The sequence below is a fragment of the Sturnus vulgaris genome, chromosome 5 (assembly GCF_052056855.1).
Source record: "Sturnus vulgaris isolate bStuVul1 chromosome 5, bStuVul1.hap1, whole genome shotgun sequence".
Classification (NCBI taxonomy): Eukaryota; Metazoa; Chordata; class Aves; order Passeriformes; family Sturnidae; genus Sturnus; species Sturnus vulgaris.
The window spans coordinates 42,917,851-43,206,208 of NC_142247.1; the positions used below are offsets into that span (position 1 = coordinate 42,917,851).

General features: G+C 38.3%; 2 protein-coding genes across 18 annotated transcripts; both read right to left on the bottom strand.

Moving 5' to 3' along the window:
• Positions 1–7,242: 7,242 nt before the first annotated feature.
• SLC38A4 (solute carrier family 38 member 4) lies at positions 7,243–164,174 on the bottom strand. 11 transcript variants are annotated; one of them, XM_088165579.1, is made up of 22 exons: positions 163,900–164,174; positions 130,715–130,891; positions 80,526–80,598; positions 66,954–67,063; positions 54,957–54,994; positions 52,490–52,602; positions 28,182–28,244; positions 24,178–24,408; positions 23,289–23,379; positions 21,880–21,995; positions 18,882–18,955; positions 18,648–18,740; positions 17,034–17,115; positions 16,860–16,942; positions 16,692–16,750; positions 16,057–16,335; positions 15,859–15,938; positions 14,670–14,770; positions 13,568–13,692; positions 10,838–10,982; positions 9,802–9,899; positions 7,243–8,376 (listed from the first exon to the last, which is right to left on the bottom strand). In XM_088165579.1, the coding sequence occupies exons 8-22, from the start codon at positions 24,294–24,296 to the stop codon at positions 8,275–8,277; spliced, it is 1,647 nt and encodes a 548-aa protein (XP_088021705.1). In that variant the 5' UTR covers positions 24,297–24,408; positions 28,182–28,244; positions 52,490–52,602; positions 54,957–54,994; positions 66,954–67,063; positions 80,526–80,598; positions 130,715–130,891; positions 163,900–164,174; the 3' UTR covers positions 7,243–8,274. The 11 variants fall into 11 exon arrangements, with proteins under 11 accessions (XP_088021705.1, XP_088021706.1, XP_088021707.1 ...); XM_088165580.1 differs by lacking the exon at positions 80,526–80,598 and adding an exon at positions 95,777–95,912; XM_088165581.1 differs by lacking the exon at positions 130,715–130,891.
• Positions 155,538–164,579, bottom strand: AMIGO2 (adhesion molecule with Ig like domain 2). Of its 7 annotated transcripts, XM_088165591.1 has the most exons (4): positions 164,391–164,431; positions 158,373–158,449; positions 157,964–158,016; positions 155,538–157,281 (listed from the first exon to the last, which is right to left on the bottom strand). In XM_088165591.1, exon 4 carries the CDS (start codon positions 157,206–157,208, stop codon positions 155,643–155,645), a length of 1,566 nt encoding a protein of 521 aa, XP_088021717.1. In that variant the 5' UTR covers positions 157,209–157,281; positions 157,964–158,016; positions 158,373–158,449; positions 164,391–164,431; the 3' UTR covers positions 155,538–155,642. The 7 variants fall into 7 exon arrangements, with proteins under 7 accessions (XP_088021717.1, XP_088021718.1, XP_088021715.1 ...); XM_088165592.1 differs by lacking the exons at positions 158,373–158,449; positions 164,391–164,431 and adding an exon at positions 163,900–164,174; XM_088165589.1 differs by lacking the exon at positions 164,391–164,431 and adding an exon at positions 163,900–164,174 and having other exon boundaries at positions 155,538–158,016.
• Positions 164,580–288,358: the final 123,779 nt, after the last annotated feature.

Genomic DNA, 288,358 nt, shown 5'->3' on the forward strand with positions numbered 1-288,358 from the left:
ATTATCAGTAGATCAATGGAAACTGTATCCAAATGTAACATTTCACATTCAACTCAATTATCTCTGTGCAGGGTAAATGTAAATATAAGGAGGGTAAATGTAAATATAAGGCGATTTTAACCCACATGTTAGAGATATTGCACATTTGGTTCAGTACATCACATACTTGGCATATTGCATTTTGTGTTCATGCTTTCAATGAAAATCAGAAAACAGTGACACCCCAGAAGAAAGCCCAGTGGATTATGCTGTAATTGATATGTTATACAGAGGTAGCAGATTCTATGAATAAACGACATGCTCAGTGTGTGCATAATTGTTTTCCATTAAAAGTTAATACATGGGGATCCTTAAAACAGAAGGGAAATTACTTCAGGATTATGTAGAATATGTTCCTTCCTGTTTTGCTTTGGGTACATGTGAATCTTTCTACTTGCTTTTAATGGAGCAACTTCATGCCAGCCAGTGATAGATATATGTTGTATCAAGTCTGCATACCTTAGCAGGGATTATCTAACTCTTCAGGGCAAACAGTTAACTCCGTATTTCTTAACTGATATGTGTTGTCATAGGAAGATATATTTTTACGAATACTTCTGTTTTCCTTAGTTCTGGAGGGTTTCAGCCAGATGTTGGATTTCTCACAAACCATTTCCCATCACTTGTTTCAGCCCCAAGTGACCAGTAATTCTTCAATACGTGGTGTGTTGGTGACCTCCATCTCATGGGATTGTGTCTGCTCTCTCGCTGGCAAGCTGAAACTTCTAATGAAGACTTGAATGAGTCCCTTGAGGAGTGGACCTTTCTGCAAATATATATTTGTGTAAGTGTTGCTATAGCAATGTATGTTTGTGTATTATCAGTCACAGCTTGCAAGTCTTCCCAAAGCAGCAGCAATCACTCTGATGAATTCATTTGCACATCAGTGCTTTTCAGGTCATCTCCTTGCAGGAGAATTGTCACAAAATATTTCTGTGTTCAGGAATGAGAAAAGTGAAACACATGGGTGGTACTTAGATACTTAAGCAGATGTTGTAGAAAAGTTAATATTTCCCTACTTCTTCACCTTCTGTACTCCAACTGAAGGAGAGAGATTTTGTATTGCTGTTCTGAAGTAGGGGTGGTTGTTTTTGAGTCCAACAGGGCAAAAGAGTTGCCTTTATTACTGACTGCTGATTAAGGATCAGAAAATGCTGTGCCTGCCTCCATGGTGCCAGAAGGGAATGCTCAAAAAGCCTTGCAGGGCCTCTGCTCCAGAGATTTACAGTTTATTGCTGGTACCCATATACTGGCTTAGTTCATATTATTCAGTGATGGTGAGGCATATGGTTAATAGAAAAACTAAACATGGAATTGAAAAAAATCTCCTTCATCAGTGAAATCGTCCAGTTTGACTGTAGGAGACTTTTCTTATTCTCATTCTAGCAATTTTCTTCATGGTGTTTGTGGTGATAACCAATCAAAATATTCCCTCAGGGTGTGTTATGTAATACCAAAAACATTTTCACTTGTGCACACAGCTGTGAGGTCTTTCTCTGATTTGGCATTGAATCTGGAAGATGCTGACAGAGGACTGTGTTATTTGACTCCAGTGTTTTACCAAAACTTCCCTCTGGTGCATAAATAACCTACCCCTGGTGGTGGTTGTGCTTCAGGGTGGCTGGAGTACAGACTGAGATGGTGTTAACTGCATGCTCCCAATTGCTGAAGTTAAGGGTTGATCCCTTTGCTGCTGGTGGCACAGTGTCAATGGGAGGGAAATTTTTCAGTCCCATTCAGAGGATAATGGTGATATATTTTTTTCATTTTACTGAAATACTGAACTTGTCTTTCTTTTGTACCTGAAGCCAGATAGAATATTCCCATTTAACCAAAGGATATGTTCATGGCTTTGGTCATGTATATGACTGTATGTAGAAAAATGAGTCATCCCCGACTAGGTTGCCTGAGTCACCCTAGTGGGAATGTGTTAGTTGAATGCAATTCAATGTATTTCATGCAGTACTAAGAGGTCTTGGGCATTGGAGACAATTTCAGAGAAACTTGTCTTCTGAGTAATCTTATCTTTGATTTCCCATTAGCTTCTAAGAGCGCAGCTGCTTTAATTGCCAACTGTTTAAACCACAAATTGTGCAAATGCTTGCCCAGCTTGCTATAGGTTAGTAGGAGTATTCAGTGTCTTGCAGACTCCTAATGAGCAATACCAGGAACAACCACATTTCCTGCAGCAGTCTAGGATTTAGCATCTGATTTCCTGTAGAAAATAATGGGGAAATAATTTTCTGTTGAGCTTTTATCTGCCCAGTTACTCACAGGTGCAAAAGCAGGGGCAATTCATATGTTTGTTTTCCTTGAGGCTGGATTGTAAAAAGGGCTGATTGTTATTTTGCAGAAGGCTTATAAGAAGAACTTTAGAGTGCAAAAAATTTTTAAGAGTAAAGTGGTAAATTAAGACAGCTCAGGCACCATTTATATCAGTTCATTGCAGGTTCTAGATAGCTGAAGGAGGGAAACAGGTGGCTCCTAACTACTGAAACAGGGCTTTGAGAATATAAGTAGGGCACCTATTTCTGTTCACTACTGTTATATCAAGCTGAAGTGTGTCTGAATGGTGAAGAGGTGTTACAAGCCAAGGGGAGACCATCAGATGACCCATAGGAAAGAGTAACTAAGGTGAGGTATATGAAATAGGTATATGAGGTGCCTGCCTCAGCAGCTGCTTCTTCCTGGGGAAGTTTAGGAATGTTTTGTGACAAGCCTTCCAACTTTGCTTGATAGACCAAGTTAAAGGTGGGGATTCAAAGGAGTAGTGTCTATCCTAGTATGAGTACATGTATTAACTCCTTCATGTGAAGTTTTTTGGGTAAGTCTGACTATGGCAATCTGGCAAACTGACTCAATTGCTTGAGCTGCTAGTGAAAAAGCTAAAACTCAGCCATCTTGGAAAGAAAGGCTGGGAAGATTTGGATAGACTGTGGTAGAAAAGATAGAAGTTCCTAGGCCAGGGAGTGAAAAGGAGGTTGAGGCTGCTGATGGCACACAGTCATCGTTTCCTGCCATCTGCAAGCTTCCCCTGAGAGGAGGTACAGACCCTCCATTTGGGAATAAACAGGTAATAATTTATGTGTAGACAATCTGGTACTGAGGATAAGATAACTTTCCCAAGCTTCGAAATAAATGAGGCAGAAGAGGTGCGTGCTACATGTAAAGCTGAATGAATGCTGTAGACACTTTCCATTTGAGTGTGTGGAACCTTGAAACATCCACTTCAAAGTGTCCTGGAGAGCTGAAGCCAAGCAAGTGTCCTTTTATGTTTAGTTTTACTTCTTCTGAGAGATAAACACCTTCTGTTTCACTGTTAGTAACAGCATAAGGTCACTTTCCCATTTTATGCAGCAGAATTAGGACATCATCTTGATTTCCAAAGTTATTTATCATTATGCAATATGTTGGGTTTAGTACTTGGTTCACCTGGTGGGCAAGGGAATTAGGCTCCACAGGACATAACTCCTGTCAGTGCTAATACTCTGCCTATGAAGGCAGCAGCTCTTTAGCACTATGAATGCCTCCACTACCTCTTTGGTCAGAGGGTACTGAGGTACCCGTGATGTGTCCTGCATAGCTGGAAAAAGCTTCTCTTACACTCTGTAATGGTTGTGAGCCAGTTAGTACATCCAATTTTTTTCTTTGACTCAATTAAATGTTGGAAATGAACAGCTGGAGTCAATGTTGTTGTGTGGTTACTGCGCTGCAAAGAGAGAAAGGACAGCAACACACACAGACCGCTTTTGGGGGAAAAAAGGCCAACTTTATTGTACAGACAAGCTGTATTTAAAGTGTGTTATGTGCAGCTAGGACAGGACAGTAGTTCATTGGACAATAGGGAAAAACATCCTTGGGACAGTACCTCAGAATGTATCCCACGGGAAAGACACCAGGTGTTAATGTTTATTATGAATTCCACTCTGTTTTTCACCATACTATCACGTTGGGAGACTTCCTCTCTAACTGAAGCTGTAGTCAGCTTGTCAGCTTGGGAAAGGACCTGAGAGTCAGGAGAAATTCAGGCCTGAAAAGAATTTCCCAGCTGTAATTCCCTAGCTCTCTAAATGTGTGTGTCCACATTGTTGGCTTCAAACATTGGCCTAACACCATCTAGTCCAGGTGTGGAATGGAAGAATACCTGAGAGCTCTTTCAGTTTCATATATCTCATACTCTTAAGAAAACAGTTTTTATCACTCAGATTCAGCACAAGATTTTAAGCATTTTCAGGTAGTGATGATTTAATTAACTAAAAGTATGCTTGACTTTTTTTCCAGGATGGTACTAGAGAACGCAATATGCCATGGAAGTATTGACAGTCTTGCCACTAGAGAACCAAGGCCAAGCTCCAAGAAGGAAAATCTGTGACCCTGAGCTCACCCTGGACCCTTAGCCAAAGCACTGAGGCTGTCTGTGCTGGGTGTGAGTGGGCTGGCCCTGTCCATAGCCAGGAGAGGTGAAGGCCAAGAACTGTAATCCCCCCTGGAGCCCACTTTGCCAGGCAGGTTAATGGAAAACATATGGGGGTCTGCCAGAATTTTGTTGCAATTGCACAATTTCAGTAAAACTTCCATTGAAATTTAAAGTCAAATGAATAAAAATATTCCATCTATAGCACCACCTAGACCTCTTAGTGAGTAATTGCTGACTAGCTTTATTTACTATTATGTCAGCCACTGAGAACTAGCAGGGTTTAATGAAAATGAACACCAGAATCAGCTGCTCTGACTTACCCAGGCCTGCTGCCTTTCTTTATGATAGATGCTATTGAATAGAGTCTTTGGTTATTTATGGACTAGAGTTGATTTTGCCCTCTAATGAATGTCGCATCTTCTGTCCTTTTACTAAATCCAGAACTGAAATATTCATTAATTCTGTTTTTTGTTGTTGTTGTTGTTGTTATTGTTTTTCTGTGTCACTTCTGGCATTCTTGAGACATTCATTTAATGTCACACACCTATGGTCAATAAAATTTCTGACATTTTTGTTGATTTTTCTTTTGTCCTTGAAGACATACTTTTTACTTTTCCTTAACTCCCCTCATTCATTTACTACAACTGTAACAGTTTAATTGAAATAGACTACTTACACAAGAAAATGATACCTCAAGCATCATCAAGACAGAGCAGAGCTGATGCTGCAGGCAATGAAGGCAGCCTGACTAGAAGGGAATGAGAGATCAGCAGAGATGTTTGTGGAATAGGTGTTGAGCATGTGTCTGGGGCTGCACTGCCTCCCTTGTTAATGGGCAGGTTGCAAATGCTGGCTTGCCATGAGCATGGTTCTCACATGAGCTCATTGAAGCTGGAGCTGTGTAGACCAGTATATTTTGGGCTATGAGTATGCATCAGACAAATATGTAACAGCGGGAAAACCTGCAGCTACAATGGTAGGAAGTATTTATACATAGTGGTACCATGTGGTGTGTGCTCCTATACTATAGTGATATCCTATTTATATTCTCATACTATATTTAGTTGTTTTACCATGTATCCCAGCTAATCCAAAGAATGAGGCATTCAATATCTTACAGATAACCCCACTTTTAACACCAGGCATTCACCATACCCGATGACATCAATGCAGCTCCCATGAAAAGAAAACAGGGAATGCCAAAGTGTTATTATATGAAGGGGCTTCCATTTTGCTCATCTGTGAATACATGGGTACACAAATTTCTTTCTTTAAAAGGAATGAAGTTTTAGCAATATCTCTGTTAAGGCTATCACCTTGACTCTGCTTGGTATTCAAACAAAAATTCTTCTCCTGCTAGACTAAAGCAGATGAAGAATAATCTGCAGTCTTCCAAAGATTTCTTTATTATACATTCATGGATTGTCTCATAATAAAATCCGCACCAAGTTTATTGTCAACATTACAAAATGAATAAGAAACTCCAACATCCAGCATTCCTATCAGTGCTAATAGTGAACAATACTGCCCTTACTCCCAGAGTGAGCAGAAGCTGCATATCACTGTGACCAATGTATTTTAACTCAAAGACTTGACATTTACAGCCGCTCTACCTCTGTCTTTTTATGCCATAAAAAGGTGGTGAGTTATGTAATTGTTCTGTAGTTCTGTTACTTTTCTTAAGGTCGTCTATATATTTTTGGTGGACTACACAGATTCCCAAGTCTCTATACTCAGCTGTAGTCAAAACATGTGTTTTTACTCTGAAGTAAAGATGCAGTTATAATTTCATAAGTACAAGTCTCAGTAATGGTAAAAGAAGAGAGATATGGTGGTGTTCCTAATTGCACATTAATTGTAGTCCATGTTAAAGGTCTCTTCAGTAATAAAGCAACATTATTTGTATTACTCTGCTTAAAATAGAGAAAAATATTATTTGTATTGTTTTCTTTAAAAAATGCAAAGCCAGACTTAGCATTCATGACAAAGTGTTTCCCAGTATAAGGATACAGTACTCAAGTGAGCAGATAATACTGCTCAGAAAGATAGCATTTGACATGGAATATATATTTGATATTTCTTTCCAGTTAATCTGTAAGTATATACAATTTATATGCACACAGACACAAAAACATAATTTTGTGTGAAGGCAAGGTGGGAGCAGAGACAACTTTCGAGTGCTTCACAGCCTTCTGAACTCACAGGTATGTACTCAACTGATTTCTAAGTCAGAAAATGAAAACTCCTATTACTTGAGCTTGGATTTGTGTAAGTGTGATAAACCCAAAGCTGCACCTTCCCACTCATTCCCTCTGCAAAGGAGTCAACAAGACCTCTCTGGCTGATTTTCCTTGGTGAGTGCAGAGAGCATATGTAGTGAGTACTCCACAACACAGTCCAATTCATGATTTGACTGTTAATTAAACATGAATATAATATGAACTTAACCCTTTTTTCCTTGTCTTTCACAGCCGTAGAGCATGATACGCATGAGATTGTTAGTAATGTTACTGTTGCATAACTTAACTATACAGGATGTTGTTGAATGCTGACATATCCATGGACAAGAGGAGGTACAGCAACTGAGCAAGTAATTCAAATTTGTGGTGTACAATGCTAATACAGAACTTTAGGATGTATTAAAAATTCTCAAGAGGAAAACATCTTGAAATTTATTATAACGTAAGTAGTAAATATATGAATGTGTTTTTACACAGGTAGCAGTTAGTGCTTGCTATAGGTATGTTTCAACCACTAGTGAAATAAAAACTCACCAATTCAATGTGTTTCCTTCAAAACAATATTAAGTGTGTGGCTATGAAAACAGAGTGACACATAAAAAAAAGCAAAAGTCATATACCACAGAGTAACATTTTTATGACTAGAAGAAAACAAAAAATTATGTACATAAATACATATATTTTTATATATAGCAAATTACAGTTTCCTGCACTGAACACTTATCAAATACACAAGTACTGAACAATACTGGATAGGGTGCTTTGTCACACCTCGTGGTCTCCTTAAATTCCTGTGAGAGTGGAAGACACATTTTTATGGAGGATACTACTTGTTCAGTGATGCAAGCTCACACAATAATTAAAAATTTAAGAACAAAAAAACCCTACAGAATTGACTGATATTTCCAGCACAGGCATCTTTAAAAACAAAATGAGAATACTCTACCACTCTTCAAGCCTGTGCCCCAACAGAGAATCTGTGCCAGAGAGCTTTATTCTGTACAACAGTGATGAATCTGGGAAATAAATCTAACACTCAGCTTTGTCCAATGGCTTGTCAAAGCTGTTGTCTTTCTGATAGGCAGGTCAGTCTATCAGGCAGGGAGGAATCACCTTCCAGATCCCCTCCAGAAATCCTACCCTTTCTCTTGGACCTAGGCAGCTACTCCCACAATCTTCAGATCAAAAACAAGGCACTGACTGGTTTTCTGGCCATTACCTTTCCAAGGTACTAGGAACTGTGGTTACTACCATCATGGGAGATTTTGAAAGGGGTAACACCAAACTATTTTTGAGGACTATGTACAAAGTTATTTTGGTTTTGAAAATAGAAAGCATTCACACCACACTTTTCATTTCACCTGGCCAGAAATGCTAAGCTCAGATTCTTAATTCATAAATAACAATCCTTATTGACAAGGATGATATAGACTCCATTGGGTTCTTGTGACCTTACCAGAAACTGTCTTCAAAGTACTGCAGTTACTAGCTAGGAATAAGAATCCCATTTAGATGTTCTTCAGAGCACACAATAAAAATATTTATATGTTATAAAAAGCACTTGGTTGTCTTCACAGATTAATGATGTCTTGAACTTGGGGGATTGTAAATCCAGTCCATTACAATAAGAGTCATACTCACAACCATGAAGATTATGCCAACTATGAGGAAGATTAGAGCCTGCAATTGGAAAATGAAATTTAATAAATAAAGCAAGTGACTGAGCAGGCAGTAGCTCACAGGTCGTCCCACTGGATCTGCATTAGTGTAGTACCCATGGCCTAAGTTTGTCTTATTCTGTGTGACTAAAACCCAAGTAATGTTGTACAGGGATACACGAATCAAAATTAGTCCTGTGTGAATTTCAATCCAAGAGAGATGGACTTCACACAGCTAGATCTGAAAACAACCCAATTTGGTACTGTGAACAATAATAAAAAATATAATAAAGAAACAATTTTTAAAAAAATCTTTAAAAAAGACAAATTTTCAGTCAATGATTATAGTCTCTGGCTTTAACAACTTCAGAGTTAATCTGCTTAATCTTTATTCGACAAACAGGTAAGCCCATATCTCTCATCTGGCAGTATTTCTGTATATATTCAAGTGATTCAGGTGCTTCTAGTCACTCTTTGCTTTAGTGGAGTTTTAGTTTACCATATCCCGTCCACACTTAACAATACCCTGTTTTGTGAAACAAAGATGAATATTGTATGTGATCTCAGTGCAAGGTGTGAAATTCTAGATGTGTCTAACACACAGCAACATGAAGAGTGAACAATGACACATGAAAAAATATTCCTAGTCTCTCTACAATAACAGCTACAAAAGAAATTGTAGAAATCATTTCACCATAATAAATTTCTTTTATACTTGAAGTATGTATCAGTTGAACTCACATGACTTTTGTGAATGTATGTATACGAATATATAGAGATGTATATATGCCCATCTGTTTACATTATGTGCCCGCATATATATTTCATCAATAACTTTTCTAATTGCGTTTTCAAAGAACATTTCCTCAGTGATAGTAAAATGTGCAGACAGTTATCAATGTTCAAGATGAAAGGTATATCAGTGGCAGTCCAGCATGACATATAGACACATGCTGTGCATAAATGATAGACTTTCATATATGTATCCTATAGGTGTGTGGATCTGTCTCAGAGGAGAGCTCACTATTACTTATTTATCTCTGCAGTACAGTTTCCTTCTTAACCTTGGCCTCAAATCTTCCTGTTAATCCGCAGCTGGTCTTCTAACATGAACCAACAACTTCTTATACACAGTCATGGTGCTATTTATGCATAAATAGCAGGTGTCAACTGGAGTTTAGATTGGATTTAGGAAGTCCCTTTTTCTAGTGGTTTAAGACACACTTTATCCTAAACACTTAGGTGAGTGTCAGGAGCAGTAGGGCACTAAAGGCTTTGTCTTGAGAAGACTCAGGTGAATCCCACTGCCCAACCTGTATTTTGAGTGAGACACTACCATTTAGGAGCAAGTGTCCAATGTTGCAAGTCAAAGGTCTGAGTATTAATGAAGAGTGGGAATCACACACCCTCCCACCCTTCCTTTTGCAATTGCCCCCAGTTCTCTTACCCCAATCTTCTGGGGAGACCTCAGGGGTTCCTTCTTAACAATTCGCAGGTAGAAGGCACCAGGGAGGATGAAAATCAACATTGTAGCAGAAGAGGCTCCTGGAAGAGACAGCAGAGCTGAGTGATGCACCTTTTGACAGAAAAGCAGAGTGGTGCACCTGCAAAAGAGAGCCTGTGGGGAGGAAGCTGCCATTCTGAGCCCAGCTGTACAAATGTGTGTAAACCACATGCATGGAGAGCCATGGATGTCCAAACACTTATTTGGGTGCTTGGGGCCCAAAGAGACACTTGTTACTGGGAGGCTTTTTTCAAAATGATGTGGCTGTGGTGGAGATGTCTGCATGTCAGCTGGTGAAGCAAGGACAACTAGACATTCCCAAGACGGGGTGACCCTGGAAAGCAGGTATTAAAAAGAGAGTGGATGAACTGAGCCTAAGAAGTGCCTACTCCTCTCTGCTGAGCAGAGTCTAGCATGAAGACCTGGGTATAAAAGACAGGGAGGAGCAAACCAGCTGCAGAAACCCCATGGAGACACCTTCCTTAAGGGCATCTGCATCCCTGAGTCCTCAAGTACTTCAGAGCACAGAGGCTCTTCCTGGACCTCTTTGGACTGAGGCCAAAACTGACACAAAGAAAGTGGTAGGGAGAGAACTGTTGGTGTCAAAAGAAATGTGTCACTTTTTTTTCTTTTTCTAGCATAACAGTTTGGAAGTCAATACATTTTTTCATGCTATAGGTGCTTGAAAACCAAAGGTGATTTCCCTCTCCTCCACATATATTAAATTCCCTTTTGGTCAAAATGGGAATTCCTTACCAGTTTCATATTAGGATTATCGGATTCCTTGTGCCTCATGCAAAGTAACAACAAAGTTGGATGGACTGTAGCTTTGTCTGTTGGGAATTCTTACATCCCCTTTAACTTCAATTTGTATTTATATTACTCTACTGTAAGACCAAACAGAGATTGACCTTCAGTCCTCTAATGTAAATATGTTGTAGAAAGATAAGAGTCGACAAAAAGTATTTATGAAACCTACCGATAAATCCAAAAATGTCTTTAATAGTCGGGACAAAAATTACAAGCAGATTATTAAAAGCCAAAATTACTGCTGCAATCAGGAAATGTCTTATCCAACTGAATGGCCTTTTGGGAAACAGCAATGCACTGATAGATGAACGGATCTGCAAGAAAAAAACAGCAGGGAAAGTAAAACAACAATTAATTTATCTTTGCTTTCATTTAAAAAAAGATATCTATATTAATTACTTCTGCTGTGAGAAATTCTGACTGAAAAAATGTGTTTTCAGCCTTTGATTCCCTTAATAATCTCACTCTGATGTAGGTTTTTGAGAACTGAGTTCACAGTTTAATGCAGAAACTCAAATATTTGCAGTGTAGGAGAAAGTCAAGTAAATAGGGTGTAAAATCAGGGACATGAAATCTGTTCAACTGAAAGATGCTAGTATCAGCAAAAAAAATCCTCAAAGAGCCCTCCACTATATGTACTAATCAGCAGGCAAAAAAAGAGAGCATGTGTGAAATATGAGTTGCTGTATTCCTGAACCTGATGAAAATCCCACAAGAATCCCACAAGTCATTTACTTTTCTGAGACAAAGAGGAAGCTGTTGTTTTACTTATCATTGAATATGTACATATACATATCTGAAAAGGAAAGCATATTTTTTAATGCCACTTGGAAATTATAATCCTAAAACCTATTGCAGAGGATCCTTTTTTGCTTCACTGACTTTCTCACACATCATGAATGTTTTTTTGCTTTTACAACATAAGAGATGCTAAGTAGAAAAAAGGTCAAAAGCAAATCCATTTGGTGGCTGGAGATATTCCCAAGTACCACAATTAACTTAAAAGTTTATATTTAGAAATTGAATAAAAATAATTTATACTCAAAAAAGCTCCAAATGCACTTCTGTTTGGTTGTTTTAAAAAAATATATAACTGCTTCTGGGAGAGTTTGGCAATTGAATATATATATGGGGTTCTCTCAGTGTAATACATCACTTGAAAACATGCCAGGATTTTTGTATTTAATGTTTTTCAGGTTGATTGATGCAAACCAATATTAGGAAGAGGGAGGTAGATTGAACTGTCCAGTTTCTGAGTTGATGTAAAACAGGTTTATTACAGAAAAAACCTTCCTCCTGCGTTCCTGTGAACTTACTGTCAGTGTATTGTACATTGTTGCTTTTGCAATACAGTCCTTAATAAGAAGCTATCAAACAGAAGTTTTACAGTGACTAATGGTATATAGATCTATATTTAATTTATTTTTGTGGCAATGCAATATTTTATTTTAAATAAAAGACCCTGACTACTTTAAGAAAATACAAATGGTATGATTCATAAAAAAACCAGTTGATACAATTATACTGCTTGTTTGAAGTAATAAGATTGCTGAGCTGGCTGTTCTGATAGAATGTGTAAAGCTCTTTGATATTCTGGTTTACAAGCAAATGGTATTTTCTCAGGGGTTCTTTCAGTGGAACAATCAGTGCTGTGGTATGCAACTGCTAACTATTCAAATATAAAAATGATTATACAGAAATCTAAAAATACAAAATGCTACACCTGACAGACAGGTTTTTTTGCAATGCCCTTAGCTTGTTTTCCCGTGAAGACTGATCAATTTGTTAAGACTAACTTAAACATTTAGCCACTGGTTTGAACATGATGGTTAAGGCAGGGCACTGGAGCTCTCCAAGCTAGAAGGACTGACCACTCTGGGTGCTTATACGTGAAGTTTTAAAATATATTTTTATTCAGTAGACAACACTGAACAGTGATCACTGCTCTTAGGCATTTGTCAGCAAGCCCGGAAAGAGTACCTACACAGAGAGTGTTTTGCATCCAGGACAACGCAGCAACAGGACCCCTGGGTTACTCAGATGGGAATGCTGCTGTGATGCTGCTTGCTGGGAGCCCTCCAGCAGCATAGTGCTGGGCTTGTACGTGCTGTACCAATGACATGCCAGCCTCCCAAAACAAAATGATGAGGATCAGCTATTATCTTCTCTGCTGCATTGCAGTTCAGGGAACACATAAGGCACAGTCTTATCCATTCAGAGGCCTGGAGCTCTGCTTACTGAGGGAGACTGATCCATGAGGAGGGTCAGTCCCTCTGCAGAGTGATTTGTTTAGCTGTGTCTTTCTGTCCCTGCTACTGTGGTTATTGTGTTTTTCCCAGTGAAGAGCACACAGAAGCTCCACACTTTGCTCAGAAAACTGACTTTGCACTTCTGTTATGCCTCTTTTTTTCTGGCATTTAGTTTCCTCACCTGTCCATAGACTCAGGCCTGTAAGGTGAGCACAGGAGCTCTGTCCTTGTACTTTAGCAGCCCAGTAGGGGAGTTCTGCACAATGCATGACCTGACTTTTATGTGTCTGTCCTAAGTTTGGATTCTATAGTAGGTGCCTGTGTCTGTATTAGGAAATCTCATAAGTGGGTTCAGTATATCTCCAAGACTTTGGTACATAGCACTGCTCTGATAAATATAGTACAGAAAGAGTCAGAGAGAGCCAGAGAAGTCATTCCTGGTTTATTTATAAAGACTGATTTATTTCAGTCTTTCAAATTTTGCAACCCTAACTGCCTAAGGTATGAACCTCTGGTCAAACTGCATATGAGAAAACAGACTTCTATATCAAAAGCTTGAACTTACTTTTCTTCAGTGTTAAAATCTGTCTGTGCTGATCACATTCAATCACTGTGTATGGGTTAGCCCTGATTTCAGCAATGTTACTTACAGGGAAAAGGACAAGGGGCACGGTCAGGGTTACAGCCACCAGCACTGCCAGGCGAACTGACAGCAAAAGGGTGTCAAAGGTGTACACTTTAGTGTATGTATGAAGTAGCTCATCTTCAACTTCTCCTACAAAAAGGAAACAGAAAGGAGTTAAATCACTTAAGCAGTGCCTTGCACATTTAAAAGGATCTTTATACTGCAGCCAGATAAAAGATAAGATTAACTTTAGCCCAGCTGCTGTCATTAGATACAAGTTATGGGCTAGACATGAAAGAGGAGTTTTCCCACTGTGACTAATACAAGTCCATCATTCAGAGATGATGAGGGTAATACAGCTCTGAGGTGATGCTTTCTACTCTAGTATCTTTGAGACGACTTTGAGAAAGTCATTAAGTGGATGTAGAACCTGAAGTAAAAACAATTTCTGTGATATGAAACAGCTCACTGGACTGGTAACAGCTCCTTTTGACCTCCACCCAGATGCCCCAGCTCTCAAACAGACCCCTCTTGCCCCAGTGATAGGGAGCAGATTGTGCTGTATCATTCACTTCTCTGCTGTATGGAGGAACTAACAAGGTAAAAAGAGGTGGTATTTGCACAAAATGGTGTGCTAATAGAGGGACTACTCTGTTTGCCTATCGGTTAGTCTAGCTCATCCAGACTTTTTTTACACTAGAATGATTTGCACCTGTTTTTCAGCATAGATGAAACTGAACTGGTGGCGTCAGAGACAGATTGGATAGCACTTAATAGTGTCATGTAAAACTGTTGAGCACTAGAGTATTTTTAGTACTCTTGGCCTTTGCCAAGAGTCAGATTTACAGCAGCTTTTTGTCTGAGTTCACATAGTCAAGGGAGACAAAATTAGTCCCTCTAGTAGGTGCCTCTGAGTCTCTCACAGGTGAGGAACTTGTGGCCTGACAGTTGGGTAAGTCCCACATTTCATTCAGAAGGCTACACACTGTGTATTATCATTGAATCTTGCTTAAATTTGGATTCAGGCCCCCATAAAATGCATTAATACTTGAGTCTTTGTGATAGAACCAGCTCACCTGCACTAAAAAGCAAGGGAAAATTCTGCAGAAAACCGGGTTTTGACCTACCATAGAAAGTAAGGTATCCAAAGAGGGCAGCCAGAAGATACATGATGAGCATGCCAGTGATGGAGATATTTGAGACATTTTGCATCCGCTTTCGGGAGCGACTGAAATACAAAAGAAAGAGAATAACAGTCCTATAAAGCCTCTACTTGTGCAAGAAGTGCTCTGAAGTGTCTTAGCTCTCTGACATACCCTCACTGGACAGTAAGTTCATAGCAACTATATTGGTTACAGAGAGCTCTTGATGCTTTACAATTCTGTTCAGAGCAGCACAGATTTATAAAATGTATTGAAACTGCATTTCTAGTGCTTTCTCTGTGGCAACATAAAAATGTGCCACATTATTTTGTGTATCATTATTTATTATATGTCAATCTCAAATGGTATATTTCACATTAAAAAAAAAAAGAGGGACTAGAATTACAGATCTGTTAATAATTATAGACAAGAGTTTTCAGCCATCTCTATATGAACATACCCTTATATCTACATAGGGCTGTTCTGCAGGTTCAAGAACCCCTTGCAGATCACATCCTTTCTTCACAAATCCTTTGGTTAAAGAAAATCTTCATCTTATAGGACCTGCAAGCATTTTCCCAAGTCATATGAGAATTTTTACTGCTTCTGAAGTTAAACCTACTGAAACAGGGGGTAATGGTTCTTAGCGTCCTTGAGTTTTGCAACATACCCTCCTGTAATGCAATTTTTGCTGTTCAACAAATGCCTTATATAAACCCTTCCCAACTATCAACTCTACTGTTTTAAGCAAGTGCTTTTGATTTTTAATATTTGTTAAGCAGAACAGGCTGAGTGAAGAGCTTATCTCACCCAAACCAGTGGCACCCCAAGAAATTTTAAGAGTAAACAGCGAGTGACACAGACACAGAACACATTTAGGTATTATTAGAAACCAGAATTATCTGTTTCAGTGCAAACAAGTTCCCCAGTTTGTTTCAAATCATTTGAAGGACTGTCCAGATTCATCCTTTACTAAGTAATATTGATCCATGCAGTGGTTCTCTGTCACCAATATCTGACTACAAGATCAAAGCAAAGCCAAAATCTGCTTACTATGGAAAGCAATAAATCATTATTGTGGGTGTTTACACACCAGCAATCAAAGGACAACATGTAGAAGGTGATCTCTATCTATGGTTAACTGGAAGTATCGGACAAAATTTAAGAACCTTACTCTTTGAGTTCACTGTATATTGGTAGCACCTCAGGGTGGCATACGAATGCAAATGCCAGGATGGGTATGGCATAGGCAGTCTGTAAAATAAAGCTCCCATTAGTAAGAATGGTCACGACTGTACCTCTGACTTTTGGCAGGCAGCAGTTTAGCTGTGGTACAAGTGGTGGAAAACAAATTCTACAGAATGTCCCTTACCCGTGAGTTGAACACAAAGTATTTTGGCTGGCACTTGACACTACTGTCGCTGTGTGCTTCGTATTCTACACTGCTTTTCGGGGAGGTAGCTTTTGGCTCCTCAAGGCTTGGGAAATGCCCAGCTGTGTTGTCCATCATGAAATTCACACCAGAACCGAATGACTCATTTGATAACATGACCAGGTGCATTGGCACTGTGTTATTGGTGGAGGTCCAGTTTTCAACTCCGTGGTCCATGATGGGAAGAGGACACGGTATTTGGGATTTCTTGAAGATCACCTACAAAAAAGTAGCCAATGTTATCAGAAGAGTGCCACTGTAGGAGATTACACATCTGTGGTATTCCAACAGAAGTATAAACAGACACTGAGAAAGAGAGGAAGAAAGAAACCAAGTGCTACAAATTCTGCTTCTTCTGCACATATTTGTTGTTACTCTGACTCTGCTGTTTTCCTGCTTTATTTTTTTAAACTGATTTTTTATTCTGACTTCATTCATCAATGGGTTGTTAATTTGATTCAATTGCAGGGGCTATTCTAACATCCACATAAAATTGCCACGGTATGAAGTATAAAAGTGTTTCAGGTTTGCAGAGTCTGTGTTTGGCTAGAGACAATACCCAAACAGTCACCTACCACACTGACAAAGAAAACCATACAGGTCAGCGAAAACCCACTCGTATAACCAAGATAACCTGTGCAGCAAGAAAAACAAAACAAAACAGATCAAAATAGTTCAGTTACATATAAATTCACTATCCTAACAGGACTAAGAAATGAGCTTAAGCAGGGCATTAAGCTTACCTAAGCTTTTTAGAAGGGAGAGGGGAAGAATAACCACAACTGTTACAAGTATGACGAGGTAGTTCCCATTAAGGTACCATTCTCTAAAGAGGAAGAATAAAAATAAAAACAATCATCACTGGCATCAAAGTGAAAATTTTTCATCTCAGGTTCAGGCTGGGAAAAGACACCTACCCAGAATTCTCCTCAAGTTTCATAAATGCTCTGATGACTTCAGGAAGTTCATATTTAATAATAAAGAGGTAGCTTGACATTGCTGAAAAAAAACCCAAACAAAAACAAAGACCTTCAGAGAAAACTAGACTTCCAAAAAAAGAAAAATTTTTGCTAAAGTAGGGAAATGAGTTTTGTTTAAATAACAGTGTGACTAAATAAATAAATAAATAAATCCTTTTTATTGTTATGAACATGTTCTGAATGACATATAGCATTCCATATTAGAATACAATACAGTTACTACTGAACTTATAAAATACTTAAATCACTCTTAACTTTTCCTTTTGCTTTTTTGCTATATATATATATTTCTTTCCAATGGATGCTGTCCATTCTCATTCTGTAGTAACTTGTTACTTCCTCTAGATTTCTCCAGCTACCTTATCATTCCTACTTTCAAATTCTTTCTTCCAACATCTTCTCTATATATAAAGAATGTCAAGACTCCTCATATAAGAGTGGACTTCTATACATCTCATTTAAAATGTACTGCCAGAAGTAATGCTTTTTTCATTTGTTTTACATTTGTCACAGAGAGGTCTCTGGTGTCTGGTCTCTGGGTCAATCTAGACAAGAAATAGAGGAGCAGCTATTCCTCTTTAATAGGGAAGCATATTTCATTTCTGAATTCAACCAATTTGATATCCAGGCTTGAGGAAGGAAAGGAATACCGTAGAATAACACCTTTTGTGTGTCTATTGCAGTACAGAGATGTGAACTACCTCTGTTTGTGTAGCAAAGTTGCTGTAATGGGACAGTATAGATCTGTTGATGGAGATTTGCAAAACATAGTAAGTTCCAATAGAGAAATCACCAAAAATCCAGCATAAATTTAATTGACTAATGGCACGTTTAATTTAAATTTCAATTACCTCTCCTTAAGGAATCTGTAAAAAATTACAAATTCCCTTTTGCTTTCAGACCTCGTGTTCTTCAGCTTCCTAAAGGCTTCTTCAAGTATAGTAAAGTAAAAAACTTTGTTGAATTACTGTACACTCTATCACTACTGTTTATATTGGTAAGTCTCCTGTTCTGAGAGCATGGAGGTAACTTCACAGATATTTCACAGGAAGTGAAATTAAAAATTACTTTTAACACACAATTTAGGAATAACCCAATCCATCTGTTACTTGAAGGAGATAATTCTGCTGAAAAATGAACTACTGGAAAGCCTTTTATGGAGAAGTCAGAACCCTATGCTGTTCCTTTTAAGTCAAACTAATCTTTTCTAAGTTGAAGCAGATGCTTCAACTAGATAGTAAGAGCAGTCTGAGCCACATTTAATAAAGAGAATAGCCAGTTCCTTGAGGACAGTCAGTCAGGCCACTTTAACCATCACTAAAACCTCTTCACTGGCCATGGAGAGATCCCAGGCAATTGTCTTTCACTATACACTGAAGTGACAGGTTGCTGAAAAAAGCGAGATGAATTGCTCATATGCTTCATTTTAACAATAAAATGTATGCTGTATCTGGTTCATCTCTGATGCCATTTAGCCAGACAGAGGAGAGAAAGAAATCACTTGTATTCTGTAGAACGAACATTGGAAGGTAGAAAACTCTTGTCTCTTACCTCCAATGTTCTGCATTGTGACTGCAATGAAAACACCACACTTCCCAGGCCAGCCAAATGCCTTTGATCCCAGTTTTTCATATATTAATGATCCTGAAAAAAACCCCAATCGAAACCAAAACCAAAATCAGAAAAGAAACATGAGTCACTACACAGTATACACTTCATAAATTGCATTCCAAGATAAAATGCATGCATGCATGCAGTACACACTCTGTCAATCACAGCTCCTACCTCCTTCTTTTGATATCTTCAGTAAAAGGTGGACTGAGTAGAGTGACAATATTGCTACGCTGAGCAGCAAAACTCTGCAAGGCAAAGCAGAAATCAGAATCCTAGCAGGACATCAGAGACATTCAGTTGATTTGAACATACACTTGTTGGTTCTCATGAAGTTCAACATGTAAATAGTTTTCAGCAAATTAGTTCTTTGGTCTTCCAGTGATAAATGGAAGATTAAATTAGCAGAGCTAAGTGTCAGCTGTAGCTTACTTGTGAGTACAGTTGCACCTTATACACTCTAAAAGCCCCTGAAGACTTGTTTGAGTCCAGTAAGTGCCAATTCTGTGGTAGTCCACTAGGAAAGAATCTTATATCTTAACAAGATCTCACTAAAGTAAACAGATTTCTATGCAAGAATCTGGTCTTTGGACTCTCACCTGCCCACTGACTTTTGATTTTCAAATCTCTCCTTAACTAGAGCTCTCAAAAAAACCCACAAAAATGAAACTCGAAACTAAATTGTGATTGGGACAACTTCAGTGCTACCTCTTGGCTGGTCACTGCTTTTGACTTTTGCCATATCACTCTGCAGTGGATGTTAGTTGCCTGCTGTGTAAATACATTAGAAATCTTGCATAATGTTAAAGCATGGAACCTGTTCTTGGAGCACCGGTAGCTTAGCCTTGTAGTCTTACTCTGCTTGAAGATACTGGTACCTGAATTCAATAATTCTTATTACTGCTATGTTCCTTGCACACAACAAGTTCATCCTATGTGAAGCTGTCTGCCTCTTGTAAACTGCTTGTGAAAAATGTAGCTTTGTATGACATTTTCAGGGCACAGCACTGTGGACAGCATATCTTATTACAATAACTGTCTTGTCATCAGCATGCCCAGGTGCTGGTGAGGAAGAGAACACGATGATAACATGACAGAGAGAGGAAATATGAATGCACTCTATCCCATGGCTAAACAGGAGGTTGTGCCCACACCTTCCACTCCACTGAACATGTGGTTTGGTTTAGACATAGATACTGACAGCCAGGTTGGTAAATGAGTTACAGTCAAGGAGCAGACACAGGCCCTGGGGCCAGGTGATGACCACCAGACCATCACAATTTCCTCTGAAGTTTCCCTTTTCAGGAGAGACAGACAGTGCAATCATCTTTGTGTGGGCAGAGTTGTGTCCTGCTGTGAGCTCATGTAATATTGGTAAGGGGGCATCATGTCTGAGGTCACAGGGCATCCTGCAGCTGCTATTCAGAGACATGATCTCCCTGTCCTCACACATGAGGTGCGCTAAACCAAAGTCCTCCTGGTTGTACTTGCTTTATTGTGCTGGGCAGCAGAAATGGTGGTCTGGTGCAGACTCCGTGCCACTGTAAACCTCCCCTGCGGGAAGGATGTAATTGTAACGTTTGGGCAACTTCTGAGTTTTCTGAGGCTTCTGTTTGCCTTCACCCTGTAGAACACCTTCCAGCATGAAAGCTGGCAGCATCATCTAAATTAGAATTCATGTCCAATAGTTTCCATTCAGCAGATGGGATTTTTCTGTCCCACTGACACTAACATCATGATCTGTGAAAACAAAGAAACTTCAAGCAATTGCCATGGGGGTAACAATAGCTGCACACAGGTTTATATTTTAAATAAAATTCCTTCCTCTACCAGAAAAGAGAATGTTCTGCTGCAAGAAATATGAAAATAGCATAGCAAAGAAAGTGAGGGTAGATGCCTTTGTTTTTTGCTTTAGCATTACTCCCTACTTTAGCACTGCCAACAGAGCTAATGTCATTAGGCTTGTATCAGAATTTTTAGCCACCAGTAAGTATGAACAGAGTTTCAAAATAAAGATATTATAAAGGTATTATTTTTCCCTGTTAGTGAGGCTTAAAATATCACAGTTTTCTTTCCAGTGATCATATATGAACATACCAGTTAGTACAAGTGCTCAGAGAAAGTCGGAGGAGAAAAAAATCCTACATTTTTTCTGACTCTGATACACTGCCAATTTTAGAACTGGCTTCCATTTTTTGCTCTGCAAGTACTATACCTAAACCAGCTGAGTGCAGGTGTTATGAAGTGCTTATACAGGATAGCATTTGAATCTACATTTAATTTTCAGTTAAAAATTATATTGGCAAAACAGGAGATGTTTCTTAGCAACTGGAAGCTACATGCAACATTTCAAATGTTGCTGTCATAGTTCCATAGTCCCCACAAGCAAGAAGCTCTATAAAAACATGCTAAATTTCAGTAATGTAAAAAAATGGTTAATTTTCGCACAGTAATATCATGGTTTATTCCAGCCTCATGGGAGGCTAAAATTAAGGCTTCAACTAAAATTAAAACCAGTCATTAAAAAAACCTCCCAAATTTATTTTTGATGCAGTTTGTCTCATTAAAAGGAGCCAGATGTTAGCCATCGATTAAAAAACTTCCCATGGCTATATGTTACTGTCTGTCAAAACCCATTCTGTGTGGATACTGTTTGTCAGTCACAGCCCAATGCTGTCCTTTGTGCACACTGGGTACAGACAGACCTGAACTAGTAACATTAGATCTGTGAATGTTTTTTCACTCAAAGCATGTTGCCATTTCAGATTATATCGAATACTCTTCTTCAATTTCTACATTGTGATTAGATAATTGAGGTGATGCAAACATATTTATGAATGATTTAATTCCCTTGTTGGATTCCCATACTGAACTGGCAAGATTGGTCTTATTATTTTAGGACCAGCATGCTGCTCTTTCCTTCTATTTTTCGACTGCACAGTATCAATTCACAGTCGTGTTCCTAACACAAAGGAGGTCTAAAATATTAAAAACATAAAAAGATTTTCAGCGGTCGATGGTTCCTTGTGGTGAAGCTGAAATGCTTTCATTACAGAGGATCTTGCAAGAATCTTCAGCTAACAAACCGAGTTTAACATACCTCTCTAACCATAAAAACTTCAGCTCCAGCCCCCTGCTTATAACCAATTTTTTTCTTTTTCTTTGTACTTACATGAAAAGGATAATTCCTGTGTTGGCCATGGCATAGGAGAGCCCTAAGATGCCGCTGCCCATAATGGCATTGCTGAGGTTGAACGAGGACATTCCAAAGGAAGTTCTACCCCTGTGCTGTTGGGCACAAGAACAGAAAATGGCAATTCATTTGCATTTTACTGAGCATGACTGGCTAATAATCCTCATTGCTGGTATTCCCTGTACTGCTTCCTTGATCCATGTAGGTGGGGCGATTTCAAGGTCCCAAGCCCAGAGGCACTTGCCACCATACGAAGTCTCTTTTCCCCAAAGAGAGCTGTGCTGGTAGTGCTTGCCTCTTCCCACCTTTTCATTGTCTCAGTCAGGAGGAGTTCTACATTCCTGACAGGTGACTAAAGTGACACAGTTACACTGGCTGTGCTGGCCAGCCTCTATGGAAATTCATAATGTTATCAAATAGATTTCCCAATTATTGATTTTTAGATATTCAAATTTCAAAAAAACATGAATACAACAGATTATTGAGTTTGTCTCCAAGTAGAATGAGATTTTTTGGGGGGGATTTAAAATGTGTCTGGGGGAGGAAAGAAAGGAGTGCTGCATGTCTAGGGCTGGAAGCAGAAGAATGGAAGAGGACAAAACCTAGGAGAGAGGGGATGGTGTGTGAGTGAGTTACAACTGAATAACACCAAGCGGAAAAGAAAAAGGGAACTCGGCTCCTAATTTTAGTTTACAATCACAAATAATATTTTTGATTTTATGGTACCATTCCTTAATAAAATCTGTAACACAACTGATAAAATTATGCCTTTTATTTTGTCAAATTCACTAAAAATTGAGTAATTTTAAATCCTGAGCAGAGGGGTACCCACATGTACGCCTGAGGAACTGGTGCTGTCCTTCCACTTGCATGTGGAGCTGCCTAGAGTGTTGGAGGTGTGCTGACCATGTAGTGCTCAGCATCATAAAGCCAAAACAATGGTGTTCTTTCTTTAAAGCAATGCAACTGAATGTAGATTCATTTAGACTGATGCTGGAAACTAGAAATACAAGAATGTATGCACTGACACACAAATCTACCTGGCTGTAGAGTAGTCTTCCGTGCAAATATCCTGTCAGGAAAATGGGTGCAAACCCACTGTGTCTACACATCTCAGCTGAGATTATATGGAAATGCTACTGAAGTTCAGGTGTGATCTGAGGAATTTTTCTGATTACTTGTGTAGGAAAGACTCAGTGTTACTTGAAATACAACAGAAAGAGTTTGCTGCACTAACTGTTAGAAAATGTGTTTATTCTTTGAAAGCCAAGATTATGCTGGCTGGCCTCCAGAGTAATTTTGCTTACTGACACTTTTAGAAAAAATTCAGGTCAATAAGATCGACTTTGTAATTATTCATTCATTCATTAAACATGAATAAAACTTACATATTCTTCATTATAGTCTTCTAATTTCTTTTCATCCAGATATCCATTCGTTAGGAACTTCTGACTTTCTGCATCATCACTAGCAAAGGGACTGAATATAAGGAAAAATAAGAAAATATTAGATAAAGCTTATGACACACATTTTATTTGAGTAGTGCCTTTTGTCGTCAGTGGAAACTTTCCTTTGACATTGCTATGAATATTTAAAAATCCTTCAGAAAAAAAACCCTGTTCTCGTGTAAAGTTCTTGTGTCCAATGGCATGTTTAGTAGATCTTTGCTTTGATTTGGAATTTAGTTTTAGACTCAGTGATCTTCAAATTACATTCAGTCATAGATGTTGGAAAGCAGATCCGTACTGCCAGTGACGCTAAAGCTGAGCACATGCTCTATGTCTGGGGAGCAAAGGGCCTTGCAACTGCCCTGTTGGACATACGTGCTGGAGGGTGCAGCAAGCTGACAGCTAGAGACTGATGGGTGTTTTCGAGATGTCTTTTTCCAGCCACACAGGTGCTAGTGCTATTGTGGGTTCTGCTGGAAGGTCTGAGGCTGGGCTGTCCCTGCTGCACTCCATACCTTGCCCCCTCAGTGTGCCCAGGCTGAACTGCTCTGAGAGTATATTAACGTACTATCATGTACTATGTACACATGTACTATCTGACTGGAGTAGTTGGAAATTGCCAAGGGGTGCTCTGTGTTAGAAGCCTGCAGATATCAGTGCAGGTGGTGGCAGGCAGGGGGGTACCTGGGCTGCCTTGCTGTTCTGGGTACACTGTCCTCCAGACCACAGAGCAGGGAGGCAAACCGTGGGGAAACTACCTGGATGCCATTAGTGAAGATTGTTTATTGATTACTGCTTTCTAGCCTCAACAGAAGAGATAAAGGCTTACCTCCCGATTGCAGCCTTTTCCGAATCAGCTGGCTCCGTGTAGTTGTCTTCGAGGCTTTCCCCGCTATTGCTCTGGTCATCAGGTTCGATGTTGACTTTTTGCAGCTCCATGCGATCCATTACAATGGTCAGCGCTTTCCAGCACACACACTCGCTTCTTCAGGGTAAACAGCACTGTGCCGTCTGCCTGCAGGCTCTCTCTATCATGCAGGGACTGCCAGAACACTCTGTTCTGCAAACAAAACACAACAGAACTCATTAGAGTTTTCTTCAAATTAGATAAACCAGTGTGAATTGTTTGGTTTGTGTTTGAGCTTTGTAATAGCATTAAGAGGGGAAACTGTTGCAGACTGGGAAAATTCTGGGCAAGCATAAAAGTCTCTTTATATGCCAGCACTTGGTTCTCCTGTCTCCCTTCAAATGGTAAAGCGTTCAGAGGCCAACAGATGCACAGCGGATATCCAGCATCTGGAAAAAATACAAAGCCAGCAGAAAATAATCTCCTGAACTACTGCTTCTGAGTTTCTAGGAGAGGGTGATGCAGAAATGCTTTCTGAAAAAAGCAGGAGTATAGCTGGCTTTCCCATTTATTGTAAGATTATTGTTGTCACAGGTTTAAATGTTTTGTAGATTTGTCCCTTTCACTGGGTTCTGACAGAGGTGAGCATCTCTGTATGATCATTTTTTGATAATTAGGAGGTGCAATTCTGATAGGCCTGTTTCTAAGTGGACTGGACCCATCACTGGAAGCTCTGTCTCACACAGAATTATTGCATGGATATTAGCCTGATTATCTTTACTCCATGATAAAAATTCTAGCCTTTCAAAAATAATAAGAATAAATGCTCAACTCTTTATTTCTTGTATGGGCCAAAGGAACTGTATGACCCAAATTTACAAAGAGAACTTAACATCTGGGATTTCAGCAGTTGTGTACTACAGACTCATCTGTAGATACACATGTGGATTCATTTGTTTATTATCAGATTCAAGAGGAAAACACTGTGCAAGAAAAGTTGAAGTTTTGCAATCCTTCTCCCTTCCCAAAGATATTCCTTGATGCATTCCATATTTCCATTCCACAGCTGAGGGGAACATCACTGAAGAGAGTGAGCAGAGATCAGAGAGCACATGCTTGGGCCAGACTTACAGTTTCCTGGTCATTTACCAGCTGCTTTGCAATCAGGCACATTGGACAGATTCGTGACAATTTTCATAAGTGTGACATGCCAAATGCAGCTCAGCACTCCATAATAACAAAATCAAAAAACACTGCAACAAATAATTTCTGAGTCTGGCTCTTTGCAACACTTAATCTGCAATTATGTAATCGCCTTTCTCCTGGGTTTGCATTTATGGTGTATAGGTCCAGCTCAACGACCAGACTTTTGCTATCCTCTGATACTGATTATATGCTGTTCTTAAGAACGTCTACAAGCATATCTGTAGTAGCAAGAAGTTGGAGTGTATGTGTTTAAAATGCAAATATAAACTTTAAATATCAACCCTGGAGGCTAAAACTGACTCCAGGCCAGAAATTAATGTCAAATTCCTTGCGTCTTACTAGAAGCATTCACCCAGACCAGACAACCAAAAAGGAGAAGCAATATCACAGTGCATTAGGAAATTTCCTACCAGAGAGAGAGGCTGGCTTTAATTCTTTCTGCTGCCTCATGGAGTGTGTGTGAGGGGATGAGTGACTCAGGCATCAGGGCAGAGCTACTGGCACTCACATTTCAGTGCCTGGGGCATTCTGCCCACTCCTGATATGAATAACTCCATGAGATAAAAACTAAATAACATTCTCTCCTCAACCCTCCACCCTCAACAGAGCCCTAACAACTGTGGTTTGATTCACAGAAGTGTCTTCAAATGCAGACAGTGCTCTGTCTGAGAAAGAGAGTTTTTCCAATTCTTGATGCTTATTTTTAATCTGTGGTGTAAAAGTCAGACAAACAAATCTTACTGTGTTTATCTCTGTTCCAGTAAAGAGTAAAACCTCCTTTGTATGCACTGCCTAACTGTTGTTGGAGAAATATCTTTTCCAGAAATGTCATTCCAAAAAATGCAGATCTTCAAAGAGATGGGAAATGGAAGAAAAGTAAGCAAAAAAGTTGCCAGGAGTTAAGCCACACTAAGATTAGGCTGAGGATGAAAGCTTGTGCAGCACAGCAAACAATTTGGAAAAATTGACTGAAAATACATGTCACGGCATAAGAATCATCTGGACATTGCTCTGTCAAACATTTGCACAAGTCATCTGATTTATGTGTGCCGCCTCAAGAGGCTCTGGAATTACTGTATAAAGCAGTGATTTTCTATTTTATTTCATTGTTTTTAATCTGTGAATTAGTAAAAGTCTTCTGGTGAAAGTACAAAGCCTCAGGTGGCAAAATTAAGTCTGTTGAGAAGCTGCTTTCTTACAGTTGTAACTTTTTAGGGAGAGGTTGGTAGAATTCCAGAGGTTTGCAAACCATGAGCAGAAAGCCATTGGCACAAATGTGGGTAGAGCAAGACCCATAAACCCGGCCTGCTATTAGATTTGAATCCTGCAAACACTAATGACTGTGATTATGACCAATGGTGCCTTTGAACTTCAGTAGAACTTGGCAGAGCTAGTCCTTAGTTGGTGGCAATTCATATCTTCAGGTTCCTAGCACTGCAGATGCTGAAGGGGTTTGGGAGCTGTACAGGCACTGGTAGCATGTTCTCTCCCCAGGTGGCATAGAAGAGGCAAAGCTGTCACTTCTTCACCTGAGGGGTACATGGGGTAACCTTTGAAGTTATTGCTCAGCCTGAAAGATATTTGGATAAAGGGGAATGCACTGACATTGGGTGCTCAGATGTGCCCCTTCAGGTGTTTGTGCTGGTTGGATTGCTGCTCCTGGGGGGATGGCCAGGAACCGGGGCAGGGATGGTGAAAGCACAGCCACCAAGTTTGGGCAGGCCTGGGCCCTTCCAGAAGCTTAGCCTGTAATATTGGAGGAGAAACACCAAAGTTCATCTGCTTTAACTTCCCTAGGATTTAATATTTCTGCTTCAAAGCTATGATTTGGGTACCTAAACATAAAGGAGAAATCTCTTAGATTTCCAGTGTTCCTCAAACCTGCCTTCAATACAGTGATGTTTTTGCTGCTTCTTGTAGCATTTGGCTGAACAGAAGAGATTTTTCCTTAGGTATGGTATTAAAATTGAAATTGCAAAAGAAATTCACCTATTATTAGAGGGCAGTTATTTATCTCTATAAAACTAATTTTCCTCTTCAAGTATAGGGTACTGTTCTGCATCATTTATTAAGTAATGGTTTTCAGCAATGATTCGGGAAAATGATGAAATTTTTGGCATCTGATTTCACAATGTTATTGATTTCTGTCCAGTCTGCAGTTAGAACATTAGGCGAATGGACAACCACTGGGCAAATAATGCCAGGTCACAGATATGACTAACACTTTCATGAGTTTTGCAATATCAATATTTGTAACCTCTGCCATGGTATCTGATTTAGCAGATTTTGCCAGATTCTTCATCTTCATGACAGTGAATTTATAAGATTATTGTCATCGTGGCTATTTCAAAATGAAATAAGTGTTGCAGCTGTAAAATAAACAATTAAAATGTAAAGTCTGCTTTCCCAAATTAATTTGTTTAAAGAAATATTAGCCAAGTAAATCAAGAGCCTGGAAAAAAATTCTCAGAAGATAGCCAAGGGCTGCAAAGGAAAGCAATCATTCATTTTTTAATTGACTGGGCAATTTTGAATACTTTTGCTGGTTCTGTGGTTCTTTAGATTTTGATTTTTTGTACAAAAGAGAAGACTAAATTTCATTCCTGAAGAAATATAAAAGATATTTGCCAGTGCAAATTACGATGTCAGTAAAACATAATAGCCCATCCTTCATATTGCATTTATATTTGCAGATAAATTAAATTTATAATTCCCAATTTCTGAATATGTGGCCATTGTCTAAAATACATTGATAAAATTTTATAAAGAAAAAAATTTACCTCTGAGTTGAGCAGGTTCCTTTCCTCACTTGCTAGTCAGGTTATATCTTTTAGGAATTGCACCTGTAAGAAAAGGTTTACTCATATGCAACCTAGAGCAGTTGAACAGTGATTTAAAGACAAATGGGAGTGTATGGGATGAACCAATCAACAGCTGCTACATCCAACAACTCCCTTTGACAAACATGCGTCAGCTCTTAAAAAAAAAAAAAGAGGAAAAAAAGAAGAAAGGTAAATCAGTTTATTGGAGCACACTGAAGGCAAACATCTCAGTTACCGGAGCTATTTGCTCTCTGAGCTTAGCCCAGTTTCAAAATGCTTATCCTCAGAACGCGCCACCCAAGCTTGGTCACACTTTCATTTGATGGTCTGGATTTTTGAATAATACACATGCATTAAACTGGCAGTAACACAATATTAAAGACCCTGGAAAATAAGTTCTGGGAGGAATATCTTTTTGCTCCCCCACTGCTCCTATCTCCGTGACAACAGAGCTACATCTTGCACTGCCTGTCTGGAAGTGTGCGCTTTCAAAGGGGCTGCTTGACCTGTGCCTTAGTTTTCCAGTTGAAATATTTAATGTAATTTCAACTGAGGAGGTACATGTCCAGTGACAAATGTTATTCATTTAATGGCAATATAGGCCTGTGGAGAAGTATTTAATTATCTGTGATATGCCTGTAATACTGCAGAATTTACTGTAGAATTTTATCCAATTACATAATGACCATAATTAAAACCCACAACTAATGCTCCAGCCCTCCCACCCATGTAGGCTTTGTGATTAAAGCCCTCAGACTGGCCTGACTGTGAAGGCAGGAGGGCAAGTGAGGGGATGTAATTTTTAATTCTTAGAGTTTCCTGTGGAGCACTCAGACTGCTTTAGCTCAGACTGGGTGACAGCCTGTGGGAATCCATCCCTGCTCCACTGTGACCAGGCCTTCTACTTGCTTGCTGCCAGCACTGGGTATGGTGTGCTGGTTTCAGAGCTCCCTCTCCCAGAAAAAGAAATTTGAGTTCCAATATAGACTCAGACAAATAGTTAAACAAAAATAAGCTCTGTCTCCCTCAGTTCTGCATTCCCATGAAAAGACAACTGATTGTAAGGCCAGTCATGCCATATGATGCCAAAAGTAGTGCAATCCAAAGATTAAGAGTTGCAAGGTTTGGAGCCAGAGGTCCTATCTTGATTTAAACCTAGCTGGAAAAATGAACAAATTTTTGGGCTTAGACTAGTTAAATGGACTTTGAGTCTGAAAGCTCCCTGTGTTTTCCATTTCATCAGTTGATCTAATGAGGGAAACAGGCTTTCCCTCTAAGGCATATGACCAAGAATAGGTGGCCTTAATGTATTAAGGGAGTTCTCAGCAGAAGTTTGGCACCAAGTTGTCCTATGCCATTGCTAGGGTGAGGGAGCCGAGCTGCTGGGGGGAGCAGGGGGGAGGCAGCTGTGCTCTGCTTGAGCCTATTTGATTTGCACACTTGACAGGGCTGTGGGTATGGGCAGCCTCCTTGTTGCACTGTTGCTCATGTGGCTGTTTCATGTAACAGTAGGGGAGAGAAAAACATTTCTTTAAACAAAGGAAAATAAGACAGCAAACCATAAAGAAAACAGCAGGAGATTTGGGGACACATGTACTAACAAATCAGCAACAGCTGTGAAAATTACTTCTGATGCATTTTTTTTGAACCTGATTAAACAAATAGTAATAATAATCAAGATTAGAGGTAATTTCCTTTTGAAATACTACAAATATCCATGTCTAACTCCGATTCCCACTGAGTGTAAGCAGTGTGGCACAATTCTATCTGTAGCTACGTTGTGATAGTTGGGTGGATCTTTCCTAAGTCCATGGGGGGATGGAGTCATCAGGGTTGGTGGTGCTCAGCAGTACCCCTGCCCAGCACCTGATGCCTCAAAGATGCCAGGCAAGGTGTGCAGGCAGATGGAGCTGGTAGAAATCATACACATGCCTGTAGGCAATTTTTTCTGCAGAGAAGAGCCGGCTAATGCAGTTTTCTAACACAGGTTTTTTGAATTTGCCAGTTCTTTCTGCCTACCCCTAACTAGAAAAGCACTGCTTAATTTCCATCAGAAAAGCCTTCTTTCAGCAGAGCAAAAATGTCAGTGTCCAGTCTTCACACTGAAGGAAGGCACATGCTAACTCAAGACCCTTTCTGTTTTGTCTTCTGTGTTTGATTTCACTATTTGTAAAGAAAACTTTGTATTTGTTAGTATTGCTTGGGGTCAGGCAAGAGTTCAAAGAAAAAAAATACAATTCCTTTTTGCTTTCTGACAAAAAGCAGGATTAAATTATTGATTAGAATGTTGGAAACAGTGAACAAAAGAAAGCACAATATTGTGATATCCACCCCTGCCTCATGTAGCTGGATCTAGCTTTCTGTGTGACACGTCTCTGCCACAGAGTCATGTAGTCAGAATACCTCCACTTACATTGAAAAAAATGAGCCAAGTGTACTCTTGGTTACTTTTCCACCAAAAGCTACTAAATAAAGCTCTTTGTTAATTTGTGGGATCATACTACAAGCTCCATTAGTCACCTCAGTGCCTATGGAGCACGCTGAAGCTCACCAGGGAGTGTTTGACCAGACCAGACCCCTGTTGTTTCACCAGCCCAGACCCCTGTTTACCCTTTCTCTGAGGAAGCCAGATTAACTGCAGTCGAAATTATGATATTTGGTAGATGTTATATTTTTCTCTTCTGGTGCTTTTTGGCTACTTTATGTCTCATTGAGAAAACTCCTGTTGCAGTAGTGCCTGCCATTGCTAACAGGAGAAATTTCCAGGCACAGCCAATCTGAGGACTGAAGCCACATTTCCTGAACAGAGAAAGTAGGAACAATCTTCTGTAGCTATAAGTGTGTATTTCCAGTCTTCTTTAGTTAGAAGGATGTTTCCAGTGCAGTAATTTTTGGCAGAACCTAGAGCTAGCAGTGGTGACAGTGCCATTAAAAAAGGCTCAGTGGTCCTTTGCCCTGCACCCACAACCTCCCACATTTGCTACACAACAGGTTCCATTTTCTGAACAGTAAAATGCTCTTTAGGGAGTAAAACCTCTCAGCCATTGCTCAGAGCCCTTGTTTGAGCCAAAGGGTAATCAGAGCTGGTCTGGTTGTGTAAACTGGAGGTGCTGGCCCACAGCTTGATACTTGATATCCCACAAACATGGGGGTCACTGCTGGGGGAAGTCCAGCATGTTCTGATGCCTGCCTCTGCCCCAGCTTTTGCCCCACATGCAGCTGGGGGTCAGCCTCCAGGACCTGGGCTTGGGCAATGCAGGTCAGGGTTGTGCTGCTATCCTTGTGGCTGCTTACGTTGCTGTGTCTGGAGTCTAGGTTGACAAAAGGCTTTATAGCACGAAATAAGATTGTACTGAACATGCTGGAGATGTTTCTACCAAAACACTAAGCACATTTTTTTCTGTATTTTGGCCTTGTTTATATGGAGCTTGAGGTCGTATTAAATGTTTCATTTACATTTTCCTGTTTTGTAATAATTGCTGCTCTCTGACTCATGCTACTTTCCTCTTGACACAAGAGCCTTTATCTGTCTGTGTGTTGCTTCTTGCTCAAATACTATCTTCTGAAGTTGAAGGAGATTTTGTTGTAGCTCTGTGTTTAGTTTTCACTCTGTGTTCATTGTCATTGGCACTGAGACAGTGTGCAGGGTAAACTGAAGTGTATTTTGCAATTTTGTTGTGGCTGTCTGCTCTACACTAATACACTACAAGTAAAAGTAATCCTGGTGATGATAAACCAGCTGCATTCAAAGCACCTGACACTACATACTCATGTATACACAGGTCCAAAACCCACTTTAAAAGGGTTTGGAAGCTTTTTGCAGGAATCTTTTCAGTATTATTTGACTCTTGCTATTTTTCACCCTTAGAAGTATGTGGACACACACATTTAGAGAGCTAGGGAATTACAGCTGGGAAATTCTTTTCAGGCCTGAATTTCTCCTGACTCTCAGGTCCATTCCCAGGCTGACAAGCTGACTACAGCTTCAGTCAGGGAGGAAGTCTCCCAGGGTGATAACATGGTGAAAAACAGAGTGGAATTCATAATAAACATTAACACCTGGTGTCTTTCCCGTGGGATACATTCTGAGGTGCTGTCCCAAGGATGTTTTTCCCAATTGTCCAATGAACTACTGTCCTGTCCTAGCTGCATGTGAGACACTTTAAATACAGGTTGTCCATACAATAAAGTTGGCCTTTTTTCCCCAAAGAAGCCCGTGTGTGTTGCTGTCCTCTCTCTTTTTTCAGTAAAGTAACCACAGAAGTACCCATTAAAGATTATGTTTTTTTCTCAGTTTTTTAAAATTTAAGGCCAAGAGGGGCAGTGATACCTCCTGCATCTCAAGCAACCTGAATTCTCACTCAAATCCTGCAAATTCAAGGTGCATGATTTCAGCTGGACAGAAACATTTTAAGTTTTCAATACTGAAAAGTTTGGGAAAGGGATGTTTGTTTGGGAAAAGGGATGTTTGTTTAAGCTGGGGGAAGATAAAGGGAGGCACAAGAACAAGCTACAACTATTTGAAGGGTAGTTACAAAAATTACAAAGGCAGACTCTTCTCAGTTGGGCAGGAAGCCCAGACAAGGGGCAGAAGCCACCAGAGTGTGGAAGGTTCAGACTAGACATGAGGAGAATGGTAGTGCAAATTTGGAACGGGTTTGTGAGGGGGCAGAAGTTGCAGGGCCACTGTCCTTGAAGGTTTTTGAGGCTTTACAAGGCAAAGTCATGTCTGAGATGACCTGATGTCCGTGTGGAGGAGGCTGGACCGGCTGCTCTCCAAAAGTCCTGTACAACCAATATTTTGATGAATCTGTGAAACTGCTTAGTGCCACAGACACAGACACAAGGATATTAAAGATGCTTTCAAAAATACTGATGACAGGAGTGCAATTAGACATGGCCAGACATTAGGCAAACAATGCTCCATGTGCCAGAAACAAGTTATTAAAAGGACCTACTGAGAAATTCAATAATCCATTGACTTCTTGAAGAGATTTGCTGAAGAAAGTGGGCAGGTTTTGCCCTAAGTGGTCTTTTTGTCTTCACACATACACTGTTAACATATAACTACCCACAAGAAAATTCAAAATGCTCTTTTAAAATATTAATATTCACAAATTTTGCAAAACAAAACTGAGGGTAGCTGGTAAGTGTATTAAGTTATGCATATCAGAATAACTGGCTTGTTCTGAAAAAGGTTGCAACATCATGCGATTCCTTTCCAAAACCAGAATTTCTTCTCATCCCCAAGTTTATTTCAGTCTCTCTAGCAAAAATGATTTTCACAGAGCAAGTATGAAAAGCTACATTTGCAATTGGCTACAGTGAACTAAGAGGGAGAGCTAAAAAAGAATATTAAATAAAGTCCATGTGATTAGTTTTATGAAATAGGATTCCTAATAACAAGCACAAGTTTCAGAATCATGACTATAATTTACTATATATTAACTTTTCTAGTGTACTTTTTGACTTAGAAAATACTATATATGTATATAAAATACATTATATATATAATTTATTATATAAAAAATACATTATATATAATTTATTATATATAAAATATAATATATAGTATGTGCTTATAGTATTAAGTGTAACTACCAAGGGCATAGGATATTTCCTTTGTGACACGTTGCAATGATTTCTGCCACTGCAGAGTGTATTTATTGCTGCCCAATATTTTTAAGTAAAAAGGAAAACTGGAGGTTCATAACACCTGACAAAAGGCAATTCACCGCAATGACTAAGAACGGAAGCAATTTACCTCAGTGTCTATAATCTCAATAGAGGGCGAGAGGAACACGTCTGAAAATGATTCAGACCCCCTAGGAGGGGCTTATGGTCACTAGCTAGCTTCTTTAATGCACTTCAGACTGCTGCTTAAAGGCTTGCAGTATAAGTCTAGGCTTTGAGAAGGGTATAAGATATTACTCATACTATTTCGAAGAAGAACTTGCTACACAACTTTTTTTGCCTTCTTTCTATTTGAATGATGTCAGGAACAGAGGAAAAACATCCTCTAGATTTTTACTCCATGACTTCTGTTGTTCTACATCTTCACCTAAAAAAATTACTTCTGTGGCACCATTTCCCTCCTCCATTATTTTCAGAATATATTTGGAAGTATCTTACACTGTCAGGGCAATTATTCCTGGCTTCAAGCACTGCCTGAGCAAAGGAAGGGGCTACCTGAATATTTTCACCACAAGCCTGTGTCTATTGTTTGCTCCGAAAATGTCCATTTGTGCAAGAAAGAACATATTGTCCATGTTCTACATGGAATGAAGCTGAGCAAACAGACCCGCATGGCAAAAGAATGATGAATTCACTAAGTAGTAGATTGGCGCTGTGGCATATTACAGAGTATAACCCTATGATTTTATGTGTTTTTAAATATAATAGCTGAGTAATACTGAGATATTATATCCCTTTCTGTGCTGATATATATGAGAAGTATTACTGCAATTTATCTTTTCACTCTGCCTTTTGCTAAGGGTAGAGAACTGCATTTTGAGCTGATTACAGAATGCCGGGTGTTTCTTTCAGCTACTGCCGTGTTCTGCCCAAATGTGAGCAAGTGATTCAGGCTCTCAAATGTACCACTGGTTTGACAGCTGTGACTTGAGCAGTGAGAGCCGCTGAGACTCAGGGGCTCTAGGAGCATCATACCAGGCATGGCTTTGGAACCTCTGCTTCTTTTAAGATCTGGAAGACATGTAAGTCCAGAAAGAGGAGTCAAACTTAGTTTAATATTTTGATCTCCATCCTCATTTTAGGAGACCAATTTTTGCAACAATTGCAATGACTTGCTAAATCCTGAACAATTCATCAGAACTGGCCCAGCTCAGATCCAGCCTGCCAGAACAATTCATCTGGGTGGTTTCCACTTCTGCCACCTCTCATGGAGGCCCTTAGCTGTGAGTGAGGAAAGGTCTCCAGCAGGATTACATGCTAGGCTAGCCTGCTTATAGATCCCTTTTTGCTGGGGCCCAGTGCTTGTCCCATTGCACCACCAGACATGTCCACTACAGCTTGTATCTGCAGTTATCTACTGTGAGATAAACACACACCAAATCACACTGGGAAGAGCTCACTGTTCATGATTTAATAGGGAACACATGGAACATATACATTCATTTTTGTTCATGTTTAGTGAGCCAGAGGAGCCTATATTTGTTTAGTAGCGTACAGTTTCAAATGCTTCTGTATGGGCCAGCATGATGTGCCAGGATGGAAGGCCTGGCCATCATGACTCCTAACCCCGTGGTCACAGAGTGAAGAAGACTTCTCATGAAACTGTCTGGATTGTATTAACTGGAGCACAGCTAGCAGGTCAAAGGTGTGGAAGAGATTACTCCCCTCCATCAGGCAATTTTGAGTTTGTTCCCCCAAGGAGGAGTACAACAAGATGGTGGTGAAGTGCAAGGCATACAAGGTAAGGTTGAAGGAGTTAGCCTGCAGAAAAAAGGATAAGTAGGGACATTCACCAGTATTACCCAATCAGATTCCTCTTTGTTAACAGACTTTATGGGAGACCAGTATTGCTGTTTTTGCAATCTGAACAGTATAGAATTCTTTTCACCATTTAACAACATTTCTCAGACCCTGAAAGCAGAGTCAGCTCTTCAGAAGCCATCACAATGAGATATCATTCTTAAAAAGGTTTATCTTCACTCGAGGATAAAAGCACACCTTCCGAGACTTATAAGTCTTGTCACCTTGCAACAATTTCCCATTTATTAAAATCAGTGAAAGAGGGGTGAAACCAATACATTTCTGCCCCAGCAGAGCCTGAGGCCATTGAGCTCTTCTGGCAATGAGAGGGGTATGCTGGTCTCGCAGAGTACTCCCTAGAGGTCCTACAGTTTGTCCAGGGAAAAAATGTAATTCCTGGTTCTGCTGCAGACTTTTCCTCCTTATTTAATACATCTCTAAGGCAACATTCATGGAGAGCTTAGGTACCAGAGCGGCAGCCAGTGCTTACATGCCAATGTGCACTGACATTTTCCCTGGGGAGAGAGTGTCTTGTCTGGAATGGCCACTACCTAGGCAGGGCTAAGAAGCTCAGCTCCTGGGCAACTCAGTCTCTGTAAAAAGTCAAAGTTTCCTCACTGTTCAGTCTGCCCAATCTATTCAAAAGACACCAAGCATACACCTACTGGTGTGGGATGTGACAGCCTAACAAAGGTTCAGTTCTGCTCTGTTGCATTCCTAAGGGTTCCATGGGCTGGACTTATTTCATGCATGGGCAGTGCTGGTGCATGTCTGTTCAAAACATACCTCTCACATAAACTCAGAACTGCTGAGTCAGGTGTTGCAATGTCCTTGATTAATTTAATCCACTCTCTGCTCCACAGCCCACAGTCTGCAAAACTGGGAATGTAGTACATCTCTGTTTTGTTTAGACATCACAGGGATAAGTACATTCGAGGCTAAGCAGCAGAGGAGCATGCAAAGTCCTCAGGTAAAGCTGTCTGCTATTTATCAGCTATTTAATGAAACAAAAGGAAATGCAAAAAAGATTTAAAACATACTCTATGTGACACATTCTTGTTCCTACAATTTTTTCTTTTGAAACTTCATAGCTAGAAAAACTTAGTCTCTATCAGTTCCACATACTTCTTTTGATGGTATACCACACCCCATGGTAGTGACTTTCTATAATGCTTTATAGTTTGTAAAAAAAAATAAAATTAAATCACTAGATGACTTATAACTATGATTCATGTTATTGTTATTGCTCATTATTATCATTTGTCATATGAGACAATGCCTGGCTATGCACTTTTCCTCTTTGAAAGAGAAATCTGGCTCAGCTCTGAAGGCTCCAAATTCTGTTTATTATACTAGCTGAAATATGTTTATTACACTGTCATGTTTTTATATCCCTCCTGCTACCTTGTGCAAAACATACTTTTGCACTGACCAAATTGTGAAAATTCTGCAAGGCTTTGCTCTCTCTCATCAAGCCACTGATCCACTGAGTTTAGCAGCCTCATGTGGTGGTAGCCTGTATCTGACCCAGCCGTGTCCTCTCCCTCTCAGTACCACACCTAATCCTGAGAGGCCTTTCATGGGGAAGTGCCTTCATGATTTCCAATCCTAAGATTTCCCGAGTTTTAAGCTCTATTCATTCCTCAAAAAAAGTGAATTAGAGTCCTGTACTACCTGCATGTATGGTTGTTATATATATACAAATATATATAGTGTAGTATAATAATGTTTGATTGAGAGGAAAAGCCACAGAAGACATATATATATGTAATAGCTAAAAATAACAGTGATAAAGCAACAGTAATGACAACCCTATATTCATGCTGCAGCTGCAACAGCTGCAGTGAGTTTCTGCATAACTTCGACCAAGAGGCTTTTAAGGTATTTTGGCCAAAGCTTTTTGAACCCCTGAGCTACATTGACTCCACAACTTGATGGGAAATCTGTCAAGTGACATTCTGAACACAAATAACAAAGAAAGTAAACTTATAAGAATTCAGTCACCGTTGTACCTCCTTGATTTTGTACCACTTATGAAACATTAACAAGCTCTATCTTTGGACAAGCACCATCCAGAAATGTGATTGTTTCCTCCTGATTTCTGCCATTGGATCTAATAAGTTGTATTACCCTCCCCTCAAAAACTTACCTCATCAAGTTTGTCTGTGACTCCATAACCGGAGGGGTATTGCTAGAAACAGGCAGAAGGTTCATGGCTGCATGAAAACCTCCCAAACACTTTGCTTGGCTTAACAATGATGTCAATATTTATTGTCACTGTCACAGACCCAGAAAAATTACACAGACACAGCCAGGATACTGCACTTGCAGTTTGTATAGGGTTACATGCAACACTCTTCCTCTGACATTGAATTTAAGAGATCAGAACAGCTGTCAATGAGATGAATTTTTCATTCAGCCCAAACACTGTTGGGAGAGGAAGGGAACCAGTGGCTGATGTATCTGGGTTCCTGTTTCTTGCTCCACAGATCCCAGCTGGGTTTGAGCCTCATAGGAATGATGCTAATTCTGTAGTCCCACAACTCCCTTAAGTCAACATTAGCAAATGCTGATGCTAAAAGAGGCAGTCCCAACTTCCTACTGACCCAATCAGTGTTTTCATTCTCTTTGCTTCCCCAGGGACTGCAAATAGGCATGTATACATATGGGAGGGAAAAAAAAAAGAGAGGCTACTTTTAACCCAGGGTGTTGTTCTGTTCCCACTGACTGTGTGGCTGCATGAGCATCTGGCATATGGGAAAGTGAGATGCAAATGGCAATAAGTAGGCAGAGGACTGGTCATTACAGTTAAATGAATTCTGGAACTAGGAAGAAAATTACAGTACTTGTGCAATGTCCCCTCATAGTTAAATGGGAGTGGAGGGAGGGTGTGCAAAATCACAAGGCAAACATCCCTGGTCCATTATGTCTGGATTAGGCAGATTTGATGAAATGAATTTTCTGACTCAGAAAATGCCATCAGACCTGTTTAAGCTAGGCTGAATGTACCTAAAGAACCCCCAACTTGCAAAGTGCTTCACATTATCTATGTTGACCTATGTATCCAAAATCAAGTACTGGTAGTTTGTAATAAAACATAGCCTAGTCAAGATGCTCTTTTAAATCAAATTGTCTCATCTTTTTTTTTTTATGAAAATCACTTTCCTCATAAAAAGTTTTTATGTTTCAGAAAATTGTATTGAGAATAATGTGTCTTAATAATGACTCTTATAATGGCATTACTTAAAACAATTAAATCAATTAGTTCAATAAAATTCTTCAACAGAACTGCAATATTTTGACACTATGACTGATTGAGTTTACTGCCTTTGCAATTAATGAAAGATTGGTTCCTTTAGCAATTATACTCTGATTAGTCCACAGCAAGAACATTTTCCATTACTCATCCCCCACTGATATCAAAGGGCCTTTACTTTGGGCTTTTAGTTCTCTCATTAATCCTAAATTAACAGAATTTATCAAAGCCCTTGTTCACTAGAACTCTTGGAGAAAATTTGATTTTGTATTTTGCCTGTGCTAAAACTTCATCAAAATAAGAAAATCCAAGAAGTAACTAGACACTAAGGCACAGGCACCTAATATTTTTGGTTTAATTAAAAAAAAGTAGTTGTGGCTGTTCAAGAGCAAGTAAGAGTTAATGCTAAAAACTTGTGATAAAAAATAACTGTTTATTACAAAACAGCATAATCTTTTCATAGCCCAAGTAATCAAGCTTTTGTCAAAGCAAGATTATTGTCAATCAAACTTTCAATTCAAACACAGCTGCTAAAAATCAGAGACAAGAAGCCAGACACTTCACTCCACTTTGAGCACTAACTCAGAAGCAAGTACAGAGGCTTGGCAGTAGCTGAGACCTTGTAATTCTGTACAGTTGTGGAAGCACTCAGAAAAAAACCCCTTTAAATTGGAGAGTTTTGTCTTTCTGAAGTTGAAAATACATTTGTTTACCATGCTGGTTAAGGTAGTACTTCATGAGAAAAATCTGTTGGTATATTAGCTTTTCTTTTATTTAACTGAAAACCCCCAAAGTACTAAAGGTGGCTCTTGACTTCAAGTACACAATAAATATTTCTTTTAATCAAATCCTATTAGTAAAGCTCTTTCTTGGCTCAACAGATTGAATGAACATGGCAGAGAAGATTGTGAGCCCAGGCACCATTCCTGCAAAGAGTCATCATTCTTTACTCTGCTCTTGCCTGTTGAAAATAATCAGAAATTAAATATGCAGGTATTGCTAAAACAGAGCTGTACTATGTATTTATTTTGCCGCCATTAGTTTCCATTTCTTTTTTTCCCCTCAAATGTTAAAAATTGTTTAACATGGTATAATTTTTGTTGCTTACTCTACTTGACTTTGTTAAATAGAGTTTGAAGTAATACGTGGAAAACAGCTGTTCTGACAGGAAATTAATGTTCTGCTTATATGTGCTGCATATTCATACACTGTTATTGTTCATTATACTGTTTTGCAAATGTGCACGAATGTTGACTAGTAATTTCATCAATCTGAAAAACCACAATTCCCAGGTGATGACCGTGACCCTAGAAAAAGCCTAGAGAAAACAACCTCTTTACGAGACATACCTTGCAATAGATGTTTGTTTAACTGGAAATCCACAAGAGCAGCTGCCCAGTGCAATGGTACATATTTGCTTCTGAATCCTTTCTCAAAGAGGATATTTAAACATGTTAATGAACTGAGCTGTATTTTTCCCCACCTCCATTCCAGCAAAATAAGGAGACTCAGAAGATAAAAATTGTTTTGTTATTGCAAGTAGTGCTATGTGGTAAGTGAGAAATTTACTTTCTATAGTCCTATGTAATTATGAAGGTGGCAAATGTCCATTTCCTGTACAGATGCAATGTCTGTGTGTACTGCTCAGTGATATTTCTATTTGAAAATGAATATACTTCTATTTCTAGAAGTGTTTGTGCATAGAGGGCCTTATTGTCCGTATGTGGCATGACATTAAGATCTGCTACTCTAGCTTCACCACTTTGGCAAGTGGAAACAAGTATTTCTTGTATTGAGACTGTAACTCCAGGCTATACCATGTGTTTCAGTCTGGTTCTGATTTATGTTAAGCTGTAAACAACTGAGATTTATACCATGGGTTTTATGATGTGTGCAGCTGGACTAGCTATCACTAAATTTCATGCAGCATCCTGATTAGGAGCAGCGATAACAGATTTTTCAAATGCCCCAGTTCTGTGTTAAGTTTGATGCTTTCACCTAGAGGGGAAAATTTGTGCCTCTTGAGCCAGTCACTCTTTACATTTTCTTCCTGTACTCTGTGTTAGCCTTTCCTCTGCCATTTTCTGGATAGGAGTCCCATAACACAGTGAACAACTTTAACTGGCAGAAGAAATTTCTAAAGTGCTCCTTCTGTCTTAGAACTTTTTCTGCAACCATTCTCCCAAACCAAAGGAATCAGGAATGACTGAGGTGGTGTCACTGACCTTCTCCTCCACCACTGGACAATGGTGCAAATTGTCAGAAAGGACTTGACTCAATATGCCTTCTACTCATGTGGGCAGCATTTATGCATGGGACAAACTTCACTCTCACATGGAGAAAGATCTGACCTGAGGGTACACTAAGGGACACAAAAATAAACTTTCTCAGAGTAGGAATTATGTTTTCCGTAGTAAAATAGAAACAAAAAGTACAAGATGAGTCATGCTTTTAAGATGTGTGAAGTCCTGTGACACCTGTTTCAAACAAAACTAAAAATGTCTATTAGCCACTTACTCTTTTGTTTGCCCTGTGTTTTTACTTGCTTTGGAGTTTGCAGGCAGTAAACCATGAAGTAGAAACATGGGCTGAATCCTGCGATATTTACTCAAACTAAAGTCTTATTACTGGCAAAGGTCTGAGTAGCCTTATCATCCCCTAATTTTTTCACTGTAAAAAGGAAATATACTAAAAAATCATATTCCTGCAGCATCCAGCAATTTTGCTTCTCTCAGTTTCAATAATCAGAACACTACCCACTAATCTGCCTTAAAAGAACTATGCTTTCTAACAAGACTTGTGGTGAGTTTGAGAAACACGGGTTTATTCCTTAGATGTCAATCTTTGGTTTCATAGTGGAATTTTCTGGTTCTGGGTAACTTATCCCATCTTTTCTCATCCCCCGCAATGACTTTAACTGCAATTTCTGAAAAATTACTTTTAAATTTTCACATCAAATTTCTGGATAAAGGAAAAAAGAGAAAATGAGCTGTATTAGAATCATAAGTACTTTGTAAATTAAGATAATTTTTAGAATTCGAGGAAAACAAGATGTTATACCTTTTATTGCAATGTTTTGAAATTTTCTATTTACTTTGAAGAAAACTTTGCCTTGAAGCAAAATGACGATTTAATAGTGTATAGAGAAACTGTTCATGGTGGCTATGAAATCCAAACTGAATCATCAAGACCAGATGGTAATCTCGACTAGTACTACTACGATTTTTAAGACCCATCAGTAGTAGTGATGTGAGAGATGTTTTAAGACCTAATTTTCAGTTCTGATGAGAAGGAAAGTGTGACAATAATTTTCTCCCCATTTTACAATGATTTTATGAAATCAATTAGTGTTTGTATGTAGCTGCAGGTTAGGGACTTATCCCTTTGGAAGTGGCAAAAATAAAGACACACAGCAACATGGTCATTCCTTAGGATAGGAAGGAGACAACTGTATTGAAAGCACGATTTGTACTTAAAGGATCTTCCACAGAGATAAGACAAGACAGTAGCTCATTGGATAATTGAGAAAACGCCTCTGGGACCGTACTTCAGGATGAGTCCCATGCTTGGTACCAGGTGTTAATTGAAATGTTATTAATTCCATTCTATTTTGACCAAATTATCATTCTGGGAAAAAGTCTCCCTACTGAAGCTGACACGTTATCAGCTTGGGAATGGAGCTGAGAGAACAGGAGAAACTCCAGCCTGAGAATGATTTTCCAGGCTGCAATTTTCCTAGACCTTTAACAGCGTGTCCACATTTGTAGAATTTTTTGATTGGCTAATATGCTGCATAAGCATCCATCTTTTAATTGGATAGCTGAACTTAATGCAATATTCTTAAACATTCTTTATACATTTCTTAATTACAAAACTCTCATATTTTTTATTTCTTCCTTCAAACTCTGAACTCTTTAGCATGGTATGATTTAGCATCTGTTATTTTACACAAGGCTGTGTTTTCCATGATAGGAAAGTGAAATTCAAAATATTGACAAGATGATGAATTTTTCCCTTCTCTATACTTTACACATGCGGATAATGATGAAAATCAACATAATGTGGTTTCGATGTTTTTGGTTTCTGGTGCTAATAGTTCACTATCGTAGGTGAAAATCATGTCAAATTATGTACCAAGGGTGTCTGCTTCACAACTTCCAAGGTTTGGAATCTGTGTTTCTAACTTAACCTGAATTTTTCTGTCATAAGAATAAAGAAGGTAACATCAAAAACTTTTGGCCACCAATGACTGTCACTAAGAAGTTCTGGATTTACTGCTAAGCAAAAGCGATGAATGTGTATCGACAACTTTAAAACAATTTATTGTGACTCAGAAAAGTGATACATACAACAAATGTTCTCATGCTGGTACAAATTTTTAACCATGGACCACAAATTTTTAATCTCTTCCTTGTATTCTATTCTCTACTTTCATCATCTCAAGGTTATACTACGAATGTATTCTAAAAGTAATGGCCATAAGGAAGCCAGAGGTGTCAACTGTCTCAACATGTACATACTGACTGCCTAAGGGGTGGCTTTTAACACGTTTTTCTGGTGAACCATGCCATTTTCTATTGGTTTTCTCCAGACAGCTCAGATGCTGTTTTCTGGGATCTATTTATTTGAAAAACTCATTTGCGTCTTATCATACATGAGATGGACAGAGCTACCAGGATTTACCCTGGTGATATTATATGAGTATTCACTTTTGGGGTGAAAATTTTCCAATAAAGATCCTTAAATGTAGAACTTATTTCATTCATTCCAGTCCTCCTTTGCTCCAGTTCTTTTATGCATAAGTGAAGGAAAGAGAAAGAATCAGCATGTTGATTTACTGTTTTAGAAGGATTTCTTTGTACATTGATTAATACAACTGAAGAATATTGACATGGAAAATATGAATAGAGCATCTCAATGAAAGAAAAAAAGATTTATTACTAGTCTTCTTAGTGATAATTCTTTTGAAATGTGGGTAGGCTGGTATCTTAGTCATGTTCTACTCATAGGCACATACCACAAGAAAAGTGAAATTCACTACGTTTTATTATTCCTATGTTTATATTATTGGACAGCATTTTCTAAAATTTTTAGTGTTGCCACTTTTGACCTTAATATTGCAATGTCAGATATTGGCTTGTCTTTGGAATGAAGGCCTTATGGCAGAAGATTGAAAGGATGTTTCTCATCTTCCAGTGCTGTAGTATTTGACTTTGTAGAGATTGAGGTCTATCCTATGCAGGAATTGAGCAAGTTGGGCAGTGACATCCAAATACCGTAGCATTTAAAACTTGGAGCCACTCCCCAAAACACCATCAACACTATTTCAACGGTATCTATGACTCCATTTAACATGAAGGGCCCTAATTTAAACTGTGTAAAAGACCCAGCTTCTATGGTTTATGCCAGGGCAACAACTAAAACCTGTCGCACCTCTCTCTTTCTGACTACAGGAGTAAATTCTCAAAAAACAACCTTCCCTTCTCACTACCAGATAATGATATACATTTATGATTTAAGTTTCTCCATCCAACCACGTTCTTCCTGACTTTTGTGGAAGATGTGTTTGTTCAGCCACACTCTTTATCCACTTCAGAAATGACAATCCACTCTTATTGGCTGACATGCAGCACAGAAGAAAGTGTTTCACTTTAAAGTACAGTTTTTACAAGGTCAACATTAAAGCACACAGGCAAGTCCCAGGATAATAATCAGACCTTATGGACAAATTGGATAAACCTATTTGGTTTCTTATGGTAAATTTTGACTTTTCCACCGAGGTCCTTAAAACCTATAGTTTGAGTAAACACATATGTATTTAGAAATATTTTTGTAGCAGTTTTGCTTCAAAAATTTTATTATCTGTTGTTAAGAGATTTTTTCAAATATAGGCATTTCCCACAAAAGTTGGTTAAAAATGCCCATTAAAGGAAAACATTTAATCAGGTAAACCTAAAAAACGCATACAAGAATTGTCCTGATATACACAGGGTAGCTCATGGAGAAAAATATTCTCAGAAACTTACTCACTCTTTTTCAAAGCAAATGATTAGGACAGTAAATAGGTGCCAAAAAGATAAAAGTGTTAAATTACTTCCAACTAAACACTCATTTAATAAATGTTAGACTGGAAAGTCACTCAAATAATTGCTCAAAAAGAATTCATTGGAGTCTACAGGTTACATTTCTGATGCCATTTAGTTAAATGGAATCATTAAATACAAGAAATAAGGACCTGGTTCTCCTTTATACAGAAATGTCTTTATTTGACTCTGGCAGTACAGATGGGCTGTGAAACAAGTGCTGCAATTAATGCCTGACTGAATGACCACTGGTACCAACTGGAACAGTGAAATGAAAACCAACCCCCAAGTTTTCCTAAAGATTTTTCTATATTAGAAATCCCATAACTGTAATAAAAATTACTAACTACTAAAGAATAGAAACAAATGCATTGATTTTTTAATTTGATTTTTATAACTGAATACTTTGGATAAGTATTGATGCTGGGCTAAAAATACACTGGAAGAGTACAAAGGGCTTCTGTGGATTTAGTTTAGGAAAGCTTTCTTTGTTTTTTGGCCAAGTCATAACAGGAACACAAGTATTTTTCATAGAAATGCTGACATAATTTTACTAATAGCACCTTTAACAGAGGTTGTTACAATGTGTATTTACTCAAGTACAGGATTAAATAAGAGATGTGAACTCACCATAGCAACCCCTGCATCAAATTGCAGATATGCTGCTTCTAAGATACAGCAAATGTTTCTGAAGAAATACACCTGAATATGAGGTAAACATCTATCAATTCCAAATTGTGTTTCAAAAACACTTTGCCATACAGTATAACAAAAAAGCAGCATAACTTGATGCTCTGTAAATTAATATATTACTGGATGGTATCTTCATTGTGTTACGACTTTTGGGTCAAAATATAAGTTTAGATAATTCCCTAATTCACTGTAGCAAAAGTAGTGATAAACACACTATTGAGCTCCTCGTAAATATTGCTGAGAATCCTTACCCTCCCTAGGAATCCAGGCAACTCACCTGTCTGTTTTGAGCCATCTCCTACTGATGTTCTGAGATCTTGCAATAATATTATGTTCACAATAAGATATTCAGCAGAATTTTGTAAATACAGTTAAAGTTGGAAGTAAGTTTTGTTCTAAACAGTCTTTTTCCCCCCACTTTGAGACACTTCACTGTTTCCTCTTCATCATCCCTCTGCATCTTTAATTTTATCAGCTACTATATGTCCCTTCCATTTATCTTTATTCAGGTTGGCTTTTCTTGTTTTGCATAAAAAACCTGTCATTGCATTTACAAACTTACTGCTCGGTTTTGTTTTTTTTTCCTTATGTGTTTTCACTTTCACCTTCAAATCACTTAGGCAGTGCCTAAGGTCAGATTCTGATGATATCCATTGGGTTGCTATACCTCCTGAAATTTTTTGCTGCTATATCTTTCTTATACTTTACCCAACAATGCATGGCAGAATTTACTCCTGCAAGGACAATTAAGTGATCATGTTGCTTTGGGTTTTTTCTTGATTTTAAGCAACTCGTGTCTTCCTAGATTTCACTTGTAGAGGGGGAACACGTGTTTTCTCACATTGCCTGAGATGATTGATAAAGAAGACAACAAGTATTCTGGAATGCTACATAAGTTGTCTCCATACATTCTTTTATCAGTGTTCAAGGTTTTGTCTCTGTGGTACATAAATGCAGGAACCCAAATAAATTTTGAATATTTTTGGTAGCTGAGGAAGAGGTTTAATTAAAACCTCAAAGCGTTTTATTAAGCCCAAAAACCTCATTGTCAATCTGCATACCTACATTTTATCAGAAGGAAATGGCTTTTTATTCTTACAAACTAACAAGTTTGTACATTGTAGATGTTAAAAAATCTATTTAAAAATCTACTGATAAAATGCATCCTCTCATATGCAACTTATTTTTCTTTCAATATCACTTCCCCGTAGGTTTACTCTATTTTTTCACAGGGGATTATTTATACTTGGGGTAAGGGATGATGTACAGTGACTGAATGGTTGGTCGCTGGTGTTTCTGTGCACTGGGGACATGACCTGGTGCCAGGTAACCCTGGTTATGATGGGGGTTCAAGGGCTCACCTTTCCCATGAGCTGGGGTCCAAGTGCTGCTTGGTGGAGCTCCTGCCCTGGCTCTTTGTTACCTGGGATGGTGCCTTGGTCCTGGTGGGAGCTGAGGCCGAGTGCCCCAGGGCCTGGGAGAACTGTTTGACTTACACTTCCACCAGGAATGGTAGTCTCCTCCCAGATGAGCTGTGCAAGGAGCTATATTTAATCTCTGTTTTTTATTCCCTTGCCATGGCTACCTATTGTTGCAAAACATGCAGCTGCTCAGGTGAGAAGATGTGGTTCAGTTGGTGTGGATGAAAAAACCCTGCCACAAAATGCCTGTCTGAGAAGTTGTGTGACAATTTCCACCTTTGCTATCATTCAAAACTTTCATTAAGCTGCTCACTGTGCTCAGTTTTGACTTCTCTCAGCTTAGGGATAATGTTAATTGTGACTCTCTGCTGGCAGAGATTGTCACAGGGTATTTGAGCTCTTCCTCAGCTTCTTTATATCTGTAGTCTTCCTAGGTATTTTTTTGCTTGTTTGTCGTTGTTTTTTTTTGTTTTTTTGCCTGGTTGATTGATTCAAGATACACTCACCACAAGTTTAGGAGCTGCCGAAATGAGGAATTGCTGTTTGTGGTCCTCAGATGACTGAAATGATAATAATATGGCCAAAATATGTTTATTATAAAACAATAACATTCTAGATTACTTCTCAGGACCCAGGTTTACGTACTTATTTCAGTTTAACTGATGGAAATAGCCTACTCACCATGGCATTGAGTTTCTCATATTTAGCTTGAGACCCGTGTGATTAACTGTCATGGAATATAACCACACTTGCACTTGCCATTGTAAATCCAGATTATGAAACCCTTCACAGACTGTATCAAAATGAGTCAAGTATCTGCCTACATGGCTCTCCAAACAAGCATGACCAATGTGTACCATTTTCTGAAACTAGTGACAGTCATCGGTGTGATGTGGCCAACATCAAGTTTAGCTGCCTTTGAGACCCTGAATTCAACAGAGTTTTTATTTATAACTATTTCTATTAATTGAAAATGGCCTTTGGCACCAGGACAGACCAGAGCTTGGTCTTTGGTCTCTGAATCCACTCTCCAGGGAGAGAGAGCCCTGTCTGTCTCCCACACACTACCTTTTCTCTGTACAAAGCAACAGCCACTTATGGAGCTGTGGAAATAGTTCATGACTTCCTGCTATTCATGTTGTTGTAGATATTTACTGGCTGAACCCATTCATTAAAAATAAAATCGCATCCCCTCCCCTCATTATCCTTCCTTCACAAGAATGTATTTCATGTTGACTTTTCCCCCACCAGCCTTGCTCCTGATGGAAACAATCTATTCCACATATTGCAGTCTGGTGTTAAAACTATTGTTTTGTTGTGCTTAATGTTTTATTTTTCTTAAAACGGAATTTCTTAATTTTTTTTAATAGGAAGAAAAATCATCAGCTTTATAAAAATGAAATGTCAGCATTACATGGCTCAGAGAAGTACCATGAATGTTTTGCTATTGCCATCTCAGATTTCTGGACAGCATGACTTATTACTTGTTGTATCTTGTTTTTGCATAGTGTTTTCAATGGAAATATTTCAAAAAGAATGTTTCCTTCTCTTTTGCGGTGAGCATTTCTGTTTGACATCATATAGTATTTCCTCATTAATTGCTTGAAATATGTGAGCATTAAGGATTGATATAATATTATGTGGCTCACTGCTGCTTCTCACACCACCAAAGGGAATGGGAAACCCTGAGAGCTGAACAGATTTAGAAAATGACTAAAAATTACTAAGTCTCTCTCCCAGATTTGCACAAATGGTCCCGTTCTAACGCTGAACTCCATAATCAAATCTGCCAATTCAAATTTCTTCTCTTATTTATTTTTCTTTAAAATTTGTTTGTTTTTTGTTGTGCGGGGGTTTTTGTGTGGTTTTTTGTTTTTTTTTTTTTTTTGTTTTTTTTTTTGGGCATAGGGTTGGTTTGTTTGTAGCTATTTGATTTAAGGGAACAAAGAGATCAAATAATCCTCAGGTATTTTTCTTACTGGAAAAGTTTTTTTATTATGCAAGAAAATTTCCATAGATTATCAGTACAGATATATTTTACAATGATGAAATGAAGAACAAAACACAAACACATCCATTCTCTTAATTGAATGAGCTACAGCTTTTTGGCTGAAACAAACAATAATATTATTTATAACTCAAATTACATTCCACGCACTATGCTCTCATCTATAAAGGGACTATAAATGGTATGGTAGGGTTTCATATTGGTTTTTCCTTTTTTTTCTTCAATGACTTTCCTGTTGACCCTTCTTTTAATTTACAAATAAAACCTCGACTTTCTTGACTGGCAGCACTGAAAATCCACCCTGGGATCTGAGATCAAGCTGTGTCCTTTCTGCTTTATGCCAAAATAGACTCTGGTTCACCTCCTCAGTGCTGAGGTGGCTCTGCAGGGCTGGCAAGAATGTAAAGAAACAGCAGTTCTGCGAGTAAAAAGGATAAATTGAACACATTCTCACAGAAGTATGAAGATACCAATTTCCAAGTCAGCTTTATAGAAAACAGCTGTTCTGTGAAACAAATGCTCATAGGAGGGTTGGGGTAAGGCATCTTTTGACTTGCTGCACCTTTTTTCCCCGTTGGTCTTTCAGCCTGTAGATCAATCCAGCTGAGGTGTTCATGGCTATCAGCAGTGCTGGACTCAGGTGTTTCTGCCCACTTTGAGCTGATGGTACCCTTATGCTTGTGTTGATGCTGGCACTGTTGTGTGCATTGGGTGGGGGGTGTCCTCTGGAGGTCCCAAGCTCGTCTCTTTTGAGCCAGGTCTGCAAACAGTTGGGCTGTCTTGGATATATGCTCACCTTTCTGCTTCTCTGTTTGAGGGGTATCAGATGAAATCTAGGAAGTCAGTTTCCTAATTATTTTTCAAGTCCTGGTCGAGGGTGAATACTCAGCTAGTTTTTGCAATTAGTAATAACACCCTCCAAAATTCTTTTGAAGTCAATCTTCCATATCATAGTTAGCAAATACACATTCTCAGTGGAAGTTTAATAGATATAAAATCGTTATGGACAGAGCACCAAAACTTTGAGATGTTTACCTTCCACTGGGAAGTGAGTGTCTCTGCAGAGGTCAGGAACCCACTTCTGTCAAACACAGGGATCAAGCCCTCTGCTGCCATGAAGCCTATCATGAGAGAAGGGCTCACTCATTGCAAGAACAGGATTTTACAGAGGGCAGAGGAATGTGGGCAAAGCAGAGGGGGCACAAGGCCTGACAGCAGTCAAAAAAGATACCAACAGGAACTGCTACAGTGTTTTTTAAGAAACTGCAATTATTCCTGCTGTCAACCAGGAGTACTGAGGTACATGATAGGTGAGAAATGCTCTCAGGCAAATGGTAACAGGTGAGGTCAGGCAAAGACAGAATTGTATCCAAAGGCACACATAAAGGCCACTTTCCTGTCTGCAGTGAGCCTTAGCACTGTTGGCAGAACACAGGTTCAGCTGCTCAATCCTATAATTCACTGTATTTTATTTCTCATTTATTAAAGAATAGAGAGAAGGTAATGATGCATAACAGACTGCTGCCCCTGGAGCTCTTTCAGACTGTGGACCACAAAATCCTAGATTCCAGCTCTGAGAAATAATCAGCTTCAGTACTGTTGGTTGTTAGGGCCAAGTAAAGTTCATGATGACCTGCTGACGTCTGGATTGTCTGCTGCCCAGTACTGCCTGCCTCTTCCACTGGCTGTGCCCTGCACCCCATGCCACCAGCTGTGCTGAGAGCGCTGAGCTCATAGTGCAGTGCTGCCACAACCCTTCTGGAGAGCCTGATGAGCACTGAGAAGCAAATCTGAAAAATTATTTCTACTTTAAAACAGGACAGATTTAACAGGAGAAACACTGTGCCATGGGGAATTTGTACTGGCATTTACAGTTCCTTCTGCAGATATATCCTGTGTGAAGTGTGAGTCTCTTCATTGTCTCCTTGGGTTTGATGAAAGATATATTTAGTGAAACCTTATTTTTTATCTTAAATGTAATTTGACTCAATGGTAATTAGACAAAGAGGAAAGGAAATTAAAATCGTTTCCACACAAACCAGAGATTTACGCAGAATTTCTTCTAGAAGAAATTGCTTTGTGCTTGGTTTGGCTAAATAAAACTTAAGTTTTATTTTTGATGTAATGTTTTAGGCTGCAAATATGTAGTTGAGTTCTAATTTTAATAATCACAGCAATCTGAATATTTACCTTTTTCTGCCCAAGGGATAAAAATCTAAATGTGGGAGAAAATGTATCTGTTGACACTGAACCTCTTTAAATCATTCCTACCAGCCACCACTGAAAAGGTAATTCTTTTTTAGGAGTAAACCCAAATTCATGAAACCAAAGACATTCACAGTTAAGACATTGACTCTTTTTTCTCTTAGCTCAATACAATTTGTTTATGTATTACAGCATCTGCTGCAGGTTATGTAAGACTTGTTGCAAGAACTTGTGATATCTGATGAATAAAGGACAAAGTCTCAGTTTAGTTTTGAATTTTCAGGGTTTAGTGGATTCCTCTGTAACCTTGTCCCAGGTCTTGCTGCACCAGATGGTTCAGCTGCAAATCCCATCTCTCTCTGGTTAATGGAGAAACTCCTGTCACTGCACACCTTGAGGTTGCAACGGTGCATGTACAAATGTAATCAAAGGACATTCTTTGGGAAAAAGTACTAAAATTCACACATTGATGGACAAATTTATTTTTGAATTAGATGAGCTGCTACATTGCATTATCAGAAACAACCTTTACATTTTATGAGTTTTCAGTCACTTAAATGAGAAGAATGATCCTCCAAATCAAAATTCTATCTTTAGCTCAATTTTTAATATTCAGACTACATGGACATTCATTTTGACATCACACAAACTAGCTAGCAATCAGAAAGCTTAATCTTGTTCATTTCATTCAGATGAATATTCTCACTGGGGTTAATTAAGTTCTCACAAGAATAATATGAACATGGTTACTTAATTCTTGCCTAGATAATGTTAAATCATTTGATTAAATCCCTTTTTCCCCCTCAAGGCTACTGACAAGAAAAATTTACCAAGACTCACAAATAACCAGCTATGATCCAGTACAAACCACATACATTCCCAAGGAGAAAAATAAAAGGAAGTTTCTTTAAGCAGAAGTATACTTTTAATATGAGAGTGAAGACAGAGTAATACTGCTGGATTACCATAATTAACTGGGACAAATTGCCTTCAGAAATTAATTGGATTCTGCATAAAAATATTTTGCATTTTACTTGCAAATATACACTTTTCCTGAGGTCAAATGTGTTTGCTCATTTAATTAAATAATGCATGCTGTGACATACCAGAAAATATGCAGAACAGTGGATTAAAGGCCACCCTGATCATGGCACTTCTTGTCTTCTTAGCTCTAGAACTGGCCATTGAAACACTGTGCCCATCACATGGGTAAAATGCACTGTGGGAATACAGGCAATATACACTCAATTACTGCTTTTTATTTTATAGATATAAAATTGAGAGGAGATAAGCATTTTTAATCAGTAGAAATTACATAAAGAAAATTGCATCAAGCAAATGCCGATGTCTCCACACTGAAGAGCATTTTTAGCAAGGATTGTACCTGCAAGCATGAATGTTTGACAATCCCTACAATCACACAGTGATGATTAATAGTTAACAAAGAGTAGGTAAAGCTCTATAGTATACAATCACCTCTAAATTATATACATATTAAAATCCATAAACTTCTATATAATATAGCCTCAGTAGGAGACTGGCATGTAAGGACACAAGATGTTAACCTGTCCCATGGACAAAGCTGGGCTATTGCTCCAGGCAGTGCAAAGAGAGGGGAGGAGCTGTTCCACGTGGCTTCTGCTTGAGCTTTGCAGGCAGCTCAGTAAGCCTGGAATAGGGACATTTATTTTCACCAAATCACCAATAGGTGTGTCTAGAAAAATAAGTTTATGCAACTGCTGGTATTTTCTACCTCTTGATTTCCTAATTGATAAACAGCTATTACACTTTACTCTTTTGATTTAAATAGTATTTACAGTTTTACTTTTGCGGTTATTCCTCTCTTTTGAAATAAAAAAAATCAAAGAAAAATAAGTCAATAACAAGAGTTGAAGTCTTTTGGCACTTTCAAATTAGTTTCCTTTTGGAAAAGCATGGCTTCATTAATACACATTAATGAAGCATTATACACATAATAAAGCATGGCTTCATTAATACACAGAGTCTACATAAAAACCTACCACTTTTTTAGCTCAAACCTTCCAGGACATTTCACCTTCAGAGTCAAAATGGAGATGTTTTGAAAGTGGAAAAGCTTGTGAGGCTACTGATATGTGGTAATACAGCAAAAAATAGATAAGAACCGTCACAGTGTTCTAAGCCAGTGTATTCCAGCAGCTGCATCATCATCCCTCCGCTTGGCAATCAGCACACCTTTTTTTCTAGGAGTCTCTTAGCTCCCTCTTTTCTTTCCTCAGTCCTTCTTTTCTGCCCTCTTGTGTTTTACACTGTAAAAATGTATGTTAGCCACAGGAATAAGTGAGAGAATAGTATGACTTGGCAGGAAAAGTAAGAGAGATGGATATCTAGAACAAAAAAAATATGTAATAAGAAAACGGTGGAGCAGATTGTGGAAGACAGGCTGCTTGTAAGTACAGGCAGATACTGGGATGAGACTAAACCAGAATGTTTAATGTATGCCTGTAGTAATTATCAATATTCATATGCTGTTAAAAGCATAAAACGAAGAAAATAAAAATTGATAAATTCGTAAAAACCATTATGATAATTTAAATCCTTATTTTCAGTGTTTACTTATGTCTTAGGGTAAAATAATAGACCTTTAATTGCAGGCAAGCAATTTTATGTAGGAATAAATCAGAACTTGGGCACAGTGATAGCATTTATCCAACAATGCCGTTGATTTTGTCACTCGTTCAGCATTTTCTATATTAAGTCTTAATGCAAAACATCTGAAGCACTGTTAATAAAGCTGTTAGGTACAACTCACAGAATGAAATGTTCCCCATTCTCTCCCCTTTTCTTTTGCTTTCAAGTCACACAGGCCTTATTTTTACAGAATGGCTTCACTTTTTTGATCTCCAAACTCAGGGAAAAACGGAGCCAAACAAAATAAAACACACATGCAGCAAGCACAGTTGATTTTTGAGGCTGGAAGGGTGAAATGCAGAATGACTTCTTGTTCCAGGAGTGTTTTGCTAAGCATGGAGAAATATTGTTTTCTAAAGGAAATACACATATTAAATATTCTTAAGCAGTGTCATATCAAAAGACTGATAACTGTATTTTAAAAGCAGGAAATCATAATATTAGTCTAGAATAGAGTAAGAAGTATCTGTGTTAATTTATTCTAGTTTCAGTGCATATTAAAGGGAATTAAACCCCCACCCTTGTCAATGCTCAGAGTCCTGATTGTCTCAGGCAGCCCTAGCCAGAGGTCCATAGCCAGCAAACTCCCCTTCACACACTACCAGAGGCCTGGCTCAAGCACCCAATGTGGTGTGGGCTGCAGTCTGAAGTGTTTTCTTACCATTTAAAGACAGATTTTTCGGTGCTTGCAATGCCCTGTGTGTTCACGGGGTATGTGTTTCCCAGCAAACAAGGATCCAGGTACAGGGCAAAAGGTTTACTGCACCTAAGTTAAAATCTCTACCATAATTACTAATGTTTGCCTGATTTAGAAGATGGAAAACCATAAGGGAAATAACAAGGTTATTGGCATTACAAAGTCAAGGGAAGAGAATTATAGTGATGTTCCAAAAAAATACTGACCTGGAGAGAATGAAGATATTCTTGCTTTCTGTATGGGCCTGGAAAATAAATAAGAGGAAAATTAGGCAATGTTATCTAAAATAGTTTCTGATGGCTAATATTTAAAAATGTCTATAACCCTAAACTCAGCTACAAGCCACCATCCCAACATCCAAAAATCTATGCAGGTTTTGCAAATAAATTGCAAAGGCTCTGACAAGAATGTAGTACCAAAGACAGGAACAAGATTTGTCTATTTTTCTCATCTGCCTTGGCTACTTATCTAGCTATCTACAATGCCTTATTATGTATATATATATATATACATAGACACACAAATGTTATTCTAAACATTCAAATGTCAATAGTAGTATGACCATAGTTAATGTTTTTATTAAGCTAATATTATTAGCTCTAATTTAAACAGAGTATTGCAAATTCTCAGTAAGAACTAGATTTGAATTTGGATATATTTAGGAATAATGCAATTCCAAATATTTCAAGTTAGAAGCATTTATTCATAAAATAAAACATATTTCATGGTTAGAAGTGAAATTATTTGTCTGGCTTTGCATTTAATTGGACTAATTAGTGGGTGGACTCAGCATAATTGTTCTGTTTCCTAGGAAAGGACTCCGTGTACCATATTTTACATTAACTATATTATCTGATATATGTTTTATACTACATTCTGGGGAAGGAATTGCAAGATGAACAGAAAATCTCATTTTACAAAACCTGTTTCACAATTTTACACAACCTGTTTCACAAGTCTCTCTGAAACTAAGATGTTTAACTGAACAGAACAATCTTGCTTGCTTTGTTGATATAACTTTTATACAATCCATTCATGGTGGATATTTCTTGAGTTTATGTAGCCTTATATTCCTGATCTGTCTTTATAGATTATTTTATAACTAAAACAGAAATACACACATCAACATACACACAAAAGTTCTCTTAACAGAATTCTAAGGCTGTGAGTTCAAGCATTCAAAGGATTTAGAAATGTAAGAATCAAGAATGCCAGTGAATTCTTAGGTCATGCCCGTTTTATAAGTATGCATGATATTTAATGATGTTCCTCTCTTCTCTGTTGCTGTTCCCACTAAGAATTTTTCCACAAGTCTTTGTTTGGTTGGTTATGGAAGGTAGTTCCTCCAGGTCAACAAGTCCACTGCTAAAGTTCTAGATTTTATTTCAAAATTTGATGAGATTTATTGGGTCACATTTTTTCTTAATATTGATCATTCGTTAGCGGTTGAAGCATGGAAGTTATGTATAGGCATATAAAGTGTTTGTCTTAGCTTGTTACCTGCCATGAAAAATATCCAGCCCAAATAAAACTGGAGAAGTTATAAGGAACTTAAATCACAGGTCACAGGTTGGCAATGGGGAGTATGGGAGTGTGGGCTGGGACTGCTGAGTTCTGCCTGAGCTGCAGTCCATAACGAGTGTAAGAATATGAAGAACAGAAGAAATTCATTATTGGTTTGGAAAGTTGTTTTTTTTTGGTTTTTTTTTGTTTTTTTTTTAAACAATTTTCAGAAGCCTGGAAGGTCCATATTCTTTCTTGTCGTAGACAGCCCTGGAAATCTGACACAAAGGATAAAGTACGGAAGAAAAGATTGGATATAGACTGAGTGACAATTTAGTTTTCACTTCTCTGAAGTGGCCTATTGCTCTTAAGGAGGTTATAACCCTTTCCGAGCCCACAGACAAAACAGTTTAAATCCAGCATGGATAGAATCTGCTGCATGAGATGGGCTGAAGCTAATAATGGGTTGAGGTTCAGTTTGAGCCTAGAAATACCCTGAAAATTGCAATATTTATTTAGAAAAATTAAAAAGAAAAATAATACTACTTTTTATTTTCAACAATTATATGGTTTCAAAACTGACCACAATGTTACACCAATGTCGAGGAAGGGTTATATAAGCTCAGAATTAAATGATAGAACACAAGTCAAACATCCTGTCTGGCTAAATTGCCACAGACTGCACCATGTGATTATGCAGAAAGCACTAAAGTGCTGGAGTCTCCATCTACAGCATAGGGAAAAAAGGGATTTATCTAGTGATAAGTTAAAACTGTTCTTACTTATGATTTCTCTGAGTTGAGACCAATAAAATACTTCATTGCAATCAACCTGCTTTGGCTTGCTAGAGAACAAAATACAACCAGATTCAGAAGAAAAGGAGATGACACCATGAACTTGAATACCTGCCCTACCTTGTGGCTGTCATTAACTCATAGTTGCTGACCAAAGGGATCATAAAACTTTTGTTGCAATGAATGACTGATAGTGAATTTTAAAATCCAGAGATATAGCTGTTAAATTAATCAGCAACTGTTACCTTGCCTATGCTTATTCAGATTTTATTTATTGTGAAATATGAGATGACATATTCTACTCATCACTGTGGAAATATTTATATCCTGAGTGGGAAGTAAATAAAATATCTAAAAGATAGTTAAATCATGATTATTACTAAATATTGAATAAAATAAACCTCTTGGATTTTGAAACTGAAAAATCTGATTCAGACACTGAGTTGGAAAAGAATTAAGCATTCAATTTATATGTGGAGTTCAGATTCTAGCTTACAGTTCAAAAATATCTGGGAAAGCGCATAAACATATTAAAACATGCCCTTTCTTGGGGCATGGGAGAGTACAAATAATATAACCTTGGAAAATATAACAAAGTAGCATTAAGTATATACACTAAAAGTAAAGGAAATTACAAGCTGACATAAAGGGGACTAAGGATATTTTAAGGAAGCTGCAATTTCCAGTATTGTAAAGTATTATATAAGATACATAGGAAAAGGAAATTATATGAAATCTGAGTCTACATATGCAAAATTTTACCCAATGTATATTGATTTTTGACACCATCGATTTCTGATTTTATCAGTGATTACTCGAAAAACTGCATTTTGATGACACTTAAAATTACAAAAAAGTAGATCACTTGAAATAACTTCAAAAAGATTTCAACTATGTAGAAGCAGATTTCTAATGTTGATTAAAGCACTGAAACTTATAAAGTGTTCATTTTGTTTAATTAAAAATAAAATTATTTGTCATTCTTTAACATAAAAGATGTCCAAAAATTTCTGCATATAGCTATTGCTTTGAACAAATCATGGAATTGCAGAATCATACAATCAGAAATTGGTTTGGGTCGTAAGGGACCTTCAGAGGATCTTAAATTTTAGCCACATGGTCTTGTTGCAGAAGGAGAGAAAACTGGGGGGGAAAATTCAAGCTATCAATTTCACTGTAGATAAGATAGTAGAAACAGCATATTTTTAAGTGGCAGAAAAATACAAATTTGAATTTGAATTTGAATACAAAAATGAAAATCAAGATGGGGAGCTGGTAACCCAGTTCCTCATGGAATGAATAACTGTGACTCAACTGCTGCAAATTGTTAGTGCATATTATAAACCCATTTATTTCAAAATTATATAAAAGAGAAATTTACATATTTTGCTACCTGAAAAATTGATTAATACTTTCAGATTTCAAAGTGCCAGGTTTATTCTGCTGAGGAAATGTAAAGTGTGCGGTTCTTTTAAAATTTTCCCATATGTTCATCAGCACATACATGGATGAGCATTAGTTTTCTTTTCTTTCACCCCTTAGACTACTGTGCCTTGATGCAAGGTATGTAGGTATCAGGGTGACTACATGAAGAGGAAGAAGGAGGTTTAGCAAAAGGAGATATATATTGCCACTGAGGGGTTATGCATTTTCTAGCATTTAAATACTTGAAATTTTTTAACATCTCAATCCTGCTTTGTAATCAGTTAGTGTTTAAAAGACAAATATTTTTGTTATCTCTTAAACTCCATCACTCATCCGTAATTTCTATTAAAATCAAGGTTAATCTAAGTTTCTTGACCTGTCAAGGAGCAAAAGAGGGCTGACTTGTTTCTTAGAAGAATTGAGGACCTTAGAGAATAAAATAGCAAAGTAAATGCCAAGAAACTCTTTCATTCAAATTCTATTCCCATGAATCATCTCTCTCTCTCTCTCTCACTCTATGTGTGATATGTGTATCAGAGGAGGGAGCAAGTGAAAATGCCCATTATTACTTTGACTGCCATCTACTCATGCAATTTGGCAGCATCTTGGAGTCATGAAATAGAGAGTGTAAAATACATTTCTAGAGATTCAGTTTCCATCTGATTTTAAATTATAACAGCTATTTCAAACTTTCTATTTGTATTCCTCAGAAAGACACTGGTGAAGCTGTGTCTCATTCTTTAGCTACTTAAATCTTTGGTGGCTCAAACATATTCTTAAACTTGAAGAATTTGCAGTGGAGAAGACAATATATCAGTAAGTATGTTTAGTCCTCCTTTTTAAATGATATATGTTTCAAATTTATATGTTATGAAGTCAACACTTTGCTGTCAGAGAAATATATAAGTGGATGTCTAAATAGTATTTTTCAGGCAGTTGTCCCCTTGCTCTGCTCACGCCAAGAGTCCAGCAGGAGCTGTGAGGCTCAAGATAATAGCCTGTCAAGCTTGAGACCATGAATTGCACCCACACATCTTTCATTTTGTTCAAAACATATAAAAAGTAAGCTGAGGCCTGCCTCCAGAAGACCTTGGAAATATAGCTGAGCATATTATCTTGAGTCTACCTGTGCATTAAGTAACTAATTGAACAAATAGTACAGTATTGTGTTGCCACTTACAGACAGTTTTGAAATACTGTAGTCTCTCTACATAGATGTTGAGGGGGGAGTTAGTTAGGCCTAGATTACCCTGAAAGATACCTGCTTTTGCCTTCAAGTCTACTTATAAATGTCTAAACTTAATGACAGTTTTTGGAAAAACTCTGCTATCCATAACTTAGCAGAAGAAATCAAGTATAGAAGATCTTTGTCATCATATTGGGCTTTCAGATATCATGGACTGAACATTAGAGCTTTTCCTTTTCTTGGTCTCTCACTTGTCTTCTTGAGTGGAGCCATACTGCTGGTTAAACTCATAGGCTTCCCAGAAAGCAGGGTGGAGAGCAAGGATGCACGGGAAAACTTCACTGCCATGGGGGACAGAGAACCTGCGTTGGCTCAAGCTTCCATTCCCATGACTTTTTTTTACTTTAACTGGTGATAGTTTAATGCAGAATGCAGAAATGGTGATGGAAATTAGAACAGAAATTCCAAGTCCGCTCCTGTCATAATCAACTGCTGAGCTGCACAATCATGTGTCCTTTTGGTCGCTGGTTTGCTATGGTAAATCATGGGTTTAGAGACGGGCATCAGTCTCTAATGCTTAGCTAAATATCCTCTTTCCCCTACATCAACCATTCCTGTATCACTCAGATACCAAAACATTCATTAATCTTATGCAGACATTTAAGAGGATAATTTACCATAATTTTGCAAACAAACACTTGATCAAGAAAATCTCTTTAATCTTGGAAGGTCAGGTAGAAAATTAATTTCAGATGTGCCTGGTTTGTTCCACAATGTCTTGTTTTCTTGATCTAGGAAGACAGTGAACACGGACTTCTGTGCCTTCTCATATGCAGTCTCATCCAGCTTGCTTACACAGGAACAGTTATACTTCCAGAGATCCAAACAGAAATGCAGTGAAATCAGTTTGCTTAATGAAAGCCTTGTTAAAAATGCAGTGAGTTTGGTGTAAATAGTGGATCATCCATCAACCTGGATGTCCAGTCTTCCTACCACATTTTTATACTGAAACCATTCCAACACCTCTTAGTTTAAACTATTGGATAACATTCAGCACTTGGTATTTTTCCTCCAAAATGTTGTTACACTACTGCAGTGGTGAGGCAAAAGGTGTTAGTTTAAAAAGCTGAAAGGCAGCCAGAGATAGGACAGGCTCATATTCAAGTACAGCTACTGCTATGGGGAGGCAGCTCCTTGCTGCAGATTGCAGATCCCCGTCCATGCTGCCCAGCACAACTCTGGACCCTCCTCTCTGGGAGGACATGTCTTGGCTCTCTGTAGGTTTCCATCACTGCAGTTGGTGATCCTACTCTTGCTTGTAATTCCTGCAAGATGCATCTTTTAAAGACCAGGGTATTTTGAAGCACTTCCATAGCACCGGTGGCATTATCAGAGATAATAGATTCCCTTTTCTTTTTAGACATATTTACAAACCATTTTTTCAAATGTTTTTAAAACATTGTATTGCTAAGACAACTAGAAAATAAGTTATTTTTTTAGATAAAGGAGTTATCATATACAGCAAGCAGGGCAGATGGCAGGAACCTTGGACCCTGATGTAAATTTTGAAGTTAAGAAAGAGAGTTGCTAGGTGGAGTTTCAGTTTCTCCCTTTTAGGATTCAGCTACAATAAAAAGATAACATTTTACAAAATATGAAGATCTCATCTGTGTTAAGACGGCCCCAAATGTGGGGTAAGAGGTGGAAACTCCTGAGTGAAATACATGCTTTAGTAAAGAATGGGCAGGTGATGCTGGTGAACAAAATGAAGATGGAGGATGAAAAAGATATTGTAAAACAGTGGAAAATGAGTCAGGAGTTTCACATTAGATATAGTGTTCATTTAGCACAAAGACAGCTTTGCATCTGACCAAAATACACTCTGCATGTTTGATGCAGAAATAGACATGTTTACCTGGCTTAATTGAAACAAGGTTTTGGTACATGTTTGTCATGCAAACTGCAGGTCTTGAAAATCTTTGGAATTTGGTGCAAATCTAACAAATGTTTCCATACATTTAAGTAGTCTGTTTTAAAGGCAAACCCAATCCTGGTGTTCCTTTGCCACTGGCTTTAATACACGGCTGTGTTGGAGAGGCTATGCACATGCCATGTAGAGGAGCTGCTGGTGCCTGGCAAAAGCAGATGATTGGCATAGAGAAGTGTGATCTGGCAAAGAGCAGATTTTTTGCTAATGAATCAGCACAAGCAGTTCTGTTTGGACAGAAACAAACTATAAAATGCCAGCTCAGCAGGAACTCTTCCTCGAATACATCAAAGCTGTTCCTTTCTACATGGCACAGCTGCCTTCTTTCCAAGAATTTCTAGGCCAGTATTCTTGTTTTCAAATAGTTTTTAAAAGCAGATAACCCCCATCCAGCCCCAAAATGTCCACAAACGAATAAAAAGAGGTTTAAAAATTAGAAGTGTCAAAATATTAAAAATATCAACCAAGCATTAAAATATCATCAATCATGCAAAGCATGAGCATAGCTTGTTACAGTCCCCCCTTTCTTATGTGATGATTATATTTAAAAAAAAATGTTTGCTTTTTTTCTGAAGAAGTAGATATATTGAACATTTTTAATCTGGATATTTAATGTTTTTTCATGATGTTTGATTTCCTCTATAACTAAGCACTAAAGTACGAATATTATTTCCATGAATTAGATTTCAGTTGCATCAGTAATTGTGGGATAGTTTTGCCTATTTCAGCAGATTGTGATAGAACAATCAGAAGTATTATCAGAAGCAACACAATAGCTGAGTTATCTTACAGCATTTCTGAGGCTATGGATTCTGTAAAATAATAATAAAACAGCAGGTTAGTGTGTTACTAATTATAATAGTGTGGTTGTGGCGTTGAGGCTGACGTAAGGCAGGGAAGCTGCAGTGAGTGGAAACCTGTGAGTTCATCTCCACCTTGTGAGGGGCAGCCACAGCACCCACTCAGAGCCATGGGGCACTAAGCACGTGCTTCAACCTTGCAGCCTCATGTGGGTGCTGGCAGAAGCAGGGGAGTGCTCTCAGCTACAGGGTATTCCCCAGCTTCGACATTGGTAACAGAGATCTGGAGGTAGCACTGCTCCCATAGGTCTTCCCAGTGTGTTTCACACTGTTAAGACAAATGGCACTGGCTACCTGTTGTAAAAAAGGCAGGAATGTTGTGCTGTGATGCAAATATCAGGCCTATGGGAAGGGCTCACAGGTTGCTTGTGTTGGTGCAGAAGGAGGAGATGACAGAGTTGAGCAGTGTTTCTGGCCAAGCCAGGCTGGGTTTCCTTCTAACTTTCTCAGCAGTTTTGGCCCTGTCTTAACTTCAGCAGAATTTAGGTGTACTGGATTGGACTCGGGCATTGTATGGGTTAGTGATCTTCTGCAAAGTGTTTTTTAAAAATAATAACTAGAAGTATGCATGTAAGAAGTTGGATGGGAAACTTGGGCATGTTGACAACTGGGATGAGGCAAGCTTACCTGATAAGGTAAGCAGTGTGCAATGGTTTTCTGGTTTTGCTGTTGATGTACAACATACAAGGAAAATGGTCACACCAGAGAAGGGCAGGGGATGCCATACTCAGGGCCCTTGCTGAGAGCTCAGTGAAAAAGGAAAAGTTCTTTGACATGCTTCATGAGTGTTCAGGCATCCAAAGCTGCTGCTATTGCAGTAGACTGCCTCTAAGATCTGTTGCACTCTAAAAGCAGAGCACTACCTGTGGCTTTGGATGGAATATTACAGAGGACACATCACTCCTATGTGAAAGAGGAATCTTCTCTTGGAAACAAACTGGCTCTTGCTATTTCTGGGTAAGCAAAGCAAGCCATTTGTGATATGTGAAGGACTTGTCCTGATGTCACAACTGGATCTACTGAAACCATCTCTTGCTGTGCCAGAAAGAACCAAAATATGGCCTGAGCGATGTCCTAGAATGTGTATGAATCTATGGAGTACAAAAGACTAGCAGGATGGAAGCTGTGCGACAGAGAGTTCTGTGAGGTACTAAGAGGACACACAAGGAGAGGAATTTTTTTTTAAAGGTACACCATGAAATATGCAGCAGTTAGGCAGAGGTGTAGCTTCAGAGACTGAATTAGACGCATTCAAAACCACAGAACTCAGCAGGAAATGAAGTAAATAATAAGCACATAAAAATGCACAGGGTAGAAAGTTCATTGAAAATACCCTCTCCCTGGGTATGCCCATGCTTTTCTACCAGACTAATTCAGCACCTACACCTTTTTTGAGAGCATTTGGGGTCCAAAAATGAAGAGATCCCCCATGAAGTAACTTCTCAAACTTACCTTGCTTGACAAAACCAAGCTTCCTTCAAATTCAACTAAGTCCAAGTAGTTGGTGGGGTTTTTTTGGTTTTTTTTTTTGGTTTGGGTTTTTTTTTTTTTTTGCTATAATGACTTTATAAGAAGTGAGAAGTTCAAGTTCAGATCCCTACCTAGCCAGTTCTCTACTGAGCTTTGGTCAGTTCAAATCTCAATCCTCTGCTGCCCAAAGGCTCTTCTGAAGTTTGGGTATAAAACATAACAAAAGGAATGGAAGGCAGAAGGATGTTGAAGCAAAGGATGCTTTTTCATGAGTCCAGGAGGAGAGGAATAAGAGAGTCATGAGGGATCTGGAGGCTGTATCTCAAGTGTTTGACTTGGAGCTATTGCAAAATCACTGTTTAGGGCTGGAGCTGTAGCATTCACACTCTCCCTTTCTTAAAATAAGCATTTAGAGTAAATCTGATTTCAGGCCTTCAACACATTAATTCTCCAAACACAAAGATGGGGACAATAATAACTTCCTTCTCACAGCGAGTATGTGCAACTAAATTCTTGAATGTGTATGAGGGTCTCAGATACGATTCTGAATTTTTTGCTATGGTCAGTTGGGAGGAAAGGAGTCAATCTCTCTTTAGATAAGGCTTTGAAATCAGTGGGCAGCTAGTAAGGAAAAAGTTGAATATTTAAGAACTGCTCATGGTTTTTCAGCAATCTATTATTAAAACAAAGTATAAGTGATAATGCTGTTACAAAGAGTGTGAAATTATAAAAGTCTTTGCTGGATAGAACACACAATTCTTTTTAGCACTTTATCTCTGAATGGATGAATGAGCTGAATTCTGCTTTTCTGAGAGGGCTGCTTAAAGAATCCCCTGTTGAAATATGTTCCACTGTTGATAATTAAAACCAGTCAAATGTCCTGAAAATCCAAAAATGTCGGCATTCTTATCTGAGAAGGATGGTTGGCAGAATCCTGTCGACGTGCTTTTCTGATAAACTCCTTTGGGCACTGGAATCATCCGCCTAGGGAGGTGGTGGAGTCACTGTCCCTGGAGGTGTTTAAAGAAAGACTGGACGTGGCACTCAGTGCCATGGTTTAGTTAATAAAGTGGTGTTAAGCCATAGCTTAGATTTTATGATCTCAAAGGTCTTTTCCAACCTAGTTAACTCTGTGATTCTGTGATGTAAAGTGATAAGCAAGAAATTGTGTTATCCCTTCAGGCAGATAGAAGTTGCATCTTTTTCTGTACAAAATCATGCCTTTGTGTGACTACACATGCCTGCCTTCTCATATTCACTCACTTTGCCCACTGGCATATAGTTATGTGTCACATAAATATTTAATCTGCTTTATAATGGAGTGGTCACATAAGAGGTAATATTTAAGGACATAGAAGGTCTTGTCACAGATGGGATCACAGATAAAGAATAAAGGCACACAAAGGAGCTACTGAATGGTCAGAAGCTCCTTTAAAGAAAATGTAAGACAGCATTCCTGAGAGAACCACCTACTTCTGATTCACACAGCATTTCATGAATGGCCTTGTTTATAGAAGTGCTTGAAAAAATTTAACCTGTCCCACTTGTTTGAACACAAATTACAGCCCTACCTTCATAAAATCTCTGTTTTAAGAAAGCTCCCTTTAGCACACAGTACACTTCTGTATATCAATTACTTTTTGGTAGCCCAGAACAGTTTCAGGAAGCAAGCAGTGAACTGAAAACGTATGCATTAATTACATTAGGTTATTCTCTTGTTTCATTCCACCAGGATGAAGTTTTTTGGCATATTTATGTTAATTTATATTAATTCACTGGAAACTGTCAGCAACATCTGATCGATTTTGGGGTTTTTTCATTTGAATGTCTCTGTGGGCACCAGTGGCCCAGAAACATCTGTCCTCTCCTCCCTGGGAGGATTCAGAGGAAGGGACATGAGGAGGAAGTGCTCTGCAGGGTCTAACTTCTGGCTGCTGTTTGCTCTTATGCAAAATGACTGGAATTGTTGGATCTCAGGAATTTGGAGTTTTTAAGCTTTGTGTGCTTCCAGGCACAGGGCCCCTGGAAAACACTGCTCTGGACCTGAAACCTTGGAGAAGGCTTGTAAATATGAATAATGAGTTAGAAATCACGAATGTGTAGTGGGTTAGATATGTGTATTTTCACTGGGTGATGGGTTTTAAATTTGAGGGTTTTATAGTATAGTGGTGGATATGGGACAAGATGGAGAATTTTGGTTGGTGTGTTTCTCTTTGTTCATCTTCTTATTCTTCCTTCTTCATGGAACTTAGGTAGTAGCCTTTGGTTGGTCAGTCTAAAGTCACTCTAAGGGTTGTGGGAATCTATTGTTGGGTCAAAAGGATAAATAATATAGGTGTTAAACTTCTGTTGGTTTGTTTAGCTTTAAAAGGCCTTGAAGCAGGCTCAGCTGTGGCCATTTTCCCCACTTCTAGCAAGGAGCTAGAGGTGCTGTTGTACTTTCTGCAATTCTTTGATAAGATACAATAAACATCCAAGTCCGAACATGAGATCCGTCTCAGTCGCCTTTCTAATAATCCTGGCTCAGAGAGAAAACAGATGAGACTGATGACAAACCACTAATAAGTGATGCAAAGCCCAGCATACACCCTCACATGGAGGGACTAAAATTACATGGGACACAAAGCCAACACTACTTAAATAATAAACAACTCTGCCCCCGGTTAAATGCCCCCCTCCTCCCTCTCAAGTCACAGATAATGCAGTTCATTTGTTCCCTCAGTGCATGAATGAGGTACATTTCTGGTGAGAAAGGTCTGGCTGAAGCCCTGTCCATATGGGATAGAAAAGATACTGATGGATGGTGAAAAGAAATTACTTTGGATATCAAGATATGCTGCAAGATAGAACCTTCCACATACTGTGCCTTTGTATTGCTGTCCTCAAAGTCTCCCAGATTCCTAGACATTCTTCAGTGCCTAAAATTCTCTTTTCACTTGCCTGTTAGTATTTACAAAAGTTTCTGAAATAAAGCTCACCTTTGTGTTTGTGTAGTCAGGCTGCTGTGTTGTGTGTAGTTTGGAGCTAACCTTGCCTGCCACTGAGGTAAGTGAAAGGTCATCCATCAGCTCTTCAATCTTTCTTCTGGCTGTCAGGGAATTCAAAGAGTAGAGAATTTTAACTACTTATTGAACTAACATACCTTAATCCAATTCTTATTCTGTCATTGCTGGAGAGGTAATACAGAACATCTGAAATTTTTGTTAATACTTTTAATATCAGAAGTCTAGATGTGGAACATTTATGGTAGACAGAGATTGTGATTTAACTTTACTTGTGGAGCTGCCAAAATTTCTTCACCTTTATGTTGTAACAGAGCTCATACCATCCCTTGGGATAATGCATAAGAGCATCTGTTGTGCATAAAGAAAGAGCTGAAAATAGTAGAAAAATTCAGTCTTTTGTGCTTTGGTTTGGAAAAGAGCCAGTCACCACTTAAGATGAGAGAAGACACCTTGAGGAGAGCAGTTCACAGGTGAAGGCAGGAGAGGACTGTAATCCTCCAGTGGAGAATCCTGCAAAGAAAAGATGATGCAACCAATTTCAAAGGAGATTTTCTTTGTTATTGTAGAAATGGAGATAAAAGCACTGTTATTTCACAGGAGAATCAATTTAATTTTCTATTTTTTTCACTGAATTCATTAAAAGCCTGCAACCCTTCTCAGATATCACAGTTTCTTTGATTTTGTGTGAAAAAATGAAGCTTCTAGCCTGACAGAGCATCAACTAGTGGCAGCATAGGAGCTCAGCAGTACTTCTTTTCCCCTCTTCTGAGAACTGTCTTCCATTTTGTTTGTCTTGTTTTTCCACTTTCTCCTGCAACAATTTTTTCTTCCACCACGTAATTCTGATTTGACATACCTGTGCTGACAGAGAAGTTAAGCTTGATGACCTCTTATGTTCTTCTGGTCAGAGAAGATGAATCAAACTAAAGAAGATGAATCAAACTAAATTGTTTTGCCAGTTAATGTGGTGGTGAATAAAGGTAGCTATGGTCAACATGCCAGACTGAGACTTAGCTCTTGGCTCAGGAGGAACTATCTGAGTTTTTTAAGTTCATAATGTAAACAGCTGTCAATTTGCTTTTGTAATGAGAACAAATATGATCTTAAATAGCCAAGCTATTTTTACTTTTATATAATCGATCCTGGGTATATTTCTTGTCCTCTTCCATTGAATATCAGTTAGGGAACACGTGATCCTTGGAGACCAAGATATAGATAATAAATCCATTAAGCCTGTCATTTGTTTTGGTTTTGATGGAACACGCTTCAGAAGGCTAGGAAAAACCCACGACAGAATAAATCCACGTATTTCTAAGCACTGATATAAAAATTGCTACTATTTTTGACTAATATTTTTTCCTATTTTTAAAAGATTCCTGTCAGGAGCAGCCTTATCAGGCATGATTTACTGCAGACATCAGATTGCTGCAGGACTTGAGAGATCCCACCACAGATATCAGGAAGAGCAATCCTGATAGGTATTGCATAAGTTCTTCTATCTCTAATGACAATGGTCAAAACCCTGAAGAATTCACTGCGCTTCATGCAGGCAGAAAACACCCATGTAATCTCCAACACATTTTAAATGTTCTTTTTTCTTCTTTTTCAAGAGGTGAAAAAGTCTCCAGGGTTTGGGAGGCAATGTGTTAGTGTATGCTCCATGTCCCCCAGAAGGAATCCATCATGCATTGACCTCAACGTGGGGACTAGGTGACCTCAAAGTGGTGGTGACTGGGCAGGGAGGATTCTGTTCTCCTATCCCACATCTTCATGTAGTTCAGCATGCAGGTGCACATGGTTTGTGTGTACCTGTGTGCACAGCTAAATTATGCTTTATTTCTAGGAAAATCACCAGTGGTTTGTAGGTCTTGTTTCACAGTCAGGGAGTCTTCTACACCTGGCTGTAGGAGCTGTGTTCTTACACCCATTTCATTCATTTGTCCCATTCTGTTCTACCCCAAATCAAGGCTGAACTGCAGCCCCCACCTGCGAACTGCAACAAGAGGCTTCTGATTCTCTGTTCTTCACCTTCAGATCTACTTCTTACTCCTTAGATGCCTCTTGAACTTTTGTGTTTGTCCTTCACCAAACTATTTCCTCTAAAGCCACTTTTTACAAAAAAAATTCCATTTTTAGGGAGGTGTATGGAATTAGTGGCCTTCTAGGGCACAGTTGAAGCAAAGAAACTATCCACAGACACATGCTCCTTTGATAGCTAGAGGGAGTTAAGAGGTCTCATGTAGAAGTGATACACAAAATTTATTAAGGTTCTTTAAATATAGATAAATTTGTGTTTCAAAGCAGAAGTTTTGATGAGTTGCTTCAAAGTCTAATCATATGCATTTTGAGGATGGTAGGCAGGGTCGGATTAAATGCCTTACATATTCTGTGATTTCAAGTTCTGGATTAGTGCTGACATCTGCTGTTGACTCTTGCTAAATACATGCAACACAGGGCAGGAAATTGCTGCCTGTGTGCTTTGTGCTGACTCAGTTTCATGTTTTATTTCTTACAGGATCACATAGATAGAAATTTAAAAGTACAGAAAAACCTCCATGGGTTAATGGCTATTTGTATGAGTTTTGAGCCATGAAATTAGGATCAGACAACAAAGATGAAACTAAATTTTGATCCTTTTAAACGACTGACAATGCTTCTAATGAGGAAAGGGCTTGAGAAGGTAACCTAAGGAAGGAAGCTGTCTATGTACAGGGTGGATATTTTGCCTGCAAAGATCTTAGTACAGGGACCCCTTTTCTTTTACAATTTCTGCTACCACTTTTCTGTTACTCTTTCTACAGGAACCCCTAAAACGCTGGGGTCCTAATCCCCAGCTCATATAGCCAGCTCCTACTGCAGAGGGAAGGGGTTATGACAACAGTGCAAGAACCCTGTGTCCTCATTCTGCTTGTCTGCTCCGAGTTCAGACCCAGCAGCACGAGTTCAAGGAGTTCCAGCCTGGCCACAAGCATGGCTATCGCTCTGAGACACAGGGCAGGTGTCACCACTCACTCAGTGCCACCGGGACTTGCTAGAAAGAACTGCTGGGAGACACCAGCTGCTTTCATACATGCTGTTACATGGCTTCTCTGGCCATTAGTCATCGCTGGGCTGGGCTGGATCAACACTACTTTATGTGCTTTGTATTGCCTGAGAGCCTTAACTCTTGCTGGTCCTGCCAGTCATCCTCCCTTCTAACATTAACCAAAACAATTGTAGGGGACAAAACAGTTTTAGAGATTCGTAATGAGAATTTCTCCTAATAAAAGACACCAGGGAGAATTTAAGGATGCAGGTTTGGTGGAAATCCCAGATTTATTACATTACTGCAACAAAAACAACCACTTTATGTTTCTGCTCTCCAATAAAAGAAAATCCTTCACTTAAACAAAATGACCCCATGTACTGCTCCAAATACAACCATGGTAGCTGTCAATTGCATTCTTTTCACAAGGCTTTAGAATTAAGTACACATTCACAGTTTTAGGATTAGTTTACTGTGATTAGTATCATGAGTCAGAAGGTAACAAAATTTTCAGGTTAGTTTTAAAATCAGAAGTGCTTTAAAATGACATTTAAATAATTTTTATCTGTGTTATTTTAGTTTTTATCTGTGGTATTTCAGTCCATGAGTTTCCATTTTCCAAACTTTTTTTCCTTGTAAAATGCTTCATTCCCTGTCCCACAAATCCAGGATCTAAGTTTTTCAAAGATTTGTGATTAAACTGGGAGAATTGGCAAAAGAGCACTTCCCAAAGGATAATGCTAATGATGTCTTTGCTGAGGGTAAGGTTTCTTTAATCTCTTAAGTTGATCTTATTAACGGTTTAAAATAAAAGAGAATAGATTTATATTAGATATAAGAAAGGAATTCATTGCTATGAGGGTGATGAGACACTGGAACTGCTTGCCTAGAGATCCTGTGGATGCCCCATCCCTGGAAGTGTCCAAGACAAGGCTGGTTGAGGCTTTTGGAAATGTTGTCTAGTGGAAGGAAGGTGTCTCTGCCCATGGCAGGGGTTTTGACTAGAGGGTATTCAAAGGTCCCTTACAACCCAAAACATTTCATGATTCTATGATTGTTCAATAACTTCCAGTGTCTGCATGAAGTGACTAGTGTTCCCACAGGAAAAAGGACAGCAGCAAGGTAAAATATATTGAAAAAAAGCCAGGTCATAAATTCAAGATAAAGCCAAAATTTTAATCCCAGGAAAGCCAATGTAATATGCTATAAGACCAGGATTTGTATTCAGTTTCTCAAGAGAGTGAGGCTATTAACTTATTCAGATAAAAGGACAGTAACATGCCTGACCCTGAAAATATTTTTTCTTTTGCATATGAATTAAATAACAAGTCTCAAATACAGTCTTAAAATTGTTATTGTTATGTAAAAATAATAATAGGGAAATTTAGAGAAGTCACTGAAGTCCTATGAGACGTGCTTTACATCAGAAATTACAATTAGAAAGAAATAGGTGGCAGGTGATGCCAATTGTTTTGAACTGAAAGAGATCTGGGCTTTTAAATTAAAATCCCAGTGAATACAAAGAGAGTCACGGATGTTTTCATTAACCCAAAGCCGGGGCTGGCACACTGCCTCCTTCCCAGGCCCACGCTGGGCCCTGGCCCAGGCTCTCCATGCCCCTGAGACCATGTTTCCATCTGCCCAGGACCCCCTTGAGGGTTTGTACTCAGTGTGGTGTGGGGAATGGAGTCACCAGCTTTGCTTTTGCTACTGAGGTTTTCTCAGGGCATGTAAGACCACAGTGCACCCAGGCTCCTTGCCGGGGTCATCTCAGGGGTGGTGTGAGTGTGTAAGGGAAGGAAGCAGATCCTCGCCTTGCTCTCCACCAGCAGCACTCCCTGTGTACACGAGGTAGTTGCTTCTGGCTGTCATTACACAAACACACTGTTCTGTCCTGAAGGGAGAATGACTGTAAGAAAGTTCTTTCATTAAGGCATTTCTACTGCATTTTAATTGTGTGCAGCTTCAGTAAGTTGCGTGAGTTGCTTTACATTTAATGACTTGGTGTAATTTACCCCACAGAACTGAGAAAGCTACTGACAACACAAGAGCATTACAAATCATACCTAAGTGGTCAGGAATATTTTGTGTCTCATGTGCTAGAGAGTCTTTGCTGTACCAAAAAACCTATTTTTGTTTTCCAGAATCCTTTTGATTAAAGATTCCTCTGTCATATCTGCAAATATTTTTCTCATTTAACACTCAAAAATTTATATTTTCTGCAAGTTAATTTTTTGAGGCCAAATTCACCTTTGGCTGGATTTGGTTCTCCCAAGGTTCTTGGATATGACTACATTATTTTGACATGGCTGTGGAGTATGGTGCTCTCTAACTGCTAGCTTTGTCATGACTGACCCTCAAAATGGGACTTAATATTTGTGGTCCATTAGAGAATTTGGTAAAGACCTGGAGGCAATGCAAAGTACTTCAAGAACAGAGATAATCAATGACATTAACCTGCTTTGATGCCTCTGCATTATTCAAAAGAAGACAGGGACAGGGAATGCCATGAAGACTTCAGTAGTGCAATTATCTCATGCAATTATATTGAAGTGTGAGGTGGCCAAAGTACTAAGCTGTGAACCAATAAATAAAATAATTTTCATCACTTCTTTTAAACATTAGTTGGACTTTAAATCTCATGAGTTTAACAGGATTTGATTGATAAAAGGTATTCCTAAAATTGTTGGCATGCAGTGCTTGTAACTAATCTCATCTGCATAAATCAGTCACAGAATATTCTGAGTTGGAAGGGACCCTCAAGGATCATCAAGTCCAACTCTTAAGTGAATGGCCCACAGCCACGACCCCAGTGATCAGGAGTACTCAAGGACTGCTTCCTTGTAAGAATGTTGCAAGATCTTCAGTGGAGCAATGATTATTTTTATTTCTACTTTGACATACCCTAGTATGTCGGGCAGATTGCCATTATCCTGATTTAGACAGCTGGTTACTTCTCTCCTTTGGTCTCCCATTTTTACTGACAGAACCACACATGCAATGTCCATGTTGTTCCATAGATCAAGGAGATGACTCTTATTAACAATAAGGAGGGGTTACTGAGAGGAGCAATGTGCAGAGGCAGTATTGCAGTGAGGAAGGGAACAATCTGTTCTGCTTCTGCTTCTTTAGTAGTAATGGGTATGTACTGCTGCAATAAAGATTCATGTTAGGCATTTAACAAAAAACCCTTGCTTTAGAAGGGCAAGAACAGAGAAGTGCTGGAACAGATGGCCTTGAGAGATGGTGTCACCTATGGAAGACTGAAACCAAGCTAGACAAGTACTGTCAGGACTGACATGGACAGTGTTTGTCTTGCTCAGTGATAGGTAAGTGCTTGGAATTTATAGCCTTCCTGGCTCGCCTTCATGTAGATATTACTTTGCCACACTGACCTTACTTTTAGGTAGAGAAATTGCCATTACTTCTGCACTTAGTTTAATACCTCTGTTTTACTGAGATGAATCGGGTAGTCATGAACTCCTACATAGATGTCAACTAACTTCCTCACCTGCCCTGTCTCTCTATGCAGCCGGTGCAGTGCGATAGCTGCAGGTTGGCTGTTGGGTGCACCACATCTACTACTTTACTCCTCTCTGCGGCAAAGAGTCTTTGTTGCAACAGCATAAAAGCAGGAGGAGCTGAACTATAAGTAGGAGGCAGGAAGAATCACTAGTTAAGAAGCCAGTCTGCAGCCTGTGTAATCTTAGTTAAAGACACTGCTGTGTTGTTTTAAACATAATGCTTTACAAAATATCTTTTTTGCTCTCATAAACTCTCTCATTTGTTGTTTCGGCAGTTCCTATTGATGCAATTCTCTGCAGTGTCGGTGTAGTCCTGTAGCAAATGAGTGAAAGGCAGCATCCATGGATATACTACATCTCTGCTCCATCCTACTATGATAAGAAGCATTCTAGCACTGTGAAGAGCTGCTCCCTCTCTTTTTGTGTTTGCTCAGCTAAGTAGTGACTTTTAGCATGTATATCAAACTAAGCAAACAAAAGCACACAGTAAATGTGGTCTACCTATGATATAGTTTCTTCCTGCATTTTTGAGTTTGAAAATTAACTGTGCGCAACCAGGAAGGAGTATGAATATACACACAGGAAAGACTTCCACTGAATTATTATGCAAGCTTCTTAGCACCTAGTCATTGCATTTTTCAAAGGGCCTGTTAAAATACTGCAGAAGTAGAAGTAGTAGAATACACTCAGAATGGGAGAGGGGCTTCATATGTATAATTTAGCAATGGTGTATAATGGGTATAATATTTGCAACAGCTGTTAGGTGCTCTGAAGCTACACTACATTTATGGAATTTTCCACTGAGCTCTAAATATTCAGGTCACATACACAGTTAAATTTCCAGCAGTGGCAGTACAGATAAAAGCACTCCAACTGTATGCCATAATTGTGCTCTATTTAGAGAGTGCAGCAACTCAGGCATTTTCACAGCAGTTGTCTTAGATACGGTATACATTCTGTTTTATAAATGCCAATTCATTAGCGCATGTAACATGTAGCATGCTGCTCTATATTAAAAAAACAAAAGAGAGAGCACTCTATTTCAGTGAGGAATAAAAATACAGAAAAATGCTATTACTTAGAAGAAGGAAAAGGAAAATGGAGAGGAGTGCCAAATTCAGTCCTGTTTTTTATACAAAGATCTGTAGAATATCAAAGTCCATTTTGTAAGAGATTTATAATAAGTGGCAGTAATTTGAGTATCCATAAATTAATACTAAAAAGACTTAATTGATTTCTGGAAATTTCCACTTTGAGATATCGAATTCCACCACAGAAAGAGTGTATCACTGACAGGATATGGTTTTAAAATACAGTGAACAAGAATATGTATTTTGCATATTTTTTGTAGTGATGCTACACTAGGTACGATTCCAGTCTCTAAGAAAGACAGAAACATTATTTTACTGCTTCATGCTGAGGGGTTTTTTTACATTCTGCAAGTACTAAGCCAGCAAGTCTGACCGAAACCAGACAGTAAAAACAAAGAAAGAATCATTCTATCACTGCAATGAATTCAAATAAAACACAAACAAGAAAACATTGGGCTAAAAATCATATTTAACTCACTACTCTGAAGTGGAGACAATGGCAGGTTCATCTGTGGTACTACTGGTTTTGAGACAAGCAGCACAGCTGTGTGAGATCAGGTATTCATGAAAAGTAGGTCAGCACAGTCAATCGGATTGAGCTCCCAGTCTTGCTAGACTTATGAATAAAATATTTTGTACCTTTTTTTACAACTGTGCTCCATCTTGAACAGCAGATATATCAGCCTATTTTAAGATTTATTATGATTGCAAAATATCGCCATGACCTAAATATGGACAATTAAGCTATATTTTAAGTCACCTTTTTGTGGCCTTTCTTTTTAATTCATCATCAGAGCAAGGTGGTGAAATGTATCCATCTTGCACCTTTTCTGCAGTAGAAGCCCAAAGACAAAAAAGACCTTTTGTTCTGCTCTTATCCCTTGTTCTGTCCTTTGTCCCATAGTAGCTGGGTGACATGTCTCATCCAGAAGTTTAGACAGGCATCATCTAAGGAAACCTGAAGGAAAGCTATGCTGAGGTGACACCTGGAATCAAGAGCAGAACTAGAACATATCCACAACTCTTGGCTACTGAATATGTTTTCTGGAGAAAAAAACCTGTTATAAAACAGTATTGATGGCTCTGACAGATGTGGCAAAGGAGTTTTACAATGTTACTGCACCGCTATTTTTCCTCTTCTGGGACTCTACAATGCCTTTGCCACAGCCAGGAGAAGGGAACTCCTGATTGATGCCCTCCATTTTGGCTCCCATCAAGGTGCACGGATACTTGTTTCCTTCAGTCTGCTGGGCTTTGTGTCTGGACAGCTGGACAGGGAAATGGGAGCTAGTGTGCTGTTTGCCTTGCTTTCCTTGATTTAAACAAAGCTGGGTGATGCCTGCAAGCCCTGGCCTGGGTCATGCCAGGACATGGGGTTGGCAGAAAGGGCCAGGACTCTCCAAGGCTGCTGGAGGAAAACACAGCTGCTGCGTGGGCTCCTTTCCACACCTCCACATGTCAGGTTGTTGACTGCCACAGCTCATATTTCTTCTTCCTGCACACGCCTGGCTCATCTTTCTGGCAAGGGAATTAGGAAGGAGTATTATGCAGCACCTGAAAGGGGCCAAAGACCAATTATCCAGCAGCTCCCAGAACTTCTGATGTTTCTACCCTCAACATTCAGATTTACTTGAATTGCCAGGCCCATTAGAAGGAGATGTTTCTTCCAGAGAGCCTAGTCCCCAGGATACCAATATTAGGAAGCAACTACAGTAACTTCCTCCTGGTTTCAAGACACAGTGAATGCTTGTCATCCTAACAGGATTTTGATTATTAAGGGGAATAATCAGGTTTTTTCACACTGTGGAGAACACGAAACTTCCAGGGAATAACATCCAACCCTTGTTTGAGGTCTCTTCCATCCACATACCCCCAGAAGGCCCAGAAACAAGGACGAATTTCCAGGCTTGTTAAAACCAGCTCATTTTTTTTTGAAGAGACAAACAAAATATTCATTTCAGGAAATACAGAAGCATGAAATGGTTTGGGTTGGAAGGGACCTTAAAAATCATCACCCCTCCCAGGTACACCTTCCACCACACCAGGTTTCTCAGAGCTCCACCCAGTGCAGCCTTGAACACCTCCAATGATGGACATCTGCAGAGATTATTCCACATCTGAACAGTAAATGCCATAACTAAATGGCTTTAAACAGTTTCTGTCCCCAAGCCTTTTGCTAAAAAGGACAATACCATGTCATATTTCTGGATGTGCTGGACTGAGAGCTCTTGTTCTTTGCTTTCATGCATTGCTTTGCGCTTATTATAGAAATGTTTAATCTAGGTGCCATAAGTTTGGGGAAAAACTGTATGCATATAAAGATGTAGTTAAGGAATAACAGTAAGATGTTTTCATTTGGTTCATGCAATGTCTTGTAATAACGTTGCTGAAAACAAACAAAAAGTGATTTTTCTTCATCTGTCTTAATAAAATTGCAGGCACATTTGAATTTGCAGACTTTTTGATTTATGAATGATAAATTTGAAATAGGCATGAGAATTTGCAAACAGGGCTTGATCATCCATCAAACAGACAAACCTGATGGTCTGAGAAGGCTGCTGATTTCAACAGAGTTGTATATTTGTCTGCTTTTTCTAGCTATTTCCTTCTGTGGCCAGTCACTTCTATTTCCAACGATTTAAGCAGTTTCTCTTGTACTTGAAAAAGGGAGAAAAAATTTCTGCAAAATCAGTGAAAGTAGCCACAAGTCATCTTGCACTGACTCCTTTGATTTAATTTTGCCATGTTCCTCTGCCTATGGTCTGCAACACAAAATAAAAAACATTTAAAATTGAGCTATCTGGGTACACTGTTGCAGCATGTGAGCCACCTGATCAGTTATCTCTCAGGCTCTGACACATAAGCTCTTGTTAATAAACTTTGAGACTGCGTATGGGTTGATTTCAGCATCCAAAGCTGATGGAAAAAGAAAAATCTTCAGCTAATTTTTTTTTTTTAATTTTGGCACCATTTTTTTGCGCCCAGAAGATTATAGAAAGAATTCATCACAAAAGTACAGACAGAAATTCAAATACTCTCTCCCTTTAAGCAGCTGAAAAACTGTATGGAACAAACCTTCATATCCTTCTAAGCCAACTCTCTTTAATCTTTCAAATCCAGTTCAATCTTATTACCAACTCACTTGGCAGAATTAATAGATGAAAATGGACACTTTGCCAAGTTTTTTTAATAACACTCAGTTTCTATTATGCCAATTAAATTACAAATTATTTTTTAATAATAATTAATTAATAGAAATAAAAAGACGAATTAAGATACAGTTGACTATGTTACAGCCTAAAGAGTCTTATTAGTCTTATAAACATGAAACAAGGATGTTAAACACCTATATTTATGCTGTGACAGATTCAAATCTACATAGCATTCAGGAAATGAGCGACCAAACTCATCCAGATCTATTGGAAATGAAGGCTGATTAATTTTCACATTGAAATACTTAAAGTAAATGATGTTAAGTGGAAATCCCTTAGTTTTGATTTGGATAAAACACCATGTAACCTCTTTGCTGGCTCAGCCTGGAATGCCAAATAAGTTATAGCTTTCATAATTAGCACAACCCCCCCAAAAAAATTGGTTATCTACTGCTAACCACTGTTATTCTCAGCACAGTTTCTCACAGAATTGATTGGGCCGCAGTGGGATGGATAACGTGTGTAACTGTTGTGCTAATAATGTCCTAGTAACCTGAGTTCAGAACAAAGATGCAAGTATGGTTTGTACTTACCTGTTGTCCTGCAACCTGTTTACACCAAAAATACTGTTACCATGCATAGGCATGTAAAGAACACTCTGATTATTTGTGTGAACGTAACAGGACTTCTGTGGACTTTTCAAAATTTAGTAGACTTAATTCTTCAAACTGGGACATGGCCATTACAAGTTAAACAAAGACAGCATTCTCAAGTGCTTCTAATGTCATACTAATAAAAAATTCCACCTAAAAATGCATTAACACTAGAACATACTAAGGGACTCATGTTGACTTCACTGCACTGAAGAAAGAAGAAAAATTTATTGATAAAACTAGCCTTGAGATTTGATGTCATTTATTACAAAAAAACCAAAACCAAAACAAAAAAACCAACAAAAAAAACCAACAAAAAATATTATTTCACTGGGCAGCTGGTTGTGTACCTGTCCTTCTTGCTCTTTTGTAAAATCTTTATTGTTACTAGAATTAGTGTAAGTACCCAGTGATCTCATGAGGAAACTCTAGCTCATCTAGAGACAAGTTATACTTGGTCAGAAGAGATGAATCAGACTTCTTTGTTTTTTATTGAGGTATCCTCAGTTCCTGCTTGCTGTCTGACACTTCTTATGAGAGAAATCAAATAGGTTTGTGGTTTTCATTGGATCAGTCCTGCAGTGTTTAAAACATAAACTTTTATTATGTACAAATGGCTAGACTTGTAGGACAACTATCATTGCTATGTCCTATGAAATGGTAATGGTCTGGGATGGTAACCAAGAATTCTGAGGAAACACTGCCTAAGTGTGTCTACATTCACTTATTTCCTTTGTAGTTTGCAAACCCTGACTTGGGTCTCTATGGTGTAGCTGAATAAGTGTCTGGTACTTTCATTATTTTTTCCTCCTATCAAAAGTCACAAAGAAAACAAAAATCCTGAAGATTTTTCATTTCAATTTTAGTAACAGGCTCAGCTAGTGATGTTTGACTAAAGTGATGAGGGAAGGACAGCCTGACCTGTCGTGCCCAGATCTGTACTCCGAGATGAAAATTTCTGAAAGAGTGAAAAGAGGCACCTCTCCCTCAGAGAATCTCTGTTCTGAACTTATGTCAGTCACCTGCTTCCTTTCAACCAAAGCCCATCTCTTGTCTCTATGCCTTACTCCTGAAAGAATGGTAATATCTATCTAGATAAAGGGCAAGCTTTGAAGCTTTTATCAATTAAACACTACATCAGGATGTACCTGGACTGTATGATGCTGACAGGAACTGGTTTGCATACCAAAACTCTTATGCTTAGCTCTGCTGAGTCCACTAATGAAGTGTTAAGCTACCTTCCAGACCTGTGCCAGATGATTAAACTTTTTCATGTATGGCACAGCCCTGTGCTGCCTGTGGAGACTGTCAGTGTCAGGACTACGAGAGGTGTGCAGAGACCGATGCATACAGGAATATGCCCAGATCCTCATTGCACTTGGCTCTTTTGGACTACTCCTAAGAAAAATCAACTTGTTTTCTTTAGGTGAGTTTTTGTGGGCTTATGCAAGAACAGTTGCTGAAGTCATAATGACTTTGTTTTCATGTGAATATTTAACAAAAGTACTCTAGAAAATAACAATGGCAACCAACCATCGGTTCTTCTTGGCTAGCTTCTCATTCTAATGAGCACAATAATTTAATCAGCAAAACTGTTAATGCCTTTTTTTGTGTATGTATTTTGCCCACTCACTCCTACTTCTGTCACTGACTTCATCTGGATTGCTGGCAGTTTGTACACATTCCTTTCAGCAGATTTAACCACTATGTGTCATGGTACATTGGAAAGAAAATTGTGTCTCATTATTATCAATATTTAACAAAAAATATTTGAAGTAACAACAAACCATACAAACCACCAAAACAGAAAAGTACAGGGCTCAGCACACTAGAAAAAGTTCTGTCTGCAGTCTGGATTGAGATGGAGAACTCTTTAGACTGTGCCCAACTCAGTGCCTGAACGAAAAATTGGCTTTTCATCAGTTTGTCCCATAAATAGGTATTTTGTTTATTCCAGGGGTATTATAGGTCCTCCAATGCACTGTCACAACTCAGAAATACATTAAACAGTACAATCTTGAGTGCACAATACAAAAATTGACAGAAATGGCCATCTTGCAACCTTCCTATTTCTGAAATGTGTTTTTCTTTCAGCTTTACCTTCAGATCCTTATGGTTCACTTGAGGTCCACAGAACAAGCCAAGGCCATGTCAGAAGTCAGTAGCAGAAGGCCTAAGAATTAAAATTAAAATGTCTGTATCCAACTTTTACCAAGAGATTTGAGCATTACTTTTCTGATAGGAGCATATCCAGCCAGTACTTGCTGCATGGGGAATGGGAATCTCACGCTTAATGAAAATGCCTAAATCCAGCCTGTGTGTACACGGGGAGACACTTGAGTGCTTTCAAGGATCCAGCCCAGATAAGGCATGCTGGGCACTGCCCAGCAGTGCCCCATGCCATAGGCTGTAAGGGTTTTCTGCCACAAGTAGCTCTGGGCACTGGGAATTACCTGGTTGGGATCATGCCCTACAGGGCTGGGTTGTCCCCGCCCAGAACATTCCTGTGAAGTACATCAGCCATTTGAAGCAGAAAGATAAGGAACTGGTGAAAGTTCATTGATAAGTCCATAGGCTAGGGAAATGGGATTTAGCTGAGCTTCTGCAGGATTTTTATTAGAGTTTGTTGCACATAAAGCAACCAAATTATTTCCAGATCCAAGCCAGATATGGAAACAAGTCAGGTGCTTTTTGCATGGTGCTGCATTTGGAGGATAAATTCAGCAGCCTCAGTGTGGTGCTGGGACTGAAGTGGGTGACAACCCTCCGAGGTCTTTGCTGCCTTTGGAGCAGGTTTCTCCCCTGCTTCACCACTGCCTGCCCACAGCTGATGGTGAGTTGACTACAAGCCCCTCTCACATCACCTCTTATAATGGCTATTTTCTAGCTCAAAAGATGCAAACACGCCAGTGTGATGCATCAAAAAGAAAAGAGAGCTACTCAATAGAAATTGCACATTTGTTGCATTCTTTTCCAAATTTTGATATTATAAGACACAGAGAATTATTTGCATTGTGAAATAGAGGAAATATTACCAATCTTGCAGCATAAGATTATGCTTCTCGTTTAAGGAGAAGCTTTATTTTCATTTTACTTGGATGGTGAGTTTCTATATTAATGTTATGGGTGAATATTTTTTCACATATGGAAAGTATAGTTAAACTGTGGAACTCATTCCAATAGGAAGTTACAGAAACCATAAATAAAAAATTACTTAATAATGACAATTTCATGACTAAAATGTTCACCAGTGCCTGTTATATACACTGGTACAAATGTAAACTCCAGCTAAGCATGTTCCCAGACTTGTAACTACTAGAATGGAAGCTGTTCTGAAGCAGTGTGTAATTGCTTTGCTTTTAATTAACTCTTAAGCTGACATGTCTCATACTAGACTAGATAAAGACTCATTCTGAGTGTGTAGAATTTTAAGTATTTGACCTTCCTCTCACATAATAACTTCACTCTTTCCACATGCAGATCTTGTCATAGAAGACATAATTGACAGATATATTCTGTATATGCTTCCAGGGAATGCCAAACAGGATGTGATGAAGAGAAACCTTAGTCCATGTCACACTTTTAAAGGAATTTTAATGAGATGTCTTTGGGAACTGACTTCAGTTAGTACCATTCAAAAGTTTGGTCACTGGCTTTTTTTTCTCATTTGTCCAGAAGAGAGAGACCACTAGCCTTCAAAAAGTGGTGTCTCGGACCTTTTTGTGTTATGAAGAGCTACAGAGACCACAATCTGGAAAAGCATAGCTGGAGTTCAAGAATGTCTGGCACGGGTTAGTGGAAGACAACGGAAAGCAGACTTCAATATCTCTAAACCTGTACTAGGTTCTTACAAGGAAAATAAGACTGCAGTGCCAAAGTTCTGAAGAACAGCTCTTCCTGCCTCAACTTTGGGAGGTTAAGGGACTCTTCTGTCACTGATAAAACTTTTATGTATGACAAAGGTGAAGGTGACACACTTTGGCAAACAATTATGTGCTGCTTCAAAGAAGCTGAAGGATGTTATGAAGGTATATGTATGTACAGAGAAATTAATCAGTGTTTATAGATATAGATTTCTCCTGGTTATTTCTAATAAACATGAAATTATTTAAAGAGATTTATGTTGCTATTCATAATACAAGCAAAAAGAATGTCAATGTAAAGGGATTTAGACATTCATAGAATAGTTTCATAGAATCATAAAATGATTTGTGTTGTAATAGGCTGCCCAGGGAAGCGGAAGAGTAACCATCCCAGTTCAAGAAATTGGGTATGGCACTTATTGTATGGTGTAGTTGACATAGTGGTGTTCATTCAAAGGTGGGGCCTGATGATCTTGGAGGTCTTTTCCAACCTTAATGATTCTGTGATTCTGTATATTTCATACCCACCATGTTTCATACAGATTTCTTAAAAAATTAAACAGAGTGAATGGTATCTGTAATAATACAAGAAACAAAAATTACATTGTCAGGGGTTGTCCCTCCTGACATACCTCTGCGTTTTGGTCTACAGTGGTGTTTCATAGCATATGTATTAGAGGTATGACCCCGTGGTTCTGTGTTCAGTTCCATAAAGATGGAGTAGTATCTGTCACCATGTTGAGGCTTCAAAAAAATGACAATAGCCTAAATGAATGTAAGAACATGTCAGTGTAGTCCTGAATCTGATTTCAAGGCCTTCCTGAATCTGGGATCAACAATTGCTCTGCCTGTGATTCTTATGGGTAGAACTTTATGGGTTCAACTAGGCAAAAAAAACAAGGAGGTAAATACAGTTTTGATTCTCTTCCTCCCATAGCATCAAAGAGCGATCTGGTTCTGTGGCATTGCTCAGATTGCCTTAGTTCTTTGTTTTCAGGAGAACTAGGACTTAGCAATAGCAATAGGTATGCAAAAAAGGAGGTAAGTGAACAGATGTGCAGAGAAAATCAGTGGGTAGAAATCTCCCCCTTGGGCTACTAAACATATTGTATATGAACTCCTCATAAAAGCTCTGCATCCCTTGGCTCTCTGATAGCAGTTATGATCAACCTGCAACCAAGCAGCTTAAGTTTGCTCAGCAGCTGCATTTGCTCAGAGTTTCCAGAGGCAGCCATGAGTCAGTGGAAACAAATTAAGTCTGTGTGACTTTGCACAATCTTCTGCTCACAATTACAATCAAGATGGATGGGAGGCATTTCTCTGATTTTTTTCTTCACCGGGAAACCCCTCTGGAGACCACACATGCACTGCTGCAGTTACAATCCAGTAGGTCAATAGCAGGACAGAAAAGCATGGCTAATGAATGATCCAAGATTACTGCCAGTCAGTGCCGTGTCATAAAGAAATGCAGAACTACATGTAGAGTTATCTGAAAAATATTGTGAAGGCTCAATTTCCATAGAATTGTCCTATTTATATCCTTTCCCTCCACATTCTGGACAAAATCGGTGCTACAAATGTCTACATATCTCTCTAACTCCAGCTCCTATGAACATAAAAGGAGGTTGACACTAGTCTTATAATGTCTTTAGATTGCACTAGCACTACATCTAAACAGCAGTCACAGGAATGGCGCAGTACCCAGGCATAGGTATAAAGCTGGTTTGAACCAGGCTGAGGGGCAGCAGCAGGCTGGCAGACTGTGTTTAGTCAGCCTATGTTGTGTTTTCTTCTGAGTTTTGGGCTTCTACTGTTGGGCTGGAAGCATGACCAAGAGTTAGTTAGGTAAAACACAATACGGGCCAAGACTGACAAATAAGCAGTGCTGGTTTAGGGCAAGTGAGTTTCTGGCCCCTAAATCACATTGTCTTGTCACACTGGTACAAAAGGAAATGAAGATATGTTTTTCTAAATTAACACAAGAAAAGAATTGGACTCCCAGTGTCCATGTCTCATTATACTTTGTTCTTAAAACAAGAGTTCAACAGACAGTTAAGACAGTTTCCAGTAGAAAACAGGGCCAGCATCAACTGCAATTGCTCCATCCTATCCTTTTTCAAATAGTTTCCTATATTTTTCTGAATATCTAGTGTTGGGAAGGATGAATTAGGGAAACCTCATAAATACGAGTGCTTAGCAAAATCTAGGACAACAGTATAGCAATGACATGTGTCAGTAGTGAGTACAGGTTTTAAGACATCACAAACTGTCCCACAGCAGCTACCAACATAACAGCTATATCACATGGGGGATCATAGTGTTGCTGACTTGAGAGTTTCTATGCTCCCTCTCCCTGACATCCCAAATCTGGATGCTGGCTTGTAACCCTGAGCCACACTGTACCATATTTCTTGTTGCATATTTGGGAGCCATGAAGTTTCCACAGGAATGATTTCCACTGGTTAGTTCGATAAACTGCCCAACAGCAGTACTGTGTCTAGATGCTAATATTTCCAGGGAAGAGCATTTCAGGCAAGAAAATGAACTGTTATGGGGAACTTTGGGAAGACGGTGTGGAGGGTTAAAACTAATAGTCCTTGCTACAGACAGACAGCCCCTGCTGGTAGCAAGAATGCTGCTGAACATGCTGACTTTCTGTTCAGGCCTGCCTGGGTCCAATACCCTAAATAAGAACAGTATGCAGCTTTTTAGGGATGCTGCTGTTTAGTATCTAAAGTTCTCTACTAATAAGTCAGCAGAACTGTCTCCTTGGAAAGGCTGTCATTGCAGGGCCCGGGGGCAGACCTGGGACCCCTCTTATACTGCTGCTGCTTGCAGGCAGTTTAAATCATGGATTGTAAACTCCAGGCCAGAATGGATGTCTTGCTGGACTTCCACACCCCAAGACTGGCTAGGAGTGTCATTGCTACTGGCACCAAAATGGTTGAAAAATATCTGTGTGCTGCAGTCACATACCAATCAGACTGCAGAGAAGGTTTATCCTGAATCTGCCTGTGCTCCAGATCTCAAAAGCATCTTTAATTTCCTGGTCTTTTTGGTGTCTGAGTCACAAGAAATCAGACTGCTTGGACACTAAATTCTTTGAAGCACACAGAATAGTACAGTGTTTATAGTGTATCTGGTCATTAAGTACCTATCAGTAACCTTCTTTATTCATAAGCTTCAGATATACACAGCAGCATCCCTAACCAGCTGCCAAAGGGGAGGCTGGTCTCCCAGCCCCTACAGCATGTCGGTAAGTCAGCATCCATCCCTGCTTTTGCAGTCTCAGCTGGGCAGTGGCCTGCTTTCCACAGCAGGAACAGAGAGACCCCTTCTCCAGTGTAGCTGGGGAAATCCAGCCTGGAAATTCAGATGGCTAGATTGTATAAACTGCTGTCCTAGTATTTCTGCACTGGGTAATTACTGCTAATGCATGTCTTCCTATCACACAGGGACATCTACAGTCCATGTTTATAACGTGTATAGAATTTTACTAATGTCATAATGTGTGGACACACACATTTAGAGAGCTAGGGAATTACAGCTGGGAAATCCTTTTCAGGCCTGGATTTCTCCTGACTCTCAGGTCCATTCCCAAGCCGACAAACTGACTACAGCTTCAGTTAGGGAAGAAGTCTCCCAGGGTGATAAAACGGTGAAAAACAGAGTGGAATTCATAATAAAAATTAACACCTGGTGTCTTTCCCGTGGGATACATCCTGAGGTACTGTCCCATGGAGGTTTTTCCCAATTGTCCAATGAACTACTGTCCTGTCCTAGCTGCACGTAACACACTTTAAATACGGGTTGTCTGTACAATAAAGTTGGCCTTTTTTCCCCAAAAGAAGTCCGTGTGTGTTACTATCTTTTCTCTCTCTTTGCAGCCCAGTAACCGCAATAATGTTCTGCACTTTAGGTCTGTTTTGCTTGGAAAGAAATGCTTCCCTTACCTTTGATGTCCAAGTCCTGTACTGCAGGATGATATCAATGCAGTGTGCTCAAGTTCTCGACCAGTAGGACATGGGCCAGCTTCAGCCTAAAAGCTCTGTAACTTGTTATTTTCATCCTGAGTCTGCCTTGTGACTATACCTCCCATAACAAATATGCAAGCAGGCCCTTCTTTTCTGTGTGAGCGCAGTGATACTCAACTCCTGCTAATGTCTGTAATGTGTCTATCATTTGGCCACCACTTTCATCCCCTGCTCTATTTTGGTCAATGAAGTACTTGCTCCCTGTTGACCAAGGAAGCCTAATTAGATGCGTTTTTCTGGGGTGTTTACCATTTCAAGGAAACTTTTTATTTCCAGCACTCCTGAGACAAGTAACCTCACTTTGCATAACTTCCTATATGAACTTTTCCTCCTCTCTTTCATTTGTCTAAACTCAATTTCTTGCCCTGTTTATTTAGCATTAACCCATCAGGCTGGGCTTTTTCCCAAGTTGTACTGAGCCATCTGTCATGCTTTTTGTTATATAAATACAAAGATCAAAACATCATCTATGTAAACTTTAGCACATTGAGCTGTTTAAAATATAAATACAGAGAAATCTTGTGGTTCAAGTGAAACACCTGGAGCTGAACCAACTCAGACCATGGTCTGAGATACAAACAGTGATTATATCAAAACAGCTGGGTATGCGAGATCTTTGCAGACCTTTGTTCTGGGTGCACTTTCCAGATTTCTTCTTACCTCATATCTAATTGAATTTGAGAGAGTCAATATTTTCTTCATCATTTTCCAGAGCTTGGTTTCTCACAGGTGCTAACATCAGAGAAATAGATACAGGATTCAGGAATTTCCACAGACTGCAGTTGCTTTTTGAGATGCAGACAGTGTCTCCCAAGGGAAGTGCTGAATGAAAACAAGTGTGATCTATTACTTTCTCAACTCGCCTGTCAGATCCATGCTGATGCATCAGGTATGAATAATCCGTGGACGTTGATCATCTGTCCTGGCATTTCTCTCTAGCTGAAACCTAGTTGAATATGTTTTCTTTTAGTGTATTTGATCAAGCCTCATTCCAGTAATTGACTAAGCAGAATTTAGGTGTCTTTGTCCAAAATGTGTGATGAGGATGCTCAGTTGCTCCCTGACTTCTCAGGGTGAGTAATTTCCAAGAGTATCTTGCATTTTGTCTGGACAGCCTAGAATAATATCTTTTACATTTCTGAATAGTTTTCCTGAACGGTCTGAACAATTTGACATTTAAGTCAAATCTCATCTCAATCAGGAGCCAGAAATTAAGTACCTCTCTGCTTCTGTTTATGACATGCTCAGCCCTGCTGCAGATCTCAAAATGCAGCAGAAGAAATCATTGAGAATGGACTTAATGCTCCATAAAGTTGTAAGTGCTTTCTTTTAAAATGATGATGGGGCTGCCTTTGCCATGCCATTTAATTAGCCTGGATGTCCATGGAAGATGGGGGAAGATACTGCAGGCATTCAAATTTTTGGGCTACCCAAGGCAGCTACCTTAGCTATGAATCAGAGTACTCAGTGGCGTCATTTTCTTTCTTTGTTGAGGGAAAGGGTTGTCTTTGGAAGTCAGTTCACCTAAGACAGTGTAAGTCTCCCTTATCTTTTTGTTCTCTCTGTGATATCCCAAGGCAAGAATCTCTGCAGCTTGTTTTATAGCTTCAGGGCAGGGCACAACTTCTTGGAAACATAAAACACATTTTCCACATCTATTCTAGTGAGAGTTTTGCTGCCTTATGCAAGATGTTATACATTTTTTCTTAGTTTGGATAGCCCCTTTTTCTTCTTCTCCAGCTCTTATCTTCAGTGAAAACAAGAACTTCAGATCCATTCTAAGTCAATTACAGTGTGCTCTTTCTGCTGCATTCTGCTGAACCACTCTTTGTGGTTCAGATCTGAATGTTTCATGTTCTTTCACGGTTAAAATGACTAGTCCTTGTGCTATACTGCCTTAGACATGTTCTATAAATACATGTTCATTTGCTTTCACTGTATTGACATGTTCTTCTGCTATTTCTGCTTTCAGCTCTTGTTTGTTGGGTTACAATCTTAGGAAGACTTCAGCATTCCTATTGTTTCCATCCTCCTTTCCATCCTCCTTTCCATGTTCTTCATGGTGAAATACTATCTGCAATCTCTTACAAAGCTGATAATTCATTCAAATTCTTGCATCACCTTCCAACATCTCTTTGTCTTGACTTGCAGAGTTTATTGAAGAACACCTGCTGTAGTGGATTTTGATTTTAAGACTGAGACTTTTTTCCATTTATTTATTTATTTAATTAATTAATTATCTTTGCCTTGGGCCTGTTTTTATTTTCTTTGGATGCCAAGTAAGACATTTTTGAAGTCCAGACATTGTTTGTCTAGAGTCTGATTATTTTATTGCCGGGACTCAGTCCCTCTCCAAATGGTAAATTTGGCTCTTTCATCTTGGAGCATTCTCAAACTGTGGTTTCAGTTTCTGTTTGAGCTTTACATACATAAATGCTTTGTTCTCTTGTGGAAGAAAAGAACAGCTTCTCCTGCTGCCTTCTGCCACGGCATTCCCACACAGCATAGCAGGTCCCCATTTTTCATGCCGCCCACAGCTTCCTGGTGCCATGTGGATTCTACATGGGGGCTTTTCCTCACCTCCTGCACCCTGTTCCTCCTACTAGAGTGCCTATGCTGCTGCTGGTGCAGCTGCAGTTGGCCTCCCCCACTTTTTCACTTCTACCTCTAAATGTGATTGTAGCTGCGCCAGGCCAAATTATCACACTAATGATTTTGGACAGCGCCAACATTTTTACTGTGCTCTTATTTTACTTTAAGAAATTAATAACTGAGAAAAAATGTAGAATGTGTTAAGAAGCTTTTAGAGACTTGATATTTGAGGAGTTTCATTACCTTCTAGAGCAAAGGACATAAAGAAAGTGAAGGAGGATGAAGAAGAGCTTTTTTTAAACTTTTCTATAAAGTTTTTGTTCTGCTGTATCACCTGAAAAAAACAGGCACTGTTGATCACATAATAAACCAACATAATAAAATTTTCCTTATGATTGCTCAGGAAAGCATTGAGAATACCTTCAGCATGACTTAAGGGATGTGCAATACTTAGTGTAAAAATTTTATGGAATAATACTTACATTTTAGGTAGAGATATTAAAAAATAATTATAATAAACACAAAATATGGTGGGCAGGGAAAAATAAAATTTGATCACAAGAAATATTTACAGAACGGTGTCACTAGACTGCTTCCACAAGATTCTTATAAAGTGCAGTAGATTTTAAATATTTACAAAAAAACCCTTGTCCAGTCTTTCTCATTATCTGAGTAGTTAAGAATCTGGAGAAAGATTGCAAGACTGTCTTGAGGACAGTCATTCATAAAAATCAATACATTGAAGAAATGTCAAAGTTCTGAAAAGATTCCTTAAATGCTGTGGCTGTTGCCATTTCTTTGTTTCATTACAAAACATAAAATGATCAAAGCCATGATAAAGGAGATGAAAGATTAATGTCAGCAGGGTAAAAAAAAAATATTTTTTTTTTAAATCAAGGATCCACTTTGGATCCTGAAAATCCTGGAGGTTATAATTCATCCCTCCATATTCATTTTTATGAATGTTTACCAGATCTAGGGTTGGACATTATCTGAATTAGATGGATAAAATTATAAAAATTGTGGAGGCCACAGACCCCTAAAGAATGGATGCATCATCTACACTACAGGTATTAAACATTTACTAGGATAGCCTGCAGGGTCCTCTCTGTTGCCTTAGCTGTGCAAAACCTCATTGATGTTAATGTGTGCCATTTGCCTTAGGAAAGAAGTTCTCCACTATCTGTGTGAGTTTTTGCACTTCAGTTTAATGATTTGACAGGAGGAAGTCTTACACTATTTCTAGACAGTGCTACAGGAAAGTTAATTTCTTATTGGCAATTATATCAGAATGCAATTTGCATTTTTGCAGTTTCCCCAGCTGAAGCTAGAGACTTATGTTCTGGCCTTTATTAGTTCCTAATAGTAATAATTAATAATTAACATAATAATTAATAATAACAATAATAAATAATAGTAATAATCTCTTGTGGGTCCCCAGTGAAATTTTATGATGAAAGGCAGGTATTAAAATGTCAATCCCAACCTGCTCTTCCTAGGAATCTGCTCACAGACAAAACTGACAAAGATGCAGAGAAAAGCCAAGGGCAAGCTCGAGTTTGAAATTGTGTCTTTGTGTCTACTGTGTCATTGACAGCAGACAAGGAATTTTGCAAATCAAGAAATACATGGGAGAATATTACAGAGAAGGGTGTTGTTCCTAGGACTCTTAGATTTGAAGATTTTCTTGTATGAGTTTATGTGTGGTAGGCCAGGGAGTGAAGGAGTACAGTTGTTCCTATTTCAAAGCCCTTTTTAGCCAAGGAGAAGACTATAGAGGTTAAGAAACCACACCTAAGAAAGAGTGAATAAGGAAATGTTGCTCGAATTCTGCATGTAAGAATGGTTGGTGCAAGAGTTTCAAGGCCATCAGATGCTGAGGCAAAGCTTAATAAAGGGCTGCATACACTTCAATCACTTCAGAAGGACTTCTTCAGAAAATAACTTTGAACAATATAGACACTTTATTTTTCCTGAGATAGATATTAAATTTATTTTTCCTGAAGATATGGATACTTTCTGTTTCCTGAAGATAGATATCAACTTCATATTAACTCAAAATTTGAAACACTTCAACATAGAAATCATTATAAACGGTACAATAATATTAAATGCACTTTTCATCCCTAAATTCAAAATGATGTATTATTTTACTGTGGGTAAGATTAATGTTCTTGTGGAACAGCTAATCCAGCAAACAGGGAGAAGGTGAAGCAAATCAGGCTGACAGGAGAGGTGAAAAATCACTGGTTTTATCCAAATGACAGATGGTGCCCAACATTCCATTATAAAACAGCAGCTATCATTGGGTTTTTTTGCATTTGCTTTATGACTGTTCCACGCTGGGCAGAGAAATGGGTGGTTTATGTTTGCTTAGGATAAGTCTTTGGTATATATAGGTTTTTGACTTTTTTTTCCTGCTGTCCCATAAACCCATGAACTTATCTGTGTAACGACTCTCCATGGAATGCTGAAAAACTCAATCTTTTTTGGGGGGGGATACGCTTTCTAATATACAGTTCAAGTATCAAGTTTTGCTCTGTAAATGACAATTTACTCTTGGAAGAAGACCTAAAGATTTTGCCTTCCAACAGGCCAGTATGAGGAAGAAATGAATTATTTCATTCTCTAACATAATTATTTAGGACTGCAAAGCTGTTTTTTATTTGTGTTTCTACTTGCTGTCACTGTCCCTTTAAAATGCATATTTTTCTGGGACATAATTTGTCCTCTGGAGTCAGGGAATCTCAAAAGTTCTGACAGGAGAAGATTAATCTGAATTATTTTATTCAGATTATTGGTTATTTTATCCTCTTTGTTCTGCTTTTAAAACAAAGTTTTAGTTTCTTTTGTATTAGAGTATATCAAAGGATCCCTGAAAGCAGAAATAAGGTACCTGGAAGGAATAAGTTGAATTTCAGAAAGAAAACTTTCTATACACTTTATAAAGTCTTTTGTTTTCTATTTTTCATAAATAATTCTTAAAGTCAAGAGAAATAACTGAAAAAATTCTATGTTTTTAATTTCCTCATTGAATTTTTAGCTAGCTCCTAATTAAGTCTAAATCTGCAGTTTGTTTTTGCCTTAGCTGAAAAATTGGTGCCCCTGATAATGCAGCATTGCCAGCCTAATCTGCACAGTTGTGACAGTTTCCAGATGAAGGACATCCACATTTATAAATCATTTTAAATTAAGAAACCAAATTAGCTGCCTCTCACGGTTATTTAAGGTAGGACGGGACATATTGTCATATTGCATTTCACACTTTCACACTTGCGCTGAGACAAATTTCTAATTTTAAAGAAAATACTCATAAGAAGCAAGTAAGCAAGCTTTTTCTAAGTCATGGCAATTGCAAGGAAGAATAAATTAGCAAGAGATTAATTCAAGATGTCATGAAAACATGACTGATCGCTAGTTAATGATCACTTTAGAACAGAATTTATTAATAAAGATGATAAATGAAGAATGTAAAGCAGAACACTGTCATATTGATAAGATGTGAGGAGTGGAGCAGAAGTTACACAACACAAAGCTAAGACAAATTTCACAGTGATTTTCTGTCACAGTCTGTGATTTCTTTCTCTCCCATTATAATAGTGCTATGGATTTTCTTTGTCCTCTTCTCTGAATGAGACTTGTGACATCAGTGTTGCTTTCCAACTTTAGCCTTCCCAACAATACTTAGACAATCTGGAGTGTTTTCTTTTGGAGGTGTCATTAAAGTTTGACCTCTTCAGAAACAGACCTATTCAGAAATACCTATAAAATCTATAAATATGTCTAAAACAAGCTTAACATTTTGTAGTTTTAATTCTGATAATGCAACAATTTTAGTTTCCTCATTCATTAAAATTACAAATACTAGTTTCCTTTAGCATGGTAACAGGAAAGATTTTGGCAGATCAAAGGAAGTAGCTGTTGAACCATATGCATTCATTTGTCTGATCTTCTTTCAGTCTTACAACCCAGTAAAATTTCAAGGATTTACCTGTTGTATGAGAGATTTTATGTACCATTTTTGAGACTGCATAAGTATTTGTTCTGAGCTACTATTTCACCCACTGGTTGCAGTGTTTTCTTTCTCTTGGCTGACATGCATGAGCACCAAACAAATTCAGCCAGAATATTCTGCCAAAGAATTATTTATGTTGAATCATGCAGCTGAAAATTTTGCTTCAGATTATCAGTACAGACTTGTGAATATCATGGTGCTGTAATACCGTGACTCTTCAGCTTTTTGCTTTTATGTGACAACAGAGTTTTTCACCAGCCTGGGTTATTGCCCTTGACTCATACAGTTGTATAGGCCAAAAGTGCAACACTGAGGTCAAGCATCTATCACTTCTAACAATCAATTTTGTACCAGCTGTACCAGTTGAAAACTGTCTTTACTTTGATTTTGACCTGATCAGCCTAGAGAAAAAAAAGGTAATGCAGAACTAAAATTGTAGGACACTTTTAAAAGCATAGATGCAAACTTAACACTTCTGAAATTTCCCTATCTGAACAAATAATCTAAATATCTTGAGAAATTGATTAGGTGTACATGGAATGAAGAAGCTTTAGAAGTGGAAACATGAAACACTCCCAAAAATACTTTAGTACAAGGAATGAAGTTTTGCATAAATTTGGCCAAATGTTTAAAATTCTTTTTACCAGCAAAAATGAATGATGAATTTTCTTTCTAATAATGGTTTGGAAAAGTGAAAGTGAAAGACTTTGGATGAATTTGGATGAATTTCTCTGCTAATACTGGGCACTCCATCAGTAATTTCAAGATATCCCTTACAAATATTGAGTGGTAGAAGTGCACTTTTTTAGTAGGCCAGTAGAAATTTCAATGTTAAGATACATGTGTGTTTGGGCATAAATCCTGGGATTAAGACAGAGAATGCTTGTGGCTGTAGGCTTGGGGTAACTGCAGTTCAGCCTTAGCTCCAGGTATATATATAGCCCACATGAGCAAAATGAACTTGATATTGAAACATGTAAAAATATATTACTAACACCTAACTTTCCCAGCTCTTTCAGTCCAAGAAGAAGCTTACAGTGCACCTTCTAAAGATAAATAGACAGTTGCTTTCTTGTATTTGAAATGCCAAGAGTTCTTTCTAGGTAGTGAATATGACCCTTTCTTATGTTTCAGACCTTTATTTTTTTAAATTTTGACCAACAATTTAAAATAATATGTTTTCCTTAATTCTGTGCTTTTTAGACATAGTCTTTAGCATCTTCAACATCGATACTGAAAAGAAGTGACACCTTGCTTTGTATGTACGGACTTCATTTTGAGATGGAGCTCTGAAATAAAGGGAAATAAAGTATGACACAACTGGAAAACATCTGTGAAAACAGAAATGAATTGACAGTTTTGTTGGTTCGTGATGAGATACGGCCTAATGATTTGGTTTCACACAAGAATTTTTCATGCATGGGTAGTTTTAGAAACCTTAGCTGTCACAGAGCTTCCTTCTTGAAGGCTCACCTGGGTCAATAAGTATGATTACTTAAGGCCATTCAATGTGAATAAAGGTTTCGAAGTTTAAGCTCTGGGTTGTGAAAATGGGTGGGTGTGGAAGGATAAAATAAATCTGTTGGAGGAAACTGTGGCTGAGTTAGTGTGGTCAAAACAAGAAGGCTTTTTTCTGTTAGGGTTTTCAAGAGTAGCATTGCTAAAGAAAATATAGTTGAAGATATATTCACTTTTCATTATTTTTGACTTATATATAAATAGATATAGGAAATTTAGCCATGAAATTTGCTTTTCCATTCAAATTTGAAGACAAACCCTTTCCATCTATTATTTTTGACTGCTGTTTCTCCCTTTCGCTTCCAAACAGCTACTTTTTGCACTGATTTGTCAAAGAGACAAATAGAAAAGAATTCAACTCTGAATATTGTAAAAAAGCATTACTCTCATTCTGAAAATTAGCATTTGGATTTCATTCCTCCTCACGTGATTGATGAGAGTGAGGAGAGTAACAGTCATTAGGGTTAAGCATGTTTTCTGTCACTTTAGTGCAGGTATTCCTCAAATCTGAGTAATAAGTCAGTCTAGCCCTGGTTGTCTACTCTCATTTGACCCAATTGGAGTGTGAGGTAACTCAGAAGCAATAGTGGCTTCAGAATATTCATATAACTTAAATACAAGTAGATAGAATTTAATTCACACAGTTGGGCAAGGAAAGTGTTTCTGCACTGGTTGTAGGAAAGACATGAGGTGCAAGATTATATAGGTATATCCTGCACCTTGAATGGCCTGACTTGCTGTACCCTTGGTTTTACTCATTATCACACAATATTTTGATAAGGCTGCAGCTTCTCACTGAGAGCTGATGCTCTGCTATGTTTCTTCAGGCCCCCCGAATCAATTAGAAGAGACTGTCTTAGACCATCTTGGCCCTGTCTTGTCCTCTACCTGGTTCCCAGTTTGAAGGACTGAAGACCACACAAGAGTTTAGTACACATATAGCCCTTATACTGTACATCACAATGCCAGAGCACCTGGAATCACTGGGAAGTGTTGAATCACATTCTAACTAAGCTTGTTCATCATCGGTGCTACCCTACTACCCTCTTTTAAGTTATAGAAACAGTGATCTCTGCTGTCTTAACTTCATCATAGCCTAAATGTCTTATTATTAATATTAACCAGCCCTTTCATGGGGCACATTCCCTTGAATAGTATTTTTATACATGATTTGTGCAATATTATTTTTTCCCACACAAACTCTATGCCGAAATTCAAGCTCAAAATATTTTATCCTTTTACTGTGCACAACTTTAATTTCCCCATCTGTAAAGAGACAAACTTTGTGCTAAAAAGAAATGCAGTGATTTTTGGGAACATACTTCATACCTTTCTAGTAATGTGACTCCTCCTTAATGTCATCCAACGTACTTCAAAAGTTGTCATCCAGAAAATTTCTCTCAAAGTCTTCATCATTATAGGTGAGTTTTCAGTTCCTGGATTCTTAGAACCCTGGAAGCCTGAGCTGGAAAACATTGTCCATGGCATGGTGTTGTAACTGATTGTTGAAACTGGACATTATTTTGCGGCATTCCTGGATTTTTGTTGAGCTCATGATTTTGGTTCTCTGCAAGCTGTAAAGTTTGTCCCTTTGTGGTAGTGGTGGGAGGCAAGGGAGGTTGGGGTTTGGGTGTCTGGTGTTTTTTGTGACTGTAACTGTGGAGTTTTGTCCAGATTTTCAGATGAAGCAATTGTTGGAACAAAAGGGAACCTGTTCCAGATCAGCAGCACATTACAAAAACTGTAGGACTGGAACCCTGTGGTAAACCTCCATATGATCCAGGTAAGAGTCTTTCCTCTTTTGCTTGCTAAGATTGCTGTCAAAGCCATTTCTCCTGTCCTGACAGTAGAATCACAGAATTGCTTAGGATAGAAAAGACTTCTAAGATCACTGAGTCAAACTGTTAATATATGTCCACCACTAAATCTGAAATGCCACATATATGTATCTTTTAAATACCTCCTGGGATGGTGATTCTACCTTTTCCCTGGGCTTCCTGTTCCAATGCTTGACAACTATTTTGGTGAAGAAATTTTTGCTAACACTCAATTTAAGCTTCTCCTGGTGCAACTTCAGTCTATTTCCTTTTGTCTATTATTTATTACTTGGTAGAAGAGACAGACAGACAGACTCCCCCCTTGCTAGATCCTCTTGTCAGGTAGTTGTAGAGACTGGTAAGGTTTCCTCTGAGACTAATTTTTTTTCCCCAGTTCCTTCAGCATCTCCGCATAAAACTTGTGCTCCAAACCCTTCACCATTTTCCATCTGTGGACACACTCTAGCACCTCAATGTCCTTCTGTCCTTCTAGTAGTGAGGGGCCCAAAACTGAATGCAATATTTGAGGTGTTGCCTAACCAGTGCCAAGTACAGGGGGAGAATACTGACGAGACAGACTGAAGAAGCAAGGTTTTAAACAGCCACAGTGAACACTCTTTGATAAGCAAGTCAAGCAATGAAAGAAAATGATTCCTATCCCAGGAGAAAGTAAGAAAAAAGAAATTCAAGATGCTGTAGCATTTAGTTCTAGCAAATGAGGAAATGTTTAAATTGCCAGTCAGAAATATAAAAAGAGGAGAAATGAGACAAACCATTCTTGTTCCTGTTTTAATAAGCTTTTTGGGGTTTATATTTTTTTACATATTTTATAATTTATTTTTATGTTGAACTTATTAGGAATCAGCATATGGTTGATTTCAACTATGAAATATGCTCTAATTCACTACATATTGAAGATTATTTTCCTGTTTTTAATGGCGACCTTTTAAGTTTACCATTAAGGGACAAACTATTGGTGCTGGTGTTGTTTGGGGATTTTAGGGGGTCGGGGTGGTAGGGCTTCATGTCTTGATGGCATGCCCACAGTAGCTACTCTTTCTTCTATAATCTTTTGCTCTTTGCATTATCGTGTCAGTGGTGTGGTATTGTAACACTAAAGGAAGCAAAAGCTCTTCAAGTGTACCCATGGTAACAAAAAGGGGTGTGTTTTCTGTCTGGTTTGAATCAGCATTTTCTGTATGAAATCCTGGTTTTCTGCTGTATCCTGCAAAGACTTTAAAGAGATGATGAAAAACTAAGAGCAGAACCATGTCCCCATATGATAGCCTTATTCCAACCCTTCTCCCTCAAGTCTTTTTTCAGTTCATATGGTAAAGCTACAAGTGAAGAACAGGAAGATTTGTCATTCTGATCTAGGAGATCTACACGACTTTTAAGAAGACCTAACTGTGTTGTTAACTGGGAATGTGATCTTGAGCCTAAAATCCCATGGAGGAGTCAGAAGATTTCCAAAATAATGGTGGTGCTTCTTTTGAAATGATGGATGACACCACTGAAATGGACTGGGAAGGAGTAGACAAATAAATTCTCTTTCATATTTACTTAACCTAGAGTTTTACTGATCAGATTTTGTTCCATATCTTCTGGCAAAGATATAGCAACTTCCTCTTTCTACAGCACTCTGATCTCATCCTGGGTAATGTATAGCAGCTCTACTTCTTGCTTCTCCATGACTGAAAGGTAAAACTTTACACTGAAAATCTGAACCTTGTAATAGCTCCATGGAATGCTTTACCAAACTCCTAGCAGTAAATGCAGATATTAACACTGTAGTTATCAAAGTAGTGCAATGCATTGACTACAGGATGTAATTTAAATGTGATCAGACTTTTTTCCCATTTTCTGAGTGGGGTTTCCTGAATACTATAGGAGAGTCTCCAGGTCTAAAATGAATAGAAAAAAAAAAAAGAGAACAGAGACAATTTCTCTCTTCAAACTAATTTCAATGCATTAAACACACTTTCACTATGAAAAGGACTATTATACAGCCCAAAGTTCAAACAATTGAGTTCTTTCATTCAAATGATGCTCTGTATCACGCTGAAATCATTACAGAGCTTGGTCACTGCAGGTCACATCCTTAAAAGGTGGCAAGGATAACCACATTAAAGAGGGATATTTTGTCTAGACTTACTTATCTCTTTCCAGACTTCCTAACTTCCCCAAAATCTCATGAAACACTAAATTCAATGTACTTAGCCTAACTGCTGTCTCCAAAACATTAAAGAATGTCTGTTACAGATAAAAGAGAACATATTAACTTTTCTCATATTTTCCCACTTTTTCTACTATGATTTTTTCCTAGCTTCTTAATTGAAAGAAATCCCTTATTTTAAATTCTGTGGCATTTTTTAAAAAAGGATCTAAAAAATATATAATTTCATTCCACGTGATACACAATTCCACCATCCTAATTTCAAAACTTACTCACCATTTCTATTTTAATATGAAAGCAAGTCAGGCATTAGCATGATTGCCCATCATGTCTTGAAGAATCCCTTATTCTTAATCCTGTATCTGAATTAATATATATGTATCCTTAATAATTAAACAGTATCATCAAATATTTTTTGCATTTTTTTGCCTGGCTGCAGCCAGGCATAGGGCAGCCTTAAAATTGTGGTGTGCTTTTTAAGAAAAATTTATTTGTGCTGGTCTGCTTGGCAGGGAGTGAAGAAGGTCTGTGGCTCTGGTCTGTTTTGTGATGCAGGTGAGAACTTTTCCAAAGTTCACAAACAGGCAGCTTGGGAGCCTGGAGATCTCCTGCTGTAGAGCCGGGAGTGAGAAAATCCTTGGTGGTCAGGGGGTGAGTACTCCAGTGAGATGTAATTCAGCATAGGTAAGCCTAGTAAATGACAAAGGCCTAATTAAGACCAGTGCCTGTAAACTGGAGACAGGGAAATTAATGTTGGGATTATAGTGTCATAGGATCACAGGATAATTCAGAATGGAAGAGTGCTCAGAAGTCACCAGTCCAACCTCCTACTGAAAGCAGCAACACCTTTGATCCCAGACCAGGTTGGTCAGAGTTTTATCCAGTCAGGTCATAAAATCTGAACGGATGGAAAGCCCAGCTTCCCTAGGGAACTTGCTCCATTTCTGATCTGGTAGGGAAAAGTTGTTTCCTGTATCCAGTAAGAACCTTCAATACCAGAGACACATTTATATTGTTGTGCACTATTGGGATAGATCTGCCACAAGAAGTAGGGAATTCCACATTTATTGTTACCTCCATGACTGGATAATTTCCTGGGAAACTTGTCATTTATCAAAGGTAAGATGATATTTTTTGTATATACAGCTGTTCCTTGTGGCTTTAAAAAATGAAGATATAGCCTATCACCTAGCTGGAAGAGCTGAATGAGGCATTTTGACAATAAAGGAATTGTTTTTTAAAATAAAATTGCTGAATCTCTTTTAATTTAAATTGCTAAAATTATAGCAAAGGAATTTACAGGAAGTGAAAACTTGGTTAAAGAAACTGTTCCCCTTTCTAATTTTTCCATGGCTTTTGAGTTCAATACTTCTAAGACATTCCTATGGTATTTAATTATCAAATGACTTGGAAAAGAACAAGAATATTCTCAGAAACATGTGAATAACCTAGTTTGTGCAAAGCCATTAAAAAACCTGTTGGTTTGTAAAAATAAAACAAAAAGGCAACAGACTGCTGTCTTTCATGTGATAGCATGACACAGCATATATGGTTTTCTATCTGAACCACCACCACCCCACTCTCTGTAATGCTTCAAAAGCTTTATTTGCCGAGTGATACAATTTACTGATACATTGATTATCAGGCTAATGGCACATGCTGAGAATACAGACACAAAGGTAGTTTTGAAGCTCTTCTGATATTTTCCTTTGCTGTTGCTGTCACAATAACATGTAGCAGGTGGCTGCATGGTCAGAGAAAGGGCCTACTGCTGGGGCACATCGTTGTTATATTGATGCATTTAAGCCTTTCTGTACTGCTTCTTACCCTCAGGTTTCTAAGAGGTTCCATCTTAAATGAGAAAATCCAGCAAGATCAAATTCAATGCAGATGCTACTAGTCCATTCTGTATCAAGTCCCATACCATGAATGCAATGACATATGGTGGACTGAACTCAGTTTCACACTATACATTTAGTAGTAGGCAATTAAAGCATGCAAACTTTGGATTATCCAAACTACAAATGGCTAATCTCTGTTTACCTTGTTTAACTTTGGACTGTACAACTTACTCAGCAGATATATGCCCAATTGTTTATTTATCTAAAACTATTTATCTAATTCAGCTGACATATACATTCAAGACCTAGAGTATAATTGTGGTCTGATTACCCTAAGGTGATGGTAGCATCCTAATCTCATTTTTGGGTGCTAGAGAGTTACATTCTCATAGTCTGCCTGAAGTGCAGATGCTGCCTAATTACATAGTACAAAGGAGTCTTCTGTAATGTCTGCACACTTCTAAAAAGGCTTTGTCTGGAGGTAAAAAAAAAAAAAAAAAAAAAAAAAAGCAGCTTGAATCTGAATCCTATCCAAGGATTTTCTTTGTAAAAGAGCTGCATGAGTCCTACCATGGAGATGAAAATACAGATAAAGGGGAGAATATTGTTTGTGGTACAACGGAGAGATAAGGCTCCATTTAGCATGTGCTTTGTGGGCACCTACAACTTGACTGCTGTGCTGGTGGTGTTCCCAACACTGGGAGTCTACACAGACCTTCTTCCCATGGCCATGTTCCTTTCTCTGCTCCCTCCAAGGTCCCAACAATTTCTTCCTACTTCTGTCGTCCACCAGGATTTGTGCAATACCTGCTATATGGTGTATCAAATATGACCACACACATAAAAATGTGACTGGGAGCAAAAGTGGACAAAACTGTGAGAGCTTTGGTGTTTTTGAGCAAGGGCTTTGCAGTAAATAAGTTTCAGTACAAGACATGAAAACTACTGTTTTAACTAATTTCTTAGTCAGTAGTATCTAAGGACCTTTGAAGTTGATCCCTACTCAGTTTTTAATATGATTTCTGGATTTTGACTGTTCCTTTTATGAAATCACCATCATTATGATTTTATTATATTTTTATTTTCCTTCTTAGGCCTGTGAAAAAATCTTCAAAAAATATATTAAAAATTAGTAATCTTTTTTCACTAACATTTTCAGTAGTAAGTCTTGCCTTTGCTAAAAATTTGTTCCACTGAAAAAGAGACTAACATTAAACACTTAACTATGCCCACCAAAATGGAATCCCTATTTTTTAGTAAACATCAAACTAATAAGAATGCCAAGTTAGATCCTAAATCACTCAACTTTTGCTTTTTACAAATAGTTTTTGATAAATGTATTTTCCACATGAAATTCTCATTGGAAGCCCTGCTACATATGAGACTACAGCAACACGGCTGTGAGCAGACACAGACAGTTCTGGTTTGGCTCATCTGTGCTGCAAGGCAGTCGAGCAATCTTTGCACTGAAACAGAAATGTGCTGCAAGACCAAGCTGAGGGCTGAGACCTTGGAATGGAACAAGGATATGACAAACCTGTCTGAGTAAACTCTTGTTTAAAGGGTAACAAGTGTTTTTACATGGGCAATGTTGCACCAAACAAAAAGCTGGAGAGCCTCCACAAGAATATGATGGTTGTATGATGTCTTAAAGAGGATATCTGTGTTTAAAAATCTACTGACAATCAAATAATGTTTCTTTCCATAAATAGTAAGACTTCTCATGATCAATTTCTATTTTAGCAGCCAAGTTCAGTATTCTGGGACTATAAAATAATTTACCTCCTAATGTTAATCTCTTAGAAGGTTCAGCAAAAATTAAAAGAATAGTTTTACTGTGTCCTTTGTTGTCATAGCAGATGGTGATTAGGTTTTGAAAATTAACCAGAGGCAGGAGTGATACTGGATTTTTAACAAAGCCGTAAAATCGTAGTGCTCCCTGACATGGCTTGAACAACTAGGATCTATAGAAAAAAGTTTTAAATCTTTTTGACCAGAAGTAAAACATATCATTGGAGATGAAGTTTGTATCCCTACGACTGTTAAGTGAAAAAATTATTTGACTTTATGATCATGATGTAAATTTCCTGAGTGATGAACTGACTAAAATGGTTTTTTTACATGTAAAAACTAGGTGAATCTATGGTGCTCTAGGGAACCTTCCATGCTATTTTGAAGTTAAAAAAAAAATCAAATTTGAGAACAAAATGAAAATAGGCATTTGTGTTAGAACTCTATTTACTCCAGGAAGTGTTAGGGGTTAGAACATAATATTTTCCTACTTCTAGAAAGGATGAAGGGAAAGACAAGAGACCTCGTACGGACTTATGTGAAGATTTATTGTTATCAGGCAAATCTATCTGAAATAATCTCCTGTTGCTCTGTCAGGCCCAAATTGATCCCATGGATGCCCTTTTCTAGCTACGCTGTTATTTATGCATGGTGTTATATACAAACCATGAAGTCTGATGCCCTTTACAGTCACAAGAAAGCTTTTGTAGAAATGGGAAATGAGGGATATGACAACATCATGTCTCCAGCCTTGCAACTGTTGTTGATCTAACAGTGCATATCCTGTGGTATTTCACAGAAACTTTGCAAACATCTGGTCTTCTGGTGGCTTTCTGTGCTGTTGCTGTGGGTGAAGATTTCTCATTTTCATATAAAGATAGAAACTACATATAAACTTTTCTATCAAATTCTGAAAGAACATTAAATAGGTAATTAGCAGCACCACAGATTAATTTGCATCTGCTTTGGAAATTCCAGATTTTAATCTAAGTGTTGTGTTTTCAAATTATTTCTCATGAGAAAGCATTTGTGCGAAATTAAAGTGCTTTATCTATCTACCTGAGCTAACCTTCAGCTAATTTGAGGTATTTTAACTTTGAAAAAAGATCTGATTAAATACACTCGTGGGAAAGACATAGCATTCATCAAAACCCTTCTAAAATGGTTCCGACTTCAGCAAATGTAAGCAAAGGTTCACCATATGAAGACCATTTCTCCAGTGATGGAATATTTAGGTTACAAGTTACTGCTCATTCTGGTTCTACTCACAGCTGTTGATGACAGCTCAATCTTTTTCTTTTGCCCTAGACAGCAGCTGAGATGAAAGCTACAGAGTTCTGGGACTCTGGTTTGGATGACACAAATACTAATAAATCGAACACAGACTACTCCTGTTTCAAGGACATTTTTCCACAGAGATGAGATACCACCTTCAGCCTCAGGGAGCTAATCTCCTCACCCTCCATCCAGAGTCTGGGAAAGACCAAGTTAGGGCCCTAGAAGAGACTGTTTTTTGGACATCCTGACTTGGTGTCTGTAGAATTCTACTTCTTTCTGTTGCCTCTGGAAGGTGTTTTCTCTGGAAGTAAAACTCAGAGAACACCTGTCTACATAACCAGGCTGGTGTAGAAACAGTCAGTTTGTGGAAAGGTAGGATATAAGAAGTTCTCCAGGAGGAAGGTGTCATCCCATGACCGGGTATACCACAGCATGGGCACTCCCCAGAGTTTTCTACTCCTGTACCATGTAGTCATAGTAGCACAGAATGGCCTTTATTGTCTCAGACAGTAAGGCAGTAGGAGGGGTTCCTATCCGTCTCAAGGTGTGTGACTGCAGCTTTTAAGTGTTGAGCTTACCAGAAGTTTGAAGCAGAATACTATGAGTTTGTGACCTGTCAATAAGAAAAATATTTGCAAAAGCTGCTGAATAACCTGAGATTTTTGTATTGCATTATAGCTCTTCCTACATTCCAAGAGTAGGTAGGTTCCTGAAATTTCTGGAACTCAGAATATTCAACATGGAATTCATGTTAGTCAGTTCTGGACGTCCACGATGAAGATGACTGTAAACTACTCATCCAGACTTCTTTTATGGTCATTAAAAGCTGAGTAAGTATTTCTGGGACACAATTCATCTAGTACAGCAGAATTGAGTTATCCTCCAGAAGTGTCCAATTCTTCCCAGTAAACATGAATTTAGAAATTGACTTCAGGATCTGTTATTAGGTGACATAACTTCCACTCATAAATTATCATGTTTTCTTCAGCCTACCATGCTATGGGAGGTAGGGATAGTACACCTTTGATTACCATATTTCTGTCACTTTGAAAGATGTTAAGCACTGGATGGAGAAAATAGGAATTATTTATAATCAATTTTGAAGGCATCCAGGAAGATTTCAAATTACAGGTTAAAAAAAAGATAAAGAATATTAATAAAAGAGGGACACTTAATTTAAGTATCCGTTCAGTTGAAGAAAAAGTAGATGGAATGCCAAAGAACAAACTAGTGGAGAAACAAGTTAGTAGAGAAGGAATACTATCACTACTGGAATCCATTAATAAAAGTGGTATTTTTATTCATGAACTAAGTGGCTGTGTGACAGAAATCCTTTGGTTGTGCTGAGAAATGAAGTAGGTATGTGACCAGGTTCATCAGTTTTCATAGTCCCTGTACCCTAGTTTTCAGAGGAATCCCCAATTTGGTATGCAACTGCCCGTCTTTCCATTCCCTCTCAGCATTTGAACCTCTATATTCAGCTCTGAGTGCCGGGAATGGGCCACCTGGGCTTCAAGAAGGAACATTACACACCTAGAATGAGAGACTTCCAAAATGTGTGCATTTATAAAAAAAAAAAAGACAAAACAGTGACAGAATGATGTTGATATGAACATTATGGAGAATCCCCCTTTTTATTTTGACAAAGCTACCACAGGGTTATGCTGGCACATGGAAGTTATGCCAAGAACCTCACCCAGACGTCTACAGCTAACTAACTTGCTGTCCCAAGAATATTATGGTCTGAACACAAAAATAGGCTGAGGGAAAGGAAGATATATGCCCATTTTTCTGGTAGGCAACAGAGGCCTAGATAAATCAGAGAATGTCCCCAAAGCTTGGTGATCTGAATCACCACGGATTGCTTCTACTCTCAGTAGCTTACAGGAGTATTTCAGTTGATAATCCTCTTACTCAGATCTGCATCAGGATTATAATTTTACTAATTCTGAAAGAAAACCAGGCAAAAATATACAAAGGTTTATCTCTTCTAATTCTATTTTTAATAAAAATAATTTTTAATACTTTGATCATTCAGATTATTCTGAGATAGAAGTATTCTGTTTTCATAAATGCACTCATGAAATTTTAACTAGTACCTGTACTAAGCTAAGTTACAATGGTATTTTACTGAACCATAGACTACAGTTATATGGAATGAACTTAATCAGATTAAATGAGCAAAGGAAGAATCTGTAGTGCCAGACCACCTCTCATGAACTTCTGTGTATTTCTGCAGATAATCTCTTAATTGGGTTTTTATGAGGAATGTTTGCATATTTATCCAGCTTAGTTGTTTTCTGCTATAGACATGGCCCCTGTTTTCTTTGAACATCTAGAGTTCTATTGAATACTTTATGCAGTTCTGTACTTGCAAAACACAGAGGCAAACAAACACCATGGGAAATAACAATATACAGAACATATCCTGTGACAAACTGTTACATTAGTACCCAGGTCATTACTATCAGACAAAGCTGCTTCCGTGAATAGCCGTATTTTTCATTCTTCATTCATTGCACAAGGAAAGAATGGCTGAAAATGCTACTATCAGAGCTGGGTTGCCTCCAGGCAGTGAGGTCATTGTTTGTAAAACGTTACAGGCACAGTGCAACGTGGCACTCGACCAAAGCAATAGGAATTGTAGGATATATACAAAGATGTGGAATTTTCCATTGACCGAGACAGATTCACAATCCTACAGAGGCATACTTTGGTAGGAGACCATAAAACTAACATTGTGGTAGGTTGAGTAACATTCAACTAAAGGTTAATGTAATTACCAGGAAAAGCCCTCTGCTAATTACAGACTGTCCTGTCTTTTAAAGCTGTTATAATCACATTGCTTTCAGAACTGTAGCTGAAGCTTGTTTAATGCAGCCTGCTATTTGTGTGTATGTGACAACTTGAGTCAGCTCCAGTGGTCTCTCAAAAATGCATTAAACAGTGATTTTATTGCCTCAGAGGTGACTAACAGGAGGCTGCAGACCCTAAGGTGCTTCGGTTACTGAAAAGAAAGGGACGGGAGCAAAACAGGGGACTGAGAACAGGTGCAAAGTGGAGAGGGCAAAGATTACTGGAACAACTGCTTCTGCTGGCTGGAGGCACAGGTGAACTGTGGTGCTGTTTCTCCAAACTCTGACCATTGTGCCATATCACAAGTTCCCCCCAGTGTTCCCAGCCTTCCCCTTCCAGAACTCAAGCTTAGGTAAAATAGGCAGTGGAACTGCCCAGAGCACCCTTCGGCACCTGGTGAATTCAACACTTTAGGTACTTATTCTACACAGTAGAGGACATGATAAAAACATTTTTTTCTACAGTGTGAGACTTAGTCTCAATGATTTAAGACCTAAATACACAGGCTAATCATAAAAAATGCATTACAAGCAACTGCTGTGACTTCTAAGCAGTTTTCTTGCACTCCAAATACTTCTACAGATCAAAACACAAAGTCATGGACCCAAAAACTTGTGCAAATATCTGTTGTTTTTCCCTGGATCTTCCAGATGTGAATAAAATTAAAATAGAAGTAAGTACTTTCATAACTAATAATAATTTTATCAACAGCAACGATAATACAGTACATTTTAATTTGCTGTTATGAAAAGAGCCATTGCACGATTTGTGAACACTGGGGGTAGGATTCTTGCCTGAGACAAACCCTGCTCAAACTCTGCAAAAGGACGTCTTGATTCCCTGTCTGTTTGATGACAGCTAAAATCAAGGAAATTAGTCCCTAAAAACAGCACTGTACAAAAGCCTGGACTGATGCTGAGACACATGGGCACTGGGGTTAGTGCAGGAGTTTGTAATAAGAATAAAAATTGGGGATTAACTGCTGTTTCTGCCAACTGGCATCAGACAAGAACCCAAAAAGGATTTGTTAGTAGCTATGGCCCTGAGGGAGCTCAGGAAGTGTTTGGGTCTGATGGCTATGGAAAAAACAGGCTGGGAGCTATGACAAGGGGAGTGCTCTCTGGGTTTTGACTCTGGTGCACAGGAAAGCAAAACTTTTTATCCATAGTTTGCAGATCCTCACTTGTGTTCAAGGAAATACGTGATTCCATAATCATCTTCTTATATAAAACAAATGCAAGGGACTAAATATGTCCAAGCAAGTCAAGTGTTTCACATCTCTCCCAGCATACACTTCCATTTGGTCCTTGAGTCACTACATGGTTGCATTTTGGCTGGAGTGGGCACATTGTCTCACTAATTTCCCATATATCTTAGTAGCATTACAGAGCATTTTGCATTTTCAGTGCTTATTCTGTAACTTAATAGATTTTCTGAGCTGGAAAACCAACCATTAGTAATTACAGCCTTAGGTGACTTCATATTAACATTGGGGGAAAGACTGGGAGCTCTTGGGAGATTTTTTAGTGCCTTTCCCCTCTCTTTAATGTACTTTAAAAACTTTGCTCTGCCCCTGCAAACTTCCGTAGGAAGGCAGACAGAGCAGCAGCAGCAATTTCAATGGCAGAAACTTGCAAACGCTGTCATGCTTGTTCCCATAGCTCTTCCTGACCCCAAAGGCAAGTGGGGCAACTACCCCTCCAGTTACATAGCCAGAGGTACAGAGATGACATCTTCTTGGATTTATTGTAAAAAATTCTTTGAAGGGATCAAAAGGCCAATTTATATGATTCTCCAGTAGCTTTGATCACAAATGTTGGCTGGTGTATGGTGAAGAGGAAATGAAATGTTAAATAATGCTTCTTTCCTTTCAGCTGCTCCTGGGTATGTTAGATTTGAAATAAATGTTTGTACATTCATAATGTTACATAAATAATTAAATTTTACTCTGATTAAGTGCTGACTTCTAGAAGATCTTAGTGCCTCTGCAAAATGTATACACGGGAAAGAGTCTGACTGCACTCCTGAAGAACTTCCACAGGCCTCAGTCTGGAGGAGCAGCCCCTCTCCTAGGGCTTTGTGATAGTCTTGTTCCAGATTTATTTCCAGATGAAGACATTACAGTGTTGTCTGACGCTCAGCTGTGCTTAGTCCCAGCTTTGGGACACAAAAAGGGAAAGGAAAGGCCAGGTGAACACTTTGCCCTAGAAATCTTTAATGATTCCAACAAGATCCATGTTGTCCAGACTTAAAACATCATTAATAACATGTAAGTTGAAGTATTCTTCATTCTATATCATCAAGCCTCTGTTAATTTGCATACAGATGACCTGTGTTCTTTGCAATAATGTTTAATCAGATGTCTGCGATAGGCAGACTGGAGTGTATCACACTGCCAGTTTGCCATCTAGTGGTACAGCATAAAGTCAATTTTACATCCAATTTCATAATTTCAGCAGAAAGATGCCCTCAGAATACAAACACTAGATGATTTTAGCAATCTATTAGCAGAAGATAGTCCATACCCATGACCCTTGCACTTCGTCCCCCAGGAGTAGAGGCTGGTTCAAGGTTGGACAGTTTTTTTGACTCCACAGGAGAATGGTTGTATAGATTCAGTTGCTGTCTAACACCTTAGGCTTTACTGCTTTCAGTGTTATCCTGGTCTTTTTTGACTGTATTTTTATACAAGTGTCAGGGAATTTCAAAAAGTGGAACATAAATGGCACTCGAGAAAGCATTGTCTGTATGACAATGGGTCTTCAGTGATCACCCTCAAGAGAGGATCACTGTGACCTCAAGAGCTCCCAACGGATGTTTGTTCACTCTCTTCCACAAAACTTTCTGGTTCTTATGATTTCACAAACCTCTTTGGGCGTGCTGCTAGGGTCATAGCAGTTGTCCTTTAATGCACTGATCCAGACTGCTGGAGGAAGCATTGCAAAAGAAAAATACCACTTCCTTGCAAAGTCTGTGAGTACTGCTGAGGGATAGCTCATCACTTCCTCACTGGGCTGCTGAGGGATGGGAACCTCATCCCAGTCGAGGGATTCAATTGGCCATTCTAAAGAAGGTTAAAATATCCAGGGAGGAAGTCTGGCATAACCAGACAGCAGCTACAGGAGTTGAGAAAACGATGAAAGTGATGAAAGACCATGAGAAAGTGATGAAAGACCATGTCAGAGCATAGGGGACACTCACACAGCGAGACAAAACCATGTCTAGGTTTTGTTTCATTCTACCCTAAGAGTACAGCTAAGAATTTTTTTCCTTCTATATTAACTCACATATCCTTTATTCTTTTATATCAGATAGAAGCATAGACTACTGTTATATTTGTAATCACTTGGGTACTATTTACTGGTTTTTGGGAAGAGACAAATTATGGTTGCATGGAGACCAGAGTGACAGTGTAGTCAGACAGTCACTGTCTGAAATCTTTGTCATCAGTTAATTTAACCTCTTCAGAGTTTCAATAGCTATTCTGGCAGCATGTTCAGTCACACAGGCCCCTAAGGACTTAAAGCAATTTTGATAAGCCATTAATTTCTGATTTAAATAAAGAAGGAGCTGATGACAAGACAGTAAAAAAACCCTCACTTTGGGAAAATTTGGCTTTGAGAAAAGTCTCAGATGTGAAACTCCACAGGGAAAGGAAAACTGGGGAGAAACACTTATTTTATTTCTCTGTACCCAAGAGAGCAAATAACCATTTCCATCAGCTGCAGAACTTAATTTTCTCACTCTGTCTTCAGCAGTAGCTGGAACAGAAGACTGCCTTCCCAAGTAGTACAACTGAGCATGTGAATGCAAAGAGATGCTAAATACCTGTGAACTGTTTTATATTACTACTTCTATCACATACTTGCCAAGGAGCAGCATGGGAAAGACACAAGCTGGAAGAGCCATTTTGGAAAAGAGACACTGTAACTTGATGGGAAAAATTTCAGTTCTATAGCAAACTCAGTTCATATGGGCAGTTCATTTACTCTGCATGTTTTGATGTGAGACTGACTGCCTCAGTTTTAGTCTGCTTTTGCAAGGGGCAATATTCTTTCAGAAGCACCTAGCACCACTGAACCACATCAGTAAGCGTGACATCTGCATGTCTTGTAGATATCTCCAGGATGGTGACTCTGCCACTTCCCTGGGCAGCTGGTTCCAGTGCTTGATAACCTATTTAGAGAAGAAAACTTAAAACTTTCCTAATATCCAATCTAAGCCTCTTCTGGAGCTACTTGAGGCCATTTTACTTCATCCCATAAATTGTTTTTTGGAAGAAGAGACCAACACCCACCCCGCTACCACCTCCTACAAACAAAAAAACCCAAACAAACCCAGAAAACCCCCCAAAACCCCCCATAAACCCCCAAAACAACAAAAAAACCCTGTATTCTTCATTCTGCTATAGTCTGGCTTCTTTCAGAGATCACTGTAAAATCTTTAGAGTTCAAATATCTTTACAGAACTCTGTATTGAAGCTCACTTTCAAACTGTAACTAGTGAAATTAGAGGGAGTAGTAACCTACTATATAATTTATTTCTTTGTCTCATGACAAACTAGCCCCAAGAGCTGATTTTTGCATTTCCTCCAATGGGGAATTATTTGATAATCAAAAATGAGTTAATTACTAGGAAGTTTTCCCTGACATTTGGCCAACTAAGTATTTGTGAGTTTTTTGCATCTTAATGTAATTATATCAGCTTGAGTGCTCTAAAATCACCCTGCAATCCTAAGAAGAAAACCCTGAGTCAGGGAACAGTGGTTTAAAAGAGATTTTCAAAAGCGAGAGTAGATTAGACTGTCTTCCTAAGTACAAGGAGTGAACGAGTGATTAAGGTTCTTGTCCTGCCAAAGCTTAGGCACCTGTGAGAAAGCAACAGAACTATTTATATGTTTCAGCTGCATTTAAAAAAATGTATTTCCTCTAAAACCATCTGATTGCAAAAAATACTGCCTGCTTTGTTGTAGTTACACTGAAATTTGGGAACTGCACAGCTTTGTGCTTTCCCCAAATAATAGTTGCAATACAGAGTAGTCTCCATCTGTTCTGAAATAAGCAACATGGTTTCTAATACCCTCCCATCTGTATGTATATTTTTAGTCACACATTCAAGTTTGTAATCCCCCTGCTCCAGTCTACATTCCTGGCATAAAACATAAGGCTTGCTATTCAAAAATTTTAAATTATGTTTGCGAGTGCATGTGTCTGTATTTCAAGTTCTTTTCTTCACTCTGGGGAAACAGTTTAAAATACATGTCTGAAATGAGAAATTTCCTATTTCTCTTAAATCTTCAAAAGTCTCTACTCTTGAATTGTAAGCCATATAATTTCTAGACAGCTATCAAGAGAACACCAAAAAGTGGAGAAATTAAAGGGCAGAGAAACCTGAGCTGAAACACCATGAGGCAAGCTATATTGGAAAGTATATTTTATACCTGGATTTCCACTTTATAATGCTGAGTTCTTATTTATCAGGATTTGAAGAACAAGCTGAAGAATTAGCATGATTGACAGATAACCAAAGGATGAAAAATAACATCCCATATGGGGTTCTTAGTTGTGTTTTTGTGGAAGCAGTGCAGACGATGGGATTTCCTGCAGTGCAGGAAACCATATTACTTAACGAGACATGGAGGGAAAGAAAACAAGTATTTTCAGCGACTGAAGAAAATGTAACCACAGGGGAAACACAGCTTGTATACAGAGTTCTTAAGCATTTGCATTGCCCCTAGCTTATTTTGGTGAAACTATTTGCATGCTGAGAACAACCACCTATTTAAGGAACAGTGAGAAAGGGATACTCCAGCAATAGAGATATCACTGTAGCAGTTGAGAAAGACAGGACAGATTCCTATTCCAGGACTACTTTAAGGAAACTGGAATGTCTTTGTCCCCAGTATTCCAAATTCACAATGTAAATCCTATTTAAGCTGTGTTGTAAGTGTGTAAATAACTCCGTGTTGCCAGTGATAAAGGCCTGTTTCTCAAAGGATGTGACTGGGCTTCCCAATTCCTAAGTGCAGGTATGCTTGCTGGGTTTACCTGGTGGCAGAGAGAGGAAAAATGGATGCAAGGACAAAGAATTGATAGAGATGTTCTCAGTCTGGGAGACGAGGACCTTCTGTGGAGCACACTGGAATTCAGATTAGCTGCAGCTACTGCCTTTCTTCAATGCACACATAAATCTGATGGCTGGGCTCTGAGGATCTGAGCTAAACAACAGCCTTTCAGCACTCTCCAGAAGGTATTTTGATGGTTTTGAGCAAGTCACTCAATCTTTGTGCCTCAGATTCCCATCTCTTTATTCTAGAGAGGTGATGTGAAGATACACACTCTCAGGTTTACCTTGCACTTGCACCCCAGTCCCTGATGGTGTAGGGATCAAAAGTCCCTGTTAGAAGATCTCAGTGCAACCATCTCCACCAGAATTCTGGCCCTGATGCCAGGTCCTGACACATCCTTTATAGGAAGTAGCATGACACTGGGCAATAAAGAAAAATCTTCCCATTAAGATAGATGTTTTTTCCACACGAATTAGTGTTGCTTTATGTCCTAAGACAAAAATCCTTCTGTTGCTTTATTAACAATATTTCACAAGTATTTTCTTCACCAGAACTGTTAGTTAATTCTTTCACCTCTATGCCGCCCCAGACTTCTAAGACAACTACGGTTCTTTGACAAATTCCAATCAAATGCTAGATTTTACAGCGGACAAAAGGAAATTTGTTTGTTTATTATTATTATTGTTTCATGCTAGAATTCTTTCCCCAAGTCTTTGTATTATTATTAAGAGCAAACAGGAAAGTTTGGTTCCACTTTTGCCTGAATCCTGCTTATTTTTAATGCATCTGGTTAAATTCTTCCTTTAAAAAGTTCTCACAGTTGCTACATATTACTCTCCTGCAGAGGTCTTTTTCATCTTTGATTATTCTTCAAGTTCTTTTTCACACTTCATGTGTAATCAGTAACTTCCTACACAGGTGAGGTTGACAGATGCTGGCCCAGTGTTGTAAATACATTAGTCCAATGAAAGCGTAGTCGCATATAAATATATTTCAGAGTTATTTTCCGTTACATTCCCTTAGCATTCTTGTATTTCCATTGTGACTGGACTTTGGGCTAAGGTTTACAGCAGAGCATTGAAGATGTGCAAAAGCTTGGAAACTACTAGAAAACCATGTCTGAGGAAGCTGTGTAGTGAGGTTAGCAGAATACAAATTCTTTAAGTTCTAAAACTAAAGGAATCTTTAGAAACACACAGCCACTGACTAATTATATTCTCACTGCCAAAGGCTATTACTAGATATTTTGGACAAGGATTCTCAAAGAAGATAAACATAAAATCAAAGGGAGAATTTTCATTTATTTCAATGGGTTCTGAACCAGAAATTCAAATACAGACTGAACATTATTTAAAAATATACCAAATATCTAATAATAATTCCTCCTCCTTACTAGGTTTTCCCCTTGCTTTTATTTAGCACTTGAACAGGTTTAGTTTTGAATTCCATGATCAGCTTTGAGAAGTGCAAAATAAACCTGTGGCATTTGTAGGTCTTCAGTTAGAGTAATCACTGCACCATCTTTTTGTGAAATTAAGGAAATTAGGGCCTTAGAAAAAATTATGGAAAAATACAGAATAAGATCATAAGCAGGTGGAGTAATTTTACTTGTAGCATACTCTGGATGAAGTACTTAAAGCACTGGGACAGTTACAATACTTTACCATGTACTGAGCAGGCAAGTTACGATTTAATGGGTGACTTCTAAAGAAAATGCCACAGTCAGGTAGAACTGTCAATTAGTGCAACATTTCCTAACATCCCACTGATTCATTTCTTCACCTTTGAGTGTTAGAGGAATTTAAAATGTTGCACATTTAAACTGCTCTCCACTAATTTGATTCTTTTTGGCTCCTCAGTGGTACATTTTATTCCATTTTGGTCATTTAGGAACAATGTTCTACCTGAACACAAAGGAAAATGGATTTCCAGATGAGCTGTTATTTCAGTCTGACAGCATGTGGGAAGAAAAGTGCATTCAGGGTGCAAATCAAATATAAGGTATGTGAGGTTACATCTCCTGCTTTGTTCGGGTTTTTCTCAGGAAAGGAGTGTGGAGAACAGCTGCCACTATTGGTGATGAAGGCATTAGGGAAGTGCAGCCCTGAGATCTCCAGCCAACATTTCAGGTATTTCCGGAAATGGAAAGTGATCTGGCCACTGCTCATTTTTTAACCCTGCCATCTCTCTTTCATGAAAGGAACCTGAGGCACTTGGAAAGTCCTTTCCTGACTGCCCACTAGAGGTAGACTGTGTTGGTTTAACCATGATTTCGAGATCACAAATCCCATGAGAGGTTTCTAGATTGCTCTCTGTAGCCTAAAATAGCAGTGGGCTTGTCTATACAAATTATATACAAATATTTCTGAAAATTATTCAGAAATAGCTATTGAGGTAGCGCAAATTCACACTCCGCATAAATCTACTTTAATGTGCAAGTCTGCACAATCCTTTATGCTTTGTTATCTAAGTAAAGGTGATAATTGATGTGAAATCAGCAAAGTAAAAACTCCTCAACGACAAGACAAAAAGGAAATTAGGCTTTGAACAGGAGATACATTTAAAGAAACAGCTCTTTTTTCTGGCAGGACATCTGAGCTGCTGGGTTACAGCTAAGGTGTGGATGAGCATGATGTTGTGCTCTGCACAGGAAAGTGTTACCAGAGACAGTATTGATGTCCTACTGAAGCACTGGCCTCCTCTTGATGACTTAACACAATAAAACATTGAGCTCAGGCAGCTAGATTGCTTCCAGGAGTGAGGTACCTTTGCTTGACATGGTGTTGTGCTGTACATATATACTGTCTGCTGTCACCTGCAGCGTGCTAGAGTGCAGCATCCTTTTTGCAAAGTCATGAAATCAGGCTTCCATGAGAGAGGAGAGAGGGCACCAGATTTGAATAGGGTCATGTCTACCAAATCTTGGGTCTCAAGTCTGTAATAATTACTGACAGTCACAGCACTGGTCAGCTGAAGATATTTAGTCCATAACTAACTCTCCCCTTTGGAATGAGCATAATAGGTCTTTTGGGGACTCCTATCACACTTGCTGAAAGCAGACCATGAACTAAGCCGCAGACAAACATGACCTTTCTTCTATTTCTTAGCCTGTATGTACTCTAAAATCTTTTCTGAAACTGGAGAAAAATGTCGTGTGAAATTTTCCTTAATTAAAAGTAGACCTGAAAACATCCGCAGTAGAGGTATATAAGTAAGACATGAGCAGGAAAGTGTTCTGCTCCCAGTTGTGATTTTATTGTGAGTGCTTTTCTCTGGAGCTCTAAGAAAGAAATGTCCAATATTCCATAAACATAGGCTTCTAGCTGGAATCTAGAGAAAGTTTTATACATAAAATGCTATACAGGACATTGAAGACCAGAAATTAGGCAAAAAGAAACCCATGATACCTTTCCTATGCTGTCAAGATTTTAATAAAAATCTTATGATTATACAGTAGAAGTCATTGAACATAAATTTCAATCATTCTGATTTAGCAACAGTGAAATTGCCTCTATAGTAAGTATTTCAAGCTCACTGAGTACCTTGAAGTCTTTCTCCTACTATTTTTCAACAGTTCCAGGTGTTTAAAAAGGTTTTAGAAATCTTTAACCTGGCTTCCAAAATTTTTGGATGAAGAGTCAGCTGCCCAGATTTTGTAGAATACAGTGAGGAAGGACGCCTCAGGGATCACTTTGTCCAACCTTTCTTGGCAAATGCATATTCTAGACAGTATGTCCCAGAACCCTCTTTCTCAAGAGTCCAACACTGAGGAATTGTCACGATCCACTAATACAGGCAGGAGTAGTGATGGTTCGTTTGATCTCGGAGTGCAAAAGATACATAGCAAAAGGACTTCAGTTTACTCACAACAGTGCACTTTTATTGAGTGCTAACAACACAGTTCTGTGATAGAGGGGAGAGAGATAAAGAAAACAAAGTAGAGAGAGAGAGAGGGTGGGGAATAGCTACCAACAGATGGGACGATGTCCTCGTGGTCTTCTGCCAATAGAGGTGTCTTCCTTCCGTGGGGAGATCTCAAGGTTTTCCAGAAAGTCACCTTTTTATAATCCTTTTCCAAAGCGAGTGGCATCTGGCCAAAAGATGGGGAGATTTATGGACTATTGTGAGGAGACTCGTTGCTCAGAGAAATAGGTGTACAGAACCCGTAAGCAGTGTACCATGACAGCGCAGCAAGCACCTGCACGATTACTTGGCAAGCATCCACCTCGACCAGGCCAGAACTCCTGTCTGAAGTGAGTGAGGGGTCCTCGGGGTCTTAGTCTCTGTCCTTGCAACAGTCGTGAGGCAAATGAGGGAAACTTCGCACCGTCTCTTATAGGAATCCCTCGGTTTCCTGGGGAAATTACTCCAAGGACTGGTTTGTCTCATTCTGAAAAATTTTTCTCTTGTACCTAATCAGAATCTCCCCAGGATGAACTTGTATCCATTATCCTTTGTCTTTTCCATGTGACTCCTCACAAACAGTCTCCATCTTCTTTGTAGCCACCCATGTCTTGCAAAACGTCACAGCACTTTTAAGAGAAAACACTTGAATGATCTCTTATTTTACTGCTGAATATGGTGTTGTGTTTCAGCTGAAGCCTTTTTTACAAAGCCTGAGACAGACTTCAGGTCAGGTGACATTTGAAGGGACACAGTGCTGTCCTGCTGCAGCACCCGTCCAGGGCTTAGGCAATGAAGATGCTTTTTCTCTGGCTGTAGAGCAGCCTTACAGCTTAATTCACGTGCTGGGCCATCTTCATACATAGTAGTAAGAGGTTCAAAGTGCCCACTGATCTGTTTCCCAGGTTTTGGATTTATAGAATAAGACAGGACTATATATTTTATACTCTGCAAAAAGGTCACTGCACTGAGGCAGAATAAGATTAAAGCCAATTTTATGTCCCACTCTTGTTGCATGAGCATTGAGAGGTCATAAAACTTACAGACTTGCCATATCCGTGACAGACTGGGAGTGTTCTTCCTGCTGATGAGAGGAGTTCAGGATATCTTTTGGGACTACAATCAGCCTTTGGCTCTACAAAGTTGATGGCAAAAAGCAACACTCCTTTTAGTTCTACTTCACTTAAAAACTTGATGAAAAAGAAAAGCAGAGACACAGCCTAATGAAGACTTTTTATTCTACTGGGAGAAGTGGTGGAGGAACTCTAATTACAGTTAGTATTTTGGTTTGAAAGTGGTGGGGCTGAGTTTTGGAAAGACGTCATTCCTCTTCCCCAATATCTCCGTAAAGCCACTAGAGGGCCCCGAAGTCCACCTTAAAAAATTGTCGGGCATTTTTGAAAAGACGAGACAGCAATGAACGTGTTTTCCAGAGCCCTTGAGCTTTCTCACTTTGCTATTAGCGATGGAATGTGTAGGGTGAAAACAACCACAAGAAAATAAGGATTTGGGGAAGAGGATACCTTGAAAGATAGCGTCACCAGTGACTTCTATCCATTAAGGACTTGCGTGTCCTTCTGGAGTCTGGTGGAAGTGGTACCTCCTCAGCAGCAGCTGGATTTTCCCTGTTTTATGAGACAGAAGTATATGTAGTAGATTCTCTGAGAGTGCACAGGAGGCTTTTGATTTCACACCGTCCCCTATGAGGATGCTTGCCATTTGTTGAACTCACCTCAAGCCTTACTTCCATAGCTTGTCTTTTGGTTGTGGAGGAGTGAAGTAGCTGGGTTACACTTGCTATTGAGTGTGTTATAAAAAGGGTGAGTTTTTTAGCAAAAAAGAAAAGGTTCCTTTTGAACAATGTTTCCTTTTCCTTGTAGGGCTGAATGTGGAGGGCAGCAATGCTGTTCTGCTCTGCATTTGTGGATGTATCTGAGCAAAGGACTTTGGGGCTTTTGGTCATCCTGAAGAAGAGCACTTCCTTGTGCTCTGTCTCCTTGCAGTACAGAGTAATCAACCAGATTTTTGAAGGTGTTCAGACACATGCAAAATTTAAAAATTACTCCAGAAATTTTTCCTTTGTTTTTTTTTTTTTTTTTTTTTTTCCATTTTCCCATTTCCCTTTCCCCTTCCCTTTAATTAAATAAGCCTGCCACCTCACATGCCATGGTCTTTATCTGAGACATTTAGATAAAAATGTGTAAAATCATGTTAAATTTTTAGCATCCCTCTCAGGATTGAAACTGAAACTGGATCTTATGAAGAGAGAACATGTCATTGGGACTAACCATTTGCTCACTTCTATCCTGGGAGAGTTTTTAATGCTGGGCACTGAAATAAAAATATGTCATCATAAATTTTATGGCTTTTGCTGAAACACTTGTGATTTGATGGATAATAGCTAGAGCAATTGACTCCACAATCCAGAGGACAAAATACTAAAATTGCCCGTAACCTTCCTAAAACACATTGCCTGTGACATATAAGGAAGCATACTGCAGTGTGCTCTACTGGCATTTGCTTTAAATGACCTGCATCACGTCAGTGGCCCTTCCATCCCAGACTAAAGAGCAGCTATTCAGAGTGACCTCTGTTATCCATTTAATGCACTGTGCCTGCACTGCCCTGTTTTTTCGAGGGCCGACAATGGACACAGATGAGGCATAAACTATCTGTTTTCCTTCAAAGATAATTTTGCCTTTCCAGAAATTAATTAGACATTTGCATAAAAAGTAGCATTTGAGACAAGTGCATGCCTGATGGACTAGTGAATTCCAGAAAAATTGTTCACTAAATCTAAAGGTAGATGACTAAAATATATTATGCAGGTCATGTCTGAAAAGCATTCATTTATCTTCATTAATCACAAAAGAAGTCTAGATGACTTCATGGGTTGTATATTATATATATCTACTTTTTGGCAAGATGGATCCCACCTGTACAAGTGTCATCATGTGAATCTTGCATATTTTTGTGCTAAATTACCAAGTACAGTCTATGTGTTGTGTATGTAGCACTTGGGGAGAGAAAGCTACCCTGGAGGCAGCTTTCAACACATACAGGGCCTTGAGAGACACTGCAACTTCCACGAATAACCAGGTAGGTTTCCATTATTCCAAAGGAGCTTCCTTTTCCAGCCTGGGACGCTGGAGATGCTATGTGAACAGGTGTAGACAAGCTGCTGCTTGAGGAAAGTGTGACCAAAGGTCTTTGGCTCACGGGTAACACACTTCTGTGTCCTGAGCATCTCCATGGGCTGTCTGTTGGGGCCTTTCTCAATCCCACCTGCCAGCATCTGTCCTACCTACCCCTCTCTTATCCCGGCTTTCAGCTAGCTCCTGACCGGGGAGGAGAGGATATTCGGCAAAAGGTAAAAGACTAAAGGCAGCTCTTTTCTCCTGTGGGACGCCGCCAACGGGGAGGGGCGAAAGGAAGGATTCGACCATGTCACAGACCGATGGGGGAGAACAGAAGATACCGTAACAACCATAAACAGCGCAACACAAGCAGCATCCCTCCAGCAGTGAAGAGTGCTTTGTGCAGCAGCCTTACTGGGACCTGGTATGCGAGCAGGGCGGCATGTGAGGAAGGACAGAGAAAGAGTAAATCATTTAAAGTACACATCATTCTTCAGGGTGTAGATTAACGCACTCTCTGCTTTCTTTTTTGGTCTCCTACTGCAGATGTTTCATTTGTATTATGAGTGAATGTTCTATTCTTAAAATAATAAAGCTTTCTATTAAGGAGTGATTTGAATTTGCAGTAATTCAAATTCTATTCTTTTATTTAAGATGGCATAAATGGAATTATAAAATTCTTTATAGCATTTTAATTCCTTGCATAAGCATATTTTGGTCTTGAGGGATGTTCATAACAAACATGTGTTAGCTTCAAGTACATTTTTTCTTAAAACTCTAATGTTTTGGGACACAGCCAGATAGGATGACAGAATACATATTATTTTTATAGCTCATATGTTGGGTTGACAGTATGAAGAATGTTTTATCCTTGCAAGAAAATTAAACATTCCTGTCTAATTAAAAAAAAAAAAAAAGGATTGTCTAAAGGACTTGCTTTATATGCTTTCAGAATCCTCTTCCTGTTCATTAAGAACTGTTCTGTATTCTTTTGCAATCAGCTGTCATCATTTATTGTGTCATTTTAATTGTAAGTGGTTTAAAAATGCTTTAAAAAGCTCCGTGGACATATAGTCTGTTACTTGGATGGAGAAGAGGAAGGCGTTCTTGTAGTGAGGTATTATATGTAGTATAAAATATCTCTGGGCAAGATACTGCAGTTTAATGGCTGATTGTATGGTTCATTCAATATTTAATGAGGAGCAAGAATTCCTTTGAAACAATGGTTGTCTTTTGTGTTGTTTGGTTTTTTTAAATAATGCTGCTGGGAAGTTTAGGAAAAAATAGGAAGTTTATTTAATTAAAAAAAAAGAGAAGACCAGCATTCTCAGAAAATTTTCTGAAATAGAATTTATCTCACCCTCTTTCAGGCTAATGAATAACACATTCTGCTGACAAAAGGTAACTTTAGAAATATGATATCATCACAGTTAAATCTTATTGACTGATCCCATGCAGTTAGCAGGACAGTTGTGATAGCCTCATACAAATTACTCCCTCCTTGAATTTCAGACCTACTTTATGTATCTTTATTTTTCTCATTGTCACTATCCCCAGCACTGGTGAGAAATACTGGCTGGGTTCTCAAGTGAAAGAGAAAGAGGGATGTACAGAAATCAAGTCAAGCACAGGAGCATGAAGGAATGGGAGCATCTGACACAGGAGGAGTGTCCAAGAGAGCTGAGATTGTTCATCCTAAAGATAAGATGGCTCCAGAGGGATCTCATCAATGCATATAAATATCTGATGAACAACAGTAAGTAAGAGGTATCCTGACTAATCACAGAGGGATCATAGGCAGTGAGCACAAATTGGAGACTCCCTCAGAATACAGGAAAATACCTTTCTACAGGGAGGGTGATTGAACTCTTACACAGTTTGAGCAGAGACATCATGGGAACATTTGTTCTTTATGAGCCTGAAGAAGAGGAGGCTCAGGGGTGACTCTACCATTCTCTACAACTCCCTGAAAGGAGTAGCCACCTGAGGGGTTGTCCTCTTCTCCAGAGATCTCCCAGATCTCACATCTCTTCCAGCCAAATTGATTCTGTGATATTCCAAATCCCTCTGAACATGATCCTGGACAGCCTTCTCAAGATGACCCTACCTGAGCAGGGGGGTTGCACTAGATCATCACAAGCCTCAGCCCTTCTGTGCTTCTGCCACTTTTTCTGCATTTTGACAAGAACCAGGACAGGCTGTGCCTGAGCAGCCTTAGTGCTACTTAGTTTATATGCAGGCATGAGCTTCTGAAAAACGCTTTATGTTGATTTACAGACTTAGAAAGAGATTTCTTCATTTCCCCAGTGAAATAGAGCCAAAGAACAGAATGGATAAAGCATACATCCAGACTGAAGCCCTGTTCATTAAAAGCCATAATGCCTAGTCTAAATTAATTAATAGTAAAAGAGGATCTTCAGGGGCTGTGTAGTCAGTCTCTTTGTCCTTAGGCAGAGTTAAATGTGCCTAAATCATTACTGGCAGTGTTTCCAGTCATTACTGATCCTTACTATTATAAAGAGTTCCTATAAAGTGTAACTTCAGCAACTGATTCCCTAGATTCCCATTAATATATTTTTGCTACAGTGATCGTGGAGCAAAGTTTCTAAGACTGCTGCTATTCCCTCCTCAGCCTTTTCTTCTCCAGGCTGAACAAACACTTCATTTCTGTCCACCTTTTCTTTCTAAAGACACACAAGAAGTAACTGGGTACTTTGAATCCAAAGAGTGGCACATGCCTGCAGGTTATCTGCCTAGTCTAAGTGCTACCAAATAAATTACCAGGTGCTCTCAGGCTGACCCTGGAAAACAGCCCCTGATGTGATGTGTGGCATGTACTGAAGAAAATGACCTTTCAAATGCACTTAGAGGCTTTTGGAACATTTTATCAAGACTAAAAGCAGTGTTTAGGGCAATCGTTATGCATCTAAATAAAACCAATGTTCCCCAGGAGAGAAGATGGACACAGGGTGTCCCTGGACTTCCTGCCTCATCGGGCAGTGCCTGAGCTTTGGGACAGCAGCTCACTGAAGGTTTACAACTGAGATTCTCTGACAACTTTCTGTGTGGAGGAGCTTGTCTCCCTCCCTTAGTTAAAACTGGGAGCACTGGGAGAGCTGCCTCCTGCTCCAGGCACTCAGCTGCTTTCCCAGAACTCAGGAGAGCACTCATCCCTGAAGGCAATCATCAGCACCTGCAGCACAGCTGAAATGCACCCACCCAGAGGATACACTGAGGTTAACCAAGGTCACAGAGCACTGTAATGCCCCAAACTCCCCTGGTGGGAGCAGAAACTGCCCTAGCAAGCACTTGAGACATTTTCTTTGCTGCCTCAGAGCACCAGGTAAACCTTGGCCTTCAACTACCACGATCTGCCTGAAGAAAGTAGTAGAAAGCAAATGGATAAATACAAGTTATAATAGGAAAGAGAGTAGGGGGAAAATTACTCCACATCACGCCCTCTCCTCCTAGCCTGGTCAGGCAGTAGAGGCCTTGAAAGACGGATTTCACTTCTGTATTTGTTACAATACAAAGCTGAAGGAGTTATAGATGCACTAAATTCAACACAAGCAATTCAGCTTTCCCCAGGAACAGCACTATTTACCTAGAGACAATTTAAAAAATAAGAAGAGGTAAGTCTTGTATGCCGAGTTAATGAAATCTGTTCTATAAGCATAATAGGGCTGCAAACAATAAACCAAGAAAACTGGTAAGACTTTGCAATCACAAAAAAAGTTGCTGCTATGGGGAATAAATAACAAGGAACAAGAGTCTGCTCTTACAAAAGCCCCTGCAAAATTTTTTTTCTCACTCATTTCACTTTGAAAATACCTTGAGAAATAATATAAAATATATTCTGACATTAAAATTCTGAAAAATGAATAGAAATTCACAATATTTTTCAGTGCCACCTAATCTGTATTTTTCTTCAAGTAAACTCACTGAATAAAAACAGATAAAAGAGGAATCAGGCCCAAAGTACTAAAGTGGATAAAATAATTTAAATGCAAAGTGTAGTCTGCTAAAAGTAGAGTGCACATTTATATATTCAGAAATATACTGATGCTTTCAATCTCTTCCCACATATTACTGAAGTATGAACCATTTTACTTAAAATGTTGTATTCTAATTCCTTTGTCAAACTCCAATGATTTTAATAACGTATCACTGTTGTAACAAGGTGTAGAATTAGAAAATAAAGTGTCTTAATGCAGGCATTTGCTTTTGCACACCTGTTTCAGATGTCCTTGATTATGCTTTGCTGGGGTCTTAGAAATGTGTTTCCAAGTCCTTTCTGTGGAAGCTACAGTGTTATTCCCAACCTCTTTGGGCAATGCTTTTTCTAGGAATCGACAAGGCCCTAGGGCAGTTTGCAAAGTTTGCGTTTCTTATGATACTGAGCACATGGGCTTCCCCCGTGGATGTTTGTGGGTGCCACAGCAGTACCAGCTTCTGGCAGAAGGACTAAATTTTAAGTAAAACTTCTTATTGTCTGCTTTGACGCATTTTTATGAGCCCTGGAAACATAGGTGCAAGATCACTTATGAATGCAAAAGACAAATACACTTGATAGCTCAACAGAGTCCAAGTTATTTGAGAAAGGTTAAGAGTTTGAGCTATATATAAGATGTATGAGTTTAAAGTTCTCTCTGGCAAAATGTCAATTGTAATACGTTTATAACTTGAGAAAAAAAAACATATCATAATTTATTAGCAGTTTGATAAATGAGACACTTGGGAAAAAAATATTTATCCTAGAACAGAAAATACCCAGAAAGCTTCTGTCACAGACTCTTCAAACTGTGATCACCTCATTGTTGATTAAGCAATATTTGGGATTATCATCAGCTTAACTTTTATTTCCTTTATCACTGTTTTACAAAAAACAGAGCTGGGTGAAGGCTAGAAAACAGATTTAATTGGGTTTTTTTGATAAAGTTATTACATCCATGCTTTTTATTAGGCATTCATATCTACTTTCTGTTTCCCTCAATACCCAGAGGGTAAAAGACCAGCAACAAGTAGGTCTGAAAGGATAAGGGCTTGTATGAATAAGAATATAGAAACAGAATTACAGGGCACGTTTTGAGGGGAAAATGTAGAAAAATAACTTAGCAAAAAAAGTGAAACTAAAAGGATACTGAGATATGCTGTAAGCTTTCTTACTTTGCAGATTTGAAACAATAATCAAAACCATTTGTCACAATGGTTAATGTCAACATTTTTAAAAGCAAAATGCTTCACTTTCCCAACTGAAGTTATTAGTTTTCCTTTGATTTCATAAAACCACTACATTGTTTTAAATGCACAGCACTGAAAGCTTATTGACTTATGATTTTTCTGTAATAAAAAAAATCCTTTTCAGCTACAGATGAATCTACTCCTTGATTCTGCAATATTTTCAAAATGTTTCAGTTTTTAGTCTGGCCAGCAAATACTTTATTTTGTAGTTGCTAGGTGTTGCAGTAGACCTCTCATTAGGGGTAGAAATGAGCCAAGACACAGACTCTCATTCAACATGAAAAGGGTCCTGGTTTATTCTTCTTTACAGCTCTGCCATCCTGACTCTGACTACAGCAAGCTCCTACTGCAGGGTCCAACTGCAGACTCTGGCTGTGGCTATTTCCTGCTGGACCATGGCTGCAAGTATTGGTTTGCAGACTGAACACAGCTTTCACCCAGCTCAGCTGTGACTGCAGGCTCCAACAGCAGCCTCTGACTCCATCAGACCCAGACTGACTTCACAGCAGATCTTCCTTGTTTTGTTCTTCTTTGTGTCCCTTTGGATCATTCCTTCTTCCTCAGGGCTTCTCCACCTCCTTCAGGTCCTCCTCCTTCTCCAAACTCCCCGACCAGCCAACCCACTCCTTTTATCACACTGTCCTGGGGTACAATGCAAAAATGTGTATTCTATCACCATCTGTTAAAATGTGGGAGCGGTGGTGATCCTTATCTCTGTGGGAGATATCCTCTGCTGATGTGCCATCTGATAAAATCAGGGGGGATGATCATCGTTATCTTTTCACAACCCATCCTTCCTCCAGAAGATGTATTCTGTTAATGGGCCATTAAGTCCTATTGTGTGACTGATAAGATTACATCACCCCATTGGGAGATGCCCCGACCAGGGGCAGGAGCCAAGCCTTTCCTACCTAGATAAAAAACTGGGGTTTGGGACGCGAAGGCAGACCTTTCCACTGGATCCCAGAGGGAAGTCGGACCTTTTCCGCATCATCGCTGGATCTTCGGAGGAAAACTGCACCTTCTACAGGAGCACTGCTTCAACGGAACCACATCTGTCATCCAGGAGGACTGCAGCCACCATTTAATGGGACTGCTACCAACACCCTGACTGACAGGGTGTCAGGTTGTATTTCTGACTGTGTTGGTGGTTGTTTCTTTTATATTATTGCATGTATTTTATTTTTCTCTTTTCTCCCATTAAATTGTAGTACTGACTTGGAGTCTCGCACTGGTTTTACTTTCAAACCAACACACACACTTATCTTTATTAGTCACAGCTACAACCCATTAAGGTCAAGGCTATTCCTCATCTTTGGTAATTAGTACAACTGTGACTTATCAGGTCGTCTGTGATCTCTTCTACACCTACAGCTAGTGAGTTAAAAAAAGTAAAATAGACTGTTCTCATAGCTGATCACGTTAGGTGGTAGCACTCTATATTGTCATGAAGACTAAAAGATGTTACACTTAGACTAACAACTGAGAAGGAAGAAAGGCACAGAAATTTTCACCACAAACCCTTGCTAGTATTCAAGTATTTGGTAGCAAAACAGCAGCATTGATTCTGAAGATATCGTAATCAAAGGTGAACTACAAATGATTCACTGATAGACTTGTAGAATAAACAGTCCTGTTTTCTTGGAAGGAAAACCAGAAGTGGTTTGATAATTTTTCCCAATAAGATGGCTTGAAGAAAAAAATTTTGCCTTGAAGTTTTGGCTTAATTTGTTTCATTTGTTTTAGTAGTGGTAAAAAAGAAAAATAGAGAATGCCCTGATATAAAGAAAATATCAGTGATAGAGGAAGGACAGTCAGTCATCTTTTCCAGCTTCTACAGGATTTGGGATAGAACTAGGAGGAAAAACAGCACACAAATTTTGATGAAAAAGAAAAAGTCTTCCTGAAAGATATGCATTTTTTTCCCATCAATTTTCTTCCATTTTGAATATCATTCTGGTTTGGGAATGAAACTTATACCTTTTGGTGTAGTGGGGACTTGCAGGCACTCCTGCTCTTTATTTGGCTGGAGTAGAAACTCAACCAGCAAAGAGCCTGTTTCTGTGACATTGACTCCTCTCTGATGTTCTCCAGCTTGAGTCCTCAAAACAAGTGGTAGCTGCACGGCATAGTATGTAGTTTGAAGTTGGTCTGGTCATCTATATTACCTGAATACATTTTAATGAAATAGTTATGGTAAGAATGAAGTGCTTTGTGGCTTTGTGAGAAATAGACTGTTTGTTCTCTGTAATTTTTTTTTACTTTACACAGTATGGATCTTGTCTGTTTTTTGTATACCTAATTGTCTGCCTTGCATTCTCATTCCTTCATTGTTTTATCATTAACTTTTTTTGTCATTGACTATGATTATACCATTTGTCACAAATTTCTGCAGTAATTTTTTTTCCATACTTCTCATCTTGCCCCATCCCTTTCCCTTGGGCAGGGGTCTGGAGCTAGAATTGGGTTATGATATCCAGTGCCACAACCTAAGGCTGATAGCATCCCCACAGGGGAATGACACCGCACAGATATCAGATGGTTGTGGTGCAAGAAGATCCCTCCAAATCCTGTTGTGTTCTCATAAAACTGTAAGTTAGTGGAGTAATGAGGATATTTTGATGGGATTTCCCCACCACAAAGCTAGAGGGGGTGATGAAGAGGTAAATGAAGGAGCAACACTTCTAGATCTTGTCATGGGCTTTTTCTTTCCTCAGTGCTGGAAGGTGGAGTTACAGGAAGAAAAGATGTTCTAAGAGATCTTTGATCAATATCTACAAATTTATTCAACAGGTGCAATTAAAACTGAAAATGGAGGTAGTAGATTCTGAAAGGAGTAGGACTGATCTAGTTTAATGAAGATATTTGACAAAATTACATAACATGGTACAGAAATAACACTTCTATTCATCTCCATAGTAGAAGAACAATGCAACTCACTGTAAAATTGGAAAAAAAATCCATTTTAAAGCTGATAAAAGAGAATGTGTTGATAAACAGTATGCTGTTAAGTCTGGGACTCCTCACAATTTCTATCACAGGCAGCTTTTGGCTGGGCTGACCATTACTTGTGGGAACATTGATACAGCTGATAGTAAAACACTGAAATAAACTTGGCACTTAAATGTGCATAGGGACACACATCAATATTAAATCATATATTCTTGTCTTTCATGAAGTCCATATAACAGAAGTGGCTTTTGTTTTCTATTAAATATAAAATAAATCAATAAAAGACACTAATCTTCAATGAAACTAGTCTGGCTTTGTGTGAGATGCTTGCAAAAATAGTTATTTTTCCATTTTGCTCCAATTTCAGGCCTCTTACTCAAAATACATGTCTAAACAACATGACTCTAAAACTCATCCCTAGTGTTTAAGATGACAATAATTATCTCTTACAATAACTCTACAAGCTCTAAGAATAATAAAAAACCTTTTATCTACTATTTCCTTTCCTGTACAAAAGGCATATTATGTTATACTTTTATTTAACATCTAAAATATACATGTTTCTTGACTTCTATATTCAAATTATTTACTGAAGTAAATAGTATATTTTGTATGTAAAATAGACTTAAACAAAAATTTTAGAGTGGAGGAAAAAGAAAGGGGCAAATCTGCAATTATCATGTAATTATCTTCATCACTGTAAGACAGTGGTTTATTCGTAACATTGTTGATTTCCACCAATTTCTGTTTTACATTTGTGTCTCTCTGCCATTCCCCTTCTATCTGAAGTTTCTGAATAAGACTCACTGGCAACCATCTGCCACGGATTTTATTTTTATTGCACTGCACTAATAGCAAAGTTGTTTATCTCTGAGAGGCTTACTCAATAAAAAAATTTGTCTAGCAGTGATTGCATGGGAGCTGGCTCTCTCTGCTGTTGAGAAGAGTTCATAGAAAGAACATGGATTTCTTTCCCTCTAGTACAATGAAATGAAAATCCATGTCCAGCTGATTCATGTGCTATGTGTGGTAGCTATGTGTTTGTTGTCTGAGTGTGGGCCATAAGGACAGATGACTCTTCTGTCACCAACTGGCAGTGGCGTGGAACTTATATGAGAACCACAGATGAGTCCATGCTCATCATTACTGATATTTTCTTATCAGCAAAGTAAAATTTCCTGGAACTCACTAATTACAATACTGTTTGGAAAATATTTTTGATTTATTTTGATTTTATCACTTTGTTATATATAGGTTAATGTGCAATGCTATTTCCTGATGTTTGATAAAATATGTTCAATGGCCATCAATGAGTTTGGTCTCAATCCTGAAGTAGTTACATACGAATTTATAATTCCTATTCTTAACTTGTGTTGGATTTTAAGGGGTTTAATCTGAGGCATGATTAACTGTAGAGCATGAGGTAAAGTACCATAAGTGTAAACACTCTATCTTTCCATATGTGTATGAAAATTTTTGTGTTTCAGAGACTTGGTCAATGTAGGTAGTATACACAGTTTGAAGAAAAAAACTAACAAAAAAATACTTAAACCCAGAAGAGTATTAAGAAAGATAGACTGGCTATCTCTATAATGTATTTGTGGACCCAGTGTGGCCCAGCTGGGATCTCTGCCTGTACTGGCAGAGGACACCTCTTGGAGCACTGCCCTTAGCAGAGAGCCACTAGTGAAGTGCATTGACCCTTCATCCTGCTCTCTCTGCACACAGGGAGGATGGGAAGAGGTTCGGCCAGAGGGACTTAGTGTGCAGTTTCCAAATGGAGAAATGGTGTGGACCACACTAAAAGTCATTGTTATTTGCATCTCTTGTGACCTTTCAGTAAGACCCACTGCACACCTGGTTGACCTTTCCATGGTCTAGCTGCTTCAGAGTTTGCAAAGAACGTGTTTAACTTTGCTATTTGCAACAGGAATTGTGTATTTATAATGTGGGATAAAGTCTTGCATAAAGACCAGAGGTCCTAATCACCCCATATCCTCTAGATCCAATATAGTCTTAATCTGTATCCCTTCAAGTAATGCAATGATGATATTTTAAAAACGATTGCATTCACATCCAGTTTGAGCCAAGATAGATGTAAAGTTGTCCTGGATAGAACTATGGAGAAATGCAAAATTTCTTTTAAATGTGCTGTGTCCACAGATCATCTGTGTGTTTTGCTTGACTTGCTGTTGATCTTCTCCCCTTAGCTGCCTGGAGTTGGGCAGACTGGGGCCGGACTGGTTTGGGGTGCTCTTCATCTCTTTTATATTGATGGGTTAATACCAGATGGATCTAGCAGGGATAAGGATACCTGCATAGATACAAATACTCTGTGTTCTACTCTGTGATGAAACTGGAAGCACTAAATAAGAGAAAACAAATCCCTGTAATAAAGAGACTTTGGAAATAAATATACTGTGAAAACATTTCTTACATAATTGTATTCTGAAGTAATATGATTGGTGAGAGGAGCTGAATGAGGGAGAATAGGGAGTTTGGCTCATGGTGGTCACCCTTAGAATAGTTTCTCTAGACAGGTGTTTGCCCTATATTTTCATTTGGCCTTCCTGTGCAAAATTGGTTAATGCACATTTTTGCTTTATCTAGCTTAGAATCACAGAATCTGCCTTACACATTGTTCTTCATTTCCATCATTTCAGTAAAGTGGTACAGCTCTGAAAGACCAATTCTGATGTATGAATTAACCAAGTAATGCATGACTTCAAATAAATAGTTTTAGGAGGAAATTGGGAAGAACTTATATTACATATCCTAATAATAGCAGGTCACTGAATGTAAGACTAAAAGGCAATTTAATATGGAATCTGTGTTGCCTAACTCTAGCTGTTGAAGATAAATTAGGAACACACAGGGGAACTAGACTATAAAAGACAGTCATTTAATGTCTTTCATATAAGGGGAGGCAAACAGAGCAAGTTTTTCGAAGATACTTAGTTATGTATTTTAGATAAACTTCACTGGTTATGGAAAATCCTAGCTGATTAGCTTAGACTGTGTGATGAACACGGAAATTAGATGAGGCAAATCTTTGTCTTGGTACTGTAGCAAAGCAGATCATGAGATAAGGCAACAGCAAGTTAGTAACATCCATGACTAACAGTAATGACATTCGAATCATTGAGATAATATTAAATAATTAAAAAATAATTCCTGAAGAATTAGCAGAAGAGTGTCATTAACTTACCTGCTTATAGTCCCCCACAATCACAAAGCCTACACTGTCCCTCTGCACAGAGATGGTTGTTTGCCCTTGTCTGGTCAGCAGGATACAGGAAACAACAGGTTGAGATGTGTGGAGATTAGGTTATAAAGATCTGTCCGTGGTGTCTGACACAGATCTTTAACATTGACAGAGTTGTAGCTGAAACACAATGTGAAAAGAAGCAGTCAGCATCAATGATATCTTTATAGGAGTTTTTGTTTGGAACTGAGGAATTGACATTTAGCAGTGAATGAAGGAAACATGAAAATGCTGACATTGAACCCAAGAAGTCATTAAAATATTAGCTGTTTTCCTGCTTTGTATTTAAGTTCTGAACTTAAGGTTGTTGCAAATGAGGCATGGTAGTGAAAACATATTATTGGCCATAACAGTGGCAGACATTGCTTGCTGCAATGAAATTAGAAATACCTGTTTAAAAACCTTCTCTCAACATTAACTCTAGTACTACATGGTCAAAATACTAACTTTTTTTTTCCGAACCTAATCACTTGATTGAGTGAATATTTGTGATAGGAGTTATTTGGGAGCTACTAAAAAATGATGCTTAGGAAGTTCTGTTGTACCAGCAGAGTTGCTCAGCTCCTAGGAAACACCATCTCACCAGCACGAAATCAGCAATAGACTCTGTATATCAAGAAGGTACGTTGCTAGATACATCTGCTCAGTGACTGTTCTTTTGGTTGACTTGGAAAGAGAATTAGTGAGCCCACTGCTGTCTTTGTAGCTGGACAAAAACAAACAGGGTGTGCTGAGACTATGAGAAATATGACAATTCAATTACTTTAGTTTAAGGCATGTGGAGGCTGAAAATCTTTGCTTTGAGAATGAGGAGGCAATTTTAAAGCTATTTAAATCCTGCATAGCTGGAATATTAAACAGATATTGGAGATTATTGAGAGGAAAAAGACAGAAATGTCGGGAAATTCTTGTGGTGTGATTGTAACTTGCCTGTGTCTAAGAGGTGTCATTGAATTAGCTGTGAATCATATGAACTTGGCACCACACTGTGATCTTTGGCCTCTATCAAATGGCAGTGAGTGACCTGTGCATTTGGTGGCTGTATTTTCATGTTCCCTCTAATCAGTTCTTGCATGTTAGTCATTTTGTAATTCTATTAAAGGCTAAGCTTGAAGAGCAAGCTGTGTGCAAATCATGTGACATTGAGGACTTTCTACCTGCTCTAGAAAAAAATGACAACACGAGTACTGCCTACTGACAGTATTGCAGAGCCAGAAAACATTTCTATAGGGGCCATGAAAAGTGTGAGAAGCAGAAATAACTAGGAAAGAAACTGTATCCCCAGAATAAACACAGCGTGGAAGTCAGAGTTTCCTCCAAATGTTAAACTGTGGTCATTCTAAAATCCAGATTTGTGTCCATCCACATGGCAACCCCAACCACTGTTAAGAGAGTATCCTGGAATGCATGAGAGGAAGCTGCTGGGCAGCTAAGCATGCCATGGGATGTTGTCCCTGCCAGTCTCTGCCAGTCTCTGCCAGTCTCTGAGGGTTCTGGAGATGAATCTGCTGTTTCCTCCAGAGCTGTAGATGAGAAAAAACAGGCCTGACTACTTCCCTCCAGCAACTAGGAGTGTTTCTCCTGAAATCAGAGGGATCTGCAGTATCTCAAAAAGGATAGTGCACTGGCCTCCTTCATTAGGGTTTCTGGGCCCTCCATCCTCCTATGCAACTATGGTCCACTGAGAATGGTGGTCTTGGAGGAAATGTTGAACCTTGCAGCATTTCCCATATTTCTGCTACTGAATACCCAGAAGCTGGGTTCTAGGAACTGTGTTTCTAAAAATGGGTTGCAGGCTGTCCTAGTTTCAGCCAAGGACAGCATTGATTTTCCCAGTAGCCCTTGAGAGGGCAGTTTGGAGCCACGTGTGTATGGCAAATACATTGTGTTACCCCATACCATCTTACATCATGTCTGGGGTGGGGGAAACAACTCTCACACTTCTGAGAGGAAGGGGCGCCGTTTCCATTCATGGCAAAACATGGTGGATGTAGGGCCTAGCTACCATTTATTCATTGTCTCAGCTTGGTGAGCATTCTGCTTGTAAATAGCCCTCTCTTTGTACACTGTTACTGTTATATTGTTGCTGTTCATTTTCTTATCTCATTGCTGTTTCCAGTAAATTGTTCTTATCTCAGCCCATAATCTCTGCCTTTTGTGTCTTCCACTGGAAGGGGGAGGGAAGCAAGCAATCAGCATCTGATTTGGGAGAGTCTACTTGTGGAGGGCACTGAACTATGGAGTGCTGTTCCTAAAACACAGCACAGCCCAAGATCACCCCTGCAAGTGGATGGGAATTGTGACTACTCACAGTGGCAGACTTACAGTATCTGCTCACTTCATCCCTTGCCTATTCTAATTCCCTGACAAATCCAGTGCTGGTATGTAGTGCACTTATGTGTTATGCAAAGGTGAGTCAGAGCTATAGTACATGTCATAGTAATGTAGCCAATATCAATAGTTTACAGTGCAGTGAGTCTTCTATTATTTGAAGCTAAGGTAAAGAACAGAAGTCAGTTAAAACCAAGATTATGGATCCACTAAGGTGAAAATAATTTGCCTAATGTGTGAGTTTCACTTTAACACACGAAATAGTTTTCTGTTACTTTCCTTAAAAGGCAGGCATCACAAATTTTATACCACTTGTTTAAGACCAAGTTTCATATTACTCATGGATAAGACTTCTTGAGTCAATAACACTTAATTCCTCCTCAATTGATTCTGTTCTTCTGAAGAATTGTTTCAGATATATTTGGCTTTGAGATAACCCAAACTTGGGATTTTGTGCTTCTTAGAAGTTGTCCCCTTCTGGTCTTGCTGTTGATGGATTAATTTTTTTTCACACACACATACAAAAATATAATGTTATTGTTGTAATTTAGAGAATAGTAAACCAATTCCACACACATGTATTTCCCCAGACTCTCACAGCAACTGGAAGGAATTGACATTTTAGTCAGCTGCCTGCTTTCTGCAAAAAAAACCACAAAGAAAACAAGCAGAAATGTCAAGTCTAGGTAACAGTGGAATCTTCACAGATTATACAGTTTGGAATATTCTCTACCATGAGAACTTTCCTCCAGTGGCTCTGAGATATGTACGATTTTCTGCAATTTAAAGACCTTGTATTTTTTTGTAATATGTTCTGGTTGATGAAACCATATTTTGTGATGAACATCTGTGGTTTTTACTGTAAGCACTTCCCCCTAGCACTCTATGATTATGACTGAATGTACCCGCATAAATGTCACTGCCAAAGTCTGATCCTGTGGACAGGCCTCAAATCAGGGAGGTGCATCTGTTGAGCAGGATTAAACCTTCTCTTTAACTGTGAAGAGGCCACACAGTGTGTTTCAGCCACAATTGTGCACACAGAATAGAAGATGTGCCTAATACTTCTATCACAGGTAATTTTGTGTGCTGGTGGTTTTGCACTGTCAGACAATTTCTCTGGGATAGGTTTCATAGGAGTCTGTGACTGAGCTAGTCAAAGGGATGCGCTTTGTAGTCAGAAGAGCCATGTAGGGCATGTAACTCGTATCAGACAAATGCTTCTGTTCACCAGCTATCCAGGGAATCTAGATAACCAGTTCAGATGTAGACATCAGCTAAAGAGATGGCTGGAGTTTTCTGCTGAACTTTAATGTAGGTATGCTTCTATTCTTCTCTATTGCTCAGCCTCTGCTTTTTGTAACCCGCCAGTGCCCCCATGGGGAAATAGGGCCAGCAGAGTCAATTCACATGGCCTTGTTGCTGCAAGTTGTTCCACAGAGCACAAACATCCTATGGCCCTGAAGACATGGTGACCTCAACTTGTGTGCTGCTCACAAATTTGTGATGCTTATCACTGATTTTCTCAGGGTACATTTTACCATGTACTTCCTATATTTAGGGTTTCTTGTCTCAGTGGTGGAGAGATGTTATAATCTGTGCAGAAGTTTTTGTGAAGGGAGAATTTTTTAAGTTTTATGTCCAGGCTCAGTACAGATGGAAGCGTATCTGATCTGCTTGTCTGGCTGATTTGCTGAAACATATTCCACCGCTAATCTGGAAAAGCCAAGGCTTTTCTTTTGAAAAATTGGCATGCAGAGGCAAATGTAGTCCCAGCGCTGCAGATGCATAAAGCATTTTAGCAGAGGGATAAATGTGGTTCTTCTGCACAGACTATGCTACTTCTCTCTGCAAAATCCGATTCTTCTCTCAGAGGATCTCTGCAGGAAAGACAAAGTGTCCTGATCTTGGGGATAGTTTGCAGCTTTTCACTGTCACCCTTGGAACTGATTCAGTGCATGAACTCAAAGCCTGCAAGAAAAACTCCGAAACCATTTTTGCATTTAATTAATATGAAGGGCAATTTGGAGATTTCAGAAAGAGTCATATTCTTATCAGCCAAGAGTCAGAAGAAACATCTGCTTTCAGTGACTTTTTTTCCCCCTTTTTTGTATGAGATGGCATGCTGAGGTTGTTTTGCACCTCTAAAAATGTCTGTGAAACATACATGGAGAGTGGAGAGGGAAAATTTATCTGAATGCATTAAGATGAGCTATAACCATGCAATTGCATTTTAGATTCTTTCTAAACAAATGGCTGAACAGTAGAGGACAAGGCCTAGGACAGGAAGAGCATTCTTTCCACGTATCCTCAAATTATTCAGGATAGAAGTGGAACAAATACTTTTCTAATGGTGGACTGGGAATATATAATCACTATTTTAGCCTTACGCTATTATGACAGAGGCCTGGCAATTCTTCAAATGAACTCCTGCAGCTAAGAATGCATTGATAAAAATGTCCTGCTTATCCTGCTTTACTAGACTTTCTAGAGTAGAAAACTGGGAATTGCTTAGTTTTTTTCTATTTTCCATAAAAAAACCTGGAAATAAGTTAATCTCACTTAGAATGGGCATTGGAATCAAATCAATAAATAAAATATTGCTGTTCCCAAATGGTCATGTAGCTGCACAGAATTGTATTTTAATACTCAACATATAAATATAAGAGCACTGAAAGACAATTATATGCACAGGGGAAATTGAGGGAATTCTGCAGTGTTTTATGACAAGATCTGCATGAGCAAGAAGAAGTAGGAACAAGCTGGATGTGAAAGCACTGCCTGTCATTTTGGTCAGAGTTTTATGAGCTGTCAGACCAGGGAGACACCATCCAGTATGAAAATCATCTCACCTACACAGAAGTTCATTGTCCCATATCAGTCAATGTGAATTGCCCGGCACACACTTCAGAAACCATGGAAAGAATCAGGTGCCTCTGGTAAACAATTTCTCTGCCATGTTTTTAGGATTGAACACAGTATCCTCTGAAGGTGTTTATTTTTTTAAGGAAAGCACCTCAGCCTGAGGGGCTGATTTGAGCTGTAAATGATATATGTTTAGATCCCTAACTTAGGGCAATTGAATCTCACTACTAAACTAATGTGAGACTTGTGAAATAAAATTTTTGAGCTAAAGCATTTTGTGGAAAAAAACAACAAATCTTGTGTTTAAAGTGATCAGTCATGAAGGATCTGCTGCTTTTCCTAGTAAATCTAGTAAATTTTGTAGTGTTTTTAAAGCCCTTTGCTTTATTTATAGCTTGATTTAGTCCACCTTCAACTTTTAGCAGATAGATCTCATTAAACCCTGGCCTGCTCCAGTAAGCTACTGCATAGCTTTGCTCCCATGCAGTGTATGTGAGGATTTATCTCTTTTTAATTCACTTGTCTCAGTATCAGGTGTCTAGTCTGAATAAATCATTTACTTTCCCCTTGTAGCCCATGGAGACAGATAATGATTTATCCAGGTTGTTTGGGACATTTGTTTTCTGCTGGAGGAAAAGCATCCTGGGGTGATGACACTTTCGTTCAGTTACACAGGAGGCCTGGAAGAGGTGACTTACACTAGGTGACACTGGATCAGCTAAGATCAGGTGGAATAAATTCTTCTCTGAGATGTGCTCATGACATTCCTAACCTTGGTTTCATTAAATTAAGCACACTAAGCTGCTGGAAACAGCTTTTAAAGGTTTTCTCAAACAATTTTTCCCCCTTCCTTCCCTCTCTTCTACACTCTTTTATGCTATTCTCAATTGAATTCTTCTGAATTTCTTAATGGGTGGACACCAGAAATGGACACTCTTGACTCAAAGGAACATAATCTCCTGCTCCTACTTGGGATTCTCACTTGAAATTGTAAGGATTATGACAGCACAGTGCTTTGGACAATGCCCAGTCTCTCATGCCTCAGTATGATTGATTTTTCTCCCATGAACCTCAAATCCTTTCTAAAGAACAACATGCCAAAACATGGTTCTCCGTCCTGTGCATATGGCCTTTCAAAGAATGGATAAATGTTTTGAGGAATTAAGATAAGCCAATTTATTTTTAAATACCAGATCTCAAGACACATAAGGCAGACACTTTGTAGAAGCATAATATTTAATCTGTAAAATTTGACCTTAACTGAAATGACAGGGATGCGGCTCAGAGGAGACAGTATTTTGTAAACCATATGTTCTCCATTTATGGAATCACAGTGTAGCCAGAGAAAGTAGTCATAAATTAACTGTTTGAATGCCTGACAATCTGTGATGCAGAGAGGAATCCTGCAGGAATTCTGCCTCACACTCACACATCCCTCATATGTGCAGTGGCAGGTCTTTGGAAGGAGACCTGCATTTTCTGTGCACAATAAATTCTGGCTGGAATCTGATCTCAGCTGAACCAGCCTGAATCTAAAGGAACATCACTGACTGTACAGCTGTCACTCTAGGTTTACACACTTGTAACTCAGCCCGTTCTGAAATCTCAGTCAGTCTGCATCTTCATGGACTGAGTGTATAATTTGCTGAAAGTTTGTCTGCAACAGAGAAAGTAAGACAAAGGATATACAGAAAAATTGCTCCGTTTCTCAAATGTCCTCAGAATTTTAGGAAAACATCAGGTGCTTTTAAAGAGAGGATACAGCGACTGATTTGGTGTATTTTGTTCTGGATTGTCACAGTAAGGATGCATGGACAATGTGGGGGAACACCTGTGTACAGACAGATGTAACCTTGTGGCTCTTCAGCTCCAGGCCAGAAGTTACTTGCCAATTGCTGTTGCTTATGCTCAAAATACCAGGTCTTGCCAGGAATTTTTTATTTTTTCTGGAATGGAATATAACATTAGCTCGTGGTCAGAGGAAAAACTTGGAATATTTTAACCCCATATATTTTTAAGGAGGTCTCAAGTACTCCAGTGTCACAGATACAAGCATTCCCATGGAAATATATAGCCAGCATCAGTCCTTAAAACTAAACTGTGTTACGCTTGAAGTTGTATATAAAAACTGTGGGCACCTGCTGACATTTATGTTCCATACTACACAAGTGCTCCTGTGAATGTTTTCTCTTTATGTCCTGTTTTTATTTTATTTACTAAAGTCTTCTGATTCTAAGAAAGAAAAATATTCACGTAATTCAATATGGTAGTTAAAAGACTTGCTTTCTACAAAGTAATTACACCACATTTTTTCTTCTGGTTTATTTATTCACCTTCCCTCCACTTCTTCCCACATGTGGGTCTTTTACTCAGCTTTTTTTGTCCCTGAGGAGTTAGAGATGAAATCATCATCATTAAGCATTTAATTTTATTCCATATCCCTCACAGCTTCAGATTTACTCCTCTGAGAATGTGTTTTATTTTAGCCATAATGGTTTGATGCTGGTTACCAGTGACTAACTTTAATAAAGGTGAGTGAAGGTTTTCCTAGAGAATAGTTCTCTTTTGGAAATACTTCAAAGAACATATCTTTACCAAGAATATATCAAAAGGTGAATAAATTGCAACAGGAAAAAACTGCAACAATAAAACTACTATGATCGTACCAAAATGTTTTATGCTGGCTATGCAGAAATACAGATTTTTAGTTTTATTTATTTTCATTTCAATTTGCTGTATGCTTAAATGTAGCATGAAATATGTATTTCCTGCTATGTAGTGTTATACATTTTCAAATTGTCACAGTAAAATGATCCTAAATCAAAATAGATGATAACAACTATATAAATCCTTGCACAGTGCATCCAAACAACACAAGACTGGCTCCTTTTGGAGCTGGTGCAGCAAAACAACACCCAAGCTCCAGCAGGCTTTTCCAAGCACCTCAACCGGTGTCCCTGGAGTTTTCTGTGCCCTCGAGATGGCTTAGCTCACACCTGAGCAAGGCCCTCTCCAATTATCTTTTCTGTTCTCATCCCTTTTCACATTCCTACCTCTTCCCCCCAGCCTATTTCTCTCTGTCCTTCAAGTCCCTCTTCTGTGTCTGTCTGACAGCTGATGGGAGAGTGATGTGCCCCATCTCCTTCCGGGCATAGAAGAACTGTGGGCTGCCCTGTTTCTTGCACAGGAAGCTGGCAATCACCCCTTCCAGCTCACAGAAAAAGCTCTGTCAGCCACTGAGCAGAGCAGAGAGCTGGGCCTGCCTCTGAAATACACTTATTATTATATAAGGATTTGGGCTTAAGGAAATATAGTGATAGCAGGTGGCTAACAATGAAAATTGTTTTGGCATGATATGACTCAAAAGCCCTAGCTCTAGCCACCATTTGCCCCTTAATATGCTAGTACACACACCAGGAAGATTTGAGTCAATTAGCAAGCCTCTGTCACAATTGACTTGGGAAGGAAGAGCCTATCCACTTGAGACTCTTCAGATGTGTAACTAATAACACGTTGTCAGCTAACATTAAATTTTACACATCTTGGCTATATAGGCAGAGATATACAGGCAAAATCTAGTGTTCAGAGAAATGACATGGAGTTGACTCCACAGGGACTTTAATCAGTGCACACATTCTATTGATCACAAGTAGTTTTTTCATTGTGATGAGATTTCCCTCCTTGTATAACTCTCTTAGAATAATGTGTAGGAGAAAAGATAATAAAATGGAAATTGCATCTGTGAAATACAAGAGGCAGTTGGAATATTTTGTGAAATGCTGCTCAGTGAAGCAAAACATCTCTCACAGTACGATTTCTCTGAAAGATGCATCCAATATACATAAATGTAGGTGACTTTCAGCCTCAGGAACATGTATTGTCATATAATCATAAAATCATTGAATACCCTGAGTTAGAAAGGGCCTTAAAGATTATCTAGTTCCAACCCCCCTATCACAGGCAGTAACACCTTTACTAGATCAGGTAGTTCAGAGCCTCACCCAGCCTGGCCTTGAACATTTCCAGCTTCTTTGGACAACCTGTTCCAGTGTCTAACCATCCTCACAGTAAAGAATTTCTCCCTAATATCTAATCCAAACCTACTCTCCGTTTGAAGCCGTTCCCCTTTGTCCTGTCACTCTATGCTCTTGTAGAAGGTCTCTCTCCATCCTCCTCACAAGCTCCCTTTGGGTACTGGAAGGCCGCAATCAGGATTATTTATGAAGGGCTGGGTCTGATCTCAGTTAAACCTGAATGATCTGAAATGAATTGATTTGACTTTACTGATGCAAATGGGATCCAAGACTGGCATCATGCTTAACCTGAGGAAACAGTTGCCCTTTTCTGCAATGACATCATATTCTCAAAAGAAATTGCTAAAACTGATTATTAAAAAAAAAAAATTCTTTACAAAATGCACAGAAAATTGAAAGTTTATCTAGAGCCAAACCTCCCACACATCTACCTGTTATAAATTCACTCACCCCAATCGGGTAGGTCAATCAATAAGGCAATTTATGAATTCGTTGATAAGGAACGGGCAAGCAGTGCTGGGGACATGGGGAGTCTGCGCTCCACCAACACATCCGTCCTACCCCTGGTCACTGCCCCTTTTATACGCAGTTTCTGGTGCTGGGGTACAAGCCCAAGCAAGCCCGAACATGTTAGCTACCATTCAGGTAGCAGTACCTACAAGCCCCCACCAGGTCTGGACAAGGCTCGAATATGTTGTCAGGTTACACTCCTAGCAAGCAGGTAACAGTAATGACAAGTCTGTTCATGTCCACACAAGCCCGTGCTTCCTTGTACGTAAAAAGTGGATACAACTCATAATTAAAGTGACAAAATAAAAAATACATAAAAACAAAAAGGCCAACAATTTACAGCAAAGAGATTTAAACAAATACAATGAAATCATTAGATTTTCCTGTGTCTCATTTCTATGCTTTACTTTGGATTCAGTATTCTTGTTTATATTGATCCCATGATGTATTTTCATAATGACACAAATCACTATGTAACATCTCACATACTTGACACCAGGAAGCAGTTTTCCAGATCTCTGCTTTAACGCCTGGGGTAAGAAGATATACAGCAGCAGCCACACACAGAAAACACTGAGGCAGAGTCCCATTTTATCTGTGAAATGTCAAGGCATCAATGAACTCAGTAACTTTGCGTGAAGACACACAGATAATCTCAAGATACAGTATTCTCTCAGTATAAAAGCTCATTCCTTGCTTAAAATACAGTTAGTTCCAATATGAGTCAAAAGAGAAGATGTCCTGGTTTAGGGCAAATTTGGGAGATAACTTCCAAAGGGTCCCCCCCCAAGGAAGCAAACCTGAGCAGCCCCTCCCCCAAACGGTTTGGGAAGAAAATTTCCTCAGAGAGAAGTGGAAAAAACCTGCTTATTCAACAGGCACAGCACTACCCAGCACAAAAAAATGAATTATACCAAACAACAAAACCTCTCACTGCTCTGAAGAGATGTCAAATTCAGAAAGGCTCTCTCCTGTGGGTGGTAGCTCAGCTCAGTCTGTTCTGTCTCTCTGTCACTAGAAAATGCCGCTGCCCAGGCCAGGCCCTGGTGGCCACAGGTGCAAACTCCTGGTGCTCCCCCGGGTCCCCAGTCCAGAGCAGATTCAAATAATTCCAGGAAAAAAGGAAAAAACTTTCCGGGGAACTTCTCTGCTTCGGTTAGTCAAAAACTAACAAAAAGCAAAGGAGAGCTCTCTCTGCTGTCCACCACGGTGACACAGTGCAGGAGACCAGACCATGGAACTCCTGTCTCTGTGTTTTGAAAACAACCGCCTCAGACATTCCACTGCTTCTCCTTCCCCCTCCTTCACTCTCAAATCCAGCCTTAAAGGTACAAAACTTATTTCTGGGCTAAACAGACAAATGGGGATGCAATTCAACATGACAAAGTCACCCCAGGACAGAAGCCTAGACCAATGTACTGTTCACTTAATGGGCACCATTTTGTGCTCTCCATAGGTGACTTTATCATCTACAGTTCTCCCACACAGCTCCCTGCAAAGGTATCTGAGAGTCTCACAAGTGCCAAGTGTCCATAACCTAAAAGGATGGGAAACATCGTGTTACATAAAAAGAAATTGTTCAGCTCAACACTGTTTAAACTTATTTATTTGTTTTTATTCCATCAAGTACATCAAACAAATGATTTAGGAGCACAATCTCATGCTTCTGATGGCTGAATGTGTCCGGAATACTGCAGTTTAATAGAAAAAAAGTAGTGTGGGAAATCCAAAACTTCTCAGTCAGATTTCATACTTGGGCTAAAAATTAAGAAGGATGTTACAAGTCGTGCAAAGTTCCACCTTGCTGTTGCTTTGCTGTTGGGATCTCATGAGGTTACTGACTATATTAAGGGCCCTAATTCTGCTCTCAATCTAGTTCATTGTAATTTTATTAAGTTTAATAGTTTATTCTGATGCTCTGATGCAAACATCTGAAAGAGCACAATCTAGCCTAAATCTGTATGAGGCTAACATACACCTTGTATTCTTTAAGAGGTCCCACTTTAAAAAGAAATGTGCCAATTAGATTTTAATAAAATCTCATTCTTTTAATAAAACAACAGTTTTTAAAGATGTGTTCAACGTCACAAGCTTGTTCAGACTCTAGTTCTGGTTTTGTTAAAGTACAATCAGAAAAATAGGTCTGCATACTTATATATTCCCCTATTAATGATATTTTAGTATCTTCCATTTTTTTCCCTAAAAAGTTTGTATCATAAAAAAGACCAGGCAGCAAAAGTAGTAAGGAGATGCTCTAGTGGAGTGATTCTGCCTTGCTCCCTCAGCAGATTAATGTTTCCTTTGAGAGGATGTGCTAGTGGAAATGTGTAAGTATTGCCTACCATCTGGGGATGAAGTATTTTACTAGCTGAAATATTGCTTGTTACACCATTAAATAATTGACAGTCAAATGAGATATATAGTACACAGTGAAGGCAATCCTACCTTTGAAAAGACAACATTGTCTTTCAAAACTTGTTACACACTCACAAATTCAGAGGAGTGGGGAGTAGTTATTTATTTCCTTTTTGGGGCACTCTACAGTGACAGGTCCACATTTGGAGAGGGGAAACAGACCTCTCTCATTTTCCAAAATCCAACCTAGACTGTACAGTTTCCTCTTGCAGAGTCACAGAAGATTCTGCCTGCAATCCCACTGACTATATCTCTCTTTCATGCTGGACTGTGTTTACTGCAAAGCCAACTTTAGCCTACAAGCTCCCAAGAATGTATCTTTGTACTCCAAGGCCAAGTTAAACCTGCCTGCACTGACAGAAACTGTGAAACAGAGACAGACTCATCTTGAATGATCAGCATTTACAGCTAAGGCAATATTGTGGTCCAGTGACCTGGAAATATTTGAAAAGTGTACCCAAATGACACTGTTTGTGGAGCTGCTTTGAAAGCAGCAGCAAGGCACAAGTTATTCCCAACATGCTCAAGTTTAGTGAAAGGCAGTTTCAGGAAAAAATTACATTCACTTCTGCAGTGGAGTGGCCATGATTTGTCCCCCAACAAATCAGTCAGTCATCCTGTGTAATTACATTTATATCAGAAGAACTGTTGAGAAAGAGCAGATTTCAGAAGTACCATTTGTGTAAACTTAAGAAGCAAAATCAAAACAAACTTCTGGGGAAAATTACTGCTTGCTTTCTGCTAAAGTTTCCAAAGGAAAATGAAGCACACATGAACAATTTCAATTTCAGATCAATTTGAATAAAATAATTTATATGTAATCCCAGACAATCTTCAGTAGCCTGCATTCAGGGCAGAAAACACATAATGCAAGTCATGGGACAAAGGAGACCTAAACAGACACTGCCTATGTAATACTGCAGGCCTGGAAAAGATCTTACAGATCTTCTAGTACAATACCCTACACTGAAGAAAGACCAAAGATGATGATTACTTTCATACAAGTTGTGTGTCTAACTTGTTTTTAAAAATCGTCTAGCAAAAGTAGAAAAGAAAAAGCTACAGCAGCATCAGTCAATAGTCTCCACCATTGTTTCATTGTCCTTTGGCCAAAAGGCTGTCATTATTCAGACAAAGCCAGTTAACTTGTCAGCACTGAGCACGGTCAATACAGTTCGTTCTTGTCAAATCTGTCAGCTGTTTTGTATTTTAATATGCTCCAGGCACTTCTAAATTGGTTACCTAACCATCTATTCCAGAATAATTCCAGGAACTGGTGTTGCACTGAATAATCTATAATTCCCTGTTTGTGGCTGGATTTTTATTCTAAAGATAGGTATTGTATTTGCTTTTCTTGCATGGGATCTGCCCATCTTCTGTGAGTTTTCAAAGATAACAGCACATTTCAGAGATTTTTTCATATTTTTTAAAAGGAGTGAAATGGAATGTCATCAGGACTTGATGGGTTCAATTATACTTAACTTATCCAAACATTTTTTAACTTGGACATGCTCCTATTTTCACATTAAATTTAATGTAGTTAAGTATCTGATTGGAAATTAATCTTTTTATGTGAAGACAGTGAACACTTCAGGACTCTCTGAATTGCCTGTTAGGTTATGAACTTTAACTTTGCCTTTCCTTTGCTTCTCATGTACTTATTTTACCTTGCATAATTTTATGCAAGGAATATACATTTATGTTCCAAAATAATGTTAACACCATACCCTCTGAACTTTCTTAATTCCTATTAAACTCATATATAATTATGTTTTTGTATGACCCCTTTTTATTTTAGGTTTTTTTGTATGACCTTTTGTATGACCCCTTTTGATTTTAGGTTCTTAGGAAGGTCTTGATGCAGCTGTAATGCACTGTGCTCCTAAATGTTTTAAGTAATCTCTAATAAATTTGTCACTGTATGTTTGATGTAGCTCCTTCCATTCCTGATGTGCTTTATCTCTCATATTACATATTTCAGAAACTCAAGTAACATTTCTTTTTACTAGGCACTTACTTTTTACTCTAGGCTTCTCTCATTGTGCTTTCTCTAAAATTTAGCTCACTTCTCTTCTAGCTTTAGCAACCTCACTGATGTAGTGATTGCTGGTTTGTGGGTGACTAAATTAGAGGGTTTTGTTACTGAAATTCTTAAATTGGAAACAATGATAGAAAACTGAAGTGCCTTTGTGCTTCAGCTGCGAAACTTAAAATTGCTCACAGACACAGTATATTTATATATGTTGTTCATGTAAAGATTACTGACAATCTCAGAAGATTTTTGAAACATTCAAGAAACCCTGCTTTGAATATCAAAAGTCAACTTGAAATTCTGTCATAAGTTGAATAACGTGTCTTATGTTGTCAGATCATACCTGGATATTATTCACCTTTGCAGAGAGTCTTCAGGGATAAAAGGCCTCCTTGGACCTCTTGACATGCACATCACAACCTCATCATGATCATGAGCAAGCCCCATGAGACAGGGAGAGAGGAAAATAAAGGCAAAGAGGTTGCAGTGGGAAAATGTAGTTAAGTCTGGCTTATATTCATGAATTCATGTATAAATTAAATAAAAGCAAAATGTAAAGAAACCTCCAAAAAAACTTCCAGATGCTTCTATTATTCAAAGAAGGAAGTAGAGTTGACAGAAAGCAAAGCCTAAACTCTAGTCGTGTCAGCAGATTAATGTTAGGAATATGCCAAAATCAGCATTTCTCTGTCAGCCTGGAACGGTCGGATGGCATCCAATCTTCATTGATCAGTAAGGCTCCTCTCTGGATACTACAGCACACAGCTCAACTTCAAGGACTGGCTTAGAATGTGAGTTTTTGGAGAGCCTCTCAGTGCGAATACCACAGAAAAGCACTTGTCACAGCTACAAGCATGGCTTTTGAAAGGATTCAGAGCTAAACTCATATGGTTCATTATGGCAACATTCCTGCAGTCTAATGTATGCTAAAGGACAATAGTCTCCTATTTATTGTCCTGTGTGGTCAAGTGCAGAGAGAAAGACTTTCTGAAGCTCTAAACTATCTTTTGGAGGAAAAGATCTCTCTTCAAGTGAAGTAGATGGCAGGAGGCTACAGTATGGGAGTTCTTGTATTAAAATGCAGTAGTCACAGCAAGAATGTTATGATCTCTTTGAAAATGCAGACATTGTACATTAATACCTACCTGTAAAGGTATTTGCTCCTTAAAGTACAACACATGCTTATTGTCCTTCGTAAAAACATTCAAAAAGAATCTAAGGCGTGAAATGATCCTAATATGTTACAGAGTACTATAATGCTTCCTGTCCCCAGAAATCAAAATGTTTTGCAGCTACTAATTAACTACTCCACAAAGATGCTCAGAGTCAGACTTTAAAGTAGACATTACCAAAATACCATTAACATAGTATTCCACAATGGTTATCAGTAATCAGGAATAGTAGCCTACAGCTTCCTAGATGTACATTAAGCTCCTTTTTTTAAGTCCTATAAGCCTGGTCAAACTCTTCTCATATGCTCTGGGAAAAAGAAGGATTTTTTATCAGAAAGATAAGGCTAAGCCTACTTTGCTCTGTATGAGTGTGTTGGAATACCTGAAATGTGGTAGCTGTGCATTCTGTTGACAGCATGCAGTTGGTCTAGAAGAGCTGTGTTTCTTCTGCCCTCCATGAGAACACAATTTCCCATACTGGATGTTCAGGAAACCATATAGAGCAATCATCATCTTTTATATTTAGTCTCCAGAGACACACATGCATTTCCCCCTATTACTGTGTCAGTTATTCTCCGCCCACTACAAGGGTGAAATATTAACTGGCAAAGCTGACAGCAATACACATACCCTGATGCAAATACATCTCTAAAGAAGAAAATGTTACATTTTGTCTTTAGGGCACAATTAAGTTACTTCATTTTCTGCAGAGGAAAAAATAAAAATCCTAAACACTCCTACTTCAATGACAGTATTTCAGTGCCTTACAACTTATGACTTGGAGACAGTAAGGGAATCTACTTAAAACCACTTACTTAAAATACTTACAGAAATTTCCAGGTCACTACTCCTCTGCCACTCTTAGAAATCAGTCCAGTTACCCACTGCCTCTTAGGGAAATCATAGATTAATATTAATATGGTCTACCTACTGGGAGCAACGTGGCCTGAACTCATGATGACAAATAAGATAACCATGAAGTTCTTATCTGTCCATGTGTTAGGTCTTGGTATTTCTGAGAAGAATGATCTGCACCTGCATTATTGAGACAACATTTCTCTATGCAGGAGGAAATTACTAAGCAGTGTGAAAATTTAATATATTTTCAAAAACCTGAGCTCCTATGAAGGTTCAGGTACTGCTTTTGTTTTTCACTTTTGACTTTCTACTTCTCTACATTACTTTCCCATCTTTACTCAAAGGGTAGTATCCTTCTTCTGGCTAAATTCTCCCACTCCAACATTTCTATTTTTAAATTTTAATTTAAATTGCAGCCTGTGCTCTCCACAAAAGAAGCTCATTACTTCTGGACAGCAAGAAATCAGCACTCCTCTGAGGCTTAGTCTTCACTCTGCCTTTGAGCAGTTTTGATAAAAGGGGCCCCCTCACACATCATCACTATGAAATGCACCCTGCATAATACAGCAGGTGACACATCCACACAGATACTGAAAGCTAGTGTAGTCCTCAATTCCTTGTAGTAGATAAGCATAAATTTCGCAAGTTAAGCCTTACTGAGCAGAATCTGGAGGAGAGCTTCAGGAAATGTCCCCAAAACTCTGAATTGTTACCAGTGCCTATGGTATCTTATATAGGCCTAATTGGATACTATTGTATATACTGGTAGGGAGATATTTACAGGTATTTTTGAAGAATATGAAAATGACATAATAATGACAGAATATTGACAAAATAGCTTTATAACATTATTATGCACCATAATGATGAGAATTTTCAAACTTCCTTCTATCACTTTTCTTTATTATGAAGCAATTATAAATCACCATGAATGTGCCAAGTACACAGCACATTGATTCTTCTAGCATGCTTTCCAACAATTTCTCCCTGATGAATATAAAAGGAGCATGGTCTGGCCATGCTGGAGAGCTGGCCATGTGCATTTGTATCGCTCCCAGGCACTTAAATGAGGTGACAGGAACATGACAGAGTTGGGAATTCATCTCAAGCAGTCCAGCAAACAGCACTTTGCAACAGCAATTTTCCACACAAAGCACCAATGAGAATTAGTTTTCGTTAATATGAAATTATAATACCAAGAGCCACACTGACAACCCTATAATAAAATTATTGGTGAATAAGTGATAAGAATATATCTTCTACACTCTTACAATGTAAATGTTTTCCTTGCTACATGAAGGGAAGAAGCCTGTTTTCACAACTGCTATGAAGCAGGTGCTGTTGAAAGCCTTCTGACTGCATTCAGTGTGAATTACTAGGTGGGACTGCTAGAAGACAAAACGTTACAGTGTTAAAGGACAAAAATTACTGTTTTCAGTAAATGCAGTGATTTCTGACATTCTACTGCATTTTTTAAAATCTGTAATGGGAAGGAAATTTTAGAAAAATTATATGCCACAAATGTAGCAACAATAATAACAACATGTCTAAATATTCATATTTCAAAATATGAAATGATATACAGAACATCATAATCAACAAATCGGCTTATCTCTACAGCAAATATGGATCACAGAGACCATTCACTGCAACATGATCATTTTCTTCAAATTATATGGGCTGATTATCCTTGCTGAAAACAAAAAGGGAAGGGGATACACATGCATTGAAAAACAGTTGCATTATCTTTTTATGGACAAAAAGGGAAGAAGAGAGAAAACATAATTCTTTCATTCCCAAATTACAAAACAACTGATAGAATTGCAACAACAGATGTCATTCACTTGCATTCACGAAAGTTGTTAAAAAATAAGATTTTAAATTATTTCAGACAATAGCTCAAATATATTAACTTTTGCTTAGCAAAACAAGGTCAGAGAAGCAAGTATACCCTCTGCTCTTTTGTAAAACACCTCCTTCGATGGAATCCAGCCTTGACTTACATACGTGAGTGGTGAAAATCTTTGTTTCCTTTCCACCAGTGTTTTTGCAGGCAGTGGTGGGCTGCCTGGAAAAAGTTTCAAGATTTCGTTTGTTCTGAGTACTCATGTAAAAAAAAAAAAATATATATATATATACACACACACACATATATATATACACATATATATATATATATATATATATATATACACAACAAATCTAGTGGTTCTCTGATTCTGGTGTCAGGTATAAGGAGGAAAGAGAACAAAATGTAGCCAGATGTAGCCTGGTCTGAGGCTCTATCCAGTACTATAAACCTTTCTGCTCCAAAGCCAAGAGGCTAATTGAGCTGCTCCAGGCAACAGCAGTGCTTATCAGAGCTAATTAATTTTGTGGTCTATTATTGCCGACATCACCTCAGCTACCAGGGAAAGTGCTAGAAGTCCTTTTGTTTCTGTGAAAGGACATTTTGTCTTATGCAAAGACAGCACTTGCTGAGGCTTTCACATATTGGAGCCTCCACTCCCTCTGGAGAGGGTGTCTAAAATTTGTCTGGATTTGATGAGCATTTTGAATTTAGGACCATTAACTCTTGAGGAGAAAATTTGGAAGCTCTCAAGCAAACATGTTCACTATGCCTCAACTGCTCTTTCCTGATGTCCCTATCAGGAATATATGCTGCCTGTTATGTTCCATGCATAGTTCAAAAGTGCAAATAAAAGCACAGAATTCAAAATGGGATCTGTAGTAAGGCCTAAATGGGGATTGCAATTGAATTTGTTAAACTAATCTCATTGAAGAAAACATCTTCCTGATTGTCTAGGAAAGGTCTGTATAATGCAATTTGGCTCTATCTTGCCTAGGAAATACAGTTGATCCCTGGCTGTCATGAGAAATACTCATATAGACTGGACAGCATTTCTATAGGCCAGAGTCACTTTATGCTAACAGAGTTGTTTCACATCACTGATGGTTTCTATATCAATTTAGTTAAGTTGATGCAAGAAGCTTCAGGAACAGTCTTTCTCCTTTAAAAAACCTTAAAATATGCCATTTTGGATTACTCAAATGAGACAGAAAATATCAGTTAAATTATACAACCCACAGATTTATGCCCGAATAATCTCATGTTTGATCAAAGAATACTTAAATCCACAACTAACTTTTCCTGACATCTCAGCAATGTAAAGCTGATTATATAATTCTTGACCCTCCTTGCCTTCCCTACTAAATGTAGACTTCATTAGGAGAACAAAATGAGAAAATATTATTCCAGTTAATTATGTTATTCTTCAAAAGAAAATAGATTCAAACAAGGAAGAGAACCCACCTAACAAAATCAGAACATAAACCAGTAATTCACAAGAAAAATATTTTCTTCCTTGCATCTGTTCAGTCCTTTACTGTTAATGTTAGATATTTCTTTTAAGTAAGGAAGAGAGGTATGGTCCTTTTATCTATATGACCTCTTCAGCAATTTTGGGATATCCCTCTTTCACAAACAACTACTAATAATACGCTTACGCTTTGATTTTTGTATGGGTCACTTTCCTAGCTTTATAACTGTCAGAACTCTGTTATGATACAGAACCTCCAAAATACCCATGAAATCTGTAGTTAGGTAAGAAAATCTTGGCTTTTCTTTTTCATTTCTTTTTTTTTTTTTTATTTTTAACATGTACCCACTGAAGGCAAGAGCTAAGATATTAGCTTCTTTTATAATACCAAGTGAATTTTGGCTCAGATTATTTCTTGCCCTTATCCCCTTCAACCTCAGATTTCTCCTTTTATTCATATCTGAGCCCTACTGGACAAATGGAAAAAGAGTAATAGAGGAAAAAAATCCTTCAATATGCATTTTCTTTTTTCTATATGTTTAATTATTCAAGTACTATTTACCAGAAAGAGCAAAAAGAAAGTACAATCTAAATTTCTAAATCTGTAAATTGAACATGTATCCTAAGCTACTACTTACCAATGTCAGCTCTCATGATTTAGAAGCCACTTGGAAGTAGTTGTTTTAATTTATCAATTCAAATAATCCCTTACAGTAACTTTGCAGTTCATCCAGAAATCATCTTCCGGAAGCCAGTCCTTAAACTGAAAACTATGAAGGAAGAGGCAGGGAAAGGTCCCTGCACCTGCCACAGCCAAATGGTGACGACACAGCCTTGAAGATGAGGAGTGTGTGCTGGGTGGGATGGCCAGTGGCTGCAGTTACAAGGGAGTGTCACTGCTGCATTACTTTAGAGATGACCACAACAGTCCCATAAAGGCTGATTTCTTTCCATCCAGTTCAGAGATGTGAGAGGTGCATAGGAATAAGCTGCAGACATGGTATAAAAGCACTCCAAAGGAGGTTGATTTACACTAGAGGGAAGAAATCATCTTGTGCAATCCTAAATTAAAGTTTTGGTTTAACCACAATTTTGCCCTAGGGTTTTGGCTGTTCAGAAGAATGAGCTACATAATCTGTTAGTTCTTTGACACTCAAGAACTAGCAGTCCTTAGAAATCTTACTGTTTGAAGCAGTGATGCTAAGGAGACAGACACATTACTAACCTGGAACACCACTTACCCAGCATGCAAGAAGCATATTACTAGGCTTAAAGAACATAGAATTGGCTAACATAACTAACTGCAAATTAAAGGCAGCTGTCAGGAAAGCACTTAGGTTCACCCCCAGCTTCCAACACCGATGGCAGCTGTTCAGTGTATTTGAGGAGTAGTCAGATATTGTATGTGTTCATTGTTAGTGAGGTGGTCTGAATCAGACACTGAATCTTATCAAGGTCAGAAGAAATGACCAGCAAACAGCTTTACCTGTCTCCTGCCACTGCAGGTAGAGAACATAGGGACAGTGTGGTTGTGCAGCTGCTGTTGTTGCACTCTGGACCAACCTGAGAGGTTTCATGCTGGCTTTACATGATGTTTCCAACATACTCCACAAAAGCTGATGTCTGCAGGCATGTGTGGCACTGGAAACAGACAGAGGCAAGGACATAATTTCCCAGAGCTGCCTACAGACATTGCCCCTATTTTTGATCCATGAGACAGCTGGACCAATGCAATAGCCCCTTGAGTACGAGAAAAGCTGCTTACCACCATTAAAGTGGCGGAGGCCATATATTCAAAGGAACCCCCATAAAAAAGACAGGGTTAAACTAAAACTTAAGAGCTCTGCCTATGACCTTGTATGGCATGGTCTCAGGCACTGAGAAGACAAAGGAGAGCAAAAGCATCCAGGATCATCAGAGCATGATGGGGAATATGTCACTCCAGGCACCTTGCAGAGGCAGCGAGTGACCCCATGCCCAGTAATAGATTTCTTGTCAGTAGCTTGGTACCTCTGCCTTACTGCAAACCCATTTAAAGAGCGTATCTGGATCGGTGCCAGAGCATTCAACACCTCACCAAACTGTGCTGTCTCTGCATTAAAAATATCATTCAGCTTTTCTGTAGTTGCTGGAAATATCAATGGGAAATCCAGGACGCAGGCTAATGGGGAAGACATGGTTGTAGGACAGGCCTGTCAACAAGGCCTTTCTAGGAGAGCAGACCACAGTGGAGCTGCAGGTGTGGCATCTGCCCATGTGAAAACCAGGGTGCTGCAAGGCCATGGAGCTGGATGGCAGCAGCGGCTCCCTGATCCCAGCCCTGATGTGCTCACACTGCTGTGGGAGGAGAGGAACTGATGAGCTGCATTGATTTTCCACAGCCTTCCAAGACAAGACGGTTCTGGAGCTGTGGATTATGGTGTTGGTGCTATAGATAAATATTCGTTAATGATTAAAAATCTTCATTCAACTTCATTAAACCCACTGAACTCATGAGACTATAATGTAAAGAAGCAGCAAAAAAGCCATCTCTTTCAAAAGCTTTGTTTTTACCACCTTTTTTATACTCATGGTTTCAACTGTGAGCACTTTGAAGGAGTCAGTAAAATACAGACAGTTAATAGTCAGGGTGAATATAGATCAGTGCTCAGCTTCTCCAGTTATCTGTCGGGATTGCTCTGATCCCACAAATCCCCATGCTTTTGCTGCAGGGCAGCAGCCCTGTGGAGGAAAGGCAGAAGGATCTCTCTACCTTTTTTCATTTAGGACTACCACACAGATTCAACACGCTTGGTGAGTTCAATACACAATACTCCCACTGCCCTGTGCTGGGAACAGCAGTGGAGTGCACCTGCTTAGCTGTAGCTGCTAAGGGGAAGTGTCTCTGCCTCCCAGCCATACTGACAACCGCCTGTTTTCTTTTTCTGCCCAATTTGGAACTGACCATCCATGCTCTTGTGTAAACACTGAAATCTGGGTCAATCAACCTGATGTATGACAACAGAGCGTAACATCTGCCCAGAGCTGGAACTGATCTGTACAACTGTCTGCAGAGTATTTGTCTCTCTGCTTCCCACTCTGCCTCACCACCATTTCTCAGCCCTTTGGCCCTGGGTGCCCCACCATCTCCTTGCACAACACAGAGGACATCCACCCAGTCACCAACCATACATGGTTGAACGAGTAGGAAATCATGCATCTCAGTAAAATCTTAAAAAAAAAAAAGCCTTTGAGAAGGAGACAATGTCAAACCTTTGCCACAGTGACAGATGACTCAACCTGATTTTAGCAAAGAAAATCACTGTTTTTCCATCATACTTTATATGTAAAAATATACATTTTGAGTTACTGCGTATACAGAGACGAAAGAGGGAAAGAGCTTTATGAAAGGATACTAACCTAGTTGACAGTAGAAGCTATTTTAAAATTTACACAGATAAATGTACAAATAAAAGATGCAGACTTCTGGTCTTCTTCCTCTTCTCGGTATTTATTATCCTCTACCTAGAAAAATAATTTCCATTTTCCATTTTCCTGAATATCTGAGTTAATATATCCAGCTTTTTTATAATTCCACATACTTTATACACAATACAGAGACACTGTTTCCTGAGCTAATCTGTTTATCAGATAGCTTCTCTTCAAACAATTAGCTATGTTGGGATTTCTCCATAACAAATCAATAGCTTTGGCTCAGACAGATATAAGCTTTAGCATGTTGACATGCCTCTCAAAATAAATCACAAAAAATGGCAAGTGGCTGTTAAAGCAAGCTGCTCAAAAATAAATTACAGTTGTCATACCCTGTAGCCCTTTGATTCTGACTTAGCTTATCCTTTACCCTTTTAGTATATTTCCCCAAAATAGAATGAGACAGACAGGCTTCATTTACTTATCTTTGGTAAGTTGCAATTACTAAGAAACTCTAAGAAACTCCTTTGGAGTTGCTACTTATCAATTTGAGGAAGATTCGAAAAGTCCAGTCCAGCCCAGCCCCAAGGTAAGTAAGCTTAAAAAAAACACAAAAAACAAAAAAAAACCCCCCAAAATAAAAAACAAAACAAAAATCATATATAACAGAAAAAGCAAAAGCTAATAGACCAGAATGCTCGTTACAATACATGCTTCATGTAACCTATATTGCATAACCAGTTCAGATCAGTTTTACCAGACTTATAAACTTTGTGATACATGCAAGAAAGAAAGCTCTACATACAAGATAAGGGCCAAGGCTAGGTAAAATCTGCGTTTTCTGAATTTAGAGTATGTAAAGTCTTTTATATTTTCATTAGTTTGTCCAAATACTTCATTTCCTCTTTTAAGAAAAAACGTTAGGAAGCAAATTTAATAAGGCTGCAGAAACATGTGCCATAGAAAAAAATAATTAAAATATTTCCCTGATTTCACAATTATCTTTGAAGAGAAGTCACTCGCCCCTAAGATGAAGCAGGAACCTTGGTGATAGTGGCAGATTTGTTTACCACATGTGATGCCAAGCACACAGTGAGCAGTGAAGGCTAAGACAATTGGTTATAATCAATCCAGATATCACAGCTTTAACTAGTTACTGTTGATTTGTGTAAGTCTTCACACCTGGCAACTTTCATTTTTTGACTGAGGCAGCTGCAAAGGTAGCATATTAACTTTTACCTGTTTTCATTACATGAAACATTTATAAACAAATACATGCACATTTCACAAGTAATCTCGTGACTACGTGTTGAAGAAAATTATCACAATACCCCTCATTTAATATTTTCAACCAATTTTTTGCAAATACATTATCAGTTGGAGGCCACATTTACCCAGTGCTGCTAGGCGTTCTGGTGGCAAATTTAATTCTTTTGTGGCAAGCAGTCCAAGAAAAATCATTACTTTTTTCCCATAGTGATTTTATGTAAAGACTTTTTGAGCCTGGAATAGCAGAAAGGACATTTTTCTCCTTAGCCATAAGTTGCTTCTGTGCACACTTCAGAAGAGCTGAGTTATCAGCATGACTGGGTGTTGCATAGAGGTTTGCCTCTGCTGAGTCAGCTGTATGCACTGGAAGTGTCTCTAAACAAGCACAAGAAAGTGCTGTGTATGGACCAGACAGGGAAACCAAGGCTAAGCTTGCATTACAAACATTCACACTAATGACAAGCTGTTTGCTTTTCCTGAATCAGATATCACTGTTGCATGGCCCATACAGAAAGGAGACGTAGCTCAAGGACTGACAAAACATACCTCTTTTTAAAACATTTTATCTCTTTTTATTTGTTTGTCCTGATGGTTTGCTACAGGCAAAGGAGGTATTCAGAAATGGAACTGCACGATACAAACACAAGCAGCAAACTAAGCTGGTGGCATGAAAGGTGTATCTGAGAACACAGAGTTGACAGAGTCAGAGTCAGATTTTGTTCGAGTAGTTTTTAAGATACTCTCTGTAATGACACTGTCATTAGGAAACAGTTTTACTTTCCCATTCTGACTCTGTTTTGGTTCATGCACGGGTTCCAGGAAAACTACCCGTTTACCAGTGCTAGCCTTCTTCTCATCAGCTGGCAGCTCTTGTGGCAGTGCAGAATTCAGTATGGATGAGTGGGCACTGCTTTGGTTCAGCTTCCTCTTCTTCTTTTTTGCCTTACATTGACAGGGGCAGGGGGTCAGATAGAGATACAGCAGCACTAAAATAATACTGGCCACACAGGCAGCAAGAGTGGTAAAAGCTGTATTAAATGCTTCATGAGCATGGGATCTGTTCACTGTGAAATTGCTAACGTTTATTCTGACCTCTATGGTTTCATTTAATAGTCTTTTCTTATTTATTGCAATGCAGGAATACAGCCCTGAGTTCTCTAGCTGGGCATCCGTTATCTCCAGGCTGCCATTAGGAAACACCTTGAAGTTATCAGTCTCCCTGTCTGGCTCCAGCAATCTATTGTCTGGACTAACCCAAATGAACTGTGTGCCTATATCACTGATTCTGCTGTCACAGTGTACAATCAGCCTGTCACCAACCTGGCCATCATGAATAAACCCAAAGGCTTGGAAAGAGCTGTTGACGGTACTTTCAGAGCAATTCATAACATTGTCGTATAGTAAAGGCAGTTTATTATGACCTCTTGGGTCTGACTGCAACAAACAGCTGTACTCATTTTTGAAGTCCACCACTGAGCTGAAATGCCTTTGATACCAGAAGATTAGCATGGAGTACAGGACACAGTCACAATAGAATGGGTTGCCATGAAGATAAATTCCACTAAGTTGTTTGGCTGGCACTGAACTCAGGCGCTGAACAGGCATCGTCTGGATGTGATTAAAGGAAATGTCCAGCAACACAAGGTCTGTCAGTTTATGTTTTCCAACATATAAGTCCAGTGGGAAATGTGAGACCAAGTTGTAGCTTAGGTACAGTTTCTGTAATTTGTACAATCCTCCAAAGGCTAAAGACTCGATCTGGGTTATTTGATTGTTGTACAGCAGGAGAATCTCCAATGCCTTTAGCTCCTGAAACACAGGGCTGCCCAGTGTTTTCAGGCTGTTGGATGACAAGTCTAGATACTTCAGATTTGGAGTTGTGGAAAAGCTTCCAGTGTTAATGCTGCTAATGCTATTATGATTGACTATTAAAGTGTTCAGTTTCTCAGACAGCACTGGGACCCATTCAGGCTCCAAAATCCCAATTCTGTTATAACTCAGATCCAGCCTTTTCATACATTTATAAAGATTTCCTGGCACTCGAGTGAGGTTCTTATTTGTGCAGCTTACAATATCACTGGCACAGATGCAGGCTGCTGGACACATCCCTGGGGCACTGCCACAAACACTCACGGTGAAGACCAAGAGGCATGCGAGTCCTTTGCAGTTCACTTTAAAAACTCCAAGTCGAGTAGGAAGTGTCTGCCAGTTTAAAGACATTGTCACTGCCTTTTAGCTGTCTCCCAGTGCTCCTTGCCACAGATTACTTGTGCAGTTAGCTTTGCACTCGTTGCTGTCAAAAGAGGGATACAGAGGTACAGCATGTTAACGTTTACCATTCATACTCTTCCTGATTTCCTATGCCTTTTGAAAAATACAGGGAATTAATCCATAGGGTTTCATACAATTAATGGTAAAATCTAGTTCTAAGGTGATGTAAACTTAACATTGGTTTTATGTAAACATGAAATTCTGCACTCCTGTTTCAATATATATACTGTGGATACAATATCTTTTGTCTTCAAAAAGAATGCAACTATTCTTCAGTCTTGGACACAGTAATGCAATTTCTGACAGTTCATTTAAAAAAACTGGAAATGTTCCTCTGTGGAGAATGACTTGGAAACGGCATCCCCTACCTATTTCCAAACCAACAGAGATTCCCAGTAGAAGAAAGAAAGCCTCATCCTAAAATGCTTTCTTCTTGTCCAGAGGGAAGCAGTTACAACATGCTTTTCTTTACAATCAGAAAATGTCACATGTTTTCAAGCAAAGAATCTTCTCAGCCTTTCTAGTTTTAAATGTCATATGAATTTCTTTCTTTTTTTTCTTTTTAAATTCAGTAAGTTATGGTTCAGGGAGCAACAGCCTATTTTGAAAGTTATTAAAGTTGTTCAATAACAGTATTTTGTATACTACTTCTTCTACCTTTGCCAATATAAGTAATGAGGAAGAAATCCATACTTAGTGCTTACCTCAGGCAAATTTTGGGAACATTCAGTAAGGATGAGTCAGCTGTTTCTCAAAACTTAGTAAAGAAAAAAAATATTTTGTTCATATGTAGATAGAAAAACCCCAACAATACTCTTTTCTGAGGATATTTTAGAGTCAGTATTGTTTGAAACAGGGGTGTAAGATTCGGCACAGTAGTAATTCTGTGCTAAGGGATATGCTTTTAACCATCTTCTGAGAAAATGTATACATGTATAGCAGAGGAATAAACATTTCTGTTCATTCTTGCTCTCCCTGGTACCTGTTTAGAGTTTGTCAGTAAATTCACAGGTGAGTTTATCTACATTGATTATAGCCACCCCTTCAGAGTTCAGATGTGGTATTCAGCCCCCCCATTATTACCCTCAAACTCATTTCTCCAATCTCACCCACCTGTTGGAGCAGTATCTGAGCAGGACAAACCCTGCAATGTCTGCTCTGAGCTGCTGGTAGTGGCAATGGCCAGGAACCTGTGGACAGTGGGATGAGAAAGAAGCAGCCTCAGATGGAAAGGAGGAGAATAAAAGAAGTTTTATTCTCTGATGATGCAAGATGGATGAAGAAAAGATGAGCTTTGAGGGCAAAAAAATTAAAATCAAGACCTAAGTGGTGGAGGGCAGCAGGACAGAGGGATAGTGAAAGAAGGGGAAGAGAGAGAAGGGTAAGAGACATAGGGAAGGAAGTGCAAAATCAGGGGAGATGGGTGCTAATGGAGGATCATCACTGTTACTAAAGAAACTGAGGAAGACATAGTCTGAGGATGCAGAAGTCAGTTAAAGCATATGAGACTGGAAAAGCAGATGAGGAGGGTGTAAAGGGAAAGAAGAGAACTAAGCAGAAGACAAACGAGTTTCAGGAGGTAAACCTTAGAGCACACCTCTCCAGAGAATTTACATCTGCTACTGAAGAACCCAAGATTACTGATGCAATTAATGTATGTAAAAAGCAAAAAATTTCACTCCTCCTTCGTTCTTTATTTCCCTCTTCTGTAACCCTCTACCAATCTGACAGGCTGCTGTCTTCTGCTGACTAATCTACTCTTAAATGGTAGAAGTGGTAGAAGATGTGCTATTAAACTAAAGAGCTGAACCTTATGAAGACCTATTAAAAAAAATATGAAGACAACACAGGAGAATGGGACATTTCACCTTTCACAAGAACTTATATATACATTGGCTTTGTTTGCATAAAAAAAAAAAGAAAAAAGCATTAAGAGAATTGCAAGACTGCCAAGTCAAATGCTCAAAAGTTAAGAGTTGAATTTTTCTTTCCATTTTAGATTTTATATACAGTCCCTGGTTACATGATTGCTCAATTTTCCCTCCAAAACCTTTCATAACACTGTGCACAGGTTCTAAAGAAGAACAGGGAAAAGAATGGGTGATTACATCAAGAGCTTGATAAATCCTTATCCCTGAGAACTGCAGCTGTCCTAGCCGTTGCCACAAAATTCCTGTGAGAATTGTGAACTGGTGACTACTACAAAATAATGAACATATTATAGTCACCAGTTTGGCACTTTTAAATAAGGAATCTCTGCATGTTAAATTTGGGAAGGGCTGACCTGAGGAAGTGCTGACATGAAAGTCAAAATGCTGTGGCTCTAATCTGGCACTTCTGACTGCACAGGGATCTCTTGTTTATACAAGGGATACACTATTTTAGCTATAGAAATACTGTAAAAATAAATTGATTGGTTTGAATAAAAGTTCAATATCAGTATTTGTAAATTCTTCTAGGCTTTTAAAGTCTCCTGAAGTCTCTAACTGCATGGGGTTTTCAATGGAAAGCTAGGAATCCAGAGAAGTATTTTTAACCAGTCCTAAGCTCCTTACTTAGTTGTTTTTGCTAGTTAGGAAGTCAAGAGCAACAACTAATAGATATAAGTTCTTCTAGAGGGTGAAACCTATGAAGCATTAGAGAAACTGCCATCAAAAATAATTCTGTATCACAGTGTGAATTCGTATGACATAAAAAAATAAGGCACAATGAAAACACACTGGCAGATGAAAAAAGGTATTTAGTAATTGCTCATTTAGTTAGTCTACTGTATGCAGCAAGGCATCTGAAAACTACATTACCATAAAACCACGTGAAGACTGGATTATAAAGGAGCCACAAAATAGGAGATGAACAGTTGCTGCAAAGGTTGCCTTTCCCACTAATATGTGAATGCGTGACTCTGCAATCTCTGCAGCCTAATTTGTAATGTAACTGCACTTGCAACAAGTGAATGGCACTTAAAAAAATGATCTTCCATGTTGAATATAACTGTGATCCTGGAGGTAGTCCAAATGGGACATACTAGATCAATGCTTAGGTTTGTAAGGATTACCGAATTTAATGCACTAAATAATCTTGCACGTTTGCTTCTGTCTATGCCTACAATTATCTCATCAGAAACTCCAAGCTAGTCTGCAACCAAATCCCATGGGCAGACACACATCAGTCACTGGTGTATATCATTGTAATATCTTTTAGTTCTAAGAAGCAAAAACAGTTTGCAAGGGTTGAAAACTGGATTGTCCATTTTCAAAGCTCAGTGGAGCTGCAAAATGAAAACTGCTTCAGATTACTTGCCTGGTCTGGCAGGGAAAATCCAAATCACAAACCTCCTAAACATATCACAGGACATACAAGAGTATTTAGAGAATACTCCGATGAGCAGAAGCCTTCCTTTCCATGCCCAACTCATAGGGTAGTGCCTACATTCCCAACAAGTTTTTTGCTCTTTTGGAGAGTAGGACTGTTGAGTTGCAACTTGCTCTTCAACCTGTGTTCCCCATATCTTCTGCGCAAATTACCCTGGATGTTCTGCAAAGCCAAGCATGTTCAACAGAAATATTTACACGGTATGTGATCATTTGAACTTAAAACGTCTGCATAAATATTTCTGGGTTGTCATGTGTTAAGTGGCAAGAAGAATAAAGTCTACAATTAGCTACATTAAAAACCCTGGCGTTTTGTTTCATCCCAGTAACACTACTTCAGGTCTTAGAGAAGTCTTATTTTACAAATTTCAATATTGCATATTTTCTCAAGAGAGATATTGCCATTGAATACTATCAGCTAACATGTGCCAACAGACTTTGGCTGAATACTTCACCATTATTTCTGAATGAGCTGGGTAGATACATTTTCTGATTTATAGTAAAGTGAAGGACATGGTTGGGAGTTTTGTTCTTGAATTCTGTTCAAATAAATAATTTCTTTGTGATGTTAAAGTGCAATATTTTAAGTCCAGTGCCAAAAACACATTGCTCCCTGAGACGATTCATCTGAACCGTAATGGTGCACGTGCTTCTAAACTGTTCAAGAAGAAAGGTGGGACATACCCTTCTATCATAGGGAAAATCCTCTGTGGTCAGAAACAGCAAAATTGAGTACAAGCAATCACATTCTAGAGAAGCTAAGGATTTAGTTCTTGGTTTTGAACTTTTTAATGTGTAGGTTTGTTGTTGTTTCTCGTTTATTTCTGAGGTGGTTGAGTGTTTGTTGTTTTGTTTTTAAAAGTAACAAGCACCTAGACCTGCTTATGGAAAAGGGGACTGCCAGGCAACATACAGTCTCACCATCAGTTATCACTTGAAGATCAACTAATGTCCTAAACCCTCCTTTCTCCTTTCTCTGGGCTCTCTCTCCCACTAATGTAACATTAACAATATCTACACCAGTTTTCTCATCCTTTGTAAGCACCTTCAGGCTTATTGCTGTTTTTCCAATGGAGCATGTACACCAAACTTCCTCTCCTAGTTAATTTGAGACTTTGCTAAAAAACACTTATGTAGTACATCTCTTAATTTAAGCAGTAAATTGAACTGGAGATCACAATTCACCTGAAATTTTTCAAACCCTACTGTTGTCTTTTCACTGTTAAAAAAATCAGTTTGGTAGATGCTATTCCTACTGTAAAGCTTTTTCCTGAGTACTGGTGATGCAAAGAGTCCTACAGCTGGCTGGTACTTTCTGCACTGTGAAAATGCATATATCTGCACACAACCCTGCTGCCTGTGGTACTACTGCACGAATAGTGTTGAGCCCCTAAAGAGATCAAGCACTCAAAAACATTAAAGACCTCTGTTCATTCTCCAGAACGTTCACACCATTTCTGCATCCCCTACTTCCTTTCTTTGCACCACATCTCCTATGTCTGCCTTCTCAAGTCTCCCCTCAATCTCACCAGCCCATAAGACATTAATACATCTCTGCACCTCTCACTGACTTCCAACGTCCACACAGGTGCTCTCCCCCTATACTAGTCTACATATCAGATGAATTAGGGCTATACTAGTCAAATACAACAATACGTGAAATATAAAAATGATGGCTCAGGTGTTTGTGTTCTCACAGCCCTATTTTCTTCTGGCATGACATTTGACAAAGGTTCCTCATGAACTCAGAAGCAAAAGTGATTTTTAGAATGGTGTTTTATTAAATTATAACAACAGTATTATATAATTATTCATGCTTTTAGTCCCAACTTTATGAATCCAGTTCAAATACATGATACAGCCATTAATTACATATAGACTAATGGCATCCTATGCAATTAGTATTTTTAAAAGTTACATTTTTAAGGAAGGTCTGCATAAACTCACATTCCTTGTGTGTGTGTGATACTGTCAGAGCAAATATTCATACAACAGCCACCTTGCCTCAGCCTCCAGGCTCTACTCTGCCTTTAACGCTCCTGAGTGGAAAAGGCACTCTGCATCAAATCTTCCTGACAGCTGTGCTCAGCATCTTTGATTCAACAGATACAGATTACCCAGACGTAATCCGTCAGATTTAGTGACATGATAGATTGACCAGCAAAGACTATTGTTGAGCTACATCTGGGGGATGTCTTGATACACTGGACTAAACCCCTGAAGTGGGCTAAACTGTGCTTGGTGCAGGACCTAACAGTGATGAAAAAATGGCTTTACATCATATTTGCAGCAAGCTGATCCTGAGATCAGCAAGGCAAATGGAGTGTTCTCTCCAGCCAGCATCTGGCCAGACCTCAATCGTGCTGAATTAGAGATTAATTTGTCCTAGTAACCTTAGCCAGATAAAACTATCGTCTCCCACTAATCTCTCACTAAAGACTGAATTTCCTTGAACAGAGATTTTTTTCTTAAAACACGTTAACTCGCTTGTCTTAAAGAAAACCGAGACACAGAAGAGAAACTGGGTGACGTACAAGAGCCTCAGTTGGACTAATCAACAGTCTCTTTACAGCAGTACCAGCTACGTGAAGTCAACATCTCTGCAGCTCTTTTCCCTCTGAGGCAGTACAAGGGAAATATGGATCAGTGAAACAACAAATTCACCCCTTTTGCTATGTTACTTTGTATATCAAGCTCCAACCTTGCATATTACTTCAGTTGCTAAGGAGATCAGCAAATAATTAAGAAAAAATGTCATGATAAGTGGCAGTGCCTATTACCGTATCAGTAACCAGTTTCCAAGCAATGTCAGATCTTACTAAAGTTTAGTTGCCCAGCGAAACAGCCTCACCGCCTCTAAAAATTTATCTGAGGGCTAAATTTCATAGAAACCCCCTTGCATACGATTTGGGGGGGGGTCTCCTACCAGTCTCACGTCGGGGACTGCCGCTGCAGCCCCAGATTCCAACCAGGAGTCGGCGGAGGGCAAAGTTTCGGCGAGCCCGGCGAACGAGCAGGCTGAACCGGCATCGAACCGGGGGCATCCGCACGCAATCCGAGGGGTTTCTGAGGGACTTCCTCGGGCAGGCGCGGCCACTGCCGCCGCTCCGTGGCGGAGGCAGGGACCGGCTCTCCCCCGCTCGCTGCCGGGCTGCGCTCGCCTCCGGCGGCCCCTCTCATCCCCGATTCCTGCCCCTCCGGACCCTGCCCCCGTCACACCCCGGCTACCGAGGGGATGTCTGCTCCGCCGCCCCGCCGGGCAGCGTTACCTGGAGCTTCTGATGGTCGCTTCATGTCCGGGGAGCGCGATGCCGGCCCCGCCGCCGCCTCCAGCCCCTGCCCCGCATGCTGCGCTCCGCTCGGCTCGGGGGAAATTGCGGAACGCCGAGAGCGCGGCAGCGGCTCCGCTGCGCTCCCCCGCGGACGCCAGCAGCGCTGGCCCGCTGCCCCCGGCAATGGAGCTGAGGCCCGGAGCTCGGCACCGGCAGCGGGTGAGCAGGGCAGGCAGCAGACTCCCAGTGACGGTGGCGACACAGCGGGTTTTTATCCCCTCCTGTCTACGCCCTCCCGGTCCCCCCCGCCGCGCAGCACCCGACTCGACCCCACACCGCTTGCCCCGACGCCCTCCCGGGCGCTTCCCCGGCAGCGGGACGGAGCCGTCGGTGCCCGGAGGAGTAGCGCAGCCCCCGGGCTGCCCCCGCTCCGCCCCTCGCCGCCCGGGGCCGCCGCCGCTCCGCCCTGCTCCGGCCCCGCTCCTCACCCGCCGCAGCCCCCGCCGACAGCGGGGAGGTTCCGCCGCCCGCCTGGGCTCTGCCCGTGCGCTGCACGCCAGCCCGGCCCGCCTGCGGCTCCTCGACGCCCGCGCCAGGGGCAGAGAGCCCGGGGAAGCCCCTTCTTCGGAAGGGCGCAGCCTGAGACGCGGCTCCTCGTTAAAAGTACACCGAAAGTCACCGTGTGCGGAGATGGAACCACGGGGGGCTCGTAAGGCGCGGATAAATGTAGAAGGCATTGTGTCAGCTCTTAGAAATCGTCCTCTGTTTAAATGGTCAAGCCCCACGGAAGCTCCGTAGTAAACTAGGCTTTGATCAGAGCAGAGAAGTCTATCAAATGATAAAAGGAGTTATCGAAAATTAATTGACATGTTCTTGACCATGGAATCTGTGGGAGAACTGCTGCAAATCAAATTGAGAAGAGTGACCAGAACATGACGAGGTAAAGTGCAGCTGAAAGCCAAAGAACACAATTACTTGTGTTTCTCACCGGTTTTAACCTCCCCCGGCCAAGTTTCTCACGACATTTCCATCATAATTTAGAGTACCATACATTTAGAGACTGAAACTGAACACGGGCTAACTTTAGCAAATAACAGTCACTGAGGATTTATTGTCATCCAGATGTACAGTTTATAGAACAGTTCTCAGCAAATGGGCTTGCATATTAAAGCTGCTGCAAATCACACTTTTCTTTTAAGGGCACATAGCAAAGTCGTTTTTAATATGAGGGTACGTGACTACATATAAAGCTAAAAAGCTCCTTGTCCTAGAATTCACCCTACAGGCAAACTAAAATTCTTTAGCACTATATAAGGTATATATCAAAGATCTGATTCAATATAGATCAAAGCCAGGTGAGATATAGGTGATACTGGTATTGGTTTAAAAGACTTTTTGAACACTACCTTAATCATAAAGATTCATCATTCTTATTTTGTGCTGAATTTCTATGCAGTTAGGCTATACAGCACTGAAGCAATTTTAATCTTGAGGTTATCGATTGAACACTGATTTGTTTCAGACCCTCCATTGGAATATTCATTTGTTTAAGGAAGCTTGTTGTCTTCATTTAGACTAAGCCATTAAATTTTCCTGATGACCTTGATACTACAAAATACTGGGTGGAATTTAAGTTGATCACATTACCAATATAGTCTGAGGAAGGGTGTAATCACTTTTGTAATTTTCCTTCCCCTGCTTTCGAAACTGAAAATGTTGAGCCTGAATTCTTCCTAAAGACTTACTTATGGAATGAAAATTCCTTCTGTGTTAGCATATGGAATAGCTGTCCATTTGTGAGTTTTGTGCACACTTTGATTGAAATAAACTGATTCTAAAATACTAAGGATTTTTATTGCAGCTTGTTCAAACCTCAGTAAGTGTGGAGGACTGGTAGGTGCAAAGTGATGGTACTGCTTGGAGCTAAGTTATTTAGATTCCAGCCATGCAATCTGGACATATTAATAATTGCTCTGGGGAACATAGGATCCAGATCAAAGTGAAGTCCAATACTTAAGGCAATTAGAATTTTGATTTCCATTTTTTTTTCTTGTTAGTGCTGACTGGGATCTGTTTTTTATATTGGAGATCTCAGGGCCCAGATGCTCAAAACATTGCTGTGAGTTGTGATCATCCTTTCACGAGTTGCTCAGCTTACAGAGAGAGGCCATCTGCCAATAAGCAGACTTTGCAGAGAAATCATGATCAAGGGATATATTGAACAGTCTGAAAGGAGTTCAGAACCACAGGATTCGTGTAAGTCTGGAAACAGCTGGTTGTAAGCCCAGCAATTCTTTGTTCTCACTGAATACTGACAAATTTGAACATGGCATGATGCAATCTAATTCTTTATGCTATTTCACAACATAAAGGTGCTTTTGTCACTTGTCACATACTAAATTAGAAGGAAGATTGCTTTTTAAAATCTAATTTAGATGAGAACAACAGATATTTATCTTTCCTCTACCAAATAGCACTGATCTGAAAACAGTACCTCTCAAAAATCTTTGTTGATCATACATGGATCACGAGCTGTGAGAAGCTGACAGTACATTAATTAGGATGTGAAACCTCTCTTTTGATAATCTGTACAAATGTAAGGTTTCTGGCATCACCAACAGAGATTCTTATTGCAGAGAATTGCTGATAGCTGGCTGCTCCTTCCAAAGCCATCAGGATCCTGCCTGTGTTTCCCTGCCCCTGCACCAAACTATCCATTAGAGTGGAAGATTTTCAGTGCTTGTTTTCACATCCTGTGCAGTGCCAGACAGACTGATGGGGCTTGATAAGGTCTTTTAATAACAGTACTTACCATGTGATCTTGGAAGCCCCCACAAATACAGAAATGCCTCTAGTATCTTCAATATTAAGTTTCTTTATTAAAACCACAAATTTATTGCAGTTATATAATGAAATTGATAATTTAAAGACTTTTTCAAAAGCTGTTTGGCTACAGGAAGTTTACAATACCTTCATGAACAAGCAATATTAAGAGATTAACTAGAAAGGGGGTTCTGAAAGAAAATAATATCCTCCTCCTCTCCTCTTACAGTCTGCTTCTGGCAAGGGCATGATTTTTCTGCCATAGTGCTCATGCAGGAATAAGGATTTCCAGCCTCCATTTTAACTCCTGGTTACATACATTATAGCCATTAGGTATCATACATACAGTAATAAGGGTCAAAGAATCATATTCCTTTTATTGTGATTCCCCTCTCTCCATCCTGAATTAATTCTCTTTCAGTGTGAGTCCAGACTGGGGGTTAGGGTACTTCAGTGAGCTCGAAGAGGTAGCCTGCAGTCCCTCTGCATGAACTCTGAGCTCCCAGAAGACAGGGATGCAAGCTGCACAAGGACTTAAATAGATATTTGTGAGTGCCTGAGGGAAGTCCTCTTCCCCATCTGGCACTAATATTTTCCTTGAAGCCTACACCAAGCCCCTTAGCTGCAAACACGTGAGTCATGGATTCTGTCGATTTCACTGTGAGACACAAGGACACATGCTTGGTCCTGTTAAGGCTCTAGCACTTTTGGCATGCCCTGGAGCAGAACATGTCCTCTTCCCTGTCTGTGTGACTGGGAATCCTGCAATGCCTCAGAGGACGGAGAGAACAAAAACCAGGTCTGGCAGGGATGGCTGTGGCAGACAAGTGTTTTAGGGCTCTTATCAGATGATAAGAGAAAACTGTCACTTGAAAGTTGCAATTGCTCTTAGGATAGTTTTTTGGGTCTGGCTGAGATGGAATTAATTTTCCCCACAGCAGCCCTCACAGTGCTGGTCTTTGCTTTGGTAGCTAGAAAGGTGTTGGTAACACACCAGTGCTTTGGCTACAGCTGAGCAGCGCTGGCACAGCATCAGCCCCATCTCTCAACATTCCCCCCCATGTGTACCTGGGGGTGGGCAACATCCTGCGAGGGGACACAACTAGGCCAGCTGGCTCAACTGAAGGGATATTCCATACCGTATTGTGTCAGCTCAGATGTAAAAGGTAATAAAAGAAGAAAAGGAGGAGGAATGGGGGACTTTTATTACTTACAATGTTTGCTTTCCTGAGCAATTGCTACGTGTGCTGCAACGCTGCTTCCTGGGCAGTGGCCTGACATCGCTTGCTGGTGGGAAGTAGAGAATAAAATTATCGGTTTTCCTCTTTGTTCATGTGCATGCAAACTTTCACTTTTGTTTTAGTAAATTGCCTTGTATCAGCCTATGAATTGTCTTCCATCTTATTTTCTCACCCTGTTCAGTTGGGAAGGGGGAGTAGATAGACTGGCATGGTGGGTACCTGGCATCCAGCCAAGGTGAAGCCTCCAAAAATGATGATGATAAGGTTGAGTTCCCGTGGAGAAGGATCAGGGGGAAGGCTAAAAAAGCAGACGTCCTGGTGGGAGTCTGTCACAGACCATACAACCAGGATGAAGAGGTGAATGAACTACTTTCTAAGCAGCTGGCTGACAGTTCACAATCATCAGCCCTTGTTCTTCTGGGAGACTTTATCCTGCCTGATGTCTGCTGGAAACTCAATGCAGTGGAGAGGAGGCAGTCTAGGAAATTCCTGGAGTGTTTAGAAGAAAAGTTTCTGACTTGGGTCACAACAACCCCCTGTGATGCTACATCCTGGGGCATAGAAACTGGAAAGTGGCCCAGTGAAAAAGGACCTGGGGATGCTGGTGATAGTGGCTAAACATGAGCCAATGTGTGCCCAGGTGGCCAAGAAGGGCAATGGCATCCTGGCTTGCAACAGAAATAGTGTGACCAGCAGGACCAGGGCAGTGATTGCCCCTCTAAACTTGGCATTGGTGAGGCCACACCTCAAATCCTGTGTCCAGTTTTGAGCCTCTCCCTGCAAGAAAGACATTGAGGTGCTGGAGTGAGTCCAGAGAAGGGCAATGAGGCTGGTGAAGGGTCTAGTGAATAAATTACATGAGGAGTGGCTGAGGGAACTGGGGTTGCTTAGCATGGAAAAAGAGGCTCAGGGGAGACCTTATCTACTCTCTACAACTGCCTGAAAGGAGATTGTAGCCAGGTGGGGGCCCATCTCTTCTATCAGGCAGCTAGTGACAGGATGAGAGGACATGGCCTCAAGCGGCACCAAGGAAGGTTCAGGTTGGACATAAGGAATAATTTCTTCCCTGAAAAGGTGGTAAAACATCACCTGGAAAGGTGGTGGAGTCACCAACCTTAAAAGTGTCCAAGAAACAACTAGAGATGGCACTCTGCTATAGATTAGTTGTCATGGTGGTGTTCGGTCAAGGGTTGGACTCAATGAATTTTGAGGTCTTTTCCAACCTTAATCATTCCGTGATTCCTTCCAGCTCTGCTTTTCATCCAGTTTGAAGCTGCACCCTGAGAACAACTCTTCTACCAGGACACCATGCTGCTTAGTCTCCAAGGAATCAGACCTTTTTATTATTTTCTTCTTTTTTTTTCTTTTTTTTTTTTTTTCCTGCTGGAAAGCTCCCTTTTTATTCCTACATGGAATGAATGCTGTTTATTAGACTAAGGACAAAGAAAATAAGTCTTTAGACCAGTGTGGGGATGCGAGAAGATTGTACTCACTCCATATCCGGACAAATGGTTCCTCGCTCTCCTTACTCAGGCTTTCAAAACTAACTTTTCTTCCTGTCTCTCAGACATATTCTGTTACTCCCTGTTTTCACTTTCATAGCTCTGCAGATCTAGAGGGGATGTTTGAAGACATCACATGTCCACCAGTGGCATCCTTTCTCATTCTATCCTCAGAATTGCCATTGTAAGTACTGTTGAAAAGGGAGTAAGAATGGCTAATGTTAAGTTGAGCTTCTCCTTAGAAGTGTGCATATTTCAGAATAAAATCTTGATACTACTTTTATTTGTTGATATAGACCTGACTTCTGGCCCTTTCTACATTCAAATGCCTCTTTAGTACTCAAAATATCAGTTCCTCGGTTTGGCAGATTTGTTTTTATTTGCAGTCCTCCCTGATGTCTTTGTTTTCTCAAGGATTTCGTAAGAGCAAAGATAGGAAAAATATCATCAGATACATCTTAAATATCTTTGTTTATGAAATTGTTTTACTTTACTTGCTGTGTGCTGGCACCATCAAGTTTGTGTATAACTTACTGTATATGCAGTTTATGTCCTGGATAATTTCTAAAACACTGAAAGAACTTAAACAGAGATATTCTCCATCCAAAGGTGTGTTTCGAACATTTAATGAAAAATAAATTAACATTTTGAGATGAGTTCATATTTTGAGATAGATTTGCTCTTGAAATCAAAGTTTGGAAAAATGGAGGAGTCAGTGGCTTTGTTGTGCCTTGTGGATTTTTAGGGTCTGTAAGTCTTTGAATTTGCAGATCTCAAAAACACCCAAAGACCTTATTAAGCAGTATTCAAGTCTTCAGAGCATGTTTATATGCAAGGAAGGCATTGTTAAGCACTGGAGGATAATTTATTTTCATTTTCTATTCCGTAGGCAGAACTTGAGAAAATGTTGCAAATTAGCAGTATGTTATTGGTTCACTGAATTGAGCCTTTAAAAGTAAGGGCATTTGGGAAAGTAATTTGTCATGGCCTTGAGCAGTCTATTTTAAAGCACTAGAGTAGCTTTTCTATGGTAACAGGTAACTTAACCTTTAAAATGCAGTTCTTCATGCAAATAAACCTGGGTAATGGACTTTAAAAGGTGATTTTGCATGGCCTTAGGCATTAGTTATTTCTTGGAGCACTATGTCTCCCTCATAGATCCAAAATAAAGCAGGAAATCTTTTTAGAACACCAGATTCATTTTGCATTATGATGGAATGTAGTGACGTCCTACAGTAACTGTAAAATATTATCTAAAGAGAGAACGTGTGAGTGGATTTTCTAATGAAACATGGATACTACCCCACAGCAATATATAAAGTATTTGTGAATACTCTAGATTTGCAATATCAGTCATGAGGTAAAGGAACGTGGACAGTCTCACTTTTGGCTTTAATTGTTCGTGGATACAGCACTAGAGTGGCTGTTTTTATCAGGAGATATAGTTCAAACCCATTTTGTGGATGTGCAGCACTGGGAGGAGATTGAGAAGGTTCTTGAAGTATCTTATATTGAGTGTGTGACTGATTCAATTGGCTCCTACGTCCTGCTCCCCCTCATACATTTCATGGTGCTTTTCTGCACATTTTCTGTCTCATTCCAAGACCCCACATGCTGATTATGGCAGATCATGAATGGTCAGTCTTAAACATGATCTGTCAGGTGGCTGTGCCTGGACTCACAGAGTGGGAGAAAGCCTAGGAGGTGGTGTATTGCATAGGAAGAAGAAAAAATACCAAAAAAACAGCAATAGAAGATTCTCCCTGACACGTGAGCTGTGGGCCTCCATTCTGAAACCAATGTGTGGAACCTCAGATCACAATGCCACAGGTTTCCCCAGGCTGACACAAAGACCTCAGACTCACAGCAGTGCTGTGAGTTTGCTCAGGGGATATGTGGGGGTGTAGCTACATGTCTGAAAAGGACACACAAATTCCTTCAAAAAGGAGTTAAAGATCAGTAACTCCTTATGAAAATGAATTATGGCTGCAAAAAATACTTTTTAGGAGATTTAGAACCAATGGGGTTTTTTACGTTTTATAAAAGGAGAAACCAAATTTCCTAACAACTATGGCACCTTTTGCCCAGCCTTTGTTGTTTTTAAATCAGATGTTTTACCACTAGCTTTTAACAAGTGGCTGACAAATAACCTAGGAAAACTAAGGAGGAAAGAAATAAAATTGTATATTACTTTGGTGAACAATTCTTACTTTGCAAAGGCTTTTATGATCCATAGTAATCCAAGCTAAAACTGCCATGACTTCCTTCAATAATAATAGGGGTGAGCACAACCATCCATTAATATTAGTTACTTTTGGGAAAAAAGGGATAGAAGGAAAAATCTGTTCAGAACTGTCACAAAGATCTTGGACATGAAGGCAGGTTCTGTGCTTATTTCTTTAGGCAATATATCATCTGGAAATAAAAGGACAGATTGCCCATTATTCATAACCATGCATCTTGAAAGCAGCAAGGGTGACTGTGAGGGTAGAATTTTGTTTATATCCAGACTCATATTCATTATGCTGCTTATTCTTTTTGTTACAACCATAAACCAGCACAGTTCACTGCAGCAACTCCATATTGTATCTCCATATGAATCTCCATAATAACTATGTACTGCCTTCTTGTTTGCAGTGCCTTTGGGATCGCTGCCGTGACCCCTCACATGGAACATGTTTCTGACTCGCTTCAGATTTTGAAGAGAACCTTTCTCTTCTTTCAGTTTCAGAACAGAAATTATTGCAGTGTTGTTTGTTGGGGGTTGAGTTTTTGCTTTTTTTTCTGTGGTATTTTCCCCGTTGTTATGCTAAGTTTTTGTAGCTACACCCTAGCTCAGATAGCTAAGGTAACAGTTTCTCTCGAAGGGGATGGGGAGAGGGGGAACATCGGAAAAGGAGAGATGGGGTAAGGGCCTGCTCTCTCGGGCTCTCTCTCGTCTGGCTCGGAGAAAGATGGTCGCTAGAAAACTCCGCTCTGCCATCCCGACACGGGGGAGCTGCTTTCCTTGGCTCTGGGACCCCTCACCGGCCTGCTCGGACGTTCTAGTGCATCAACCGGCAGAACTGTTTACTGGGTTTCTGCTTTGTTGTTAATTTCGTAGTTATTGTTACTGTGGTTTGTTTGCCTTGTTTTATATATATATATATATATATATATATATATATATATATATATATATATATATATATATATATATGTATCAGAAAAGAACTGTTATTCCTACCCCCCATGTCTTTGCCTAAGAGCCCCTTAATTTCAAAATTATAATAAATTGGAGGGAGTGGAGTTTCTTAGTGTGATAATTGATAAAAGATTCGTGTTAATCATAAAAGCATTGGGGTTTGTATAAACCAGAATACTAAGCTCTGAAGCGAAGCATGGACACTAGATAAAGGAAATTATATGATAAAATAATTCTGTTTAAAATCACCTTGTTATGTTATATTATGTTGTATTATGTTATATTATAATATGTTATTTTATGTTTTCCAAATAAGTTGTATCAGCTACCAGCTTGCAAAATCGGACTTCCCAAAAAGCCCTTCCTGCCTTTGTCTAATCAATACTGCCTATCTCAAGAACCAAACTCCCAGAACTTCTCTGGTGGTTATCTACAAAGACCAGACCTCCAGAACTTCCCTAGTGGTTATCTACAAGGACCAGATGGCTATCTGTGACTGATTATCACCCAAAAGCTTTGTGAATTTGTGTAAGGATGTTTATTCAACCACCACTGCTTATGACAACAAAAATCCAAAAATTATTGATTACAACGAGAAACCACAGTATAAGAAGATGCTGCAAACCAAGGTTCGGTGGAGCGTGGAGTGGGAGGTGACCCCTCACGTTCCGCAGCACGCTGCTTGCTCTTTCTATATCAAATAAAGCAATCTAAATTTTGCTGAATATCGAGACTTTTCTCTCTCATTTATAACATTAGCAAATACCTGTCTTTCAAACTAAGACATTGTTCAATGCAGTTTGCTCTGAAGTAAACTTGTGTTTGCAGAAATTGGAATTCCCTGTCCTGCTGTCTCAGTCTTGCTTGTCTCTTGTGCAGAGGTAGAAGTCAGAATTAGCATCTCCTTTAGGCTAAGTTCACTGTAGGGGGTGTCTCAGAGTCCCCTTTAAACCTTGATATTTTTAAGAAAGGAAATACTAATTTAAAAAACAACGGCTTGTTTGTTTGTTTATTTATTTATTTATTTGGCTATGTTTTGATGTATATGATCTGACTAAAGCTATGAGACCTAATTGCAGCTTTGGTCATATCCCAGTTTCAAAATAGCGGTTAATGCAGTGATAATTGATAAAAGATTCGTGTTAATCACAAAAGCATTGGGGTTTGTATGAACCAGAATACTAAGCTCTGAAGCGAAGCATGGACACTAGATAAAGGAAATTATATGATTAAATAATTCTGTTTAAAATCACCTTGTTATGTTATTTTATGCTATATTATGTTATGTTTGGTTACGTTTTCCAGATAAGTTGCATCTACTACTAGCTTGCAAAATCAGACTTCCTGATAGCCCTTCCTGCCTTTATCTGATCAATGCTGCCTATCTTAAGGACCAGACTTCCAAAATTTCGCTGGTGGTTATCTACAAGGACCAGATGGCTATCTGTGAAACTGACTATCGCCGGAATTGGGATAAGGATGTTTATTCGACCATCACTTTTTACTTGTCAAAATTGTGACAGCTAAAAAACCAAAAATTATTGATTATGGCGGGAAACCATAGTATAATAAGGAGCTAGGGGCCGGGGTTCAGTGGGGCGTGGTGTGGGCAGTTCCTCACATTCCCCAGCATACTGCTTGCTTTGTTTATCTCAAATAAAACAATCTAAATTTTGCTGAATATCGAGACTTTTGTCTCTCATTTATAACAATGCCTGTATATAAATGAATCCATTTCTATTAAGAGTAAATTCAAGAACATATTATGTATTCTTGTCAGTGTACTCAGTTGTGGTTGTGGTCTTTTCTAATAGGAATTCATTTCCAAAACACCTGGATGGCTGATAGCATCTGAGCACTTGGGTTTTGAAAAATGGAGAACTGAGAAAAAGTAATATATTCAGAATAATCAGAAAATATTTCAAGACAGCTTATACTTTGAACTTCAAATTTGTCTGAAAACAAATTGAGAGGTCTAGAACTTGAGACTGATTTTAAAGTGGAGGAGTATTTTGAAAAATAATTACCCAACAAATGAAGGAGAGATGCATCTTTTTATTTGTAGAAAAAAACCTGGAATTATGCTGGAATAAGAAACTTCCACAATCCATTGCTTTAGTCACCACTTCCAGTAACATTAAGTAAAGCAGAAATGTTTGGGAGCACGAGAGAGCGTTGGTAAAGACTTAGCCTCTCTATCTCCCTGTTTATTTCTGTTCTCATTTCAGTGTTCTGAAAAAGCAATTATTTATTTCAAATCCTGAAACAAGTAAACTTTTTTTTAATCTTTGCATTTTGCACTTGATTACAAACTCCTATTAAAGATTTTCATATGAATAGAGCATCTGCTGGGTATCCTCTCCAGATGGAATCTCCAGTAAAGCTAAAAAGCTCACGTTCACTTGCTTGGTTCTTCCCACAGTCAGAGCATTGCCTTGTTACTTCTCCTTTACTCAGTGATTATTTTTATGAAGTTTGTTGGTTTAATGTTTTGTCTGAGACTTCTGTTCCTCTGTAAGTTTGGCTGAAACTTGAAGTCCGTGGGGAGACAGACAGCTACAGCAACAGACAGTCTGTCTGCACAAGCCTTATTTCCTTGAGACACCATGTTAGAAAGAAAACAGCTGAGATGGGATTACACTGCCCAGTCCCCGAAGAAGGAAAAGTGGGAGATACTGTACATTGGCTCTGCCATTAGTGCCTTTAAGAGTGGGGGACTGCAGTCAGCTTCGTTAATGGCTATGTACATATGGTATAATTGATTTCAGCAGGTACTTTCACTTAATAGCCACTATTGCCTCATTTATGGCTGACTTAATTGATAAGAGACTGTTGAACAGAGTCATATTGGTAGGTATTGCTGGAGTTAAAACTGGATAATTCTGGTAAATGACACTTTAGAGTCTTCTGACCTGCTCAATTCAAAAAGCTTTAAATATGCAGGAGAGAAAGGACATCTCTCCATTTATTATTTATTCAGGTAAATTCATCCCCTTATCAGTTCCCTGAACTGATCTTACTTTTTCCTCTCTTGGGCTATATTTTTTGTTAATAAGACTTTTCAGATCTTTTACTAGAAATTTAAAATACAAAATCTGAGGCTGTCTAAGATCATCATGGCATCCAAATTACTTTTTATTTTCCCAGGACATTCTCTTCTCTATCATTCTTGTCAGTAAGTAACCAGAAGGAAAATATTTATAAAGCAGATGTCAGAGTGTCAGATCTGCCTTCATCTGATTTTCTGTAAGTTTATTATCGTATGAGCTGCTGTGTTCAAAGATATAGAAAAAAGCACTAAGTTTTATTTGCATTAATAAATAAAATATTTTAAATGGGAAGCCTACACTCCAAGCAGTGGAAACAAAATTACATTCTAATATTTGGAAGGAATTTTGCTCTTTTGCCACAAGAACCAATTAGTTTTTATCAGACAAAGCCTTTATTATTTGATAACTCCCTGTGCCCTCACAAATGACTATGCTTATTTTCCATCAGGCATCTGACTGCTAGAAGCTTGAGAAGCAACACATGATGGAGTGAAATAACTGCCATGCTTTAAACAACCGTGTCTTCTTTTCTCTTCCATTAAGTTCCTAGGGGTTTTTTGACTACAGAGAACATCTGCTTTTAATGAACACAAATAAGTCAATAAAATTCATATGTATGTTATTATGAAGTTTCCTTCCCTTTCTGTGCAAATATGATTAGCATTTTGGACTCCAAATATTTTCTTTGGAGTTTAAATATAGCTCTCTGGTTTTTTGGCATCAATACAATAATAATGATCATACACACTGGAAGAAGTGCAAGGAGATAAAAAATTGTGCACCTTCTGTGGTTATTCTTGGCCTCATTATATTTAATACATTAATAAATTTCTCTCTGGATTTCCTAGAACTGATTTCTGTATTCATGCTTGTGTCCAGTAGGATCTTGCAGAGGTCAGTGTGAATGGAGACAATGGTAAGATTAAGATCCAAGTAAAAATCTTTGTAAGTTTTAAGTACCAGTTCATTTTTTTGGTTTGTTTTGTTTGTTTGTTTTTGTTTGGCAATTGAAGTGCAAAGATTAATTTTCTTAACTTGTAGAACTAAGTATTGAGAGTTAGGGGTTTTTTTTTAATATTAGAACAACTTTTTTTCTTCATCTTTGGCTATTGCTACCTATTTCAACTTGAACAGTCTGTACCTGCATGTTTTTTTTGTTGTTTACAGATTTTGTGATGTGACTCGTAGTTGCACCCAGACAAACATCAAAGCATGTTCTCAGACAGTATGCATGAATAGTTTCACTGAGGTATCAGGTCATCTATGCTCTTTATTCCTTTTTTTAATTAGTGCCCTCAGTAGCATCAGGATTATTTAATCATTGTATTACTACAGATCTTTTGGCTGCAAAACTGAAAAGGTGTAGCCAGTACTCATCCTATTTTCCAACCTTACCTATTCACCTCTGGGGATGAGATCCATCAGTTGTCTGCTTCTCTCACATTTTTCTGAGCCCTGACATAACTGTGGACAAATAGTTCAGTTGTTTTTTAATAGAAGTTTATGCTCTAGTTTGTTAGTTTATAATATCAATTTTTAAGAAATTACCAGGGGATTAATTTTGTAAATTTTGTTGAGATAACTGAGTAATTCTCATTTCACGTATTGGTTGCTTATAGCCTTGTAAATATTTCACAGTTGGATCAAAAAGTATACCACACTATCTATCTGCCTCAGTTGATGCTTGATTAGGAAGTGTCAGGCATTCAGACATTTCTGAAATGTTCTGAAATATGTCTAGGGAAAAAAGGAAAAATGAACAACCAGTATTAACCAGCTTGTGTTAACATTCATGATGAATTTTTCTCTACCTCTTCATTTTGCAGGAATTTGTGAGGAAGTAGTCAATTTGTAAATCTTTGAATAATTATGTTTTGCATATTAATACACAATATACCTTAAAGATTCTGCCTGACACTGGAAATGCCCTAGCCTAGGATGGAGCAAGGGGAAAAAACTCTTCTTTGGTCTTGAACCTGACATCTAAACTGGGAGTCCATTTTTTTGTTATTTATTTATTTTTTTAAAATTTATTTATTCTTTTTTTCCTTTTTGTCTTTTTTCCCGAAGGATCACTCCCGGGGACAGAACAGCTGGAAGAAGGGAGATCCTTCTGTGACAGTAGGGAAGAGGAGTGCTTGGAGGTGGGTATGAGAGAAAAATGGTCATGGAAAAAATAGTAGGCAATAGGTTAACTGCACAGAGAAAAGTTATGAACTAAGGTAAACACAGGCAGGCTTATTTCTGGTGGACATTGTGTGATCAACTAGTGTCAAAAACCCCTCAAGTTTTATCAAAAATCAGGTAATCATTGAAGAGTTTTAGATGAGAAGGAACTGTTGGAGATCATCTGGTCCAACTTCCCTGCTAAAAGTGGATCCAACTGTGAAGTCAGATCAGGTTTCTCAGGGTCTTACCTAGTTCCAGCCTCTAAGCAACCCTTTACCATGTCCTGCTTCAGCTTGTCAAAGTTGAGAAAATTCTGAGCCTCTTTCTCAGGCAGATATAACTGACAAGCTGTCTCCTGAGTGGAAAACCTGAATCACTCAATGCTGCCTAGTAACATTGGGTAAAATTGTTGATTTCAGTGTAAATATTAGCAGTGGATGACAGCTTTTTGTGAGATTTCTGACAGTGATTTTCTGTGAGACTTGTATAAAATGAGGTGTACAGGTAGCCTGCAGCATGTGTCTGGAGTTACAGAGATCTCTGCTGTATTTTCCTCATTTTTGCTGCATCCAGAAATGTACATTTTCCTCTGTCTTCTGTCCTTTTCCCTAGTTTACCTGTTTCTATTCTAATGGGAAGGAGATCTTACTGGAAACTAAGCTGTTATTCAGCTAAGCCTGTCTCTGCATGAGCCACCACCTGCTCCTAATGGACACCCCACTCAGCCTGAAGATTTAACTTGGCAGAACTCAAGAGAAATAAACTTTACAATTTATCCTGACATCCACCCAAGCACATCACCTAATACAGCAAGTTAGGTAAGATTTTTTAAGAGCATTGCAAAAAGGAAAAAAAAAGACAGAGAAAAAACAAGTTTTGTCCCTACCTGTGTTATAGAAAGTAATTAAGAATGATTGAAAATCTAGAACAATATTTTGATTAACAGTAATTGCTTGTTTTGAACTTGTATTTCTAAGCTTTCTTGATTAAAAAAAAGTGCATGTGTCTTGCATCCAAATATAATTTCAATTTACAAGTATGGACAATATTCATGTCAGCACCAGATTTGGCCATGGCAGTGTAGCATCTGGCGTGTGGGATTGGCAGCAGAGTCAGCTGTTGTATGGAATAGCAGCCTTGGTTTTTACTTGTGATTTCTGCCTATTTCCCTATTCATCTACAAATGGACAAAAAGAAGTCAGGAAAAACCCCTGCTGCTAGGCTTCTCCTTGAAAGTGTAAAGTGGTAAATACATAGTTCCCTATGTGGATTTCATTAACACTGAATATTTTTGCAGATTTTCCAAGGCAATAAAGGCTATTCAATTATTCTGTCTGTGTATTGGTGTATCTCTGTTCCGTGAGAGCAGTTTTACTCTATTATTCAATGTTAATAAAATTTTTTTAGACGAACAGACCTTTTATTATTAGGTTACTCAAATATAGTTCCTATTGCAGCTGAGTAAGGAAACCTTCCCTGGGAGAAAACCTGCAAATTGCCTGCTCTGTTTGGCCTGTTGCTGGCCAGACACCCGGTGATTGCTGCTCAGCTGCTCAGCACAGCCCAGCTGGGAAACAGCCCCAGCGCTGGTCTTGGAGGGTGTGGATACTGGGCGCCTGGGGGGGCAGATGGGTGACACTGTGGTGGGCAAAAGAAGTTCATCACAGGAAGAGAAGCTGGAGCTACCACGACAAGGGAAATCCAGCACTGCAAGATCCAGGAGATTAAAAGCCTCAAGAATTCCTTTGTTGAAAGGACTTGATACTTTTTAACTTAAAAGTGATGCATAGAATTTAAGGCATAGTGATGCTTTATAATGCTATCCATTATGGTTAAATACAGGCTCATGTTCTAAACTCTGAAATCTGATCTGAAACTTTGCTGGACTTCTGTGGACACACAGTTATGCTTTTAGTGAGTTTGTGTTTGACCTGGGACCAGTACACTCATTCCAAGCTGATTAGTACTCTCTGTGTTCTAATTGTTTCTCTAATACACTTAAGTCACAATAATATTTATATGCTGCATGTTTTAAAACTTAAAAACCCCTTTTTGTCAGTAGTAAAAAAAGTATGACTGAGTGACTGATAGATAATTTGTTGTGGTGAAATAATTGTTGTAGCATCAGATTATATGTTTTCATTTTTTAAGTCCTTTTCTTATAGATCTGATAGTTCCCAGCCAACCTTCAAGAGAAGACTCATGCAAAGCCAGGAAAGTCCCTTTGAAGTCCTGCAAGGTTCAAATCAGGGAGAAGGATCTACCCTCCCCGTGGGCAACAGGTAATTTTTCAAGGTAAAGACACTCTTAGGGACAACTGCTCCTGGGGAAGGGAAAAAGAGGGAAAAACTTGAACACCCTTGACAGGAGAAATGGCCTCAACTCTTCACAGTCCAGTCATAAAGAAAGTACTGCAAAGGAATTGTTTTTGTGACAAATTTGATCGTGGACATTTAGAGGACAAAGTGCTTTGTATGGTGCCAGACATCTTGGGACCATTCAGTGTAGTTTTGGATCTCTTACAGCATTTTGAGATGAAAGGATGAGGAAAGAATTGATCTTTCAATTTTTCTTAAATGTGGTTGGATTTGCATTGCTCTGCATTTGTTCTTTTCGAGTGTTAGTTGAAGATCAGTATCACAGTGACGTTGCTCAGCTCATTTATCAGTATTTATGCACAGATTTGCAAAATATTTGTGAAGGTGGGTCGTATGACTGTTTTAATTTCACTGAGTAAATATTTCAGGAACAGAGATGGATAATGACAGACATTCTAAATAACATCAGGTAAATGGAAATGGATGTTTATGTGTTTATTGCCTTTTCCCATACCATTTTCCACAGAGATTTGTCTAGTAGTTGCTTTTATTTTGATGTGGGAGCTATAACTTCTGAAGAGGTTTTAGAACCATGAACACATGGTTTCTTCATGGAAAGAGTAGCCAGCTCTTTCCTTGAAGGTTAATAAAGTAATCTAATTAATTTTACATGTATTAAGAGGTCAAGACTTTAGAAAATGAATTCTGATTATGGAAAAAACCCTAATACCATCTCCTTCCTGAGTCGGTTTTGCTATGGTGTCTCTGTTCTGGAGTGAAATGAGTATTTAACTAAATTAAATGAGTTTTGCAGTGAAATTAAAACAACAGACCTCCTGTTTAATTCAAGGTAAACACTATTTCTGAAAGACTTTATTTCCTTTTAAATATCTACCAACCAAATGTTAATTTCCCAAATTTGAAACTAATATTTGTTAACAGCAAAATTATCATCAATCAGTGCTAAGTTTCCAAGAACACAGATAGGCACGTAATGCCTATATGGTGATGTAAATGAAAATAATTTGACTTTAGAGGAGCAGAACCAGGATCAGGATTATTTCTGTGATTCTCAATTCTTAACTATTTCTTTACTCCATACACTTCAAGAAAAGAAGGGGCTGCAATGCCTTTTTCTGTTGTCTATGCCAGCAGGCAGAAAGATCCACGTGGGCACCCTGCCAGTTACAATTATTTTTAATGTGTGTTCTCCAGCAATGTATTCAGACACAATTTATCAATAGTGAAATATGGCGTCCCCACTGTTTTCCATGACCGTTTGTTTCAATATTTACTCATTGTACCTACAGCAACCACTGCTTTTTCACCCTGATTTGGTATGGTTTCTTTTTGAGTCTTGGGCTTCACTTATGCCTTTGACATATGCATTTTACAGATAGGCATGGTAAATGAAGACCTGCCAAGGTGAATTTAGCATGACCTTGAGAAAAGTCCTTGTCAAAGTCCATTATCATGCTTTTCTGCTACATCATGCCAACACATCACTCAGTAAGCCATCTCTGCTTAGGAAATTTAGCTTCAAGGCTGAATGTATTTCAGTAGGAGCAAAAAGTCCTTCTCCATGTAATAAAAAAAAGTTCTTTCTGTTTTATGATTAATTCAAAATTGATCTAGCTTTACTTAAGAGTAATAAACATTCCTGAGGCAAAGTCCGAAAAAGAGCAGAACATGTAATTGCAAGAAATTATTTTGATTGTGGAATTATGTGTTTATCCTGGATATGTCTAACATGCATATAACTTGATTCAAGCTTAGTGCAAGCCAGAATTAGAACAGCAAATTGCTTACTTTTAGGAAGAAGTGTAATCCAGGGCTTTACTGCTTATATTATTTGTGTAATTAGAAAAAGGCTATGGTTGAAGTCACTAATTTAATCTCCAACAAACTGTAGCTTTTGGTAACCTACTGACATTGAAATCACCAAGATTGTAGGGCACATTTCAACTAATCTGTAACTAAAAGCATAGTGGATTTGTCTTTTTATAGTGTTTTAGTCATAACATTGCAACTGGAAATGAAACCACAGTTTCTTAACTATTTTACATGTTTGAAATTTCATTTTATTATTAAAAGATAATGTATATATCTCATCTAATATTTACACAACAGCAGTTTAATATTTGGATTCTCAGAGAAAAGTCTGCTTGTTTCATTTTCAGATCTGGTCTAGTGGTAAGTTCTCAGTTATCACAGTACACATTTCAGCCTTTGTCTGCCACCTGTCTCTTAATAAAATTTAATCTAACTGATATAATTCACTGATCATGAATCATGATTTAACTTAATAATAGAAAAATCCTTAAATTGTATATTTTTTTACATTTTTCACATATTTATGTTTCAATTAGTTTCTGTATAATGGCATTCCTAATACAACTCATTTAATAGTGACTTTCAAATTAATTTTACCTTTACACTTGAAGATTAATCTTGAGTTACAAAAGATAAAATCTCTTTTAGATGAGCAATTCCTACATTTATTTGTAGTTGTTTATTAAGTGTTTTCAATATGGAAAAATGTAAACAATATATTTCTTTGTTACTTAGTAATTAATTTATGTATTGGAAGTTGTGGCAAGCTGCATTTGATTGGAAATTAGGACCCACTTAGACAAAAGTCAGATTCCTTTCTATTGAATTAGAATCCCTGTTTCACTTCTTTAATAAAAGCAATGAAAATATCAGGTGCTTATATTAGTATAATTCTGACAGTACTTAATAGTTGAACTGAATCAGGAGAAGACTAAGTCTTTCAAAGATTTAATAGATCCTCTCCATCTCATTTTTTACTTCTGAGCTGAAAGAAGATTTATTGCTTTCCTGACTTTTCCTTTGTCAACCAAATAATCTGATTCATGGGCAAAAAGACGGTGTCCTGGAAAAGAAGTGTTTCAAATTTTAATCACTTTCTGTTCTAGACAATTAGCCAATATATTCCATCTTTCTTTAAAATTTCTACAAACCTGTACCACTTCAATGGCTATCATTTGTTATGGTTGGTATGACTGATGGGTAGTAGTTAGGGGCATAGCACTGTTTTCAGCTTCTGTTTTTAGGCATTTAATTTAGTACTTTGCATCTGGAATAATGTCATGCATTTTCTTGACCTATCTCTTTGAAAATTGCTATACATCTTCAAAATTTGACAGTTTCTTCTGTGTAGGGAGGATTTTCCACATCTCTGCAGTGTTCTCAGCAGGTTGAATTAATCTAACACTGAAATTTGACTGTAAATAATATATATTGCATTGATAGAGAATTGTTAGCAAGATTGTTTCAAGTAACAATCAATAATCTTTCCAATATTCTTATTATTAACACAGAGATTTTTGACTATTGTTATGTTTCAATTTGTGCTATATTTTACAGTAATAACTGAGAGGAAAGCCATGAATGCGCTTCAGGAAAAGAATAAACAGGATTCAATTAATTCACCTATGTCAACATGTTTCCTCATCATTGCTTATTATCATTAATCAATATCTGTGGTCTGTAGAGGATCAGTTGTGTCTTAGGTATGCACAAAATAATGTATTAAAGACAGATAGCAAGGTGAACCATCTCTTTGGAAAAAAAACCCAACCCAAACCCCAACACAAACAAAAAACGCCCAACCAAAGCAAAAATCCTAACAAAAAGCCCTACCAAGATTTAAAAAAAGAAAACCAAAACTTTCTTCCTGTGTTGGTTTTATACTAAGCTAAAATATTTTGTGGAAGGAGGCTTCTCTCTTGTTTCCAAAAGAGGTCAATGTTGCAAGAGGAAAATGAGAAACCCCTTAATGTAAAGAATCTATCACCAACTTCCTCATTAGTTGCTTTTACAGAGATGGTTATTGTGGCTGTTAGGTTAGGGGATTAACCCTTGAACGGCCGTAATAAAACACACAGCAACATGGTCATCTTTCAAGACAGGAAAGAGACAATTTATTGTAACTACACTCCTTAAATACACTCAGGACACTAACTCAAGAACAAAACACAGCCTGTTGGTCAGGGCAAGACAACACCTCCTGTAAGATGTTTTCATTATAAACACCAGAGTTCTCATGGTACACATTCTGTAAATAATAGGTGCATCTTTGTTCCTGGGAAAACCTTGGCTCCCAGGCCAGCTCCTGGGAAAGCTCCAAGACTCTATCCACAGTTATGTCCCTCCTTCCTCACTTCTCCTGCTGTACATTTCTGCTGCTTCCCCACAGCTGGATCTAGTGCTTGTCCTTTGGAAGCTGGACTAGCTTCCCAAACCATTATAAGACTAGTCCAGGTGAATAAAAGTCTTCTGCTTCCAAAGGCCACCGTGTAAGCGAGTTAAACTGAATTTCTGAGGAGTTAGACAAGGACCAGAGGCCCCCCAAAAATAAGATATAGAGGTACAGAGTAAAATTAGGCTGTGAGATTGGCTTGAATTTCAGAAAAATTCATTCTCTGAGCCTTGAAGTGGAACCTGAAGCAAGGGCTACATGCTCTAGAATGTGGACCTGTGCCTCATGAGCACCTGCTGATGGAGAAAGAAGTACTCATCCTTGCACAATGGAGAATATTTGTTACTTGTTCTCAGTCCTATCCCGCCTAGTTTATGCAGACAACTTCAGCTCAGAAGTAAAGGTAAAACATGTTATGAGACAGGAACCAATCTGCCGTGTTATGTGGCCATGTGTCTCTTTGAACATGTGAGTATTTGGTAAAGTAAATTCAGACCAAAATATCTACAGCTCTAAAACTCAGGGATAGACAGGTTGTGTTGTTGGCTGAATCAGGAGAAGCGCATCATGAAAGACTTCTTTCTGACTGAGTACATGTTCAACTATATGTAAAAGGTACAAGGCAAGGATATAATCATCAGGGCTCTTGAAAATAGGATTGCACAAAGGAGTACTTCAAAGGTAGTGCAAGAAAATCCAACTGTGTATGTACACAGCTCGACTTCTTACCACTACAGCATCTCTGTTAATAATTTCCTAAGTAGAGACATTGGCATTCTTTTGTGTTATTTATTATTCAGTATACAGTTCATGAACGACTGGAGAAAATGAATTTGCTGCATCAGTGACGCTCAACTGAACATAAAGTAGGACACTATGGCTCAACATGTTTGTCATTGATAATTATCAACCCTACATTCGCAATTCCAATGAATTTGTGATAGACGTGCTATTTGCAGCTGGGCACTAATAGATTACCTATGAGAGAAATTAGCAGCTGGTTATTGCCTGAAGCTATACGCTGATAGTAGCATGAATTGCAGTAGCTCTATACAAAGAGAATGAAAATATTAAAAAGTTTCCATTAACTCTTTCTGAATTTTTTTTTTTTTCTTTCCAGAGAAGGAAGCTTCTCCAAAACAATCTATAGGGGTCCCTTTAACGATATGTTGAAGTTCTCTATTATACAGGGTTTCTTCTGCCCCGGTCTCTCTGCCCTTTGCACACACTGTAGTGAGGATCCTGCAGCTCAGCTGGGGCAATCCTAGGAACAGGCTGTGAGGAGAAGGGATTGAAAGCAGCCCTGGAGAGAAGAACTTGTTAGTGTCTGTGGACATGAAGCTCAACGTGACCTGATAACATGCCCAGAAATCCAAATGTTTTCTGGGCTGCATCAAAAGAAGCATGGCCAGGAGATCCATTCTGTCCTGGAGTGAAGCAGTTTGGGCTGAAGTCAGAGCTATGGGAATGAAGAATGAGCATGGGAATGGGGAAGAAGGGAAGACATGGGAAGACAGATGCAATATGAAAAAGCTGACAACTAGGTTTGTAAAGCCATTTTTGAAGGAGAATATGGAGATAAGCAGAAAATGAAAGTTATTTCAGCCAGGGCCCCCTAGGGAAAAGGAGGAGCTAGAAATGAAGATCTTCCCGTCTGCAAGCTAAAGCTTGCTTCACTCATCTTTCTAATACTAAACTGGGGTGGCAAAATCAGCTAAATTTCTTGCAAAACATTTTAATATATGATCATAGGCAAAATAATGCTTTTTTTGAAAATGTGTTTGTATCAGCAGAAACAATTTGTTCCTTTGTAGAGGAAAAGAAAGACAATGAAAGACAATGGGTTTCTTAAAAGACTTCAGTGCCCCAAGCTTTAGGAAAACAGGAGGAGAATACTGACATAATTCTATCTCATTTGCAACAGAAAATGTTATCAAGGGTGAAAAAACATGCAAGTTAAAAGATTTGGAAAAGTTATTCAGATTGAATGAGATTTTTAGCTAAAATACTTTTCCCACAAGAAAAACAGCTTTCCTAATTTTCCAATCTTTCTTGGAAAAATTTAGTCAAGGCTTATAATCTGATACTTTTTAATTTTGGTTACTTAACAGATGCATGGTTAGGAGAAGAAATGGTGAAGTTTAATCTTTAGAACTAAAATCCTGCCTTAATTTCACAGTAGTGCAGCATCCGCATTGGGTAGACTCTGCAATCATACTAGTGTAGACTTTAATTTTAGAATTTGGATAGTTGTTGGGCAATGTCTGTCATGTATTACATGTATGTAATGAATATTCAGACTTCCTTGTCTAGTGTAGGGGCAATAAAATAGATCTTTTTCTCAATTCTATTAATAGCAATGGAAGACTACAATGAACTGAAAGTAAGAATAGCATACATTTCAACACCACTCATCTTTCAATGCTTTAAACTACCTGTATTGCATGCATACTGTGTCAGCTTCTAATAAAGATGCTGTAATCATTGGTTTTGATCAAGAGGATATTATTTTTCCTTGAAATTTTCTGAACATTATCATATTATGCCCTGCAGGTCTCTAAAACACATTTCTATTTGTTTAGGAAAATGGTAGGGGGAATGAATCAGATGGAAAAATAGATTATAATTTCATCTCACGGATGATATTCCAGAAACCTTTATACATTATAAAGCTTTAAAATGGTCAGAGAGGAAGATCTCTGTTAGCAGGACATCAGTAGCCATCAAATTTGCGTGGTTATGGGATCTTTTTCCTTCTTGTTGTCCAGAATTATGACATAGCCCTGTCATGGAGGTTTACAGTCTGAAATCACTTAAAACTGTATTTCAGCAGCCTGGCTTAATCCTAGATTGGGCCATGTCTTTTAATCTGTTTCTGGGAATTATCTAAAAGAATTGTACAGTGTCTGTGATGAGCTTAGGGATTGGAAATCTTTAAATTAAACTGGAAAGGAATTATCTAATATGCTGTGGGTAGTAACTTAGAAGCAAGTGGTTTACTATGGGGGTTTTAGATATTTATACTTGGGAAAGACTGAATGTAGTTTTGGCTACTTTATACCAATTAAAAAAGAATCTGACATGATTATAAAATCATGTACTTACCTTGCCATTTGATCAGCTAAGGACATGCACATATTCATTTAAGGATCACTGATTATCTGGTCAGCAAGAACAGGTGAAGTGCCTTAAGGTAATCACATATATATACTCTAAATCACCTTTAAAGTAGTTTACATCTATCTGAGAGTGCTGCAGAAATATAATTGCCAGGCATGTCTAAGCCTTTTGCCAGCAATGTGAAATATATTCTTCCACACAGATAATATTCTGCAAGACTGTTTTTAGTAATGGATCCTGTTTGAAAATGTAACAGACTAAACCATGCTTCTCTGGATCAAAAGCTAATCAAACTCCCTTCTGCTAATGAGAGACGAGATCAAAACTGTGGAAAACATGTTGTGGACAGTCATCAGTTAATTGAGAAAATATGTCTGCTTTGGGGTTGAGCCAAACATGCTGTTAATGGGGTTGTCAGGCACAAGTGGTGCTGAATAATGTGGGAGAGAAAGGGGAAACTGTAATCATCCTAGTCTCTGGTATGACTTCTAGATGTTTTATCATAACTAGTTGGCTAAAGATCTGTCTGGCCCTGGAAGAAGCTACCTAATGTAGGTAGACTCATCCTTTCAGAATTCAGGTAAAAAGACAAGTTAAGCAATGTTTTGACCACATTTATTCAACTTGAGAGGTACTCTGATACTGTTGAAAAGAAATAGAAAACAATGCAACAGAAATCAGTTGAGATATCAAGTTTAGGAGCACGTTTCTTTCTGTAAAAAGAACCTGAAAATGAAGTATTAGAAAACTTGGATCACAACAGTGTGTCACAAACTGGTTGCCCACTAAAGAAATTAGGCCTCTTCTATGGTAATTAAAGGCCCTGGTAGACATAAATTTGACAGTACTGCTAATTACCCAACCTTGTTCACTGAAAGGGAGCTAGTTGCCTGTAAAATAGAATAAGTATGATAGAATAAGTATAATAGAAATGACAAAGACTCAGAGTTCAAGAGAAAAATAATACGTTTTGGATTAGGAGTTCTAGTGCAGCGCTTTATATAGTTTCTCCTTCTATTTATGCAGACCTGGAATTTGTTCAGCAAACAATTGTGAGGAGCACAGAGCTAATGTGACTCATGAACACTGGCCCTCCCATTGGCTTGATTAATTTTTCATTCTGAGTACTTCCTTTCTGTTTAGTTATCACGGTGAACCCCCTATTGTGTATTTTGATCTGCTGCTCCTCATTAAGCCCAATGATGAGTCAGACTGGAAGAATCAGGTTGGCCTTGTTTAGTAAAACATTATTTTCTTTAAAGCTTTCTGCCTTTTTTGTCTTTTGCCTATAATGAACTATTCATGGTATTCATACCAAGTAACATTTTTTTCTGATTTTTTTTCCTCCCTGTTTTTTGTTAGATGGTTTATTTGTTTTCTTGTTGGTGAGTTTTTTTAATGTTTTGGGTTTTTTTTTTTTCTTTAATTAGTATAAACCATGAACAGGGAGAGCAAATAACTGGATGAGGGCTTCACATGTGAATCTCGAATTTCTACAACATGTTCTGTAAGCAGCTGATTGTACCCATACACCCATCTGAATCTTTAAACATTTTTGTTTCATGTTCAGCAGAAACAGTATTGTTTATTTCCTAAAGGATAAGCAATTAGAAATGAATATAATTAATACATGTGGCTCTTTTTTCCGGTCTCTTCTAAGAGTCCCTACAAGCCATCCACATGCTTCAGTAGGTTTTATGAAACATTTGCAAATGACAAACAGATGGCCTTTTTGGGTTGCTGTATTAAACAGTGAAGATTAATATTGCCACTCTTCATGCAGTATGTTCAGTCATATCTTGTCTGCCAGGAGCTGGTTGTTTTCAGTGTCTCTGTCTGTAAATACTTATGGCCTGTTCTATAATTGAACAAATAGAGAAATAAGCAAGCTTGAATAATATTCTTTAAACAAACTCTTAATATTCTTAATACAATACAATAAATGAGATTTCTTGTAAAGTAGCAAGAACCTATCCATCCTTATTGAATTTTTATGTGTTCCCCTTTTAAAATTTATTTTAAGTGACCAAAGTATGCTTGTATGGTTTTGCTGTCTGGTTGACAGATTGAGGAGGACAATGTTTGTTGTGAGAGCTTGTCAACTTAGGGAAAACAGCACATGACCATTTGATAAGGGTATCAACTGACAGTGAAGAATGACTTCCTATCCCTTCATATGTAGAAGTGCTTTTATAAAAGGCAGGTCTTTCATCTAAATGTTTGTCTTCCCAACAGATGAATAAAGCAAACCTACATTGTCCTTAGGCTGGAAATAGGGTGGACATGGCTATTTCTTGATTTTCAACACTTAGGAGCATTTGGCTAAAGACATCAGTGGTAAGTGATAACTATTACTCTGCCTGGACTTCCCAAAGTGAAAGAGCTCCAGATGATTCCCATTTAGGAACAGGAATTTCTAAAGAATTTCTAAAGAATGAAGCTGTCCATGTAAGATGTTTTGTCTGTCTTATACATTTCCTAATCTCTGATAATAATGAATTAGAAAACTAGCTGGAAGTGTCATCTTTTTTCCAATTTCTGTGCAGCACTATGCACACTTAATGTAGGTTAATGATAATTATTTCATCTCTTCTGTAGCCCTGAGGAAAGAATGGCTGACTGAATTATTTTGATACAGTCATTGAGAAAATTTTTATCCACTTAATTTAATTTGTCTGTTTTAAATGAAAACAGAGAAATAATTTTGATGTCTTATTACTTTGGAGATATTGTATCTCTGCCATTCAGTAAACTTCTACCATGCTGAACTGTCCCTTTGGAGATCATAAAAGTGTCTGAAAAGCTGTCTCATGCTATATTCTGCAGCTCGTTGCTTTTCTCTTTTATATATATTCTTGCTCATCAGTGGTTTCATTGTGTGTGATGTTACAAACAGCTTCATCTTTCAACCTCTCACAGTCACAAGCCTTCCTGGAGCATTATTTCATCCTGAAGGCTTCAGGAATAAAAAGCTGAATTGTATAAAGTTATCCATGAAAACTGTATGGTGGAAAGTGCCAGACTTTTTATTTGCTTTGGCATTTTTTTATAGGTTATTTTTCCTGAGGAGTTCACTAGTTGACTGGATAATATGAAGGTTCTTGGCACTCTTATTAAAACTCAAGATATGACAGCTGGGTCATACCTCAAAGAAGAAAATGACAATTTTTAAGAAAAGACAATTTCAGTATTCCTCAATGTGTACTACTATTTCTAATACTGTGGACAATCTTGCTGCCTTGTACAGTTGTATTGTTCTGAACTGAAAGAGCAAGACCAGGAAGCCTGCGTTTTCAGACTGTAGAATAATTTATACTCTATGGTCCACATGCCCAAACACCCGTCATGACATGACGTCCACTGAGAGAACCGAGCCTGTGGAATGGCCAGTGTTCCCGTGCTGCCACTCCTCCTCCCAGTCATTTGATGTCACAACTTCTGGATGCACTTGGTGTTTAAGATATGAGAGGGAACCACAGTCTAAGTGGATGAGTAAAGTCAGAATGGCCAAATACCTAGGAAAGGTTTAACTTGGCTTTGACAGATGTAAACTACTTGACTTTTTATGCAGGGGGTTGCAGGTTGCAGAATATTGGCTAGTGATATTACAGTCCAGGATTGAACAGCAGTTTTCTCTGGAAGAAAGAATGATTTTTCTTCAGAAGAGGGAAGATGAACCTCCTTCTGAAGGTCATGATAATAGTAAAGGGAGCCTAAGAAATGAGTCTAGACTTAACTTAAACTACACGCTACTTTTTAGGCAGCTGAAATTAAATTATTTTTTCTGTCATGCTAAAAATGAAATAATAAAAACAGTGACTAAAACATGCTTGTGATCCTTGTATTTTTCTTTTAAAATAGTACTTTATTTAATCTTATTGCCCTAATATAAAAGAATGAAAAATATTCAAACAAAATAATTTTGTTTCATTAAAAATTACTCTTGTTATTAAGAATGCTTGTATTCTAAAACTGAATTTAGCTTACATCAGCTTTCAGATCCTGCTACAATCTGTCTGTTAAAGGGCTATGATTCAACTGACACATTTCTGTCACATGCATATATATCTGATGTTTTATAAACTTACTCAATTTAAACTTCACAATCCCTATATCAAGGGCACCACACTCAGACCATTTTGGTATGCTCATGAGTCCTAGTTTTGTAACTTTCTGTTTTTTTTAAACAGAAGCCCTGGGGAGATCTTTCAAGCCTAAACTGTTTGTTGTACTATTTCCTAAAAAATTAATCGTTCTTCTACTAAAATAAATGTGACATAAACACAGTTAAGGGCACAGTTGGGAAAACAACTTTGAATGAAAGAAGGTGGAACAGTCTAATTTTACTGTGTTTAAAAGCGAACATTTATGTGTAGCTTGTTTTACTGGTTTTTGTATTTGTTTATTTTTATAATTAGAAAGTAGTTCTTCCTAAAAGTAGATGGTTTCATTATGCTTACTTGAATAGCATGAATAATTTGATTTCATGCAATATTTAGCAACATATGTTGCTAAAAATAATAATGATAAAGCTATAATAATTTATCTGTATTTTGGAAGTCATATACAGATATGTACATGAAAAATGAGTTTACATAGTAGTGAATGAAATTAGTGTGCTTTAGGTTATTCACCATGAGTCTTAATCAATGTTCACTGTGATCTGTACATTTTCTTTAGTGAGATTTGGATTGTGCTCTCATGTAAAATTAATTTAATTTTCCAACTTGAGACTGCATTAAGGCATTATTCACAGCATGTAAATGCCTGTGATGATAAATACAGAACAATGACTGATACTTCAAGAGCTAAAATAAAAATACCCACACTAATTATACTGTTCTATTTAAGAACAAAAGAAATTGATATAATCTCTTGTTTTAATTTGTCAAGAAAAAATAAAAAGAAAGAACGTATTTTCACTAGCTTCTGATAGGCAAAGAAAACGTTTTCCTATGCATATTTATTGGATTATATTTTTTGCCTTTTAAAAATAATTCAATGACCTTTGTGTGTGTGACTTACAGAAAATTTTATTATAGAGCTTTACCTTATCAGTAGTTCAGATATTCCAATTCTTTCTGGACGTTACCTGAGAATGCAGATAAATTACCAACTTGCATTTAAGGAAGAGTGTAGTACAGAGAGCGTGAATTTCAAAGGTGTATGTAATTTATCTCTAAGTGAAACATCAACTCTTGTAAAGCATCAGATTTCTCACTCTTGTCCAAAATTTTTTCTATATTTAAGGGTGGTTCCTTTAGCAAAACAAAGCAGCTTTGTCTGCTCTTTGGAAAATAGTGTTCAAACCAATGTATGCCACAAAGCCTGTTTAAAGAGTGGTGAGTAACCCCATATCTGAGACACTGACAGCTCCTGCCTGTACTTTCTGCTTGACTCCTCCTTTTATCTCTTCTAGATAATGTCACATAATTTCCATGTGATATGTCACATAATTTCCATATTTATGTCCATTATCAGAAAAGTGCATAACATATTAATCCCTGAATTGATTGCGTGCGCAAAATTCTTCAATATGTATTAAAGAGCAATGCAACCAACTTCATTTTTTATTTTCATAAAGAAATAAATCAGATTATGACGTTGTATAGTCTAAAAGACAGCCTTTAAATAAGAAAGGAAATTTAATGAAGACATATTTTAAAAACAGTTTTAATACTGCTATGTCTAATAATATTTTGATCAATATTAGTGCTACTATTGTAGTTATAATGCTATTATTGCAATTTCTCAGTTTAGTATCCTGATTTGAGAAAAAATAGTATGATTCCTATTTACATGGCCTGAAGGTTACTCCTAAAATGCTGTGAAGTGATTCTGTTGGTAGAATGTGAAAAACTAAGGGATTATGGTGATTTCTCAAAATAATAGTGCTGAAATTTTAATTGAAGAAAATTCTGTGTGACTTTTGTACAGGACATAGAATACATGGTAGTGATGTTTGCTTTGAAGTGCACATATAAGCCACTTGCAAGCAAAGCAGGCTCATTACAAAACCACCTCTCTTCCTGCAGCTCCTCAGTTGTGCTCTGTGGGCTACCAGTCATCTACAGGACATGCTGTGGGATGCTCTCTGGAAAGCACAGTGGTTCCTTTGGTGTTCTTTCACTTTGTTTCCATTCTTTTAATTGCATAGAAAGAAGCTAAAAATCTGTCAGTACTTTCTCAGTACAGTCTAGCTTCGCTGTAACAAACCCCAGGGAGTCAGGGAGAATTGTTCATCTCAACAGGACTGGTATGGCAATTTGCTGCACTGAAATAGTGAGGAAACATCCTAAGTCAACTACCCAGTAATAAGTTGCACCTTTATGACAACGACTTCACATTGCTAAATATTTAAAAGATGCTTTAAGAAGAAAGCAATGAGGAAATTAAAAAGAAATTTTTAGAAATGTCCATTTAGAGGCTAAATCCAACATGCTGTGATTAAAAAAAATGCGACTGGTACTTAGACCAGTCTTCTGTAAGCACACACTCCAATAGCTGATGACCAAGGAGAGCATGCTTGCCTGCTATTGAAACAATTATTAAAGAAAGGGAGAGGTTGTGACTTGCTTTAAGTGAATTTATTCAATATTTGATTTCCTTCTAAACATGTAATGTAATTGTTAATAAGGTGGAATTCATTTTCTGTTAGAAGAACTGATGACTCTCTTTGTCATGATCTGTAGAGAAGGGGGTCCACAGGCAATGTTTTTCTTCAGATGTCACCTTTTTAGGTTCCCTGCTTTAATCCCCATTGCACCATCCTATAGTCTATACTAATGGGGTAAGTTTATATCCCATTAGTCCCCATTTAAAATCAGCAGAGACAACATTTATGCCAGAGGTACTTTCAGTTGCTCCTAATTTCAATAGGCTCTTTAGCTTATTTATAGAAGGAAAATCAGCAAGCATAACTAGTTTTATTAATACAGTTTGCGATTGTTCCACTTCAATGTAATTTTAGTTAAATCTAATTTCAAGCCATCTCAACTGAATTATTAAATACTAACATTAAGAAAACCCCAACAAACCTGAAATAAAACCAGATACAGACTCAGATCTTTTCCTGATTGCAGTTAAGGAAAGTTAAAACTAGACAATAAAAAAAAGCTTGCAATTATTTGAAACAAAGATATTTTGAAAAAAATTTAACTAGTTGCAGGTATTAAATCCTGAGTATTAATATTGGACATATTTGGACAATTATCTCTTCCATTTGCTATGATCACCTTAACACCATTGAATGGTTGGCTTTAGAAACTTTAGTTAAATTCATTATTTTGGACGCCCTTTAATATCATAGTTTATTATCAAAATAACAGTTATTTAAGTAGACATGCCATGGCATGATTATCTGGCAGATTCCAATTGAACAAGATAACTTTTACTATTTAAAATATAATAAATGTAAATATTTACAATTTCCATTTGCTAGGTTCAGATTTTTATGATTTTCTCAACCTTCCACACATGATCCATTGAATTCTTTCATAGAGAGCTTTATAACAGTAAGATAGACAGAGAAAATAAAGACAGTTTTCTGCAGTCTATGATGTAGCCTTGATGTCACTGGGCATTCCTCTTCGGACACAAGAGAGCTGGAGAACTGGCCTAATGCTGAGACACAAAGTTAAGACGTTTGTGGCTCCGGGGTTGGCGTCTGACATTTCTAGAAATCAAACACTGTGGATCTTCTCCTGCTATCCAGCAAGGGAAGCACTGGTGGAGCAGCCTCCTGGTGTCGTGGAAAACAGCCATAAGTTAAACCAACAAATACTGCAGTTATGGTCACGCAACATTTTAAAATTTACTGGTGATAGACAGATGTGTTTCAGGATTGCCTCAGCTGCTGCCCAGTGCAACTCGTTGCACATTCCTGATCAGAAGGAAAGCTCTGGAATGGCCTCAAAACTGTGCCTCATTGTTTGCAAATACAAATTTCAGTGCAATGACTCGAACTACACTTCTGTTACTTACCCACTGATGGTGCTAATAGTATCCGAAGAGTAAAAATACTTTCGATTTGTTATGGTTTTAAATTGTGGTTGTTCTCTGACAGCTGAAATTATGTAGTAAACATTTTTTTTCTAAATACAGTGTTTTTTTTCTCATTCAGTTTGCATACTAAGTCATCATTTTTCTGTGGCTTTGCAAACAAGTACACATCTGTAGAGACAGAAGCTTGTCAAATGTATATTACATATGCTTCTCTAGCTAAAACATCTCTTGTGTAACTTGTCCTAGGTCAGTCTGCTTAATCATGACTTTTTTATGCATCGTTGTACTCTGCAATTGTCAAAGAAATTGGATATACTTTGTTGAGGTAAAAAATTGGTATTTATTAATAATAAATATTATTATTAATAATAATAATATTTCACCAATATTTATCCCAATCATTATTTCTGCATAAATGTCTTCTGTGCAATTTAAAAAAGCCAAAGAATGAGGAATGATAACTTCTTGCGGTTTGACGTGGAAAAAGAAAGGTTTGTGTTTGGTGTATCTCAAAGATTAAAAGTAATTATTTCTACTATTGATGCAGTGAATGTAAAATAATCTTACTTAGCTAATAGCCATGCTTTGATTTTAATTATTTAATGTCCCTTTAAAAATGCTCTTTTCTAAAACCAAATAAGTAAGTTTCCGTAGTAGTAATTACTTTAAAATTGCTGATTCTGGTTCTCCTTAAATCAATTGTAAAAATGCCAAAGTCTTTCCGAGGAGATTCACGATGCAGATGTACATAACACTGATCACATATAGTCAACTGGTGTTCAACAAGAAATCCATCTGACCAAATGTAAGCACCTGCTTATGGGCAGGATAAAGCAACGCCCTGGCACCAGTGACTGAGCTCATCATGACCACCACCACAGATCACAGTGAGTGCTGATGAAGACTTGTAGACAGCTAAAATACACAATTACTTTTACCTTTCATCCTTTACCCCCTCACCCTTCCGAGTTCTCCTTTTCTAGCAGGCTAAATATTAAGATCTCCCCTTGTAATCATCATTGGAGAACATTCAGCCACCCACCAAGGAGCATATATTTTGCCAGAGTCATTGCAGTATAAACAGTTCATATTTCAGAGGATAGAAATACTGCCTCAAAAATGCAGTTTTGTGAGAATGTGCAATTAACATTTTCTGGTTTATATTTTCACAGTTCATCATGCTCGATTTCAAAACATCCAGCTGTATTTGTATGGGAAGGGCCCGTTGCTGATTGCCAGGAGACACTTTGAAGATGCTTGTTTAAACTAAAAATTTATGTGAGCTTATAACAGATAGGAAGAAATTTAAACAGGGTAATCATTCTTAAATTGACTTAGACATATAATAAACTTAGAAAGGAGAAATAGCTGATGTTCCTTTAAAGTCAGAATTATCTTGTCAACTTGTTGGTCTCTGGTCATGTACAGGAACTACAACAGCCAGAAACAAAATCCAAAAATTATTAACAATCTTTTCTCATTTATCTTTCTCTCTTCCAAGTCTATATTTAGGGCAACGACTGTTGGAGCTGCTTATTATGCTGAGAGACCAGGCATACCTAGAAGTGCAATAGTATTGTAACAATCTTGTCATTAAAGGACTTTTTTTGTTTATTTATTGAGGGAGTAATACATTTTAAACAGTTGGGTCTTTTGCTGTGTCTGGGAGATATTATTTATTTTAGGGTGAAAACCTGTTCTGTAGCAGCAGTAAGTGTGAGTGCATAAACGTCTACTGTGTGGTAGCTTCTGTCTGATGTCTCTGAGAAGATTATTGCTTTATGGGAACTTCAAGCAGAATCTGTTATTAATGTCCACACATTCATAGGCAACTGGGTCACCTGAGCTAAGAGAGCAGCTGTGCATCAGCTGAGCTTAGGCCACTAACTGGATGCACTCTAAGAGCACTGAGAGTGTGCTATAGCAGCATAAATGATAGGAGAGGAGGATTCAACAAGGGTGTTCTACTTCATGAGAAGAACATGCTGGAGGAAAGTGAGGCCGCTTGCTCAGCCATGAGTTTTTTGGAGCTGTCTAAAATTTAGCCTAAAATAGGAGAGTCAGCTGAGTCCCTCTGGCATTTTAAAGTCAGTCAATCACCTACCAGCTTATCAAATGGTGTCTCAAATCACACTATGCTTCTTTGAGAGATATTCATAATCTCTGCAGAGTGGATATAACTGGAAATACGACTACATCAAAGTATCTCATATAATGTTGTGAACGATGGCAGAGAAGCAAAAAGATGGTGGACAAAGCAAGCAACTAAGAACAAAAATGCTATTAAGGCCCTAGTGAGGGTTCAAGATTCACCAGAAATTAAGAAATAAAAACCAACTGGGAAGCTTCATATTGTAAATTGATAAAAATTATTTCTTTTTGAAAGCTGTCTTGCTATTGTGTAAATGCAGTAAGACTTGCATATAAATGGATTTACTTTCTAACATCAGGGTAGAGCTGTGAGCTGTATGTAGCAGAACAGTATAAAAGAAGCAAATGTCAGTGTTCTCCTATGATGTTGTACTCTGTAGCTTAGGCTTTCTGAACTGGCAAAATTAGATCTCAAAATATCACAGCTCAAGAAAGCAATGGTTAATCTGCCATTGAGCACAATAGGAATAGAAAAAATTGTGGTACTTAATCCTCGATTAACATTTTTACTGGAAGGAGGCCTCTTTTTATACTGATTTGAAATATTATATTGAAGGCGATGTGACATTGATTTTCTCATTTCTTCTTTAAATCTTCTAATGTTGCCTCTAAAGTCCCTCTTTCCTTATTACAGCAAATTGTCATCACCACCTTACCTGTCTCAATATATCCCCATCTTTTTTTTCCCCCATTTTAAAATTTCACCCTTTCCTATACATTCAAATCCACTCTACATCAGGTTTGTACCAGACTATCTTGTGAGACACTTACTGTATCCATCCTAAATTGCTCTTATTATTGTGCATATTTGTTTGATGTTTTTAGTGATAATTGCTGTTCATTATGTAGGCTGCTTCTTTGTACTAATTCTGGAAAGATAAAAAGAAGAAGAAATAGTAGAAATACTATTTTCAACCAGTTCTTTCCTTTTATAGCAGCTAAAAAGGAAGACCATTGGGATTATTCCTCCGCCTTTTAATTTTACCTTTTTAACTGCTACATACCTGAACTAGAAACAATAGAGTGAGGAAACTGCATTTTATACTGTGGCATGTGGTTGAGTTGGTCCCAAGAGCTACACTGTGATAGACTCTTTTCATAATTGATAATTGAGGCCATTCTGTTATTTTCCACACCTCTTTATGATATCTGAGTAGGCATGCACTTGAAGAAATGCATTTCTGATGCTAAAAAGAGGACCTGTAGAATGTATATAAATTTGTGTTTGATGACAAATAGATGAAAGTGGACAAGGCCTCTATCTCCACACAGATATGTCACATAAGCCTGACAATGCATTCTCTGAATTTTTTGCTGATGGGTAGAAAACAACTTACATTTGTCAGCAAAATACAGTATTTAACAAAATGCAGTCTAATATTTCACAAAAGGTACAACTGCAAGAAATGCAATGACTAGCGGTAGAAAGTGTCTGGTCTTTTAATGCTCTGTTAAACACAAATGCTACTTAATGACACTGTAGGTATCTAGAGGATCTACTGTCTGTTTAAGATGACAACTGGACAATTTAAGCTAATTAAAACTCATAAAGGTCCTGCTTCTGCTGTTGTCTGGGAAAAAACCTACAATTTAATTTAATATGAAAAAGGCAGGACCTTATTTAGGTTATACAATGCCATGATTTTTTTCTGATATATAGAAGACATGTTTTCCAGTAAAAGAAAAAGAAGTGTGGGTAATGTTTCACAGCTTAATTAACTGATTAATTTCTTAAAATTGGTTGAAAGTGCATGGGCATAATTTTATTAGTAGGCTTTTTTAATGAGATGTCTAGACCCTTAGGGCAGGGGCTGCCTTCCAATGACATATATAAAACTTGGTCCTTGACTGGAACTTCTAAGCACTGTCACACTGCAAATTATAAACATCCATAGTAAAATACTTCTTAAAGATTCTGTTTGGATCTGACTCAAGAATGAATAAGTTACTTCTTAAGATTCTGGAGAATAAACTCCCATCTCCTTTTGTATACATGCTGAGCTTCCAGTAATTTGCTAATTATTCTTAAAATTAATGCAGCATAGAGATGGCTGGAAAAAATGCAGCAAATCCTCAGCCATGTGAACTTTTGAACCCAAACTTTCAATAAATTTGAGATAGTCACATAGTGTAGCCTCTGCACTATAGCTCCCTTTCCTTATTCTCACTTCAAAACCTTTTCCTACATTGTTTCCTACGTAATTTGGGGTTGCAGAAGTATGTGAAGGGCATGTGGCATCTGATGCTGAAGTCCTAATACTGATCTAAACTAGGCCCAGACCTTTTGTACATGGTTATGAAAAGTCATAACCATGATTCACTGGGCAGTCATACTCGCAGCATTTTAACCTGCTAACCTTTTCTCTTCATGCTGTTTGGTATTTTAAAGGGGAAAAGCCCCACAAATAAGCTGAATATTGGGAATTCAAAAACTTGGGTCTGTCTCAACCAGTAGGCACTATTTCAATCAAAACAATTTGTGAGGAAACTCAACCTTGGGCATAAGTTCAACTATTTAGCTAGCTAGAGCTTAAATACTCTATTTTCCCAGCTATTTCCAAATGAATTTATGGTTTTGAAGTAAGCTTTCTTCCTGTATTAACACGGTTTGTACTTTTTGAATCCAAGGTCAGGGTTTTAGGTGGTCATAATCAGTGCAGCCTTTTCAACTTGCTGTTATTACTATGTATAATTTTTCAGGATTAGCAGCCTAAAATACAAACCATATCTGTGTGTTATCATGGAAGCAATAATTTGACAACACTGGTCTTTTGGAAGCATTTCAGTATTTTTTTTTCTCAAGTTATAAGTATCTAAAGGATTTCTTCTCTTAGTTTTTCTGAAGCATAGCTTAAAAACTATTGTGCTGGGATTTTTTTCCTTTATTCAGACAAAAATCAAGTGTTTTTCAACAATTTTGCTAGTGTTCACTATAGAATTAAAACTGACATTATAAACGCTCAGTGTACTCTGGTAGAAGTAGACCTTTTGCTCTTTCATTCTTCAAAGTGTCCACTTGTCAAAATCAGAAAGAGGAGTGGAGGGAAAGCACATATTGTATGATAACAAACAAATAAGACACAAAGGATTTCTGTTTTCAAACCTGGCATGTACTCCAGAAAAGTTCTTGACATGGGAACACTTGATTAATCTCAGCAGCTTTCACTTGTCCCAGTCGGGTACTGTTTTGTCACTTATGCTGGAAATTGCAAATACAGAGCTGTTTTACATAAAATGAGTGAGTGTGTTGATGTTCCTACTCATTTTGCCAAGCTGCAGCAGCATATTCTCAAGTATATTGAACATTACTGGAGAGTGCATTTACCCAAGGGAAAATATGCCCCAAAATAATTTATGATCTGCCCTGTTCTAGCAAACTGCAAGGAACATGTTGTCCTCTCTGGAGTACTGTGACGCAGTTTCACTGACATAAAATTAGACAAGGCTGAGCCTGGCTCGTCTGATGGTTGTATGATGGACTGCCTTCCTGGTTTCCTTTGGGAGCTTTGAGTATTGCTAAAGGGACAAGGACCCGAGCCTGTCACATCTCACATGGGTTATTAGGGACAGGTTCTGAAGTGTTCTCCTCTAAGGCAGTGGAAAGTTTATGGCTTCAGTGCACGCTCAATTAGTCCCATAGTTCATTTGAGTGAATTGAAAGACAAGCTTATAATCTTTCATCTTGTTTGTTTGTCTGTGTTTGTCTCTTGTCTCTTGTTTGTTTGTTTGCGTTTTTTGTTTGTTAGTTTGTTTTGGTTTTTCCCCCCTCATGTAGAAACATGAGGAGGAAAAGAGAGGAAAGAAAGAGAAAGGGGAAGATCAATTCCTCTGATACCTTCGGTCTTCAGCAGGGAAGATGGGGATCCCTTTCATCAGTATTTCAACACTTTACAACTTATCTCTCAGAATACTTAGAAGACCTGAATAGAGAGGCCTTAGGTGGGAAATTAAACTATAATGAGATAATTACATGGAGAACAGCATTTTTCTGCATATAAAATATTTTGATGTTTACTTGTATATAACATTTTTATATACATTTTAAAATATAATTCAGGCATATGTAAGAGAACTACCAGATATTTCCAGGATTCTTCCACTACTGAAACTACTGCATATCACTGGAATGCTACAGAATAGCAGGCTAAGGAAAGTGCTAATCATAGGATTAATTACAAACTCTCTGCCTATTGGAGTGCACTGTTGAGGCTTGACTGTGGAGCACAGTTTGGAAAACCCATGCAGAATGTGAGAATGGGTCTAAATACCCCAATCTTAGGTCTTCACCTGCAATGAAATGTTGCAATTAAAATGACTGAATAGCAAGATGCACAGGGAATCCTCAAGTACACTTAATTATACTTCCCTATTACGCAAAAATCAGGAGGCTTTCATTTCTTATAATTAAAGAGATACTTAAGAAGGCAGAAGAAAATAATGTTATGCATGTACTGGGATTGACCTTGGGAAATGGAGAGAGCTGCCCACTGTGAGGAGATCCTTACTTGGTATTGCTTTCCAAACTCTTTTTGTGTGAGCTGAACTTTCTGAGACAGGTGCTTGCCTCAGGGTTGAATTATTAGTACTTTTTACCCTAGCATCTCCAGTCATGTTTTGTACAGACTGCAATGTGATCTTTAGTGGTGCAGTTACATTCTTTTCTTCAACTCTCGACTTTGAAGCATGGAAATTTTGGAGCTGGAGGAGAAAGAGGACAATGCTTCTATCCATCACCCACTTCAAGACTGGCACTGAGGGTGTCCCAGCCCTGTCCCATGTCTTCTCTACAGAGTGAGGAAGAAGCTATTGCTATGCTGTGGGTCTCAGCAGTGCCTGTAGGTCCTGCTCTCCAGCTTGGGAATGTTGTTTCTTTCCAACGGTCATAGTCTTTGGGTTGAACCTTCTTGTACCCAGGCAAGCTGATGTCAGTGGTGTAACCCAAGGAACAAAGATCCTCTGCTGAAGGGCATGAAGGGGAGTCAGCATCATGCATAAAGAAATAGATAATTATGTGTTGCATATACTTTCTATTACAATATGTGGTCAGCACTGACCAGCAGAATTTGTTGTCATCCAAAGGCATAGTAGTCCTAGAAAACTATGCATTAACCTCCGACCACTATTTGTGAGAAAATATAGTAGAAAATAAAATTATAGAATTAAACACAATTTTTGAAAATCAAAACCTGTTTCTATTGTTCTTATTAAGTTTTCTCCTTCCTTTTTACACCTACTGATCTTCCAGCAAGACTGATCTCTTGGGGCAAAATGTTGGTCTTACAGAGACCAGCTTTGCATTTATAAACTTCAACCCACAAAAACATCTCTGACACTTTGCATTTTTTGCCATGTAGAAAAACTGCTTTTCCTTTAAAATAAAATCCAATGAAAAATGATAAAAACTGAGTCGCTCTTCAGATGCATCTTTAATGCAAAAGTTTGGGGCCAGTAAAGGAATGAAAATTAAATTCTGTGGCCAGGCTTCAGGAGGGCTGGTCTTAATCAAGCAAAAGCTCTTCCTGATTTTATCTGCAAAATGGTCTAATTGAAATCATTGCCCGTCTGAAGTTCATTTGAATGGATTAGGAGAGTCAGCTTCTGAGCATCTTGATGGAAAAGTCCATTGAAACTTTGTCATTGCTTTTGAATGAAAAATGTGCTGATCAAGTGCATGAGGAAATAAAAGAGAAATTTATTGATCAAAAGCAAGACCAACTATTTTGTCTGCAGGGATGGGAATATTTGTGTAGTGGGAGAGGAGTAACACAGCTTCACCCCCTGCCTCCCTGTTGATCACAAGATTCTGTGACTCTGTGCCTCTATGATTCTGTCCCTGTGGCCACTCCAGCTCTGAAAAACAAACATATGTAAGGTAAGTGCTAACCTGGTGGAGAGGGGGTGGAATTTAAATCTAAACCTGGAGCTGGTAATCTATGAAGAGCTTCTTGCTCATTAAACAAACAAACACACAAAGAAAAAGCCCTAAAACAAACAAACAAAAACCACAAAAAACAAACCAAAACCAAACCAATACCCTGCACATTGTTTAATTGAAAAAAACCCAAAGCAGGTGGTTTCTCATTTCCTACTGATAGCACTGGTCTCTGCAAAAGGCAGTTTTAGGATCCAGCTGGGATAAACCCCATCCTTGGAGAACACAGGTTGTGTTTTATAGTTCTGCCAAGCAAAACAGCTTGTAATAACAGCTGGCCTTTGTAGGAGCCTCACAGGCAGAGGCCTAGGTCTGGAAGAAATTTCAATAAATTTCAGTGCCATGCATTTCCTCCCCATCTTGTTCAGGTTCCCCTTGCTGATTTGCCAGGGGCTGATTTCTCTCTTTCAAAGAGCAACTCTTTGTCTTCATTCCTGTGTTTTCCAAATTAATTCTGCTTCAAAATGGTATTTTATACTTTAGAGCAAAGTGAATAGCTAAAATATTTTTATTTTTTCCTGGAAGAACAGATTTATTTTTTTTATTTGGCTCAAATAAAACAGTTAAATAAAACTGGCTTAAATGAAAGAGTTAGTAAGTAAAAGAGTTTATTTACTTTGGAGAAAAATGGGTTTAAGCGTAGCCTTTTTAAAAAAAACAATAATCTGAAAGTAAATTTTGAAAGTTTAAAAGAAGAGGGAATGGTTTTTTTGATCATAGTGTATTTTTTCATTTATAAAAATCAAAGCAGTTCAGTACATTCAGCATGAACCTCCACATACTTTAATTGACTGGGGTCTTTATCTCTGATGAGTAAATTATCTGTCTAAAAGATTTGACATCCTTCTGTATGAAAGTTTGACGTTACAAAAGCCTGATTGGATTGCCATGGTATCGGATTGCTTTGACTAAGATTAACTCTGTTTGGCTGAAGGTATATAAAATATTGTGTGTTCCAAAAATGAGATTTAGGATCTAGAGTCTCTTTAGATGGAAGACTTTCTGGTCTGACCACAAGTCACACAGCAGAACAGCAGAATTTCTTTTCGCAAAGAAATTGGGAGCATTGTCTAAGAGGAAAATCCTTTTAACTTGGGAGCTTTACCACTTTAAACAGTCTCTGCTCATTTTCTATGTTTTATGTTCTTGAGATTTTCTGCATATGCAGACCTATTCAGAACTTAGATGTGTCTTCATAAAAAGATGAAACAGAACTTTAGAGGATTTATTTGTGTTTCCCCTACTTTTTTTCTGACAAACCATGTCTCCACATGAGCTTTGGGATTGCCCTATTCTTTAAGCAGCTGGTAGCACAGCTGTGCTCTGAGGAGTATTTAGCAAGTACAGGTGACAGGACAGGTCTAAATTAGTTCCTTGTGTATCACAATCTGTGTCCAGAGTTGAAATGCACCATAACGAGGTGGGGTATTCTCTTCAGACTTAATGTAGACCTTTAGAACTATGTAGAAGGACAATGTGGATTTAACAAATTACAATTATTAGTGCTATAATTTAATGAGTGGTGAGCCTCAAATCTTTTCTTGAGTGACACCACATGGATATTTACAGCAACACACAAAGGCAATCTGGCTTTCTTCTGCAATTCCACATACCCACCACAGCAAATGTTGCCCATCACCTCCTGGACACTTACCTAGTTTTGTGTTAGAATATATGGAGAGCTCATACATAGTGCAGACCCATCATGTAAGCAGGTGCCTGTGATACCATTATTTGGTGGATACTCTTCTCTCCACATGACAGGAAAAGGAGTGCCAGAAAAAAAAAGGATAGTTGGGGGGTTGGCGTAGAACTGATCTCAGTCCATTCATCTCGAAGTCATTTGTGCACTTCTGATGTGAAGTAATTCCGATTCATTCATCTGTTCCTTATGTATTATAATATCAGTACCAGATTTGATTAGATCTATGCCAGATTCAGCAGCTCAGCATCATGTGTGCTGCTTAGTAAACATAGTTTATACTTGAGATAATATTGCATTTCAGCTGATCAAATCCAAGTATATTCACAACATTAATTTTATGCTTACAGGAATTCTACCTAGTCTATTTAATATGTCACATGGAGTTTAATTTTACTAAGATCAAAAATGCAATCAAATCATCTTTCAAACTCAATATCAGTTATTAGAAGTTTCACAGTTACCTATAAACACAGTGAAATATTTCTCTGCTTCTGTGCTTGAACTGCAATAGTCTAATGTTTAATCAATTTTTAATTTAAGATCTGTTGTCTAATTTAAACTTTGTGTTTTAACTGCTGTGCTTGGAAATGGTATATAAAGGTGTCCCTTGCACATATGGACTGGAGAAGTTGCCATAACAATATTTTAACACTTCTAAATGCTAAGAGTGTTTGTACCTAGGGGCCTCCTTCAGTCCCTTACAATGGATGCAAATAGTTGATCCTGAGTGTGGAGCAAGGCCACAGTTGAACTCTGGTTATGGAAACATGCAGAGAAAATGGAGGGACTGTTCCTGATTAAAGACATGGCCATAGGGAGACAGAGCAAGAGCTGAGCTTCATACAATAGTTTTTAGCAGTATTTTTGGGAATTGACACTGCTTTTAATAACCACCTCTAGTGAACCAGCTTGGACTAGCAATCCAAGTGTTTTAGGTAGTCAGGCAGGCAACATCGGGGATGGAAGAGAACCTCTGAGGTGATGGCAAATCATGTGAATCTACTATCTTCTTCCATAAAATTTGCAGTTCAATATAGTTTAAATATAGTTTGACTCTGGAACCATTCTTTTCTTAGTCTGGTCTTTGCTGAACAACATTTATCCATTCTGTAAAGAGGATCCTTGAATAAACATTACACTTTCATAACAGAACCTTAACTAGAGCTAATTAAACCTGATTGACATGAAATATTAGGAATACAAAAGACTTATTCTCCAATCAGCCTTATTCCTCAATATTTATTATATTTATTTGCTTGTAGGAATTATGTAGGGCTGTCTATACAGATATAAGTAAGTTTTTAAAGGATGTTCTAAGTATCACATATGGTTCAAACAATCTCAGGCAGAAATTTATCCATCCAGTTCCTATTTCTGTTCATCTGTCAAAGTAAGCAAATGACTATGTTTGAAAATAACTTTTCTTTTTAATGATGCATTTATAAATGTATCAGTTATTGGTTTCTGAACCCTACAACTCTTTTTCACAGTAAACATGCAGTTAACATATTTTCACTTGTCAAAAACTCTTCAGAATTTTATATCCAATAGATATTGTTTAGATAGAAAAGAGGCTATCTGTAGCTAAAAATATTAATTATACTTCCCTTATTTTAATCCAAATAGAGATATATCATGGTGAAAAATTATGACTGAAAGAATGTGTGTTGTGTGAAGGGCAAATGAACCTTGTCATGTCCCAATCCATTTCCAGACTTCTCTCAGCTTTCAGAGAGCTTGATGTGTGGAGGAAAGATACAGCATGGCCTACAGAGGAAAAATCATGAAAGCACGTGGATCTGTGGGTGGATAAATAATATAACAGTTCTGTAGAAAGAATTCATGCAATCGCAGGATAATTTTCCCTAGAAGGGATCTCTGGAGCCTCTCTGCACAAAGCAATTAAAACTCTAAAGTTTTATTAAGTTGTCCAGAGCTTTGTTCGATTGTTTTTGGATGTCTCCAAGGATGGAGATTGTGGGCATCTGTTCCAATATGTGCCCACCCTTATGGTGAAGGGCTTAATATTTAACTCTTGCTGCAAATCTTGCATAATTGTACCCATCTTAAGAAGAATTTTCTAATTTGCCTCTGTAGTGAAAAAAAAGCAAGAACCTCCTCCTGAATTCTTATTTTTCTGATGGGATTCAATATCGTCAGGATGTGCCTCAGACAGAGAAGGACTTATCTAACACACAGAAATGGTCATAAGGCACTTCTAGACAGAGTCAGGTGAGAAGCATCCTGTCTAGTCTGACAAAGACACTTCTGCATGTCATTTGGGTAGACTCTCATGAAGAGTATTATTGGAGTACCTTCTTACTGGACCTAAAGCAGTCTAGGTACTACTCTAAATGCAGCTGATTTTGCTGTTTGGGGTTGGTTTAGTACATTGCCTTGTTTCCCAGTTTGCCTGGGGAACTGCCTGACTCCTGTGCTTTATGCAAAAGGTCATCTTCTCTTCTTGGCTACTCTGAAACATGTAGCTCTTTCTAGAGTGAGTAATTTGTGAGTTTCCTCCAAATCCCTAAGTATGCAATTTTTAAGTGTAGATCTTTTTTAAGTAGATAATTTTAAATGAAATAATTATTTCATTATACAGTCCATTTGTTACTCACAGTTGCTATAAATGGCTCATTCTGTGGGTAGGAGCTTTATATATTAGCATTATCTTGAAATACTTTTAATGCTATTTTTTCGGTTTTTTTAGAGCTTTCAAATTATTTTAGACCCTATTGCATGCATGTTTCAAATTAAATGCTTTTTCTTAACATTTGTTGATTCCTTATACTGTGTTGCATATTTATTTCTGTTTTGTCTCAGGGTGAAATTGTCAAGTACTGGCATGGGAGCAGAATGATTCATGTCATGAGTCTGAAAGAACTAGGCTGAGTTTAGTATTCTTTCTGCTAACAGAGGAACACTTCTGGTTTTAATTTTGTCTTTCTTTCTTTAAAAAAGTTTTAGAAAATTTTTTTCATGCTAGGAATTTTACTTAGGTTCTTAATTGGAAGAAATAAGTTTTTTGGGGGCTTTTTTATACAGAGAACTACTGCAGGAAAAGCAGAAAAAAGCAATCAGAAAGGCAGAGAGGCAAAGATACAAGCAGAGCAGGTGTTGAGAATGATGGGGAAGGAAAATAATTATTTCAGCCAAGGGCTTACAGCCCTTGCAGGAGCACAGCAGCTTTCATGGAGGAGCAGCAATGGCACTGCCTGTCTACACCATTTTTTCTCTGCAAGAAACTTACTTTAGCTGTGGGAGATGGAGATCACTGGTATTCCTTCCCAAGTAGGAAACATAGTCTCAGACTGCTGAACCTAGTTTCGCATTTAAGGAGCTTGAGAGCCTGATATTATTGGTAACAACAATAATCAGCAACAGAATGATAGCAACAGCATCCTTATCCAAACACCTTCAAAAAATAAAGATAGTTAAAGATCTGTGAGGGACTGAGTCATTAAATTCAGGCAGCTTCGTGTTCAAGGACAGTAATCACCATATGACTTTTGTATATGCTGTGTATTTGACAAGGCAGTTTGTAAACTTATTTCAGAAATAAACATCATACAAGAGCACAGAGAAAATATTTTTGCATGTGTGTCTTTTAGTAATCTGAGTCTACTTATCCATGGCAGAGGTAGTCCAGCTGAAAACTTTGACACTGCAATTTTTAAGGAAATGGCATTTGCCTGCCTTTTATTTTTGGGTTAATATCTTGGCACATAATTCTTTGCTTAATGTTACTTGGGTTTCTTTTGTTTTATGTGCATTGGAATTTTTTTTTTTTTAATACTATTCTCTTAGGTGCGAGGAAACTTAATTAAACAGAAACAAAGAAATTAAAATAGAGCAAGTCTGAGTTTGTAAGGACAGATGCACTTGTACTGGGAGGAGAAGGATAAATTACAGTTGTTTTCCAGCTCAGGCTATGAAGAGGGCTGTATGGTCTTTCCACAAGCACCTCTCATTAAAGTTTCCCCTTCTGGAGGCAATGTCTCCTTCCTGGCTGTGTTCATTCTGCCAAACTAATACAACAAGCACATCCACAGCTCACTGCTCACAGCTGCCATTGTCCTGGCACCAAATGAGGAAGGAGAGTGGAGGGAGCATGGCTGAAATCCATGCTTTATCTCCTCCAAGCACAAGTGTTCATTGCAGGTGGACAGTACAGAGAGAAGGTGCCTCTCCCTCTCTCTGTCCTTCCTTCTCAGCCTCTTCTTCCAGACTTCTCTCCAGCCTGGACATACCTGTCCTGAACCATGTGCACAGGGTCCTTCCATTTAATTCAGGTCCTTTTTCCAATCTTGCAATATGATCTTTGTCCAAGTCCTTTCAGTCTTTCCTCAGCCTTCCCAGTTGAGTTCCCCAGCCTTTCCACCAAAGTTCCACAACTCCATTTTTTTGTTGCTCCACGAGCAATTTTTTCTCTCATTTTTGGCAGTTTCCAAACCAATATTTACTGAGGGCAAAACAGAAACTGGCAGAAGCAAAAGTATTTTTAATTTTAAACTATCCTTGCAGACAAGTGAGTTATTAAATGCTTACTCAGAGTGGTCTGATAACTAATAAACTATGTCCCCAGCTGCTTTGCTGGTAGAGACAAAGAAGTACAGAATCCTTGTACTGGAGCACCTCAGAAGGAAGACAGTTGTTTAAAACTCTGGCTTTGCTCAGTTCCTTGTCCACAAAACCTTGAACTAGGAGCGGTTAAGTTTTTTTTTTTTTTTTTCATTATATGGTCTGTTGTTTCAGGGATCAGGCTGGATTATCATAGTGATTTTACTGGACCTTAGTGTATATTAATGTTGTTCAGAGCCCCCCTGGTGCTTGACATTTCTTCTGAGGTTCCTCATTTGCACAACGGTGTGTGCAGTCAGCAGAGACAGAGCTGTGGTGCTGCTCTTTAAATAAAAGCATTTGCTTCCTTTGGTGCAGAGCTGGTAGCTCACATCTTATTTCATCAGTCATTTTGCCACTCTAAACTTTAGGGCGCTTTTATATATAAAACAACAATATGTGCTAAATGTTTTTTTTTGGGTTTTTTTGCCATGAAGTTATTCTTAGACACAAACAAAAATAATAGCAATTGCTAGCAAGTGATCCAGGCAGGATCAGAACAGCTCAGTAGCCCTCAGGTATCTAGGAATAATCTGTCAGTCCAATGCTAACAATGTTCAGAGATAGGTTTGTAAGCTGCTTTTTTCTTACTCTATGGCAGCCTACCAATAGCACAAGATGAAAAATAAGGGGAGACAAAAGATGAACCCATCATTAATGAGGAGATTTCTTGATGCAAATAACTATTTTTATATGAACCAGTGAGGTTTCTGACTTCAACCCAAGTGTGTGAAATGCCTGTTGTCATATCCTTACACAGCCATGGAAAGGTCAATGCAGAATTTATTCTAAAGTCTGTGATTAACAAATCTTAGTAGGCTCTTGAGCAAATAAAAAAATACTCTTGTTATTGGAATAATAAGCAAATCTTGAATACAGAAAAAATATCTTTGGTTATATAAATCTAAGTGAGGATGAAATGTGAATAAACATTGAGTTTGTGTGTATAAATCCCAGATGGCTACCAACAATTTTGCTATAAAATATTTATATTACATAAAGTCATGTATTTATAGTTTTGTTCCATTTCAAATTCTACACTTTTTTTTCCCCTTCTGTATTCTATATTCTGAATATCACTTGGTCAATTAAACAAACAAAAATGCACAAAGTAATAAAGGTTTTTTTCCGGCCTAAATTTTAAGGACTTGCATCTTTTGCCATATGTAATTTTTAATTTTATGTCTGTCTTCAAGTCACTCTCTTCAGAGCTGAACCTGTCAGAAAATGAGTAATCATCTAGAGAGGAAATTTACTGGAAATATTTAATAGCTATTGGGGCTCTGTGCAAAAGCATCCCACTGACAGTGCTGCCTGTGCATTTCTCTGTGAGATACTCCTCCCTTCACTTTTCCTACTTGTTTGTTACAAGTAGAGACTGGCAGAAAAAGAGAAAGACAAAAATCTACGCTTCAGAAATTGAGGATTTCCCCTGGCTAGAAGCTTTCTTCATGATCTGTTGTGAGCAATTCTAACATGTTAACTTCTTGCAGGAAGACATCTAAACATCTGTAAATCACTATAGCACTGGGACAAATGACCAACGTGACATTGCTGCTTCAGGGAAGAGAAGTTACCCTGCACCTGAGGAGTCACTGTCACTGGCAAACCTTGACACCCTCATCCCTGGGCAGCCACTGCTGCAGCTCCTTTTGTTTCTGTTTCCAAACCAACGTCCTCTGGGTCATATCACCTGCTCCACAGCAGGGCTGAGGAAGGCCCTCCACCCTTTTTTTTCCCTCCCCTGTCATTCCAAGTAAGGATAATACATGGGTAAATCAAAAATCCCAGAAAATAACACAACATGCAAGGAAGTTATAGCTACATTTGTTGTTTCTAAAGTCCTGGAGAAAAAAACAATTGGTCTTTAATTCAGGACTAGTTTTAGTTGGCCACACTGATGTGGATGGTCTGTGCTCACTGTAATGGGAAAACTTTTCTTTTGGTTTATGCATATAGTTTCTCTTTCTTTCCTGTTTTTTTTTTTTTTTTTTTGGTTTGCTGGTTGGGTTTTTTTGTTAGGTTAGGATTTTTGTTTTGGTTTTGTTTGTATGGGTGTTTGTTTTGTTTTGGTTTGGTTTTTTGGTTTTTGGTTTTTGGTTTTTTTTTTAGGTGCTCTATTCTTCTACTTCCTTTGTTATATTGTAATATTATTATTTGCAAAGAATATTCAGTTTGATTGTAGGTCTCAGTCCTTTAATATTCTTGCATGGTTTTCCAGTAATGAAAAGTAGATTATAGCTTCTTTAAGCTATTTTTTGTGTCTTAATTACTTGTAGCTGTACCCGTGCAACTTCAATATGTAAATTAAAGTGTATTGGGGAACTCAGTGCACAGCACAGGTTTCCACAGAGAAATCTGAGAAACCAATAGTTTTTGAACTCCTTCAAACTATAGGCAAAGAGTTCCTAAGGAATTTCCCATTGCCATTTGAGATTTTCAGATGATGTTGTTCTGTGTAGGACTTGGAGGTTGACAGATTGGGATTTTTCAGTCTGGATGATTCTGCTACTAAATAAGTGGTGGAAGCTTCCATCCAGTTCTTGTTCCATTTTAACAGGAAGACATGGCACAGGATACAGTAGCTTGATTTAAACAAGAGGACTTTTTACAGCTTTAGCAGAATACATCCCTCTTTCTTTAGTGTAATGACATCATCACTGTTCTCCTGTTAAACACTTGTTTGAGACAGCATAGTTGTTGATCAGACTGAATCATCACTGAGGAAATGAAGAATGCTCCTAAACAAGGGACGTAAGCACATAGATAAGCACAGTGATTATAGATACTATTTCATATATATCCATTGTTTAAAGTCATCTTACCTTTCTCAGAATAATCTCCCCTTGTAAATTTAAGTTTATTTTTATCGTTTTATTCTTTATCGTATACGCTTAATGGTAAGTACCATTATAAATTTTTATTCCTATTTAATTGATGGAGAATTAAAATCTGAGAGTTACAGTTAGGTGCAGTCTAAATGAACAATCTTTATTTCAAATGAATGACTACCGTTATAATTGTCTGCTGTAAACTGAATGGGGAACATGCAAGAAGCTTGTTGAACTAATTATCAATATTTCCTCTTTGCAATTAAACAGTATATATTATTAGTGACCTTTTAGGCAATTAGAAACCTTCTTCATAAACCTCTCAGAAGAATAAATGTGAATTATATGATGACTTCATAAATCTGAGGATCAATAAGAGAAATAATTCTGATCTTAATTACTAATTGATTAATCAAATGAAATATTACAGATTAATTTTACTCTTGAGATTGGGATTATATGTTTGTACCATATGCATACCAAATATATACTCTCATATACCAAAGGCTGTCACATTCAGTGATTCACAAGGTCTTTATCGATCTTCTCTTCTAAATTACGAACTCAGAAGTCAGAAATTGAGAAATTTCTTCCTACGATGTTGTTATTAAAGGCTCATAAGCATGGACATCTAAGAAAATATTTCAGCTCATGATAATGCTTACAACTATGGAAGGATGTCTGAAACATATCCTTATATGTCAAAAATATTTTCTCTGTGACTTTGTCATTCTTGGCTCTCTAGAGGAGAAAACACTCTCTTATTCCTCAGCACAAGTTCAAGAATGTATCTGAAGCATAGTAAGTGTAAGATTTGAAAAGTTAATCTTTTTAGAGGGTATAATAGGTATCTATGCTGAGGATGGGGAGACTGTGTACTCTCTCCCTCTGCATAGTTTTTTGAGAACCATTAAGTAGTATTAGCAGGAAGTTTCAGCCCTTCTCCCATTTTGAAATCACATGGAAAACCGCAAATTCAAATAAAAAAAAAAAAAACCAAAAACCACCTAATTAAAAAATCGCCCAAAAAAACCAACCAAACGAAAAAAAAAAACAGTCACATGAAGAAAAATTTATCATTTGTAAGAGAAGACTGGAGTGAAAAACAGCAGGAACATAGATGTGGCCTGGAAAGGGATAGTTAGCTACTCCCCTTCAGACCTCCATCTGTGCCACATGACACAGTTTATACTGTGAGTTTGCTTGGTTTCTGAACATTGCTGTTCCCAGACCCTTCTTCAGTGCATGGTTAATAGTGCTACAGTAAAATAAGCATGGTTTTTATCTTTTGAGCAAACATGTTTGAGATTCATAAAGAAATTATCATTATGCCTTTTTTGCCCTCTCTCTGCTGGTAGCTTAAAACTTTCTCAGGATTGTCCAGTGGATCAAGCTCCATGCAGAGTGCAGGAGCAGTCATTGCAGTCTTTCAGCAGTAGGAGGGACATCTGCCTCCTAAATATGCATACTATGTCTGCAGGAAGGAGATCCAGCTTTGATACTCTGATCTGGCCAAGGCCGTTTTCACAGGAAGGGGCAGCATCACCAGACTGTGGATGAGCTGAGTTTCCTTGAATGAAATACATGGTCAGAAAAGTCTAGAGACTTTTCTAGGGGAAGTCTAATGTTGAGTTGCCAGTGAAGCAGATGTGTAATAACTTTTCCCCCATAACTACCTAGGTTTTGGGGCTCGTATTAGTGGTTATTACGTAATAGAGACACATGCTCTTATAAAGTGCCTAAAGACTCTGAGTAGTCCAGACAAGGAAAAAAGATGTCTAATCACATGACAATGAATGAAGACAATACGTTTTCTAGTCCTAGAATAATCTGTACAATTGGGAACACTCCTGCAAGGAAGCAGGCTCAGACCTTCCCAGGAAGAAAATGAAATCAGGGGCTCCCAGATTCTGGATGAGTACCAAGCTCCTGTTTGCTACTGCACACAGCAGAGTCAAGTTTCCTGCCTCTGGGGGCACTGGAAGGGATAGCCCACTGGCAGCATAAGGGGATGAGCCTCAGTCTGTGGAATCTGCCTTCCTGACCATAGTGTCTCCTACACAGGTTCTACTTCAAGCTTAAACCACTTTTTGTATAGGCTTTAGAATGCTCAACTAGTTTTATCAGTCACTTTGTCATAGACAGGTAGGAAGTGCCAACCTTCAGAACAGGATTTGGGTTATGAATTCCCAGAGATGCCCCTTCTTTTTCAGGGGGATTTTTCTGTTGATTAGGTAGTCATCTCCTTCTACAGCTCAGTGCTTTGTGTATCCTGTCTGAGACATTGACTTGTCTTGGGCTTTGGAGGACAGGAGGGCTGTGAACATTGTATGAAGGACAAAGGCCTGAGAGTCAGATTCTGCAAAAAGTTCTGATCTTGAGTTTTGTCATACTGGAGATGAGCTCAGGGAGTTCATTAACAGAGTGAGGAGTCTTAGTGAGAATATTTACCCTTGGCTGGAGCAAATTCAAGATAAAGGTTTACTTTGCTTCTGAAAATCAATCAACCTCTGCTCATTAATATTAGCTGGAGAATGCACATTAAAACACTGCAGTGGAGATGCAAAGAATTAGCAGGATTATTCTTGTCAGTTGCAATCTTCAAAGTGCTTTACAAACATTAAGGTTCAGCTTTTGACTGAAGTGTTTAGACATAGAGGTGGTGTAAGTGGTTGTGTCCACCCAGTACTCCTTGTGCAGGTGAGCAGTTTGAGCCCTCTAAGCTCTTTTGACAGCCAAACTGAAAGCCTCTGCTCCAGACATCAGAGTGAAGAGAGGAGGAATATTCCCAACCTTTTCCTGTGGAAATGCTTTCCAACCATGGGCAGTTGTGTTACCCAACCCACATGGCTAGCCAGCTTTTTGTAAATTGATTTTATCCACTTTTCTGTGTTGTAATTGGTGTTCGTTAACAACTGGAATGAAATAACATGAAAATTTCCTCAAAAACAATAATTCTAAGTGTCAGCTGCTGGGTACATGCATCCAAGGGTGCATGCTTTCATTGTTATGATCCTATCACATGAAATTTATTTTGGAGCAGGGTGTAAGTCATGAAATCTCAGAGCAGAGTTTACAGGAGAGATGTACACATGCATCTCCAAGTTACACATTTCATCCTTATGGTTTACCCTTTGCAAGATTTACTGATTTATACTATGCAGAAAAAGACTTGATGACAAGATCCATGAATATGTTTCTCTCGGGAAAATATATTCACCAGCTCCCTGTGTTTATAAGATTACCATAAAAATAGTAATGTATCCTCCAGACTGGAAAATCCTTTTGAGTCACATTATTTTTCCCATTGAAAGCCTTATGCTACTATTCAGTGCTTTATTGACCCAGAATGCTCACAGTTTAATGGATAAAGATAATATTCTCAGTGTATTTATTTTATTTTTTTTTTAATATTTCATTTCTCATTATGTTATTTTAACAAATTTATATAGTGTCCACAGAGAACTTTCTTGTTGTGCTTTGCTCACACTTCTGGTGTGATTAAATTATTCAGATTACTTATCAGTGCACTTCTGGAAATGCATGGTGAGAAATGATACAACATGAGAAGTTCTCCATGTTAACAAATCAGATGGGGAGAACCAAAAGGATGACATTCACCTAGGTGTAATAACATAGATTCCTTGAGAATAGGTCCTTAGTATATTCCAAAGCCTTGTCCTAGGTGAAATTTAGTGGCAGAATAACATGATAACAAAATGCCATTTAAAAAATACAGATTTGAGAAAAAGGAAAAACAGAAAAAACTTCTCCTTAGAGATTTTTCAAATTACAAGGGTTTGATGTCAGAAGGAAGCTTTTATTATAAAATTGAATCTGGCCGAAAAATAAAAAAAATTAATATTTTAGTGAAAGCAATTAGATTAATCTAAAGCACAATTTTGAGGTGAAGGATTTGGTCATAAAATTTTGGTGGATTCCACTATTGCATTCCAGTTTGGGATAGCAAAAATGTTTGAAAAGCATCAAAATTTTCTGGCATAGATAAGCCATTTCCTCTCCAGGTCAGCTGACCCACCATGATTTGTTAGCCTCATTGATGTCTCTGAGGTACCCTTTATTTCTATAGAAGGAAGAAGAGCCAAATCTTAAAGACTTTTTCAAAAAAACCTTCTGAAATATTTTTGCAAAAATTAAGATTCTGAAAAAAGTTATGTGAATTTATCTACTTTTCTAAACCACAGCATTTTAAAATGTATTTGAATGTATTGAAAAAACTTTCCTGCTTTCAGAGAAACTGAAATTCTAAAGTTAAGCAAAATGGTACTTTAGTTGCAAGTCAGAGCAAAATATGGTCTATTTACTATGTATGATAATGTCTTTTCAGAGCTTTTTGACTGTTGCTTTTTTGTTGTTTTGCTATTGGATCTTACATGTATTCTGCAAATTTTTACCCCCTTAAGCATACGAAAATCTGAGAACCTTGTCTATTTTTTACTCTCATCTTGCACAATATTTTTTGTTTTTACTCTAAGCTTCTGTTGGGGGTTGGATTGTTTCCCTTTTCTTTCTGTGGAATTCCTCCCATTGTTATGCTAAGTAATTGTGGCTACACCTTAAAACGACAGATAATGTTCTCTCGTAGGGGGGTGGCTGGAGGGGAAGGGGGGGGAACCGGAAAAGGAAAGGTGGGACGGGGGTCTGGAGTGGGGGACTCTCTCTCGCTTGGCTCGTGGAGTGGGAAGACAGCCTGGGCTCCACTCTGGCATCTCCCCTGCCATCCCAGCACTGAGATCCACGCTCCCTGCCTTTAGACATCGCTCTGCTGCTCTCCCATCTCACCCTACTATCTCCGGACACTCTGCTGAGCACCACGACCGACACGGTGAGGGGGGAGTCACTTTCCCATCCCCTCTCACCCCTGGGCCGCGGCCGCCATCACCCAGCCCTCTTCAACTGCGCGGGACCTGCCCTGCCCCCACAGCACCGGTAACAGCACAGGGAGACGGCCTGCGGCCAGAAGGGACTGGAGCGGAGCTAGACTGTTCTGTTGCCAATTTTTATACCTGTTGTTGTTTTCTGCCTTGTTAGATACCAGTAAAGAACTGTTATTCTTATCCCCATATCTCCTGCCTGAAGGCGTCTGATTTGGACCTAAGATAAAGAAAAGGGAGGGGGGTTGCACTCTGCATTGCAGAAAAGGGGCTCCTGCCTTTCCTTAGACCATACCTGTCTTTCAAACCAAGACAGCTTCTGAAAAATCTCAGGTGTTTTTTGGAAGTCTCATGGCTTGATTTGTTGCATAGTTCTTCTTAACTGCTTGAGCTCTTTAGTGAAAGAAAAGAAACAAGCAGCAAAGCTGTAGATACTTTGAACACGATTGTTTTGTTCTTCATTCTTCTATGGTCAGACTCTGCTCTCTTCTGGTGCTGTAAATCACAAATTTATGGACAGACAAATATCTCAATTTTATATACAAGCAGGATGTTTATAAAGCTTTTGAGGATACCTTCAGTGAGAAAGAAATAAGTGCTTCTGCTGCTAATGTAGGATCACATTAGGTCTTATTCTTATCTGGGCAGACAGAAAGTATTTCAGCATTGGTGGCAAAACAACAAAGCCTGGTGCTGTTGGTATTGGATTCTGCTTTGTTAACGTTGCTTGGGCAGAAATGGATGGCAGGGCATAAAACAAAAGCAGAGTAAATATTTGTACTTTTGTCCCTTTGGCAGCCTAACTGGGGGGACAAAGGGGAGAGATTTGGCTCCAACCACATTTTAACTGCTTCAGGATTTCTGTCCAGAGGAAGAGAGTGTAAAGGGAAAAAATGTTTTCTGTTTAGCAACATGCTGTCTGCAGATATCTGGAGAAAAGCATGAGCAGCTGCTGCCTCCCCCTGCATTCGACAGCCAGGGTGCTCAGCCTGGGGCCAGAGAGCTGAGGCACAGGGACTGCAGGGCTCTCACACTCTGAAGAGCACTCGATCCTTCATAGCCCTTTGTCTGAAGTCAGGTTGAAGTCTTTAATTTAATTTATTTTCTTTGCATTTTTCAACCATGTGTAACTAATAAAAAACTCCCTGTATCAAAGAATAAGGTGCTGTGTCCTACCTGCACTTTCCACCAGGCCAGGAAGGGAACATTGATGTTTTGGTGGAGAGGACACTTTCTAGCACAGAATAGGTCTTGTTCTGGAAGACACTGAGTGCACCCATTTCTCTTTGTGTAAACCAATCTCTCTTCAGAGACATGAGGTGTGGTTTCCAGGTCTTCAAGTACAGACATTCAGTCTGTAAACACTGAAGAAGTGGTCTGACTACTTAGGTATTGAGACAATCTTTGGATCCATCTGAAAAAGTTTTTGAGCCAAAGCTGCCTGATGCATTTGACCTTTTCTGCTATGGGAGCAATATCAGAACTGCTCTTTAACTTATCTGCTAAAATGAACGACTCAGCTTTTGTCTCATGCCTTTTGTTCTTTACTGCCTTCAGCAGTAGGGTTGCTTTGGGGAAATGGGCACCAAGCAATGCAGAAAAATGCCCTGTGCACCTTGTGCTGACAGATAATGCTCCCTTTATAAAATGCCATATGATAAGGCAGAGAGTTGCATGCTACATAAAAATGGCAGCTCCAGAGGAGGAATGAAATTTGGTTTAACTTCTAATATATATTGGTGGTGGTTTTTGTAGAACCTACCTCACTTTCCTCATAGACCATGGGTAAAAGTTCAAATGAGTCCTGAACAGGGATGAAAGCCTCCTCTTTATCTCCAGGCAGTCCAGAGGGGATGAGTAATGTTTTTGTTCCAAGAAGGTACTGTGCATATCATCTCTCATATATTCTGTTCTTTTGTTTTTGCATCATACAGGCAGAGCAAGGAGCAGGGAGAGTGGGAGGACAAATTAAATGAATAGTTTGAAGATGCTAGTCCTCACATCTGAAGGATACACTTTTGGAAAGTTCACATTTTAAGGAAAAAATTATCAAATTTGCTTCACCAAACTTAAATATTGGTGTTAGGGAAAGATGGCAAACTTCCCTGCTCATTCCTTTGGTTATCTTCTTTCCTATGGGCAGAGGTATGTGTGACAAGGCACACAAAACTATCAAAACATAGCAAAAACATCAGCTAATCCACTAATTTCAGAACATGTGTTAACCCTTGGTAGCCTGGACACAGCCCCAGACCTGCTAAAACATTTTTGTTGAAAGCAGTAGGAGCTGATAGTGTCATTAAAAATGCTGCATAATGAGTGTCCTGCTTCCCTATAGTTACTGCACCAGTCAATATCACTCAGTATGGAGACACAGCAGTGTCCTGGTTTTGACCAGGACAGGATTCATATTTTATGGTAGATGGGAAGTGGGCATGGCCAGGCCCTAAAATTATTTGATATCATCTCATGTCACTTGTGAGGGGCAGGAGTAGGGCACTGTCTCATTGTGGAATGCAAAACACTACAGTGTTGTTTTATGTTCCATGTAAATACTTTCTTTGTCTTATACCTTTTGTTATTGATACTGCTGCTGTTAGTGTTTGTTTTCTTATCTATTTGCTGTTTCCACTAAATTGTTCTGATCTCAGCCTGTGATTTTCAGTTTTGTGCCTCCAGTTCTCAAGTCCATCCTAGGAGCAATAAGGGGGAAGGGAAGCTGGGAACAGGTAGCAGCATCTCATTTGGGAGAGTCTCAGTGGGTGAGCTGAACTGGGGAGTACTATTCCTAAACCATGACAAGCATTAAAAACAAGAAACATTTATTTTCCTTAAAATGTGAACTTTCCAAAAGTGTATCTGTTTTCAAACACCAGAATGTTTGGCTAGATTACAAGAACTCATCAGTTAATTGTGAAATGAAAACTGTCTATTAATATAAAGGGGAAGTCATTCCTGTATGTTTACCAAACCTTTGCCATAGGCAGTGAAAGTCAGTGAAAAAACCCCAAATTGATACATGGAAAAGGAAAAAACCCTGACAAATGCCAAAAAATACCAGGCTATTTGTTTGGATGTACAAACACAATAGGTTATTTTTTTCTGTTTGCATCAGAGAATAAACATTATAATAGGGCTTGATTTGCTTTCCCAGCCTTTGTCTGCAGCTAAGATAGAAGCTCAGTATCTACTATGGCAACAGAAAGCTATGCTTGTGCTGGACAATTTCCATGAAAACTCCTGCATTGCCTCTATGGGTTGAAGCCCAGTGTGTGAAAAGGCCACTAGCTATTTGTACCGTTGTCATGTCTTGTTCTGCTCAGAGCAAATCTGGATGTGTGTGATGCAGTGTTTTAAATCCTGAGAGCTTTCTTTTTTGTGACAGCTCCTGCAGGAAGCGGTAGAGTTTTTGCAGGAAATGACAAAACTCTCTAGAGAAAGCTTTACTTCTTGTAATTTTTCCAAAATAATTGTCAAAAATAGTTCTGCACAGAAAAAGGGTTAGATTTTGGTAATATTTAGTCTCATTTAATAGAGTGATGTAAATAATCCCCATAATCCAAAAAAATTATTAAATGATAGCTATATTAGCAAATTGGACATAAGCCTAATCTACTCTTGTCTCTTTATCATCCTGCCTGGCTCCAGCCCCACAAATAGGAACTTTCTGCGAGCATCTCTACATATTGCAAAATCTAATCTTTCCTTTGGGGCTTTCAGATACTTGATTCAAACCTAAACAAGAAGTAAAGATTTTCCTGCTATTTTAACACCAGAACTCTCTTTCTCCCACTGTGGTTCACTTTCATTCCCTATATTTTCTTTTCTGATAAGTTGACAAAGCAGTTTCATTGTTTTTGTATTAATACTTTCATCCATGTAAAGACTGGAGTATTTCTAGTGTGTATATATATGTATATGTGTATGTGTATGTATACATGCATATATGTATATATGTATATATACATATACAGTCATGGAAATGGACCAAATGGGGTTTTTTTGGTTTTTTTTTTGTTTTTTTGTTAAATTTGGAAAATGACAAATGACAGTTTAAGTGAATCTCTCTGTTGAAGGCTTTCCTTGGGGGAAAAAAAGAAATGAGAAAAAGACTGTAAACTCTAACTTAGACTAAGGCACTACTCCTTAATTTGGTTTGTCATCCAGAATTTTTGTTTTTGAGAGCTGCTGAAACTAGTAGAAGTGGATTTAACTTAGTTTTTAATTTTAAGAAATAATGGAGGTGATTTCCTCCTTTATGTTTCCTACCTCTTATATTTCCTATCTTATAATTTCAGTTCTCACATGAGACACCAAAGGCATGAACTGACTGACCCTAGTCTATCCCTACAGGAGATAGACCGGATTTAGTCTGGTTTGATCTGGGGACACTCTCCCTCCTCTCCTTTCATTTCCCTTCTCCACACCCCGAGTCATCAATGTGGGTGTTCGACCAAGAGATTATTTTAACCTAATTTAGACTGAAAAACATATTAAGTGTATGTCTACCACACAATAAATGGCTTTTAAGCCAGGCAAAAGTTGGGTGCTATCACTCCTGTTTAAGTGGGGTATTGAGAAGCCATGGAATATGGCAGAGTGAGATGAAAGGCTATTCTTAATGGCAACAAGAAGAGGAAAAATATGTTAGCATGGGTGTAGCTGAGACTCTGGGGAGCCATTAAAAAAAAAAAGTAATTCTGTTGTTGATTTTGTTTTGCTCTTTTTTTAAACTTTAGGAACTGTGAGGAGATAGAAAAGGTAAACGAACCCGAAATACTGACTTTATGACAGTTCTTGTCTGTGGGAGTTTATTTCTTGAGAATCATCATTGACAGGATGTTTTCCTAAGGGTGCCAGTAGTAGCATGTATACTCATAAGCTGCAAATTGTACCTCTGGAGCTATGTAAGCATAACATTAAAAGAAAATACTTTTGATAAGAATAACAGAGTTTGGGTTGTCCTTCACAGAAAGTGAAGACCAATTGTAACTTGAAAAGGCTTAAATCAGTAACTGTGACTAAAGATAGAAGACACAGCAGCAACATGTTCTGGCAGCTGGAAAAGGGACTAGATAGGTCATACAGCATGTGCTGTAAAGTTACAAGCATTGGGAAGTAACATTTTGGTAAAGCCCATACCACCATGCCTTTACTATTGCTTATTATTGATAAGTCCGAATTACCTAGATTTTGATGTGTAGACAATATAAAGCAATTAAAAAACTGAGATTTGTGAAAACCTTGAAATATTGTACAGTCTGTTGGTCCTTTCTTCACAGCAGGCTCAGCTTCAACATTATTCTTGACAGATGTTGATTAGTCCTGGAGACACCTCTAGAAAAGTGTAATGACTGCCTTAGTTGATCTACTTCAGCTCCCACCTGTCTCTTTTTGGATTTTTGTTTAACATTTAAGACAAGTCTGCTTTTGCAATTTTAGATCATTACATCTTCTTCCAGGCAAGATGAATAGAGAGAAAAAATTGCTTTATTCTTTGAAACAGTCTTTTATGTACATTATGTTTTTTTGAGATATTTAAATATTTGAAGCCAGTTAGATTTTTATTGCTCTTAAAAACATCCCAAGCTCTCTCACTCTTTCCTTCTTTTCTAGAATTTGATTTCTATTGTTGCACAGTTCTGGACTTTCCTGTTTATTTGCATTTTTATTGGAAGTGCTGGCTAAAATGTGTTACTTTTCTGGTCTTGTCTTACTAACAAGGAAAATGGTCTTGCCTCACTTGAGTAAGGCAAAATGGTTATTTAATCTTTCAGAGTAAAAAACATTCAGTGTAAAACTGAAAGGGAAGGATTTAAGAATGTATTCAATGGAACATAACCCTTCAATTAATTTGCTGTATTTACTTCCTTCTTAAGAATAGAACCTGATTAAATGTATCATTTTCCCCATTGTGCTAAGTAATGCAGTTCTCTCCAAGTATTAGTAAATTCTGTAACTAATTTTGTTGTAAATTATTTTTGAGAAAATGGAAATAACTTTTCATCCAAAAAAACTCTAAATAATATATCTTGTTCAGCATATCAGAACAAGTTGTAATTGTGGCTGCTACTCTCAGAAAAGGTTAACAGTTGGACTAACATAACAAGAAAATTACATGCTGCCTTGAAACAAGGCATATTTATGTATTTCCTCTGAAACACATAAGAGCCTTTATAGCTCCTATATAAAATACTATAGTGAAAATTTGAAACTTCCTGAAGTTTTGAATTTTTCTTTGTAATCTTGAACATTCTAGAAAATTACTAATGTGATGTAATGTAATGTGCAGTAATGCCACATATTAAGTACATAGGAAAAATATGCTCAAAGAGAGAAAACTGTTGCTTTCATGGAAGACCAACTACTGCTGAATTACCATACTGGCCTGATTTAAAACAAAACAAAACAAAACAAAACAAAACAAATAGTTCCAAAAGAGTATAGTGAATATCCAGAAATTAGTATAAATACATGGCATTGTGACTTATCGACTAATAAGAAGATGTCAATCTTCTTTGATTCTATCCAAAATACAGGACCAGTAGGAACTTTTACTGGTAGCACTGAGTAGGTGGTGACACCAAGATTTCCATTTAATAGATTAAGTTTTCTGTAACAGAATTGCTTTGACTCCTCTCTGACACCTGTGGGAGTAGGTAGTTATTCCATTTTAAAAATTAAAAGATCATATTAATCAAGATTCAGGCACTACTCAAGGCCCAAATCAATACCTACTGAATGAGGTGATATATAAATAAAACCTACACATGCATATAAAACTTCACTCTTTATGCACATATATAACCTGAAAAGCTTTTACTTATCAATACATAAGGCAGTAAACAGCATAAAATGGTGAAATGATCTTTGCAGGAGATGATGGAGTTCTTATGCGACTTTATGCCTGTTCTTCCCACAACTAGCACTTTAACTAGAAAATTAATGGAGTCAGAGGAGTATGATAGCTTCAGTCTAAGAGCAGGAGATCCCTTCTCTGGGGAGGATTTGTTTTGAGGGAATTGCTTCATAGGTCTATTCTTTGGGATGGCCTCAAAAATAAGAAAGAGTAAGCTTGGGGAAGAGGGTTGGCAAACTCCAGAAAATGTAGTGTAGCCAGGGCTGAGGGACCACTTCAGATGGCTTTACTACTGAAAGAAAATGTGTTGTGGAGCTGCATCCTGCCATAAAACAATCCTTAAGAAGGAGGACAGAGGCAACTGTGCTTTCTCAGAAAGTAAATTCAGATTTTCTCAGAGATCAGTGGAAATCTCAAGAAACAGAAGCAATAGTAATCATGTGTAGCCCAGGATCCATTTTGTTATTTGTGATTTTACGTTCTGTGCAGGAGTAAGTGTAGATAGCTTTGAGAGTGTATGAAATCTCTAGCAAGTTCAGCTGAGAGACTTGGTCCAGTTAATGCTTCTTAGTTTAAATCAGGCAGAAAAGAGATGCAAGCATCAAGTACTTGTGGCCCAGGTATGTGCTGTGATTGTTCAGAAGTGAACCTCTCATTTCTCCATATCAAAGTCTTCCTTTGCATCAGATTGAGAAATCTTGTCCATTAATAGAAGGAATTTCATACTTGATGGATCAGCATTTTCTCACGTAACATTTTATTGAGCAGTTCTTAATCTTTAATGCCTAAATAGTCTTCAATTTCTCTAACTCAATTACATGTTTATCTCCCAACTCTGACATTTATTTGTGCCTGTTTGCATCAGAGTAGCCCAAGTGAAGTCAGGGAGAATACTCCTTGGCCAAAAATTATTAATGATTTATACTGCTTGTAGTGCTTGCAGTAAGGAAAAAAAAATAAGATTCATTAATCTAAATTTTGTATGTGTGCATAATTTAAATGGGTAATTTTTTTTTGTTCTATGTAAATGAATGATGAATAAAACCCTTAGAAGATTTAATTTTTGAATGTCTTCCTTTTATTCATTTAAGCATCATGCTCCCTTGTATCAAACAGCAGATGAAATTAAAAAACATTGGTAATCAGATGATAGAGAAATTAGGAAACATTATTTCATGTGAAACAGTAGGAGCTGTCTGCATGGGTAATAAAATATCACTACAGGATTTCTGCTCTGAAACTGCCTTTTGAATCTGTATAGGCCATTCTTAAAATTTCCACAGTAATTTATTGCTATTTGAATTATTTTACATATTGCCTATTTACTAATATGTCCTTAGAAATAAATGTATTAGAGGTGTAACATCAAGAAGGAAACAAATGAAAAAATATGAAGAAAAAATGGAAATAAATAATAATAATTCCTATAATGAAGTGATATGTTTTCTTCCTTCACCTTCCTTTACTATTCTCTTCCAAGAAAATCTTCAGCCTCTTTTCAGCCCCCTTGGAAGATCAGTGTGCTCCAGCTCTGCCATACATCCAGTGAGAGGTCTATGCATTTTTGGGTGACATATACTGGTGCTCATACAGCTTTATCTGGATTCACTGCTTCAAAAAGGTGGAGTCAAATATCTGTGTTTCCTGTAAAATAATTTAAAATTCCATAAAGATCTTATCAAGGTTAGAAGGTATTTCAGCCAGATCTTTGATTAGGCTTTAGTTGTTAAGATTGTTAACAGATATTTTAGAACAGCAGTATATGAAGGCCTCTACCATCAATATTTAACAGTAAGTACCTTTCTAATAATCAAAATAGCTTTTCTAAAATCCTCAGTGCTTACCATTAGAGGTATGAATTTAACCCATATATGAGCCCCTATTTTCTGAATGCAGTCCTCAGACTGTGTCATCTTTTGTCTTACTTTCCTTGAAAATGGTGAGGGGGGAACTATATAAGTCAAAAGGTCCACAAAAGAAACTTACAGAGTTTTATTAGTAAATTATACACTTGGCATGGAAATTGGTATAACTTAGTTCCTACTATTATAAGGAGTAGGTGAAAGGGAAGAGGGGGAAATTAGAGAGAGAGTGAGATGGAAAGAAAATAAAAAAGAGAGGAAGATCACCAGTCCTGGCTCCAGTGTTGATCCAGCTGATGGGACGTTCAGGGTCCTGGCAGCACCACCTGGGCTTGGTAAGGGTACCCCTTTTTATACATAATATTTCCCTACCCTGCAGCTAGCTTTCTCACTTTCTATGAAAATTAGTTATCATGGGCAGTTTGTTTTTCTAGACCCTTCAGGAAATGGGTCAGAGGGCTTCAGGGGTCCTTGATGATCTTGATCCTTCCCTACTTGGTCAGCCTTTGGTTAACAGCCTCTACTGGTTTCTTGATCTCATTCCTCTGCTTGCACTGCACTATGTTGTATTTATCTTCAAGAACCAGATAAAAGGGATGTTTGTCTCACAGAAGTGCTGCCCTAACTCCATATGACCCCTTCTCCAGCCACATCCTGTTCTTTCTCACAGACTATTACCAACAATCCTTGGTTGTCTCCACAGCTTTCCAGCTACCACTGTTTGATACAAACACATTAACCCCCTTATCTTCTAGGCTTCCACAAGACTGAATAAGCAGGCACCTAGAGCAAATAACCTTCACTCAAGCTCTCTATTTGCTGGGCTATTTTTGTTTTCTGCTGGGCTTTTTTTTGCTGGCAACAGGGCAGGTGGTCACAGTTTGGTATTTGTAATCTAATGGTTATCAGGGCCTTGCCTCAGCCCTCAGTCAGCTGCTGCATGTGATGCTATTAACTACTGCCACTGATAAACATAAAACTGATAATTTTAAATAATTAGCTCACCCATGCATTTGAGCCTGGCATGTGTCTGAGCACTTTGCTGAACCAAAGACCTGAGTAGACTTGCTCTTTGAAGACAGGGTACTTCTATAAACCAATACTCCCTCAATATGACTAGTCTATGCAAATTATTGAGATATAAATATTACTTCCACAGTGGAGGAGATGGATGATGCTTTGACAAAGCCCTTGGACAATATTTAAATCGTAATGAACTGAAACAGGAGTAACTTCTCTCACAGATCCTTCCTTACTGATTCTTCTCTCTCATATCTGTAGCCAGCACAGCAGCCTTGAGGAGAAATAGAAGAGAATGTCTAATACTCAGTCTTCTAAAAATGATGGACAAAGAAAATTACATGGTTCCTGGTGAGATCATTAACAGGTGTCTGGTGGAACATCTCAGGATCAAATGAAATTGTATAACTTTATTTGTTCTCTCGGGATGGACTTTGTAACTCTGCCACAAAAAATTTGCACATGAATATTTAGCTTTTATAAAGAAAGATTTCATTTTTCTTTCTTGGAAGTGCATTCATTATGAAACTGCTTACTGCTTCTAAAAATGCTTTTAATGATCCCCTTAAAAATTGCTTTCAGCTTTTGCCTTCTGTGACATTGGAAATAGAAAGTATTTTCCTTAAGTGCTTTTTTTTTTTTTAATTTTGGAATATAGCTTGAAATTATATCTGGATTTCGAGTTTTTTGTAAGAACTTTTTTTTAACTGAGCGAAACTGCTGTTCATTGAAATAGAGCTTATTATCATGTCAGTGCTTCTGCAAATCTGTAAGTCCCTATTATTATGGGAATTGCCACCAGCAGACTGAAGGGATTCAGTACAGATTTCTGGAGATCATATGTTTGCAAAACGAATCTAGTACTATCTATGCACTTTGCATGAAATGTGTGACAGTGTCTCTCATAAACAGAGCTAACCTTGCTAATTCATGTTGTCCATTTAATATACCTTATTTATGCAGAACTGCATCACTAATTTCACATTATTGTGCAATATCAATGTGTGAGCATATCTGGGCTTGTGTGTTTTTGTGATTCTGCCTTTATTAACTGAAACCATATGAAATACACCCTTATGAAGAAGGGTAAGGAATCTGGTTCAGGATTTGCTGGCTTTTATTAGACACGAGATGAATCATAAATTTTCTGTTCTCTAGTCAAAGGAGTGTAATTTTAGGCTTGAGTTTCTGGCGAAAACGTGTAATATTACTTTTTCTTCAGTAATGTTCTTTTTAAAGCAGCTCTTTTGATGATGATCTCAGTGTTTAGCTCTTTAAGTCAGAAGAGTATTTCTTTGTGTGGTATGTGCAAAGGGGCAATGGGATGGAAGGCAGACACGCTAAAATGAGAAATAAACCCGCTCAGGACATTTGAGAGTATTCTTGCAACACATTTCCTCCTGGTTTTAATCAATCTTCAATGAAAATAAACAATGCCAATGAAAAAAAGGGGGCTAAGTAGATTCAAAGTATCAATTCACAAGGCCTCCAGCCTCTCAAAGTCATTCTGTGAGTTTAGATTCTCTGAAGAACAGACTTTCCAAATACCAAAGTTGTTCTGCAAGGTAACTTATGAAAAATCAATTTAATTAATATTTTTAAAGACAATCTCTCTACTTATCCTTTTTCATGATACAGAGGTTCTGTCTCCAATGCTTTTTACTTGTATTTTTTTCCAGAACTCTTAGTATTACTAAAAATTTGTTTCTTTATTAAGAATTTGTCTGATTTGCTGTAGGACTCTTAGATATCTATGTATATTAATCTTGCAATAAAAATAATCACTGAACATATATTAGAAGTTCCCATTCTCATTTTTCTTGCTTTTGAACTGAACAGTAATTTTAACAATTAATATATCCACCCTTGAGTTTCTTCAGCATTATGCGGAAGCTATGTGACTATGGGGGAGTAATTTTAATCCTAGGAGTTCTTATAATTTTCCTTCTGAGATCAATGATGGCTGGGTGTAAACTATGGAACAAGGATGCCTCAGGAGTATTTCCCCTCTTCTTGATCTGCACAAATAGCTCACTTGAATTTGGGCTAGCTTTTTTTCTTCTCTGCTTCACTTCTCTTCCTTGATAAGCTTTCATTTCCTCAGGAAGCAAATGCATTTATTTTTGCATAAAAGTTGTGCTGTAGCTAAGCTGAGAATTCAGAACCAAGTGTGGAGTTTACCAGTCTACCAGTTCAATATTTTAATGATCAAATTAGATATTATCTTCCAGGATACTGAAGATTTTAAGCTTGCAATGCCAAAAAAAAGAGAATAAACCAAAACCAAGATAGATTCTATATTTTGTTTTTCAAAAATCTGATAGATCCATGTACAAAAAGACAATAAATCCCATACCCCCCCCCGCCTTTACTTCTCTTTTTTCTTCCCTGTACCCTTAAGTCTGGCTAGGAGTTACAGTTGTATTGTATTCTTAGACACAATTTCAGATGGTTTGCATCAGCTGTGTTAAGGTTGTCACAGCAACCCAAGGCAAGAATTGTCTTGCCTTTGCAGATTCTAGCTTTGAATCAAGAGTTACTGCCAATAAGGAGAGGCTAAACTTTGTGGAACTTTATACCAATCCACGTGCCTATTAATTCTCCCTGTTATTATTGACCTTCCCACTCTAAGTGCTCCAAATCAGCTATTTCACTGTAGCTAATGTAACGACTTACCCAGTTGGCTGCAAATAATATTTACTCAGCTGGGTGAAATGCACGGTTCAAAGACCAAATTAGTTTGTGAAATGTTATCCAAAGATACTTTCCTGTTCCCTAGATGTTTGATACAGAAGCAGAGACTAATGAGTCCCAAAGGCCAAAATCCCAATCTCTTATTCTTCTCTCCTAGCTCAATTAATGACTTTTTCTTCCAGTTTATCTTTAGGGCCTGTAAAATTCAGAAATGCACATTTATTCAAATTCCATACAGCCCAGAAGAATAAATAAGTATTATATCTCTGCATATTTCTTTTTCAATAAAGTAAAACAAAACAACTAAAAAAGTCATTTGTCTTTGTCTCGGTTTGAAAGACAGGTATTTTGCTAAGAAAAGGTGAGAACCCCTTTCCTGCAATGCAGAGTGCAACCCCCTCCCTTCTAATTATTTTAGTTTCAAATCAGAGGCCTTCAGGCAGAAGATATGAGGATAGGAATAACAGCTCTTTACTAATACATCTAACAAGGCAAAACAGCAGAAACAACAGCTATAAAAACTGACAACAAAACAGAACAGTATAGCTCAGTTCCAGTCCCGTTTGGCCAAGGCCCTCTCCCTGCGCTCAGTTCCCGGTGCTGTGGGCAGGGCAGGGCCCGCGCAGCTGAAGGCGCTGGGTGATGGCGGCAGCGGCCCAGGGCTGAGAGGGATGGAGGAGCCGCTCCCCCCTCACGGTGTCGGTCGTGGTGCTCGGCAGAGTGCCCGGAGGTAGTAGGATGAAGCGGGAGAGCAGCAGAGCGGTGTTCGGAGGCAGGGAGCGTGGCTCTCGGTGCTGGGATGGCGGGGAAGATGCTGGATCGGAGCACGGGCCGTCCTCCTCTCACTCCAAGAGCCAAGCGAGAGCGAGAGCCCGCCCCGGACCCCTGTCCCACCTTTCCTTTCCCAGTGTCCCCCTATCCCCCACCCCCCTGCAAGAGAAAACTATTGCTACTAAGGTGTAGCCACAAATACTTAGCATAACAATGGGAAAAACTCCACAGAAAGAATAGGGAACAATTCAACCCCCAACAGTCGTGTAGTTTTTCATTCAGCAATAGCAGAGTAAGAACATTGGGCTTAGCATTCCTGCCCTTTCTTAGTTAACTTTACTTTAATCTACATGTCTGGGTTTCCCTCATTTAGTTCTGTTCTCTGTGTGTGCAAGAACCTAATACTGCTCTAGTTTCAGCTAAATTTGTTTAGTCCTCTAAGGCATCAGTAGAAAGATTTTAGAGTAAATAGGAAAGGTTCTTTTAGCAGTGTAAAGATGGTTAGTTGTAAATGAGACCCTTATCCTCTCTTATGGTACTGATGACTTCATTTCACAAAGATAATCCATATAAAGGAACTCAAAATGGTGCAGCCAGTGAATTCTTCAAATGAAATCTAGTTTCCTCACAGAAAGAGGTCATGGTCCTTGTAGCCCTCATAGCTTAAAAGGAGAAACTGACTTCACCACATTTGTTTAAAAAAACCAAAACCACTTGAATTACTTTTTTAACTTGCTTGGAGTTTTGGTGGTGGTTTGATTGATTTTGGGGTTTTTTTTTTTGAGAGGTTGTACACTGGAAGTGATTGAGTCACTAACACCTATGCAAGAGGAAAATGTTATATCTATACTTATGCATATACATGTACACTTGGTTTCCCTTAAAGATGGCACATTGACATTTATTTTCAATTTAGGTTGGCTTATTGCCTGTATTCATGTCTTCCATCTGTGATACGATCCAAAGATTGCAGTGTGTCCTGCACCATTCCACAATCCAGAGCAAGTTATGTGCTGATCTGAAAGATCTTAAAGCCCTTCATCTTGCAGATACTATATTAGAAAATAGCTATTAGATGACAGATGGTGAGTATTTACTTAAGAACCATATTTTTTAATTCTAGAATTTCTCTCTGCAGTTTAATTGTACAGAACAAGAAATTTATTTTTCCTCCAGAAGTACTATTATTTTTATGTAAAGAAAGATTGCCCATAAGGTCTGTCTTCTTTACAAATATGTTCTGCAGCTGTTTTCCCACTTTAAGAGAGATTTGACAGTTTTCTATCTCTTGATCAATGATATTCATACTACAATAAGGTCACAATGGTATCTGGAGAGATACTGAGTAGGGATGCTAATGATATATCAGAATTTGCAGTAAATAAGAAGGAATTATTCTGTTTTCTTTGCTTCAGGACAAGAGAATATTTTAAAAAGAAAATGTTTATGCACAGACTGGTTGGGAGTGAATACAAATTTGCAATCTTTAGTCCTCTGAATTTAAATGAAAAATGAAGTTATAATTGTTGAATATTTTCATTTTTACCATGTAATTTGCAAATTTTTAAAGAGAAAATGGATTATTGTACAGGCACACAAAATCTTGATTATGAGAATTCATCAGCTGGAGATGATGAAAGGCACATGTCAGCAATGAGGCATTGGGTTCATCTCCTTGATGTAAAAGAGAAAGATAAAGCAAGTACTGTCCGCTAATACAAACTGTATGTGTTTCAGTCATAACAGTATATGAAACATTCTTGACAATAGTTTAGCCCAAGCTGAGCTGTTTATTTTTGCTGTTGGACTGTTGACAGTACACAAGGTTGCTAGCTTAAAGCTGGTATCTCCACACAGCATTCTGACTGCATCATATTTTCTGACTGAGGTTTAGAAGTAACTTTGGCCTCCTCTCTCAAAATCAGCTATGTTTCTTAGAGTACCTTAACAGCCCATTCCTTGAAACCAGTCCAGACTGGATGAGAGTTTCTTGAACATAAGTGTGTGGAATGTCAAAAAACATTACTGAGAAGTACAGCTATGATGATATTAATATGTTCCTTCCACTAAAGATGCTTCTACTAAATAGCATCTACATTTTCATGGCTGCATCCTTCTGAGACTATATATTACTTTGCTCTTTCCTGGAATCAACATATTGTTTGAAGAAAAAATCCTTAGCAAAATATTAATGAGTTTCTATCCTTGTGTTAATAAGTTTGATGATTCTTCTTGTGTTACTATCCTTGAGGTTTTTCAGATCTTTCTTATTTCTTAGTCCATTCTTATTCTACATTGGCATACAGCTGTATTTTAGTGGCAGATTTCATTAGCACTTTTCCAAAATTCATGTTGAGGTCAGCAATGAAAAATTAAGCAGTTTTAAGAACAAAAGAAATAGTTACTGAGACACACTAGAGATCTAGCCCAGCGTTATGTCTTGGGCAGTGGCAGTAGGAGATATAATTCTTGGAGTGCATGCGCACTTTAACATTATCTGTGGTCCAGGACTAAAACTAATTACTCAAGGTCATCTCCCTATTCTTGTCTAATAAAACAGGTATCTTCCAGCTTTCACTTTAAATCTATCCCATCTGAAATTAGAACAGTATTGACCCCCCTTTCCACATAATTTATGTCATGTTGGATCCCACAATTTCCAATACACCCTCATTTTTTTATCTTTGGATACATACATACAGATATCATTTCTCTAGTCTACAGGTCATCCTTGCAAGGCCCATGGAATTCCTTCGTTGATGACTTTGCACTGTATATGTAATACCACTCTTTCAGGTCAGGAAAGATGGAATGAGGCATTGGATTGTGATACACTATAGGCAATTCTGATTTCACCAGAGTGGAGTCTGATGTGGTTGCCTGGTTTCAGCGAAGTTTCAGTAACATTTTTTATTAAATACATCCTATGAGCTTACACCCAGATTTTTGGGTGCTTAAGATGGTCCTGGTTTAGGGCAAATTTGGGAGAAAACTTCCAAGGGGTCCCCCCCCAAGGAAGCAAACCTGAGTGGCCCCTTCCCCAGCTGGTTTGGGAAAGAAATTTCCTCAGAGGGAAGTGGAAAAAACCTGTTTATTCAATAAGCACAGCACTGCCCAGCACAAAAACCCCACAAAACAATACCAAACAACAAAACCTCTCACTGCTCTGAAGAGATGACAAATTCAGAAAGGCTCTCTCCTGTGGGTGGTGGCTCAGCTCAGTCTGTTCTGTCTCTCTGTCACTGGAAAATGCCGCTGCCCAGGCCAGGCCCCGGTGCCCACAGGTGCAAACTCCTGGTGCTCCCCCGGGTCCCCAGTCCAGAGCAGGTTCAAATAATTCCAGGAAAAAAGGAAAAAACTTTCCGGGGAACTTCTCTGCTTCAGTTAGTCAGAAACCAGCAAAAAGCAAAGGAGAGCTCTCTCTGCTGTCCACCACGGTGACACAGTGCAGGAGACGAGAGGATGGAACTCCTGTCTCTGTGTTTTGAAAACAACCGCCTCAGACATTCCACTGCTTCTCCTTCCCCCTCCTTCACTCTCAAATCCAGCCTTAAAGGTACAAAACTTATTTCTGGGCTAAACAGACAAATGGGGACACAATTCAACATGACAAAGTCACCCCAGGACAGATGGAAATGAAGCTTGCTTTTTTGTATCTCTTTTCTGAGTACTCTTTACTGTTGTGGGATCTTTTAATCAATTTCAATTTATAGAAAAATTACTGAGGATCTGATGTGTTTTTAAAAATCACAACTAGGCCTTAGAGAGATGACAAAACAATCTAGCCCCTCTGAAGACGATATCCCCTGTAACTGGGGAAATCTGAGATTGTATGGGGGTCACCGTGGTCACAAAAATTAAGGAAGTTTACCTCTGCTTGGTTCATGTTCTGTTCTAATTTACTTCTCCTTAACCCAAAAAGCTTTAGAAAATTGTAGGACACCATTCCAGGTAATAAAAATTATTTTCTACTTTAGCCACAATATTTTATAATAAAATTTGAGTAGGAATTTTACATAGAGTTGAATTCTTAAGCTTCTGCAAGACCAGGCCAAATGCCCACATGTCATGAATGAGGTTGGCCAGCAGACAGAGCAGTCGAATACATTCCTGCTTGTATAGCCAGACTTCAGTAACACAGTAATTTACTCTCATCATTTTTCCCCAGCAACTTCACTATCATACACAATCCTCCTACTCTAAAATATATTAAAAAATCAGTAAACTCCATCTATTTAAGGTGCATTTCATCTAGACTGTTACACAAATTTTTACTTCCAAAAGATTTTTTATTTACCAAGAACTGCTTTGCCAACTTCCATCAAAGTTGAATTTTGCTTTGGCTTTCTCAGTTTGGCTGCAATTCAAACTGGTGGACAGGTGGACTCAAACTGGTTTGTGCAAGTAGTTGTCTAATTCCCCCAGCTAGGTGCCATTATGCAGCAGATAACATTTTTTTAAAATTTTTTTTAAATTGCAGAGTTTGTTGAAAATTGATTGTAAATATTCTATTTCATCTGCCTCCAACACATGATCAGCAAGTGTCTTCACACAGACCTGAAAAAAACAAGAGAGAGGTTAATTTTCCCATGCTGTGGGCATGGATTCACTGGATTTGAACCCTCCTGAGGAGCTTCAACATATACAAGTCCATAGGAACCAAACAGACGCAGCTTAGGGGCCTGAGGGAATTGGCTGAGGTAGTTACCCAGCCATTCTCCATCATATTTGAAAATTTGTGACTCTCAAGCAAATTCTCCAGTGACTAGGAGTAAGGGAAGCACCACAGCTGTTTTTAAAACAGTGTGGAGTGGAACTTTTCACATGAGCATGGAGTGCAAGAAAAAGGGGGAATGGCCTTAATCATAGAACTGTAGCATGGTTTAGGTGGGAAGTGAACTAGAAGATCCTCTAGGTCCTCCCACTTCCTTGGGCAGGGACATCCCTCCCAGACCAGGCTGCTCAAGGCCTTATCCAACCTGGCTTTGAACACCTACAACCTCCCTGAGCAATTTGCTCCTGTGCCTCACAACCCTCACAGTAAAATATTTCTTCTGTACATCTAATTTACATTTAATGTCTTTCAATTTGTACCCATTACTCCTTGTCCTGTCACTACAGTTCCTGATGAAGGGTCCCTCTCTGGCTTCCCTGCAGGCCCGCTTCAGATGCTGCAAGGTTGCTATGAGGTCTCCTCACAACCTTCTGCAGCCTGAACAGCCCAAACTTTCTCAGAATTTCTCCATAGGAGAGGTGCTCCATTTTCATATTATCTAACATATATGTTAATATATTAATATTTGTCTGGTAATTATATATATATATATTTATAGGTATAAATTCATATATATTAATATGCAGTCCTCTGTCTCAGTGTTCCTGAAAATAAGCTACCTATTAATTGACACATTTCTTTCTAGGGGCAAGTTCTAGCAGCTGGATGAATATTTCTGGGGTTTGGTTTATACCATAATCGGTATTTTTCAGAAAACAACTTTTTCAATATACCCACAGAAAAAAAAAATCTCTTTTGTTCCTCTTTATTCATTCCAAATTTCAGAATTTGAACCTTATAATACTCAGATGTGGCATAGTCAGATAAACTGACCTGTAATGGTTATTTTAAATCTTTATTATTTTTTCTACTCCTCCATGATGTGATTTTACTTATCTCAGATTTTCCAGCAGTTTCATAACATTTTTGTTAATAACAGCCTTATGGAAAATAAGAGTTAAAAGTAGCATTTGATTCACTTATTTGATCTGCTTGGAAAGAGACAACATTTATCAGTTCATATTATAGTTAGTTATTGGCTTTCTACGGTGGAGTGGCATTTTGTGGTAGTTACTAGAGCAGTCTTTACAAAAGAAACTTCTTTCCTTTTTTTCTTGTGGAGGCTTATTTTCCTTAATTAGTCTTCATTAATTTTAAAAAGGGGCTTAATGCAGTGTGTGAGAGGCCTCAGCCATAGTTATAGGAGACAGAAAAGGATTGTTAATTGCCTGCTTTTTTCATTTCACTGCTGTTCAAGGTGAAAAGATATAAAGCTATAACTTCTAATACCTGATCATCAGAAATTCTTGATGTATACCTTTGATTTTGCTGCATGAATCTTCATTAATCTAGTATCTGTTGATATACTGTGAGTCTGGCACAGAAAAATTTGAATACACTTTTTTATCAGGCATCTTAAGCAGAGCCCAAAATCCTTCCTGAGACAGACTATATCTTTCCTACCTATGTCAGCTTCCATTTGTATTCAGATGTCTAGAAGAAACTACATAGACAAGGCATTTGAAAGACATAAGTGTGGGCTAGAGGTATAGAAGTGTAGATTTAGAGCAAATTGAAATAGACTGTAAGAAGTTAACTCATGAACTAACAACATTAGAATGAATGCTGCAGCTCTAGCTGGAACACTCAGTGTTTATCAACTTGATTACATCTATGTCAGGTTTGCCAAGCACATCTCTTCGTCACTTTGTTTCTTCTTATGCCATGGTAGGTTTTCTATCTCCATCGCACCTAAATACTGGAATGCATAACAAGGAACATCCAATACCACTTCATAAATTAATTAACTGTCAGCTGAAATGTGAAATCGTGCAATAAAAATGATTGAATTGCAAATTATGATGCATTCTTTCTCTGCTTTCCACACCAGAATCTTGATTAGGGACTTCTAATTCTCTTTAATCTTCCTTTGGAAGGGGGAGGGAAGTGGGAGGTTGCACTTCAGCTTCTGTTTTGCCATGGGGCTCATCATACTAAAATCAAGTGTGTGATTTCAGTAGAAAGCTCTTTGATTATGCAACATGAAATAATGTAACAGTACAATTGCTTCAAATTCATGGAATTATTGTAATTAACCCACGGTAATACTAGCCTTTAATGTGTCCAAAAACCACCAGTGATTTTATGCAAATTAGGAAAATGACATTAAAAATGTTCTTATATGTAACCTGATTTTTCTCCCTAGGCATTCCGGAGTCCACTGTTGCCTGAAAAGGCTGTGCCTACAGGACTAGCAGAAATGAGAAAGGAGGTTCAGGTTATTCACAAGAATCAGCCAAAAAGTACAAAAGAGATGGTATCATGATTAAACTAAGATCAAGTCAAAAAGAGTGAAAAAGGTTATACGGAAACCAGTAGCAATTTTTAGAGGTTTATAGATTATTTCTCTCATATTTGCTAACTGTAGTGAGGGTGGAGATATAGCCACTCTAAAGCTGAAATTTCAAGATGAAATAATAAGATCCAATTTTTTTCTGGGGAAAAAAAAAAGACAAGGACATCCCAGTAAATTAAATAAACCATCTGTGATATACATCCTATGACAAGGGAGAGCCAATTCAGCATGAAGACAGTTTATTTCTTACAATTCTCTCAAGGGGATCCATTCTTTTCTGGAAAGGGTGTGGTGCTACTGCTGGAGCTTGCAGTGCCATGGACATTGGGGTTTTTAAAGACATCCTTGGAGTAGCTGCATAAAAAATATGTATATAGGCAATGTCACTGCTGTGCAGTAGTGTTATATTATACAGCTAAACATCCTGACGTAATATAAGAGTACAGAAAAGTACAGAGTTGTTGCAGCTCATGTTTATCTTATTTTATTCAGTTTATTGTTAAAATGGTTCGTTCCTATGTTCCCCTATGTTTTCCCCGGTTGGTCTGACCCCAAGTTATACCCAGCCCTGAAATGACCTTATTTGGCATTTCCCGCCCCTTGCCCATCATTGTAACCCTGCTTCTTGTTCCAGCCCTTTTCTTGTCCATCATTGTAACCCCGCCCTTTTTTCCAGCACCACCTTTGTCAGTTTTAGCGTGGGCCAATCCCTAGTTGTTCCACCCCTTTGGAAACTTGACGCCCCATTGGCCCATGTGACCTTTTTTCCTCTCCCTGCTTCCCTCACTGGTTGTAACCCTGTCAGACCCTGCCCTCCACTCCTCCCCCGAAGACCTTTCATTGATTAGTAGTTTGTGTCACCCCTTGATCTGCCCCCAAACTTAATCCTGAGCACGCCATTGTCTGATAGCTCCAATTGCAGTAGACTGCGTGGAATCTCAGAGGCAGAGAGCCTCCTCTGCTTCTTTTATCCAATACTTGATGCATGACACACTGAGAGCTGCTAGCTCTCGAGGTTCTGCCTCCAGGAAATCTCAGCCTGGGGCAGTTCCCCATGCCTGGCAGAGTGCCAGTGTGCTCCCAAAGAGCTAGCCTGGGCTCCAGCAGCCTGTGTCACAGAGTGAAAGTACCAGCCATTTCTAATTTGTGTTAATATCATAAAATACAGAATATTTGACAGAAAAGAAGCCAACTGAAACTACTCAGTATCCATGAGCATAACTATTAAGCTAACACTTTTCTCATTTGCTGCTATGTATAAAAAGAAATATGCATATATTAATGTAAAAAAAATATTCCATCTATTATCTGGGATTTTTTCCAAGTATTTGAATGCTTGTGTCATTGCAAAAATGTATTATGTTTTATAAATACTATTACTGCTTCATGCAAAGGACTGTGAAAGGCTACTGTTTTGCTAGAGGCTACGAAGTATTGCTTTCTGTGTTATAATTCACAGTAAATTGAAGAAAGGATGACATTTAGCTTTTGAATATGCTTTTTTTTTTAGGTGACCAGAATTTTTATGGTATTTTTACTTGGCAGATGCTAGTATAAGGAAAGCAAAAGCAATGATCACCATGTGATTTATGTTTGCTACAGGTGAACCCTGCAATTTAGCTCTTGTCAGCATGTAAATTAAAATTGTCTTATGCTGTTTAGCTCGGTTAGATAGCATTAATGTGGTTGCTTATGCACCTTCTGTTTCATGGACTTGAAGTGCTCATTTGAGGCTCATCAGCAATAAGCTATTTTTGGTGACAGCTACTGTAAATGTACTCTGGGGAAACGGATTTAAGTAACTAGAGCTTTTCAAGGTAAATGTTTTGTGATGTTTCATTCCAGTCCTCTGTGAATTCATCAGAATTCTATTTAAAGACCACTCTGTGCAAAGCTTGTGGGCTGCTGCCTCTCAAGTTAATTCTCATCTTGCTGCAAACAAATATGGCCTTGGGAAGAGTGAAACAAAACATTTGCCAGTGATTCAACCTCTAGCGAAAAAACCCCCAAGCCTGTGTTAGAGAAGCTCATTTAAAGAGCAACAGAAAGATCCATCATTTTGCATTACAATCTCTGTTACATTTAAAATTGTGTTTAAAAATTCGATTTTGGACATTGTAAGGTTTTTTTTTAACTGAGAAGTAATGAGCTTCTCTCAAGCTTCAGATGCTCACCCTTCTAATCAAATCAAAATACTTTGTTTACCCATGAGGATAGTTTTCTCTCTCTCTTTGTCCCTTTTTTATCAGTTGTAATTTTAGGTCTGAAGCTATTGATGGCCAGGATATCTGTTGGCTTAGCCCTGGTCTCTGGGAGGGATGGTGTTTCACTTAGTCCTCTACACGTTGCTGATGGAATGAATGGTGCTGAACAGATTTTTATTTGATCCAATGTTAGTCAGTATTCAGAAGATCCTGTTTTATCACAAGATTCTAAAATTCTGAGTACTTCCTAACCTTTCAGGAAAAATCTTGGAAGATTTTTTTTTGGTTTTTTTTTTGGGGGGGGTTTTAAAAATAATTTAATATTTAAATCAAAGTTTTCAAAGGTAAGATCATTTTTTTTTATGACGCTTAGTGTGTGGAATTCCAAGGCCAATTAGGGCAGCCTACTGGTGTTGGCTGAAGGTTGGAGTTCTGATGAGGAACATGAGGAACAATAAATGAGTGAGGAGCCTTGCAACCCAGCAGCTTAACCCCAAAAATATTCAGCCCACTAGTGCTTCCTCAAAACGGAAGGGGAAGCCAGCTTGGTCTGGATTTTGTGAGTCTCCCAGACATCTTGCTACACAGCTCTTCTAATACCAGGCTTCCAAACCCTATGGCAGTTGGGGTTTTGGCACAAACCCAGGAGAAACTTGTGATTTTGCACAGGAGGGCACTGCACATTGTGGGACTGCACTGGAAGCAGGGAAGGCCACGCCAGCCAGCATCCATGAGGCAATGCACTGGAAGAAGCTGTGACAGATTTCCAGCCAAACCTTGCATATAGTTGAGTGGGAGCTTTTGGGGATCATTGTTTTGAACAAACTAGCTTCTTCCACTCATCACAGAAGCAGTGAGGAAATTCTCCACCAGCTGTTGTAGATCAGAGACTTCTCTGGGGTACCAGAGATTTGGACTTGTCATCACTTTTGCTTGAGGTTCACATGGCTATGGGAAAAACAATCAGCAGTGCAATGTCATCAGTCAGTGGTGGGAGATAAGTGATTTTATGGGAAAAAAATCAATTTCACTGAAGTGAGACTGAAGAAGATACAAGTGACAGAGCACTTGGAAGGCTGGGACTCTGGCATTTTGAAAATTCTGCTTTCTGCCTCATTTGTATTGGACCCAGATGGTGTGGCTGATGTTTTCCAGTTTCTAGCCAATTCAGGGACTTAGTAGAAACCTGCCAGTTGTTTATACTGTAAGGAGAGCAAATGATAAATGGGCTGGAGGGAGCAGCACACTGAGCACTTGGCAGGTATTCCTCTGTGTCTTTTATTCTGGAATTTACCCACATTGTTTTCCAAGAAAATTGTAGCTTGAGGTGAAGTCAGTCCTTCTGTTCCTGGAGCTGCAGGAGCTCAAGAATCAAGAGCAGCGCTTAGCTGAGGCACATAGCCAAGTACATGCTTGACCTCTCCTCTGGGTGCACCCAAAACCAGAGTGATGCTTATTTTGGATGTTCCGCTGTGTTATGGCAGCAGACGAGTATGTTTGCAAAGTATGTGGAAACTGTGGCTATTTGATTTATCTGCGTTTCTTAAAGGAGCATGTATCATATTTATTTGCTCCCTCATATATATATAAAAATTCGTATAACATCTCTCATATATTAGTTTTTCTTGATGGTAGGGCCTAACTCACTCATTATTCATCACAAGGTCAAAGGCAGTGCATAAGATAGGTCTCATCAACAAATTAATAAATCACTAGATTTGGAATGCATAATACCCACAGATACTTCTGAACCACAGTGATAGGATGAAATTTATGGTATTAAATGACCAAAACTGTCTTTCCTGTGTGGCTGGGAACATTTCTCACAATCTGTAGATCTTGTTAGCTTGGCTCCAACAGTTAATGACAGCTTTACGCCTTTATGGAAACTATAGGTCACAAGGCAATATTTGGTATGAAATAATTTGTATATAGTTTATAAGTAAGAAAAGTGTATTTCTTAGAGTACGTCTAATTCAATTCGTGTTAATCTTTCTAAATGTGTTTATAGCAGACAAAACCCATACAAGAGACCAGTTTATGTAGTAAGAAAACCTGGTTGCGTTCATTTAGCCAGTCCAGTAATGTTTCGGACATTTCATGTTTTTCACAGTGAGCAATCTTGATCAAAGTCCTGCAGTTTTTATTCAATTAAACAATCATTTTCTATGTGGTTAACTTCAGGTTAGCTGCTTCAGTACATCCAAACAAAAAGGTTTCCAAATAAACTATGATTTTTCTAGCCACGACATGAATACAGTAAAAACTTACGTAAATATGGTATCCAGAGGAATTTAGCGTGCTTTCTTTTCTTTTTTTTTTTTAGGAGACTGTGAAAATCATACTGCTACATAATTAATAAATTCATTTCTTAAATGTTATCACTGAAAACATAGAAGATATTCATGGAGCAATTTAAAACCAGAAACATAGGCAATGTGAAGTGCCTTTTCTACATGTGTTCAAGACTCTTTAATAGCACTTCAGATTTTATTTACCTTCAGTATTAAAGTATTTTTACATATTCCTTTCCTATGGTTGTATACATTTGAAGCATCAGTAAAAAATAAAATCTTTTAATAAATCAGGTATACTATCATTCAAGGACTCAAACCTGGAAGATTTCTTTTTGGCGTCTGCTTTTTGGGTTGGAGGTTTTTTAGGAGGAGCTTTACTTGAAGAGACTTACTTAAAGAAAAAAACAAAAAGCCTTACGGTTACTCTGAGTGTCTGTGAGTATTAAAACAGTGACCTGTATTGGCAGTGACGGTTCCTCTTTAATCAAGTGAAGGAATATTATGTTAATTCACTCCCTGAAGGCTTGCACTCTGCCGAGAGCTCAGCAGATGTGACTTGTGAGGGGAAGACCCTTCTTTCTGACCACAGAAGGGGTGCAAGGAGGTTACAGCACATCACATATGCCATTCCTGTTTGTGTCAGCCTAGTGGGAAAACAGATGATAACCATCAAGATATATGGATTTTAAAATGTATTTAAAACAAATTCAGGCAGACAATAAGCAGCAGCCCTCCCTAAGATTTGTGGAGTCTGAAGTACATGTGATTCTGAAGCAATGTAACACCCTATAACAGCTGTAACTGCTCAATAATATAAAAGTAAACTCGTTCTTGTCAGGTATAGTCAACAGAAACTGCAAAGACATAAAGCCTCAATAGGCAGAATCTTCTGTCCTTTCTGTTATAAACATCTGATTATGGCCATACCACTTAAGAACTCAAATTTGGGAATGGGTAAAATTAACCTGCCTAGAAATTCCAGAAAATGTAATCACCCCTCACTTCCCTGATCTTTTCCATGAGTTTTGTTACATTAATTTCTTCTAGACCAGTTTTGCAGCTAAGCTGTATGATGTTAATAAAGAATGAAGCCAGTATAGGTGAGAGAGGACTGAGTGCTCCCACTCACTCAGCGGCAGCTTCTCTGCTCTGAGATGACAGATGAGGATGCCCTTCAAAAGCACCCTCTGAAACTCTCCTTTGGTTGCACAGTGGGCTGTGGAGCAGAGGTTAGTGCAGTCAGAAAGATTGATAGCTTTCACTGGAGAGGCTCTTTAAAGTACCTTCCCACACACATTCCTGGTTATATCACAGTGAATTTAACTTGTGACTCTATATAAGTAACTAAGAATAATAGAGTCTGATTTACTGCTGTTTCACTCTAGCTCTGGACTCAATTGAGTTACACAGGCCTAAAATTCAATAGTGAAGAAATCCATAATATGTGCCTACCCATATAAGTCAATTCCCAAGAAAACAAAAGCATCTTCAATATGATCTTCTCCATAAACAAAACAAAAAAAAAAAAACAAAAACCCCCACCAAAACAAACAGAAAAATGAGTTTTTCATACGACAATTATACATGCAGAGATACATTTTAAAATGTTTCTCTCCTGCTGCATAGATCCTACTGTACACAAGCCATGAAGTAACTGCTGTACATGGATAATGTCTCAAAAAGAGGGACTCCAGACCTATTTCCAATATCTATCTGTTTAATAATTTCCACCCAGGATAAAGCAGACATAACCTAGCTCCTTCTCCTTGCAGTACCCATCATGCTGACTTTAAGCGGATTATGGTAATTAAGATAGAAATTGCAGGAACTTGCCTTCTAATTAAAATGGAAATGGAATTTACAAAACAAATATCTAACAAACTCTGCTTTCTCCTATACTAAAAAAAAAAAGCCAATAAAATCTGCACGGTATTGCCAGATGCTATTTTGTGCTGACATCATGAGCAGGGAGGGTGAGCCCCTCCATGCTCTTTATCAGCAGTGGACAGGCTGAAGAGCAATAAGCAGCTCTCCACCTGGAAGAGAGCTTAGCCAGGGACTAATGGCTTTTGCCTTTCTTTGAAATTGCAGCATTTGGAAAAGGTATTAAATGCTGCCTCATTTATAGGAACTGAAAGGAGAGAAAGCAACTGGCATTAATCTGAAAGGGTATTTTAAGCAGCTGGACCAGTATGGAAGGAACCGAGAAGACTGGAAGAAAGGGATGCTGGAACAGTGGGAAATGCAAAGAAAAGGAATGAAGAATGAGGTGAAACAAAGCTGTGAAGGACACTGTGTGTCCTAATAAAATATGTGTGATCCTGCAGATGCCTTACTTTGTCCTCAGATGCTTGAAGATGCCAATCTTACAGGGATGTGAACAAACTGCATCTTTGCTTTGTGTTTCCTGCTACAAGAGGAACAGAAATCTGGCTCTGACCTGTTCTGGTGATGATCACTGCTGTTTGCCAAATGTGGACATAACATAGGGTTATGTCTTTGGGGATGCAGGAAGAGCAAGGAAAATTGAAAAGCAAGGCCAGCACATGCTAACAGCTGAGCATACCCCTTCCTCCAGGTGTATTATCAGGCATTATATTGATTTGAACTGCCACCTATCAGGCAACCCAAGCCATGACACCAACATTTTCTTTTAATTGGAATTAAATTGTGGAGCCCACACCTTGGATTCAGTGACTTTGGATCACATCGTGAGAGCCTAGTTCATCTACTCACAGATTTATTTACCAGCCTTTGCCTCAGGCAAACTTTCTGTATCAGTGTGAACTCTCTCCTAAAGTATTACACAAAATAGGTGGCAAATAGGTGGATTTTGGTTGAACTACCTTAATGTGAACTCACTTGGAAATTTTTTTTTGAGAAAATAATTTTTCTTCATGAACTTCAGATGCCTCTGAAGCCATTCTGATGTAGCCCACTTCTACACTTGTTTTCTGCACTGTGTCCCAGCTTTGATAGAATGGGGTGGTGTAGGGCTGGATTATACTCTTCCTGGTCAGAAAGATTAGAGAGGTTTGAATTCTCTCAGTAGAGAGCGGAGCTTTTTCAGAAGTACAATAGCTTGAAGGCTAATAGAGAAAAATGGGGCACACTGAGACATCCAGAAAAGACCTCAATTTGTGTAAAGAGTCACAATTTGTGCTCCAAATACATCTAAAGAACTGATTTCTTAGGAAACCATATGGATATATTTAATTACTCGTTCAAAAAGGGCTGATACAGAGCACAATCTACCCTATTCATCTGCCAACAGCGCTACCACTTCTTCTAACACTGAAGCCCAGAATTAGTGCTAGCAGTGACAAAGTAATGGCTTTCTGTCTTGAAAGCAAGCACGATGAAGTACTCGAGCACACTTGTGGATAGTCTCAATTTGTAACAAATCACAAAAATCTTGTCTGTACTAAATTGTGGTCCTTTTGGCTGATTACCATGCACCACAATTTATCTAAGTGACAGCAATCAAATAATTTAAATTTTACTTTTGTGAGTATATATTACTTAGCAAGGTAAAGTCAGATCCATACTGATCATACCAGCTTCTCACCAGACACAGGTGTTCACTCTCTACAACTTGTAATTTTTAGGACAAACCAGTTTGATTATATTAAATATGTGATCCCAGTTTCTTAGATCGAATTAGGGGTTACCCCCCCCAGTTTTAGGGGTTATGAAATGTTACATGCTTGAAATGCTAAAAAAAAAATCAGGCTTCATTCAGAAATTCTGTGTTCAAAGTTAAAGAACAATGGATCACTGGACTGTTTAGGGTTCCCATGTTAACTGGAAAATGATTTGTTTTATTGGAGAAAGCTGAAAAATTGTGTTACTCTCGATTATGCTAATACAAGTAGATGGTTAACAGTGGACCAATCAAAGTACTATCATGCTACATATTTCTTATTTAATCTTCTATTTGCTGCAGCAATTTTCACTACTTTTCTCTGTTTTCCTGAGATTTTTGTAATTTTTACAATTTTTATATTTGCCTTTGATTTAGACAGATAATCACTCAGCATAGCAGATGACATTTTAATTTGCTTCTGTTTGCTTAGCTTAGCACCTAATGCCCCTTTAAGAACCTTTACTTTAGTTACTGAAATAGCCATAATTTTCTACTCCATGACTCCATGTAGAAATTTCTTCTGTCCATCTGTTTCAGTGATAATACTTGCTAATTCTGATTTTGAAAACTATATTTCATGTTTTATGTACTGCTGTAATGTCCTGCATAAAAGAAAATAAATGTGGACTTGTGGTGGTCTTTAAATGACTGACAGTGAAAGAAAACGTAAACTTCCTAGGTTAAGAAAGTTTAATAATTGAAACAAATTAAAATAAACAATATTAATACTAAGCATTATTATTACTACTACTAATAATAATAATAAATGAAAAGGAAAGAAAAAGAGGGAGAGAGGAATAAAACCCAAAAGAATTATATGAGACACAGTCCAACTGCTTACCACCCGCTGAACAATGTCAATCCCATCCCCTGAGCAGTGATTGTCCCTCGTGGTCAAGTCCCCCTAGTTATGTACTGAGCATGACGTGCTTCTGAGCATCTCCCTAGTTTCTATATGGAGCACCTGAGATATTCGTGAATCTGTCTTTGACTGGCTCTGTGCTGGCCATGTTCCCTCAATGGCTTTTTGTGTACCTCCTCATTGGCAGAGCATGGAAAATCAAAAAGTCCTTAATTTAAGGTAAGCACCACTAAGCAGCAACTACAACATTAGTGTATTATCAACATTATCCTGATATAAAACCCAAAGCACAGCACTGTACCAGTTACTAAGAAGAAAATTAGCTATCTCAGCCAAACCCCCAACTCTCTCAGCCTTTATTCATGGTGTCCCAAATCTCTCATTGTTTTCATGGCTCTGCTCTGGTCTGTGTCTTTCTTGAACTGTTTTTCCCAGAACTAGCCTCAGTCACACCTGTAAAAGGCCATGGCACAGGTACTCAGACCTGACCTTTGAGCTGAATTCATCTGTGGTTGGTTGAGCTTGGCTGGCTGCCAAGTGCTCATCAAACTGCTCTGTCACTCCCTGTTCTCAGCAGGACAGGGGGACAAAGTACGTGGAGTGGAGTGGTTAGAGAAAAGCTTTTGCAGAGCAGCTGTTAGGTTTATTACTTTTTTTATTTACATACCAAAGAATTATGTCTCAGTCTTTTTGTAGCTAGCTGTCATTGTGTGGCAAATTTCATCAACACAAGGTCACTTTGTATATAATCAGTTTTTAGTATTGGATGTATTATTTCAGACAGAACTCCATACTTTGCCTGGATGACCTAATCAAACTCACAGTATTATAATCATTACAATAAGAAATCTACAGATTTTTTATCAATATTTTGAACAATCTATTATTAAAGAGACCCTTTTTCACTGTAATAATGATTAGGATACTTAGCTGTAGTCCAAAACTGTATTGTGCGTGATACAGCTAGATGTTATCAGCTTTTAAAAACAGAAAATAATACAAGTGATTTTTATGAACTTATATTTGTAATCAGAAAGAGGATTATGGGCAAAGTCTTTAAATATGTGTTACTGGCAATTAGAAGAATTAAAACCATTGGAGAAATAGCAGTTGCTTATCTTTGTGGGAAATCTGGGATAAATGGACAATTCACCAAGGCACGGTCTAACTGAGAGTCAAAAGAGCTTCCCAGTGATTTTTCCTGTGAGATTTCGATGGGACTCCCACTATATCAAATTAATGAAATGTTTAAGTGCTGTAAGACTACATGTAGCTATTCCCGTGTAGGTACCTGATGCTAATAAGTCTTCAACTGCTTAGTACTGAGAATTTCTGAGTCTCCCTGTCAATAGCTGGGAACCCCAACCCTCTCTTTTACCAGTTTGGAGTGACCATCCACTGCTTCTTCAGCAGCTTTGCTTCTTCTTGAGGGTGGTATCCTTCATTATTTATGATGTAAGAAAGTAATTTCACTCTTCTCCATTTCTACAAGATTTTAATTTCCACAGGCATCACCACAGCTACAAAGAACTGGCTGCAACTGTTGAAGATACAATGGGGACAATTTGGGTACCACAGAAGTTCTGGCCCACTAAACATGCAGGTGTAAGCATCAGCTCCACAGCTCCTGCTCTATGCTCAGGTGGACAGAATACTCTTTACCATTCTAAGTTCCTACCTGGCTATGCTGCCTATGGCTACTTGAGTGGCAACCTGAATTGCAATAGGAAGATATTTGGAATGAAGAAGATATAGGCAAAAGCCTCACTCTGTTCATGCTTTTGGGCTTTGTCTCTGCATTTTTTTTGTGAATTAAGGAACTGCTTTGCCTTCAGATTACCTGTACTGCCATCACATTCTGATTTTAAATTTCTACAATCGGTGAAAGCAACAAGCTGTGGCCTGAATACCTACCCTTCTTCACATGGGGCAACGTGTCCTGTATCTTTCAGCTTCTTCTCCCATGGAGTTAGAGTCACAGAAGGGTTTTTGTACATCTGCCAAGCCCTCAATGGAAAATGAGAACACTCAGAGCATCCTATCTCTAGTACACAGAAAGGAAATGAGGAGAGATGACATGTCACATGTACAGCACCTTAAGTACAAAAGATTGTACCTGCAATGAACACTGTCAAGACATGTCTGTTGAAATGCCACTCTTCACTGTTTTACCTCACTGGCTCAAGCCCCACCCTGCAGGCACAAACACGGCCTTAGGTGGGGTTTCCCAGCAGCAGAAATGGAAAGAGATTTCTGTCAGCCTCGCTTCTAAAAATAGATGTTGGGAATACACCTGGGCTTGGAGAAGTTGTTCGGTTGGGGGTTTTTTTCTTTCCTTTTGGATTTTGTTTTACTGTAAGGCAGAAATAGCAACAGATGATGTGGAGAGCCAAGATATGAAAAGTCACTGGCAAGTCCTGCATCCACAGCAGCACGAGGAGCACAAAAAGGTCTGGAAGTGCCCATCTCAAAATCTCTCCTCAGAAGTGCATTCTGTTAGGCAACTGAAAAACAAAAAAAATTTTGGCAAATAATCTCCTGAAATGTCTGTTGTCTTGACTCCTTAAAAATACAATAGTTGTGTTTGTGTAGAACAAACTTGAAAATTTGTTTGTCTTTTTTTTTAGTTTGCAAATACACTAGAATTTGTTCATGACTAAATATTAACGAAGCTTTTTGCTTTTTGTCATTTTTGAATGCTGGATGTGCAGCCATTCCATCTTGTGAATTTGTGCTCCTCCTGCTGCAGTGATAATACAGTCTGTATATCCTGTTAGCAGGTCATTTATTTTTAATCATTCACTCAAGGATAATTTCTGCTTTTATTAGAGTCAAACCGTATAATTTAAATAAATATAGTTTTTTGCAGCATTAGGCTCTCAATGTAGACTTTAAAAATATATTCTTGTTTTGGTCATTAAAAAAAAAAGGAGTTTTAAAAAACATTAAAAAATTAAGTGCCTTGTGACTTTGCTGAAGAATGCTCACAGCCAAATCATGGCCCTTAGCCAATTAATAGTCATGAGTATGTGAAAGTACAGTGTGATAAAAATGTGCAAAATGGAGGACATTCCAGCTTCTTTGTCTTGCCTTTAATTTTAGCTTTTGCCACAGCATTTAAAGGCACAAGTGTTCTAACAAATCTAAAATATCTTGGAGCTGGGTCTTCACTCAGTTATTTTGCAGCATCCCAGCTCTCTTCTCACTCCCTTCTTATCTCATTTTCACTGACATGTCTGGCTGACTGGACCTGCTTCCATTCATCGTAAAGGTGGTTCTGCAGAAAAGCTCCTCCCTTGCTGCTGCCTTCTTGGAGCAGGGTCAGCCAGAGCTGCTCTCTTTTGTGCTTGGCTTAAATGAAGGGCATTGAGTTGATTGGAACATTTTCAGAGAAATGTATTTCTGCTGGAACATGGGGCTTAGCTAAATCTTTTCACGAGGACACAATACGTTCACCTTTTCTCTTTTGTGGGACTTCTCAGAGCAGCAGTCTGTTATCAATTTTTGTTTGAAAGTAGGAGAGAGAGAAAGAAGCAGAGACTGGGGGAAAGAAGGAGAATAATAAAAACTCCTTATATGTTCAGTCAAAACTTGGATGTTTCATGAAAGCACTGGAAAGTATCTGGGTTTTGTTTTGATGTGGAAAATACCCATGAAATGAAATGGCATTCTCCCGGTTCTGCCCCATTGTGAGGAATACAGCTGATGAAGAAAACATCCAGAGTCCTCTCAGGACATTTATTTGATTACTGTTATTCTCAGAACTGTTCTAATTCAGCTCCTCACCTCTGTGCCTCTGCTTGTGTATCTCTCTGCAGGCCCTTAATACTGGATGGTTTTTTGCTTTTAGAGTAAGCTAAAATTGGTCATTTAATGAAGCTCACCAATCTCTTCCATGCCAGATGGAGTGTCCAGAGGCTTTATGCTTTCCCATTGCTTGTAGTTCCCATTATCTGATTTATCACTCACTACTGGGAGAATTTACTCACAGCTGAAGCATGTTGGCTGTTTATCAGCTGTGTGAACATGGAGAGCCCACTTGTGCTGTGCAGGTGCCCTGTGCTGAGAGCCACATGAACACTGCCTGCAGTCCTCACAGGGCTTCTGCTCTTCCATTTCAGGCTACATTTTACTCTGCTTTTCTGCTTCTAACATACTGGGAGCTTAACTTTTATATTTAACTTCTGTTAAACATTTTTGTATTTATAAAATGTAAACTTTTACGTATTTATTTATATTTTTTGGTTAAACCTTTTTACCTTTAACTTCTGTTAACTTCCTTTCCTTTGCATTATGATTTTGAATTTTCTCTAGTGAAAAGATAAGCCTAGATTTTTGTTTACATGGATTAGCATCCAGGAAAAAGATCTGCTTGCACAGGTTTATCTCCCTTTCACTATTAATATACATTTTTGCCAGGGCTTTCACAAATGACCTGCTGTACAGGCAATATCAGATACTGTGCAAAATGTTCCTGCTCCATGTATTCCATAGAGCTAGAAAATTATGTCAAAGAGAGGAATGAAAGCTGTGCTGAAGGATTTGTTGGAAGTATTTGCCTTTTGTTCAAAAAGGTCATAAAGGAAAAATCTAAAAATGGTATGTCTGTTTTTAAACTATCTTAGCTCCTGGGATTATATAAAAAAATTCTTGGGTTTTCTGTGGTAGTAGGTGATTAAATGAACACTAAGGTGGTAAATGAATAATGATGCTTCCTTGGTTGTAGAGAACTGTTGTGCCCATTGAACAAATACTGACATGAAAAGAAACTCGAAGGTTTGTGTGCAACTGGATTCTATTTGTAGCCTGGTTTCCTAAGAAAATGAAAGTAAAAGTATATTCATGTGTCCAGTCATTCATCTGTACTTCAGTCCTTCTCATAATAGGTTTTGAAACGTTAGTGAAATGTCTCCAGTCTCATTTGAAAAGAGAATTTGGATGTTGAAAGTCTTTTAAGTTTTAGTTGAAAATCGGCACCTGGGTAAGGACTGAGAGAGACATCCCAGACTACCTAAAACAAAGGAAGGCAGAAATGCTGCCTTTATGCATGGTGGGTCACTGTGGATGAAGTCCTGTGGCAGCCTCAGCATGGCTGCTTCCAGTAGCATCAGTGTTGTGTCTTCATGCCAGTACAGAAATGAGATAAGGTGTTTGTGCAGTGGGATTAGGAGACAGGAGAAATGCTCATTCAGTTCTGGCACAGTGCTTCCTTGTGGACATCTTAAATCAAAATAAGGGTCTTACTATTTAAATAGTTGATTTAAAACACTTACCCATGTGTTTTCTTCCAGGGGTGAAGTCTAAATAATGAGCTTTGAGATTCTGCTCTAAGGTTTTCCTTGACTAGCTATTCCCCTCAAACAGATACTGCTCACAGAAGGATAGTATGATATGTTTTGTGTGAGGGTTTAGTCTTTTTTGCCTTCAAGGCATAGAATTTGCAGAAAACTGACCTGTTAAAAATTGACCCATTACACAACTTTCTAAAATTAATTATTACATTTACAATAATTGCACTATAGTCCTTCTGTTCTCTGCAGCATTTCCATAATACTGCAATGCTGCCATCATTTTGAAATGGTTATCCTCATGAAGTGTAACTCTGGTATACCACATTACCAAATACTAGCAACACTTAGTGGTCTGTTAACTCTTTAATAGTACATCACTTCAGAAAATATACTATGGTAACACATTTATTTGACAATTTGTTACTCCTGAAGCTTCTACATGGTGCCTCTGAGGCTGTCAAAATATTTACCCTATCATATACACTCCCTGACAGTATGCATGCTTCCCTTACCCTCTTACAACAATAAAGAGTCCGGTGCAATGCTCTGGAAAAAAGCTCAAACCCAATCAGAAAGTATATTATACAATTGTAAATTAAGTAGCGGGACAAATATGCTGGATTTTATTTACTGGTTGGATGGCACAGACTCCTGGGTACTTGTCTCGGAGCTTCAGAAATGCCTTCAGAAATGGCATATGATGACCCAGAATTTGACTGCAGTAGATATTCAACAATTTTTTCTAAGGATAATTGTAAGAGAAATGAATTGTGTAAAGGAAATACATTTGGTCAAAAAATAGAAAAAGTATCAGAGTTGGATCCTAAATCCTAAATACTTATTTTTCAAGTTTTGTTGCTCCAGTCCTGAGCTGGCACTTGCAATGTCACAAAAGTACTTACTGGGAGCAGGGATAAGTAGCAAACTGATATACAAAAATGACGCTTTTGTGGCACCACACTGCTTTTACTTCTTTTCAGGAGTATGGGAAATGGGTCTGAAAAGGAATGTTAAAAATAAAGAAATATATTTTTCATCTTTATAATCATATTGGAATAACCCTGGAAGTATTATTATTCCTCTCACTGGATCCTCTAGCAGTCTACAACTGAGCTTCCCTTTCTAAAAAAACCCAACCCAAACAACTCCTCCTCTCCAAAAAACCCTAAATCAAACAACCCCTTCCCTCCAAATAAACCCCAGCCCCCCGAGAAAAAATCCCAAGCCCAACAACAACAAAACACAAAAAACAAAACCAAAGACCCCAAACAACATGAGAAACAAGAGAGAGCACTTAGGGATAAAAACATTTTTCATATAACAAGACACTTGCAGAAAATACCAGAGCAGTAACAATAAAAATGCTTTATTAAAACTCTCATTTAGTGCCAAAGCTATTGAGAAGAGGAAATTGTCATATTTTGAATGTATAATGGCATTTAAGAAAGAGACCATAAATAAAACAACAGTACTAATCCTTCACTCAGTGCATGAGCACAAGCCTATAATGAATTAAGAATATCGATCAGGGGGCAAGCTGAGTATGCTCAGTGCTTTTAAGATTTGTGTTCTCCCAGAAAACCTCTGTGTGCATTCAGGAAGCTCACATATAGTGATAAACACAGAAAACTCAAAGTCACTGACAAGTACTTATGAAAATCTGTCTATTAATCTTAACTTCAGTCATTATCAGATGTGAAGGAATGTCTTATAATGTATATAAAAATGTGTGAAGCTGTCAAAAAGGTTAGCTTAACATCTGGAATATGAATGCAGTCAGCACTGACAACTAGGATGCCCAGCTAGGATGGAAAAAACTGTTTTCCTAGGTGCTGAGTGTGTTGGAGAGACAGTCAGGCTGGCTCTCTGTAGATTCCTAGCTATGCCACAGCCCCTAATTTTTGTGGAATGAGAGTTGGGTGCAATGTTGCTGGAGGTGTGTACTATATTTTCTAATGATAAACTCAGGCTTTGTGCCACCCACAAAACAGATAAAAGGTTCTAGTCACACTGGCTCAGAAAACTCAGCAACAATCTTGATCCTCTGCAGATAATGATGCAGAAAGACAAGAGCCCCAGGACAGAATTCCTCCCTGCTTACAATAAATTCTTCAGAGTTTATTGAGAGTTAGCTGTGAGCATCATTATTACTGAGGCTTTCTAATCTGTAGCTGTATTTTAAAGTGAGGTGCTTGAATTTGCTGTTTTGGAAACTATCAAGAAGAGGAAAACAATGGAAATTATGTTGCAGAGGATGAGGGTTTTGCTAATTTAAGCTATTGCTGTGTCAGTACCTCTTACACAGTCTGTCATGGGCTGCATTCTCTTGGGAAGGGGCACAACATTTCAGCAGTCTTTCAAGGACCCTGAACATTCTCATGTCAGAGGATACTTCATGGACAACTGAGGCTTGCTCAGCTTTCTTAGCAAACTGAAATGTCTTCTGGCAGTTCCCAGGGCTGGCAGACGGAGTCCCTGTCTTGGAGAGGCCATGTTGAAAGCCAAATAATAGCTCATAGCGAGCTTGTGTGGAAATCAAGGACACATGGGGAAGACTCTGGTTACTCACACTAGGATTGTGCATTTGTGTCTAAATTATATAAACACAGTAGGATGTCCATACAAGTGTGTAGTTAGAGCTATTTGTAACAGAATGCACAAAAAAGGTACCCCTGATGTCAGTCTTCATAGCTTATTGTTCTCATCTGATGCCTGATGCCTTGACTGGATTTCCTGTATTGCAGCAAGACCAAAAGGGAAACATTATATTCAATCCTTTCTTTTTTATATCTCCAAGATACAGCACAAACAAAGTTAACATTTTCTTAGGAGCAACACTATTTTTCAGGGCCTTGTCCTTTCTCCAACATATCTCCTGGCCAGTGGATGTGGTTCTCATTTCTCCTAGTGCCTGAGTTTAGGATCAGAAAGCACTCAGAGGGCTGACTTTGGTGGGTGCTAGGAAATTGTGAAACTTCCAGGTCTTGGGAAAAGCTGTCTAATGAGTGTTGAATTAACTCCCTTGCACACTTCCATTTTCTAGTCTGATCTATGATGTATGCAAAGCATTACATATTAATGGTTATCAACATAATGAACAAAAGATTAGCAAAAGAATATTGTTAGGACCATTAGAGGTGGTGCTTGGGGACTTTATGTCCTCAGCTTCTGTCTCCTGCACTGCTGAGAGTCAGTGTTTACACAGTTTACTGTATCATATTTATGTTTCACCGTGGTTAGTCATTTATTCTAATGATTTGTTTGTTCTTTAGTAATGCTGTTTAAAGTAAATTACCCTTTCATTTTTCCATTAAAAAATTAATATTATACTCAGTGTAAAAGTGTCATGAGAATTTCAAGCTTCAAATAGTTCCGTTTTATTTTTCAAATGACTCGTCTTCATCTTGTGAATGTGCCCACATACTAATGTTAAAAGATGCAAAAGCATGTGGAAGGTTGACATTTTGTACCTTTGTTTCAGTGTTAGATTTTTTTTTAATAGAAATATAATTTAATCTATGGCTGTAATCTTCACTTTCTTAAAAAGCACTATTTCTATTGGATTTTTTCCCCCCAATGAAGTTGGAATTTCAAAGGAAATTTACTTTCATTGTGATAATAGTTAAGGATTGGTTAGAAAGCTGCCTAAAGGGTTATTTTGGTGTTGTCTCTCTGTAGTAAATTGATGACCAGAATTCAACCACCACAGTATCTTTAGCACATACCAGCTGCTGGAAGATAGCCCTGCCCTTTCAATTTATTGAATGTATCACTATCAAACCATTATTTTCTGGTGAAAAAATGGATGGATTTCTGATGTGAATGGTAGGATTTGTAGGAAAGCACACTCAGATCCTACTTGGAAAAGTAAAAAATGTAACTGTATTTCATGACTTTCCAACAACAAAAATGCCTTTAAAATAATTATTTTCCAGATTTCACATAATTTGAACTACAGTGACATTTACTACATCAATTCCTCAGCTCTTCTGAAGTCATTGCAGCAAATGTTCATGCCAAAAAGTGTCCTGGAAGATAATTTAACAGCTGGAAGAATAGAGGAAGAACCATTCCCCTGTGAGCAATAAGCTCTCAGCAAAGAGAATTTAAAGCAATTTGCCAGTTCTTCAGTGTTTCAGCTGCAAGCATGTTCTGGGGGAGTAATGGGATAGTTATATTCATATTATCTAAATGACAGTCATGCTTGAGAGTGCCAGGCTCCCCTGTGGCTGCAGGGAGCTCTGCTGGTCACTTTATGCTGCCAGTTAGCTCTCCCTGAGGGGAACAATTCCTACCATCTTCTGAGCTTTCTCCCTAGGGAGAGAGCAGCTGGGGGACACCTTTCCCTATGGAAACCTATTTGCTCCCAAACCAGCACCAGCTATTTACTGCATAAGGTGAAGTGTCTGAAATATTTTTCCCTGCTTATCTGGGCTTCATTTTATTTTTCTTGAAATAGCATCTTAAATTTTGTTGAATAATTTTCCTTCTTCAGTCTTTTGTGTGGACTATTTGCAACCTGATTGCTAATCTAGGGATTTCTGACTAGCAAATGCTTTTTTGTTGTTGTTGTTTTCAGTTTGAAATAGAAGAAGCTGCATTTTCTGTTAATAAAGTCTTTGTATTTTTATAAATAATAGGCTTCTATTTTTGAAGTTTGGAAATGAAATTACTTCCATGTAGGTATAAGCCTGTGTTTGTATTCCTTATACAAAAAAGAAAGTATTGAGTTTGGTGGTATGTCCTGGGGTACAATGCAAAAATGTGTATTCTATCACCATCTATTAAAATGTGGGAGGGGTGGTGATCCTTATCTCTGTGGGAGATATCCTCTGCTGATGTGCCATCTGATAAGATGGGGGGATGATCATCGTTATCTATTCACAACCCATCCCTCCTCCAGAAGATATATTCCGTTAATGGGCCATTAAGTCCTATTGTGTGACTGATAAGATTACATCACCCCATTGGGAGATGCCCCAACCAGGGGCAGGAGCCAAGCCTTTCCTACCTAGATAAAAAACTGGGGTTTGGGACCCGAGGGCAGACCTTTCTACTGGATCCCAGAGGAAAGTCGGACCTTTTTCCACATCATTGCTGGATCTTCGGAGGAAAACTGCACCTTCTACAGGAGCACTGCTTCAACAGAACCACATCTGTCATCCAGGAGGACTGCAGCCACCATTTATACAGACTGTGACCAACACCCTGACTGACAGGGTGTCAGGTTGTATTTCTGACTGTGTTGGTGGTTGTTTCTTTTATATTATTGCATGTATTTTATTTTTTTCTCTTTTCTCCTATTAAATTGTATTAGACTTGGAGTCTCGCACTGGTTTTACTTTCAAACCAACACATGGTACAACACAGAGAGAGAAGGAGTTGCCAAAATTCTGAGCATGGCAGAATTATAATAAAAAAAATATTGTTAGGTAGGGTATTCTTCTGCCAAAAGTGAGGAGTCACTGATAAAGTATATTGACTAACCCATCAATTACTGAAGTCCTTCTGAATTGCCTTGCGTTGGTGGGGAAAGCTCTATACACCCCACACTGCCTGAAAGTGCCCATACTACTCCAGAGGGGTTGCATTGCTGGTATGAAGTGTTAAGACACTAGCAATCATTATAGCCATACTATTCTACCTGGAAGAATTTGATTTATTTTGGTCTGGTAATTTGGTCTGGCATACAATGATACTGGTTTGTGAATTGTCTGTGGTTCAGGAGGTCTGCATGAAGGCACAGGTCTAAAAGAAAGGCCCCATATACTTTACAGTATTTTTTTGAGTTGATTGAGTTTTAGGCAGGACAGTAAGACCTATGTCAAGGCAAGTGAAGGAGCAAAGAGAATGACATAACAGAAGCCCCTTCACTTAGATCCCACCCAGAGCTGAAGCTGGGGTTCCTTGTCGCGTTCTCCAAGGAGGCACCTTCTGCTCCTCTGTGCAAAACTCTCTTGGTGTAAAAAGCAGTAGGGGTCCTGGGGAGGGAGAGAAATAGAAGGATTGGGGAATGAGAGGCTCTACTACCTGTCTTGTGGAATTTTGTGTCATTTATGTCAGATAGCCATTGGGAAAACCACAGGAGCATCAGGGAGGGGAGGAGCAATTCTTGTGTGAAAGACCATTTGTCAAGATATTAAATTATTCTTCTGCTGAGTTGTCCTCTCTGGTTTTGGGTTCCTTTGCATTCTTGTCTCTCAAGTGGTGCAGTTGCAACTGAGAGCATTAGAAGGGTGTCCCGCTGTCTATTGTGTCACTGAGTAATTAGAAGATTCTCTGCAAACTGGCTGGGGGAGAGGAACTATCTCCCACTTTATGTCTGACCCCCCTAAAACATCATCTGCTGTTTCATTTACATGATGATGAGTGGGAATGCTGAATCCTTTGCTTCTGCATTAAAATTCAGTACACACTAAGCAATACTGGACACTCCAGGTACATAACTCTAAGAAACATTTAGTTTGTGAATCACAAAATGTTACATAGGAGAAAAGTTTCATCACCCTAAGCAACAGATTCTTTTAGTATGTGCAAAAGCACAGGTTCACAGACGAAAAGGAGTTTTCACTGAAAAATGGCAATACATGTATTAATTCAAGCGTCTGAAAGAGCAAAATAGAGACTTTCTAGTTTGCTTCTCCAAATTTAAAAATTCAACAGTAGATTAGGCACATAAATAATACTTTGGATCCTGTATGGTGTCTTTGGATTCTTAAAAAAAATTTAAATTATTTATAAAGGTTCTTTACCTGCTGTGAATCACTTTTTCTACTCAGTTCTCAAACTGCCTGCAAGATGAACAGTTGACAACTCTCTATTGTCAATAAATAAGCATTCATATTATTTTTTTGATATAAGAAGCAAGTAGAAAGGAAATCATTATTGCAAAACCACCAGGAAACATAGAGATGGGTTTGTGGCATCAGCAATTGCATGTTTTAAAATTATATCCAAAGAGGTATGGGAGGAGAAACAGGTTAAAAATTGAAGATTTCTGAGGAAAAAATGTTGGGTTTTGAATTGTTTTCTCTTAAGATGACCTTGAACCTGGAAGGTGCTAAGAACATTCAGTTTGGGAAAATTCACATTGTTTTCTGTCTATCTGGAGAAGTCAGCTAAGAGAATGCTGTAAAGGACTTGAAAAGCATTCTTCACAGGTCTAGAAGAAAGGGGGGAAGGTGGATGAGAAGACTGGACATTGTAGAACACAGCCTTGTGGAGATTTGTGCCTGCACCAGGCTTTTGACATGTAACAGACAGGGTTCAGGCCTCTCTGCTTTTTGCCCCTGCTAAGATGAAATAAACTTAAGAGTGTATTTTTGCCAAAGAAATAATGGAATCAATCTTTTCTTTGCACTTCAGCTGTGCATTGTGGCCGTCTTGTGTTACTCGCATGTATTTGGTTCACACAAGGCAACAGCTCAGAGAGTAATTCACAGGACAAATTGTATTTTGTGTCATATGCTCAGGTCTTACTTGCTTCTGACATTTTAACAGTCAGAACTAGGTAAGAAATGATGGCGCTATTCATTTAAGGTGCTTTTATTAAGGGACAAGCCTGAAAAAGATGACATTTTAAAGTTCTAGATTAAAAATAGTCAAGGGCATTTTAAATAATAATTTTTATGACTGCAAGTATAAACCATAATGAGGTCACAGAAATATCTTGGTTTTGATTAGATAATAGTAGCAAATTTATATTTTATTTGGCATGTACTTTAGGCACCCAAAACCTTTTTCTGGGAACAAAACATTATTTTTTATACTCTTATACTAATTTTAGGTTTTAAAGGTGAACAAAGCACTTTAAAAATAAACACTCATTGTTACTACACAGCAGCTGAGAGACAATAATTAGTGTCGTAATTTTGTGCTTTATTTTGCATTAGTGTGATATGACTTGAAAGAAAAGGCATAGGGTTTTTTTGGAAAGAGTCAAATATGAATGGTGAAAAATATTTTAGGCATGGTATTTTAAAATTTACTTTATAAGAAACAACTCTGCATTCAGGAGATAGTTTAATGAGACTGTATTCTTCCTTAAATCCACAAAGTCATATAAAAATGGTCATAGAGGAATGCTTATGTTTATGTCTGTCACTATCATGGAAATTTCAGTCAGTAGTTTACCGTTCCAGAATTTCAATACCAAATATAGGGACATCTTTTACATCTAATGGAAAAAGTCATTACTAAATAAGCAGAACATTGTGGTATAAGCCTGGAGAATTAGTTCAGAAATTACTATATTTCACTAAGATTTATAAGGTTGTGGCTTATTGAACAATAAAGGAGATGGAAAAAAAAAGCCATAAAAGTCTTTGTATGTGAGATGATGCTAAGCCTTGGATTTTAGATCACCAGGCTATCTTCCTTTCATGGCTACTTCAGAGTTTTTGAATTTTTTTCCATGACTGTTAAGCAGTGAAAAATTAGGGTTATATAAAATTAAGACACTTTTGGTATTATCATAAAATAGTATTTTTGGAAACACTCATGAATCTCATGCTACAGAAGAGAGCTGCTCTTATTTCTCACACAGTCTTAGTATGCAGAAAAAAAGTCACCAAAATAGAATAAAATAACATCCACAGGAAAGGTCCTGCAAAAGGAAAATGTTTGCATGCCCTTTGAGCATTGAGATTTATATTAAATACATAGATTAAAAATAAACCATTAATAATATAAAAGTAAAGAAAACGTCTCTTAAAACATCTCTTTAAATATACATCTAAAGAACAAACCAGAATAAAGTAAAATGGTACTGAAGAGAAAAAGAGAAAGAAGAAAAACATTCTATCTTTCTTTTTTTTTTTCTTTTTTCCTCCTTCTCCTATGGGAATATACTGTATATATACTTTATGCTTCTCTCAGTTTCTCAGCTTCCTGAGAGTCATAGTTGAATCTGGAACTGGAACAAGAAATTTGTACTCAATTTTCCATCAATACCCTGACAGAATCCATGTCTTCCATTTAAATATCTCTAATATACATTGAAAGTGGAAAGAAATTAATCTTTTGGATAGCACTGTGTAGTTTAACTAGGCACTGGAGGGAAAGTACCTCCCTTGCAAGAAATTTATTATTTATATAGTACCACAGGTGCACATGATCTTATGTGCTAAATCAGCAGCACTGGCCCAACGTGTCTAGTCTCAGAGAGCTGCTAAACCCATGTATCTCCAAACATTGAATGATTCAGGAGGGAGAAATTCAGCAGTGCTGAAAGGATCAGGAAATTGCTGATTGGGGTGGCAGGGGAGGCAGAAGGGCACAGGAGATGCTGGTTATTGAAATATATGAAAACACAGCTCCTAGTTCTGTGTTCAAGGTACAGGATCACACATTTCTTCTGAGATCTGGAGAAAGCTCAAGAAGGAGAGGATATCTACTGGCATTTTCTCCTGTAGCTATTACCAGCTTGGTAGTAATTCACTTAAACCATGACAACAGCCTGGCTTGAAATGTAGGCTAAAAATGTTCATCTACAGCATAGTAAGGGAGCAGCTAAGAATAAATAATGAACTAGTCATGCTGTGGCCTTCTGAATAGGAGGGGTAAAGTCAGTGTGGTTGTGCTCAAGGGAATGAAGTTGGACTACTCATATACTTCCACCAGCTTTGCAGCCTCTGTGAGTGGTGATACTTTTATGATTCTTCATCTTTTGCATAGGTCTTTGTTAATATCTGAATAGTGAGGGATGCTTCTGCCCAAATTAAGGTAAAAACACAATCATTTGCTGAAGTCGATATTATGGATTTTATTTAACAATGAATGTGAGCCAGAGAGATGGAAAGAAACAGAAAATGCAGGGGGAACTGGAGTGTGGGTAGACAGAGAATGAACAAGCAGAAGATCATCACCATCCATGGATCCAGTGACATCCTGCTGGTCTTTTTCCACCCTGGGATTTTGGTGGTGGGGACCTCTATGTAATTCAAAATGTTTCACTATTTATACATCTTAGCAAACAAAGGAATTAATGCTCATTGGCTACACAGTTCTCTTGTTCTATTGGTTAAATTATTCCCTCACATCTAAGGCTAATTAGTCTACATGCTCAGTCTTTCTCTCAAGTTGGTGGGTTTCTTGAGTTGGTGGGTTGTGAGTCAGTGTTCACAATGTTTCCCCTGCTGGAATTACCTTTTACCCAGTTGGAGCTGATGTCTGCACAGTTGCCACAAATTATGCATTCTTTGTGTCCATTATCAGTGGTACGTTCTTCCCCCTCAGGTTTGCTAAGCTCCTCCTAGGTCTGAGATAGCACCAGACAATAGTACCACCTTTATCTTTTCTCAAGCTCGTGCTGTGGTGGCTTATTTTATAGTCCAGCTTCCTGGTATCCATGGAGCCATATTTGTGGGGGCTTCAGTGGTTGTTGATAGTCACAGACACCATCTGTTCCATAAATTGGGGTCATCTTTTTTTAGTTGGTGACATGTGTGTGAGCAGTTGCTTCTTTACGCTCTTTGCCACAGTGGAGTTTTTGTCCAGACGTGTTAACCAGGATATGCTAACCAAATCTCCCCTCCACCAGGGCCTGGAGCTAGTGCTATCCTGTTGCTCCATTCTGTGCTTATGTCATGGCAAAGTTCTTCTGCAGCCTTGTTTGAGATAGGCAACTGTGCTCTTTAGGTCCTTACACTTGTCATTTAGCAGAGGTTGATCAACCATGGATTTGGCTTCTTGCAGTGAATTTGGAGAATATGCCCTCCACCTGCAAATTTTTGCTAGGGCAGATGATACTGCGTGGTGATGGATGTAAATAGATAGACCTAACTGGTGCAGATTGAATGGTAAATATTCCCATATTAGGATGAACTGTGCAGATCTACTCATCCTAGGTGTGCAGTCACTCCGGTTAATCTTTCAACTTTGTCACTTAGAATTGTAAATAACACGTGTAGCCAGGAATACCTGACCTTTAAACCTGATTTAGTGGCTGATTTTCTGAAAGGTACCTGTAAAATCCCTAGACACTGCCTTTTTAGAGTTGTTGAGCAGACTAAAATTCCCAAAAGCCTGACTGCATAGTGTTGAATTTGCCAAAATGGTAACTTTCTTCCAAGTGCTGTTTCCTGTACCCAGTGACTGAAATAAGCTGATATGTAGTAAGATACTGTATGGGTGTTTTTTCAGACCGTGGTAGAAGAGCAAATGGCTTCCCCGAGAGGAACTACAAGTTCTTTATATTTCATCCATCCTCCGAACTCAGAAGTCTAAGTCTTTGCATCTGTTTTAGAGCAGCTGGTTACCCACACCTCCACTGAATTCAGGAAGGACTACAGATGCTTTTACCTTGTGAAACAGGCTTGAGATACTGTATGACAGGCAAGAAAACTCAGCTGCTCTGAAAACATATCTTTACAGATTTTTTCTTTTTCATAAATACTATCTCACACATTGTCCTGGTTTAGGGCAAATTTGGGGGGAAAACCTCCAGAAGGAGCCCCCAGAAAGCAAACCCCCACGACTCTTCCCCCCACCACCGGGTTCGGGAAGAATTTTCCTCAGAGAGGAGCGGAAAAAACCCCTGTTTATTTAACAAACGAAACACTCCCCAGCACAAAAAAACCCCAACACCAGATGACAAAAACTCTTTCACTGCTCTGAAAGGACGACAAACTCAGAAAGTCTCTCCGGCGAGTGGTCGCCCAGTTATCAGTCTCCGGCGCTGGGGAATGACTGCTGCAGGTGACAGAATGCAGACTCCCGGTGTTTCTTGGTGTTTCCCAGGTCCCCGTCCAGAACAGGTTCAGATGGTATTCAGGAAAGGGAAAGAAAAAAAAAAACAGTCCAGGGAAAAAATTGGACTGCCTAGCTGAACTAACTAATAAGTAAAAGCAAGGGCAAAGCAAAGAAAAAAAAAAAAAAAAGAGCAGAAGCGAGCGAGCAAGCAAGCAAGCAAAGCCAGCAAGCAAGCGAGCAAAGCAAAAGCAAGCAAAGCCTAGCCTCTCCTAAACACAGACCATGGGGGAGGTGAGCCGGCTGATAACGAGACAAAACAAACCTTCACTTTCAGACATGCACTGCAGTGTTTAGTAATCCACTGCACAGAAAGCTTTTTTAAAACCTCTTACCAATATCACTACTTGTATTTGCATCTGTTGTTATACAGTAAATGCATTGGTCACTTAGTTGGCTATAAATATCTGTAATTTGTGATATTTTAGCAGGATGATAATAACCCCCTCCATTATGCACCATCCTGAGCACCACTTGATGCTTCAGGTATGCTCAGTACATGTGGCAGCTTCCATACTGAGATTTAAAGATTCTTAAATTATCAATCATTGTATGAAGCTCAACTTTTATTTCCTTCACATGACAAAATTGTTAGAAAGTAAGTAAATATTTTCCTTCAGATATATCTTTAGAAATTCCAGCAGCTTGAGGTCTCAGTGGTATTATACCAAATGAACAAACATCTAGTTTGTGTCCCAATGAAGAAAGCGTTTTTGTAATAGTTAGCTTTTACAGTTGAAATGTAATTAGAGATTCGATATCCACTGCATAATGCAGAAAGCTCTTATCGCTCATGTATTTACAATTCTGTAAATGGGTTGCGAAAGTCTGCTGGAAAACAAAGTATAGTAAAGGTTTTATCTTGTTGAGAGAGTTTAAGAAGACAATTAGCTTGATTCCATAGGGAGTCCTTAATAAGGCAGGATTTTGTTCAAAGGCAGAACTAAATGGAGGGCAGATACAAGCAGCAGTGTGTTGTTTGGGACCTCAGCCCGGCACCATGTGCTGGTGCTTCAGCTTTCCAATACAGTCAGCTATATTCTACATGTTGAAGTCCCTGCCAGCTCTTCTTGAAGCTCAGTTATTTCCTGATGTCCAAAACAGCATTATGACCATACTCTGTTGTGTTTTTTTGATGGTTTTACAACTCTGGGGTTGCAATTATTTCCACATTATGTCGTATGGGAATGAGGCTAGGGACAGCATCAAGATTTGCAAGGAATCTGTATTTCAATAATACTTTTAAATTCACCAGTAACTAGGAAAATACAATAAAAACTTGTCACTGGTGGGGTTCGGGGGTCCCTTTGGGATCCCTGAGACTGCTTCTGCAGCCCTCAGCGATGGAGCAAATTCCCGAGCCTTGCCCAGATGGAATTTTGGCTCGTGGTGAGCTCTCAGACCAGCGGGGAAAAGAGACCAGCATATGCAGAGAGGCACAAGTGCATAGTTTATTCTATGAAGGCATCCTATCTAGCATATACCAACGGCTATTGTTTTACAGGGGTTTTTATAACTTTTGAGGGTTTTACAATTTGCACCAATTACCAAGGGAATTCTACTTTCTGACCAATCCCTGAGGGATTTTGCATTCAAAGCTGGCCTATGGATACTAAAAGAAAATGAACCACTAATATTAAAGATAGATAAGAGGGTCTTCCAAAGTGGGGAAGCTAAATTCCTTTTGTATTCGTCATTTCACAAGCCATTTCTTATCTCTAAGCTATGATTTTCCAAGGAGCTTGTTCTGAGGATGCAGGGAAACTTTCTTCTGTGTTTTCTGCTCCCTCCACGAAAACTTTGTGTCCAGAGGGCATGTGAAGTCTGAGTCACATCTGTTGCTTAAAGCAGAAGGGAGACACAGTGTTGGGTCCTAACAAAACACCTCTTCCATATTCTATTTCACTGCTGGTAGTGGAGAAACCTACTGCCCAAATAGAGAGAATGTATAGCCATCAACTTTTTTTCTGAACGACTTCAGGAATTTGCCTTTGTGTAGGAGAGTAGCCCACTTTAAATTGCCTTAGTAGTGGTAATTTGGACATCAACTTTCATAATACTCCCCCTTCACCAGAGGCTCAACAGATAGGATGTAAGGACTCCTGAATACTTACCAATAAGGCAAGCATATCCTTTAAGGGATCTGTCTATTTGTTTGAACATGGTGGGGGGATTTCACCATGCACTTGCATCTAGAAGTATTAAAGTAAGGAAAGGAAAATTATTGCAGTATCAAAGAGTGGATACATACCACATCTGGGATTTTGATAAAGGGAAGAAAGCATTTGTAAGACCCAAGAGAAGATTTTACTCAGGGGTCTACTACTACATGTGGAAGTGGCCATTAGAGATTGCAGCCTAGGGTTTATGAAACAATGCATGAAGGACAGGAAATGTCCCATGTATATGTGTAGTAGTTCAGTATTGTAGTTCACTATTACTTGAAGAGAGAGATTAGTGAAAAGAGCCCTGGTGCTATTTCTATTCCAGCTGTCAAGAACACATTTACTCTTCTGGGATGAAATTTCCAAGCTGCACAAATATGCTCATCAAAGGCTGGGGCACAGTTGTTTGCCATTCCCATTAATCTGAAATCAGTTAGATGTGTTTTTGTAAAGTGAAGCTGCTCATTATCATTTCCACAGGTGAAAAATGACAGTGTGTGACAGTTTGCTGTGATTAGGAGATAGAGTTTGGAGAGAAACCAAGGCTGTGAAATATTTAAAGTCATCACTAGAACTGTGAAAAAAGCCTTTAAATTATTTTCAAGAAATAATATTGGAGAGTCTTAAACTTTCTTCTGGATTTCAGCACCTGAAGAACTTATCACTATAGGGAAATGCAAAATTTGGCTTACATTTTGTAGTATCACAGGCTGTGTTGCTCATTGCTCTCCTTAAAGCTGTCATTTGACAAAAAATATTAGCAGGACCTAACACTTTCTGTTGTAAAAGGACACAATCTCCAAGGCTCCCAGGTTCTGCCAAATATGCTACAGGAAGGACTGAGGAAATGGGTGTAAACTTCACACTGCAGAACTGTGTGAGACCACGTGTAGGGTCATACCAATTTACAAAACTCAATTATACTATAAAAATGATACTATAGTAATTTCATATTAAAAATACTGTTGGTTGCTTCTTTGGGATCAAGCACATGGACTTTCCTGGTTATTGTTATACAATATCTACTATTTTATTAGAATTTTTATTTATATGTTAATATTTTCATTTTGTTGCAGATTGTTGTCCTTCACTTACCTGTTTCTTCAGCTGAAATGCTGAAAAAGCCCCCTTTTTGCTTTCCTGAAGGTAAAGGACTGTTCAAGTCTTTGATCGTATCTTCAGAGTTCTCCATTGCCCTGATGCTGTGCTATCTGACCTTCACCTTCAAAGAAATAATGCCAGTCTTCTGTGTCTTTGACATCATGATTTTTTAATATGGACCTGGAAGAGGTCAGGATTCCATTATACAGTAGAGACCACAGCCAGTTGCATTGACAAGAGAAGATACAAAGATGGGTGCAGTCCCAAGACTCAACTTTGGGTAAGTCAGAGTTCCTTTTTTAGGTGATATACTCTTAAATTTCCCCAATTGCCCTCTGTCTTTCTGGGAAGTTATGCCAGGCCCCTTGCAGAAGGTTTCCAGTTGGTTTTGTCTGCTTGATGTTGGCCATCTGTCATCATTGCTACGTAAACAGTCTACTTGGGGTAGTCAGTGCTGACAAGAAAAACCTAGTGTCATCCACATTGGCATAAAAGTATATTTAAATGAATGGCAAAGCAAAAAAACCCTGAAGAATATTCTCCTTGACATTGAGCTGTTTGCTTTAAGCTGAGCCCTGAATTAACTCCTGAATGTAGCAAGTGAAATAGGGTTTATCCTCAAAACTATTGATGCCAAGCATTCTATGCTAATCACTTATTCGTGATGGTGCTAATAATGCTTCTGTCTGCTGAATCAAGATCTGGGATATTAACTAATAGGCTTCAACCCAGCTCCTGCAGGAGTATTTGAATTATTTCCCAGACTCTTTGTTCAAACCTCAGTATTAAACTCTACAAAACAGAGAGATGGTGTGAAGAAAAGCATATAGAAACACTTTGGATAAAACCTGTAATATTTTAGAAAATATATAACATTAGGAATAAACTATTCAGAACCCTGCAGCTGAATCAAGTTCCCTGGAGAGTTACAGAGATAGCTGATGTCTTCAGTCCTCAGTTTATCACTAATTAATCCCACTTCATTTAACTCAGGTGGGAGCTTAGTCATCTTATGTTTTCTGCAAAGTCAATGGAGGGAGACAGAATTTCTGAAAGTGATTCAGCCTTCCTAAATGAAACTTTGCAAATTCAGGGGACAAGATCTTTTTGAAACAGAAGTTTCTAACAGTAATAATGTATAATTATTGCTCCATTAAAATATAATTCACCACACTCGTGATTTGATACAAGAGGTGACCTCCGTATTCTGTTAATACACATGGGTTTATATTTTCAAATCAACTGATAGGTCTACTTAAGTATGAATTAAAGACATCAGCCCCCATTAATTTAAGACCAGATGTTTAAAGGTGTTTAAATGTCTCACTGCTGTTGGAATCAATAACTTCTGAAGTTCTGGACCGTTATGGTAAAGAAGTTCTATAAAAGTCAACCTTTATTTGTTGGCCTATTGTACATTATGCTCATATAAATTATTGTAAAAGTCTCAGTCGTATAATTTGTATCCTTCTTCTATGACTATAAATCAAATACAACCAGCACAACCATGTTTCTTACCCTTCTGTATTCTATTAGAGACAGAGTTATTGCTCTTAATTATGCGAGCTGAGCAGTCCAGTTATCATCATACAATATATTTCATCTTGACAAGGTTCTTGAGCAAGCCTCAGCAGGTCATTTGGATGCAGGCAAACACAATTTTCATAGAATAATTTAGGCTGGAAAAGACCTCTAAGATCATAGGGTCTATCTGTTAACACTGCCAAATCCACCACTAAACGGTGTCCCCAGATGCACATCTACATGTCTTTTAAATTCTTCCAGGGCTGCTAACTCACCACTTCCCTGGGCAGCCTGCTCCAGTGCTTGACAACCATTTTGGAGAAGAAATTTTTCCTAATAGCCAATCTAAGCCTCCTTAGATCCAACTTGAGGCCCTTTCCTCTTCTCCTGTTCTCCTCTTCTCCTCACTGCTGAGTTCCATTTAGACAATATGTGTGGCATATTGTTGACTTTTGCGTTGTCCTGTACAGCATGAATTTAACTTGTTTATTTTTTGACAAATATTCCCTACTTTTCTGGTTGAAGGGATCACCAGCCAACCTTATGCCTGTCAGCTGCCTTACACCTGAATATCTTAAGAAAGAAATGACACTGGGAATTTACCCAGTATATGGAGCTTTTCTGTTATAAAATCTTAGTGGGAATAGAGAAAGAACAATGGCTATTTTCCATAGATAAAAATCCTTGATGTATATTCCCTTACAAGGCAAAAGTAGTTCTCACACGGCCTGGTTAAGAGCAAAGGAACAAGAAAATGGAGAGGGACAAAAAAAAAGGCAAGAATAAAAGTAATCCTAATTAATCAAATAGCTGTTTATCTCTTACGCCTTTCCTGTACAAGGTTAATAATGCTCTTCAAGAAGAAAATCACTCTAGGAAAGCATTGTTCTACTGGCAGAGTGAAGTGCTTTATTTTTAAGCTTCACAACTCTCTGGCTCATATTCCTTTAAATCACCTTACACATATATTCATTGCTTTACCTCAAAGCTACTAAAATAAAACTGACGAGCCTGCAGTTGGGAGAGATGTAAGGAAGAGCAGAATGTAGCTGATTTTTTTTTTTAATAAATTTCTCGGTCCAAGAATTTGCCTGAATATGGAGGATATTATTTTAGTTTCTGTTCAAAAGTTTAAAAAGGTCTTCAGATTTACACTTGTAAAATAAGGGGCAGAGAACCAGTTGCATCAGTTTTCTGTTTTTTTTCTTCATGACATTCATTCAAGCTTCTCTTTTCTTTACCATAAATCTGCAAAATTCTTAGAAAATAAGGCTTTCCAATAGCTCAGGGTCATTCACATATCTACTAAAAGCCCAATTTCTCTTCCAGTCATTTATGCAACTCCAACTTAGTGTTTCTTACATATTCATTATGTTTATTGTGGTCATAGTGGTCAGTTTTTATGTCTCTTCCTGAAAGATATTATGAATTGCTTTTATCATACCAGCTCTATACTCAGGAAAATAATGCCTATATACTGTATTTTTTTCACATGCTCTGTCCCTATCCATGAATTATGGCTATTCAAGAAACAACTGTAAGAGGAAATAATTTAATTTCTTTTTATTGATTTATATGTCTTTCCACAAGATTAATTTCCTATTATGTTCTGGGCTGCTATGTGTTATTCAAACTCTGAGACTTACCAGTAAATCTACACTTCTCAGTGACTCTATGCTTCATTTTGTTTTGGCTGAACTGTTAACATACAAGTCCTGTCATATATATTCAAGGGGTTTGCCAAATTCATTAAAGGCAGCTTGACTACTTAGTAGGAACTATTCTAAATATGTCTCATCTGGAAATTACTTGCTCTGAAAAGAGAAAATGTCTGAGTTGTAGTATCAAAATTTAGTAAAGATTAATAATTTAGTTTGCATTAATTTGATTGCAAAATCTGTTCTTGCTATTCAGAAGTTTTCTGTAAAGGAGATTTATATTTTGTAGGATCATAGCCCAAATACATTCTCAAAATGTGAAAAATGTATGTCACACAGACACGTTCTTTTTCTTTTACAATGTAGTCTTTCCAGTCATATTGTAAAGAGCATTCAAAAGTGACTTATGTAAAAGGAGTGAATGAAATTAGCAACTCAAATCCCCTTTGTTACCCAAATAGTATAAAATGGCCTCAGAATATTTAAGATTCAAATTCAATATTTTTTATGAAAACTGATGCCATTTTTATTTATTCTTGTAGCTTTCATGTAAGGCTGCATTTCAGCAGTTGATGGTATTTGGAGTGATTAATATTCTAAATAGAAGCAGCTTAATTTGTCTGTTAAAATAAAAAATAATTCATTTTTCAGATATGACTGCATAGATGGGGCAGTAGGGTGTAAGATTCATCTGTTCTATTTTGTTTAAATTTTAATTTAACATTCCCAAGACACAGAGAGAACCATAAGCATGGTGAGTCCTCACTGAAGTCAGAAACTGCAACCATTTGAATATTTATACTTCAAAATAGAAAAATTGCTTTCAAAACTCCTCATGATGAGAATTCTGATATATTTACAAAATCTCAGTGTCACAACTGAAACATTTTTTTCCTCCTGAATGGCATTGACAAAAGCCTATCCTGCTCCCGTCTGAATATAATCTTTAACTGGTATTCACATAGAGTTAAAATCATGCTCTACTTGAAAAGAAGAACAACATTGAAGACTGAAATGAGTTCAAGTAAAGGCAAAACATCTGCGGGGAGGTTGATATGACTCTCATGCATAGCACCTGATTTGTAGTTATTTTGTTATTTCTCTTTTATTTTTTTCCTGGAGACTTAGTTCATTGAATGAAGATCAACAAAGTGCTTTTTTAAAATAAAGTAAAATTACTTTTCTCAAAGCACACTAGCACAGCTGACACGAATCTAAACTGTCAGTATCAGAACCAAACTTGGTTCAGCTAACTGGACCTCCTCATTTCAGCCCCAGAAGTGCCTGTAATAAGTGGATACAGGACCATGGATGGAAAAATAATATGTTTTAGACTAAGAGAGGCTGGAGGTACAGCTACTTGTGTTAGGCCATGGCTCTCATCTCTCTCTTTCTCATCAGGCAAAATCTTGTTAAGCTGAAGTTTGACCAAGTATGTCCAGCAGTACATGTATGCCATCATTAGTTACATTCATATTATCCTCATGTCACAAGGCCAAACATCCCCAAGAGAATGGGAAGAAAACCATGTGGAGGAAAAAATCAAATTAATACAGTATTCTTTCTTTTTCTTTTTTATTTTTTTTCAGGAAGTACTAACAGAAATCTGAAGGTGTCCTTAGCCGGCATTTTGTCATTGTGAAAGCTGTATCATATACTGAGATTTCATCTCATCTCTGTTGGGTGCTGAAGTACCCAGGATCTGAAGTACTCTGCATAGCAGTAATAGGATCCTTACTGAGGAGTTTTTCCTGAACTCCTTATCAGGAAATGTATTTCAGCAACCCCCGATTTCATGCATACCTAGAGGACACTCAAGAAAGTGAATTTAGGTGGACTCTTCATTGTCTCACAGATATAACCCAAAGGGGAAAAACTGCTTTAAGATGTATCTAAATACATAGACATTTGCACATGTCCATGTTAAGCGTATGACGTATAAAAACTTACTTCTACTGGTAGCTTTTGTTTGAAATGACACAAATATTTTCTTAATTATTTTCCTAAATAGCCATAATTCTTTTTAATGTAATTTCTTGTCATCCTAATTTAGGAAGATTTTCCTTTAAATTTAATGTCCATGTACTTTCTGGATCTAAATTTCTAATCTCTTACTTCTTATTTTTCTCTAATTTCCCCCCTTTAGTAAGCTTGACCCTTTTAAGCCTTTGTATTGTCTCAGTCTTCAATAGCGTTTAGGCTTTCTTTCTTTCCTTCTATGTATGTACTCGTGTTTCCTGTTTTAAAAGCTCTCTTTTAGTCCAAAACACAGCTGGATGAATTCACCATTAGGTCAATCTCTCTATATAGGTTAAAATGACTCACAATAAATCTTGACCAGCCAAGAATGATACTGACTTTTTGCTTTGGGCAAAATTGTATTTATAGTTTAGTCATGTTCTATTACTTTTGTGTTTGGTAAGCACATCCAAACTAGATGTAAATTGCCCAATCTAAGCATGAATAATAGTAGTTCCCAATACTTTCTGTATTTAGAATATCTTCTGAGGTGCTGGCCTCTTTGTAGTTCATTTAGCCTACTGACAACAGGCTTCCTTTTTTAGATGCCTTTTACTGAACAGCTACAGCTTTTCCATTGCTCATGGATTACAACTTGAGTGTCACTGACTGTTACAGTACTTTTCACATATTTAAATAGTAAACTGCACATATTCTTGGTTTCATTTTTTCTACAATTACAACAGCATTGGTTTAGAAATAGATTTTGATAACTGCCATTGTTGCAGATCTCACACAGACTTCGCTATTGCACAGACTTAAAAAAACAACAGAATGGCATCGTGAGTGGTCTGAAGAGCAATCCACAGAAATGGTTAGGGTATTGCAATATTCCTCTAAGGAATTTTGTTATGTTCCTTTGTGCCAAACAAAAATAAATTGCAAAATTATTTACAAATTAAGCCTTAAGAACTTAACAGATCAATGTTTTTTTTTCTGCTGGCCTGGAAAAAAGTTAATAAAACTATTCATGGTGTTATTACCTAGATGCATATACATATAAATTTAATGTATTTGCATATATCTACATATATGCACATATATGTTCATGTATATGTACACATCTGTGTATATATGTACATGAGTATTTTAAATATGTAAATTGTTTCATTTAGGGAAGGTCCATCTAAAGCGTCATTGCCCAAAGGGCACACTGATAACAGGAAGGACTTCATAGCCTGAAGCAAATAAAACCAAGTGATGGGAAAGACAAATAATGCAGATTGGAAAGAACATCCTTGAGCCACTATTTGTTCTTGATCCTGTGCTAAATATAACTCATTAGGTAAAAAAGCCTTGAAATAATTCTGAAAATCTCTTCTGTACTGACAAAGGCAAAATTCTTCAAGGTTCCCTTGTAGCACATGCAAATGACCATTTTTTTATTCTTTTTTTTGAGAAGTCCTAACATGTCCACTGTTTGAAGCAAGGCTTTGAAATTTTGCTGAAAGGAAAAAATGAAGTCTTTCTTCCATGAAATTCTCTTTCAGTTCCATGGAGCTATCACCTATTAAACCAAATCACTGGTCCCTGCAGAATAAGCAGGTACTAAGAACCTCTCAGCAGTGTGAGATCAGCAAAGTCAGCCCTTTTATCGATGGTACATCTTTAGCCCACAGCTTTCCTCCTTATTCCTGCCCCCACTGTGCCTACATATTCTCATACAGACTTCAGCTGCAGGATTGCCTGTTGTGTGTTTGGTTTTTTTCCAAGTGACTTTCCATTCACAAAGCAAGACATGCAGAAACTGGAGTTAAATTAGTGTTGCTCCTACATGTTATATAAAACTTTGGCTTATTCTGATTCTGAATGTCTGACTTGACAAAACACATTGTAATTGTTTGTTTGTGGACATATGTAAACATGAGGATGCAAGAAAATATGAAATAAAATCTTCTGGTATCTTTATAGACTTTGCTGCAGTGATTGCATAAGGTACCAAGGATGTTCAGTTCTCATTTTTCTGTTTCAAAAACAACAAAAAGACTGCAGGAGCAGAAGTTCTGCAAGGCAGCTTGTTGTTGTCTGCTATTTTTCTTTTTGCTCTCAAGTCCCAGAGCTAGCAGCAGGTTATTTTATATTTATATGCCATGGAAATTCTTTTGACTTTTTTCAAATTATGAATAGTTGTCAAGGCTGGTCTCAGGACAGGAGAGACAATTGCACTTTGTAGGTTTAAGAAGTCATTTATTACACAACTGGATTTAAAACATGCTGACATGGCTGATTATAATGATACAATTTAATAGGATAATTTTTAGTAATATAACTAAACTTTTATGATAGTTAATCACATAAATCTAGCATAATTTTAATCAGTTTAGAATTTCTGCTGTAAGCTGAGTCAGAGGTCCTTGGCCATCTGCACAGTTCATTGTAATGCAGTAGGTTACACATTTACATAGACGGGCTGCAGTTTCTATGGATTTACACTCATTTCTTTTCCCCGAGATATTTGAGTACTTGGGTAATACTTCTCTTGAAAAGGGGCTCAGAGGTTTTCCTTCAGAGGAGAAATACAAGAAACTTAGAGCTATAGGGAGCTTTAGAGAACCAGGATGATACCCAAGGGATGATAAAAGCCTGCAAAGAAATCTCTACCAATTTTCACAAAGGTAATGATATCCAGGGTGAAAATTGGTATGTCTCCTTAATTGCCTATGCATTCTGTAGCCTCAAAGACTTGAGAAAGGCATTTGAAGAACTTGTGCAGAATAATGATCCTTATGTCATTCTTTTAATGATGACTTTTTAATGACACAAATTGTTTTGTGATTTACGAGAGGACATTGATGTGTAAAGCAAGATGGAGGTAAACTATAGGCACCTGAATCCGAAACTGGAAGCCAAACACACTCCAGCCTTCCCTCCAACTGCAGTCTTATGAGGGAAACATCTGGCATTCTGTGGGAGCATCCCTCATCTCACATGCTGTCCCAGCCTGAATGCCTTGGGGATTTCTCTGAAGTGTCATTTGATATACTCAGTCTCAAAGAGTGAAACAGATCCTTCCCTACTGAGAGGTCAAATTCCCTAAGAATCAGATCCTGCAGAAATGGATTTATAACATCAGTTGAATGATGGGGAACACCATGTGCCCATCACTAGAAAAAGCTTGTCTGTTTTCTAGGTTTAAACATTAACCCATAAATATATTCTGGACTTAAGTACCAAGCGTTCCAGTAAAAGCAGAGCTGGTGCAGAAAACTTGAAGTGCCCATCCTTGGCTGTCATACATAAACAAGTAGCCATGCCTGAACTACTAAAGATTTTCAATTCCTCTTTCTCACTCAAATTCAACTTGAGTAGACTCAGATCTGACAGATTATTTGTAACAAATCAGAAGCCCATATTGTGTTTGGCAGTGTTGGATTTGAGGAGATGATGTCTAATTATGTCTGTAGGGCTTATACCTGCCCACACCATAGCTCTCCTTAGTTTTATAGCATAAACAATAGGAAAGCCTGAGGTTGCAGGACAGGATTTCTAATCTGACCTTACCATTCTTGGTGTTCTGTCTTATAAGTTTATAGTGAATGTGTATATATTTCACCATATGCTTGATCTCACTGGCTTTGATAGGAATAAACAGTGGCAAATTTAATTTATCACCTTATAAAATTTGGGTTGCAGTCAGGAGCATTTCTATTGATTTCCACTGTCTTCCTTCTATCCAATATTAGAAAAGTACATAGGTTTTCTTCACAGCCTTGCCCTGCCTTGCCTACCTTCTGCTGAAGCAAATAACCTCAATTCCTTTTTTGTCTAATCCCAACATAAGAGAGGGGAGAAATGATCTTTTCAAGAGAGGTGAGATCCATTGGTTTGCCAGCCTTCAGATCTCTGGAAAGAAGATTGTTACTGCAGGTTCACTGCAAGAGGATTATTCTTTAGAAACATTTTTCATCCAGCTGCAAAATAATTCACTTTTGGTTTCCTTAGATAAGAAAGAGGTTGTCTGAGGTTAAAAAACAAGAGTGTAATAAAATAAACCCTATATGGCGCATAAATTCTTTCCCTGTTGGATAAAGAGGGAGATTGCAGAATGTATGCACCCAAATTTCAGCACTTACAAACTCTCTAGACCCATCTGGCATTTTCCACTTTGTTTATGTTTACAAAGCTTGGGCAGTTATAATGGAAAGTTTTAAGATTGATTTTTTCAAAATTATGAGCATTTGGAAGTTCAGGCAATGTCAGTGGAAGGTGATTAGTTCACAACAAGCTTCAAATCAGCTCTGCAATGAACAAATTCTTTCCTGCTAATTTTTTTCTGTTAGCAATGTGTCCTTATGAGGCTTTGTGAATGTGAATGGGATTCTGGGCTTACTTTCTCATTTATGTCAATCTCACAACAGTGCAAATCCCTTGACTTTCACTAGGTTGCTCTTGACTTATATCAGTGTGATGGAATATTAAATTTAACAATGTGCCTGTTACCTGCACAAGGCCTTCAAAAGTGATGTTTGTCTCTTCTGCTATCTTAGTTGATATGCAGGAAGCAAAGAAAAAAACATTTGTATTATCAGTTATTCCATGGTAATTGTCCTTGATCTTGATCAGAATATATTCATGTTATAAGGGGGAAACAGCTTTGAAAATATTCTGTAAAATTACATGTCTGTGTTAAATTAACAAAGAGCAAATTCAATAGCAGTCATAAATAAGTATAGGTCTGATTTTTAGGTGCCTTTTACAATGATTTAAATTAAGTACAGAGCACAAAGAAGCATCTCCTCTATAGGCAAATAATACATACACTTTTCACCTAGCTACATTAATTATTAATAAGAAAAATACTATGGAGTTTCATGCTTTATCTTTTCTTTCACTTGATACCTTGATACTAACACCCATATCATGCTTATTTTATTTATTTCTAAGAGATTGATAAAAGTTAACACTGGCATTGTACTTTAACTGTTTCTTGCACTCAAGCATACTGAATATGGAAGAAAAGTAACATATCCCAAAAGCTTTTGACCATGGAACTAATTGGAACTTAGAGTCTTGCACTGAGAAAGAATAACAGAGGGAAAACTTGTGGAAATCCAAATATCAGACAGCCTGCTGGGAAACTTCCAGTCATGTGGAGAAAAATATGCTTATTAACACAATGCTGAGCCAGGATAAAGTTGCTCATAGTGCTCTCACTCAGCATTGTACAAGCACTTCCCCTGATTGACCTTAAGAGAGTTGCTGGGACACAAAGTATTTCATTATCTTTCAGCTCCTGTTATTTGTAATGTAACTCAGGGAAGGGTAATATCACAATCATCTGTCAAAAAGAATTATATTCCAAATTAGAGTTAACTACAATATATGTATGATTTAACAGATTGTTTTTACTACATTATAAAGTCAATGCTGCACATTCCATGCTTCATTTGTCTCTAGTGGGAAGATTTAAGGAGTAACAGTGACTGTAGAGGTCTATAAATCATGCACTTTTTTAATTGGCATTTTTTTCCACCCTGAGGTAAAACAGAGTTGGGAAATGTGGCTGACCTGGCCTGACTTCATTCCCCTGTTAAAGGACATATACTTCTCTTCCCTTACTATGGTCTGTATCAAGTGAAAAATATAGCTGTACATTATGAAACGAATATATTAAATGGTCATGGAACCAAAATCTTTCATTGTTGATTTCCCTCACTTTTTAGTGTTATTATAAGGAGAATACATCAATAACTGTTATTGATGGTTATTTTAAAAATACTTCAATAACCCAAATGATCATTCTCTTCTGGTAAATATGATTTTTCTTGAAAGATGTTCAGAAACTGTATAATGTCTAGCACAAAATAGACTGTTCTACTAAGGAACTTAAAACTATATCTCGCTTCTGTGTGACACACCAATCCCATCAGTCTTGCTCTTTGCTCAGCTGGTTTTCACTGCTTCCATCTGAACCATTCCATAAAAAAACAGGTATCTTAAGTTAGCAGTTTTCTATCTAGAAAGTAGACTAATTCTCCTGAGGCTGAGAGAGAAAGGGGTTACTGAAAACGTTTTGTCTGGAAAAGAAGTACAGTGTCTATTAAAAATGTAAAATCTGCACCATGTTTGCACACCAGTAAAATATTCACTGAAAAATTAATTTTTACAGGTTTTAGTAGAAGCATTGACTTTCACGCAAAGTCTCTCTTGGAATACATGTGGCAGGTAAAGATCACCCCTTTCAGGTGTGGAAGGTCATAATATATTGGGTTATGCCAGGATTCATTTAAACATTTTTGTAAGTGATCTGGTAGACTCAATTAATTCAGTAATTGTGTCAATGTTACATGGACCCTCAGGTCCATAAACTCTCTAATGGCACATGCAAAAATCATTGCTACAAGCCGTTGGTGAATTTCCAAGACATCAGGAAGAATGGAGCCAGGGAATTGTCCAACATTTTTGGGACACTGACCAGCTATTTTAGAAATAACTTTTTCCAAGGGAAATATTCTTTATAATTGTTCAGGCTGAAATTTTTCATACTTATGCTAGAGGCTTTCATCCGTGTGCTGGAGAGAGGAAAATATCCAAGACAAACCACAAGTCTTCTTACGTGTGCAGACTAATTTGGGCTATGGGCCGGGAATAAAAAACCAAGATCTATTTTGCTTGGGGGAAAGTTTTCTCAAAGTATTTATTCTACTGTAGAAAATAATTTGGAAAGGCACTAGGGTAGGCATATTATAATTGTCCAGAAATCTGTTTTCTACAATAAGGGCATGTCATCCAGAATAGACATATTACATTGCAATGCCTTTCAGATATTCAAATTCTTGATTATCCACTCCTTTTCAAGGTTCAGAGGTACATGTAGAAACATAAGTTGTGCAATTACTCCAAAACATGAACACTCAGAACAAATCAAAATTATTCAATACTCAGGCAGGTGTAATAGCACATATTTCACAGAAAATGAAGGGAAAACATTGGACTTAGTTTAACCACAAAATGCTTAGTGGAATCCAGTTACCCAGTGGAAATAAACAGCCTCTCTTAAAATTAAATTTCCCATTTCTAATATATAAAAATATGACTCACTGGATACTCCCTAAGCTTTCACAGTAAAGAACATAGTATTCAACCCCCCCAGTGAATTCGAGTCAATTATCGTAAGCCAGTAGCATTTTTTAAGTGCTATCTCACTCTTCAAATAACTAGTGTTAAAATCTCTAACCTGCAGCACATAGATAAGATGTAGAGTAAATTGATAAAAGCCTTTACATGGCAGTAATATCTAGGTGAAAGTGTTCATAAATGAAAATTCACTCCAAATTAATTCCCATACCTGTGACTAGGCTAGGATCATGGCATGTGTTGTGTTAGGTAAGCTGGTCCTTGGCCAAGGCTGCCGAGGTTTGGCACTGTTATCAGATCTTTGTATTCATTTCCATAGGGTGAGGTTTCTAATTATGATCTATAATGATGAGAAAATTATCATTGACAGTGTCTCCAGTGAAGTGCTTTGATTTTTATGTTCAGGGAGGTGTAACACCAGTCTCCATTTATAAAGAAATAAGACATACAGAAGTCTAAGAAAAGATGCTGCTTTCTGCAGTCTTGACTGTATTGCTTCTGCAAAGAACAACTGCAACATTCAGATGGCAAATAAATCGTTTTTGTCTAGTGGATGTGTGATAGATAGATTCAAATTTGCAGCTTAATAGCTAGGAAGCAAAAAAATGCAATTAACTCACTAAGTTCTCTAGAATGAAAGATTCCTAATTATTTTTTGTTTAGTTGAAGTATTGAGCTTTTTCCAATACCCACTCTCCATTTGTTTTTTGTACAGTTGAAGTCTGAACAGCAAAAGTAACTCTGTTAACACTACACTCTCAAATGGAGTGATTTACTCAAGTGAAACAAGATTCCACTGGTTTTGTTACAAATTAAATATTGACTCGAGATAGATATCCTAAAATATGTGCATTTTCTTTGTGTCTTTGTTTTTTCTCTCAAGATCCTGTTTTTAATTTCAAAGATACCTATGAAATAGAAATTGCACTAGAACATGCTAACAGCTGTTCCCACAAAATTGCAGCTGAGGCCTGGAGTCAGGGAGAGCCCATGTGGGGATGAGGAGGCACCTGTATGCCTCAGATCTGCTAGATGCATCCCTATGGATTCTACTGCGGTTAGATTTTTTTTAAAATACCTCAACACACTGACTCCCCAAATGGATGTTTTGCTGTGCTCACAAGAAGCTGTGCCTTTTCTCTGCTGTCCTCTTTCTCTCCTTTCGGGGTGTGCCAAAATGAATTCACTTCTCTCAAAAAGCCTGGGAGATTCTTCTGTAGTCAATGAAGACTGGGTGGCAGCTGGAAAGTGATGCCACAGCCTGGGTTTTGGTGCTTAAAATAAGACTAGGTGCATTTGAGCATACATAAACAAAGCTGAGAAATAAATCTGATCTTATTAAAAGGAATCAGCCTGAGCCTTATCAATGAGGTAGTGGTACCTAATTTTCCAGGCAGACACTTCAGGAGTCCTTTCTCCATCAGTTCTAAGAGATTTTTCTGTGAGATCCTATTCCGCGTGTTCCCTTGCTGGAAATTGCTACAACAGTGCCCAAAGGACACAACTGCAGAAAGGAATGGCATTACAATAGAGTATCATCTGGAGTCCAGGTTTCCCTGAATATTACTAGCAGGATGAGAAATTAACACAGTAGTTTTCTCATCTTCAGATCTACCATTAAGCACAATTCTGAGCTCAGGGACGATTAGTTTTAATAGCAAATAAGACAAGTGAACACTACAAGTCTTCAGTATTATTGGTGTAGAACTCTTTGCAGCATCTAAAATCTTTATTTTCTCAGAGGAAAATGCTGATATTTTTTTTTCTAAAATATGCAACACTGACTTCAGCTCTTCAACAATTTACCATGCAATTTTTTTATTTTGCATGCCAGATGCTTAAGAAGGCCAGTAGAAGCATGCTGGTTATGGTTTTGGTCCACAACTATGTCACTCAACTTTCTTTCAAATTAGTTTGTGTAAGGGAGCAATGTGTTAACACATAGGTCAGAATTCAAGTCTGGATAACTGGCTTTTGCTGGTTAGTCAAGAATTAAAGAAGTACCAGTCTTTTTAACAAAATTATTTACTGGCTGCTTCCACACTGTTAGTGTATTTTCTGCTGTTGGAGAAAGAATGTTTTGGGTCTTTGGGCACATTGGTCTGCTCAGACACTAAGTATGGCCTCAAATTCATCTTTAAATCTGTACTTTGTAAACACAGTGAAAACATTTCTTTTTCAAAGTAGTCAGACAGAAAGTCACTGAAAAAATAATTCTATCTGCTGTGCCGGAAACTATATTTTAAGGTCATACAGAATTCTTAACAATGGCATATTTAGTTTATTTCCAGAAACAATTTAAGATTTCAGTTTCAACTAATAAATTTTTACAGCTAGCTGCTAACTTTTGAGATGTCACTCTTTGCTTTTGTGTCATGCCAGTAAACTCAAGAGTGCCAGAACCTGAGCTGATAGTCACCTCTTTAACATGGGAAGTATTTGTTCTAAATATTTCCCTCAGCTTTTTGTTCTTCACCTTACTCTCACTCTGTTTACACACACATGATGATTGATGTGAAAGTAAATCACAAGGCATATTCTTTTCAAGGCAATATTTTTTTCAGAGGAATATCCATATAGTAACATTTTGAAATGGGCCAAGAGATATTTAAGAATTAAACGCCCATTGGCTTTAAATGCACTCTTGAACATAAGATCCTAGTTAATTTTAGTGACTTGGTAAATCTTACTATAGGTTCTGGGTTTATGCATACCCTTTATCACCTTTGACAGACCTAGACAGACTGTTCACAGTGCTGGCACTTGCTTCTATTTGCATGAGGCGGTTTTCTGAGGCTCCTCTTCCCTACAAATAAAGAAATACCTGCAGAGAGTGATTCAGAGCAGCAGCCTGACTGTACGTACTCTGATTCATCTGCTGGAGGAGTGCATCTCTCTCAGGTGACTCCAGATGGAACTCATGGATCTGCCTCACCAGTCTAAAGTTAGCCTGCATGGATGTTACCTGCTTACTTTTCTTGTGAGTTCAGTTCTTCTGGGTTCATAAAATATTTAAAACTTTTTTTCTGAGTATTTCTGGTAAATTCAGTAATGATGGTTCTCCCCTTTTTTGCAGAAAACACAGTAGTCGCCTCCCAGACTTGGGCATGCAAAAGAAAAAGTGAAGATTATTGTGTGAAGGCAATGAAACTGTCATACCCAGCTGTACAAGAAACTAAAATATTATACAGACTTGACAAGAAAACATACCTTTATTTTCAAACAAATTGAAATTTTGAAGGAAGATGATAAAATAATATTAGACAAAGAAGGGGAAAACAACCTTACAAATTACCAAAATAGGATTTAGTTCTTCAGATTCCTTAATTAGCATGACTTGCTGGTTTTGTTTTCAATTCTCTTGTTTCTTGTTCTATGATATATCTTCACTACTGGTAGCAAGGAAATTAATTGCTCCTGAAGCTTATAAAGTAGAAGTTAGAGACAAGCCATTAAAATTTAATGAATCCATCACTCAGTTGCTTCCTCTTTTTCACTTACAGTTTTTAACAAATATTTACTCTCCCCATGGTTTATATGTGCTTTTGTGGTATGTAGTCTTCCCTGAAATAAACTGTTCAAAATAAAATTTTAGTCTAAAATATTCGGCTTCCTAATTGGTGTCTTTTATTGTATTTTGTCCAACAACTTCATTGTTCTCAGTGAACCACTCTGAACTGTTTTGAAGGGTACACTGTAAAGAACAGGCTTCATTTAGGAAAAAAATCCAAATTGTATGTGAGAAATGATTGTGGCTTTTCTAAAAGGATCTCTCTAATTGCATGTTCTCAAGATAAATGGAAGTTCTAGGAAATTATGGTACGAAGAAAAATAAAGGTCAGAACAACAGGTGAAGCTGTCACATTCCATCGCCTGCAGTACTAAAATATTAACTATGCCTGCCATAGTACTTCTCATGTGTGAATAAATCATTATGATTGACTCTGGTGAAGTATTTCTGTATAACAAAACAGACCATATCCACAGAGGATTACGTCATTCTCTTTCAGATCAATGTATAATCATAATTCCTTGGTTTGTCTTAAATATATTTTGTACAGAACACTGTGCTATTGTCAGGTATTGGATAGAAATTAATTACTCTGACAGTTCAGTGACAGAAGCCTCCGATACTGTTATACTGAATTCAATTGACTTTCCACAAGATAAGTTGTTTCTTGCATTGTTCTTCTCAGCACCACGTTCCAAACATCAAATTGCCATCTAAAATTGCCTGTTTACTAATTTGATTTTTTTTCCTTTTGCTGCTAAGGTAATTGATCTCTTCATTGCTAGATCATTTCCTTCCTGAGCTCAAATTGATGATAATTAGATGCAAGAACTATAGAGAAAAGACCAGCTTTAGAGGAAAATCAATTGCAAGTGTATGAGTGGATGATAATTTTAGTTACATTAGCACTATAATATGTATCTATTCAAAAGCTCTTTCTAGATGCAGAAACAATTTGAAAAAGGGACACTGTAGGGAAAACTGAGGTATTGGGGTTTTGTGGAGTATCTGCTAGAAGAAAACAATCCAAACAGAGAACAGCTTTTTCCAGAACAACTCAATTTCAAATTTTTGTTTAGCATCCATAAGACTATTTCCATGTGGTCACTTCTATACGACCACTAAAATTTTGACAACTGCCCCTAATTCCTCAGATTTGCTAGGGTTGTGCCCCATTTTAGAAAGCAGCAGATTCCCAGATTCCATTGTCAAGTCTTGCGTGCTGAATGTGAGACTCAGTATGATTTACCCCTTTTCACACTCCTCAGTAGCAGTTCACAGATCAAGCATGTTTTCCATGCAGGTCCTGGTATCTGCCGCTCCCCAGGACCTCACGGATCAGACAGGAATATTCAGCATGTCTCTGTCTGCCAGACCCTGATGCCCAAATGGGAGTGATTGAACAGTGCTGTGCTATAACCAGGACAAAATACTGGTAGAAAGCACCTACCCACAAGAAGTCAGGTGCTGCAAAACCACTCCCTATCCTGTGTCTCAAGTCCTTTCTATATTTAGTAGCCATTCAAAAATTGAAAAATTGATGAGATATCCTTCCCATGGTCTTGTGGCAAGTGAGTTTCCTGCATCAGGATCTTTTTCAGCTGAGAATTGACGGTGTTCATCTGCTTGAAACCTCTTTTACTTGTATAAACTGACTAGAAAGAGCTAGGTCTAAACTGAATTTGACAGGAAAATCAACACTTTGTCATTTTTCGTATTATAAAGCAGGTGAAATAGCTCTTCAGATCCTTATAATGTGATATTTTTGAGAGAAATAGTTATAATCATATTTCTGAAGGATAGAGCCACTTTAGGACATTTAAAAATGGGCCAAGTTAGCTTCAGATGCAGTGCCTATATCTAAGAATTTTAAGGACAGTCTGGGAAAGACCCTCTTTTCTTAGTGCCTTCTCTGAAGTATCTGTGCCTAGCTAATCTCAGAAGGAGGTGGGCCTAGATGATTCTTTCATTTGACACGGTATAGCAGTTCTTGTGCACCCAAAATGGGATGGGATTCACTGTACTTAGTGAAAATTTTCACTAGTCCTTCCCACATTCCCTGGTTAAACTTCTAGGAATGACATCATGCCCCAAGATCTTGAAATAGAAGAACACTAGCTCTAAGGATGGTGCAGCAGAGAACCAGCTCTTTTCATACACACAATGAAACACCTCCTTTCTCCTAAGAATTTGGAATGGGAATGACTCAAGAAGTTCCCTAAATGTCACATTCTGTCTTTCTGCAGGTAATGGTAAATTCAGTCAATGGCCTTATTTATTTCACAGGTCTTTCCTGTTAATTTTAATTATAATTAGAGGTCCTCAGAGGAAGAACAACTGTTTAATAACCTCCAAAGCTACACCAATTGCAATGAAAACATAGCAAACTAGCAGCACAGTATATTAAGAAGGACATTGCAAAATTCTGAATTTTGGTACCTTGCACTGTTAGTGATAACAAATTTTAAAGTCACTGTAAAAGTTACCTCCTTGCTGCATGAATCCTTTTCTCCCTATGGTAATGACAAGGTTTCTCATTCTCTTTGTGAATAAAAAAATCTGATACAGATCTAATTTGGAGGCATCTCCTTTAGCTCAATTTATTACCAGTGTCCTCACCATTATCAGCACAACACTGCACATCGGGACTGATAAATGCATTCCTTCTTCTGGCTGACATACTGTGTCCTGAAAATGGAACCAAATAGATCACAAATTCATAATTTTTACACTAGAATTTATTATAATGCATTTATATAACTAAGAATATGTGATTTAGGCTAATTCTGAGTATTCTTCTTGTGCTTTTTTTTCTGTGAAAGATAACTGAATAAGATATTTTGATATTAAGTATTTCCTTCTCCTTCTTTCAGGCAGGGAATATTGTATTAAATAGCTGGCATATCCTTGTCACAGCAGTGCTGCCACGATACCCTGTAATTTCAACTTTGATGTATTTTTTAATTAAGAAAGCACCTTTGTTTTTAAAAAGATCCCCAAACCTAAAAACTGTTACATATTAAAATCCAAATTAGATATAAAGATATCAGTTCTCACATGGAAACATCTTTCTGTGAATGAGGAGATGGGGGGAATTAGAAACTACCTGTTTTAAAAGCAGATTGCAAACGGGAAAAGGATAGGAAAGGATATGCGGATTTTAGGGAGCTTTAAGTAGCAAGCTGGAATCTCCACATAATTGTGTTTGGCACTTTACCAAAGAGGATTGGGAGTTTTTGTTATAGGAAGAAACAGAGTGAACAGCTGTCAGCAGGTCCTTACATGAAAAGATAAGCCAAAGCTATATATCTTCTAGGTAGTTCTCAAATGCTCCCTTGAAATTACACTGTCACCATAGTAACCTTATCATGGCTAAATGGTGCCAAAGTGTTCCGTATTACCAGAGCATCTTCTTGATCCCAAAACTTTGACTTTCTCAGTCATTGAGTTTCCAGGCTTAAGGGGAATTTGATTATTCTCCAAAATGAGCATATACAAGTAAACGTTAGAAAACAGAAACAATCAAGCTAAAGTAAAAGGTTTCACATAACTGATTAGAATAAACTGTTCAGAAAATGTACAGGTCTATAAATTTCAGCCGCAGTTTACCAGAACAATTTCTAGTAAGTATTGTGAATCCAAAGGGTCTTATGGTGAAGTACATGACGTGGTTACCTGCCAGAATAATAATTTCCCTCCTCCTTGTCCAAGGTTATCAAGCAGAGTGTACATGCTGCAAAATGAAAGGTTGCACCAGAAAAACAAAATTAAATTAATTCTGGGTGTTATTTCTCAGACACCTCTTGGGACATTGAGAGTAAAAGCCCTATAAACCCAGCAGGCAAATTTCTCCTACCAGTTTTTATAAAGGACTTCACAGCTGCTGCTGCCTTGCTGAAAATGTCTGGACAAGACTCCATCAAAATGCAAGCCTTGTGTAGATGGATGCATAACGCTTGTCTGGCACGCACACGCACACATGAGCCAGCACACATGCACACAAGAGGTCATGCAAGGAGACATCGCAGCCGAAGGTGTGGCATGTGCACATGGCTGCAGCTTCAGGTGGAAATCACAGCCTGATACACACGTGCGACCCCCTGAGGGACTGGATACATTTTTCAGGTCATGTGCCAGTGCTCATTTCATAATGTTCATGTAGCTGGTTTATGTTCAGTGAAGGGACAAGGAGGTAGCCAAAACACTGAATGTCTCTTTCAGTTGCCATATTTGCAACATATCTTACTTTAGTATTTCTGTCTTACTGAACTCCAGCAAATAAACACTCAAAAGGAAAGTGAATTTTTTCTCCTTCCCCTTCAATCAGAATAAGGAAATATTTCACTACAGTTTTGAGAGTTTCATCAAGACTTTGAACAGAATTGAGCCTAGACTGGATAGTATTTCAAAATTTAAAATGCAGAAGAAGGCCCTTTGAAATTTTGCAGATCAAAACCATTAAACTGCCACAAAACCTCGTAAAATTTTTATTTACAGTTCACATTTAATTCAGGCTATTAAGTGAAGTTATAGATTAGTATACCCTGCTGTTATTAAATACATATTTATAGGGTTTAGATGAATAATTTACAGAACCAATGTGCTCCTCTGCTCCTGAAAAATATTTGCAATCAGATCATGTTTTGGAGGTTTTCTTTGTTACTTGAGATTGTTCAAACAATGTATTAGTGATAAAAATTTTTATTCTGTGGCTTGCCTGTGACTGGTTCTCAGAATATTTGATATTCTAGTTGTAGTGATAGGTCAGATAAGTGATGTGCTGCTATTTCCTTGCTCTGATTTGACTGATAAAAGAACTTTTCTAAAATAAATTGCCATGTAGTTTCTGTGAATGCTTGAGCACATGATTTTGAAAAACATTTCTACCAGAGAGGTTTGATAGTATAAATATCTGAACAAAAGAAATATAAGCAAATACTAAACATGCCAAAGCAAAATATGAAAAAATATTTTTAAAAAAGTTTTCTTCCTTTATATTGTCTCAATTTGAAACAATTAGAAAGAAAGTAGAGAACTTTTTGTGTCCTTTTCTATGTAATGAGACTAGAAACCAGTTTCTATTCTGCTCTGACAGACCTGTCTGCCAGTCTTTCTTTCTTTGGAAATCTAATTAAAGTGTTTGCATCTGTATGCACTTCACTTCAGAAAAATTAGGACATTTTTCTTTGCTGTACTTAGGATAGTTCAAGAGTATGACCCCAGTCATTTCACAAGGAGGAAAAGGCT

What these genes read in the sequence shown, in the direction of transcription:
- SLC38A4 (XM_014871113.2), bottom strand. Translation starts at nt 24,296, where the DNA reads ATGGATCGCATGGAGCTGCAAAAAGTCAACATCGAACCTGATGACCAG. An exon ending in GAAGATATCAAAAGAAGGAG is followed by an intron (nt 18,741 to 18,881) that starts GTAGGAGCTGTG and finishes GGTTTTTTTCAG; the next exon opens with GATCATTAATATATGAAAAA. An exon ending in ACTTTGTGTTCAACTCACGG is followed by an intron (nt 15,939 to 16,056) that starts GTAAGGGACATT and finishes TTTATTTTACAG; the next exon opens with ACTGCCTATGCCATACCCAT.
- AMIGO2 (XM_088165594.1), bottom strand. Translation starts at nt 157,208, where the DNA reads ATGTCTTTAAACTGGCAGACACTTCCTACTCGACTTGGAGTTTTTAAA.